The 288,358-nt window shown below is 42.0% G+C and overlaps 4 protein-coding genes and 1 pseudogene across 8 annotated transcripts; 3 read left to right on the top strand and 2 right to left on the bottom strand.

Moving 5' to 3' along the window:
- Positions 1 to 973: 973 nt before the first annotated feature.
- On the top strand, positions 974 to 47,037 carry LOC118629523 (COBW domain-containing protein 3). 5 transcript variants are annotated; one of them, XM_036260852.1, is made up of 15 exons: positions 974 to 1,205; positions 7,662 to 7,748; positions 9,549 to 9,645; positions 10,906 to 10,997; positions 18,094 to 18,153; positions 19,183 to 19,220; positions 24,603 to 24,649; positions 26,933 to 27,019; positions 29,485 to 29,529; positions 36,529 to 36,585; positions 39,602 to 39,653; positions 42,643 to 42,711; positions 42,815 to 42,880; positions 45,839 to 45,968; positions 46,374 to 46,544. In XM_036260852.1, exons 1-15 carry the CDS (start codon positions 1,052 to 1,054, stop codon positions 46,478 to 46,480), a joined length of 1,188 nt encoding a protein of 395 aa, XP_036116745.1. In that variant the 5' UTR covers positions 974 to 1,051; the 3' UTR covers positions 46,481 to 46,544. The 5 variants fall into 5 exon arrangements, with proteins under 5 accessions (XP_036116745.1, XP_036116746.1, XP_036116747.1 ...); XM_036260856.1 differs by lacking the exon at positions 974 to 1,205 and adding an exon at positions 1,217 to 1,320 and having other exon boundaries at positions 46,374 to 46,543; XM_036260853.1 differs by lacking the exon at positions 29,485 to 29,529 and having other exon boundaries at positions 1,008 to 1,205; positions 46,374 to 47,037.
- Positions 47,038 to 54,551: 7,514 nt separating this feature from the next.
- On the top strand, positions 54,552 to 55,898 carry LOC118630249 (forkhead box protein D4-like 1). The gene has a single exon (XM_036262061.1). It carries the CDS (start codon positions 54,552 to 54,554, stop codon positions 55,896 to 55,898), a length of 1,347 nt encoding a protein of 448 aa, XP_036117954.1.
- A 47,338-nt stretch (positions 55,899 to 103,236) lies between these two features.
- PGM5 (phosphoglucomutase 5) lies at positions 103,237 to 273,974 on the top strand. The gene is made up of 11 exons (XM_036261088.1): positions 103,237 to 103,713; positions 123,987 to 124,149; positions 129,276 to 129,422; positions 132,911 to 133,036; positions 135,378 to 135,568; positions 136,136 to 136,290; positions 203,821 to 203,936; positions 221,474 to 221,609; positions 225,366 to 225,549; positions 241,005 to 241,139; positions 273,753 to 273,974. Exons 1-11 carry the CDS (start codon positions 103,453 to 103,455, stop codon positions 273,840 to 273,842), a joined length of 1,704 nt encoding a protein of 567 aa, XP_036116981.1. The 5' UTR covers positions 103,237 to 103,452; the 3' UTR covers positions 273,843 to 273,974.
- Positions 125,070 to 129,225, bottom strand: LOC118629942 (annotated as a pseudogene).
- Positions 273,975 to 280,683: 6,709 nt separating the features above from the next.
- Positions 280,684 to 284,321, bottom strand: TMEM252 (transmembrane protein 252). The gene is made up of 2 exons (XM_036260293.1): positions 284,044 to 284,321; positions 280,684 to 280,921 (listed from the first exon to the last, which is right to left on the bottom strand). Exons 1-2 carry the CDS (start codon positions 284,319 to 284,321, stop codon positions 280,684 to 280,686), a joined length of 516 nt encoding a protein of 171 aa, XP_036116186.1.
- Between the last annotated feature and the right edge of the window lie 4,037 nt (positions 284,322 to 288,358).

Here is a 288,358-nt window from a genome sequence, read left to right as displayed (position 1 = left end):
TACAACACGTGGTGCTGTGTGAATGCCTTCTTTCACTCAGCATAGTGCTTTTGAGTTTCATTAATCTTGTAGCAGATATCAGCACTTTACTCATGTTTATTGTAAGCTAATCTCCCATTGTATGGATATACCACATTTTGTTTATCCATTTATCATGTGATGGACAATTGGGGTGTCTTTAATTTTTGACCACTGGGTAAAACTTTTTGCTCTGACTGAGGCTATATACTGTTACAGCAGTGCTTGCTGATCACCTTGACTGAACACAGGGGCTGAAATAGCAGAGGGGTGTACAGGTACCTGTAATTTATGGTAACGTTCTTGGGTTAGGGGTGAGGGCAAAGGAGTTCATTATAAATATGCAAATACAAAGGAGGGTTATCCATGGATTAATGATGAGAGAGTGTCACGAACCAAAGAGCATAGTAAATGAACTCAGGTTACCTAAGGTTCAAACAAATAGGGACAGTAATAATGAAAGTAATGGGTGTACATGGTAAAAATGTAGATAACCATATAACATATATAACTATAAAAAAGAAAAAAGGTTTCACTGGTTATTTCTACAGGTAGAAAATTTATAATTAACATTTTATTGTTATAGCCTCCTATTCCCCTTCTCCCCCATGAATAAAGAAATTGTATTTGATGACACTAAAAAGTGTCAAGTTGATAAAGTCTATGCCCTGTGGGAACTGTTCAGGTCAGGCTGCCCGCTCCAGGTTCCAGCCGGCCGGGCCCCAGCCCTGCCATCAGCCATTAGCTATGAAGGCTGCGGCGCACACAGCGGCAGGGTCGGAGCAGGACGAACCTACAGGCCCAGCAAGACCGCCCCGCCGCTTTCAGGTTCCGAGAACACGCTCAGGGCGTGTCTAAGCGGCGAGGTGGTCCCCAAAGGGAGCCCAGGTAACAGGGGCGGGTCTCGGAGGAGCCACGCGTCGCGGCGTGATGACGTGACGCCGCGCCTGCGTGCTGGGCGTGCGCAGCTGCTGTTGGGCGGGCTCGTCCCAGCTCCCGAACTGAGGGAGAGGCGTGCGTGCTGTCGGCCGCGATGTCACAGGCCTTCGGCGCTGTCAACGAGCAAGAGGAGCCGGCAGAGGAGGATTGTCCTGAATTGGTCCCCATTGCGACGAAGCAAAGAGAGGAGGAGGAAAAGTCTGGCCTCGGCGCTAAGATCCCAGTCACAATTATCACCGGGTATTTAGGTAACTAACCATCCCGGTCAGAGAAGGTTGGAAACGCTGCTATCCTGGGATTTGGGGGCTGACGGTGCCTCTTCTCCGTAGGCCTGGCGTCTGGCCTACAGCAAATGTCTGTGAGGTACGGGCTGGGCCACTTGCTCCCCATTGGGTGGTTCATGATGACCAGACCCCTCAGCGTTAGAGTCACATTTATCAAGGGACATTGAACTCGAACCTCGCATTTTGATACTAGTTCTGATTTTGCGGTCGGAAGCCCGGACCCGCACCCAAACTAGGCTAGTGCCCAAATTACCTTACCTTTCTGAAGCTTATCTGCCTCCTTGAAAATGCAGACAGTACCGGTCACCTGAGTTTCTCATCTGCAAAACGAGACCGGAAATGTCGACCTTATAAGCCTATTGCCGTTAAAGGGTGTCCTGTCCGTAAAATGCGGGCACAAGAAGAGGCATGCCTCAGTGAATTCCCTGCCCCACAGGCCACCTCCTCCAGCCATACCTGGAAATAGCGCATATCTCAGACTTTTGTATTTTTATTTTTCAGGTCTGTGTATAAAGCACTGTAGGAGAAAGAGTAAGAATAAAGTCTCTGCTCTCCAAGACATTTTTTTTGCTTTTTAATCTTTTTTATTTTTTAATCCTCACACAGGACATTTGTCCATTTTTGTTCAGAAAGAGTGGGAGGGAGAGAGGCAGAGAGAGTGAGAGAGAGACACATCCACTGGTTGCCTCCCACACGACCAGACCAGGGCGGGGTTCAAACGCAGTGGAGGTAGTGCCCTTGACCGGAATGGTGCCTGTGACCTGTCAGTCCCAGGGCTGACGCTGTGACCGCTGAGCCAAACCGGCCAGGGCTCTTTTTCATTTTTCGGTTACAGTTGTCACACAGGATTGTATTAGTTTCAGGTGTATACCCCAATGATCAGACATTATGTAACTTAACTAAGTGATCATCTTGATAAATCTCGTACCCATCTGACACCATACACAGTTATTAGAATATTATTGATTATATCCCCTATGCTGTACTTTACATCCCATGACTATTCTGTAACAACTAATTTGTACTTCTTAAACCCTTCACCTTTTTGTTGTTGTTGTTAATCCTCACCCAAGGATATTTTTCCAATGACTTTTAGAATGGAAGGGATGGAGAGAGAGAGAGACAGAGAGACAGAGAGACATCGATTTGTTGCTTTCCACATGACCACAATTAGGGGCCAGGGATCGAACCTGAAACCCAGGTATGTTGCTTTGACTGGGAACCAAACCTGCGACTCTTCCATCCGAAGGCTGACAATCTAACTGCTGAGCCAAACTGGCCAGGGCCCCTTCACCTTTTTTCAACAACCCCCCACCCCCCATATCTATAAGGCTGTTTTTGTTCTGTTTGTTTTAAATTTTTTTAGACTCAATTGTTGACAGATAAGCATTTATTGCCATCTTGTGGTTTATATTTTTTGTTTTCTTCTTAAAGAAGACCCTTTAACATTTCAATTAATACTGGATGACTTCTTTAGCTTTTTCTTGTCTGGGAAGCTCTTTATATGTCCTTTGACTCTAAATGATAGCTTTCATAGCCTTGCTGGGTAGAGTAATCTTGGTTGTAGGGCCTTGCTTTTCATCACTTTAAATATTTCTCACCAACCCCTTCTGGCCTGCAAAGTTTCTGTTGGGAAATCAGCAGACATTGTTATGGGAACTCCTTTGTAGGCAACTAACTGCTTTTTTCTTGCTACTTTTAAGCTTCTCTCTTTGTCTTTAACCTTTTACATTTTAATTATGGTGTGTCTTGGTGTGGGCCGCTTGTTTGGGATTCTCTGTGCTTCCTGGACTTGTATATCTATTTCCTTCATGTTAGGGTGGTTTTCTGTCATTATTATATTATATTATATTATATTTATTTATTTAATCCTCACCCGAGGTCATTTTTCCATTTTTTGTTCAGTTAGAGTGGGAGGGGGAGAGAGAGAGAAACATCGATGTGAAAGAGACACATCGAGTGGCTGCCTCCCGCACAACCCAACCAGGGCCGGGGACAAACTGCATCCGAGGTATGTGCCCTTAGCGGGAACCGAACGCGGTTTCTCTCTGGACTGCAGGCTGAGGCTCTAACTGCTGAGCCAAACCGGCCACTATTATTGTTTTTTTTACATAGGATTTCAGTTTCTTGCTCTCTTCTCCTTCTAGCACCCGCATGATACAAATGTTGGTATGTTTGAAGTTGTCCCAGAGACTCCTTACACTATTCTCATTTTTTGGATTCCTTTTTCTTTTTGCTGTTCTGATTGGGTGTTATTTGCTTCCTTATATTCCAAATTGCTGATTTGAATCTTGGCTTTATCTACTCTACTGATTCCCTATACATTATTCTTCATTTCAGTTAGTGTATCCTTCACTTCTGACTAATCCTTTTTTTTATGCTTTTGAAGTTCTCACTAAGTTCATTGAGCATCCTTATAACCAGTGTTTTGAACTCTGCATCTAATAGATTGCTTGCTTCCATTTTGTTTAGGTCTTTTTGGAGTTTTGTCTGTTCTCTCATTTGGGACATGTTTCTTTGTGTCCTCATTTTGGCAGCCTCCCTGTGTTTGTTTCTGTGTATTTGGTAGAGCTGCTGCATCACTTGGGCTTGGGAGAATGGCCTAATGTAGTAGGTGTCCTATAGAGTCCAGTGGCACAGCCTCCCTGATCACCAAAGTTGCATATTCCAGGTATGCTGCCCCTTGTGGCTGTGTACACTCTCCTATTGTATTTGAGCCTTGATTACTATTGGCATGCCAGTTGGCTACAAGGACTGGCTGCAACCACCATGGAGGATCAGCTCTGCAGGGGCCCACACCATGGAGCAGGACTTACTTCAGCAGGACTTTGGTGCCTGCGGAGCCTGCCTCCTGAGTATTTCATTTATGGAGGTGGTAGGGTGGTGCTCCAGCATGGTCTGAAGTGGTCCACCAGGTGCAGTAGCTCTGGAGCCTCCAGGAGGTGCAGGCCAAGGTCAGCCACCATCTTTGTCCTGTTTGGGGTACCCAACATGAGCTGAGCTACACAGCAATCTCAGATGGTTGCTACTTGTGCTGGGCTTTGGAGGTACCTAGGAGAGGCCCTGCTGCAAACCAAGGTTGGCTGCTGCAAGTGCTGGGCCTGGGTCCACTTAGTGAGAGGTATAGAACACCCTGAGACCAGATGCTGCTTGTTTGAGAGAGAAGCAGCACGAGCCAAGATAGGCCATTTGTGGAAAAACCACTGGAAACAGCTTGCGTGGGCTTGCAAGTTGGGTGGGGTGGGGTCTCAGGGAATCACCATGGCTAGGTGAATAGTTGTAAGGCAGATTGGTGGAGACTAAGATATGGCACCTGCCTGCTGGTACTGTTGGGGGAGGGCCCAGAAAAGGAACAGTGGCCTCTGCCAACACTTTTGTCTGGGAGAAAGCTTCCCCTCCAGCACTCACCGTGATGCTGGACAATTCTGTTCCTCCCTGTATGTCTCTGGTGGCTTTCAAGCTGCTGCCCCAGCATTGGAGCTCAGAGCGAGTAAGTCCAAATAAGTCCTTGCATAGGCCCTTTAAGAGGAACTGCCTAGAACTCAGGAAGCCCTGTCTCACTCAGTTACAATCTCTGCTGGTTTTTACAGCCAGAAGTTATGGGAACTTCTTTTCCTGATACTAAAACCTTGGGCTGGGGAGCCTGGTATGAGGCTGGAACCCCTTGCTCCTCAGGGGGGACTTCTGTTGCCCAGTTATCCCTGCCAATTTTTATCCACCACATACAGATGCAGGACCACATTTACCTCCTCTATCATCTTGACTTGAAGCAAGGCTGTATTTCTTTTTCTTTTTTTTTATTTTTTTATCCTCACCTGAGGACATTTTTTCATTTTTTGTTCATATAGAGCGGGAGGCAGAGAGAGGAAGAGAGAGAGAGAAACATCGATGTGAAGGGACACATCGAGTGGCCGCCACCCTCACGACCAACCAGGGCCGGGGACAAACTGCAACCGAGGTACATGCCCTTAGCGGGAACCGAACCCAGGTCTCTCTGTACCGCAGGCCGACGCTCCAACCGCTGAGCCAAACCGGCCAGGGCAAGACTGTATTTCTTAAACTGAGGTTGTTCAGGAGTGCACAGGGACACTTGAATTCATAGGTTTATGAACATGCTACAGTTTCATGAAGGACAGTTTATGTGCTTACACTAGAGGTACTTTATTGGAAAAGTCTGAGAAGTATTATTTTAAAGCCTTACAGTTAAATAGAAGGGCTAGAATAAATGTATGACCATATTAAAAGTATGGGGAAAGTTAAGTGTAAAAACAGTGAAGCAGTTTGGGGAGATAATACTATTCCTAGGTACTACTGTAGATAAATACAAACTTGGTGCACCTGAGGTCCTTTTACATAAAAAATAAGAATGAAATCACTGGTGTTTTCCCTTTTTGCTTTGTAGACTGTAAGTTTATTACTGTTTTTACTCAGGACTAATTTTATAACGGAATTTATGTTTGGTATTTTTACACTGTTGTTCAGAAACAGCTCTTCTGAGAAATTGAACAAATTCCTTGTCCAAAACAGTATAGTCCAGACTTTCCCCTCTGGTTTTCCCCATTTTGCTCACTTGTAGGTCAGTAGAACATAGGAAATAATGGTCTGAAACTTGTGAGTGAGGCTCATGCCAGCAACCTTGTTGTTGAATCTAGGGCATAGTTTCACTGCTTGTTCCTGGTTATAATTTTTTCTTTCTTGAAACATTGTTCCTTTGGCTTCCATCACATTTTTCTTCCAATATTTCCACCTACTTTTCTGGTTTCTCCTATAAAAAAATTTCCCCCTCTGTCCATTCTTTGGACTTCATACCCAGATTGTTTCTATTTTGATGTCCCACAGATGTCTCATATTCAACATGTCCAAAACTTCATGTTATCATCCTCTTAAATCTTCCTGCTCCTGTGATCCCAATCACCTGGAATACTCTCAAAACTTCCTAACTAGTCTTGAGTCTTGATGCCTTTTAATGTATTCTGTGTATTTTAGCTTTAATGATCTCCCCTTCCTTTCCATGTTTACTGCTACTGCCTAATGCAGCGCTCATGTTCAGGGCCTCTGTCTTACACTTGGACGGGCTTTAAGACGTTCTTCATGGCACTGCCTCCTTAAGGTCTGTCCTTTTCATTCTATACTTCACACTTAAGTGATGTTGAGCTTCCTACACTGAGCACTCTAAATACAAGCCTTCTACTCTTCAACAGCTTTTAAAGGAATATAACCTAGAAATGTTGAAGATATTAATACCCTAATAGTAAAAATCCCTCATACTTATACCCTAGCAATCTTGTAAATCCACTTCAGAAGATGTGTACAAGTGTTTGTAATAGCAAAACACTGGAAACAACCCAAATTGTCCACCAACAGAAAAATAGATACACAAATGATATATTTGTACAATCAAACTACACTACTGTGCAGTTGGGATTTTTTTTTCTATGAACTTTGGTTTCTATGGCTCACAAGACAAATGTTTTTCTTCTACTTAAGCTGAACATATTAGGTTTGATATGCCACCTACTGGATAAAGCTAGTGTAGTTTTATGAGTTTATCTTTTTTTTTTTATCCTCACCCGAGGACATTTTTCAATATTTTCTTCAGATACTGTTGGAGGGAGAGCAAGAGAGAGAGAGAAACATCGACGTGAAAGGGACACATTGAGTGGTTGCCACCCACACGACCCAACGAGGGGCAGGGACAAACTGCAACCGAGGTACGTGCCCTTAGCGGGAACCGAACCCAGGTCTCTCCAGGCTGCAGGCCAGTGCTCTAACTGATGAGCCAAACCAGCCAGGGCGAGTTTATGTTTTTTAAGACTGAACATTCCACATCTATTTTTATTTTGTGTGTATGTGTAACTGATATGTGTGTGTGTATAAGTTTTATAGGTTGCTTTAAGCATACTAAAAGTAGACATATAGTCAGTTTGAATTTGTGTCTGGTTAATGATGGATGTTGAAGTAAAAGGTCTTTATATGTAACTTTTAGGGAATTAAATAGCATATTCCTGGCTAAGAAACATTGTTATCATGCAAATAATTTAAATATTTTATAAACTACATGAGTTCTTTATTCTTCGGAAGGCATTACTTTAATATTTTTTTTTATTTAATAGAAATTTTAGATGCCCTTGTAGTTATTGTAGTATAAGTTATATAGAAGGCATACTATTTTTGTCATAATGAGGTTAAAGAAAGCTGTATGATCCAACTTGTAGGACTGTTGTACTTATAAAATATTGTATCAGCAAAGCATTTTTTATACTTTTCAAAAGGTACTTTAATCTTCCTCTAGAATAATCTTAGTTAAATAATATTTCAAAAATAGCATGTCCATTTTTAAAACCATTGGGACTCTATATCTTTTTTTGTGTCTTTAAAATTAGTCTTTTAAATTTTATTATTTAAAAATATATTTTATAGGTGCTGGGAAGACAACACTTCTGAACTATATTTTGACAGAGCAACACAGTAAAAGAGTAGCAGTTATTTTAAATGAATTTGGGGAAGGTAAGCAAAGTTAAATAAATGCTATGTTGCAAGAACTTGTCGCACAGTTTATTTCACTCGTGACTTGATAGTCCATATTTGAAAATGAAAACACAAGGCATTATAATGTGAATATATTGATATGGATAGTTTGGGAAGAATTAGATTAATTTCTGTGAAGTTTTATTTTTGACAGATTTGGAATACTGAAATAAGATATTTTCTATAAAATTTTATTTTGTGTAACTTTTGAATTCATACCAATGGAATTAAATTAAAATTTTACATGAAATAAATAACTCTAACAGTAAAAATATGTGATATGTGATATGAAAGAAAGTGCTTTCAGGAACTAGAAAGGTACTTTGGTACTGACTATATTGTCTAATATCAACTTTTGAAAAATTTGAAAATGCTTCAATTATTGTAAGTTTTTCTTGTTGAATATTTATCTGCAAAGCAATTAAAACTGAAGATTTAAAAAATAAGTTGGACATATGATCTCCATCCTCAAGAAATTTCAATGATGATTAAATGAAAATACATCCATTAAACATTCCAATTTTTTTGTCTTTAATACTGAACTGTAGTTTTGAAAAATCTATACAGCAGTATAAGACACAGTTCTTTGATTGCTGTTACAAGTTTTTCTTCTTAAGTGTGAAATTTAATAAAGGCTCTCTTTTAGCCACAAACTATAACTTCTGTGGGATATTTACTAAGGTATACTATTTTTTCTATTGTAAATTAGTAAAGGAGCTAGTTTTTATGAACAGGATGAGAAGCACGTTAATTAAATGTGGTTTCTGGTTTCATAAACTAAAGAGAAAAGTCCTGTTAAACAAAATTAAAATCCTAAGATTTTTAAATCACAGTCTTTTTGTCTAGCCTCTTATTAACTGATCTTTGGGAAATTGATTGCATTTATTATTTCTTACTACTTCTCTTCATTCTTCCTGGGTCATTTTCACAATTTGTTCTTTTCAGCCTTCATAATACTTTCCTTCACATTTTATAGATGTTCTTCTCTTCACCCTGAATTCTGTAGTAACCCTTTTCAAAGCTCTTTGTCATCACCTATCCGAAATAAACAAAAAAATAAATGAAAAAAAATTTTATTTGGCTGTTTGCTTTACTGGACATTTAGAAGTCTCCTGGCTTTGGTATATTTCTTTACTGGAGGAAAAATAAGACATTTAAAATCATTCTTATATGATAAAACGCATATAAGAATCTCAAGTATATTTTTTCTTAAGTAAGCATTGTTAGGAAACTTACGTATATTTGACTAAAACTTAATATTTAAGTGAGCACATTGATGCCCTGGCTAAACAAACTTCTTCAAATGAACTAAGGATTTTACTCATACTGAGAATACTGCATAGGCTGTCTAATAGAAACAAAAACAACTTAGAGGAAGAATGAAAAGAAAAATATAGATAAGGACCTTAAGGGGTTGAAAGGCATATGAAAACTAATATATAAAACACACTATCTATAAAGTTGACCACAAATAAGAAAGAGTGCCTGTGAAATAGCTACCTTATTAGGAAATTGGAATGGGCAGGGAAGAATCCTAAAGAGGAAGTATGGTATGATTCATTAATTGTGGATTTGTCTTCTTAGGGGCTTAAATCCTCCATAAGAAATGTAAGTTAAAATAAGCTAGTGTTAGTATAGTTTAAGATAGACTGCATGAATAGAATGGAAGAACAGAAGTTATAAAATGCATTTTCTGCTTTGAATTTTGCTCTGTTATTAAGTGTTTTATTTTTGGTTTGCTAGTACACATGATCTAAAGAGTGCTTCTTATTGTTTCAGGAAGTGCAGTGGAGAAATCCTTAGCAGTGAGCCAAGGTGGAGAGCTCTACGAAGAATGGCTGGAACTTAGAAACGGTTGCCTCTGCTGTTCAGTAAAGTGAGGAAAATGTTTACTGTGTGCTTGTTGATTTACTATAAATGGGTACTGATTATATTTCCAGCTTTGAGTTTCTTGTGTAATTTTACTGAATTCACCGTCTGCTTTATTGTGTTTTCAGATAGAAAACAGACTTATCAGGATGCATTTTCTTAAAGTATTTCTTGCTGTCTTCTTTCTTTTTCTGTATGCTCTAATACTTTGGTCTTTTTATTTATTTATTTTTTAATTTTTGATATCAGGGTTTATTTAATCTTTGTGGCATGAAAGTCTTATTTTATCTGTAAAACATGGTTCTAAGTTTAATAAGTCATTGATCTTAGTTCCAAAACTTCAACCTCTAAAAACAAAATTAAATGTCTATTAAGAAAAGGAAAAATAGCCCTGGCCAGTTTGGGTCAGCAGTTGGAGCATTAGCCTGCGGATCAGAGAGTTCTGGGTTCAGTTCCTGCTAGGGGCACGTACCAAAAAAAAAAAAAAGAGAGAGAGAGAGAAAATCTTCACATTATTATGTTCCACCAGTTATAGTTCTTTCCAAGGACTGTCTGTTCTATTCACTAATATACCACAGATCTTAGAAAAGGACCTGACACATAGCAGTCACTCAAATATTTGTTGAGTGAATTAGGAAAATTAACATCTGTCCAGTAGGTTTTGTATATTCTAGTGAATTAAATTTTTTCGATATTATTTACTATGTTAGGTGTTTGAGTCAAATGTATTAACAAGGCTAAAGTCATAACATATTTTCTTAAACAACAAAAATGCAATTTATTAGTTATTTTCTTGCACTTTTGCTATTATAAGAAAAAGGGAAATTAAAACCTGGTACTCTAATTTCAAACACAGTTAAAAGTAGTAGTATCCCTTTAGCTATTTTATTAAACTACTGTAATTCATAAATTTTATAATTTTTTTATGTTGATTTTTTTTTCAAAAGATATAAAAATAATAGATTCTGGCTTACTTTATAGTCAGGTATATTAAATTTTTCCTCTGCTTTTAATTTTACTAAAATTAAAGTATTAACTTATCATGTATCTGATTTATTTTTATCTATCAGTATATATGCATCTATTTTTTCCCCTGATTGGTAAATATTGAATAGACATTTTGTTAGAAGTTTGAGAGTGAGTTAAATTTTTACATGCTTAAAGATATTTTTGTCTCAGGTTGCTGAATATATATTTTTAAATGTTTGTAATGATTGCTTTAAAATATTTAGGCTAATATTAAATATTATGCTTTGGTATTCTCCAGGGATAATGGCCTTAGAGCTATTGAGAATTTGATGCAGAAGAAGGGGAAATTTGATTACATACTGTTAGAGACCACAGGGTTAGCAGATCCTGGTAAGAAACAACATTATTAATAACCAGAATATAGCTCTTAAACATTTTTAAATAAATGTACTAGATAAATATCTAAAATGAGTATTAAAGCTTTACTTTAGATTCAAAATGCTTTTTGGTTAAAAGAGGAAGTATACTGGGTTGTCATGTTCTTCAGAAGATGAATCATGATCTTTTGAGTGCTTTTAACTTGATAATAGAATTCGAAGTGTTATTGATTAATTTAGGGGTTTTGGTAGAAACAAAAATTGTTAAAAATATGGAAATTTAGGAAAAATTGAGCGTTTTCTTTTAAGTTTATATTTGATTTGTTATACTCTACCAAGATCTATTTCTGATTACCTTCTAATCCAGTTTTCTTAGAGGGTCATTTATTGTTATTTAAGGGCTTTTGGGCTCTAATTCCTGCAATACTTATTCCTTTAAATTATTGTTAGCATTTTATTTTTCTACTACTAACCTTAAATAATATGGGGGTGGGAGGTAAGTACTGCTATAAGGTTTAGAGTTAAAGCAAGCCTACTGGGCTTTTTTCCTGGTATAGAGTGAATAATGACTATTCATGAAATTTTTACCTTTGAATGGAATTACATGTAAACTTCCCTGTTGAAAGCTACACAAAGGCGATCTGTTTCTGACAGTGGGTTTTTGTTTCCTTCTTACACAAATAAATTTTTAAAAAATGTTTTTGATTTTGATTTTAAAGGTAGGGGGAAGGGAGAGAGAGAGAAAAACATTGATATGAAAGAGAAACATTGGTTACCTCCCATACTCCCCTGACCCAAGATTGAACCAGCAACTTAGGTATGTGCCCTGGCCAGGAATCAAACTGGCAACCTTTAGGTGTACCAGATGACATTCCAACCAACTGAACCACACTGGCCAGGGCTCCCAAATAACTTTTAGGTAACATTTTTATTCCTAGTTTACAGAACATTTAGTAAGTCTGGCGCATACCATTATTTCTTTTTGATCTAGATCTATGGCATTGGGCCGTAAGACTATATTAAAGTAATGTTTGGTAATAATTTATTAAAAGGATCATAATTGGCCTGGCTGGTGTGGCTCAGTGGATTGAGCACTGTCCCAGGGACTGACAGGTCTGGGTTCCATTCCTGGTCAGGGCACATGCCTCCTTTGCGGGCTTGATCCCCAGTAGGGGGCATGCAGGAGGCAGTTGATTGATGTTTCTCTCTCACATTGATGTTTCCATCTCTCCCTTCTTCTCACTGTAAAAAATCAATAAAAACATATTTAAAAAAAGAAATTAAAAGAATCATAATTGTTTAGAAGAAATATTGTATGTAATATACTGAAGGTTCAATGGTTATTAGAAGTATTACATAATAACATTGTCCTCATATTTTCAAACTAGTATTGAATTGTGCTGTGTGTACAGGATGATGTAGATTTTCCATACCTTTCATATATTTCCAACAGGTTTGACTGATGATACATAAATATTAAATTAACTTATATCTAGAAAGATGGGAAAATATATGCCTCTTTTTGAAATAGCATATATCAGTTTCTTTCATTATAACACTAGAAAAATTGCAACTTTTCTTTGAGATTAGGTGAGTTTAAAAAAGATGATTTTATTAAAGAAAGCAAAATTAAAGATCTCAGATAAAGCCCTGGCTGGTTTGGCACAGTGGTTGGAGCGTCGGCCTGCGGTACAGAGAGACCTGGGTTCGGTTGTCGCTAAGGGCGTGTACCTCGGTTGCAGTTTGTCCCCGGCCTTGGTTGGTTGTGTGGGTGGCAGCCACTAGATGTGTCCTTTCACATCGATGTTTCTCTCTCTCTCTCTCTCTTCCTCCCGCTCTATCTGAACAAAAAATGGAAAAATGTCCTCGAGTGAGGATTAAAAAAAAAAAAAAAGATCTCAGATAAAGCTTTTGTACAAATTATAGATATAAATGGGTTAATGTTTCTTCTAATTTTAAGAATAATTATCTTTATCGTTTGGATAAAATTTAAACATTTGTTATTTAAAAAAAATAAATAATACCTAAGAAAATATGAAGAACTTTAAAACAAAATCTCCCTATATCTCACTCAGTACCATGAAATACAAGTGGGTATATTTCATTCCTAGGATTTCTCTGTGCCAAGCTACTCATTATGGTGTGTTGAATGATAGTACTGGCCTCAGTTGGGAGCTTGTGAAAAGTGCAGATTCTTTTTTTTTTTTTCCTTTATTAATTTTTAGAGAGAGGAAAGGAGAAGGAAAGAGAGATAGAAACATCGATGAGAGAGAACATCAATTGGCCGCCTCCTGCATGCCCCTCACTGGGGATTGGGCCCACAACTTGAGCATGTGCCCTGACCGGGAATTGAACTGGCAAGCTCTTGGTGCATGGGTCGATGCTTAACCAGTGAGCCACACTGGCTGGGCAAAAGTGCAAATTACTGAGCCCCATCACAGATCTACTGAATCAGAATCTCTAAGGGTAGGGTCCAGCAAACTGTTTTAATAAGCTCTCCAAGTGATTCTTATAAATGCATAAGTCTGGGAAGCCCTGCACAGTGTGTACTTCAGAAAACTGTATAAATATCCCAAAATATTTTATAAAGTGGTATCTCATTCTGCCCTGGCCAGTTTCACTCACTGGTTAGAGTGTCGGGAGGAGGACCAAAGAGTTGCAGGTTTGATTCCTGGTCAAGGGCATGTGTACCTTGGTTGCAGGTTCCATCCTCTGCCCTGGTTGGGGTTGTGCAGGAGGCAGCCAATCAATATGTCTTTCTCACATCAATGTTTCTCTTTCTCTCTCCCTCCTTCCCTCCCACTATCTGAAAATCAATGTAAAAATACATCCTTTGGTAAGGATAAAAAAGAAAAAAAATAGGAATCTCATTCTTTGTGTGCTATTATGAATAATTCTTTTTTTCCCTCACCCGAGGACATTTTTTGCATTTATCTTCAGACAGAGTAGGAGGGAGAGAGGGGGTGAGAGAGAGAGAATAATCGATGTGAGAGAGACACATCAACCAGTTGCTACCCCCACCACCCCAACCAGGGCCGGGGACGGGACAAACTGCAACCAAGGTACGTGCCCCTAGCAGGAACCTAATTCGGGCCCCTCTGATCTGTGGGCCGATGCTCTAACCACTGAGCCAATTGGCCAGGGCTTACGAATAATTCTTAATTTAGTTTTACTTGAATTTAAAAAAGAGAACTTGAAAGAAGTGAAGGAATTGTTGAATATCAGATAAATGCTTCTTCTTGCAAGAGATAAGAGTTAAGAAAAAGAAGAAAAGAGTATAAAGAACCTAAACAAATTGGACAAGTTGTTTTTTAAACTACATGTTTCAATTTTGAGAGCATTATTTTTTGACTGCCTGGCATAAAAGATGAGCAAATTAACACTCTTTCACTTTCTCCCACCTCCTGGTTTTGGTTCATTCTGTGTTGTGTTGTCAAGGTTTCTAATATTTATATTCTGTCCTACTTTGTTTAGTTTTATATTTAATTTGTTTTAGTCCTCATTACCAGTATTGTGGCTTCTCTGTTCCTTAGTTGATCATTCTCTTGACTGATGGAATTTCATGGTCAGGTAATCTTTTCAAGCTGTAAGTGCTATATTACCTGATTACCTGAGTTCTTGCATACTTGATTTCTTGAGAATACTTGTTTTGTTTTTATACTTGAAGGATTACTTGGCTGGGCCCAAAATTTCCAGATCACAATTTCTTTCCCTCAGACCTTAGCCAATGTAGTTCTGTGATTCTCAGTATTTTTTGATTGGCTGAATTTTCTTGTTCAGTATTTTCTCTTTTTATTTCATGAGGAAGGATTTGTGAATGCTATATATATTTTTTGAATTTCAGTGTGTGTTGTTTCCTTTAATGTTTGAGAATGTCTGCCCGTTGTTTTATTCTTGAAAGACTACTTGGCTGGAGGTAATATTTTAGGGAACATTTTCATTAGAACTTTGTAGTCATTATTTTATTATATAGGGGCAATGAATGTTGCTATAGAAAAGTCAGTGTTTTTTTTTCTTTTTCTGACTCCTTGAAAGTGACTTGCTTTTGTTTCATCCAAAATGCCTGAAATTTTCATTTTTGTTTTTGAAGTTTGGTAATAAAACCAAGATATGTCTTGGTGTCATTTATATCATTTTTTTCCTGGATTGCAATGTACCCTTTAATTTGTAGATTTAGTTCTACATTTAGAGGTATTTTTCTATTTATTACCATGAAGAGTTTTTTCTGTAAAATTATTTCATCCTGTACTTTATGACACCAATTTTTCTTATATCAAATTTTCTTTCTCCATACCTATTCTAATTGTTTTGCTTTGTCTTTTGCCTTTGTATTTACTGTAATTCCAACCTTCCTTTTGGTCAGCAATTCTGTTTCCACCAACATCTGTTCTGTTCCTTGATGTTTTAAATGAATTAATTGGTTAAGTAATGGTATGTAGTTTGTAAGTTTACTTTTTTAGCACTACAAATTATATTTTCATATTAGAATGCTTCATCTTTTTGTTGTTGCTTGTAAGCTATAATACATGTGTCTAGTTTTTTCAGCATGTTTGTGCTTGATTCAGGAGACTCAGAGAACTTTCCCTTTAGATGTGGTATTGCTGAATTCTTCTTAATACTTGACACCTGTTTTTCTCCTGAGCTCCAGTTTAAAAGCTGAGTATTGCTGGGAGCTGGGATGGGGAAGCAAAGGGAAAAGAGGTGACTGAGAGCACCTGATGAGCAATGTGACTTTGAGGCTCAGCTCTCTTAAAATGCCAGGTGCTTTTTAAAAAAATTCCTTGCATTGCTGAATTCCTGCATATGAATGAATAATATACCACAATTTTTTTGTCTACTCACTTTTTTAAAAATTGAATTTATTGGGGGTGACACTGGTAACAAAACTATACAGGTTTCAGGTGCACAATTCCACAACACATCATCTGTACACTGTATTCCCAGTCAAGACTCTGTCCATCACCATTTATCCAAGTGCTCCCCGTCCTGGGTTTGCTCTGACTACTCATGAATATACATTCCATACCTTGTGCAGGGACATCCTTGAGCTTCAGACCTCTCCACTTTGCTCTGAGCCCTAGAAAGTGACAGTGTCCCTCACAAATGTGGAGATGGTAGGAAAATTTTACCCTTGACATTTTTTTTACCTTTTTCCATATTGCTTACTCCTCCTGTAGTTCTTCTTGTGATTTTGAAAGCTATTTCTGCTAAGTGTTAGGACTTTGTGAATTATTGCCCTATAACCTCTTACTGGGTATGGGAGTAGAATTAAGACCTATCATAAGTCACATAGAATTTTCTGTTTCTTATTTTAACTACCACTATTCAAAATTTATGACAAGAGGTTGTGTATTTGGTTGCTGCTGATAAAATTTGACTTTTTAAATTTTATTTTATTTTATGAAGTTTTGAAAAGGAAGATTCTGTAATCCAACTCAAAATTTCTTAACCTTTTCACAAATGTCATTTTGGGCTGGATAATTCTTTGTTGTAGGAGGCTGTCCTCTGCATTGTAGGATGTTGGGCAGCATTCCTGGTCTCTACCCACTAGATGCCAGTAGCAACCCCTAGTTGAGACAACTGACAGTATCTCCAGATATTGCCAAATATTCCCTGGTGAAGAAAAATCACCCTGGGTTGAGAACCACTGATTAACTTCATTGTCTCATCTCTGCTTCTCCTAAACACCTGAATCTAAATTTGAAATAGTTCTTTCTTATATAGCCTGGGAAGTATTATACCAAAGATACCCATCAGAGTTATATTAAAAGCTCTAATACACTCTTACAATTCAGCTTAATACAAGGCAGATGTTAAATGTAGAGGACTTACAAGCTATCTGAATAGAAATCAGTGAATGTTTTAAAAACTAAAATGATTTATGTACAATGTTAGGAATTATACTGAGTGAAAAAAATGAATAATTTTTTTATGATTTATTGTGTGGAGTAGTAATACACACAGTAGATATACTTTTTTCTCCCTCATTAATTAAAATCATATTGTTAGCCAAGTAGGTGAAGAAAATTCTTATTGGCAATTCAGTTGTTTCCCGTTTAGGGGACTGGCACTCTCCTGTTCTAAGCTAAATAATTGTCGTGGTAAAGTAATTTCCGTGAAAGGGACGGACATTGATTCAACCCCTGTTACTCACAAATCCTATTTCAGTCAAATTGGAAAACTATTAAGTTTTGGGGAAAAAATCAATAGGTATCAGGAAACCATTAGATCTTGTGGCCCTTGCTATATCTTGCATGAGTAATCACTGTAAACAGCTGACAGGTATTTCATTGTTGACACACAGTGATGCTTGGACCACGTCTCATCAGGGTAGGTGGACAGTTTTAGACATTGGAATGAGTTCAGTTATCCTTGTTTTCCCCCAATACTCATTCTTTTAGACAGTCCTGTCACTAACTGGACCTGGGATGCTTTGAAAAATCAAATATGTTCTTTGCTGTCAGTTTTCTTTTTCTTGTGGTGTGGCAAACTAATCAGGGTGTATGCTTGGTACTGAACCAGATTCTGTCAAAGTCAAATTTTAATTTCTTATTTAGAAATTAATTTTCCTCAGACCCAAGTTTTATATCAGTATTAAATAAATAGTATAAGAATGTTTTTTTTTTTTCTTCTATAAAATTTACAAATACATATTTTTATTTTTTGGACAAGTTATTTTGGAATAATCAATGTTTTGTTTTGCTTTCCTTTAGAGAGATCATTTATTATTTTTGAACTGTATGATTATTATATTCAGGAGAAAGAAAATAAAAATAAATTCTATATGTTACCCAGCCATATTGCCCAAATTATTTGATAATATCTGTTGGTAAATTATTATGGCATTTGTAGAAGTTTGGTTTTGGGTTTGTTATTTGATTAAAGTTGATCTATTGTTTTTTAAGATAAACGAAGAGGGGAAGAAGTGAGTATAAATAGTAAAAGGTTCTATCACTACAATTCCTATAAGAAGATTGGAAACTTATATTTTATTTGTTTATGTATTTGCCTACCAGTTTTGTTGGGGCAAATTAAAACATTTTGAATAGAATTGTGTTTCTCAGTTTGAAGAAATATTTTTATTTGATGATTGTTATATATATTTTCAGGTGCTGTAGCTTCTATGTTTTGGATTGATGATGAATTAGGGGTTGATATTTATCTTGATGGTAAGTTAAAAAAGGAATATTTTTGGTTTCAAGTAAAATGATATTGTATGGTTAAGATGATTTTTGTTCATTCATGTTATAATTTTAATTCTTTATATTGCTACTCTTTTTAAACTTGTTTAGTTTGATGATAAAGTAAGTCTTTGTTCATACAGATTCTAAACCTCCAGACAATGATAGAATTAGATGTCAACTCTTAATCTTAATTCCCAATTTAGTGCTTCCACAATGGTTTTCCTTTTAAAATACTAGGTTGGTTTCCTGTGTCCTCTGTTGTTTGATTTATGTCCTATTATGTGTCATCTGCCCCTCCTCTGTTGTCCCTTATCCCTTTCCCTACAGCTTTCCACCTTTTCTAAAACCAGGTCTTTCAGAGATTAACGGGTGAAAATTAAGAATCATTGAATCTGGGCCCTATTATTTGACTCTAATATATGTGGCATGCAGCTGTTTGGATTCTTCAGGCATCATCAAACTCATTCTACTGTTATCCTTTGAAAAAAAATGTTAGCATATAAAGTCAGAGATTGTCAAACTGATTGATCATTTGGAGATTTAGGTACATATGTATAATACTTGTGTGAGTTAGATTTGGTGAGAGATTATAGGAATAAGATATCCTAAGACATATCAGGTTTGTTAAACAATAATTTAAATGTTAAGAAGAGTCTTGATTTTGATTATGTGAAAATAAACTAGAAATAACCTGTCTTATGTAATTTATCACATTTTACTTTATATTATGAAATTTAAATTTGTCTCATAATGTTTTGGATTATAAGCTAAAAGGCTTGTTTATTTAATTAAAATTTTTATTTATTTTATATTCTCTCTAGTACCTTAACATAGTGCTGGAGACTCAGTACATATTTGAAAATACGTCCACTTATTAATGGAATTGAATTAAATTATAGCCTTGGCAAGAGAAAATAAAACTATTTTATTGAGTAACATTTGTGAGCTGAAATAAATTAGTTTTAATTTTTATTCTCAAGTATAAAGGTGATCAAAAGATTTATTTCTTTGTAGGTATCATAACTGTTGTGGACTCAAAATATGGATTAAAGGTAAGTTGAAAGATGGCAATGAGTTGCTACTTATTTCTTAAGAGCTGGGTATATGGGGATTGATTATATTATTTTCTCTACATTTGTGTCTCTTTGAAATTTTCCGTAGCAAAATCTTTTTTTAAACAATAGATAAAATTTGTGTGTTTTTAAATTTGTGTGTTTTATTATTTTGTGCTTTTGAATTAAATATTTTCTGTTACTCTGGCTTGATATGATAAAAGTTGGAAGTATAATATTTTGTAATAAGGATATTACAGGATGAAGTTTGGGTGTTCATAACTCCTCAGTAGGATTCAACCCCAATGTTGATAAGTTTTTTCTGATTGATAGAAGAAACTGAGCTTCATAAAGAATATGAGAGCTTATTTTTCTTGTTAAACTTTTGTCAGACACAAGCTAGAGATAATTGAGATTTAAAAAAATACTGCTTTACTTTATTTTGAAGAAATCAGGATTTATACATAGGTTTAGTGAGAAGCAACTTTTCATTAAAAGGCATCCTGCTCTGAATGTTTTTGGAACTACCAAGGTCCTCAGATGCATTTAAATGGGCTTCAAAGTATAAAACACACTTAGTAAGATTTTTAAAAGTGTGTTGTTACATAAAGTAAAATCGTGTTTCTCAACTTTCCAAGTGAAATATTACTAAAGGCGGAAGAGAATGAAATTATCCTCCATCTCACAATTCCAATCTGGGGATATGGATAGTGCCCAAAATAATCATTTTTTAGAAGTTTAAATTTAACATTGAAAAATTTATGTCCATTTTATATTCTACAATATATCTAAACTTGTTAACTTGAAAAAAATTGTTTTTCTTCCACACCTTTACTAAAATGAAGCTCTAGAAATTTATAGCAGGCTTGTCAAATGACTACCAATACCCTTTTTCTGGCCCTTCAGTTCCCTCAGGGATAAAGTACCCTAATTTGAGAAGTTTGAGAGACAATTCCTTTTTTAGCTTTTAAAGTTCAAATTTATTAATAATAGTCTTAAGAATCAAAGATCCCAAATATTATAATTTTACTCAGAAAAATTATGACTTGTTCTTAAATTGTAATATTTCTAGCAAAATGTTGAAGGAAACAAAAAGGTCAAATTCTTCATTCTGAATGATTATTACCATCAAGTTTGAATTCATCCCTTATATAAATTTATTACCAAATTTGGGATACCTACAGGATAGCAGTTAGGATTTATTTGTTTTCGTGTTTTTTTGATAGACTTCATGTGCATACCTAAAGTCAAACTCTATGTATTTATGATGATAGGAATAATTTTATGTGTATGTTTGGGTATGGAGAGGGGTTAAGTAGAATCTATTATCAGTGTGATAGAGGCCAAAAAAAATCAAAGCAGCATTCTGAATAATGCAAACACAGTAAATGTTTAACCCCCTGCCACCTTGATAAAACCTCTTAAATTATTAAATCAATATACCTACATAAAACTGACATACTGTCAGGATAATGGAAACTTTAGATTTTCTAAGTCAGATGCCAGATAAATAACTTTTCCTTTATATAAAGAATTTGCCAACTTGTCCAATTCCTCGGGTTGCAAAGCTTGACCTCAGTAGCTGCTTGTGATTCAGAGAATTCTGAAGGAGTACAAGTAATGACACTTGGATAATGGGCAGCAATTTAAGGGTGTCATGCTTCACAGAGCCAGCCCATCACAAGTAAAGCTGAGAAATGGTACCCTGTGGCCAGCCAGCCAAATTGAAACTGAAGTGGTAATTGATATCATGGGCTATCACTCTAATGGGATTGTCACCCATTGATCTGAAATATTCATTTTTTAATCATGGGCAAAGAATTGGACAACTTCAAATGACAGCTCTCTATTCTCATGACTTGACACCCAGGCTACTGACATTGTTCTTTTCAGTTCTACAAATGTGACAGCATTTAATGCAATAAAATCAATGAATGAAGTTACAGAGAAAAGGTCAAGGGAGAGGTTTCTTTTGGTTCTTTTGTCATACTGCACAAGCTGTTGAAACAATTCAGTCAGAAAACAGTTTGGCTTGGAAAAGATTCGAAAAATAAATAGACTGACATTTTGCAATAATCTTTTTTTTTTTAAACTAATATAGTGTTAGATTTATAACCGATCCATTGGAAAGAAATACCTACTGCAACTTTTTTTTTTTTAATGTCATCAGACATCTTTGACACTAGATTTATTTCCACTTTGGTCAACAACAATGTATTTTCTTTCCTTTTTTTTATTTTGATGCAGCTTGTTTCTATTCCTGCAGAAATGGACACCCTATAGCCCTTACTGAAGTTGTGTCTATAGTGGTGTTATTTAAAAGGGTTTCTTTCTCGTAGTATATTAAGTTAGAGGGTTGAAGCTTAATCTTTTTAATATGTTGCATTAATTAGTACCATAATTATTTTTGTCTTTTTTTGCAAAAGCAAAAGCCAGTCTTTAAGCAGAGATGAGGCCTCCTTTGGGGTCTTTTATTTATAAATATATATAAATATTTTGAAACAATTTTTTCTTCCTTCCCTGTACAGGTAGTATAGAATGTCAGAATTTCCATTTTTTGACCTTATAAATGGAACTCATCAGACTTAATGGTGTATAATGTGTTATTGGAGAATGTCATTGGTTTTAGTCTTTTTATAGAGTTTGTCTTGGAGGTGGGAGGTTGCATAAGGGAAATGTGCTGATAACCAGAGAAAATAAATGTTAGTATGCATTTATTATTTCTTTATGTTTGTATAGCCTTCATATGTTCATAGAACAGGGCATTTATCTCTTTGACTATAATTATATATGATTATTACATGCCATATTCTTAATAGAGTTATATGTGTGAGCAGATTTTTGTTTGGGAGAGTTTTAATGCATTTTTGTATGTTATGCTTCCCAACTGCCTGGAGGTAGTAAAATATTTTCCATTCTATTTAGCTTTGAGTAAAGATTTCTAATCTTTTGGAGAAGTAAATGCATTACAAACATGAGTTACTTTGTGAAACTGCTATTTTATTAGTTCCATTTAGGTATGGAAATTCAAAATTAGTTTCTAATATTCTTGCCATATCTTTTTTTATACTGCACTAGCTCACAGCCAGTAGCTCCAAATTTATACGTAAATAAAGCTTCCAAAATGTCAACAATACCATGTTTTGAAAAATATTTTAAAATAACAAGTATTGCAGGGTCATTCAGGAACAGATACCCTGCTAAAAATACATCTTTGCTAAATAAGTTTACCGCTTAATAGAAGGGCATTTGTTGCTTCATGTGATATAGAATTTTTCAAATGACATTCATGTATCTATATCAACAAATAGGGGGTGTTATTTAGCATTCATTTAACAAATATTTGCTGAGCCTGGGTGTGAGGTACTCTTTCCAGGATGGTAACATCTTTATTCTCTAGAGGACACAATAATAGGATTTGTTAGAGTCTTTGGCCAAGAATAATTAGCAAAAATAGTAAAGTTGGTCTTTTGGCAAGGAACTACTTTTTTTTTAATCCTCACCCGAGGACATTTTTCCATTTTTTGTTCAGGTAGAGTGGGAGGGAGAAGAGAGGAAGAGAGAGAGAGAAATATCGATGTGAAACGGACACATCGAGTGGCTGCCACCTACACGACCAACCAGGGCCAGGACAAACTGCAACCAAGGTATGCGCCCTTAGCGGGAACCGAACCCGGGTCTCTCTGGACCACAGGCCAACACTCCAACCGCTGAGCCAAACCAGCCAGGGCAAGGAACAACTTTTGCTACAATATTCTCCAATTTCTATGACTTCCATAATTAGAGTGAATCTGCAGTTAAATTTATGGGATTGTGCCTAAAGTGGAAACCAGTATATCGTTACTGTAGTTTTAGTCTTGTTATTCCAAAATAGAATTTGGCAGACTTTTAGGAGAAAAAAAGGTTTTTCTCTATAGATTTAACCAAAACTATTAAATAAAATTATTACCAATTTGCTCTTAAGTTTCAAACTATTCAAATACCTTAATGATCTACCTCCCAATGAATTGTGAAACTGGCTTGGTGAAATAATTTTTTCAATATATGTGCTGCCAAAGGGAGCACAGTGAAATAATTTAGAATATAATTTTTAGGTAATCTTTATGTATATACTCTTATGTGATTATTAACATTTGTGTGACACTGTATACAAAACTGATTTTTATAAGGCGAAAAGCTTTCACAAAGATTTTAAAATTATTTTTATTTTATTTCTGCTGAGCACATTTTCAATTTTTGAAAAATAGCCCTATAATATAGGTTGTCCTGTGATGGTTATGGTTGGATTTGTTTTTTTCTTTTATAAAATGAGGAGACTAGCCTTTCCCCATAATTGTTATGAAGGGTAAATGAGATAATATATGTAAAAGGATTTAATAATTGTGAAGTTCAATTCAAATATAAAGAATATTAATCTAATTGCCTATAGCCTCGGTAGGAAGCTTTTGAGAGTTAAGGTAATGAAGGTGAAACATTTTCCAGAGGAACCTTATGGCTATATGTTAAGGCTATAAATAGGATTATGGGAAAATAATAACTGCCTCCAGAGAGAGGAGAACTACCTCGTGGACCTCCAAGTCAGTGTCAAAATATTTTTTTGGAGCTAGCATGACTCTGAAGAGGTCAGCAAAATAAACAGTTCTATGGAGAAGCCAGATCACTCAAGTGTTACTGAATGATAAACTGCTTTTATGCTAGAATTAGGGCTGTGCCCTTCTCTCAGCATATTTGTTTCTAGGGTATAGGAAGGGCCCAGTACTGACTTAATATAATACACCATTCTGGGTTGGGAGTGGGGCTATTTTGTTATTAGCGTTCTGTCAATTGGATTCTTTAGTTTGAATTTATGTATATCTGTTTTATAGAGAACATATATATTCATAGTTATGAGGAAGATATTTGCTAAAGATCCTGATATATCTTCTTAAGTGTAGTTTTTTTAAGGGAATATATTAGGCTATAACAAATCCCATTATTATGTCCTCTCTAGAGTGGGATAGGAATGGAGGGAAGTATATTAGATTTTAATAAAGTACAATTTCAGTGATTATCTTTTTAAATAAGTAATAATGAATATTTAGGACAAGAACAATTTTATAAAAAGGAAAATGCCTAAAATCTTAACTATACCATTTTATGCTTCTATGACTTTAAGTATAGAGGGTTTTCCTTTATAATATAAGCACCCCACCCCCAAGCCCCTATAGGTTCATTATAGGAAAACAATTACAGATGGAGACAAACTAATTTGTGTATTCAGTGATAGAGCTTGTTGAAGTCTTTATCAGAGGTAAGAAAAGATTCTGTAAAATAAAATCCTTTTATTAACATTAGATTTTTGTTACACCACAGTAACTTTTATTAAAATTTGTTTTTGTTTAGCATTTAACAGAAGAAAAACCTGATGGCCTTATCAATGAAGCTTCTAGGTATTCTATATTTAAAGTATATATGGATTACTGGCTAATTGGAAAGAGAAAATTATTAATATGAAAACCAAAAACTGAGAAGTATAAAACCATAAGTCAAGGAATTTATTTTTTTCCTGTAGTTGAATTATTGCTAACTATTTATAGTGTTCTGATAACTAAACTTGTATTTGAAACTATTTTTTATTATAGCATAAAGTGAGTGCTGGCACAGTTCTTTGTGAGAAGCTTGGGAAATGTTAACATTTAAAAATATTATCTTTTAAAAATATTTTCTTGTTATCATATAATTTCTTTGATTATAAAAAAGTTGGTTTAATTACTGCCTTCTTAACACTAATTCATTTGATTCAAATGTTCACTGTTACTCAGAATAATAGAGGAACCAGTATGGATATTGTTTTAATTTGGCATTTAGAACATTTTTTGTTTACATACCTTCATGTTCCTGATTAGTTTATCTTTAGACTTATAAATATTTAAATTAGTTTGCCTGCCCTAAGCATATTCTTGCTAATGGGAAAAAGGTTTTTGGATAAGTGACAGTCACTAAATATGCTGCTGAGTTTAAGAGGGAGCTCCCTTGAGATTTGCTGTGGATGATCCAGACATAAATAATAAAGACGGTAAGGAAGCGATTGATTCCCTATCATTTGAGCATGGTACTCTGTTTTTTTGTAATCCTGCCTAAACACTGCATTTGGTATATAGTTCTGATTCATATTAGATGGAACCTAAATGTTTTTATTAACTTTTTCTCTTACTAAAATATTTTTATTATAGAAAATTTAAATAAGCCAAATAGAAAATAGCTAAATATTATAAAAGCCAAGGTAAAATTAAACATAAAAGACCTCCAATTTAAAGGTTGCAACTGTTCATATTTTGAGATGTGCACATTCAGTCTTTATTCATGTAAAATTTACTTTTAAAAAATGGGATTGTGATATGCATACTATTAAAACCTCTTTTAATGAAATAAATTTTATTTTTGAGAATTTTATTGTTTTATTTATCAGCTATACCTTCAGGTAGCATAAAACTAAGATTAGGAACAAATAGTCTAGTGATTAAAATTTCCTGAAGAATTGAGGAAAATTTAAAGACTCCTCAGCTTTACTATTTCTGTTCATAGAATATATAATTTCTATTTAAAGTAAGTTATTTTCTTAGTCTCTGTGAACTTGCTTCTTTGATTTGGGCTTATGTGTATCTGTTTTACAGAGAAAATATACATTCATAGTAATGAAGTAAATATTTGTTAGAGATCCTGATATAAATCTTCTGAAGTATAGTTTTTTAAAATATTGTTTAATGTAGTTTTAATGTTAAACTTATTCATGGTATTTCTTTGAAAATTATGGTAACTATTACATGGAAAATCTTAGTAAGTAGATTCTCCTTGTTTTTACCATGTTGGATATCTGAATTTTATGAATTTTTTTTTTTTTTACTCTCACCCGAGGACATTTTTGCATTCATCTTCAGATAGAGTGGGAGGGAGAGAGAGAAACATTGATGTGAGAGAAACACATTGACTGGTTGCCACCCACACGACCCCAACCGGGGCCAGGGACAAACTGCAACTGAGGTACATGCCTTTAGCAGGAACTGAACCCGGGACTCTCTGGTCCGTGGGCTAATGCTCTAACTGCTGAGCCATACCTGCCTGGGCTGAATTTTATGAATTTTTTTTTTTTTTTTTATCCTCACCCGAGGATATTTTTCCATTTTTTGTACAGATAGAGTGGGAGGGAGAGAGAGGAAGGGAGAGAGAGAGAGAAACATCGACGTGAAGGGACACATCGAGTGGCTGCCACCCACACGACCAACCAGGGCCGGGGACAAACTGCAACCGAAGTACGTGCCCTTAGCGGGAACCGAACCCGTGTCTCTCCAGACCACAGGCCACGCTCTAACCGCTGAGCCAAACTGGCCAGGGCTTATGAATTTTTTTATAAAGAAAATCATGAGTTGATAATCATCTGAATTGTAAATCATCCTTGATTGTACATTTTTTGAGACTTGTCTTTGTAGTTCTAGAGTAGCAAGTGAAAGCTTTTAGTAAATATTTTTAATCAATAATGTGAAATTTGAATTTGTATAGTGATGAATATAATTTATTCTTACTATCTGAAGAATAAATATGTTAGGAGTAAATTGAATTACTATATAGAGTACTATCTAGTTTTTAACTGATAATTGATCTGAAGGAGATGTTTCTATTTATTTTTAATTTATTAACATTTCTCTTTTGGCATCTGTTCTTGTTTGCTAATTTAGGCAAGTTGCTTTGGCAGATATCATCATCATCAATAAAACAGACTTGGTTTCAGAAGAGGATTTAAACAAATTAAGAACAACTATTAGGTACTAAGTTATACGTGTTAAGTACTTACAAATTCAAAGTGTACTATACAAAATATTTTTACCCTGTACCGTTAAAGAATCACATATATTGTTGTTGCCTAATTGACTGTTACGTAAATAGTAATATGTGAAGTTATTCCCCACTGGTAACAGAATATAGTTCAAAGTTCATAGAGTGATATTCAGGGTCTTCTGGCTTCATTCTCCTTTTCCTGTCTTCTCTTTGACTTTTTCCTTACATGCAGTTCTCTGTACCCAGGATGATATTTACTTACTTTCTCATGGATGTGTCTTGTGAAATCCTTTTATTACTCATATTGTGTTCTCACTGTCACTCTGCCAGTCCTTGAATTCCTTTATCTTTGCTGTTTTTCTTCTTTCTTTTTCAGCAATTTTATCTATTCTCTAGGGCTCATCTCCTCTCCACCTCTTTTTGCCTATCTCTGTGAAGCCTCTGACTCATGTGGTCTCACTTTTCCCCAATCCTCATTGACTGTTTTCCTTAGTTGTCAACTAACCATACTTGTTTCCTAGCTTGTTTTAATGTCTGTAGGCCAAGGCTAATCAATATAGGATAATATGAATGATACTCAAATATGTGTAAAGTGATCCAAAAGTGATTTGGACTTTCAAGTAAGATTAGAGTTTAGGAACTTCGGATTATTTTATAAGACCTAAACTAATAAATGCCACCTATGAAGAGACATTGAATAGCTTTTATTATTAGTCATCTTTAGTGGGCACAGTCTGCTTACATCAGATTTTGAATTTCAGTCCCAGTTCATATAGTATATGTTACAAATTGAAACAATGAAGGTAAGACTCATTAGGAGATTTCCTGTAATGATAATGATTACAGAAGAAAAAAATTTATGTTTTTCTCCAAAATTGGTCTTATTTTAATAGTAATGTCCTCTCAGACTTTACTATGAAAAACTGTAGTAATGTCTCCATGTAGAGGGCAGATAGTATTGCATAGTATTTAAGGTCATGGGCTTTGGAATCTGCTTGAGTTCAATCTTGGTATGTTTCTCACTGTATTCTTTTTCAGTCTCATCTGTAAAACAGAAGTAATACCTACTTTGTAAGTTTGATTTGAGTATTACATGAGATAATGTTGGCAAACTTTGTATAGTGCCCAGCATATAGTAATTGAGGTGTTAGCTCTATCTTTATTACATTATAGGTTTTTTTTCTCAGTTTATTTAGTAATTTCAAGTTACAGTGAATAAAAAAATGAAAGAAATAGAAAGGTGATCGACAATTTTGAAAAGTCTAAAAAGATGAACCAGTGAATGAAGATTACTTCTTTTATCCCTTTTGACAGTAGTTTCCTAAATTTTGTCTCTCTTTTCAAAATCCTGTCCACTATTGTGATTTCTAGAAAAAAGAACACAGTCCATGTAGCAAACATTTTTGGTCATTACTACTGGGCTTTTCTATTTCCATGTGACTAAGCTGGATCTCCAGTATCAGCAAGATTGACTATTGGTCAACTTGTTGCCAGCATGTACTGTACAGTTGTACCAGAAAAGAATTTGGACAAAGTACATTGCCAAATTAAAGACCCTTTTGGCTTTTTACCCTCCATTGTATATCAGACTTGTAATTGACTCGGAATTAGATTTAGGGAGTTGGAAGGCAAACATTTTTGAGAGGAAATAGCCATCATGTTATAGAGTACATTCAAAAGAGAAGATTAAGAATTTTGTGAAATAGTGGAGAGACTTCCCTCAGGATCATTGTATGCAGGAAGCCTTACCCATAAGAACAAGCATGAATAAATAGCAAATATCAACAAGAAACACTAAAAGCAATGGAATTGATGATATAAAGATAACTAGGTCAGGTGTACAGTATATTGAAAAGGATTTAACAAGTATTTTTGGTGCCATACAATGGGAGCCATATTTTATTATCTTAGTATCAGAAAGGGGAGGGCTGGTAGAGTGGGTAGAGATTCCCAGAGGATATTTTATAAAAGAACCTGGATGTGTGACTTAATGTGAATATTGAGGACAGGCTTGGGTCAAAGCCACTCAGAACTAGGTTTTAATTTGTAGCATGTGTATAGTCATTTCCACAAAGAGTGTTTGGGAAATATTGGATATCAATAAAATGTGTTACTTATATACTCATTATAAGAACATTAGAATTACTGGCTACTTATAAATCATATTTTCTAAAGTGAAGGGTCTTTTTATAATTCACAAAGTAGCCCCTAGTCTGTAAGTTGTGCAGTAAATTTTTGCATATCATGTTTTAATACCTGACTTATGATTAGAAGGGGGGAAAAAAAAACAAACTATAAAATATGTAAGTTTTGTTTTTCTATTTTTTTGTTTTTTCTACTTCCAGATATGTTTGTATGTGCTTACTTTATATTTTAGAAATAATGTGCCTCGTGTGCTTTTTAAAAAACTTAACATGTGCTTATCTTTTCTTCTTCTTAAAATGTATTTCAGATCAATAAATGGACTGGGGAAAATCTTAGAAACACAAAGATCAAGGTACTTTTAAAAAACTGTTAGTGATATTAACAATAAATAATTTAGTTAATACATATTAAGTAATTGATAAATATGCTTGATCGTGATACAAGAAAAATACATGTGCATTTTTTTCTTTATTGATTTTTAGAGAGAGAGGAAGGGAGAGAGAAACATTGATCAGTTGCCTTCTGCACACACCCTGACTGGGGATCAAACCTGCAACCTGGGTATGTGCCCTGAACAGAAATGGAACCCAAGATCTTTTGGTGCATGGGACAGCACTAAACAAACTGAGCCACACTGGCCAGGACATATGTGCATTTTTTAAATTTAAATCCTCACCCGAGGATATCTTTCCATTGCTTTTCAGATAGATTGGAAGGGAGAGAAGGGGAGAGAGAGAGAAACATAAATGTGAGAGAGACATTGATTGGATGCTTCTTGCACAACCCTCACTGGGGCCAGGGATCAAATCTGCAACCCTGACCGGAAATTGAACCCTTGACCCTTTGGTCCACAGGCTGATGCTTCAACTGCTGAGTCAAACCGGCTAGGGCCTCAGGTGCATTTTTAATGGTTTTTTTAATTGATTTTTTTAGAGAGAGAGAGAGAAACATCTATGTGAGAGAGAAACATCGATTGGCTGCCTCCTGCAGGCCCCCTACTGGGGATCAAGCTCACAATCCCAGCGTGTGCCCTGACCAGGAATCCAACTGGGACCTCTCAGTCCATGGAACGAGGCTCAATCCAACAATGATCCACACTGGTCAGGCCACATGTGCATTATTAAAAAGAGGGCCCAGAAATGTGTTTAAAATGTTCTTTATAAGTTAGTTTGGCATATTTATTTAATATAATATGATAACACTGTGCAACTGTGCTTTTGCTTAATGAAGAGGAAACCATAGGACTTTCAGTCACTTTCAAAGTAAATAGTATAGAAATCTGAAAAAAGTATATTATTAGGAATATTATTTTAATTTGAGATATCTAAATAGCTTTTAAATATTTTTAAACCTTAGTGTTTCATGGTTGCAAAAGTAATCTGTCATGTAAAAATATATCTAAGTTCCTTTTTAAAAAAATTTTTGTTTTCCATTTCCTGTATGTTTTTCTCTCTTTCCATTGTGTTTATACAGATGTGCATTACTTTATAAAATTATGTGTTCTTAAAACATCTGTAAAATAGATTTCTGTAGACTGACCCCTGTTTTCCATTGAATGCTATTATGATTTCAGTAAATTTCTGTACAGGGGTATTTCATTAAGCTCATTTTTTTAGTGAGAATGGCTCAGCAGTTGATAGACCCAGCAACATGAGCCACAGCTCTGAGACTCACAGCTGGCAATCTAGTGCCACCCAGTTTTTAACTCAGAGATTCTTTCCTTGAAGGTGCAGCAGAGGCCCGAGTTGAATGGCTCCTCTGCTATGGCAGAGATTAGAGGTGCTGACAGACGACAGTAAGTGTTAGGCAGTAACAGCAGCAGCTGCTTATCTGCATGTCAGCAGCCAGGGAATTAATTTGGTTTGCATTCTCAGGAGCCACTCATCTGCTGGCAGAGGTAGCAGAAGAATGCCTTGAGTGTAAGTTCTCTGCAAGCATACACTAAATGTGTTTCTTTTCTTTATAAAATGACAGACCACCATGTAACGCTTAAATAAGGTTTTAAAAATCATGTCCATAAATAGCTGAGGTTCTGTTGTAATAGCATTTATTTGGTTCATATTTACAAATATCTTAAATCAGTTTTCTAAAGGCCTAATTTATTTCATGCTTAATTTATTTCATTGGGTTTTATTTTGGACCTTTCTGTCCTGCATAAAGGTTTCGTCCTGAATAGTTTATTATGTAAGGATTTTGATGTTTATATGACATTTTTAACATTTGTTCTGTTACAGATCAGCACACATGCAGTGATTAAATTTTGTTACTTCAAATAGATGAATGAACAGGGGAATACAATCTCCTTTTCCCTTCTGTTTCTTCAGTGTCTGGTGTTTGCCAGTGCATTTGAGAATCTAGGGACTTTCTGAAATAGTACTTCTTGTGTTGAGGACTGACATTGGATTAGGATCCTTTTCAATGAAGATCAGAACTCCTTGGTAGAATTCTTACTATTAGGTCATGAATCTTATATTAAATACTTTCCAAAATTTCCTGAGGCATAGCAACTTGAGCTTCCCAGTTTAGAAACTAGAGATTTGGTTTTTAACAAAATAGCTGAAATCACTCTGATGGAAGTTTTGTTTTACTGTATGTGTATTTTTTAAAATCCCTTAAGCATCTTGTGACTTGACAAATGCTGACAATAGTAGAACTGACAGTAGTAAAGCTGCTATAAGCATGTGTAAGAAAAACTTACCTTAAGAGTATATAAGTTAAGGAATGAGAATGTTGTGTAGCATTGTTTTATAGGTAAGTCTTAAATTGATTTTGAGGCAAATGGAAGTTCTAATGGACCACCTAGACTTCGGAAGCATCAGGGGAAGATTAGGAGTGCCATTCTTACCTTTTTTGGGCTTTTTAAAAATCTTGGAGATATAAGGGGATTGAACAGAGAAAAAACAAAATCCAATTATTTAATAGTTAATCTATTCAACAAACTGTTTATTGCTCATTCTACTAGTTGCTTGGCATTTTGTGGCATGTTAAGGATTTAAGCAATGGATAAGGCAAACACTTTGCCTTGAAGGAGACCAGAATTTGAGGGAGACAGAAGCAAACAAGCAAAACCAATATATCAAATATTATTAATGTCACAGGAATATTAAATGCACAGGGTCCTGTAAGAACAGAAAGATAGAGGAACAATTGCTCAACTCTTCTTGATGAAGAGTCAGAAAATTTTGACTGAGAAGGTGATCACTGACCTGAGTCTTGAAAAATGAATAGTTTTCCAGATGGACAAGAGTAGCAATGGATTTCTAGGCCTAAGGAAGAGTTTGTATTCCAAGAACCTGTGAATATTTTAGAATGTCTAGAACACGTGGTATTGTGTTGCAGAGAGAAAAGAGATATGACTGAAGAGATGGAAAATTTACCACAAAGCATCTGTTTTAAAAAATTTTTTTCTTCCTTCCTTCCTTCCTTCCTTCCTTCCTTCCTTCCTTCCTTCCTTCCTTCCTTCCTTCCTTCCTTCCTTCCTTCCTTCCTTTAACTCATCTTTATCATTGAATGTATTACAGATGTTCCCGTCCCTTTTTTTCCCATTAACCCCCTTCTCCCCAATCCTGCCCCTGTCCTGCCTTCCCCACACTATTGTTGGTGTCCATTGATTATGCATATATGTATAGAAGTTCTTTGGTTCATCTCATTCCACCTTCCCCCCCTTCCCTTTGAGGTTCATCAGTCTAACAACCAACTTGTACTTCTTAATTCCTTCATCTTTTTCACCAATCCTCCCAGTCCCCACCCATCTGGCAAGCAACAAAAAGTTCTCTATCTATGAGTCTGTTTCTATTCTGCTTGCTCATTTTGTTTGTAGATTCAATTGTTGATAGATATATATTAATTGCCATTTTATTATTCATATTTTTGTTCTTTTCCTTCAAGAAGACCCTTCAACATTTCATATAACATTGGTATGATGGTAATGAACTCCTTTAGCTTTTTCTTGTCTGGGAAACTCTTGATATGTCCATCGATTCTAAATGTTAGCTTTGCAGGATAGAGTAATCTTGGTTGTAGGTCATTGCTTTTCATCACCTTGAATATCTCTTGCTACTCCTTTCTGGCCTGCAGAGTTTCTTTTGAGAATCAGTTGCTAGTGTTATGGGAGCTCCTTTCTTTATTGATTTTAAAGGGAGAGGGAGAGGGAGAGAGAGAGAGAGAGAGAAACATCGATGAGGGAAAACATCGATTGGCCGCTTCCTACATACCCCCCACTGGGGATCTGGCCCACAACCCGGGCATATGTCCTGATCGGGAATCAAACCAGTGACCTCTTGGTGCATGGGTCGATGCTCACCCACTGAGCCACATCAGCCAGGCACCACAAAACATCTTAAATGCCTTGATACATAGTTTGGATCTTCTCCTGTAGGCAGCAAGAGTTAGTGAAGGATTTCACAAGCAGTATGACTCTTGGGAAATGGATTGAATATGGTGCAGTTCTTCCAAGTTAGAAAATACAGGAAGGGCCCAGCCCGTGTGGCTCAGTGGTTGAGCATCGACCCAGGCACCAAGAGGTCACTGGTTCGATTCCTGGTCAGGGCACATGCCCAGGTTGTGGGCCAAATCCCCAGTGGTAGAGGGCATGCAGGAGGCAGCCAATCGATGTTCTCTCTCATCAATGTTTCTATCTCTCTCCCTCTCCCTTCCTCTCTCTCTAAAATCAATAAAGAAAAAAATTAAAGAAAATACAGGAAGGGAGGAGCAATTTTTGGGTAGGGTGGTGGTAGCAGTGGGTTTCGTAAAGGTGATTAGTTCAGTTCTATAGACATTTATGGTGCCACTGAGGGGAAAGCATTTGGAAATTTAATTCTAGAGTTTGGGACTTAGCTATTGGATGGTATCGACAAGTCATAGATCTGGAATTGGCTGGTAGACTCTGTTTGTGGGACTCACTAAACTTAGAAAAGATGACTACAGATAATATCCCTGAAGTAGCTCCTGAACCGCCTTTTCCACCTTGGACAGTCAGAGCCCTCTTCCTTGTCATCCTTCTGTCCGTAGTCTTAGGCTGCCTGAAGCACTCCTTAGACATAGGGAAAACTGGGAGCTCTTCACTGATTACTCTTGGCATAAATAGTTCAAGACATTAGGAGAAAAGATGAGCTTTGGAAGTTCTTTACTTCCCCCTTTATCTTTGCTTTATTCTCTCATTTAGTATTTACTTGATGGTAATAGTTTTTATTTTTATCTTTATGTTAATGTCTTGAAAAATGTCTGATGTTTTTATCTTCAAAGGAGGAAATTAAATGCATTTGATACCATGGAAATTCGGTTTCTAGTGAGTGAAAGAATTTATTTTTCATGATGGTAACAGATTTGAAGAAAATCCATGGTAACTTTCATTTGGAAGCTTGGACTTTTTCCTCTTTTACTTTCCATTGAGAACCTAGTGAGAATATAGTGAGAGACTTTGATATGTTATTATTCCCTATAGGATTTAACCTGTACGGATCAATTGTTGATCCTGTCTGTTTTGGCAATATCAGAAGAATCTGGGTATAAAGCAGAATTATGTCTAAATCTATGACATGTATTCTCAAGGATACTGTCACAGTGAAATAGTTTATTTAGAAGCTTGTGTTATAAAACTGACTTTTGGTGTTCACATAATTGGCCTGAATTTTTATATTCTCACATTTGGCGTGTGTAAACTTTCTTAAGCTTTAAGCTATTTCCTAAGGTTAAGATAATAAACTTGGGGAAAACTTCATTCATTTGTCACCTGTCAATATAAATATTTGCTCAGTTGTGATAGTGAAAAAGGGAATATGTTTAGTGTGGAAACTTTGGTTTCTTATGTAAATTTATATTCAAACATTCTTCATGGAACATTTATTTCTTTGCTTGATAATCTTCCTAATTCTGCTCATCTAGAATGTCCAGATTTTGAAATACTGTTATAATCTATTAACATAGAACTTTGGAGTATTCTTCTTTTAATAAGATGGAAATTGGTCTGCCTTATGTCAGGATAAGCACTCATAATCTAACAGAGTATCGTTGGCACACATGTGAATATATGGCAGACTGTTGAGAATGAGCAAAGCAGACACAGCTGGTCAGTCAGTCCTAAGTTAAAAGAGATGGTTTAGCTTACATGTTTACTGATTTTTTTGAAATCTTGAATTTGACCAAGTTTTGATTTCCTTGTGAGAAACTTTAATAAATGTTTGGCAAGTTCCTGGAATCAACTTTGAAATTCAATTACACTGTTGTCATTTTCTTTAAACATTCTTTCATTGTAGCTTTGACATAGAGCAATCACTGTCTTCTACTGTTTAATGGGCTTGTGAAAAAATTTAAACTCATTTACTGCTCTTTATAAATGTATGTGTTTAAAACAAACGTAATGATAGTTTTGTTTGTTTTTTTAATCCTCACTTGAGGATTTTGTTTTTTTTTTCATTTATCTTCAAATAGGGTGGGAGAGAGAGAGAAACATTGATGTGAGAGAGACACATCAACTGGCTGCCTCCCACCCGACCCCTACCAGGGCTGGGGACGAACCACCACCGAGGTACACAATCAAACCCTCAACTCTTCGGTCCATGGGCCGATGCTCTAACCGCTGAGCAAAACCGTCCAGGGCCTAATGCTAGTTTTGATATGATGTTCTCTTTGGATTTGAATACTTGCTTTCATGATAAGACAATTACTACTAAACAATTCTAACAGAAATAATGTTTATTTAGATAGAGCACTAACTAGGAAGTTCTAGTTTATATGCAATACCATTCTAAAGGAAATGAAATCAAACCACATTCTTTGGATATAAATATAGGCCCTAGAGTGAATATTTCTAATATAATGGTTGTTTGACTCCTCACATTCTTACAATATTACTGTTATATATCATGGAAGGAGAGAGGTAGAGTAAGCAAATAACAAAAATTCCAAAGGTAATGCACCTATGCTTTATGTTATTTCCATTTGTTCCACTACCCTCATTTCATATTTGAGTAATAAACTGCTGCTTTGAAAAGTTTCACTTCTTTCACTGATACAATATTGCTATAAAAATGTATTTGAAAAGTTTGTAAATTTTCAGGATTGAAAAAACAGTTGAAAGTAAAAAAACAAACAACAAACTAAAAAACTACAGCTTATTGGAGCAATAACCAAGTAGCTTTGATCTTAGACCATTCACCCAGTTTTTTAATTTTATGTATAAAATCTATAAAAATTTTCTTACAAGTTTTTTTGTTTCCCCCAAATACTATGATCTACTGATAAACCTTTATGTCTACATTTTTGGCAAAAGAATCTTTAAGATATTTTTTCTTGATTAACTGAATATATTTCATAGAATTTCACACTGTTATATTGGTTTTGTTTCTTGTAGAGTTGATCTCTCTAACGTGCTAGATCTTCATGCCTTTGACAGTCTCTCTGGAATAAGGTATGTTTCCTGTATTTTGGTCATTTTTATTGTAATGTACCTATCATTCTAAAGTTGTAGGAGTTACAGGAATGATTTACAGGGTTGCACACTTGATTTAAGTTTACTGTCATTCCTTTGACATAAAAGACCATTCCTAATGATTATGTTTTTGAAAGTTTTATAATTAGATGTTTGGAAATCACAGTACATTTTCCTATAGAAATTGTAGTGTAAATGGTAGTTAACTTTAGAGACTAATTAACATTTCTACACCAAATATATATAATACTTTTTTGACAAAATGAATGAAATACATAGAAAATTTTAGTTTGGGGTATTACCACAGATACTTCTTTCCCCTTAGTGATGGATCAGTTTCTTGCCTCTTTCCCCAAAGGGAATCTTTTTGATAAGAGAAGAATGTAAATTTCTTCCCTGGACATCAGTATCTTTTTTTTTTTTTAAGTTATCGCAACCATTTTTAGGTGTACAGTTCAGTAAAGTGTATTCACATTGTTGTGGACTGGATCTACAGAACTTTTTTATCTTGCAAAACTAAAACTCTATACCTATTAAATGACAACTCTCCTTTTCCCCCTCCCTAATACCTCTGGCAACTATCATTCTATTATCTGTTTTTATAAATTTGACTACTTTGATACTCATGTAAGTAGAATCAAACAGTATTTGTCTTATTGTGACTGGCTTAATTCACTTAGTCCTCTAGGTTCATTTATATTTAGTAAAGAAGGATTTCCTCCTTTTTAAAGGCTAAATAATATTCCCCTATATGTATATAATGTTGCTATGAACATGGGTGTGCTAATATCTATTGAAGATATTGCTTTCAATTCTTTTGGATATGTACCCAAAAGTGAGATTGCTATAAAGTGTTTCTACTTTCAGTTTTTTGAGGAACTATCATACTGTTTTTCATAGCAGCTGAACCATTTTACATTCCCACCAACAGTGCACAAGGGTTTTAATTTCTCTACATCTTGCCAATTTTCTGTTGGTTATGGTAGTAGCTGTCCTACTCAGAATGAGATGATAGCTCTTTGTGGTTTTAATTAACATTTCTCTGATGATTAGAGGTGTTGAGCACCATTTCAACGTGCTTGTTGGCCATTTGCTTATCATCTTTGGAGAGGTGTCTATTTAAGTACTTTGTCCATTTTTAAATCAGGTTATTTGATTTTGTTGTGGCTGAATTGTAGGAGTTTTTGTATATTCTAGTTATTAACTCCTATCAGACATGATTTGAAAATGTTTTCTTCTATTTCCTCTGAAGTAGATGAATTAATAAAACCCTCATGTAAGAGGTTTCCTACCTATACCTGGAGGAAAGGAGCATCCTTATCTCAGAAGACAAATGGACACACAGAGAAATCTGAAGGATCAGGCCTACTGAGTTTCCCTCAATTTACTGCACTTGGCTCATACTCTGCCCTGTCCTATCTTCCCATGACTTTTCACTCTTCATCAAACTTAGCATAAAACCACTCAGCCCCAACCATTTATTTGGGTCTTCATTTCCATAAGAAGGCTCCTGTGTCATGTAAAACTTAAGTAATCGTGCTTTTCTCCTGCTGCTCTGTCTTTGTTAGTCTAATTTTTAGACCCAACCAGGGGCCTGAAGAGGGTAGAAGAAAACATTTTCCTTTTCTATGGAAGTTTTAGGCAGTCATTATCCAACAACATTAAACATTGAATGTAGGGAAAGGGCATATGACTTGCTTAAGAACAGTTATTATGCATTAGTGACCCTTAAAGAAGTAGCTGTTGAATGTGGTGCTCCTGCTATGGGTAAGGCCTTTGCATACTTTTCATTGTGCTTAGTTGTTAAACAGGAGAATCCATTCCTGAGCAAACAGCTGGGAAGGTTTAATTTGACACTTTCCCTACTAAGACACTACCCCCCCGCCCTCCCCGAGACTCATTCCCTCCAACAGTGTTTTGTGTTTTTTTTTCTTTTTGTTTTTTTGTGGAACCGAACCTGGTACTCTGGTCTGCAGGCTGACCGACACTCAACCACTGAGCCAAACTGGGCAGGGCACCTCCAACAGTTCTTACAAGCCTTTCTCTGTCCTAAACTTGCTGTTACTAATTTACTCCTCACTGATCTTCAAGACAAAACATCTGCTTACCCCCATCTAAATATATGCTACAGTTGTTGTAGATATAATTTGTTATGCCAATATTGATCTTCTCATTCTTTTCATATCAGAACAGTGCTTTTTTGTTTATTGCCAGTAACCGACTATATAGAAGGCTTATATTTATGGGTACTGTTTATTTTTTTTTTACTAAGTAGGTATGCTCAAGGGAAAACATTTATAAAAGAGAATTTATTCTTCTAACTTTCTTTAGGTACCAAAATTTTCATATTAGGAAGCATGGGGTGGGGGAGCTGATGAAATTTTGAGCAATGGTAAAGCTGCTTATGTATATTTTTTTAGACCTGTATTAGATCTTTTGGGATTAAAAAGAAATCTACTGACATATTTAACCACACAAAATAGTGTTACTAAAGATTAGTTTTTTTTTATATTGTATTTATGTATGTGAATTTGTATACATTTTTAAGAAAAGTTTTCAAATAATCAGCCAGCTTTTTTTTATTAGAATATGTGAGCAACATGTAAATTATGTAATAGATTCAACTATGGATATTCTTTTTTTTTTATCCTCACCCGAGGACATTTTTGCATTTATCTTCATATACAGCAGGAGGGAGAGAAGGAGGAAGAGAGAGAGAGAGAAACATTGACTTGAGAGAGACAGTGAGAGAGACACATCGACTTGGTTGCCACCCACACGACCCCAACAGGGCCGGGGACAGACTGCAACCAAGGTATGTGCCCTTAGCAGGAACTGAACCTGGGACTCTCTGGTCCATGGGCTGATGCTCTAACCACTGAGCTAAACCAGCCAGGGCCAGCTGTGGATATTATTTTCCTTATGTATTACTAAGAAATATACAAGGTTAAATAAAAATGTATTTATCTCTGAATTTATAATCAATTGTTCTTAGTTTGCAGAAAAAACTTCAACAATTGCCAACAATACAACCTCACCTTGATCAGGTAAAAGAAAAAAAATCTTAAAAATATTTTTAAAGTATCTCTTTAACTAAATTGGTTCTATTTAGGACTGTTTAATTAGAGCTCCTTCTAAAATATTTTTGAACTGTGTTGATAGTTTTCAGAATTTGAATGGTTTTGAGGTCATCTTATTTCACCTTTTTTTTTTTTTTTTTTGGTATGTGCCCCTAGTGGGAACTGAACCCAGAATTCTCTGGTCCACAGGCCAGCACTCCAACCATTGAGCCAAACCGACCAGGGCTAATTCCGCTTCTTAAAGCATAATAGGAATTCATTAAATTGGAGTTCTTTAGAATATTAGTTTAGAAAATCATGCTTTCTAACTTTTCCATTCTATAGGTCACTCAGTTTTTCTAAAAGGAATCAATGCTCAAAAGCAGCGTGGGGGTTCTATATGCAGCCTATTTTTTAACTATATTGAACTGATAAAGGAAATTGTATGGAACTGGTATAAGCATCCATGGCTTATTTTTATAGGAATTGACTTTGCGTTTCAGATAGCACAGTACATTTAAACTACTTAAGGTGTTTTTCATGCTCTAAAACTCTAATTCCTGGGGTAAACATTGAAGATGCTAGGAACAAACAAAATAAATTTTCACTATACACATCTTTCTTTTAAGCAAGTTTAGATAGTAGAACTTTAGGGTAACTTCTTTGTTCCATTTAAACACATTGAAAGGAAGGGGGTGTGTGGGTGAGCATTATACCTCGTTTTCTCTCCTGTGTCTTGAAACTGTCACTCATTTTTTGAATCCTTATTAATTGTAATAGGGCCAAGGTTACAGCAGCCACTTGTCCATTTGTCTCCATTTTGGCTCATATTTCTGGAGAACTATACTACCATGTTTATGGCACTTTTCTCTGAGAAACTTAATAGAATATTTATTTTCACTTATCTTTAAACTAGTGAATGAGAGACATATAAGTCCCTGGTGGTAGAATTTTGGGGGAAAACTACTGTTTACAATATTATTATTAGTTATAAAGTGAACTTGAATTACATTCTTCATGACTTTCTGGGTGAAGGACATCATAGTGGGAGTTATAAGAATTAAAAGATGTAGTCTTCATTTTCAAGAATTTTTATAATGCAAGTATCTGCATTCATAGTATCTTGAATATACCTTTATCATGGCATTCATAATGCCTTATAGTTTGGATTGAAATGCTTTTTCCCTTGCAATAGTTTCTAAATTCCTCAAATGTAAATTCCTTATTGCTAGGTGTATGCTGGGTGCTTAGTGAATATTTGTTAAAAGAATGCAAAGCTGTGATTCTCGAATGGGGGGTGTGCATCAGAATCAGTTGTGGAGCTTTTAAAAATGACTTGAATGCTCAGTTGTTGCCACCTCTCATATCTCCAGAAATGGGCCTTGAGTATTTGAAAAATTTCAAAGATAGGCAAAAGTGGAAAGAATAGTAAAATGAACCCTTCATGTACGTGACCCAGCTGCAATAGCCGTCAACATCTTGCTGATTTTATTTCATCTATCTTCCCAACATTTCTTTTGCTGAAGGATTATTTAAACTTTTTTTTTTTTTAAATAGAAAAGTTCAAGCATACATAAAACTAAACTAGTATAATGAACCTGCACGTACCCCTCACCCTTGCTAGAGTGTATTAAAGCAAATCCCAGATATTGTGTCATTTCATCAGTAACTAGGGCGTGTCTATTTATTTTTAAAGCTCTTCAGGAGATTCTGATGCATTTTTCTGCTTTAGATACTTGAACATAAAATAGAATCTAATCTTGCAGACATAGGGCTATGGGACTGAGAAGCTCCAATAGTATCATTTGGTTTAGTAGATCGTAAAAGACTTTTTTATATATAAAGTATACAAGTATCTCCACATATATTTGTATACAAGTATCTCCACATATATTTGTGCCTATATATATGTCTATATGTGTATGTGAACACATATCCCTACAGTTTCCACTCAGATCAAGATATAGAGGATGTCCAAAACCGTTAAGAGCGTTCCCCTGTGCCTCTTCCCAGTCAGCAACCCTCCTCCTCCCAAAGAACTAACTGCTGTTCTGATTTTATACCAAAGTAACCCTTAAATGGTAGATTTACATTTGACTGGAAGAGTAAGGGAAAGAGCAATCTAGATGTTTAAAAGTGGGAAATGTTCTAGAAAAACAGAATTCCAGTGCAGAAGGCTTAGTGAATGCTTGGTGTTGGGATTCTGGTATTGGCTTTGGTTTGCTAGGCAAAGAGAACTCATGCTGTGCTGTCGGACAGTGTCAGGTAAGCTGGATTGGAGTGTGGAGTCAGGAGACCAAGCAGGACCTTTATCAAGTCAGGAGGAAAAATAAATCTCAAAGTTAACATGCTATAAATGATGATGTCATCTTCTAAAACCAACGGTGACATAATATTCATTCTCATCTCTAGGAATTCTCCCCTTGATGCATGCTTGGTCAGAGATAAACCAAACCTTTCCTTTATTTTTTTCCAGAGAACAAAATTAAACACGTGCTTTTGAGTTTTACACCTGGCTCCAGATAGTTTGTTTTTTCTGAGCCTCATTTCCCCCCGTTTATAAAATGGAAATAATTCTCTTTATTCCATAGGATTGTTGTCACACATAAATGACAGATAAAGTGAAGTGACCCAGGCAAAAGTACCTGGCTCAATACTTAAAATTGATGAACTATATATACCTCTTACCTTTTCTTTTAGCACTGAGAATCCTGGAAAGAATGAATTAAATGATGAGTATACCCTTTTATGACTGTTTCTCTGTATAAATGCTAAACCATTGATCAGCTGCCAGAATATAGAAAATGGAGTTGCTGATACCAGAAGTCAGCAAATAATAATGAAAAAGTTATATGCAATATGTATGGTTAGGCAACAAAATTTCTATGATTGTGTTTCTTTTCATCTTAAAACTGGTGATTTAAATCACTTTTTACTATTAAAAAAATCATTATTGATTTTCTCTCTTGCTTTACAGAGTATTATTACAGTCACATTTGAAGTACCGGGAAATGCAAAGGAAGAAAGTCTAAATGTATTTATTCAGGTGAATGCAATAGTTAACTGATTAATGGTTTATCAACTGTATTGTTACATCGTTGTTACTGTTAACAGTGGTTGGTCTTATTAATATATGTGACTTGGTACAGAATCTTCTGTGGGAAAAGAATGTGAGGAACAAGGACGACGACTTCATGGAAGTCATACGACTGAAGGTGCGGTATCATTTGTCCTTTTCTTGGCTGTTATATAAAACCATATTTGGTTTTAAACAGAAGCACTGGTTTTAGTACAAATAACCTTTGTCTATTTTAATTTTTCCTTGTTTCCATAGTTGAAAAGCTTTGGCAGTCACTGCATAAAGTATCTTTATTTGCACAGCTTCGTTTAGTGTTGCAGCTAAAACAACCTGTGTGCTTTGAAATGTTACCCTATGCTCTCTACTCCCAGGAGTTCTGAGCAGTTATCTGGCTGATGAGCTTTACCTGTTGAAACTCCCCTCCGCTTGGTACACAGCTTAGACAGTTAGAGAAAACAGAACATTTTCCTATGTTTATTTTTTCCAAGAGAGCTTCATTAACAGAGAAATAATAGTAGAAATCTTGCTGCAGCGGAACCTTATGCTTCTTGATGCTTCTAGCAGACACTAAATATTTGTCATACTATAAGCAGAATTATAAGACACTAGGAGAATCTTGCCCTGTGTTTGGAAACCTATTCTTATTACTTGACATTTGTGTATTTATGTCACGAAAGGTGTTTTTTTTAGGGGTCATTGGTTCTAGGTTGTGTGCTTAACCCATCAGCAGTTGAGTGTCTCTTCCATGTTGCAAGAAGTGGGTAAACTTTTTATTATTATTGTTTATTATTATTATTACTGTAAATAACTAGATTCTCCAATTAGGGACTGACTTCCTGGGGCCACTAGAATGACAAAGGTGGAAACTATGGAGAAACTATTTAGGTTGAGATTTCTTCACTCCTTGTGCTGGCCCTTCCTGGGATTGGTGCTACAGAGCAACAGAGGTGAATCCCATATTCTTCCGACCCAATTAAGCTGCTGTTTTGTGATTGTAGCACCATCTACATTCAATGATCCTAGTGGCAGATCATCTTTCATTCAGTAACTGCTTTGTCACCTAGTACTGCATAGGGTGTGGTACCTAGGAAAGTGGCCATTATGGTGGTGCACTAATGCTGCCACCAGGACCTCCACACAGAGTTTGGTGGCTCACTCTGCCTCGTCTCAGGTTGGAGTCTGTCCTTACACGTATGACAGTTTTTCTACATTTGTCCTCTTTGGTTCTGCTGTTGGCCTTCCTCTCATCACAGTAGTACTAAGGGACTTGGAGCAACACAGAGTTTATCTTCATTGATTTCCTTCTCTTTCTTGTTATAAATAGTAGTCCACTATAATCAGCTTGTTGAAAATGTTAACTCTAGTAACAGCTAATGTTTCAAAGTCGTGTTACAAATTGATGCTTAGGTAATTCTTTCTAAGGCGTTTGTTATTACATATTCAAATTCAAAAAGCAGAAAACAATGAAATCATATTATGTTTTACACCTTAAATTACTGCAATGCTATATGTCAATTATATCTCAGTAAAACTGGGGAAACGAACCAGAAAACAACTGGGCACAGGCAAAGAAAAACTGGAATAATATACACACTAAAAAAATATAAATACACCAAAAATACACAAAAATTGTGTGGTGGGAATGACTTATCTATGATTTGTCTTTTACTATTCTCAATATATATATGTAAATTTTATAACAAATATTTCCGAGAAATTATTTCCTCTCCATAGGAGCCAGTTTATTAGATATTTTGTTCCTCATTTCTGCAAATCAATATAAAATAAACTTTTATTCAGATAAATATAATAGTTTTTCTATATTTTATTATCTTTTACCTTCTCAAAATTTACCACTTAAACTATGAAACAAGAATAAAATTTTTGTCTGGACGGTGTGGCTCAGTGGTTGAACATCCACCCATGCACTAGGAGGTCACAGGTTCGATTCCTGATCAGGACACATGCCCAGGTTGTAGGCCTAATCCCCAGTTGGGGGCATGCAGGAGCTGGCCAGTCGATGTTCTCTTTCATTGATGTTTCTACCTCCCTCTCCCTCTTAATTCCTCTCTCTCTGAAATCAATAGAGGAAAAAAACATTTTTTTAATTAAAGAATAAAATTCTTAAAAATAGAATCAGTAGAATCTGATACATTATGGTTTATCATTTTGTTTCAGCTTTTTCTTGTGCTAACACTGAAGGAACATCCTAATACATATGTTAATTTTGTCATTAGAAAAAATTTAGTGTGCACAGAAACTTTTTAAATTTTTTTTTTCATCCTCAGCCGAGTACATTTTTCCATATTTTGTTCAGATAGAGTGGGAGGGAGAGAGAGAGAGAGAGAGAGAAACATCGATGTGAAAGGGACACATCGAGTGGTTGCCACCCGCATGCCCTAACCAGGGCTGGAGACAAACTGCAACCGAGGTATGTGCCCTTAGCGGGAACCGAACCTGGGTCTCTCTGGACCGCCGGCCGACACTCTAACTGCTGAGCCAAACTGGCCAGGGCCACAGAAACTTTTTTAAAACTTGGAGGCTTTAAGAAACGATTTCTTTTTTTTTTTTTTTTTTTTTGGTACATGCCCCTGGTGGGAACCGAACCCGGGACTCTCTGGTCCACAGGCCAATGCTCCAACCACTAGCCAAATCGGCCAGGGCAAGAAATGATTTCTTTAATGTGCAAATAACTGGAAGTAATTTTGACAGCATCTTTTTAAAAAATTTTCACCTGAGGATATTTTTTTTCCCCATTTATCTTCAGATAGAGTGGGAGGGAAGGAGCAGGGGTGTGGGGGGGAGAAACATTGACGTGAGAGAGACATCAATTGATTACCTCCCACATGACCCTGACCAGGGCTGGGGACAAACTGCAACTGAGGTACATGCTCTTGGTTGGAATTGAACCCGAGACTCTTTGGTCCTTGGGCTGACACTCTAATCGCTGAGCCAAACTGGTTAGGGCTTAACAGCATCTTTTTATGAGTTTGTAGTTTGAAAAGGAATAGGAAAAATTAATCTATTAACATCAATACTTGATTTCTGCTTTTCAATTCACATTGAGGCTGACTGATCATTCTCTTCTGAGCAGGGGCTGGTGTCAATCAAAGACAAACCACAACAAGTGATTGTCCAAGGTGTTTATGAGCTATATGATCTGGAGGAGACTCCAGTGAGCTGGAGAGATGACGCTGAGAGAACAAACCGATTGGTTCTTATTGGTGAGTTACAATTTTGGTGAGTTACAAGCAATTAAATTTCTAAAGCAAAGTGGAAAATATATTTGAAAGGAGTGTATGATGTGCTACTTAAGCAGTATGAACCAATCAGGAGCCCTTTTGTAAACCTAAGTAAACTTGTGGTTAATATATTTGTCTTACTTATGTTATAACATTCATAAGAACTTGCTAGACCTTTTACTCTTCAAACAACTTTAGAAAAGTGATTAATCCAAGTGTCGGTTGGGTTCTGAGCGATTTTACTAGAAAGTTAAGGAAGGAGTCACCCAATTACTATTGTTTTTAAATTTCTGAAGATCGTCAAGCAGTTGATGATCAGGAATTGATAGTTAAACTGTCATTTTAATAAACATAATATAATAACACCATATTTGGTTCTCTTTGCAGGTAGAAATTTAGATAAGGATATCCTTAAACAGCTATTTATAGCTACTGTGACAGAAACAGAAAGGCGATGGACAGCATATTTTAAAGAAGATCAAGTTTGTCTGTAATAGCAGAAGAATTTCTCATTGAAAGGATTGAATGATAATATCAGGAATAAGTTTCCTACTGGGTGTATTTCAAGCATCTGTTCCTTGAATTACTTCCGTTATGAATTCCAGTGTATGTTATAAGATATAGTAAAGCAGTAATGTAAAACATTTGACATTTTTACAATAAAGTATAGAATCCTCTGAAGTGTGTTTTTAATAGATGTTTCACAAAAATTTCTTTCAGAATTGGCTTTGGAGTTGACATATGCTGAGCTTCTCATCCATGGAAGTTGTTTATAATAATGATGACAAAACTTACTTCAACAGTGTCATTTTCCTTTAGAACTTCAGCTTATTGCATAAAGTTTTATTAACAAAAAAATTTAAAGCAAATAAAGTTACCATTTTTATTAAATGAAATAAAAGGTTTGTTGTGGCTAGTGACTTACAGGTGGAAGAAATCTGAATGAAATTAATTGGAACCATCTCTTATTTTTAGTCAATTCTAAGCTTTACTGAAGGTGGAATAAAACTTCAGCCATGCACTTTGTAATATATTTAGAAGATTCTTATTGTAGAGCTTTTAATTTTAAGTAAATTTTACTCCTGGTATTACATTTGTCTTGTGTGTATTTTTTTTTCTTTAAGTCCTGGCCAGTTTGGCTCAGCGGTTAGAGTGTCGGCCTGCGGTCCAGAGAGACCCGGGTTCAGTTCCCCCTAAGGGCACGTACCTCTGTTGCAGTTTGTCCCCGGCCCTGGTTGGTCGTGTGGGTGGCAGCCACTCGATGTGTCCCTTTCACATTGATGTTTCTCTCTCTCTCTCTCTTCCTCTCTCTCCCTCCCACTCTATCTGAACAAAAAAATGGAAAAATGTCCTCGTGTGAGGATTAAAAAAAAAAAAAAATTTTTTTTAATTTTATGCTAAAAAGCAACAAGGTACAAACCTTCAGATATAACTGCAGATAACGTGGTAATTCAACACTCTACTTTTCTCTTGTTCCTATTAAATGCCAGGTCAGTGTTAACAGTATTCAAATTGTAAGGGAATAGCAGTAGATGGAATTTCAGGAAGAGCTTTCCCAAAGTAATAGTTGTTAAATTTCAGAGGCTATCAAAATGACGTTTTGAATTGTTCTAGAATTTTAAATAAAAGAATTACATCTGTGGCCCTGTGGCCTTTGCTCAGCAGTTAGAGCGTGGGCCCATGGACCAAAGGGTCACAGGTTCGATTCCCAGTCAAGGGCGTGTACCTTGGTTGCAGGTTTGATCTCCTGCCCCGGTGGGGGTCATGCGGGAGGCAACCAATAGATGTGTCTCTCCTCCCTTCCTCCCTTCCTTCCTCCTTTCCAATTGATTAGATTATCTATGTCCCTTCCCATGTATTCTGTGTCTTATATGTAACTCCTCTGTGTTCATCCATTTGCCCCCGAATCCATTCTATGAATTCGTGGTTGAGAAAACTACCCATATTTTGTGGCAGCACGTTGCCCAGTAGAAAGTCAGATGATATTTGAGTCAGACCTGGGCTCTATTTCCAGCTCTGCTGTTTCTTGGCTGTGTAATCTTGGGCAAAGTATTTTCTCTGAGATTAGTTTCCATATTTATACAGTGGACAGTGATAATATCAACCATTCAAGGTGGTTGTGCAGATTAAATAGGTTTGAAATGCACTCACCTCAGCTCCTGACACTCAGCAGAACCTAGGTAAGTGTATCTTCTTCCTAACAGTTTAAATGTGTTTTATAATTTATGTATCATAATCATACTTCATTGTGTTCTTTGACAAATAATTCATCTGGATTCATATTTTCTAGACCACAAAGGGCTTATTTATAATTAATTGTCCTACTGTGGAAGAAATGCTTGAAGTAATAATAGTCTATACTCTTAAAAATCTATATAAAACTCATAATTATTTTCTTTAAAATTGATTAATCTTTAAATGTTTTTCAGTATGATGGGGAAAAGGAGAAACATCTGTAACAAAAATAAATAAACATTTTAAAAAATGTTTTTCATTATGTAAATATTGCATGAATTCTTTTGTGTTGTAAAAATGCAGACATTACAGAGGAAGTCAGTCTCTCCTGATCTTTCTCCTTCATCACCATCACTTAGGGTAAACAGTATTGTCAGTTTAATGTCTATTCTTTTATTTATTTATTTAATTTTTTTATCCTCACCCGAGGACATTTTTCCATTTTTTGTTCAGATAGAGCAGGAGGGAGAGAGAGGAAGAGAGAGAGAGAGAGAAACATCGATGTGAAGGGACACATCGAGTGGCTGCCACCCGCATGACCAACCAGGGCCGGGGACAAACTGCAACCGAGGTACGCGCCCTTAGCGGGAACCGAACCCGGGTCTCTCTGTACCGCAGGCCGACGCTCCAACCGCTGAGCCAAACCGACCAGGGCTAATGTCTATTCTTTTAGATGTCTCTTCACTTATACACACATTATGGTTTATGTTGTTTCCCAAAGTGAGTTATTTTCCAGTGATTAAAGTTTTAATTTAAACTACTTCTTCACACTTACAAACTTGTCATAAATATCCTCAAAGAAAGGTTTTATTTTTATAATGTGAATGTATAAATAAAACAACTATTGTAATGCAACTCAACTATTAGTCTTAGATCTTTCCATGACAGTGTATATAAATGTCTTATTCTTTCACTGCTGCATAGATACTCATAGAATACATTCATTTAAAAAAATTTTTATTTGAGAGCTTCCAGTTTGCCCAGATATTAGTGCTGAAACAGCTTCTGACAGATAAAGGCCAGGTTCTCCGTGCTGATGTTCTGGTGGAGGCACACAGAAGAAAATATGAGGTAGCCTTAAGATGGTAGATAAAAAGAGAGATTGACTTTAGATTGAGTGGTCATGGAAAGGCTCTCTGAGGAGACATGGCTTTTAAGTTGAGAATGTAATTTAAAGGAGTTGTTCGTACAAAGTCAGGGAGAAGGTTCCACTCTGAGGGAGCGAGTTTGCAGAGACTCAGATGGGAAGGAGTATAGCATGTTGAAGACCAGGAAGAAGAAGACAAAAGAGTGGGGGAAGGTTAAAAAGCCAGGCTCTGAGGTAGAATTGGAGTCCTGAGCTGGGGCCGACTTGTTGCTCCTAATAGGTTGTTCTAGGAATTAAATTGAAAGCACTATGGATAGAGTCTCACTAAAAGTGAATCCCCTTTTCCAGCAAGACCCAATTTAAAAAAAAAAAAAAAATTAAAGCTTTTGTACACCTTAAAACAAAGGGTTATTCCATAGGCTCTTCCCAGCTTTTAGTGAAAGTGGCAAGAACATTGGTTGACTGAGTTTAAGATCGCTGTAGGGAGGGTCAGCAGAGGGTGTGAGGGACGATCAGGTGATTGAAAGGGTCTATAATTCCTAGATCCTGACGTTGGAGGGGATTTATAAAAAAATAAACCTAACAGGCTTTTAAACATTTATGGGCTTGCTTGCTTGCTACAAATTGAGTAATTATTTCCTTTGGATTACTAGTGTAGGTGGGAAAAACTATTTTTTTTATTGCTTTAAAATGACTTTCCTAGTTCTAGAAATGCCGTACATTGTGGAAGCAGAGTATTGAAAGAAATGAATTCTACCTTTGACTGTCTAGCAAGTTGACTTACTTGGATGACAGAGATACATTAGATTTTTTTTCTCATAGTCTTAATATTGCAGTCAACTTTACCTTTTAAATGACCAAATTGCCTTTAATTTTCAGAGAGAAATCAGACATCATCATCTTTCCTATAGATTATTTTAGAAAGGATTTTCAAACTAGGACAGTGTTTTGTGAGCTCGATAGGTTTATTCAGAATAAAACCTATTCAGCACTGTAAAAGAAATAATCACCAAATACTACTGAGTGCCCATTATGCACTAAGGTTCCATGTTAAATGTTGTAGGAACAGCAATGTAAAGTTTTTGATTCTTAAGGCAACACTGAAAAATTGATGGGACTGGACAGGAAGAGTTTCTTTTTTTTATTTTTATTTTTATTTATTTTCTTAATCCTCAACCGAGGACATTTTTCCATTTTTTGTTCAGATAGAGCGAGAGGGAGAGAGAGGAAGAGAGAGGAAGAGAGAGAGAGAAGCATCGATGTGAAGGGACAAACTGCAACAGAGGTACGTGCCCTTAGTGGGAACCGAACCCGGGTCTCTCTGTACCGCAGGCCGACGCTCCAGCCGCTGAGCCAAACCGGCCAGGGCTCTTTCTTTTTTTTAAAGAGTAATATGCCTTGCGCTGGCTGGTTTGGCTCAGCGGTTAGAGTGTGGGCTGACAGATCAAAGAGTCGTGGGTTTGATTCCAGTCAAAGGCATGTACCTGGGTTGCAGTTCATCCAGGCCCTGGTTGGGGTCCTGCGGGAGGCAACCAGTAGTTGTGTGTGTGTCTCTCTCTCCCTCCCTTCCTCCCTCCCACTCTATCTGAGATTAAATGGAAAAAAAGTATTCCCGGGTGAGGATTAAAAAAAAAAGTATAAGGGTGACATGCCATAACGGAGTCTTTCCAAAACATTCAATTTAGTTTTCACTGATACAACTCTTTGTTATGTTGCTATATTTTGTATAACAAATTTAGATATAATTTATACATTGTAATTAAATTACCTCACTCCTAAAAGAAACCCTGTATCCATTAACAGTCATTCCCTGTCTTCCCCTGCTCTTAGCCCCCAGCAAGTACTACTCTACTTTGTCTCTACAGATGTTCCTTTCTGGACTCTTTTCATGTACTGTAATGTTTCCATGATTCATTATGTTGTAGCATGTATCAGCACTTTGTTCCTTTTAATTGCTAAATAATATTTTATTTATATACAACGTTTTGTTTATCTAGTCCTCAGTTGATGGACATTTAAATTTTTACATTTTGGCTATTATGTCCTTTTTCTCTATGTTTAATTTTTTTTTAATTAATTGAATGTATTTTTCATAATAATTTTAGATTTACAGAAAAATTGAGCAGATAATAAAAGAGAGTTCCCATATATCACCCCCACCCCAACACACACACACACACACACACACACACACACACAGTAATGGTGTGGTACATTTGTAACATTCATGAACCAATATTATTGATACAATATTACTAACTGAAGTCCACAGTTTATTCAAATATCATTATATTTCACCTAATGTTTTTCTTTTCCAGGATCCTATCCAGAATTTCATGCTACATTTAGTAACCAACCATGTCTTCTTAGACTCTTCTTGACTGTGACAGTTTCTTAGATACTGTCATGGAAAGATCTAAGACTAATAGTTGAGTTGCAAAATAAGACTTGACTTATTTTGGTGACATTGATAGTTTTGAGAAGTACTGGTCAGGAACACAGGAAGCTCCGCTTTTGGAATTTGTGTTTTTCTCGTGATTAGGTTGGGGTCTGGGGGAGGAAGATCACAGAGTGCCATTTTCATCACATATCAAGGGGATATACTATCAACATGATTTATGTGTGTTTTTGTTGACACTGATCACACAAACATCTGGCTGAAGTAGTGTTTGTCAGGTTTTCCCGCTGTACAGGTAAGTTACTCTTCCCACCCCTGAACATACTGTATGTCCGGGGGGGGGGGGGTGTCACTGTGTGCTGTGTGAATAAAGGAATGGGGAGTTATACTTCCCCAAGGACTGAGTATCTACCTAATTTATTTGGAATTTTTCTGCAAGGGAGATTTGCCTCCCCTCATGTTATTAACTCAATCCTTTATTTTTATCAGTGTGGACACATGGATATCTTTTTCATACTTTCGGTTATAATCCAATACGACTTCATTTTGTTGCTCAAATTGTCCCAGCTTTGGCCATTGGGAGCTTTTTCAGTTGTCGCCTGTGTGCCCTTTGACATACCCCCCTCCAGCAATGCGTGTGTGTGTGTGTGTGGGGGGGGGTGTTTGTTTTTCTGAGTGTATTCCTCCTTTTCTCCTTTCATTTTTAAATAACCCTAATCCCAATAGAAGGTGACTCTAAGAAAATGAACAGTACTCCCTTTCCCAGGTAATCCTGATTTCCATGCAGATGGAAGAACTATGCCTTGCCTGCATGGGGTGGTGAGGTGGGCCTCTGGGAATCTAAGGTTGAATAAGCCACCTGTTCTGCCCTCCAGAGTTTAATTTAGTGGATCACACAAGTAGTAATTGGTTAATTTGGGATTCAAACAAATCTATTAGGCTTAAAATCTGTTATTTGTTCTACTTCAAACAACATATAACTGGGAAGCCTTACAGGATAAATATCTCAGGAATAGGAAATCTGTGTTCCAAATTTTATCCTAAAGGCACTAGCTACTTTTAAATTACATTTTGACCTTTCAGCTGGCTTCTGACTTCTCTCTGAAACAAACACTAATGGAAGATTTACTATGTGACAATCAATGGCCTAACACAATATTCTTTTATGCTGCAATTTCATTAGATGCCACCTCAAATTCTTTTTATAAGTAGGTGAGTTTTAAGTTATAAATATATACTGTGGCTTAGAACTTTACCATAAGATCCCTATTTATATAACACATTGAGTTCTATCTACTGGACTTCTATTTACTCTCTGAGTTGATTTGAATGTAGCCGTCTAAAAATCTTGTTACCTCCAAGGATGTGGAGTTAAATGGAGCTTCCCTCTCATATTGCTCCTCTCCCATGTGGATAATGAATGACAATCCAGTGACTGAAACTGCGGCCTCTCCCTGCCTCACTTGTTTCGTTATCTATTAGAATAAAAGTAATTTATGTGGTTTTTTGTTTTTCTGAAAGAAGGAAGGAGGGTGAGGGAAAGAGGAGCCCCTTACATCCTGGATGCCTCTCTTGAAGTTGTGGGGCCATGTTGTGAAAATTAGGTCTGTACTGGTTAGTATGTGGCAAAATCAATTTGCTTGGTTGTTTTATGAAACCTATTTTAGTTACAGAAGTCTGTATAGGCACGGTTGTGCTGTAAGATGCATTTCATACTGTGGTTAAATGTTCAAAGAAGTTGGAGAATCACTGCTGAAGGGGACTTCTTTCTAGCCCTCCTGCTTCCCCCCACCCTGAACCTCCACAATTTAATGCTGAGACATTTCAGCCTTTTCTGGAAAGTTGAGTCTGGGAGAACATTTTGGGGAGCTGGTGTGGGGGTGCAACAGCCCTTCACAACCTACTGAGCTCTGGGGATATAGTCAGAATATTTAAAATATTTCAGCTCATCATTTTGAATAAGGACAGAATCCACCAATGAAAATGGGTGATGAGCCAGCTATGCAACACGCAAACATAATTTTACTGTTACACATTCTTTGACAAACACCCTCTACGTTTCAGTGCCCCTCCCTGTGCTATCCTCCAGTGAGAGGTCCTAGATTGTTGCACAGTTTTATTTAATTAACGTATTTATATTTTTAATCTTCATTCAATATGTTTTTATTGATTTTTGAGAGAGACAGAAACATCGGTATAAGAAAGAAACATTGATCAGTTGCCTCCTGCTCACACCCAGGCGCAACCTAGGTATGTGCCCTGACCCGGAATCGGAATCGAACCTGCAACCTTTTGGTATAGGGATGGGACAGCGCTCCAATCAACCGAGCCACTAGGCAAGGGCTATTTTCGCAGTTTTAAAAGCGCATTAACAGGGGGATGGAGTAGGTCGAGGTGTGTGTGTTGGGCGGGGGGGGGGGGGGGCGCATTAACGGAGCTTATGCAACTCTGGACGAAAGTGGCTGGCTAACCTGAGGAGTAAAGCATCCTCCTTGGTGGCAGGTGGGTGTAAAGAGGAGGAGGAGGCTGGAGGCTCTTCCCGGTCGGCTAATGCGCGGAGGACCCTCACCATTGGACTGAGTGGCGAGGACGTGGGAACGCTCTGAGGTAGGACAAGAAGTGCTATAAAGGGGCGGGAGACTCCACAACATAGGGACTCCAAGAAGCTTTAATAAAAGGCAAAGTGCATCTTTGCTGGACTTGGGGGTTGTAAAGGAGAAACCTAAAAGGGTCACCAAGAGCGTTCTCGCCTCCTGGAACACCGGTAACCCTGGCATCCAGCCCAGTCCACTGCGAGACAGGTGAGCGGCCGCCACTCCCCTGGGGCTGCAGGACCTGCTCCTCCATGAACTTGCCGAGCGCCGAGCACCTTCTCTCCACGCCGCCTCGCAGCCTCCGCGGCTCCGAAGGGGAAGACGGGGAGATCGATATTCTGGGAGAGGAGGAAGATGAAGACGAGGAGGAGGAAGAGGACGACGTGGAGATCGAAGGGAGCCAGCGGTTTCTAGAGCCGCTGCACCTGCCGGAGCCGCAGGGGGCGCGGCAAGGCGCGGCCGCGCTGTCCCGAGAGCGCACTGAGAGCAGCGGCTGCCCGAGTGACTCCCCACAGTTTGGCACCAAGTTCAGGTCCTCCGCCGGGTCTGCGGCGGCCTCTGGGGACGCCCTGCAGCCCGCGAAGCCCCCTTACTCCTACATTGCTCTCATCACCATGGCCATCCTGCAGAGCCCGCACAAGCGCCTCACGCTCAGCGGCATCTGCGCCTTCATCAGCGGCCGCTTCCCCTACTACCGCCGCAAGTTCCCGGCCTGGCAGAACAGCATCCGCCACAACCTCTCGCTCAATGACTGCTTCGTCAAGATCCCCCGAGAGCCCGGCCACCCGGGCAAGGGCAATTACTGGAGCCTGGACCCCGCCTCCCAGGACATGTTCGACAACGGCAGCTTCCTTCGGCGCAGGAAGCGTTTCAAACGCCACCGCCCGCCCCCGGGAGCCCACCTGCACCATCCCTTCCCTCTCCCCGCAGCGCCTGCCACCCTGCATGGCCCCTACCCGGGCCTGCTGCTTGGGTCCCCGGCCCCACCGCAGCCTGTCCCCGGGACCTCCCCCTCTGCCGCCCCCGGCAGCCGCCCGTGCGCTCTGCTGCACCCTCACCCCCTTCGCTACCTGCTGCTGTCCGCCCCTGTTTACTCCGAGGCGCCGAGGAAAGCGCAAGGCGCGGACCTGGTGACCCCCAGCGCCGCCTTTCCGGTGCTGCAGCCCTCACTGGGCTCCCAGCCTTGGGAGGAGGGCAAGGGGCCGGCATCGCGGCCAGCAGGCGGATGCACCTCCTTCAGCATCGAGAGTATCATGCAAGGGGTCCGAGGAGGGGGTACAGGGACCGCACAGAGTCTGTCCTCGACCCCGTGGGGCTACTGTCACCTGATGCAGCGCCCGTCATGCCTGTTGCACACCCAGGCCGCTGCCCCCTTGCTCCACGTGTCCGCTTCCGCATCTGCTGCCCGGACCATGTTGCAGCAGCAGCAGCAGCAGCAGCAGCAGCAGCAGCAGCAGCAGCAGCACCAGGGCTGTGCAATCAAAGGCGCGCTGCTGGGCCTGCACCTGTCCGCCGCCGCGGCGATGCTGGGGTGTCAGCCCGGAGCAGAGGGCTCCAGGCCGAAGTCGGGCGGAGAGGGCGCCTTGCCAGCATTTTGAGAAGCACCCACCCCCTGCCCTGGCTCCAACTCCTCCGGATATTCCTGGTGCTAAACTGGAGGACAGTGAGATTCGGGTCCCGCTCTCTCCGCCGCCTGTTCTTTCGCCCTCCACCTTGCATAGCTGGGACTAGCTGTATGCATTAGCATCCCACCGCAAAGCAACCACTAATTTCCGCTCGCTGCGAAATATTTACAAAGGAAAAGTTGGGTACTGTCCTCTTAGACAACTTAAACGTAAATTTCCAATGTCGTCAGGTCTCGCCTTTTCTTTTCTAGCCTTCACTTGTGGCTTCCAGGGCTTTTCTGATTTGCACATTTCCAGAAGAACTATGAACGTGAGTGGGGCATTTTGTTCTGGTATGAAAAGAAAAACAAAGATACAATGTTCAACGCACAACGTGTTTCCCCTTCTTCACGCCCTAGGAACTGCAAGTATTATTCCCAAGTCCAGTACAAAGTGCTCATGCCCTTTATGTCTTCCTGAAATTGATGTGTAATAGAAATAGAATCTTAATTTCAGAGCATTTATTTCTGATCTGGGTGTTTGGTGTGCCAACTTCCATGGAGAGGTGTTAAAATTAAACCTAGCTATATATACTAAATAAAGTGCTGAGTCTCTTCACGACATCGTTTATTTTATATTACGTATTATTCACTTTCTAAGTGAAATTTCTTTTAAAACTAGATCTTTCCTTCCAATAAACAATTTAGTTTTACAATTCTTATTCATTATAGACATCAGAAACAACCGATTTTCAACATGGCTTTTAAAACTTACGAATATTTGAGGTGGAAAAGTCCTGTCTTTTGAAATACAGGATTTAATGTATATAAAACCTATAGAATAAAAGAACTGGAGAAAATCTAAACATAGTTTCCATTTATGTTTTTATCATCCTAACGATGTTAATTTTCCTCCTGAATAATTTGGAGGACTATTTGAGATCAATTTGGAAGATAGTGGCCAACGGTGGGGGTGGGGGTACATTTGAAAAACAAGCATCAAAACTTTCAAAACGAGGGCCCAAAGAAAGGTATATATCAAATAAGCATTCATGTCCTGGGCATTTACAATTTTAAAAATTCTCTCTCTAGGCAAGTGCCTTCTAGGGGCTCCTATTCTCTTTCTTTACAACAGAAAGAAACTTCTTTTTATTTCGAAAAGAGTTAATTTCTGAAAGGACTCTGCAAGCAGAAAGATTTCACTGCACAGGGTGGGCTTCAGGCGGCTGGGTGAGAGGAAGACCTAGATGCCTGTCATGAAATACTCCCGCCAGAGAGAGCAAATTTCTAATTTGTAGAGACCCTGCCGCTCTCCAATCCCTGAGCAGATTCATTTTTGTTTTTTATTTATTTATTTATTCTAAAGAATTGCTTTCCTTGCGGCTTTGGAAAAAGTCACTCTGGGAGTGCGAAGAAGGTCGTTCCGTGGCCCCAGAAGTGAATTTCTCATTACAAGAGAGAGGGTGTCCAAAGAGACACTCAAAAAAAAAAAATCCTCAACAAGGTTATTTTCCCATTTATTTTCAGATAAAGTGTGAGGGAGGGAGAAAGAGAGACAGAGAGAAACGTCAAGAGGTTGACTCCGACCAGGTAGGTTATAGGTACCCTTAACTGGAATCGAACCCGCAATGTTTCGGTCTGCGGGCTGACGCCCTAACCACTAAGCCAAACCGGCCAGGTGAAAACACGTCTTTTTACAGCCATTTAACCGGTCGATTTTTACTCCTGCTTCTCATTTCCACCCCATCACTTAGAACTTCTTTGGTGTGTTCTGCAATCCCTACCTCCTCAGGGCTTGATAGTTCGGTTTCTAGGACATCTCGAAAGTTCCCAAGCAAAAGTTCCCTTAGTAGCCGCTGAGACGCAGAACTCTGGCTTCTCCCCTCGGGGCTGCACCTGCAACCTTCGCCTGAATGGAAAGCACCACCAGTCCCCTATTGTAGGCCGCTATCCTCAGGCTTCAGGCGGCCGGTTCCCAAACCCCTCCTCCTTCACCCACACCCCCTCCTTAGGCTCGGACCATTCGTGAACACAGTCCGTCTGACCCTAAGCACCTCAACTTTGAGTTCGTTTTAGCAAATTCTGCAGGTCGTGGCCAGCCGAAGAGTTTGGAAACAAGCCAAGAGTAAAGGGTGCCTATTTTCCTGTAAAGAACAGTCAGGTTCACATTCTAACTCTTCCTTGTTCTTTGGGCAGAAACATCTCCGGGCCTACTGTCATTCATTTATTTGAAAAGGTCAACAACATCGTCCAAGCGCCAGGTAGAGCCCCTGTACGACCCCTCGCGGTTCTGCCAGCGCGCCCGGCGCCCCGCGCCTCGCACCCCGCACCCCGCGCGCCGCAGGGGAGCCGAGTTTTCTTCTCTGCCTTTGCCCCAGGCCAGACCAACACGGGTGACTGCGGGTCGGAACCCGGCTCAAGCCCCTAAATTTTACCTAATGAAACTATATCGAACAATGAATTTTAAGGAAAAAGATCGATTCCCTGGAAGTGTAAGTTAAACGTTGTTCTCCAACCAAACGTGGCATTTCGTGTCCACCTGGCTGGAGGCACGGCGACCACGTGAAGAGGTCCGGCCTTGAGCTGGGCGCGCGCGAACCGCTGATAACTACGGGAGCGCGCCGAGCCCTCACCGCTGGCGGGCTGGCTCGTCCCGGTAGTTGGTGGCGCCGCAGCCCCCTAGGCAGATGGTCCGCGGCGGAATGTGGACGGGGCGCGTCGGGACCCGCGCGGTGAGCAGGCCAGGCGGGCGTTTGGGCCGCGCAGAACGCGAGGCCGATGCTCTGGATCCCGGTGGTTCTGCGCAGGGGCGTCGGGGCACCTTCTGAGTCCCCAGCTTCCGTCCACCCTGGTGCGGGACTCTGGCCGCGATCTTGGGCAAGAGCGCGGGTCCATTTAAAATCCTGGCGGGCAGGGTAAGTGGCTGCGGAATTGTGCGAGGGGATCTAGGGTTGGGAGTCGTTCTCCACTCTCAGGCTCGTCTGTTTTTTAAAAATATATTTTCCTTTATTGATTTTAGAGAGAGAGGAAGGGAGAGGGAGAGAGAGAGAGAAACATTGACGAGAGAAAACACTGATCGGCTGCCTCCTGCGTGCAGTCCTCAACCTGGGCATGTGCCCTGACAGGGAATACGAACCAGCAACTTCTTGGTACCTGGGTCGATGCTCAGCCAGAGTCACCATGGCCAGGCCGGGCTTATCTTCTTGAGGCGGGAAAGCTGGATGTGTCCGTAGCTGCTGGGGGAGGGGTGGGGAGGGGGCCGCGGCTGCCGAGCGGAGAAGAGAGGCTGGGGCGAGAGCAGAGGGGAACCTTAGAGAGATTTTCTCTCTGGTTCTGTCCGCTATTACGGTAATAGCGGCTTACCTTTATCTCCTGCTCTCAGCGAGACACTGGATTCCACCTTTAACCCTCCCAGCACCCAATGACACTACAGGATCCCCATTCTACAGTTAGAAATATGTGACTTAGAGAAATTAAGAAATTCTCCCGAGGACCCTTCTGAGGCAGAGGTACCGAGCCCTGTCTGGTTTTTTAATCACAACCCCGCGGGCGCCCGCGACTTTCTCCTGCCTGGGCCTCCCTGGGCTCGCAGAGACCGAGGCCTGAAGCGGACCGGAGCCCCTGGCCCCGCGAGCGCCGCCGGTTCCCCAGCCTTTCGCCCTGGGCTCTGCTCCCGTTTCCCTAGGAAGGTCGCTGGCCGGCAGGATCTGGCCACCGCCGGCCGACGTCGAACTGGAGGGCTCCACCTAATGCAAGATCGCCAGGGACAGTCAGAGTCCTGAGAGTGCGTTCTCCCCGCCCCCCAGCAGGATTTTCGTTCTTTCCCCCCCGTGGTCCCTAAGAACTCAGGCACCCCCTCGACGCACGAACCCGGGTCCTCCTCCCTGCCGCCCGCCCTAGGTGGTGGCTGTAGCCACCGCCCCGCACTGCCCCGCACTTCCTCTCCGGAATCTTGACCCTGAGCTCCACCTGTATCCCGCGTGGGGCACTGGATCCTGACGACGTGACAGAGTCGCAATGTGCCCTAGTTGCTGGATGGCAGCGGCCTGGGAGAGGCGAGGGAGGAGTGAGGACGCTGGGCCGCGGGAGCACCAGCCCGCAGGTCACCCTCAGGTCAGAAGGCGCGGTGGGCGTGGAGGGGGGGCCCACGCGAATGGGAGTTGGGGGGGACCCCTATTGAGAAGGAGAGAGGGCATATGGGGGTCGGGGGGACTGGAGCCCAGGTGCCTGTCGGTGCCAGTGTGCCCCGCGCAGGTGCGTTCTGGCAGGGTGGTGTCGTTCCAAGCGCCCCGATCCTGTGTACACCGAGTATGCAAAACCTCTGGTACTTGCTTATTCATGGGGGTGTAACTGACGATCGGCCTGAACCCGACGCCCCGATCCTTTCCTGTGGGCTGGAATGCAGTAGAAAATCCAGAGAAACAGCAGAAATTATGAGAAAAAGACCTGACTAAAACCTGCGATAAGAACTAACAAGGCTGGGAGTGACATAAAGCAAATTTCATCTTCGAAGATTTTGCACCAGAACGTCACCACGTTTTATTAACGTGTAAGAGACTCATAGCTCTCATTCCCCCCAGTATTTAGAAAAAATGTTCCAAAATGCCTTCCACATTAACAGATGATTCCAATCTAAATTGTAATCTTATGTTAATTGCTGTCAACTTCCTGTAATCTCTAAAAAAAATAGTTTAGCCCTAATGGCTGCTTTTTCATATCAGCACTGAAATTATTTAAATGTTTTTATTGATTCCACATACACCGCTGGGTTCAAAAAACTTAAATAGGAAACAGATAATACTATTAAAATTTGCCATTTCCCTCCCAAACCCCAGAAGATTAGACGTAGGAAAAAAAGATTGAGAATCCAGTCTGAAATTCAGTTCAACACTAGTTCCCTGTTGCTCAACTATCTTAATATAATCAAGATACATATGTTAGAATGAATGAATATAAAATAAATACTTGGCTATAAACTTCATTTTCTTATTCTTAGATTGCAGGAATATGTTTATTGAAGTCAATGATTAAGAATATTTGGGGATAGTTATGACTTATTCAGCTAGTGAAGCAGTTTTTATTCCCAAATTCAAGCAGAGAACAATGAGATTAAATTAATTATGAGAAATTTCCCTTTCTTGCCCTGGCCAGTTTGGCTCAGCGGTTGAGCGTAGGCCTGCGGACCAGAGTCTCCGGTTCAGTTCCAACTAGTGGCACATACCACAAAAAAAAAAAAAAAAAAAAAAAAAAAAGGAAATTTCCCTTTCTTCAGATACTGTAATTTGCTATTTATAGCTATGTCTATATTTAAAGTCATAGTTATGACCAACAGTTCTTCAGATTAAGGTGTGTTAATCCAAGGTAACTGTTGTATGAAAGTTATTGTGCTTTATTTCAAGAAGGATCTATTTTTTCCCTTAATTTTAAGTCTTTTAAAAAACATAATGAGCCCTGGCCGGTTTGGCTCAGCTGTTAGAACGTTGGCCTGTGGTCCAGAGAGACCCGGGTTTGGTTCCCGCTAAGGACACATACCTTGGTTGCAGTTTGTCCCCGGCCCTGGTTGGGTCGTGAGGGTGGCAATCACTCGATGTGTCCCTTTCGCGTCGATGTTTCTCTCTCTCTCTCTCTCCCTCCCACTCAATCTGAACAAAAAATGGAAAAATGTCCTCGGGTGAGGATAAAACAAAACAAAAACGAAACCATAAAACAAAACAAAAACAAAACATAATGGAAACTTCTAAGCATATACAAAAGTAGAGAGATTAGTAAAATTAACCTCTATGTACCTGTCAGCTAGGCCAACCTTATTTCACCTTTACTCTCCAACAGTCCTCTTACTACTGGATTATTTTTTATTTTTATTTTTTTGTAGTACGTGCCCCTAGCGGAACCAAACCCGGGACTCTCTGGTCCACAGGCCGACTCAACTGCTGAGCCAAACTGGCCAGGGCCACTGGATTATTTTTAATTAAATCCCATAAATTCTATCATTTGATGTACACATATTTTTGAACATTTCTCTAAGAGATAAGAATTACATCAATGTAACCACAAGACTGTTATCACACCTAACTAATTCATTAATAGCATCAATTTATCCAGGCAATGTTTAAATATTCTCAGTTGTCTCAAACTGTTTTTGTTTAGTTGATTGATTTCAATTAGCATGCAAATAAGGTCCACATATTACATTTGGTTGATATGTTCTCTTATGTCTCTCAGGTTTTCTAATCCTCTTTTTTTTAAAAAAAAAACAACAAAAAACAAAATTACATTTTTGTTGTTGAAGAAACGGGACTGTTTATCTTGAAGAAGTTGGCATTTTGGATTTTGTGGTTACAGACAGTATTTTTATGGTCAGATATTCCCAGGGATAAGGTAATTTTAGACCTTTGAATATTAGAAAATGATGTTGTTTGTACAGGGGCAGGGAGTAGTCAAGATTCTTTGAAGAGTCAACTGTTGAGAAACTAAATTTTTATTAAGGTAAGCATGGGTCTGGGAAAGCTTATGTGATATTCTCCTAAATGTAAATATAATGTTTTCTTACAACTTTTAAGACTAGATTGCTCTTTCCATGTTGTTCTAGAAATATAGAATTACCAATTAAATATTTCATCTAAAGATTTAAATCTAGTCTTATTTTGGCAAAAATGAAGCTCTTTAGTCCTGGCCTGTTGGCTTAGCAAGCATCGGCTTGTGGGTTCGATTCCCTGTCGTTCAGGAGGCAACCAATCTACATGTCTCACACATCGATGTTTCTCTCTCTCTCCCTCCCTCCCTCCCTCCCTTTCACTTTGTCTAAAAATCAATGGAAAAATATCCTTGGGTACGATAAAAAAAAAAAAAAAAAAGGAAAGAGCTCTTTGTACTTTTAAATTTTTAGTTGAAGTTCCAAAGACATTTTATGTTTCAAAATTTTAGGTATTATATTGTTTTGTGTTTTAAAATGCCATAACTAAAATGTGATAACATTCAGTTAGGGTCAGAGGTAGGGTAACAACAAATTTTGTGCTCATGAGAAGAAAAATCATTTTAGGATAACTCCAAATTAAAGGGACTCAGGATATGAAAGAAATTAAACTGGATAGAAAAAAAATCACTTGAATATAAGAAATATGTTTAACACATGGAAGTAGGGCACAGACTGACATCCCTCAGAAGAGGGGGTGGGGAGGGTGGGAAGAGATAAACCACAGAACTTATATGCATGTATGCATGACCAATGGACATGGACAACTAAGCCGGGCACGGGCGGAGGTGGGGTGGGGAGGGGGGTGCCAATGGGGTAAAAAAGGAGAAGCATCTGCATCAAATAAATAAATAAATTTTATTTTTTTTATTTATTTATCCTCACCCGAGGACATTTTTTGATATTTTGTTCAGATAGAGAGAAACATCGGCGTGAAAGTGACACATCGAGTGGTTGCCACCCACACGACCCAACCAGGGCCGGGGACAAACTGCAAGCAAGGTACGTGCCCTTAGCGGGAACCGAACCCGGGTCTCTCCGGACCGCAGGCCGACGCTCTAACCGCTGAGCCAAACCGGCCAGGGCAAAAAATCTTTTTTTTTTTTTTTTTTTTATCCTAACCCGAGGATATTTTTCCATTTTTTGTACAGATAGAGTGGGAGGGAGAGAGAGAAAGGGAGAGAGAGAGAGAAACATCGACGTGAAGAGACACATCGAGTGGCTGCCACCCGCACGACCAACCAGGGCCGGGGACAAACTGCAACTGAGGTACATGCCCTTAGCGGGAACCGAACCCGGGTCTCTCCGGACCGCAGGCCCACGCTCTAACTGCTGAGCCAAACTGGCCAGGGCATAAATATATTTTAAAAAAAGAAAAAAGAAATATATTTAACAAAAAAAGTAGCCAACTTTTGGGGGCTCCTTATTATTTCAGTGAGTATGCACACCAAACAAAATGTCCATTTCCATTGGGCTTTTATTATTTTTTCTTTTGTTTCTTTTTATTTTTATAATCCTTACCCTAGGATATTTTTCCATTTATAATCAGATAGGGAGAGGGGAAGGGGGAGGGGGAGGGACATCGATGTGAGAGAGACACATGGACTGGTCACCTCCCTCTCGAATGACGCCGACCAGTGCCGGGAGGAACCAGACCGAGATACGTGCCCTTGACCGAAATGGAACCCGCAACTCATTGATCCAAGGGTCAGTGCTCTAACCGCTGAGTCAAACCGGCCAAAGCTATTTCATTTGTTTCATTCTGCAGCTGTTTTCTGAGGTTTCTGTGTCCGCCACTCTCTGGAGTTCCTGTGAAGGTAGTCTTATTCATCTTTATATCTCAAATAGTTTCCAGAACATTGTAAAAAATACTCATGAAATTAATTTGAATCTATTGTATGTATAATATCGATGTGTGTAAAAGTGTGGTATATCTTTTGAGCTCTGATTTAAGTGTAGATGGCTCTCAGCTTACTCAAATGACCAAAATTGTATAGAAAATATTGACCTGGAATAAATAGAGATTTTAGGTAAGGCTGGATTTGTATGTTCTAATTCCTTAATTAATAGGTCACATTTCTTAATAATTTAATACCTGTTGGTAAGCAGCTGATGTCTTATATAATGCTGTTGGCTTTTTGTTTTGTTTGCATTTCCTGATTTATTGCATTTAGCACTTAATATGATATCATGTATTATATTTGTATATGATAAATACAAATATGTCTACTATATTTGACATGCAATAACTTTGAAACTTTAATCCTGGAATAGATTTCCAGTGCTTACTAAAACTATTTCAATACCTGTTATAAGGATACACCTTTTGTTTGTTAAAGTAAAACCTAGACTCCTGTTTTCTCCAGGACTCGCCCAGTTTCCAAGGATAGATCGTGGTGAGGAGTTGGGGTTCTGGATGAAATGTGTGTTGGTTTGCATTCTAGTTCTGACCTTACTCGCCCTGCAGTCTTGGGCAAGCAACCTAACCTCTCAGAGCCCCAATCTCCTCATCTATGCAATGGTGATAACGATAGGTTTCGTTGTGGGGATTACCTGAGTAATGCATGTGGAGTGCTTAGCACAGGGCATGGCAGGGGCTAAATACTCTATGAGCACCTGCTATTGTTTAGTGATGATAATAACTGTGAAGTGTCTCTAAGTGGAATCTTGGTGGGATCTTGCCTGACATCCTCTTTCCTGTGTCCTGGGCAGTCTTCGCATGGTGGGTGTTCCTTTATTTCCTGCTACACGTGGATGTTGTACCGGGCATGCTGTTTCTCTTCTGCCAAATGGTTCCCATTGTAGGTCTCCTGCTACTTCAGTGCAGCCTTCCGGTGTGAGGGGCAGGTGTGCACCATCACTTCCCAAGGACCAGCCTAGTGAAGTACACAGCCTTTGGGTGAGCTCTCCCCGTTTACACAGAGAATTGCTCCTGTCTCCACTGACGCCCGGTGGATAACATGAAGTAACCACACCGCCTCTAGCATTAGAATTCACGCACGTAGAATAATAATGGGAGCCTCCTTTCCTTGAAAGAGTCACCTGCTTCATTTCTGCCCGCCTTAAATCATATTTGATGCATAGATGTATTTTTCACTCATGTGTCCAGAAAACAGTGATTGAGCAGGTACTCTATGTTAAATATTGTGCTGGGAGCAAGGGGTCCAATGACGAACAAGACAGATGCAACCCCATTCCCAGGGCTCGGACTCCAGCTCAAGACATAAACAAGGAAGCAGACAACTACAGGACTGTGTGATGGGTGCAGTGCTGGGGGAGCCCCGGTATGTGGGAGCCCACAGTGTGTGGGAGCTTGAGGAGGGATGGGGGCACGTGTGCAGCTCTGTGGCAGGGGGTGCCAGCTTCTCCAGGCTCCTTCCATTCATGAGATTGGAGGTGGTGAGAGACAGACACAGGCTTTGGCTTGTCTTCCTGGGTTCCAGTTTGTCCTGCCTTCCCCCACTTCACGTGGAGCTTTGCTTTCTGCCTGATCGTCATCCTGTCAGTCTGCAGGGACTTCCAGCCACCACCAGACAGCGAGGTATCACCTGCTGCAGACTTCACCAGCTCTCACAACCGCATCATCTGATCCCTGTGATAAATCCCGACGGCATATGCCTCACAGTGGCTCTGCTTCTCTGACTGAATCCTAACAGACACATTTCCCATTAGGGTATAAATTCCTTGTGGGAATGGACCGCATGCTGTCCCTTTTCCTCTGGGGTCTACACCAGGGGTCAGAAAATCTTATTCTAGGCACATGGGCCACACATAATCTGTCACTTCCTCTTTCCTTCTCTTTCTCCTCGTTTCGTTCTTCTTTTTAAACATTTTTATTTTTTTTTCCATTTTTTTTGTTCAGGTAGAGTGCGAGGGAAAGAGAGGAAGAGAGAGAGAGAGAGAGAAACATCGATGTGAAAGGGACACATCGAGTGGCTGCCACCCGCACGACCAACCAGGGCCGGGGACAAACTACAACCGAGGTACGCGCCCTTAGCGGGAACCGAACCCGGGTCTCTCGGGACCACAGGCTGATGCTCTAACCACTGAGCCAAACCGGCCAGGGCTCGTTTCGTTCTTCTTGATCTTCATGCTCTTGTTCTTCTTCGCCTCCTCCTCTTTCTTTTCCCCTCTCTCTCCTCTCCCTCATCGTCCTCTTTACAACCTTTAAAAAATGTGAACCCATTCTTAGCTCACAGGCCATACAAATGCAGCCCATGTTTGCTGACCCCTGGTCTAGTCTAAAGCCGTGGTTCTCAGAGAAGTGGCATCGCTCTCTAGGGAGGGACTTCTGTGTTTTGGGAGTAATGATGGAAAGGCATTGCTGACACTGAGTGAGGTTTAGTACAAACGTCCTGAAAAATATCAGCAGTCCCACCCGAGGAAGAAAATCACTTATGATATTTGTGTTTGAATCACCAGTATAACACCTCCTGCAATGGTCTGCGTTTGTAATAGACTCTCGTGGGGATTTACATGTTTAGTACACATATGACTAGTTCACTGTCTGCTTGCTTAGTCCTACTTGAGCATTTGGAATAATTTCAACCTTATTTCCGTAAGTATTTTTTCTGTCCCTTTCCCTGCCCATGGACTTCAAATACACATATATCAGGCGGTTTAAAGTTGCTCCACAGCTCACTGATGCTGTTATTTAATTTTTGGTATTTTTCTGTTTGTGTTTCATTTAGCATTATTTTTAAATATACTGATTTTGGTCCTGCGATGTCTAGTCTACTATTCATCCCCTCCAGTATATTTTTCATCTCTAGTTAAAATGCTCGATCTCTTCTAAAGCTTCTAAAACATATGAAAAATAGTTATATAACTCTTCAAATATGCTTGTATACTAATTCTATCATTTGTATCATTTCCGGATTGGTTTTGATTGATTTGATTTTTATTCTAATTATTTGTCACTTTTTTTTTTCTGGTCCTTTTGTGATTGGATGACAGACTGAATGACTGAATTTTACCTTGATAGTTGATACGTGATAATTTTGTATTCCTACAAATATTCTTGAGTTTTGCTAGGTCACACTGTAAGCTACTTGGAAAGGATCCGATCCCTCTCGACCTTGCTTTACTGGGTGGTGAGAATAACAATTGGTCTAGAGCGGTTTTGCTGCACTACTGAGTCATAGTCCATCGAGTCCTCTACCCGAAGCCTCATGCCCCGAGGTCTTCCATTCAGGCTGATGGCAACAGGCATATTCCTGGCTCCATGTGAGCAGCTGGTGCTGTCTCGTTTACTCCTTGTGGATGGTTTTTCCTCTGGTCTCAGGTAGTTTTTTCACACGCATGCTCTAATCAGTACTCTGCTGATACTCAAGGGGGATGGGTAGTCGCTGTAGTTCTGTGCGGTGCCCTCCTCCCCAGTACTCTGCTCCATCTCTTCCAGCCATCTTGGCCTTCTCCCAGCTCTGTCTTCTCAGAGAGCCCTGGACTGTCTGTAACCCTCCCTGCACCGTGCCTGGAGACCCTCACAGGCAGTGAGCTGGCACAGTAGGAGGGCTCACCTTATCTGTTTCCCATCTCTGGGGATGCCTGTCCTTCGTTGCTTAGTTCCAGTATCTTGGAGACCGTTGTTCCATATATTTTGTCCAGTCTGTTAGTTGTTGCTCCATCTTGGTCAGAAGTATGAGTCATTTATTTAAGCATTTACACATCAGAATGGGTGTAACTTTATTTTAAGCTACTTTACTTTTAAATCTTCTTTACCTTTGATCTAGGGCATTACATCGATTGTTTGGAAATTCTATTCTATTCTGACTCTATTACCTATCAATTTTATTTAAGGATGGTACATAGGGCATTCCAAAACAGTTGGTAAGCAAAGGGAGCATGTGACAGGGCGGGAATCCTAGCTCTAATACCTAGAATGACTTCATCATTTATTCTGCACATGGAGATATTTTTCAGAGCGAAAGGGGTATTATTAATGATTATACCAGGACTGTGGCCTAAACCAGACTGTTCCAGGCAGCTGGGACATATTTGTATCTCACCTCGACGCTGTGTCCTTATACAACTCATTACTTAATTCTACCGCCTTTATCGAGCCTGCTCTGTGCCCGGTGCTGGCATTGACACGATCGATGAGGCAGGGTCCTCGCCTGAAGGAGTTGACGGAGAGACAGGAGGCAGCTGGTCACGATGCAGTGTGATCTGTGCTCTGACGGAGGAGAGCACGAGGTGCTGTGAAGGCCCAGCGCAGAGCATGCGTAACTCCAGTGCAGGGTGCTCGGGGCAGCTGCGCAGAGCAGCTGAGTCTTGAAGTATGTTCCCTGGGTACTCAGGCCGGGAGGTGGGAAGGAAAGGTAGTCCAGGGAGTATGTGTCAAGGCCAACAGCCTGGGCTACACAGGGTGTGATTAGAGAGTGATTCTGGTTGGCTGCACAGTGTTCATGCACAGCTGGGAGGAAAGGATGGAGGGAGGTTGTACTTACAGCAACAGCAGTTAATATGGAGTGCTCAGGTGCTGCATACTAGATGCAGTAACTAAAAAATATATTAGCTCATTTATTTTTAAAAAACTATTTTTTATTGATTTTAGAGAGAGAGAGATGAGCGAGAACATCGCTTGGCCACCTCCTGCATGCCCCCCACTGGGGATCGGGTCTACAACCTGGGCATGTGCCCTGACTGGGAATCAAACCGGTGACCTCTTGGTGCATGGGTTGATGCTCCATCACCCATGTGAGCCACACCGGTTGGGGCTATATTAGCTCATTTAATCTTTGCAACAACCCAGTGAGGTAGGTACTATTATTACCCCCATTTTACAGATGAAGAATCTAACATGACGCACAGAGAGGTTAAGTACCTGTCCAAGGCCACACAGCAAATATGTGATGGATCCTGGAATTGAATCCAAACACCCTTTACTCTAAATTCCTAAGAGCCAGATGCTAAGAAGCTTTATTGTTCCAAGCCCAGGTGTGCTAAAGACATTGCCTTGCAGGCAACCAGGAGACTCGGAAGCATCTGAAGCAGGAAAGTGACTTATCTTAGGTGGTATACAAAGCTCTCCCTGAGAGCAGCATTCAAGTAGGATTTAGGAAGGATTTCTATTAGTCACAAGAGGTGGCGGGAGTCTGAACTAAAGCTGCAGCAGCAACAGGGATGGAAAGGAGGGGGTGGATTCCCCAAACCCTCATGGATAGAGTCCTTTGGCCTTGGTGACCACAGTGAAGGGGACAGGAGGAGTCCAGGAAGATGCCAAGTGGCCAGCTTGTGCCCTTGCGTGGACATGTGGGTTGTAGAAGGAGAAGCAGGCATGTTGAGAAGGGGGTGTTCTAGATGATGACTTCCATCTTTGCCATGTGGTATTTGAGGTGCTCAGACCAGCACTAGGTGGACATGTGTAAGAGGCAGTAGGAACTTCAAAACTAGAACTCAGGAGAGAATTTGGGCTGGGGTTTGGGGAGTCACCATCATGTCGGTGTAGGAGAGCTGGTGTTTGGAGGAGATGGCAGCAGGGTGTGAACAGAGAGAGAGAAGAGAGGTGGGGATTATCCCGGGACCTGTGGGTGGCTGCATGACGAGGAGGCAGTGAAGGGGGCTGAGAAGGGGGCTGGAGGAGAACCAGAGGCCAGTGATGTCCTACATGCCGAAGGAGAAGAGCATCAACAGGAAGGAGTGAGTAGCAAGGTCAAATAAAATAAACAATGGATATGGAAGAAGTTCAGAGCCAAAAGGAAAACTGTGGTGACTTAAGGGGTGTTTAGTTTCCTGGGGCTGCCATAACTAACTATCTCAGCTTAGAGACTTAAAACAACAGAAATTTATCCTCTTCCTGTCTGGAGGCTGGAAGTCCAAAGTCGGGGTGTCGGAAGGGCCGTGTTCTCTCTGAAGGCTCTGGGACAGATCTGGGCCATGCCTCCCTCTTACCGCCGGTGCTGCCTGCGCTCGGCGTTCCTGCCTCTGTCGGCATGGCATGTTCCCTGCGTGCTGTCTGGGTTTCCTCTCTTCTTCTAAGGACACTGGTCATGCTGGACATTTCTTTTAACTAATTACATTTTCAACACCGTGTTTCCAAAGACCACATTCTTTTTTTTTCCCCTCTGACAATGGGTTTATTTTGGACACAGACAGCAGTGGGGGTGGTGGTGGTGGGGAGCTGGGAGGAGGGAGTCAATGTGGGGGAATAAAGAAGGATATTTGTAATAGTTTAAAAAATAAAGATAAATTAAATTAAATTAAACATTTTAAAAAGAGGAGGGAAACAGAAGGCTGCACCGGATGTCGGCGGTGGGGCTGATGCGCGCGTTCTCCCCTCTGGTTAAAGCGGGGAAGGTGTGTGGGCAGGAACCGGCCTTCCTTCCATCCTCTGCCACGGGGCCAGCCCCTGTCCTCAGGGCCCACCTGCCATGCCAAACCCCTGGGGACACCCGGGAACACTGAGAAATCATTTGTCTGAGGAGGGGGTTGGGGAATAGGATGGGCAAAGGAGGGAAGATGTGTCCATTTCAGTCCAGGTGGCTCAGTTTGTCACCATTGCTCCCTGAGCTACCAAAATGCATTAAAATATCACATTGTGAGATTCCTGGGAAGGACTTGCATTTTGGGGTGGGGCACTGGTCAACCTCATACAGGGGTAAATACGCAGCCAGGAAGATTGCAAACTTCACTTTAAGAAGCCGGAGAGGGAGACAGCGACGAGGGAGGAAGTTTTTTCCCCAAGATGGGAGAGGCTTAAACAAGTTTCTCTGTTGTATAAATGGAGCCCCAGGGATGGAGAGGTTAAAGATTCTGGACTATAAGCATGTAATTGATGGTGTAAAATCCCGAGGGGCTGGGGGCTGGGGCACGGGTGGATGGATCAACAGCGGGCAGAACCAGGGGTGGGCGGGGAACAGGTGTGTGCGGATGAGTTGAGGGTGGAAGGGGTGATGAGCTGAGTGGGATGAAGCGTGACAAAGCAGCTCCGTGTCGGAGGTGTTCAGGAAGCAAACAGAGCAGATGTTGGCGTGAGCAGCTGAGACAACAGCTTGTGAAACTAGCCCTTCTTTGTGGGTAGAGGATTAGTTAAGGATCCTGGCCATGGGAACCAAGAAGAGGAGGGTAATCTGTTCATGCCTATTACAGAGCTTGGGGGTGGGGGGAGCAGTTTTAGTGTCAATCTGGAGAAGGTCAATGAGGCGGAGGAGAAGCCCTGCCGTCAAGGGCACCAGCCCCTGACTTGGAGACGAAGTCTTCACCCAGCACCATCGTTGCCCTCGGGATGATGTCCTAACCTGGGGCAATCTGGAGGTGCCATTATGGAAAAGGACTGGGGGTAAGAATGTGGCCCGATGCTGAGATATAAACAGGATTCCTCCAGGTAACTCACGCAGGTGGCGGTGGCTGTGAGGAGCCCTCTGCTGCTTCAGCATCAGCATGGAATTCAGTTCGTGGAGAGTGGAGCCATTGCCATCTGGACCCCCGTGTGAGCCTGAAGTATTCCTCAGGCGTGAGGAATACTTCTCAAGGTGAACTCAAGAAGGGAAAACCACGGTCCTTTATCAAATGACAGACTCAAACCTTCAAGTCTCCCCGTTCTGCCTCATCCACTTGGCTTTGCCCCTGAACCCGAGGGTCTGTGTGAGGAACCAGGAGATTTTAGGAATAATTATTCCAAGTGAAATTCGTAGTGTGTTCTGTTGATCAAACGGAGGGAAAAGGTTTATACAGTGTAAGAGTTTGCACAGGGCTTATTCCTATCAAATCAGTTTGGGGTCCATAGTGAGGAATATTTTCTGGATTAAACTGTCTGATTGTTGTGGAGAATCTGGCCTGAAATCAGAGTAGATAAAACAATTTTAGAAGAGTTAACATTCTAACCCTTAATAGTATAAAGCAGGGTTGGGCCCTAGCCCTGCATTTTTATACATACATTTCAATGAGTTGCTGCTGTAGTTTAAACAGTGATTCTCACTGCCATCAACAAGTCATCCAACAACGAGTGCTGGCGAGGGTGTGGAGAAAAGGGGACTCTAGTACACTGCTGGTGGGAATGCAGACTGGTGCAGCCACTATGGAAAACAATATGGTGTTTCCTCAAAAAATTAAAAATGGAACTGCCATTTGACCGTGATCCCACTTCTGGGAATATACCCTAAGAAGCCTGAAACACCAATCAGAAAGAATATATGTACCCCCATGTTCATAGCAGCACTAGTTACAATTCCTAAGATCTGGAAACAGCCCAAGTGTCCTTTTATAGATGAGTGGATAAAAAAGCAGTGGTACATACACACAATGGAGTACTATGCAGCTGTAAGAAAGAAAGATCTCTTATCCTTTGAGATGACATGAAGGGACCTGGAAAGTATTATGCTAAGCGAAACAAGCCAAGCAGAGAAAGACAAATATCACATGATCTCATTTATTTATGGAATATAATGAACCAAACAAGCTGATGAATAAAATAGACCCAGAGACATAGAAGCAGGGTACAGACTGACAAACCTCAGAAGAGGTGGTTGGGGGTGTGGGGGGGAAATAAACCACAGAACTTATATGCATGTATGGGTAACCATAGACGTAAACAACAATGCTGGGGATGGGAGGTAGGGTGTGGAATCTGGAGACGGGTGTCAATGGGAGGAAAGGAGAAACATCTCTAATGAAAATAAATTAATAAATTAAAAAAAAGAATATATATGCATAGCTCATGGACACAGACAATAGTGTGGTGAGGGCCAAAGGAGATGGGAGGTAGATGCTGAGTGGAGGTGGAAAAAATAAAAATAAACAGTGATTCTCAACCAGGGGCTATTTTGCCCTCCAGGGGACATTTGGAGACACTTTTCCCTCCATTTAAAAAAAATTGTGGATGCCCTGGCCGGTTTGGCTCAGTGGTTAGAGTGTCGGCCTGTGGACCAGAGAGTTCCAGGTTCAATTCCCACCAAGGGCACGTGCCTCAGTTGCAGTTGGTCCCCGGCCCCTGTTGGGGTCGTGTGGGTGGCAACCAGTCGATGTGTCTCTTTCACATTTATGTTTCTCTTTCTCTCCCTCCCCTTCTATCTGAAGATAAATGCAAAAATGTCCTTGGGTGAGGATAAAAAAAAATTGTGGCAAACACATGCAATGTGAAATTTACCATTTTGAGCATTTTTAAGTGCACAGCTCTGGCATCAAGTACATCCACCCTGTTGTGCTTCCGCCACCACTGTCCATCCACAGAACTCTTTTCATCTTGTAAAACTGAAACTGTCCCCATTGAAAAGAACTTCCCATTCCTTCCTCCCCCAGACCCTGGTGAACTCTGTTCCACTTTCTGTCTCTATGCATTTGATTACTCTGGGCACCTCCCTTATGGGAATCATGCTGTTGGGAGGCCTTTCCGATTGTCACAGCTGGGGAGGGTGTGCTGCTGGTGTCCTGTGGGCAGAGGCCAGGGATGCAGCTCAACACCCCGCAGTGCACAGAATAACCCCACAGCACAGCGTAAATTCAAGCCCAAATAGCAATTGTATCGAGGCTGAGAAACCCTGAGCTAGAAGAGTTTCATTCATAATCTGAAACTATAGCATATTAATCAATAGACTAATAGTTATGCTGTAATAATAAACAGCCTCCAAATCTCTGTGGTTTAACACAAAAATATTTTTTTCAGATTTTTTTTCTTCTTCTTTTTAAAAAATCTTTGTTGAATGTAAAATGTATTACAGATGTTCCACATTTTTCCCCCATTGACCCCCTCCTCCCCACTCCCACCCCCTCCCGCCTTTTCCCACATTATTGTCTGTGTCCATTGGTTATGCATATAAGTTCTTTGGTTTATTTCTTCCCCACCCCCCCCACCCCTTTCCCTTTGAGGTTTGTCAGTCTAGCAATGAATTTGTGCTTCTTAATCTCTTCACCTTTTTCACCCATTCCCCCAACTCCCCTCCCAACTGGCAACCAACAAAATGTTCTCTGTATCTATGAGAATGTTTCTGTTCTACCTGTTCATTTTGTTTGTAGATTCCATTGTTGACAGATATGTATTCATTGCCATTTTGTTTGTTCATATATTTTATCTTTTTCTTAAAAAGACCCTTCATCATTTCATATAATAACGGTTTGGTGGTGATGAACTCCTTTAACTTTTTCTTGTCTGGGAAAGTCTTTATACAGCCATCAATTCTAAATGACAGCTTTGCAGGATAGAGTAAACTTGGTTGTAGGTTCTTGCTTTTCATCACTCTGTATATTTCTTGCCACTCCCTTCTGGCCTGCAAAGTTTCTTTTGAGAAATCAGCTGACAGCCTTATGGGAACTCCCTTGTAGGTAACTAGCTGCCTTTCTCTTGCTGCTTTTAAGATTCTCTCTTTGTCTTGAACCTTTTGCATTTTGATGATGATGTGTCTTGGTGTGGGCCTCTTGGGGTTCATCTTGTTTGGGACTCTGTGCTTCCTGGACTTGTATGTCTGTTTCCTTCACCAAGTTAGGACAGTTTTCTGCCATTATTGTTTCAAACAGGTTTTCGATTTCTTGTTCTTTCTCTTCTCCTTCCGGCACCCCCAAGATGCGAATGTTGGCACGCTTGAAGTTGTCCCAGAGGCTCCTTACACTGTCCTCATTTTTTTGGATTCTTGTTTCTTTTTGCTGTTTCGATTGGGCATTTTTTGCTTCCTTATATTCCAAATTGATGGTTTGCTCCTTGGATTTACGTTCTCTATTATTGAAGCTGTGTAAATTATTCTTTATTTTAGTTAATGCCTCCTTCAATTCTAACTGTGCATCCATGATTTCTGACTGGTCCTTTTTTATGCTCTTGAGGCCCTCCCTAAGTTCACTGAGGTTCTCACTAAGTTCATTGAGCATCCTTATAAGCAGTATTTTGAACTCAGTATCTGTTAGGTTGCTTATCTCCATTTCGCTTAGTTCTTTTATTGGGGTTTTGTTCTGTTCTTTCATTTGGGACCCGTTTCTTTGTCTCCTCATTTTGGCTGCCTCCCTGTGTTTGTTTCTGTGTATTCCTTAACGAGAGGTATGGGGCTAGCTGAGACCAGATGTTGCTCGTTTGAAAGAATTTAGGAAAAACCTGAAGCAGGATCCAACACAGGCCAGTCCTATGGTTAAGCAAGTGGCAACAGCTTGGGTGGGCCTGAAAGTTGGGTGGGGCGGGGCCTCAGGGAGTCACTAGGGCGGGGCTACCAGTGTGAGCCAGGTTGCTGGAGTCCCAGATATGGCGACTGTCTGCCGCCCCCGAGAAGGGCTCACCAAAGGAACAAAGGGCTCTGACTGCACGTTTGTCCCGGAGAAAGCCCCCTCTCCAGCCCTCGCTCTAGTGCCAAACAGCTCAGTTCTTCCCTGTATGTCTCTGGCGCCCCTCAAGCTGCCTCCCCTCCGAGCTTAGAGGGAGAGAGTCCGATAAGTCCGTGCGCGGGCCCTTTAAGGAGCTGCCTGGGGCTCCAGCCGCTTCAGCTTCCCTGAGCCTCAGTTCCCGCTGGTTTTTCCAGCCAGAAGTTATGGGGATTCTCTTCCTGGCACTGGAACCCTGAGCGGGGCACCTGGTGTGGGACGGGGACCCCTCAGTCCTCAGGGAGGACCTTCCCAGCCGAGGTGTCCTCCTGATTTTTATCCGCCACACTTGGGTGTGAGACCAGCCACTCTCGCCACCGGCCCTCGCGCTGCCGCCCCTCCTACCAGTCCCGATGTGGCTGCTGCTTTAATTCCGTAGTTGTAGGACTTCCATTCAGCTTGATTTCAGGCGGTTTTGAATGATGGTTGTTCTGTAGTTTAGTTGTAACTTTGATGTGGTTGTGGGAGGACGCGATACCGCGTTTACCTACCCGCCATCTTGACGGAAGTCTTAACACAAAAATATTTTAAATTGCCCTGGCCTGTTTGGCTCAGCGGTTAGAGCGTCGGCCTGCGGTCCACAGAGACCCTGGTTCGGTTCCTGCTAAGGGCATGTACCTCAGTTGCGGTTTGTCCCCGGCCCTGGTTGGGTCATGTGGGTGGCGGCCACTCTATGTGTCCCTTTCACATCGATGTTTCTCTCTCTCTTCCTCTCTCTCCTTCCCGCTCTATCTGAATAAAAAATGGAAAAATGTCATCGGGTGAGGATAAAAAAATATATATATATTTTAAATTTGCTCTACCATGAAGCATCCTAAGCCAGCAACTAGCCATGGTGAGGTGTGCAGTAGCTTGGAAAGCTCCCATTGGAAGTGTGCATGTCCCTTGATCGCATTGTATTGGCCGGATCCAATCACATGCCCATATCTCATTTCAGAGAGTAAGAAAGTGCACTTTCACTCTGTGCCTGTTAGAAAGACAGCCACCACACAGAGCAATGAAAAATAAACCTCATGGGCCCTGGCCGGTTTGGCTCAGCAGTTGAGCATTGGCCCATGGATCAAAGAGTCACGGGTTCGATTCTGGTAAAGGGCATGTACCTTGGTTTATGGTTCGTCACTGGCTCTGGTCGGGGTTGTGCAGGAGGCAACCAGTTGATGTGTCCCTCTCATGCCGATGTCTCTCTCTCATTCCCTATCTCCCACTCTATCTGAAGATAAATAGAAAAATATCCTTGGGTGAGGATTAAAATAAATAATAAGCCTCCTAGGTATCATCTGCGGGGTGTGGCGGTATCCAGGGCAAGCCTTCCGGGAGCGCTCAGGATGCGTGTCAAGGGAAGCTGAGGCTGCTTATGTTGTCCCTGGAGTCATTCAATATCTACCTTACTCTGCAACGTCGTGTCCTGCTGCCACAGTGACCTCTGCTGCTTCCAGATTTTCTGTTTGCGTCTATTTCATTTCCCTTTTGGAGCCTTAGCTCACCTGCTTCTTTAAGTGCAGCCCACCTCTTCTGCTGGGCTTGGAGTTGTCTCCTTCCTTTGGCCTCAGCGTATTCAGCACTGTGCTCGGTGCGTCCTGGTGCTTCTTGGAATCTCTGTCTTCATGACTTTGGCCTAAAGGCTTTCATATTAGACTTCTGATTCCTGTTTTTATTTTATTTATTTTTTCTAAGTAGACTTTTATGGTCACAGCAAAATTGAATAGAAAGTACAGAGATTTCCCATAGACCTTCTACCACCACTCATGCATAACTTCCCCCATTCTCAACCACCCACTGGAGTGGCACATTTGACAACTGATGAACCTACACTGTGGTATCATTTTCACCCAAAGTCCATAGTTTACATTATGGCCCACTGTTGGTGTTGGACATTCTATGGCTTTTATAAATGTATAACGACATGTATAGTATTATTACAGTATCATACAGAGTAGTTTCACTGCCCTAAAAATCCTCTCTGTTCTGCCTGTTTTTTGCTTTCTCCCCAAAGCCTCTGGCAACAACTAATTTTTTTTCTGTCTCCATAGTTTTGCCTTTTCCAGAATGCCGTATAGTTAGTTATACACCACATAGCCTTTTTACATTGGCTTCTTTCACTTACTAATATGCTTTTGAGGTTCTTCCATGTCTTTTCATAGCTTCATAGTTCATTTTATTTTAATGCTGAGTAATGTCCTGTTATCTGGGTGCACCACAGTTTATTTATCCATTTAACTACCGAAGGACATCTTGGTTGCTTTCAGATTATTAGCTTCATTTCAGAAAGTGATTTAGCAGCAACTCTGCTGAGCCCCAGTGGTTTGGAAGAAATTTCAAATATTTAAATGAGTACATTTTTATATTCCATCCAATAGGTCATTTTTTAAAAAGCTTGGTAGTTTTCATCCTGACTGCACACTGGAGTCACTGGAGAGCTCTTAAAAATACCCCGATGCCGGGTCCCCTTTCAAGCATTTCCAAATCAATTGTTTCAATTTTTCATGTGCAGCCAGGATTGAAAATCACTGGCTTATCTCTTCCATTGGAGCACATTTTGCATGGAACTCATCTTGCTCCCATTAAGATATTCATCGCTTTAGAAACCAGAGACTCTGTTCTGATTAGTTGATTAGTAACTCCTGCTCTTACAACTTTTTTTTTTTTGGTGCCATTTCTCTATGGTAGGACCTAGAACTATGGGGATCTCAATGGAATCAAAACTTATTCAAGTGTACGAGAAGATTTGAAACTATTTTCTGAGGAAAGTCGTGACCTACCGTAAGTGCTCTCGAGACTCACTTCCCTGTGAAAGTGAAGTGGGCCTTTACCCGGGTGAGGCAAAAACAATGCCCATCACTTACTGAGGGGCTACTGTGTAACGAGCATCATACCGAACATCTAAACTTGTGTCATTTAAAGTTCCTGACACAAGCAGGCAGGGCTGGCATTATTCCCGCCTCTGTTTTGCAGCGGAGGAAGCTGAAACCCAGAAGCGCTAAGAAAGATCACGCAGGTTGTAATTTGTAGACTTGGGCTTCAAAGCCCTCTCCAAAAATTCAAAACTCTTGCTCTGTGGATGGCACCATGCAGCACTGATGGTGACATTAGGACATTTTGGTAGAACAAGTGAAAAGGAGGTTCTTTTGAACATAGGTATCTGAACAAGTTCCTATTATGTTTGAGAACTGAGAGTTGAAGATATTTTCCATATTGTCCATAAGTCCCCTGTCGTGGGACCCGTGTAACAAAGCCCTACCTTCGCTCACGGTCTCTGGCTGAACAGGACAGACACTGCCCAGGCGTTTTCAGCTTCTAGAATCCTATTGACTTCTCTCCTCCGCTGATCCTTCTCCATGTTTCTTTGTCCTTATGAGTTAAACAACAACAAAAACTCCCTTTAGTGGTTTTGGAGGAAGTTGAGACAAAGAGAGGTGTCTTGGTTTCTTCACAGGACTTTGCGGTCTTTCGTGGTCCTGTTCTGTGTGTAGATATTTGTGTATTTCTCTCTCTCAGCAGAAATGCCAACGTCATGGCCTGTATGGGGTGGTGTTTCTGACTTTAGGATGGATTGTTCTGAGCTTATTACCTGGAGGAGGTGAAAGAACATGTTCTGAGAGGCATGTTGTAGAAAAGAAGAGTGTTCAAGTCAGATCACGGGTAAGGACACAGGGAAAGCGGTCAGGGACAGGTCAGGAATGGATGCTTGAGGAAAGACTAGGCCAAAGGGTTCAGGCTCCCGAAGACCATAACCAAATCAGGGACCTCAGCCACTCTCATTAGCCTGAAGATACAGAGTGACTTAAAGGCTCAAGCCAGACCAGGCTTGTTCCAAGCCTTCGGGCTGGCATATTTATAAATGGAGTCCAAGCCTCCATGGGCTGGGATTTGAGGGGAACCTCCACATTCAGCTTATTCAAGAGCATCAAGCGCCTTTGGAGGAGCTTGGAACAGCTAGCACTGAATTAGTTCCTTTGGTGAAAAGCATCTGCTAGAAGGAAAGCAAGTGTTACTGGCTGGCAGCCTCTGCGCAGGAGCACCGGCGGGGGGCCAGCACCCTCTGAGCAGCATGATCTCCTGGTGAACGTGACTGGTTGAGTTTGTGGTAACAGGTGCCTCCATGTGGACAAAGGGACTAAAATAGATGGGAATCATAGGATGCTGAAGCTGAAAGGAATCTGAAAAATCTTCTAGTTGAGTGATGGCAAATTGGGTTCATTTTGAGGGTTGTCTCTGACCAATAGGTAGTGGATGATGAGAGTACTGGCTAGGGAAAGGTCTTGTCTAGAGAGAAAGAGGTTCGCAGTCCGTCAGAGAGTCTATAGGCGTGGGAGGGGGCTCAGTGGTCATACCTGCGGCAGGGTTTTTCCATCCACGATTCCAATCCAACACTTTTGTGTGGGGAAACTGAGGCGCAGAGACAGTGATTTGTAGAGGTCATTGCCTTACTGCCTTTGTGTCATCTCTGGAACTTAGGTCTCCTGCCTCCAAGAGGTCAGCTGCCTCATGACCAGGTCACTTGGCTAGGCTTTCCAGTTCATCTACGTAATGAATGGGCCTACTTGGTTTCCGGCACGAAAACAGTGAATAAACAGAGTAAGTCCCTGTCCTCACTGGCCTTACATGTTGGAGAGGAGATGAATTAATGATTATTAGGAGAGAGCAGGAAGTTTCTGCTTTCTGGGGTACCAGAAAGATAAATCATGATGAAAGGAAATTCATCTAAATGAAACCTCATCTAAAACTCTTTTATGTACTCTGAGCCATCCTTGCTATCCCTCATTCATGCCAAGCTCACTTCTTCCTCAGGGCCTTTGCACTTGCTGATCCCTGTGCCAGGAATGCTCTTCCCCTAGATATCCAAATGATAGTCCTTTACTTTCTTCAAATCTCTGTCAAATATCCCCTTATGAGAGAGGCCCTCCCTGGCCGCTATGGAGTAACACGTCTTCCTCTCAGACACTTACCTGCTTCACCCTTCTTCACAGCATTCATCACCACCTGCTGTGTCACAGATTGATTTGTCTGTGGCGCATCTTCCTTTCTAGATTGTAAGATCCACAAAAGCAAGAATCTGCTCTTTGATGTGCTTGAGAGTCTAAAAAAAGTCTGGCCCATAGTAGGTGCTTAATCAACAATTCTTTTTTTTTAATCCTCATCCGAGGACATTTTCCCATTTTTTGTACAGACAGAGTGGGAGGGAGAGAGAGGGAGAGAGAGAGAGAGGGAAACATCGATGTGAAAGGGACACATCGAGTGGCCGCCACCCGCACGACCAACCAGGGGCGGGGACAAACTGCAACCGAGGTACATGCCCTTAGCGGGAACCGAACCTGGGTCTCTCCAGACTGCAGGTGGATGCTCTAACCGCTGAGCCAAACCGGCCAGGGCTAATCAACAACTCTTAATGAAGAGTGGAGAATGAACCCTAGCTGGTTTGGCTCAGCGGTTAGAGCATCGGCCCGCAGACCGAAGGGTCATGGGTTTGATTCCTGGTCAAGAGCATGTACCTGGGTTGCAGGTTCGATCCCCAGCCTCATGTTACATACAGATATATATATTTTTTATCTCTCTCTCCCTTCTACTCTAAAAATCAATGGAAAAATATCCTCAGGTGAGAATTTAAAACAAGGAGTGAAGAATGAATAATGGGATGGGAGAATTACAAATGACTCCAGCCCTGGCTGGTTTGGCTCAGCGGTTAGAGCGTCGGCCTGCGGTCCAGAGCAACCCGGGTTCGGTTCCCGCTAAGGGCACGTACCTTGGTTGCAGTTTGTCCCCGGCCCTGGTTGGTCGTGCGGGTGGCAACCACTCTATGTGTCCCTTTTACGTTTCTTTCTCTTTCTCTCTTCCTCTCTCTCCCTCCCACTCTGTCTGAACAAAAAATGGGAAAATGTCCTTCCTTCCTTCCTTCCTTCCTTCCTTCCTTCCTTCCTTCCTTCCTTCCTTCCTTCCTTCCTTCCTTCCTTCCTTCCTTCCTCTAGAGAGAGAGAGGAAGAAAGAAGGAGCGAGAGAGAAATATTGATGAGAAAGAACATCAATCGGCCACCTCCTGCATGCCCCCCACAGGGCGTTTGGCCCACAACCTGGGCATGGGCCCTGACTGGGAATCAAACCAGCAACCTCTCGGTGCATGGGTCGATTCTCAACCACTGAGCCACACCGGCCAGGCAAGACGTGGGGTTTTAAGGGTGTACATATTGGTTATTGTATGGTCAAGTCCATGTGGCCACTGGAGGAAACAAGAATGAGGCTTGGAGAGAAAAAGTGTCACAGATCCCAGAGAGGAGGTCATTGCATACCCCCAGGGCCACAGGGGACAATACCAGAGTGGTCTGGAGGCAGAAGACAGGAGCAAGGGGATTGCTTAGGCCACGGCTCCCATTATTGGAGTTTCTGTGAAAGACCAGGCAGGGCACAGGAAGCAGTTTAAGACTGGCTAGTTTGAATGATTTTGGTGGAATTTGGGCTATAGGGTCATCTCTAGTTGTCTGATTCCTGGCTGGGGGTGATACTGTTCCTTGGAGTGTAAGGGCAGATGGAGGAAGGAGGCGTTGGATTGGTTAGTTTGCATGTCAAAGGCATGCTCTGGCTGCTGGCTGAGACCTCCCAGACTGGCCGACCCTGGGAGGGGCAGTCTCTTCAGCTAGAAGGCTTTTGGAGATGTCAGAACATGATAATACACAAAAACAAAAAGTACAGTATATCCCCTCTTATCCACAATTTCACTTTTCTGAGGTTTCCGTTACCCATGGTCAATTACGGTCTGAAAATATTACATGGGAAATTCCAGAAACAAACAATTCACACACTTTAAACTGTGCACCATTTTGAGTAGCCTGATGAAATCAGGAGGTCCCGCCCCGCCCCGCCCGGGTGTGAGCCGGCTCTTGTCCAGAGTATTCAGGCTGCACGCGCTCCTCGCTCCCACTCGGTGCTGCCACGGTGGTGCTCAGGTACACGGTGGTGCTCGGGTACACGGTGGTGCTCGGGTACACGGTGGCAGCATTGCCCGGCCGTGTTCACAAAGAGAAGCCAGGAGGTGCTTGTTACACGTAGTCAGAAGGTTAATAGCAGCCTCAGGCTGCATCACAGCGCCTCGGTCCTTCACGTCGTCTCATCACGTGGGCGCTGGCACCTCCCATCGTCCCGGGAGGGCGAGCTCAGCGCAGTACGGGTGGGCGAGCACAGCTCTCAGGGCAGCGTATTGTTAAAGTGGTTCTATTTTATTGTTGTTGTTGTTACTATCTTACCGTGCCTAATTTATAAAGTAAACGTTATCATAGGTATGTATTATGGAAAAAAACAGTACATACAGGGTTTGGTGCTCTCGGCGGTTTTAGCCGTCCACTGGGTGTTGCAGTGTGTCCCCCGATAAGCGGGGATGACTGTCTACAATGCAGACCTACGCTGTCTGGCTCCGAGTCTGCAGACTAACCTGCCTTCACTGTTTCCCTGGTACATGACCCAGCATGCACACACTCACGGGGCTCTGCCGCCACGCAGACCATCACAAGTGCTATGATGGGGAAGTGCAATGGGAGGGAAATGGTTTTTTGTTTTTAGTATATTTTTATTGAGTTTTTTTATATCGAGAGGACGGGAGAGGGGGAGAGAGATAGAAACATCGATGAGAGAGTAACATTGGTTGGCTGCTTCCTGCAGGCCCCCCCCCCCCATTGGGGATTGAGCCCACAACCTAGGCATGCGCCCTGACTAGTATTCGAACCAGCAACCTCTCAGTGCATGGAATGACACTCAGTCCCCTGAACCACACCGCTGGGAGAGGGGAATGGTGTTAATGGAGGGACTGCTTGGCAGATTGAGTATTTTTAAATCAGACTCAGGACTTGGGGAGGCAGATCTTGGAGATGCAGGAGGGGCATCCCTGGCAGAGAAGCACTTCCAGGTCTGTTTCCGGGAAAAGCGAGGCACTGCAGAGTATTTCATGGGGTGAGGAGGCAGAGAGGGAAGCCTGGGTGCATTGAGCAGAGGTCTTGGAAGGCCAGGTTGAAGAGTTTTGAGTTCTGTTTGTGGAGAGGAACTACGCAAGATGCTAGAGATAATTAGAGTCCATGCTCCTTGTTTTATACAGGAGGAAACTGAGGCCCAGGTTCACACAGTAATACATGGGCAACACTGGGAGCTCATGTAGCAGGCGGAGTTTGCAGAATAGGCAGGCACTTGTGATAATCACTGGTGGCAGGAGCTAGGGATCCGTGGCTGGACGGGCCTCACAGATACCAGCTGGAACTGAGGAAAGAGTCTGAGCGGGATCTGTGCTGCGCCTGAGTGTCAGGGCAGCCAAGGAAGAGGGTTGGCAAGCATACACGAAAAGAGAGACCAGAGATGGAAAGCATCGAGTACCAGAGGAATGAAGGCAGGAGCAGATTTAAAGGAGGAGGAGTGGCAGCCAAAGGTTCAAGGCTATTCAAAGTTTGAGTTGGTTATGGATCAAGGAAATGGCCATTTTCATCACTGCTGTGAGAGGCACCCAAGGTGTAAGGAGTTGAGGGGAGGAGGGAGGAGAAAACATGGGGAAGGTCAGCGCAGACAGAGAATTCCGGATGTTGACTGAAGTCAGGAGGATGGGCACTTGAGGGAGAAACAGGTTTTATGTCTTTAGGAGAAGGGAGATAGGAGAGTATTGTTTGGCTTGGGGGAATGAGCTAACCTTACATAATTGGATTAAATTTCCCTTTTATTTCGTCTCTGAGTCTTAGGTGTTTCATCTTTAAAACAGGGATAAAAAAATGTTATAGGCTTATGAGGATTAAATGGAAAAACACACAAATAGTGCTTAGTATAGTACCTGGCACATTATAAACAGGTTATAGACTTTATTACTACACATTTGTGAGAGGCTTGTCCTAGAATGTTGAGGCCGAAGAAAGTATTACTTAAATTTTAAATCTTGATATCTTGTATTTATCACTTCATGGGGTAAAGTTGATTAAGATACATGGCTTCACATATTTTGAAAGATTGGGCTGGAAACAGGCCCAAAGAAGCATTCTTTTTATTGCTCATGTACATGTGGAAATTATACATTTTAATTGTGTTATTATATGAGCCAATTTCCTCCTTATGGGTGTTGGTGGGAGTTCACCTCTCAGGAGAGGGAATTTGGTTTGGGATTTATTACTTACATCTGCAAAAGGAGTAAGAAAGAGTAAAACAGGACACTCTGATAGGCAATTTGACTTTTTTTTTTCATTTTGATGTAAAACCTGTAATCCAAGATTGAGGTAAATTTTCTTATTTTTTAAGAAATACTTTTCCATAGGTGGGGATGGTCTAGTTTAATCAAGGCTAAGTCGTGGATGCTAGTAAGACTTTTCTGTTGGAGGACTCCATCCCCATGCTTTTTGGTGTGTGTTGTGGGGCTAGTGCCAGGAAACCAAAGGACGAACTCTTTTTCTTTCTTTTTAAAATTTTTATTTATTTTCCTTTATTGATTTTTAGAGAGAGAGGATGGGAGAGGGACAGAGAAATAGAAACATCGGTGAGAGAATATTGATTGGCCGCCTCCTGCATGCCCCCCACTGGAGATCGAGCCCACAACCTGGGCATGTGCCCTGACTGGGAATCAAACTAGTGACCTCTTGGTGCATGGGTTGATGTTCAACCACTGAGCCACACCGGCCAGGCTCTTTTTCTTTTTAAAGAAGACACCTGTGATGCCAGCTAACAAGCACAGCCACATGGGACGGGAAGGAATTAGTTCCAGTCCTAAAAGAGGGATAAATGCATCTGGTGTTAGATTAACCCCAGCAAACAGTTTTGCTTAGTTTGAAATACTCTGACAAAAAAGCATGCTGATTTCAGCACGAGAAACAGATGTGTAAAGACGACATCCCCATAAGCAGAATGTGGTGGGTGTATCTTAGGTGGACAAAAAGCAACATGGACAGGTCTTAAAAACACCATGTTGAGTGCAGTGATGAGGAAAAAAAGGACTTATATGATTCCTTTATATAATCTAAAGCCACATATACACATGAAACAGCCCAGCCTATTTCTATAGAGATATGTGCAATATTTAAGGACATACATATATCTAACTTTCTAGAGAGGTTGCCTAAGAGGTAGGGGGAATGAGTGTGGGGATCAGAGATAAGAAAGAGAAAAAAAATAAAAGAAGAGAGGGGCTATGCACAGACTGATAATGATAATGTGCTATGAGTAGAATATGATTTTTAAAAAGAGAGACATCTTTTAGTTGTTGATCTTTTCTTTGATATAATCAATCTGACGCAAAGGCAAAGGACTTTCAGGCAAACATGCTGTCCTACTGGTAACAGGGGTTTCAGGGAATTCTCAGAGCAGTCTTGGGTGGTAGCTTTTTGAGGGGAAAACAAAGGAGCTGTGGTTTCTGCCAACTGTCAGAATCAAGGCACCACCTGCTCCATAACTCTAGGGGGCGCCCTTCACACGGTGATGACTGCCACCTGCCCACCTGGGCTGGAACCCTGACCCTGACTCCCTCAGGGCTTTTCCAGGGCTGTATCCCAGGATAGTTTTACAACTTATGTTTGGACCTTGTTCTAGTGGAAAAGTTATTTTATGAGGATGAAAACAAGCAATCTGGGAACTATCAGATGCCATTTTTACAGGGAGAGAAATATCACTGTAAGAGAGCACAGATGAAATACTTTTTTTTTTTTTTTGATTGAGTTCAAGATGGTGGGGTAGGAAGAACCTTAACTTACCTCCTCATTGGGACTTAACAAATCAACAACTATAAATGGGGTAATTCCCTCTGAAAGGGACTGAACATCAGGTGATCAGAGCCTCCACCACAGAAGATAAAAGGACGGCATGGAAGACAGGAAGGAGAGGCAGAGACATCATCTTGCCAGGGGGAAAACTCACACCCCAGCAGCCACGATCCGACTCACAAACCGGAGGGGTTTCAAAAGTACGGAGGCTTTTCTTGAGGAGAGAGGGATTCGAGTTCCACCTCAGGCACCACTTAGATCCTACACCGGAGAGAGCCCCCCAAACACCTGGCTTTGTATATCCGAACATTTTATACTTAAACTTTTTTTATCCCTATGATGCTTGTTTCAACTACAGCTTGTATACGGGGCTAGAAAAGTTCTTGGAAAGAGTTTGAGCATGGACCTTGTATGGTCCATCCAGCTGGCGGGGATTCTCAAAACGCGGTCCCTGGACCAGCGGCACCAGCATGGGACTTACTAGAAATGCAAAATCTCAGGCTCCACAGGGACCCCTGAACCAGAAACTCTGGTGGTGGGGACAGACCGTTTGTGATTTAACAAGCCTCCAGGTGGTTCCGTGCCGAAGTTCTAGGACTGCTGACCTAGATCCCTGTGTCTTGGACTTGGCTGTACAGACTTCCCTCCTTGTCACCTGTCATGTTTATTAGGCCTGAATTACCGAGGCCTAACCCAAACCCCGGACACTTTCCTTGGAATCTCACGGACCAGAGCCCAGGCGTCAGGATGTCTCCCCAGATGGTTCTCATGTACTGGGAACAAATGACTTATGCTCCCCTGAGTTTCAGTGCCCTCACCCACCAAATGACAGGACTGGGTAGTCACTAGGCTCCCTTTAGAGAACCACAGATCTAGACCAGGGCTTCTCACACTTTCATTTGCACCGGAATCAACTTGGATCTTGTTGAAATGCAGAATCTGAGTGAGTAGGCCTGGGTGGGGCCTGAACTTCTTCATTTTTTGCAAGCCTCTGGGGCATACTAATACTTCTGGATTGCCAACCACATCTGTAAAAACAAGGACCTCGGAGCAGCGAAAGAGCGTTAGCAGACGGGTCATGGTTGCCTTTATCTGGCTGCCATCTCGCCTGGGCCTCCACCTCAATTCTTCGGGCCCAGGGTTTGTCCTGCCTGACCTACCTCATAGGGATGTTGAAAAATCTGAATGAGTAATGCAGAGTTGTTTCCAGAAGTGTGTGCACATAACCCATAAGTTGAGAGAGTATGTGGATAAGCATTTTAGAATTTTAATAGCTGTGAATTTATTGTTAGGCACACTTCGAGCAAGTGTTGCTGGCCTCCGGCACACGGCCGCGATACAGCTTGCTTTTAAAGTGAGCCCATTTAAATTAATAAGAGAAGTAGTTGACAGAGCAAATTTATGAAGATAGGATGACTTAAGTTTTAGAAATGCTGAGAAGGCAGATGCAAAAAGGTCTATGAGGGCTGGGAAAAAAAAGAAAGCAACCCTTGATTTTGATTGGCTGAGTGAGACCGTATGTTAGATCATTTATGGGGGTAGGCATTCTGCAACACTAATGTACTGGGTTGCAGGAATCATTACTCAAAAAATATTTATTGAGTGCCTGCTTTGCATTAGATACTCTTTTGGTCACTGGGGAGAGAGACAGAAACAAATTATGTCCACAAGAAAATTACAGGAGGATAAGAGGTCATGAAATAAATGTCTGCACTTTTAATTTAATATTTCACTATAAAATATGAAAAAAGAAAGTCTTGCTCACCAACAGCCAAGAAAGCTACCTTAACACAGTAATTCATTCATGCACAAATCAAAATCAGGGTGGATCTGACAACTTCTCACGGATAGACCATGTTTACCGGCCATGGGGAAAGGGGCCGGGCTACCCTGCCTGGGCTAATTTCTTGAACCAGCTGAATGGTCTTTGTGTAGTGTGCTACCAGGACATCTTGTGGCAGCCCATGGACAGAGCTGAACGAGCCTGAAAAATAAGTCATTTTGAATAAGACTGATTCAAAATCAGAGGTTTCTGAGATTCCTAAATAAGGCAGCAGGAGCACAGCGCAATTCAATGATGCCTTGTGATCTGAACCTCTGTCCTTGAACAGGAGGGGCGATTGTCAACTGGTCATTTGCCCTCTTATTTACTTAAGATATTGTGAACAAATGACTTCCTCTCTTCTGGGCTTAAATGTCCTCACCCAACAAATCACAGGATTGGGCAGTTGCTAGGCATAGCATTTTGATATCTGACTTTAAAGTTGAGAAAGGGTGTCTAATGGAGAGTACATGGGGAACACTGGGGGTTTATTAAAAATATAGTTAGACACTGAAGTGTAAGAGTTGTATTTTCTAATAATATCTTTGCTGAACCAGAGTTTGCAGAGGAATAGGTGCATTAAAAATAAAATAAAGCAAGGCTTTACTTAAACTTAATAATACTACTGATTCTTCTCTTTGATTTGAGGAGGTCAAGGCTTTTGAAAATGTGTCCTGAATTAGGTCTACCCAGGCAGAGTGAAGATGTGGTCAATGTTTGATAAATTTAAACAACATAGCCAGCGAAAAGGATAAGTTAACTCTCTTTCACCAACACACATAAAGGAATAGACAAACAAAAATTTTTCCATTCTTAATTATGAGGTTTGTGGAATTGGAATGCGGGCGTAATTGCTTGTGGCTGTCCACTCTGGCTTGTTTGAATGCACAGGCATGGAGAGGACCTTTCGAGGCAAGTCTTCCAGCCAAACCTCCCTCGCATACAACCTGCCATCTGGAGACAGAGGCAAGTAAGATTTATCTTACTTTAACCAAGAAGGAGCCCAAGGAGGTCTATGGCTTTGTTGCTCCATGCGGGAAAGAAACAGACTGAATGCATTTGTGTATAATCCCTAAGGAGAAAGTGTCTTTGTGCTGTATTTCTTTTTGACCTGGAAACCCTAAAAGCAAGTTAGTTAGAAGTTGGAAGAGGCAGTTCCAGAGTCTAGATTTATTTGAGTTTTGGGGCGAGCCTTGATTACAAAGGAAGAAACGCTTTATTTATATACACCAGATGTAATGCAGGATTTCCTGGTCTGTCTTTCTAGGCACCGGGAGCCCCTGATGAAAATCAGTTATCTCAGTCAGGGGATGTCCTTATCGCTTAGCAGAGCCTCATATTAACATTTCCTGCCCAGGATTTGCTGGAATCTGTGTGTTCCCTTCAAGTGATGACAAAATGATTGCACTTGTTTCCTGTCACCAGCATAATCTTTCTGCAGAGACTGGGGAGGCCAGTCTTTCTGATGAGCCAGGTCCCTAGCTTGCTTTTCTTCGCTGACACGAACTGGATGCGTTGCACTTAACAGCTCTTACTGTAAGTGGTGCTGTTGGACCATTTTCCTCGTATGCACCTCCAGTTGGTACCTAAGTGCATTCAGAGGATGGTTTGATAACAAGAGGATGGTTCTTTTTGACTAATAGAATAAACTTTCTTCCTATGATACTCTCTTCCTACTGAGATATGTGGAGGTAGCTCTGTCTCTGTCTAGTTTGCAATCCCGAGATTTCTCTGTGTGATAAGCAATTAATAAAGCAGTGTGGATGATGTGGCAGTGCTCACTGGACATGTCTATATTCAGATCTAAGAGGGAAGCTGAGGGTTTTGAGGATGCCCAGCAGCTGTGGTAGCCAATAATGTAAATAAATAGTGGAGGGGACTTTGGGGGAGGGGACAACAAATGACAGAAAGTGAGTTGATCATTTATATATAAAAGAAGTAATAAAAGGAAGCCCAGAAAGGTGCTGGAGAAAAGAGTTGCCTTGATGATTAGCCAGGAGAGGCCACTATGAGCTAATTACATGTGAGAAATCCATACTTAAAACATTTTTGTATATATGCACATTTGTGTGTATAGCTATATGTATGTATGTATTATTAATGTTTTTGTTGTTGTTAATCCTCACCTGAATATATTTTTCCATTGATTTTTTGGATGGAATAGAAGAGAGGGAGGGAGGGAGAGAGAGAGAGAGGGAGGGAGAGCAAAACATCGATGTGAGAGAGACACATCATTTGGTCATTTAGTTGCCTCCTACATGACCCTGACGGGCTGGGGATTGAACCTGCAGCCCAGGTATGTGCCCTTGATCGGGAATCGAACCCCTGACTCTTCAGTCTGTGGGCCAATGCTCTCACTGCTGATCCAAACCAGCCAGGGCTGTGTGTATTATTTTTATAATCAACAAACGGGCTTACTTCCTTTTCTCCCATGGACCCCTTCCCTCAGTCACTGCCTCCTGGCAGGCCTGGTTGCCCTTTCCCTAGTCCTGAACACTGAAGGACAGCTGAGCCCATAATCCTGCCTCTAAGGGGGTTATGCTATGTAAACCTTGCATCTCTAAGATGCTCATTGGTTAGGAAAGGGTGTCACATTTTAGACTGTGTATTTTGCAGTTTTTATTTCTAAGAATAAGAGACATTAGCCTTGTCATTATTGTCTTATTGAAGGAGTGAGCTGAGTGGCTGACATAATTGATAACCTTGTTTTTCCTCCACTGCCGTCAGCCAAGTGCTTGTGGCACTAATAAAAGGATGACGCTGGACAGGTACCCTCTGCCTAGCATACTGGGGCCAGTTTTTACAGATTGCAAATGCAAGAGCTTTGGACTGGGGAAGATGGGCAAGAGAGGGTGGTATACTTGGTTTCCTTCTGTCACACTTTTTGTGACAGGAATTAGACTTTTAAATCAGGAAACCCAGCGAGATGAGTTAGATCTTTGCACAAAAGCGGTGGAGGATTTCCAGCTGGTTGGAGATATGGTATGGAAGTGTCTTGCTAACTCGGGGTCTGGTGGAATGTTGCTCCCCTGGCGGGCTCCCCTGGCAATCTGTGCGTTGCATGTAGAGCGGAGTGAGCAGGAAGCATCAGCATCGCCTGTGGGAAGAGCTGGTGGTTCACATGTTTTTCATTAGGAACTGGGTGTGGGCTTTTTTCAAGTTAAACTAAAGCAGCAGTTCTAGTAGAAAGAGCCTCCCCTATCTGTTTCTGGATACTCTTCCTTGGAGAGCTAGATTTCAGCAGAAAGGGTTGTTAACGGTGGACTTTGTGCAATTGAAGCCCTATGGGAGGAATGGGGAAACTGGAGAAACAGGCAGTTATGTCATGGACTTCAACACTTTATTTAGAGGCCGTTGATTTTAGGATAATCAGCCAAGACAAGCAAAGGCACTCACTTTGGATGGAAATGTTGACCTCCCTTGCAAATATAGAGAGCTGAGTCCTAAGACTCATACAAGAACACATTTTCTTGATGGCTTATTTTTCTGGTTGTAAAAGCAATATCCAAATTATCAGGGAAATATTTGGCTCAGGAACAAATACCTTTTACCACACTGAACCAATCGCCAGTGCTTTCCCAGGTAAGGTCAACTTCTCCTTTCCCTTTGTCTCCGAATTATAATCTGTGCTCACTGAGAAGAAGCTTCCTGTGGGTTCTGTGGATTGGCTCCATGTCCCATTCCATTGTTACCTGAACAAATCCTAAACATCCTTTTCAGACAGAAACACAATTTGGCTAATTGTTCCTGAGTTCGCATATGGTGTGTGTGTGTTTGGCCCCCGGACACCTGAGATTTTCCAGCGGGTGAGCTGGCTTTGCTGTATCAGGAGCTCGAGGCTGGGGTTGGGGAGTGCGGCTCAGGACCAGGGATGCAAACTGGTGGGTATTTAGGTGGGTGATCTTGGTTAACTCAGACTCTTCAGATTCTCGTGGGGGAGAGTTAACCACCCACACTCTGCCTGGCAATGTGTGTCCTTGGTTGAAATAAAACCCAGATTGGAATGTTGAATGAAGAGACAAATATTCATCGTTTTAAATATGTTTTATTGATTTTTTTTTTTTAAGAGAGAGAGAAAGGGAGAGAGAGAAACACAGATGTGAGTAACATCAGTTGGCTGCCTCCTGCACGCCCCCTACTGGTGATCAAGCCCAAAACTCGGGCCTGTGCTCTGGGAATTGAACTGGGACCTCTCAGTTCATAGGACATCGCTCAATCCACTGAACCACACTGGCCGGGCTATTCATCATCATTTTAAAAACAACTTAGATTGGTTGAAAAAAGTACATTATATCTGATGACAAATCAGTGGCTGAACCTAACGGAACAAAGTTAGGACAGGTTCAAGGGAAAAGCATGAGGTAGGTTTTTTTCCCCTCACATCCTGTCTTGCTCTCAGTTTCTTATTCCCGTTCCTCCAGGGTGCCCCCCGCCCACCCCATCTGACCTCTCCTTCAGTGCCTTGCCTGAGCACGGGGAGCCCACAGTTCCCAGTGTTACACTATATTCAACCTGCCAAGATTTTTATTTCTATTTTAATTAGGGAGCTCTAGGATAAAATCAGATCACTCTAAGCTCTGAAGTAAAAATCTGAAGTGGTGGAATTTCTTATGAAAAGGAGAGAGATTTTGGGGCAAGCAAGCTTTTCAAATGAGCCTGGCATGTGGGTCCCTGCTTCTTTGATGCTTAAAATATGTCTTCAGTTTAGTAAGTTAATTCTTCTTTCTCTTTAATTCAGACAATACATGCCATAATTAAGAGATTTGAATCCAAAATTTGCTATTTACTAGCGAAAAACTTAATCTCACGAGGCCTCAATTTCATCACGTAAAGTGGAAGAAATAATAAGCGTTCAAAGAGTCTTTGTAAGCTTCAAATGGGATTGTATATGTTTATATATATCTCACACATAAAATCTCCTCGTTCTTATAAGCATAGGATATCCTTTAAAGATATTTAAAAAATCTGGAAACATTTAGTTTTCTTCAAGGAGATAAACAGGGGCAGGGGTGGGACACTTTTCATTTTGTGTTTTTTGAATTTTGAACCATACAAATGTTATCACCTATGTAAAAAATTAAAATTACTTACCAGGAATTTGTTAATATTAGGAAATGTCACCTTAATGGTGGCTCTCCTGTTCAGTGCAGGTCACTGATGAGCGAGCACTTCGTGGAACTGATCTCACGTCATCCTCACAAGTGTGGTGTGAAGAAGGCGCCCTGGAGGGCTGGTGTTTGGACTACCAAAGGAAGGGGCTTTGGCAGCTCTATTCTGTGTATATAATAACTCTAAATATTTTATAATAAAAATACAGAAAAATATTTTCCTATAATCATTTAGAATGTTCCTAAAGGGTAGCCATAGCACTTGGGAGAGAGGGGCGCTGCTGTGGATCATTATGCTGTGACATCAGATGTAAACTGGGCGGTGTGGTCACCTGGAAATCCAGCATGACCATGTTGAAGCCCCCCGCTTGTGTCTCTTCCTGGCCCATGTCCCGCAGCCCCCCACCACCACAGTCAGCCATGGTCTTGATATCCACGTGCACACTATTCAGTTTACGCCCATACTACGTAGATGTATCATAAACTGTACAGTGTGCCTTTGTGTGTTTCTAAATGTTACATAAATGGTGTCCTATGTTCTCACTGTTTTAAACCAAGAAGGCATTTTTCCTTCTTTTCTTGGACAATTAAAGGAACTGGGTCCCGAGAATAATGCTGTATTAGCTAAAGTTCTTGAGATGGAAAGCAACAGAAACGAATTCTGGCTAGCTTCAACCAGGAGGGGTTTAATGAAGAATATTGGGGCATCCTAAGCATCCATGACTGGGAAAGAGGAGTTTCAGAGAAGCTCCTGGGACATGAGCAGCAGGTAGCTATGGGTTGAATCCCTCCTGCGCCCATCATCAAGCTGGACGAACAGGGACCCTAGTCTCTGTGTGTCTGGGTTCCAGTAGTCAAATTCCAGAGGCGGTGAGAGAATCCAGCTGGGCCAGGCATATTCTTTGCCGTGTATCGTCAGGAATGGAAGATTATATAATAAGGACATAACCACTGAGAGCTCATCTCACAGGACTGGGACCCACAGAGAAGGGGAAATCGTGAGCTGGGCATGTAAAGAAGGGACAATCCTAAGTGAGCAGAGAAAATGTGGAGACGAGGAGAGCTCTATGTTTATGGTTCTTCCGAAAAGGCACAAAGGGAAAGTGTTTCCAGTTGGGAATCGCCTCCTGGCATTTTTTGGGGAGAATTATATAGACTCCCAAATTCTGGATTCTGAGAAAAATCAGTTGAAGTCAGGAAAATTGGATGAAGTATTGTCATTCTTCCGTGAGAATTAAAACTTAAGGAATCTGTGGAGATCTTACTGGTATGAAGAAATCCACTGACTTCAGGTTGAAAGCAGGAGCAGGGGTGGTTGATGCATGGAACTCAAGGTCAAGGTCGACGTTTCTGGGAACAGGGACAGGAGCAGCAGAAGAGAAGAATCAGTCAGTCTTTCTCGTACCTATTGCTCTAAGTGTGTTTTCATGGCCCTGTCCTCTGCTAATAGTGAGTCATTTTTTTAGAGTAAATATGCATAAGTTTATAGGCATAGTATACTTTTTAACAAATTCTGTGAGTACTGTTCTAAGAAATATCAGGTTTTGGAAGCAAAATATGTCATTAAATTGGCTATTCTGACATTTGCTTCTCTGTGGTCCTCTTACACTTGCCGGGAGAACCAAATACTACATTATTTGAATTCTATTGGCGAGAGCAATTGATGTTTTGTGGGGTTAAAAATTTCATTGAAAGAATGATAATCTTGCCCTGGCTGGTTTGGTTCAACGGTTAGAGCGTCGGCCTGTGGTCCAGAGAGACCTGGGTTTGGTTCCCACTAAGGGCATGTACCTCGGTTGCAGTTTGTCCCCGGCCCTGGTTGGGTCGTGCTTGTGGCAGCCACTCAATGTGTCCCTTTCACGTCGATGTTTCTTTTTCTCTCTCTTCCTCTCCCTCCCACTCTATCTGAACAAAAAATGAAAAAATGTCCTGGGTGAGGATTAAAAAATAAAAAAAAGAAAGAATGATAATTTTAAAATATTTGTGATATTCCAATTTTTAAATGATCTTTGTTTAGCATTTATTTTGTTAATGCTCATTTCTTTTAAAAAATGTTTTGTATTATCCCGTATCTTTATCAGAGATAGACCATTTTTATTTATTTATTTATTTATTTATTTATTTATTTATTTATTTATCCTCACCTGAGGACACTTTTCTATTTTTTGTTTAGATAGAGTGGGAGGGAGAGAGACAGAGCGAGAGCGAGAGCGAGAGAGAGAGAGAGAGAGAGAAACATCGATGTGAAAGGAAAACATCGAGTGGTTGCCACCCGCAGGAACCAACCAGGGCCGGGGACAAACTGCAACCGAGGTATGTGCCCTTAGCGGGAACCGAACCCGGGTCTCTCTGTACCGCAGGCTGACGCTCCAACCGCTGAGCCAAACCGGCCAGGGCAATCATTTTTACATGTTATTGGATTTTACAATCTTTTCACAATATGTTGATTCATAATAATAGCAAACCACCCACTTGTTGTTATATCTTTTCTTAACAGAAGACCATGAAACTTTTCACATAATCCTATTACAGAAAAACGATTCTGTGCTTATTCTTTTTATTTTAAACCTCACCTGAAGATATTTTCATTGGTGAGAGAGGGAGAGATTCTACATCAATTTGTTGCCTCCCTTATGTGCCCTGACCGGGGATTGAACCCACAACCCAGGTATATATACCCTGACCGAGAACTGAACCCACAACCTTTTGGTGCGTGGAACGACGCTCAACCAGCTGAGCCACCGATCGGGCTGTACTTATTCCTATGCTCTCCTATTATTTTTCAAAAACATGTCAGCAAAGTGCTCTGAAAATTACAGAATGACATAAATTTGGGAGGAATTTGCAGGTATTCCATTTGCTTATTCTTGAATCCCAACGATTAATATCCGTGAGAAGTTTAGACGCAGTGAAAGGGAATAGTGTCCTCTGCTGGATACCTGGCGGAGTTGATGACACAATGTCACTGTGGAGCTACTCTCACTAGGGATGCCCCTGAGCAAGTCACACTTGGGGCATCTCAGACACAAAGAGGACTGCTAGCGGATAAAAGCCACCTGGTTGGTTTCGGCTCCTACTGAAAGTTGGAAAAATCAATTCCATGAGAAATGAAAAGTGACCATGATTTTGCTTCCGAGGAAGCATTAGAAATGGGGAGAAAAGTGTCCAAACAATGACGGTGCCCTTGGCTTTGCTTTGAAGTTGATAACCATAGTTTAGCCCAGGAAAGCCCAGCCGCTGGCACCACTGCCAGGGTGACCTAGTGTGTCCAGAGAGCTCTAGGTTAAGATGCAGTGGTGCGCATTGCTTCTCTATTTGCTTGAGTTCGTGTTCAAATTAGCGTGCTCTCTGTAGATGTGCTCTGAGGGAACGGACAGGAGACCGGGAGAATGTCATGGAGAAAATGAACTAGGCTGGGCACATGTAACTGCAGGGGGCAGTGGTTCCTGATACATGGGCGGGTAGGCCCGAGCCTGGCCTTGGCTGGGTAGGACTTGAATGGCATGTGCTCACAACTCCAAAACTGACCGGTCCTGATAACATAGAATTTCCCTGTCAGTCATGCACATTCACCCAGACTTCACAGCTGGAAAAAATCCATTTGTGAGGGAGGAACAGTGGCTTATACAGCATGCTTGTTATTTAGCTCCGTGACATAGATGGATATTAAATAGGTTTTAAGAAATGACTTTATGGCCCTGGTCAGTGTGGCTCAGTTGGTTGGAGTCTTGTCCTGTAAACCAAAAGGTGGCAGGTTTGATTCCTGGTCAAGGTGCATGCAGAAGGCAACCAATTATGTTTTTTTTTTTTTTTTTTATGAATTTTTATTTATTTTTTTGTTACAGATATTTTACCTTTTTACCCCATTGGCACCCCCCACCCTACCCCCCCTCCACCCTGTCCCCGGCTTAGTTGTCCATGTCCATTGGTCATGCATACATGCATATAAGTTCTGTGGTTTATCTCTTCCCACCCCCCCCCACCCCCTCTTCTGAGGGATGTCAGTCTGTGCCCTACTTCCATGTGTCTGGGTCTACTGTATTCCTCAGACTGTTATGTTCATTATATTCCATATATAAGTGAGATCATGTGGTATTTGTCTTTTTCTGCTTCAACCAATTATGTTTTGATGTTTCTTTTTCCCTTCCTCTCTCCAAAATTAAAATTAAAAAAAAAAAAAGGTTAAAATGACTTTACATAGAAATGCTGAAATATTTATTCAGATATTAGCCATATTTTGGGGATCCCCTCCTAAAATCCAAACATAAAAACCACCAAAGAAAAATTCTATGTAAGTTATGATTGAAAATGACTAATGAAATAAAATTTAAGTAAAATGTGGAAAATACATTTACTTTTTTTGGTCCGAAGGTTGTGGGTTATTGTTAAGCTGATTAACATTTCCTTTTTTTTTTTTTTTTTTTAAAATATGTTTTTATTGATTTTTAGAGAAAGAGGAAAGGAGAGGGAGAGAAACATCAATTGGCTGCCTCCTGCGCCTCCCCTACTGGGGACCAAGCCAGCAACCTGAGCATGTGCCCTGACTGGGAACTGACCCAATGACCTTTTGGTGCATGGGTCGATGCTCAACCACTGAGCCACACCGGCCAGGACTCATTTCCTTTTTTTAAATTTACTTTTTATGTTTTTTATTGATTTTTTTAGAGAGACAGGAAGGAAGAGAGAGATAAAAACATCAATGTGAGAGAGAAACATTTATCGGCTGCCTCCTGCATGCCCCCGACTGGGGATTGAGCCCACAACCCGGCATGCGCCCTGACCGGGAATTGAACCGGGATCTCTCAGTCCATGGGATGATGCTCAATCCACACTGGCCAGGCTCATTTCCTTTTTAATGAATATCTACATTGTGTTCTTTTAACAAAATTCACCTATTAAACAAGCATAGAGATTCCTTTTAAAAAAATAAACATTTTTTGCCTTTTATAACAGGAAGAACTTTGAGAAGACTTTCTAAAATTTTTAATAATCTGTTACTATATATCATTGATGGTTCTAGATACTTTGGGGGACAGCTAGAAATTGAATCTTCATCTTTGGCAGATGAGAGTCTAATTATTTGTAGGAAAAACTGGATTAAAATGAAACTATTTGCTTTCCAAAAACAATATTTACAGGTTAGTCAGTTAACATGAAATGCTTTTCAAGGTTGGGGCCAGTGCCCGCAGAAGTCCGGAAACCACACCTGCGTCGGCGCTGCCTGTCAGCTTCTTGTGCTGGCCTTGGGGTGGATAGGCAGCCCTTCCCGACTCCTAAGCGTCCTGTGGCACCTCCAAGAACAAACTGCAGAGGAATTGGAGTTTCCATGTGTTAGGCTGATTGATGACTCCTTTTGCACTGCTACTTACAAAGTATTTAAAGGTCAGTAAAAATAATTTTTTCATCCTTGACACTTGTTCCCTATTTTGCCTATGCTGTCACGCTAGATATTGTGCTGAAAAGGTTAATCATAGTTCATTCTTGCTCTCAAAGACAATACTACCTGACTCAAAGATTAAGAATCATTACTATTATAGTAATAATAATAATTGCATTGATAATTATAATAATTATATTAATAATTATTACAGTAATAATGATTTTAATAAATATAATAGCAATCCTAATTATTGTTAGTAATAATAATGAAAATGTTAATGATAATTGCAGCAAGCACTAAGTCCTTCTTATGTTCCAGGCACTGTGCTGAGCAATTCCCATGTATTAGCTCTTTGAATATGATCATCAGCCCTAGGAGGTAGGTACTATTATGTGCATTTTTCAGGTGCAGAAACCTTGCTTTAGGGAGGGAAAGCAACTTGTCCAAGGTCACACATGTAGTCATTGATAAAAGTGGGAAACAAATATTTGAAACCCAAGATGCAGGAACACAGGGACAAGTGCACCAACATTTATAAGACATACACGTGACAAGTGCCTTTACATCGCGTGAGCATTCACTCGGTGGCCTTACAGAGAAGGAAGAAGAGAAGCAGTAAGTTCTCTTGGGATTGCTATGTGCTATTGCATTTGTTGGGGAGCAGAGGCTTAGTAGAAGGTGGTATTTTGGGAGAAATATAATTGACTTTCCCCGCTGCCCGAAGGTGTTTGGGCAGATTAAAAAGGGAACTGGTGCTTCCTTAGAGGACTGACTGCCTCATGACATTGTCCACCTGCTTTTCTGGCTCTTGTCCTGTGCTTTTGGCATTTCTTCTGCCGTTAGAGTCAATGAGTCAACAGCTTGTTTTTAGCGCTCCCAGGGTGCACTAAAGTAGACTCCAATTCAATAGCGGTGCATAACTGCCATGAGCCAAATATGTGTGCCAGCCTTCCCTGCCAGCCAGGGCATCGGGGGGGAGGGGGGAGGAAGAACAGAACCTATAAAATAAAATTATATATACATATATACATACATCATTTTAAGTCTCGAAATCACTCAAGGGTATATTTTCTAATTGGGTGATTTTACCTGCTCCCTTTTGCAAGTTCTGGTAACTTTGTTAAGGGAAATCTGACAGAAATTAATCTTTTAATGCTTCATAAGTGAAGAAGGGAATCCTAGAATGATTTAGCTGGAAGGGACCCCAAAGATCTAAAATGTTTCATAGAATACTAATGTCCTTAATCTGTTAACAGGTGTTTTGGAGAAGGGTCGCATGGGCAAATAAAATTTGGAAATTCTGGGTTAAAGTTAAGTAGGTTTCTTTCCTGTGGAACTTGAGTCTTTAATATGTTAATATTAAATCTAGAAGGGGGGGGGGTAAAGCATGGAGTGTTTCAACACTTCTTTTACCCTAAATTCTCTTTTTGAGACATGCTGATCTTGCTGAGCCAGCTAGTACTTTCTCTACATGAAGGTGCTGGCTGACACCTTTTTTTGAGAGCAAGGAAGTCCCAAGGGGAAGGAAGGATATATCAGTTGCTCCTGTTTCATGCCAAGAATTCTCAGAGAGATGCCTTTCTCTAGACTCGAGCCTCAGAGAAGGCTGAAAGGCATCTCTAGGCAAACAGAGCTGCCCTTCATTGTGACCCACACTGCAGAGGGCTCTGAGCTCAGCACAAAGGGGTGACAAGCCCTTAGAATCAGGAAAATGTGTTTAGCCCTGACCTAGCCCACTGAAGACATGCAAAGGGGGAGGAGGATGTCACCACTGTAGTCACAAAGGTAGGCTGAGTCTCTCTCCTTAAGCAAAGTGGTCCTGTGGTTTAGGTTGGGAAGCACCATTAAAAAAAAAAAGTTAAACTGATGTCTTTTCTTCAGGACCTCTCAGAACTTTTAATGTGAAAATGTGCATTGTGAAGCTCCATGAATGGGGTAGGGTGTGCAGGATTTTAAAAAGTTACTTAGCTCGCCCTGGCCGGTTTGGCTCAGCGGTTAGAGCATCGGCCTGCGGTCCGGAGAGACCTGGGTTCGGTTCCCGCTAAGGGCATGTACTTCGGTTGCAGTTTGTCCCCGGCCCTGGTTGGATCGTGTGGGAGGCAGCCACTCGATGTGTCCCTTCACGTCGATGTTTCTCTCTCTCTCTGTCTCTTCCTCTCTCTCCCTCCCACTCTATCTGTACAAAAAATGGAAAAATGTCCTCGGGTGAGGATTAAAAAAAAAAAAAGTTACTTAGCTCTATTTATTCTTTTTAAGTTTTTTTTTTTTTTTATTGTTGATGGTATTATGGATGTCCCCTGTTTTCCCCAACTCTGGCTTTGTGCAGCATTTGGGAGGCACTCGTGTTCTGAGGAAAACCCTTTGAGAAACACTGATCCAATCTGACCTCATTTTATCATCAAGCAACTATGAGCAAGGCATTTCTTACCTGTGGGACCCCCCAGGTTCCTTCCTCCATCACTGTGACAAATTTATTAAAATTAACGATCAATTTGGAGGCAGCTTTGGAGAGATTTATTTCGTTTATAAACCTTTCTTTTTTATGTTTCAAGGACAAATTATATATCTTGAGTCCCCATTGTCAAAAACCACAGATTAATTCAACCAACCTTTATAGAATATCACCTATGCCCAAAGACCATTTATGTGCACTGGTGGTCTACAAATATGTAAACTGTAGTTCTTACTATACAGTAATAACAGTGATAAGTGCAACACTGATGGCAATAATATAAACATCTAACATTGGTCAGGCACTGTGCTAAGTACTTTAATCCTCCCAACAATTTATGAGGGAGGGATTATACTAATGCCCATTTCACAGTGAGGACACTGAGGCGAGGAGAGGTCCAGGGGTTGTTCCAAGCTCACATACAGCTAGAGGAGAGAAGGTATACACAGAGAGATGTAGCAACATGTGATATACTCCTTATGAGTGATACAAATGCCATGTGGGTTCAGAGAAAAAATTAATTTTCGAAAGACTTGATCAGTAAAAGTGTGAAGTATGACGTGAACAGTTGTGATTTGGTCATCCGGTTCTCCTCCCTCCGGAGAACAGCACCTCCTTACTTTGGGGGACCTCTTTTCCCTTTCACTGTGGGGCTCTGGAATTATAGTTGGGCACATTGCCTTGAGCTGGGCCAATCAGAGTCTTTGGGAATTTGGGGATTAGAACCAAGAAAAGTGGCTTTCCTCTTGGCTGGTAAAACTATAAAATCTTGTATGAGAGGTGCCTGACCTGTCTTCAGCCCTGGGCTTCGTAGGACAGAATGATGTGATAGCAACAGGGAGGCGCTGAAAGTAAGCGATGAAGGTCTTTTGTGCATCTCTAGGCTGGGGCTGTGTCCTCACTGGGGTAAAGGACTTACCGCCCTCTCTTCTTCTGGGAATGATACTATCCTTCCTTGCGAATGAAATGTTATTAGATTTTGAAATCTCAAGCAATACACAGGAAATAAATTGTGTACATTCAAATTTTCAGCCCATTATTGAAATGTTAAAAAAGAAAGAAAGAAATGTTATTAGAAAGTGATTTTTAAAAAAACCCTCCACACCATAGAGATATTCACAGATTCTTAGAAGGGTTGAGGTTCTGTCTATTTGGTGCTAAGCTAAGGCTCCCTGAACCACAAATTCAGGGAAGTGGGCTTTTGGGTTTTATCTTTGCAGCCCATTCTCTCTTCACTCCTATTTTCTATGGGGTACTTCTTGGTTTTGGATGTCAGGTGAGCTTCAAGGCGACAAGGCAGACCATCTCCAGCCCCTGCGGAATGAGAGGATGCCTGGAAAGGACCTGACACAGGTCCTGGTACCCTGCCCTTTACTGAGTTTGTTCATTCATTTCTGGTAGGATATTAACAAGAGCTCAGCGGTAAGGGCAAACAGCAGTGTGGGACAAGCCTGTTTCTAAGCAGAGCTGGGCTAAGAAGGGTGGGCAGGGCGAGAATAAGAATGTGGGTCTGTGTTGCTGCTGTTGCAACCACCACAAGAAGAAAAGTTGCCTTGGAAATGTGGGCTGCCTTGAGAGAGCCTGGGGGGAGTCATGGCTGGGCAGTCCTGCTGGGCTGAAGGGCCTGACAGTATGTGATTCCCTGCAACAAATGGCAGTGGTGGAGGGCGTGTGCACACAGACACACACAGCACCCAGCCTCCAATTTCAGCGCTGGCAGAAGATAACAATTCTCAGCTTGCCTTTCCAGGGTTATTTTTGGCTGGGGCTGTTGCTGATGGCAAAAGTTTCAGTCCCCCACCCCCACCCGAACTCCCTCCCTTGTCCTTGTTCAAGAGAGAAACTTGTGCGTGTAAACTGCTCACTCCCGGGAAGACGGGGAGACAGGGTTGTCGGTGAAAGGGGAGAGGGGGTGCAAGAGAGGATCCCAAATTCTTCTCCAGGTCTCATTCCCTGGGGAAGGCTTGGGCCAGGCGCAAGAGGAGCCGCCAGGGGTCGGGGTAGCTGGCACCGGGGACGGGTTTTGGGGACGACACCCCCAAAGTGAGTCCAGCTGGGGGAAGAACCTGCGGGGCCCTAGGGCGATCCGGCTGGAGAGGAAGTTGGGGAGGAGAAAACTTTGTTGGAAGGTAGAGCCCGAACTTCGCTGGGGCAGTGAGGGGCGGCTCGGAGAGGAGCCACCGGTCGGTGCCGCGGGAGGGCGCAGGCCGCGGCCGGCTCGGGAGGGGGCCGGGGCGCAAGGCGGAGTTCGGGCGCGCAGCCAGGCTGGTGGGGGGCCCCGACGGGCTGCAGATTCCCTCTGGCTCCCGGGAGCCGCGGCAGGACCGGCCAGGAAGCGCCATGGAGGGAAGCCCCATCCCGGTGCTGACAGTGCCTACCGCACCCTACGAGGACCAGCGGCCGACCGGGGGCGGGGGGCTGCGGCGGCCCACCGGTCTTTTCGAGGGCCAGCGCAACTACCTGCCCAACTTCATCCAGAGCGTGCTGTCGTCCATCGACCTGCGCGATCGCCAGGGCTGCACCATGGTGGTGGGCAGCGACGGCAGGTACTTCAGCAGGACTGCCACGGAGATCGTGGTGCAGATGGCTGCGGCCAACGGGGTGAGTGCGTTACCCGGTCATCCCCGCTCCCCGCCGCGCGCCGCCACCCCGACTTTCGCCCTTGCGCACGCCTGCTGCCGGCCACCGGCCGCCGTTGGCTCGGCCCCCACCCGGCTCTGCCGCTCTCCCAGGTCCTCTCCGCCAGGGTCCCGCCACCACCACTCTCCGCAGCCTCCGGGTGCACCCTGGACATCGTCCTGTTTGCAGTCATCTTCCACCCCAAAGTTTGGGTCTGCCAAATTTAACAGTGGTGTTGTCTCAGAACACACGCCAGTGTTGATCCCTGACATATTTGGCGACTGTAAACGGTGAAGGGTTTTAAATATCGTTGGTTCATGAGCCAGTGGAATTATTTTATGATTGATTTGACTCGGGTGGGAATGGGGTAGGGATCAGTTTGATGCTATGCAGCCTGAGCTTTCAGTTCCCTGGACACATATCTTCAAATGGTCTGAAATGAGATTTGCAGTGCCTTTCTTAAAGCACTTCCCAACTTCTCTCCGAGATATCCTTTAGCATTTAACAGTATTTCCGTGCCTCTTCCCCCTCTGGTGTCATCCTCATTTCCTGCCCTTTCTCCCACGACCTCTGCAGCCGTTTTTGCAATCTGAATCCTCAGATTTTCCTCCTCGTGGGCTATCCTACAACGAGAGGAAGCACCTTTTGGTATACCTTTATACCCCTATTTCCTCCTCCCCAATCCGGCAGCCTCTCAAGAACTTTGACAAGAGGGATACCTAATTTCAGGGATCTCTGAATTCTGTGTGGTCATCATTGTCCTAAAGAGTCATTTCTTTGTTCATCCAGACTCCCCCACACAGAACTTTTATTTAAGTGAAATCTCTGCAGATGTATAAATGAGTGTGAACATTTAAAAAAGTGAAACTAAACAATTATCCGGCATTTGGATTCTCTCCTTCCTCTTCTCAACACTTTCCTTTTTTTTTCTCATTGTGTGTGTGTGTGTGTGTGTGTGTGTGTGTGTGTGAGAGAGAGAGAGAGAGAGAGAGAGAGAGAGAGAGAGAGAGAAAGTTAGAGTTTTAAAGCTTTGGGAATGTTCATGCTTCATGTTTGTCTACTATAATTCCCCCTTCTCAATGTTTCAGAGATGGGGAAAGATTTTTTTTTTAAATAACCAAAATCAATTGAGAGAAACAAGGCCAAGGGGTGAGTTAGGTGGTGGAATTGTGCTTTCCAGCCCTAGCAGATGAGGATGCTAGAGAATACAAGACTTGTATTTCTCTGTGGCTCTCACTTGGGATTGGTGAATTGGCTCGAATCAGGGATTTGGAGAGAGTTTGATAAATGGTCTTTTCCTCTCGGCTGACAAAGCTGTCCCCATGAACGATGGAGAATGATGAGCCTTGGGAGGGCGACGGCAGCTTTCACACTCCTTCCCGGTCCAGTTTTCCAGGGGCTGAGCGAAACATAGCCTGTATAATATTTATTGTGGGTCAGGATATTTTTGAAGCTACAGTTGTTGATTTGCATGGGTAAATTATTATTATGCTTCATTTCTTGGCACACTTTACTGTAAGGCCTCTTCGGTCTCTTATTGCAGTGGGTTTTCTCTGATAAACACATTTTATTAACTTTGAGTGAAGTTTATTTTAGGAGATAGTTAGCATATGTTAATATATGCTTAAAATAGAGACAAATTTAACCTTGAAGTGGTTATGAAGAGCAGAATGACCAATTAAAATCCACATAGAAGTACCGTCTCTTAAATAATCTGAAAGGACTATGTCTACGGCAGGTGGGCGTGGGTGAAGAGAATGGTGGGCATTTATCAGCATTTCAAACAGCCAATTTTCAGCACCTTTCTTCATTTTGTTCAGTTCTTGGGGACTTTTGCTAAAGCAAAGTGAATAATCAGAAGGCTGTCTTCCAGGGAAAGGCGATTTGTGTAACTAGAAGCAAAATTGATCTTGAGTAACTGTAAATTGATAGGAACACACTTGTCTCCTGATTTGGACTGTTGAGTTATATTCAGGAATGATGAACTTTGATTTCAAATGCTTTGGCTTTTTAAAAATGTCTTATTAAATATTCAATAAACAGGCTAAAAAATAGTAGAGAAATAGTTTTTTTCTTTTTGACCTGACTGGAATCTACTTGGGTAGGCTGGATTCTCTCTATCTAAAAATCTTGGTTTTGATTTAAAATGTTAATTTTAGAAAACACTTTTCTATTAACAAAAAACTATAGTTGTTCTTTCATTATATAATTACTGGAGGAGAACAGAATTTTGGAATTTACAAAGTGATAAAACTACATCATCAATATTTTAATATCTCAAACTTTGAAATAGATTCTCAGACATATACCTGTACAATTTGGGATTTAAACATTTTATTATAAAATTATGAAATTTTTAAACTTTCTGAAAAGTGGAGAGAATCAGTTAATGACAATCATATATCCATACCCTAAATTGTTAACATTTTTTTCTATACTTATTTCATCTCTTTTGAGGGTTAAAATATTTTAAAGTATATTAAATAAAATGAGATTTTTACCTCTAAATTCTTCATTTCTTTCTTTTTTTAAAATTCTCACCTGAGGATATGTTTCCATTTATTTTCAGACAGAGTGGGAGGGAGAGAGAAAGAAACATCCATGTGAGACACATTGATTGATTGCCTTCCGCACAACACCACCCAGGGCCGGGAACAAGCCACAACTGAGGTACATGCCCTTGACCAGAATCGAACCTGCGACTCTTTGGTTGTTGGCCAACACTCTCACCACTGAGCAACGGGCCAGAGCTACCTCTAACTTCTTCAATATGGAACGCTAAACAATAAGAACATTTTCTTGGACAATTACACTATTATTATAATCTAAAACAAAATAAAAATGATTTCTTTGTATCATTTATTATTACCCAACCCACATTCAGAATTTCTCAATTATTTGAAATGTTTTTATAGGTGATTTGTTCAAACTGGTTTCTTCTAATCAAGGAACACACATTGAATTTGGTTATTTGTCTTAAGTCTCCCTTAACCTAGAAAATACCTCTCTATTTTTATTTTGTTAATGAAATTTACTTGTGCCCTGGCTGGTTTGGCTCAGCGGTTAGAATGTCGGCCTGCTGTCCAGAGAGACCTGGGTTTGGTTCCCACTAAGGGCACGTACCTCGGTTGCAGTTTGACCCCGGCCCTGGTTGGGTTATATGGGAGGCAGCCACTCAATGTGTCCCTTTTGCGTTGATGTTTCTCTCTCTCTCTGTCTCTCTCTCTCTCTCTCTGTCTCTGTCTCTCTCTCTCTCTCTCTCTCTCTCTTCCTCTCTCTTCTTCCCACTCTATCTGAACAAAAAATGGAAAAATGTCCTCGGGTGAGGGTAAAAAAAAAAAGAAAAGAAAAGAAATTTACTTGTTGGAGAGACTAGGCCAGTCAGTTGTCTTATAGAATGTCCCCTCCCAGGCCAGGCCCTCTCCCGTTTCTGAAGTTTTCTGATTATTTATTGATGGTGTCATTTAACTTTTCATTATATTCATGTTTTGTTTGTTTGTTTGTTTGTTTATGTTTGGTGAACTAAAAATTAGTTATAAGGGCTTAATTAGATTCAGGGTCAACTTTTTTTTTTTTTACAAGAATATTTTATAGGCGATGTTATATGTTCATGTTGCATCATATTAGGAAACATAATCTCTGGTTGTTATAATTTGTGATACTGCGATGATTACAGGGTTATTATGGTGTTTGCCTGTAGTTTCCATTATTTTCCCCCTTGGGACCACCAAGTAGCCAGTGGGGTGAACTTTGTACCATGTGAATATATGTTTCCTTATCAACCTTTACCCATTTGTTTTAGCATCCATTAGTGGTCCTGGCTTGAGTAAATTGTTTCATTAGGGGTTTCAAAATGATGATTTGCTAATTCTCTAATTCCTTCTATATGTTTTAGCTGATGTTTTTCTATGAATTGGGCCGTTTCCTCATAAACTGGGCTATTTGGTTATCCTGTAATAGAGTTCCCTCTGGAAAGGAGAATATACATTTATTTCTCTCTCTCTTTTAATTACCAGTTTTCATAGTAAGGATTTGGTGAAACAGCCATTTACATTGGTGATACATGCATTTTGTTTGTTTTGCTTTCACTTTTCTGAATAGTGCTATGGACACTTAGGTTTTGTTTTGTTTTTAATGCTCACCTGAGGATATTGTTTTCTACTGATTTTTAGAGAGAGTGGAAGGGAGGGAGGCAGGGGGGAGAGAGAGAGAGAAACATCAATGTGAGAGAGACACACACATCAGTTGGTTGCCTCCCAAACATGCTCTGACCAGGGTCAGGGATTGAACCTGTAACCCAGGTATTTGCCCTTGACAGGGAATCAAACTTTCAACCCTTAGGTGCGAGGGCTGACACTCTAACCACTGAACCACACCAGCCAGGGCGACACCTGGGTTTTAATATAATTAATTTGAATGGATTCATAAATAATAAAATGATCCTTTTTACCTTTTGTTGTAGTCTTTATGTGACTATGTAAATTTACCTAAAAAAATCCCCAGAAATATATATATATATTTTTTTCCTCACCCGAGGATATTTTTCCATTTTTTGTACAGATAGAGTGGGAGGGAGAGAGAGGAAGGGGGAGAGAGAGAGAGAAACATCGACGTGAAGGGACACATCGAGTGGCTGCCACCCGCACGACCAACCAGGGCCGGGGACAAACTGCAACCGAAGTACGTGCCCTTAGCGGGAACCGAACCAGGGTCTCTCCGGACCGCAGGCCGACGCTCTAACCGCTAAGCCAAACTGGCCAGGGCCCCAGAAATATTTTAATTCCCCTTTAAAAATACAATGTCATACTAAAAAAGAAAAATAATTACTAAGTACAAAGAGTAAATTGTATCATTTATATGAATTGTGATTAAACTTAGTTTGTAACTAAATTGATTTTTTATTCTATTTCTATTTCCATCTGCTTCAGATTCTCTTCAAGAGTTTATATCCTCTATATATCAATATATTCTAATCTCTTATAGAGTTCAAGACCTAAATAAAACATAGTGGCTACATGAATGCCTTTGCCCTTCTCTGGGTAGATCCATCTGGCTAAGAGCATTCTCTCTCTTTCTCCTCTTTGTTATAATCTTCTTCTTCTTCTTCTTCTTTTTTTAAAGTCCCAAACTACCATTATTATTGGACAATGATAGCACTGTGTTTGCCTCAAGATCTGGCTTTTTCTAAAGTCTCCTCTCTCTGGAGATGACATTGTGTATCAGCACTGCCCAATAGAACTTTCTGTGATGCTGGAAATATTCTGTAATCTGCACTGTTTTGGCCACTCGCCACATGTGACTTTTGAACACTTGAAATGTAGCTAATGCTACTGAAGAACTGAATTTTACATTTAATTCAATTAATTAAAATTTAACTTTAAATAGTTATAAGTGGTTAGTAGCTACCATACCGGACAGTACAGCTCTATAACTTAGCATTTAAAGTGTGTGTGTGTGTGTGTGTGTGTGTGTGTAATGGAGCCAGACTGTTACAGTCAAAGCACTACAGATTAAATATAGGTAAGTCACCAGATACTACAAATGCGTATTTGGCAAGCCCAGACCAGACGGTAGCCGAGACAATGCAGTGTGATAGAAAAGCACTGTGTTAGCATCCAGAAATCTCTCCCTGTGTTTCCAGCTCTGCCTTAGAAGTTGCAGGGCGGATGATTTAGCCTTCGAAATACCTAGAAACCACTTGTTTCTTCTTCTATAAACTGGGTATGACAGCATCACTGAATTATCTTGGGAATCAGATGCAGCACTGCATAGGAAAGCATTTTGAAACATCCATAGAAGTATAATGGAGTATTATTAAGGAAAACCGAGAACATCTCAGATAATAATAATCTGAAGGCACGTGTTGAATAAACCATGCAGTGAGCCCCTTTGCAAACACCTTATATCTCTGTTGCACGATTTAGTTAAGAGAAAATCTATTTGTTGACGAGCCATGTACAGTACTGGGTGTATAATGATTACCAATAGCAACAACAATAGGGTTTTCTTAATTCCTTTTGAAACCTTTTTGAGGTGGAAGCTGAGGTGCAATGGTGTGAAGAAGCTGGGTCAGCAAGGGACTTGGGTGTGCCCTCCAGTTCAGATGCTCGACTCTAACGGGCCATGAAAAGGTGGTTGTTCCAAAGAATGAGAATCTGCTTGCCTTGGCATTTATTGGACAATCTGGGAGGCACATTCTGGTGTAGACCCAAAGACAAGGAACATAGGCTTGGAAGGGACGCAGAGTGGGATATGGTGTTGGGTGGGAAGTAGAGAGGGAAGGAAAAGGAAGCAAGAGGAAAACCTGTGCTTCAATATGTAAGGCTTCTTTCCTGAAATGGACATGGAAATTCGGGGTCTGCTGGCTCCAGGTCTTATCTCTTGAAGGGAAAAAGAACTGGGTGGTGATTGCTTCGTATATTCTACAGATTTTCACTATAGAATAGGGGGCTATAATGCGCTACTATGGCCCAGACACCAGGAAGGTTTGTAATCCATTAGAAAACCCCAAAGAGCCTTCCATCACTCTACCTTGCTTCCCTCCCAAATCCCCATCCCCGACTCCTGGGATTGGGAAATCTATTATATGAGCAGTGGCAAGTTTTAGGGAGCCCATGATCCTATCCATCTATCTGTTTGGGCCAGTTCATTCTTGAATCTTTTAGCCTCAAGTCTTCATTCACTTTTTTTGTGGGGAAGTAAAGGGAGCAGGAGAGGTTTTGAGAACAGCTGGGCCCTCCCAGTTGCTGGGGTGGGTTATTTTAAGCTTTGTTTAATGTGTCCAGAGATCCAGATGGCATTTTTTAACTAAGCTGCTTTATTAAATCTTCTAATAAAGCATAATGATGTTTATTGAAAAGGCAGACACACATCAGCGACATTATGTGTGAAACTTGCCCTAAGAATTTTCTATGGAACATCTGTTCTGGTTGAGCCCTTGGTGAACTCTGAAGTTTGCTAGTTTCTATCCAGACTTGAGGGATAGAAGTTGGAACCCATTTTTGAGGCTTCTCAGCATAGGTATTGGCTTCACCAATCTTAACCCTCATCTTTTGATCCTTGGCCACACTTGTTTTAGACAACAGTAACACCAACAAATACCGTAATAGAATTTGAACAGGATTATTGGGGAATGATAGGCAGGGGGAAGAAGGTCTACATTTCCCGGGGATTTTTATATAGAAGGTAGAAAGCCAGGGCTACAGTGTTCTTTGTTAGCCTACAGCCTTGACAGTTAATTGCAAACACTCAAGATTTGGCCAATATGCCTTAACAGTTTATGCTTACGTAGCCAAAGGGAAAGTTTTCTGTTCTTTCATCTGACTTGGCTTTCATTAGTTATGAATAAAAGGGTATTTAGAATGTACACAAGACTTGTTAAAAAGCCACATTTTCTGAGTTCTTAAATATCTTTCATCTCTCACATTTTTAGTGACATCAAATTTTGGACTAAAGTCTATATTTGTATGAAAAGTTTCAAGAACATTCAATCCCCAAAGAAATTCTTTTTCTTGGCGTAAAGTTCCAGAAGTTTTTCTTTCCTTTCCAAGTCTCTACTAATAGGTGCTTTGTACAAATGTAATATTAAAATATTGCCAGTGTATTGTTTTTCTCTGATAAGAGTCCCGGTTTGTAGCTGTGGGGTATCTAGTTTTGCATTTAGGAATTTCTAATGGAAAGAGAAAAGAATTTGAAATCGTAAAGACCAGAGCTTATTCCATTTGACAAAAGACCCCACAAAATACTGGGAGGGGAGTTTTACTACAAATGGTTAATATCTATAATATATGAAAATCTTTTCCAATAAGAACATTCAAACAATTCAAAAGAAATATTGTCAACAACAACAAACACATGAAAAGGGGATCGACCTCATTAATAACCAAAGAAAAATAACTAAAAGCAACCCATCAGTTTGAAAAAACCAAACAAACTTGGAGTTGATTATGGGTGTGAGGAATTGACATGTTTGTACACTGTTGGTAGAATTGATACAACTTTTTGGTTAGGCAATTTGGAAGTATATATCCCAATGAATAGAGTTCTTGTCCAATAATCCAGGAATCCCTTAATCTATGACTCTATCCTGTTGGTTTTCCCAATACTAATGTGCAAATATCTGTGTACACAGCTACTCGCTGCAGCATTTTGCTAAAGAAAAACTTGGAAACAATCTATATGTTCAGTAGTAGAGAACAGGTACACAATTTATGATACAACCTCACCATAGATGCATTAACATTCATAAACACAGGAGGCCGATCTATATGTGATGTGAGAAAGATGTGAATGATAGTTTGTTAAGTGTACCAAGATAATTAGTAGAGCATCATGTGTAGCATGATCCCACTTTAGTGTATATAATTTAGGCATAGAGTATAGGATTGGGCCCTGGCCGGTTTGGCTCAGTGGTTAGAGCATCGGCCTGCGGTCCGGAGAGACCCGGGTTCGGTTCCCGCTAAGGGCACGTACCTCGGTTGCAGTTTGTCCCCGGCCCTGGTTGGTTGTGCGGGTGGCGGCCACTCAATGTGTCCCTTTCACGTCGATGTTTCTCTCTCTCTCTTCCTCTCTCTCCCTCCCGCTCTACCTGAACAAAAAATGGAAAAATGTCCTCGGGTGAGGATGATAAAAAGAAAAGAAAAAAAAAAAAGAAAAAGAAGAATATAGGATTGGGCCCAGCCAGTGTGGCTCAGTGGATTGAGCATCACCCCATGGACTGAGAGGTCCTGGTTCGATTCCAGGTCAGGGCACATGCCCGGGTTACAGGTTCGATCCCCAATAGGGAGCATGCAGGAGGCAGCCAATCAATGTTTCTCTCTCACATCAATGTTTCTATTTCTCTCTCCTTTCCTCTCTCTAAAAAATCAGTAGAAACATGTTTGAAAAAAGAGAAAATAGGGTTGGAAGAACACACTCCCAACAGTTAACAGTAATGTATCGGGGGTCTGTGGGTGTGTATGGAGGGGGAAGGAGAATCCTTTTCCTTTCTACTTCATATACTTCTCTTTGTTACCTGATCATATCTGTATATGCATTGCTTTCATAATTAAACACATCAATAATGAAATAAGAAGCTTTGGATCTGAGTCATGGTACTACATTTGAACTTATATGACTGTGAAGTCATGTCGCCTTCTTGGGTGTGTTTCCTCATGTATAAAAATAGGGAAAGTAGTAATACTTGCTCCCCCCCCATCTTCCAGGGTTCTAGGAAGGATTGAATGTGATAATGAATTATTATCAATTATTTTATTTATTCATATAACAACTATCATCAAATGACTTTCCTTTGATTAAAATAAAAGGAGCTTTACTGATCAGAAGGTGCCTGTTGTGGTGATCACAGCTGCTTTAGGAAGGCTTCCTCTTGACTTCTGGTATTCGTCCTGCTGCTGGCGAAGGCTTGGGTAACGACTCCTCCTGCATCCAGGGTGGGTGTGCACACACGCACACGCTCACTCACTCATGCACAGACCAACACTCACACACCCACTCACTGGCGGTACTTCAGGGGCAGCAGTGGCATAGACTTTTGACTCAACATAAAGGGCATTTTTTTTAGCGTGGTCTGTGCATCACTTTCTGTTACAAATCACTGTCGATGCCATGCTTTTCCACCTTAGACCTTTCTGAGATTCAGGGTGTGTTAGGAGCAGCCCCCCGCCCCCAGCTGTCCCACTGTCCATTCCTGAGGCCGGATCCTAATCTGCTGATTTCAGGAGGATTTTCAAGCCTAATGGACTGGGCCATGTGGGAGGTTACTGAGAGGAACAGACCAGGCAGAGCTAGGAGACTCCATGCTAATCTGCTGAGTAGTCTGGAAATGCGCAGCTGCAGGAGCGGGGGATGCTCTCAGATATTTCGCCCGGCTCTTTGTCGGGGTGCCTGCTTCTGCTGCCCTGCCGGATGTCTGCTTAGGAGGCCTAATCTTTTTTTGGACAGGAGCTCCCAAATGTAAAGTGACAGATGCTAATGTGGAATATAATACAGAAGGCCCGGCCCTGCTGTCGTAAATAACAGTAAATTGTTTAATCTTGCTGAGTTGTAAATCTATGATGGCCAGAGGTCTTTAGTGCACTGGAACGTACTGTAGGGGGTGGGGCACTTAGCAAACGGGCAGTAATTGTTTCCCAGCCAGACAGAAAGTGGTCTGATGGTATTTACTTAAAGACTCATATAAATGTATTTTAATTGACGTGACAATTACTCATGGAAAACACATAGCTATAAAGGGAGACTGACTTTTTTGGTGCCAAATATACTGAATTTTTGTTTTGGGAATATAGTTATGATATGGTAAGTCCTCACTTAACATCGTCAATAGACTCTGCGACTTTAAGCAAAATAACATATATAATTTTTTTTTTTTTTTTTTTTTTACCATGGGCTAATTACTATAAATAGCAGTTAAGTTCCTACGGCGTCTCATCAATGTTATAATGAAATGATATCATTCCAGGACCTGCTGTATTATAAAGTTTCTGTCTACCTATGAAGGTGCCAGAGGTCAAACGTTCTAAAGAGTTAAGGTTTTGTCAAGTAACATATGTGTGTGCACATGTGCATTGGACACCCCCACCCTGCAAAGAGATATATCTTCTTCCCTGGATATATTCAAGAAGACAGAACAGAGTCCCAGATGTCAGAAGTGTTTGAAGACTGCATAGAATTGAAAGGGGTGACTAAATGTTCCCACATGAACTATGTTTCTATGATAATAAATAGAACTTGTGCTTGAGTTGGATGGACCAATAAGAAGAAATACAAGCAATATACGTCCTGCTGTTTTCGGCAGGAATCTGTGTTGCAAGGACAGCTCTCTGCAGTGTGCTCAACAACATGGGTAAGTCGCAGGCCAGGGAGTATATACCAGTGGACAGTGCAAGTCAGAGGCATGGATGGGACAACGACAGAAGATCCAGGTCAAACAAGGATACAGACATGGTCCTGACACTCCTTACCATGGACTTCAGTAGTTTCTTAGTGATAAGTTTTGGTGGTTAAAGAAGAAAGAAGACAGCCCTGACTGGGTGGCTCAGTTGGTTGGAGCATCCTCCCGTACACCAAAAAGGTTGCTGTTTCCAGTCAGGGCACATACCTAGGTTGTGGGTTCCTCCCTGGTTGGGGTGTGTACCAGAGGCAACTGATTGATGTTTCTCTCACATCGATGTTTCTCTCTCTTTGTCCCCCTTTCTCTCTCTCTAAAATCAATAAAAGCATATCCTCAGGCGAGGATTAAAGAAAGAAGAAGACATTATAGTCATGTAGGCATGTTAGAACTAATTTTTAAATTTAATTATTGGGGCACTATATTCAGTTTAATCTATTCCACAGTATGAGTTTATTCCTCTAACATGTTCTTAAGTTCCACATGTAAAAACTTTAAGTGAAAGAACACATTTTTATTGGTCAATAAATAATATTACATTTAAATAATAGAAGACTGTGCAGCCACTGAAATCATGTTGTAGAAGAATATTCAGTGACAGAAAGATAGACTTTAGGGAAGGGCTAGTTACATTCAGTAAAACATGTAGGCCACACAAAGTTTGTTTTTTGCAAAAACATATAAATATGTCAATGAAAGGGAGGGAGGAAGGAAGGGAGGAAAGAGAGAGAGAGAAAAAGAGAGAGAGAGAGTGTGAAACAGACAAAAGACAAAGGAAACATACAGAAATGTTAACAGTGGTCATTTTTAGATTTACAGATGATATTTATTTTCCTCTTGCTTATATGTAATTTCTAAATATTAAAAAAAAAGAACATGCAAGTATGTGTGTGTGTGTGTGTATACACACACACACACACAATTACAGGTTAGTAAAATGACAACAAACTCGTTCAATGACTATGAATTAAGAGATTCATAATTAAGAATCAATAAATAACACCAACAAAGAATTCAAGTAAAGTGTATTGAGGGTTTATTGGGGGGCAGACACTGAACTGGAGCTTGGCTATATTGGCTTTCATCCTCCATCATATAATCATGTAGATATTTTAGATAACAAAACCGAGAGACAGAGGGGTTCCGGGGTTCTCCAGAGCCATATAGCTAGTAGGTGGCAGAGTCAGTGTTTACAGCCTTTCCCACTGGACACCAAAATCTCATCTCAGTGCACTCAACTCTGCCTCCTTGACCAGGTAGATCCAATGGTTCTCCCTGGTACCCAGGTGGGTTGGCCACCTCATGAAATGGCAGCAAACAGGCTCTTTCAGCATTTTTCAAGCACTGACCTACCTTATCACCAGGAGGAACCTGAGTTCTAATTCCACCACCCTCATTTTGCACCCGAGGAAAGCTCGATAGCCTGACCCTTTCATCTTGAGAATTGGTGAGCTGATGGAGGCACAGAACTTGGGCTTCTAGATGCCTATACATTTTCTGAACTTATTCAGAGGTTAGGAATCAGGTATGAAATCCATCTTGGTTTGGTTCTAATGGACGCTCATCTCTTGAGTCCAGCACTGAGTGTGTGTGTAAAGACTTTCAGGGGGACAGAAAGCTGAGGACGAGCTCGGCTCCCATCTGGTCTCCACGTAACAAAGCATATAACTGCACAACTATCCATGAGCAGCTGGAGAAGTCCCTTGGTGTTTGGATAACCACATCCATGTCTTGAGTTTGTTATTTCTTGAAATTCCACTTAGCCATCACCTGCTTACTCATGTGCAGTACTGCTTACGGGCTGGCCCTCCCCTCTGACAGCTGGGGCTGAAAGACTGAGCCCTGACATCCATGGCAGTTTGGCTTTGCACTGCCTTTGTGGTTTTGGGGTTTTTGGGGGGGTTTTTTTGGTTTGTTTAATGGAGAAGACAGTAAGCAGGCATCTTCGTGTGTATGGTTTTCCATGCACTTTGTAGATGGACGTGGTTGTGGCTGGGTAGTCCTGTACCACACTCTCTCTGTGTACCATCAAGGACATTCCTGTTTATTGCTGTCTTCACTCTCTCTGATTCACTCTGGGAATTCATGAGGATATGACAGTGGATGGAAGACATTGAGGAATGTCATGCTTACTTTTTCTTCTCTCTCTTTGGGACTCTTTTTAAAAAATGAAAGGAAATTTAAAGCTGAAAGGAAATCACCAGGGGGAATCTTATTTAAGGGGCTTCACACATGAACACAGTCCTGCTTTCACTCGGGTTACGTTACTGGGGAAAACTTATTTGGAGTCAGAGTTCTGGATCCACTCGTAAAACTCCAACCTGTGGGTTTAAATTGAACATTGCTCCCTAGGATTTTAATTTGAGCTAATTAGAAACTGAACTCATACTAAATCTAATTTAGAAGAGTCGTTGATAGCATTCTGAAAAGAAGGAGCCATCAGTAATAAAATCAGCAGCAGAAGTAGTGGTATATGCACCTGGTGTAAAGAAATGGAAGAGCTGGGAGAAAGTTTTGTGTAATAAAATGTTCTCTTTCTCAGGACACTGGTCTGTGGCGTGTGGAGGGGCCTATCTTTTATCTCGGCACCTGCTGTGCTCACTCACGGGTGGAACAAATAACGGTACAATCTAGGTGCGGTTTAAGGGTTGATGGAAGGCACTGGCATCGAGTTGGAAGGATAGACCCAGAGAGAGATGGTAACTGCACCAATGGAATGATGGTGATTGCACACTGCTCCCTGCTGTGTCCTCCCTGCCCCAAGCATTTAGGAGTCATGACTGGGTAGGAACAAGTTCATGCTGTGTCCATGTATCTATGTGTCAGGGAAAGCGCGTGCCTTACACATGTGTCTGCAGGCACCTGTGGGACAGTGTTCACATGGCTACCTGTGGGTCTTGGGATCTGTATCTCTGTGCCCACCTTGCCCCCTCTTTCCCAGTGGGATCTGAAGGATATGTCCCTCAGCAGCAGTAAAGCCCACCTAGGGGACTTTGGTGGAACCTTCTGCAGGGCTGGGTTGGGTTCCCCTTCCTCCAGCCAAAGGCAGACCGTGGTGTGGGAGTGGCGGTTCCTCCAGTGCCCCCTTTGGGAGGGCGGCGAGGTTGCAGCAGAATGCCATGGGTTGGACCGGCCCAGGCTCTGGTCTGGGTTTCACTCAGGAATAAAAGTCAGACGTTGCCTGTTCCAATGCTGTAAACAACCAAAGCCAATTATGTTAAGTAGATCATCTTTCCCAGTCTGCTAGATTGGTGGAGGGTAGTATTTCTTGGACTTTTTCAGAAAACAAAGTGGCAATTTAAGGTTTCATCTGCTGTCTAAAAAGGAATTTTAAATGCCAGGAGGGGAGGGTATTCGGAGAAGGCAATAGCAAAATATGTGTCATATTTAATTTCATAAAGTTTCCCTTTTATACAATCTCATCTTCAGTGAGTTTTCCCAACACTGTGCCTTTTGAAGGTGAAGACGACCGGCCTCAGAGAAGTGAGGCGATTTGCTTTCGGTCCGGGGTGGAGCCGAGGCACCATTGAGATCTTCTAACTCCAAGTTGAGTACTTTTCTTTTTTTTAATACAGCAAGGCTTCCAAAGATTATGTTTCTTTGATCAATTACTAGATCTCAAAAGCCATACCTTTTCTGATGACATTTGTCTTGGCTAATTGGGAGAGCAAGAGTTAACAGAGGAAAAGAACCAGACACACAGAGGAGGTGATGCGGCCACAGCAGGCACGAGCGATGCGGCCACAGCAGACACTAGTGATGCGGCCACAGCAGACACTAGTGATGCGGCCACAGCAGGCACGAGCGATGCGGCCACAGCAGACACTAGCGACGCGGCCACACGCGCAGGAACACCGGGCAGCCCCCGGAGACCAACGAAGGCAGGGAGCGGATTCTCCCCTGAGCCCCGGGGCAAGTGCAGCCCTGCGCAGCCTCCACCTTCTGGCCTCCAGACCACCAGAGGATACATTCCTGCTGTTTTAAGCCTCCAAGTTCATGGCAGTTTGCTATGGCAGCCACAGGAAACCAATATAGGGTTTGCGTTACTTTACGTATTTAGTGTCCTAGGGTTGCTGTGACAAATTACCACGAACTCGGTGGCTTAAAATAACAGAACTTGATTCTCTCACAGTTCCGGAGGCCAGCAGTTGAAATCAAGCAGTCGGCAGAACCTCAGTCCCTGCGGAGGCTCCAGGGCAGAGCCGGTCCACGGCGCTTCCAGTTCTGAGGGTTGATTGCTCCCTGGTCCTGGCTGCAGCGCTACACTCTCGGGCCTGTTCTCACTCCGTCTCCGCCCCTGTGTGCTGCTCTTCTGTGTCTGTTTCAGTAAGAACAGCGCGCTGTGGCTGCCATGATGGAAAAGGTCCAAATATAATCAACCTGCTGATTACCTTGGGAATGGTGCCAAATTAGGGACTGCGTGTTGGTCCCTGCTGCTGGCAGATCGGGCACTCAGTGCTGTAGTCAGGTTGGCCTTGGTGCTTCAGAATGGCCATGCTGCTAAGCCCATGTGTTACCTTCCTCTCTGCCACCATGGCCACTGTGTTCCTGAGCTCATTAGGCAAGGACAGGAGAGGCTGGGGAGAGAGGCTGGCTGATATTCATAGAACAGATTATTTTTATTCACTTGATTCTTAAAAACCTCCTCTGCTGAGGTTACCTTTTGGGAAGCATTCACATGGGACACAAATATCTTCACGACTCTCCATGCCTTTCCTGAGACCCTCCATCACTCCTTCTCCCATATCTCCTCCCGCACTGTTGTGCCTCATGCCCCTCAACTAGATTTCTATGCCGTGACCAGTACTACCTCTTTTTTTCTGCTGTCGACAGGTTAATGAACAGGTCTCATAGGTGAATTTCCAGATAACTAGAATTTAATCTGTTAAACCTCCAATTATAACTAAACTGCTTCAGGTTGAAATTTTATTCAAGTGTATTTTTTCACATTAACCTTTCAAAAAAGAAATAATTAAAATTTAATAAGATAAACAATTACCTATAGTCTCTCTTACTTAACAAATAAATCATACATACTCACTTCCATATTTTTCTAAGTTCTAGCCTCAAAGTGAACATAATTTTATCTTGCTCTAATAGCATAAAAGTAATTTTGCATTCTGCATTTTTGATTTAGTATTAAAACATTGACTATGTTTCTTTTCTAACTCTTAAGAAAATGTAAGTTATTATAGCAAATAAACCTGAATTGTACCCAATTTTTATTGCCTTAAAAACAATAGAAAGTTATTTCTTATTCACATCATAGTCCACTGTGGATGTTCCTGGTGGGCAAAGACTCTTGTCAATCCAGTGGGACAGGGACCCTGGTTCTTTCCACCTGGTGGCTCTGGCATCTCCTAGAGTCATGTGGTCACCTATATTGAGTCTATGGAAGGAGAAATAAGTAGTGTAGAGCAAACGTGTCTTTTTCTTCACATCCTTGGTTGAGGAACACATATTATGTCTGTTCTCATTCTCACACTAGTTTATCACTCAGTGTGAGAGCTAGTCATGTAGACACATCTCGATGCAAGGGTACATCTACATAATAGAGACCTTGGCTGGGCAGCTGCTCCTCAGCAACTCTGTACTATGGAAGGGATCATAACTTTTGGTTTACTACAAAGTCAGCCACAGCTGCACAATTTTCATAATTATCCTTTTAAATGGCTGAAGAATATTCCATAAGTCAATACACTATACTTTATTTATAGGTTTTTCATTATTAGGCATTTATAAAGATTGTTTTTAATTTTCACTTCTAATGAATACCACTATAGGAAATAACTTCACATACATGCCTCCTCTCATTTAAAGATTATATCTTTAAGAATAATTCTTTAGCCCTGGCCAGTTTGGCTCAGCGGTTAGAGCGTCGGCCTGCGGTCCAGAGAGACCTGGGTTTGGTTCCCGCTAAGGGCACATAACTTGGTTGCAGTTTGTCCCCGGCCCTGGTTGGTCGTGCGGGTGGCAGCCACTCGATGTGTCCCTTCACGTCGATGTTTCTCTCTCTCTCTCCCTCCCACTCTATCTGTACAAAAAATGGAAAAATATCCTTGGGTGAGGATAAAAAAAAAAAAAGAATAATTCTTTAGCCCTGGCTAGTTTGGCTTAGCGGTTAGAGCGTCGGCCCACGGACCAGAAAGTCCCGGGTTTGGTTTCCGCTAAGGGCATGTACCTCGATTGCAGTTTGTCCCCGGCCCTGGTAGGGGTCATGTGGATGGCAACCAGTTGATGTGTCTCTTTCACATTGATGTTTCGCTCTCTCTCTCTCTCCCTCCCACTCTATCTGAAGATAAATGCAAAAAAAAAAAAAAAAAAAATTCTTAGGTGAGGATAAAAAAATAAAATAAAAAGGAATAATTTTTTAATCCATTTTGAGTATTTTTGTGTATGGTGTAAAGAAGGTGGTCTAGTTTCATTTTTTTTGCATGTATCAGTCCAATTTTTCTAACACCACTTATTGAATAGACTATTCTTACCCTATATTATGTTTTTACCTACTTTGTCAAATATTGATTATAAAGGCATTGGTTTATTTCTGGGCTCGTTATTCTGTTCCATTGATCTATATGTTTGTTTTTATGCCAGTACCATGCTGTGTTGATTACTGTGACCTTGTAGTATAGTTTGATATCAGGCAGCATGATTCCTCCAACTTTGTTCTTTTTTCTCAAGATTGCATTGGCTATTTGGGTTCTTTTGTGGTTCCAAATAAATTTTTGGATTATTTGTTCTAATTCTGTGAAATACGCCAGTGGTATCTTGACAGGAATTGCATTGAATCTATAGATTACTTTGGGTAGGGTGGACATTTTAATGATGTTAATTCTTCCTATCCATGAACATGGTATATGCTTCCACTTATTTGTATCTTCTTCAATTTCTTTCTTCAATGTCTTATAATTTTCCAGGTACAGGTCTTTTACATCCTTGATTAAATGTATTCCTAGGTATTTTATTTATTTTGATACAATTGTAAATGGTATTGTTTTCTTAGTTTCCCTTTCTGATAGTTAATTATTGGTGTATATAAATGCAACTGATTTTTGGATATTTATTTTGTATCCTGCTACTTTACTGAATTCAGTGATAGTTCTAGTAGTTTTTCAGTGGAATCTTTAAGGTACTTTATATACAGTATCATGTCCTTTTCACAAATGCATGTCTGCCTATTGAAATCACATGTATGGGGTGTAACAGCTGAGATACTGGATACAGACAATTTGTCTACATGTCTCATGTGAAAGAACCCCTGAGGTCTTTATCTGTTGGCACACAGAGACCCCTACACCCACGTTAGCAGCTACTCAGCTTTCTTCATCCATGTGGACCAGGTTGGTGGATCCCATCCTCTCTCCACAGACATTCATGTTTTTAGCAATTCCCAGCTATTTCATCAGGGATGTGATGGGTAGTCTCAAAAATACACCTTTGAATAATTGTGCAAGAATTCCTGTGGGGTAACCTCCATGGGTGAGCACTGCCAGGAGCAGGTGGGCACCTGTGGAACGTGGATGGATCCTGCCACGGCTCTCCCAGATGAGGGGCCTTTCCTCCTCTCTCCAGGGGACCTGCTGGGTCCTCTGCTGCCTCACTTTGTCCCCAGGTCTGGTCACTACCAGACCAGAAGCTGCCAGTCTGATGGTGACAGTGCTCTCTCCTCAGTGTTTACAGTGTGTGTCGCCATCGGGGAGGTCGGGCATCTCTGACAGGTACAGGAGTGTGCACTGCCTCTCACTGCAAATGTTTTGCTGACGAGATATGACTTGCTTTTTAATAAAAGCATCTGAAATACTCAGTCTGTGATCTTTTAAAATGTAAATGCTATCAGATCACTTCCACCGCTTAATACCCTTTGATGGATTCCCATTGTACTTTAGAATAAAATCCAAGCTCCTTAGCTACTATTATTATTGTTGTTATTATTAAAATTGACACCCCATTATTCTCTGTCATAGAACCCTGCTGACTTCTTCCTAATATGTTTCCAAATAGTTGTTGTTATTATTATTATGTTTATGTGTTTATAATCTGCCTCATCCACTTAAAAATCTACTTGGGGGATGTTGTGGTACATGGGTCTTTCCATACTAGGTCATCCCAAGAGTGCTTTGTTTTTGGAGCTCTTGTGTTTGCTCTCTATAGTGTATATTTTTCTTTATCTACCCTTATTGTCATATTTGGTCAATGACCTTCCTCTAGCAATGATATTTTTTGTGCCAGGGTAACTGCTGTTGAACTGGATGCTAGAGCTTGCCTTGGTTTGTGGGCTACATCAATATTTTTCAAACTCTAATAAACAAATGAATTATCTGGAAGGAGAAAAGGGGATCTTGTTAAGATACTGATATTTATTCAGTAGGTCTTGGCTAGTTGACATCAGAAAAGATGCCTTAAAATTCTGCATTTCCACTGAGCTCATAGGTGATGTTCATGCTGCTGGTCCTCTGAGTGATGAGGCGGTTTGATCACCAAGCTTGGTTGAGCATTAGAGTCACCTGTGGAGCCTTAAAAACTACAGATACCTGGATCCCACCCCTCAGAGATTCCACTATAGTTAGTCTGAGATGCAGCGAGTATGGTGAATTTTCTAGGCTTCATTAGTTATTCTAAGTTGCAGCAACATTTAAGAACCACTGGATTGGGTGACATTGGATTCTGTTTTAAAACAAAGCATAAAACCAAGTAGTGCTCTGCAGGGCTGTATTATTTTTAAAGTCAGTTTTATAGCTATAGAAAAAGTCTGGCCACACCAATGATGACTTAAAGATCTCTACCTAGCATGGTTGGGTCATTTCTCCAATGACCCCAGCACATGCTGTCACTTGGTGGCAGGCATAGAATTTCTGCCTTCAGGAGAATGGTCATTCCAAGTACAATTAAAATATGTCCACCGACAACAAGGCTGTGTAAGTCAGGTCCCCTCCTGGGTGAGCTTGTGCTGAGGCAGAGGAAAGGTGAAGCATAGAATTGTCCCATTTTTTTTTTCTTCTTATCATTTCTAGCATATTCATGTACAGTTTTGGAGCCAGTAACTAAGACCTTCTTGTGTGGTTCAAGCTAACCCTTTGGTCATCAAAAGCAGATGTTTCAAACTACTGAAGATCAATGAGACGGTTCCAATTTATAGATTAATAATTAACTGCGAGATGTAGGTGCCCCAAATGGTCTTGGAGACATTGGGCGGAAGAGACAATGCTCGTGCTCTCTGCCCTCTCCATTCTCCCCTCGCCCCTGCTGACTCAGTTCCTTTTGCCAAGTGGTTTACTGCATGTTAACAGAGCCTGGGGCATTTTCCTGTTGAAATGTATTTCAACCCCATGTAACAGAATTGATTTTTTTTCTTTCCTGGCTGGTCTAGATTGGACGACTGATTATTGGACAGAATGGCATCTTGTCAACACCTGCTGTTTCCTGCATTATCAGAAAGATTAAGGCAGCTGGTGGAATCATCCTAACAGCCAGCCACTGCCCTGGAGGACCAGGGGGAGAGTTTGGAGTGAAGTTTAATGTTGCCAATGGAGGTATGTGGTTCAGAATGTGCCTTAATCATCATGATTTCTTTCCTCTTATGTTATCACAGTCTTACAATGACTCCCTGGTGGTAGACAAACAGGGCGGAGAGGAAGTAGCTCAGAAAAATCTAGTGAGGTGCCTGTATTAGTCAGGGTTCTCCAGAGAAACAGAAACAATAGGATATAAAGAGATTTATTTTAAGGAATTGGCTCATGTGATTATGGAGGCTGGGAAGCCCCAAGATCTGCAGTGGGCAAGCTGAAGACTCGAGAGCGGATGGAATCGTCCTGGTCCGAATCGGAAGGCCTGAAAAGCAGCAGAGCCGATGGTGTAAATTCCAGTCTGAGTCTGGGTCTGAAGGCAGAAGAAGACGGAAGTGTCAGCTTGAAGTCAGTCAGATAGAGAAAGCTGATTCTCCCTTACTTAGTAGGTTTGTTCTGTCCAGGCCTTCTGTGGATTGGACGATGCCCACCCACATTGGGGAGGGCAATCTGCTTTACTTGTCTACTCATTCAAATGTTAATCTCATCAGAAACACCCTCAGGCAGACCCAGCATAATGTTTAAGCACAATGTCTGGGCTCCCTGTGGCCCAGTCAGATGGACACATAACATTAACTGTCACAGGGCCCAACATGACAGGACAAGGAAATGGCATAATTGGTATATTGGTCCCCCGAGCTCCTCAGCACAGTGAAACAGTTGAATAGTTGATGCTTATCTGATGTGGAAGGATTCTGGAATTTATTTATTTATTTATTTATTTTTGGGTACCAAATTACTTTATTTGAAGGAATGGTACAAATGAAAAGATGTAAGTGGATGATTTGGTACAAGTTATAGAAAAGGTAAAGGTAATTCTAACATGCACGTACTGCTTTGGTGACCAGGGAAGTCACCCCCGTGGCTATGGGAAGCCAGCCTAAGGCTTAGCTCTGGTCACTGTCTCCCAGGGTGTACTTGTCAAAGAGATACTCTGCCATGCCAGTTTCAGGGGCCCCCAATCTGTGCAAGTTGGTTACGTGGTCACCCAGTTCTTTGATGGATTTCACCTGCTCATTCAGGTAGTGAGTTTCAAGGAAGTCACACAAGTGAGGGTCATTTTTGTCAGTGGCCAGTTTGTGCAAGTCCAGTAGTGACCGATTCACCCTGTTTTCCAAGTGTAATGCACACTCCATCGCATTCAGCCCATTCTCCCAGTCCTCACGGTCTGGCTTCTTGACATCCTGGAGGAAGATTCGGCCACCTCGTTGGTTCTGCAGCTTCATCAGTTTCTCAGCATGTTCCCTCTCTTCATGAGATTGGTGAAGAAAATATTTGGCAAAGTTCTTCAAAGCCACATCATCGCGGTCAAAGTAGTAAGACATGGACAGGTAGAGTAGGAAGCGTAGAGCTCCAGGTTGACCTGGTGGTGGATGGAGGCCTCTGAGTCCAATCATCCCTGACCTCGGCCAAACAGCACATCCTAAAGGGATTGTACATTATCTCTCCCTCCTTGCAGCCATTTGGACATTATCTGCACAAGAAACTTTATTGATGTCAAGCACTAAAAAAACAAAACAGCACCTTATAAAGTGCCTTATCTTTGGAGGCATGTTTAGAGGAACTATGCTTCACTAAAAAGCACACCTAGGACCTATAAGGAAGTCTCGCAGCAGTAACTGAATATTTAAGGGAAAACTATGCAATGTGAGATATTTTCTGCACTGATAACACAGGACATTGAATGGGCTCAGAAAATGGCAATTTGTAGAGAAATGTATAAGTTGCCAAACTAAACAATGGATTTCAAGTGAGCGTTTGGAATTAATATCTGCCTTCACATCTTACAAGAGCATCCAGTCATCTCTGTGATGTCCTGTGAGGCATAAAGGGAGAAGATATTTCTTAAATACCCATTTTGTAGATGGAATTACAGGAGGTTATGAGACCTATTTAGTCAAACCTTGAATAGGGCAGAGGGTTGAACTTACCATTTAGCCTTTAGGATGAAAGTCCTTCCTCTTACATTGAATTCTTCATGTTTGCATGTCTTGGCATCATTAATTAAACTAACTTTCCTGATGGCATAGAGAGATTCAGCTGGTTTCTTCCTACTCAAAGTACCATGACATCCTTCATCTGAAGTTGCAGGCATTCATCTCTTCTATTATGTGTCATACAGATACATCGTATGGAATAAGTTAAATATATAGAATTAGTAGGCATACCCAGGGAAATGAGACACATCTGGAGCTTTGTTGTTTTAAAAATATATTTAGAGAACAGGACCATTCTGAGCATATTTTTAAGTAGAGAGAAAGATGCTAGAGGACAAATGGAATCAATAATGAAAAAACGGATTTTTTTAAATACTTACAATCTGCCAGGCTCTATACTCAGAACTTTACATACATTATCTCATTTAGTCCTCATAACAACCTGTTGAAGTCACTGAGGACTAAAACGGTTGAAAGAAAAACTTGACCATCTCCCAGAACAAGCTGTGGAGTTTGTTCAGAACCCAGATTCCAAGAACGGAGCTGACCCTCTGAGTAAGACAGCAAAGATGGGAAAAGAAACAGCGTTGAGGGGTTCAGAATGGAAGTTTTGGGAATAGTTGCCTATACCTATCCTTTTAAAAAAGTAAGAAGAAAGGTTGCCTGCTAAGATCATGATGCAAGAATAGAGAAGGGACTTGGGATAAATGGAGATGTTTTGTGAAAGGTACTCTGGAAAATTTGTTGATGATTCCTGAGAAGTGAGGACCAGGGTGAAATTCAACCCTCATTTTTAGGAGAAGGCAGTCTGTATAATTTCATGAGTGCCTTCAGCAGTGGATGGGAGTGTCAGCAATGGGAACAGGTTAAGTGTTTGGGGAATGGCAGGTGGGCACTGCAGAGCATCAAGAGGGATGGTCGTTGTTAATAGCGTCTGAGCTGACATCAGACTACTAGCATTCAAATGCACCTCTGTCAATGACCTTGGTTAAGGTCACCTCTTCCTATTGCAGTTTCCCCATTTGGAAACTGGGGATAATAATAATGCTTACTTCATCTGCTTTTTGTGAGTGCCAAATTCCATATAAAGTATGAGATGTGGTATATTTAAATTTCAATAAATGTTGGCTTGTGTTCCTATGCTCACAAAGGCATAGCTCAAATGGTGGACCATCAGGTCTTGCCTGGAATAAGAGACCAGTAAAAGCAGGATAGACTGGTGGCCTGCGCTTAGTCAAGTGATGAGGAGCAGGTTCAGCAGAGGTACAGAGTAGGGGAGATGGAAGATAAAGAATTTGTGGGCTAAGGACCCTCAGGTTTGATATTTTTGAAAGAAAGATTTCAAGAGACAGTATTACTTACGGTGTGACTATACCAGGCATTGACAACAATGAAGAAGAAAGTCACTGGAGTAGAAGAGGACAAGGGACTTGGAAGTGGACAAGAAAAACTAAAGGAAGTGGTTGATGAGCTCTGAGGTTATCGATGTGGGTGGTTGATAAAAAATTATCTAGTGTTCTAGAATTTGTTTTGCTTTTGTAAATCAGTGTGCTTTGGCATTGAAACTCAGGTAGCAACTTTTAAAAACTATGGAGACAGCACTAGAACATGGTGTGGTGTCCAGACAACAGGGATATTTATGAATTCTTTAATCTGGCAAGCATTAGTTTTGCATAAAAACTGCAAAAACTAACTAAGACTATTTGCTTTTTATGTTTTGTAAAATAGTGAAGTTGAAAAGGGTGATGTTTATTTCTTTGTTGTCTTTACTTTCCCTGTACGACCGAAAACATGTCAGTACAATCTACTAGACTCTTTTCTTTCCCACCTACTGGAATGGTGCTATTGCTACGCCTACCCCTAGCTTCACTGAGATGTAACTGATACACAGAAGACTTGCACATATTTAATATATGCAACTTTATGAGTTTGAGCACTATTCCTTTTGCTGTATTCAGGGAGCATTTATTGGGAGGCCATCACAGAGTTATGCCCTAAACAATACTGTCAAATAGAAATGGGTTGTGAGTTACATATATAATTTAACCTTTTCTAATAGCCACATATAAAATAAAATAAACAGGTGAAATGATTAATATATTTTATTTAACTTAATATATCCAAAATATTATTTCAACACTTTACCATAAAATTATTAATATGATGTATTATATATTTTTTCTACTAATTCTGCAAAATTTGGTGTGTATTTGACAATTACAGCACATCTCGATTTGACTGGGCACATTTCAAGTGCTCAGTAGCCACATGTGGCTGGTACAGGTCTGGGGTTGGGCTGTAAAAGAAATCAGAAAATAATTTGTGTTCGGTAGAAAGTGAAAATATAGTTGTTGAGTGAAATTAATACACAATGCTATCTAACATCCATCTATCTATCTATTGATCTATCCTCTATCATTTATATTTTAGACCTTTCAATCTACTTATTCATTCGATTCCCAAACTTGTTGCAAAAAATGTAAAGTGGCTTGCGTGAAGATATAAAAGTTAAAAAAAAAAAAGACAAGAAAAACTAAAGGAGGACAACTATTGTTTTTTGTTCAATTAATTTAAAGTGTGTTACATACAACTTATTTGTCAACGTGACTTTTCGAGGAAATGTATGATATATATTAAATGAAGCATCGTTTAAAAACTTAGTAGTCACTAGAGAGTGTTAGTTGGGAAAATAATTTACCCTGGTAAATTCGTGCATTGACGAGGCTGCAGACCTGGGAGTAGAAATCATATTTTTTTCCTTCTAGGGCACTTGGGAAGCTGCAGTTTAAATCTGGAACCCCTCACTTCTGTCAAATGCATATCCTGTGTGTGTCTCATATCCTGAATAAAGCTGATTACATAACCGGGCCTCCCTGGCAGGTGTGAAACTATTTTTAGGGAAGACGTATCATCTTAGAAGTGGATTCAAACAAACAAACATGTAGGTTATGAGCCTCCCTAGAACAGGTGAAGTTGACTACATTTCCTCCAGAGTGAATGTACACAGCATAAGAAATAATTGAACCGTGAACTGTTGTCTGTTGTTTAAAAAAACAAATGAATCTTTCTCCTGGTTGGTAGAGGAGGTAGTAACATTTCTCTGATGGAAATTTTAAATAAATTTATGTTTGATGATGCATTATTTTCACATTTTAGGTCCTGCGCCAGACGTTGTCTCAGACAAAATCTATCAGATCAGCAAAACAATTGAGGAATATGCTATCTGTCCTGATCTTCGAATCGACCTGTCTCGACTAGGAAGACAAGAATTTGACCTGGAGAACAAATTCAAACCATTTAGAGGTAATAAAGAGATTGCATTTTGAAGAAGTGAGAATAACTCTGTGAATGGGGTGACTAGTTTCTGCTGGGCAGTGCACACACAAAAGCGATTGAATTCTCCATCTCGGGAGTGACACGTGACAAACAGATACAATCTGAATGTGGTGCAGAGGGAAATGAGAACAGCCAAGATATTCAAAACTGTCAACTTTCTTTTTTTCTCCTCACCCGAGGACATTTTTGCATTTATCTTCAGATAGAGTGGGAGGGAGGAAGAGAGAGAGAGAAACATCGATGTGAGAGAGACACATCGACTAGCTGCCACCCACATGACCTCAACCAGGGCCGGGGACAAACTGCAACAGAGGTACGTGCCCTTAGTGGGAACTGAACCCAGGTCTCTCTGGTCCATGGGCCGACGCTCTAACTGGTAAGCCAAACCGGCCAGGGCCAAAACTGTCAACTTTCTAAAATCATTTTCCAAACGCTATCATTTCCACAAAGGGAAAGTTTCACAGTGAACTCTTTGACAGTGTGCCAAGAACAGGCTGTGAATTGCCGAAATGTGTCTTTGCTTTCCTGAGCAATTAAGGCGAAGATGCTCAACTACTCTAGGTAATTAGGAGGAGACCCAGCATGGTGGTGGGGTTGAAACTCCCCATGGAAGGCAGTTCTTCTTGATTCAGTGCTCGATTGACTGCTCTCCACCAAGCATTGTCTTGGGAAATTTAACAAATGAGTTCAGTAAGTACACTCAGTGGATTTAGGCAAGTGGTGCAAACATTGAAGAACCAGAATGAAATTGTCAAAAATATTATCTTATATTGTAGAGTGAATAAAACTTCTAAAATACTCAATTTATAACTTTTTCTGTTATAGGTTAATATTGTGCCATTCATGTGCTTATCATTTCCCTCCTCTACTTTATTCTGTGGCTTCCTTCTAGAAGGCATACAAGTAGCAACACAGCTAACATTAAAAAGAGTTTCTTTAGTGCCTCAATATGTTTGTGTTAAGGTGGTAGCCATATTTTACATATTGACTTAGCTAAAAAGATGAAATACCTGGCTTAGGACAACATGGTATTGTAGGGACAGAGAAGAGCTCAAAATGAACCATTCAGGAGTTGCGGTGTTGGGCTAACTCTATTATCTTTTTCTTAAAAGATTTTGAGTCTCTGCTGACGTCAGCAGAAATTAATTCACAGCCATGTGCTGCTTCATGGAAGCAATGGAAGCCTGCTCTGATTAATCTTGTTCGGAGCGTGTGCACATGATTTGATAGCGAAAACAAGGGATAGGTTATATACTAAACAAAATAATTTAAATATGCTTGAAAGGGCTGGACAATAAGATGACTGGGAAAAATCAGGGACTACCATAAAAGAGACATTTGTTTGTTTGTTTATTTATTTTTGGTATCTTCGCAATGTTGTGTAGTTGTTTAAGAGACCCAGATCTTTGGTGAGCTCAGACTTAGGCCCATTGCAGCAGCCACATTGCTAATTTGATGACTTTTTAAAAAAAATGCTGTGGATACCAGGAAGTGGGTAGAGAGATTTCCTGCCTACCCCAAAGAATTTGCAGATAATTGTTTGGGATAATTTATGGGCAATGTTATTGCTGTTTTATTTATTTTTTATTTTTTTCTTTATTGATTTTAGAGAAAGATGAAGAGAGAGGGAGAGAGAGATAGAAACATCGATGAGAGAGAACATCGATTGGCTGCCTCCTGCATGTCCCCCACTGGGGATTTGGCCCACAACTTGGGCATGTGCCCTGACCAGGAATCGAACTGGCGACCTCTCGGTACTTGGGTTGATACTCAATCACTGAGCCATATTGGCCAGGCTGTTATTGCTGTTTTAAATGTTGAGCAGAACTTGAGTTAATTGGAAACATTACATTTCTGTTTGGTACTGTGTTATCTACTATAAATATCAAATGTATTTAGGCAAGTGGTTCAAGAATTAAAGTAACAGAATGAAATTGCCAAAAACATTATCCTATATTGTAGAACGACCAAAACTTTTAATATATTCATGACATGACCTTTTATTTCATAGAGTAGTGCTTTGTTGTGGTAAAATACACATAACATAAAGTTTATCATTTTAACCATTTTTAGGTATGGAGTTCATATGGATTAATTTTTAATTAATTTATCTTAAGTATTAATATCCTCTTCGTGTCGAAAGATGATGAAACACCATCTGTGTTCCTTAAAAAGTAATTACATTACATTTGAGTGGATACACATATTACATTGATTTAAGTGCAAGAAAAATTTCTTTGTATTTAAATAGTTTTTTGTTTTTGTTTTTGATTTTAGAGAAAGGAAGGGGATGTGGGGAGAGAGAGAGATCGATTTGTTGTTCTACTTATCCATGCATTTATTGGTTGCTTCTTGCATATGTCCTGACCAGGGATCGAACCTGTAACCTTGGCATATTGGGATGACACTCTAACCAACTGAGCTACCCAGCCAGGGCCAAGGAAAAATACTTTTAGGTGTATATTTTACCAAATGAAGAGATATTTTTATATTACATAATAAAATTTCATCCATTAAATATTGCACCTAGATGTACTGAAAATTATTAAATGTAGATTGATAATATTTTTAGTGCATGTTTAAATATTTCAGAATTCCTAAGTATGTATTTGAAAACTTTGACAAACAATACATATAAGTTTTAAAATTTAACTATGAATCTAAAAAGCTGGGCTCATGGACAAATTTCAGTATCTAAAAGTCAACTAGGAATTTTTCTTGGAAAGTCCTTTCTGAGCATTATTATATAATGGTTGCCAAGTTTGAAAAATGTAATGGATTCTGCATTTTTTTATTTGTCAAATGAATGGAAAAGACTTGTTTTGGATTCCTGGTCATTGGGTGGGGCTGGACACTGGAGAACATTTGTGTTTAATGAGGATTTCTAAATATCTGGCTTTCGCCCTGAAATTGGTACTAGATTGGGCATACAAACTCAGGAATAAATCCTTCAGCACTGATTCTGAACCTGGGTCTGGTTAGCACAATGGCATTTGGAAAATAGGAGTCACTGCTGAGGTTACTCCTTGATTTGTTGCACGCCAGCTGAGTCATTCTTTGGCCAACCCCATAGGAGAGCCCGCTGAGTATGCCAAGGTGCCTCTCAGCATTGAGGGGGGTGCAGTGTTTTGGAGGGAGATGGTAGAAGGTGGGAGCAGGGATAACAGGGCACAGTTTTAACTACTCTATTCTTGTGGTTGAGTTTTTACTTGCAAAGGAGAATTTATAACTTGATATTATTTACACCCATATAACCTGAAAAGTTTGTAGCATTTTAATGTGTCTTAATTTGTGATTTTGTCTGTAAATGGACACTTTGCTTCCCACATAATGTGTGGGGCTATGATGGGATTGTGATCAGAAATTCATATATTAGGGTATTGATTCTTTTTTACACTTCCCAGTGTTCTTCATGGTCACAATTATTGATGTTTCCTTTGCTTTGCAATCCTTAGTGGAGATAGTGGACCCCGTGGATATCTATCTCAATCTCCTTCGGACCATCTTTGACTTTAACGCCATCAGAAGTTTGCTGACTGGGCCTGGCCAACTGAAGATCCGAGTTGATGCGATGCACGGAGGTAAGCTTGTTGGCTTTTGCCATTTGATGGACAAGAAATGTTACGGAGATCTTGATCCATGTTGGATTTCTGGGATTGTGAGAAGGTTGGGTTTGTAGGTATTCACACAACTTATGTATTTTCAGTTATTAGCACGTTCTGGAAAACTTCAGGGCCCTAATTCCTCTCTTTTGATGCAAATGAAAACTTACTTTGAGCAAGTAAGTCTGCTGTCACTCTGTGTTTGCTCCTATATAGACCTGCCCTGTCTCCTGATCCTGGCAAGGTGGCCTTATGTAGTAGGTGACCTGTGGGGCCCAGTGGCACACATAGTCTCTGTGATCACCTGAGCTGGGTGCTCCATAAGTGTCCCTTGTATGGGCTGTGTGTGCCTTCTTGTTGTAGTTGAGCTTTGATTGCTGTTGGCACATCAGCATACATTAAGCCTATAATCAGTATTCTAATCCTAGATATTTACCCAGGCGAAATGAAGAGGTATCCACAAAAAGACATGTATAAAAATGCTCATAGCAGCATGATTCACAATAGCTAGTAACTGGAAACAACCCAAATGTCCATCAACAGGAGATTGCTGGGACATATGATAAATCTGTATCTCTATCTCTACGTCTACCTCTATCTCTATATCCATATCTGTATCTATAAGAAACTACTCAGCTGTTTTCCAAAATGGGTGTTCCATTTGCACGATGAGGGATGCATGAGGGCTCCAGTTTCTGTGTCCTCATCAACACTGGGTATTGTTAGTATTTTCAGTTTTAGCCATTCTACCATATCTTGTTGACCTCTATTAGGATATTACAGACACATACTTTAAAAGTTTTCTTCTCTCTGTATAGTTTCTGTTTCCTTCAGGTTGCTCCTTATTCTGTTTTAGTCTCATGTGAAATAGGTTCCTCAAAAGCTTGGTGATCCTTGGCTCTCTGACATGTTTAAGAGTGAGGTACTAAAAATTTGTTGGGATCGTTGAGCCCATGTATGGAGCTTATCCTCCGTGGACGTGAAGGTCTTCTGGCTGGGCTGTTTTGTTCTTCCCCATTAGGCTGGTCATATTCCCCAGAAAAGGATCATTTAGGTTCTTTCCTTAGCATTGGCCAGAGGAAAAGAAGCTTCTCTTTCCAAATAGTTTGAGTAATATTTTTGGGTTTGAGCCTCACTGCCTAGCTTGGATTACATGTCCAAATCTGAATCAATCACTCTGACAGAGAAATGAAGGACACTGGTGGGCAGAAATAGGTCACCTCCCAGCTTCGGGAGAAGTGGGATTTAGCCATACCCAGGTGACATGAACTGAGATGGGAACAGGATTGGCTCTCCAAAGGGAACCCGAAATGCTGCTACTAGAGGAAGGGGGAATGAATGCTGTGCAGGCGTAGTCAAGAGCGGCCCTGCTATTTGGGGTTTGTGTTATATTAATGGAAAATAAATGGAAAACAATTCTTTACATATATTTCAGCTAATAGAATTGCATGCTGGTCCCCAAACGTGCTGTATGTTCTCTCTGAGTCTCTGTTCCCTTGTCCATAATGTTCTTTTCATTTGTATGGCATCTCCTCTCCCCACTGCTGACAAATTTACATTCTTCCTTCAAGTCCCCGCAGAAATGCTGCCTCCTTCTGCGAGCCTTACCTATAGTCAGTTTTTCTTAAAGCCATTTGATCTGACAATTTTATAAATACACATTGAAGAGCACTTGACTTACCATTGCAGTCACTCACCCATAGATTTGACACATCCTACTACTAGATTAAGAGCCCAGCAATGTGCTTTGAATCCCTTGAATATGACCCCTTCCATTTCTAACGTAGGAATTTCATGTTAGGCAATCCATAAATGTGTGTTGAACTGGAAAACACTATCCCTCAGCATTTATTTTATAAAATGTGCTTAGTTTTACATGCTTCAGTGGTCTACGTTGTTTAATTATACACTTGGCAGAGTTACAACAATTGCAGAGATGAAGAACATTGCTAAAGTCTTTTAGTGCTTTCACATGTATTTCACTAAAGCTTTTACTACATAAAAAGCAACAGACAGTGAATCATTATTAAGTAGTTGGTTCCTTTCTGACAGCATTTTAGAAGGGTTTGGAGAAAAAGTTTATGTAACTGGATTACTGAATACACCTCTACACCTGACATGCTAACCGGCACATAGTAGGTGCTCAATGAATAGTAATTGAAGTAACTATTATTCTGTGTAGTGTCTTGAGAAAGCTTGTAGAATGTATATATATATATCTTTGGTGCTATTAAATGGCCATCCTTGTTCTAACCAGAACAAAACGCTGTTGGGGGAGGGATTCTGCAAAGATTTCACATTGCTCTATATCCCTTTATAGTTATGGGACCCTATGTGAGAAAAGTCCTGTGTGATGAGCTCGGGGCCCCAGCCAATTCTGCAATAAACTGTGTTCCCCTGGAAGATTTTGGTGGGCAACACCCTGACCCAAACCTGACATATGCAACGACCCTTCTGGAAGCTATGAAAGGAGGGGAGTATGGATTTGGAGCTGCATTTGATGCTGATGGGGTAAGTATATAATAAACCAAACTTTGGAAAGCAGAGAATTAATGAACACATATGGGGCCGACATGTATGGGACATAGGAACCCTAACTGGCACTGTGTCTGCTCTTCTGTTTAATAAGTATTGCAACTTAATAGCCATTACTATTCTTAGTTCCTGGTAAACATTATGTTATGAAGAGGTTATTTTTTTTAAAAAAATATTCGTGCAGTAAATCTTTATTTATGGCTGGTTTTGTTGAAAGCACCATGTTAAGGAACCAGCTGTTTTAGCAATCACCCCTGTTTTCCATTATGTTTGGGGGACAGTGTGAATTAGGATATGGGGGCTACTGAAGCCTGAGGCAGTGATCTACATTTCAACAGGTGGGATACATTCTCAGTTGCATCAGGATCCTGGGGCCTGCCATATTCAGGGATTTAAAAGGTTTCCCATGCCCTCATTGGCCTCATTCAAGTTGTTTTACGTTGTTTAAATATACGCTCGCTCGCAGTAAAGTGGTGATTATGGGCATGGGCTGCTAGCAGCAGATGCCTCTGTCTGATCATTTTCACACATTCTTTCCCACAGGATCGTTATATGATCCTAGGTCAAAACGGCTTCTTCGTGAGCCCTTCCGACTCCCTGGCCATCATTGCTGCCAACCTCTCTTGCATTCCATATTTCCGTCAGATGGGGGTCCGAGGGTTCGGGAGGAGTATGCCCACCAGCACGGCCCTGGACAGGTAAGCAAGAATGTTCTTGTGGAAGACTCCATGGTAGCCCCGAGGTCAATGTTTGTTTGCTGCCAGCGAGGACTCGTTCTTCCCTCCTCTGCTGGGAACGCGTGGAGCTTAGAGCCATGGATGGTGTCCTGGGTAGGAACAGGAAGAATCAGGTGGTTCTGCCACTTCTTAGTATTGGGAACTTGAAGACTTATTTGATCTCTGTGCTCAGTTTTTTTTTTTAATCTTTAAAATGAGGATCATGATAGTATCATCCTTGCATGGATTGTTATGAGGTAGGTGTGAGGGGATGCATGTAAAACAGAGCGCCTGGTACATACTAACGCTTTCATCAATGTTTAGTAATACAACTTAATATGTAAGTGAGGCAGAAAGAACATGGGTTTTCAAGTCAGATACTATTATGTTAAACTGCTGTGTTTTCATTAGGTGAGCAAAAATAGGAATGATCCATGATAGGTTTGTCGTGAGAAGAAATAAGATGTGCTCAACATGACATTCACTCAGTAGATCAAAGTGTCAGGTTTTTTCTCCTTGCCCTACTCATCCCTACCATCTTTTACCTTGCCTTATAAAACAAGGAATTTCAAAGTCTAATATTTTCAAGCAACATATATTATTATGGAAGCAGTAGTATGCATGGTGGAAAGGTAGAAAACACAACAAATATGTAAAGGTAGACATCACATCCTTGTCTCTGAGTTACCTATGTTAATAGAAAATGTGTATTTGATATAGGATCTCCTTCTATACATACGTAATATACATAAATAATTATGTCATATATAATATACATAATATATGTAATACATCATATAATTGCCTTTTTGTAATACCAAAAAGAGATCTGAAAGTATATACTGCTTTGTAAGTTGGTTTTTCTCTTCCATCAACAATCTTCAGCTTTGTATTAACACATTTTTATGTCATCTAAAACCAAAATTATATTCGAATTTCCCCAGGTGTCCCCAGAATGTCTTTAATGGATTGTTTGCCCAAAGCAGCATCCCGCCCAAGGCCAGGCATTCCATCTGTTTGCCGTGTCCCTTAAGTCTTCCACAATTTAGCATAATCCTTTTCTTTTGTACTTAATAACAGTGATTTTTGAGGAGACCTGCCCAGTTGTCCTGCAGAATCCCACCTTCTGGATGGGTGTGGTTATTTTCTTGTGGTGTTATTAATTCATTCATGAGGTAAAATTTATATACAGTGCAATGAGTAATCTAAAGGGTACTATTCAATGAGTTTTGAAAAATGTATACATCTGTGTAACAACCACCCAGATTAAGATATAGAACATTTCCATCACCCCAGGAAGTTCCCCTGTGTTTCCTTTTGACCCCTCCATGGACAACCATTGTCATAATCTCTATTGCCATACTTAGGTTTTGCCTGTTCGAATCATATACTATGTACTTGTTTGTTACTTTTTTTTCCCATTTCATATATGTGTTTTATTCATCCACAGTCATTGCATATGTTAGTAGTTCATTCCTTTTTGTTTCTGTGCAGTATTCCAAGGCAGCAATATATCACAGTGTATTTTCTAATCTCCTGTTGATGAACATTTGGGTTGTTTCCAGTCACTAGCTATTGTGAATCATGCTACTATGAGCATTTTTATACACATCTTTTTGTGGACACCTCTTCATTTCTTCTGGGTAAATATCTAGGATTAGAATACTGATTATAGGGTTGATGGATCTTGAATTTTTCAAGAAACTGCCAAACTATTTTCCAATTTAATGCTCTTATTTGCAATCTATGAGAGTGCTAGGTACTTCATATCATTCTAATTTGGTGTCCTCAGTCTTTTATTTTAGTCACCCTAGTGAGTATAAATGTCATCTCATTTTGGTTTAGATTTGTATCGTCCTAATCACTGGTGATGTTGAGCTCATTTTCCTATGCTTATTGTCTATTTGTGTAACTTTTTAATGTATTTGCTCAATTAAAAAATTGGGTTGTCTTTTTGTTATTGATTTACAGGAGTTCTTTATATATTATGGATAAAAAGGCTTTTGTGAGATATATGTATTACAAACATTTTCTCCCTGCCTGGTTCTTGTCTTTTCATATTCTTTTTCTTTTTTCTTTTGGTATGTGCCCCTAGCGGAAACCGAACCTGGGACTCTCTGGTCCCAGGCCGACGCTCCAGCCGCTGAGCCAAACCAGCCAGGGCTCTTTTCATAGTCTTAATGGTGTCTTTTGATGTGCATAACTTTTAAATTTTAATAAGGTTCAATTCACTACTTTTTTCTTGTGTGTACTTTTTTGTCCTCTACAAGAAATCTTTGCTTACCACGAGGTCAGAAAGATAATTTCCCTATGTTTTTTTCTAGAATCATTGTAGTAGTTTTACATTTAAATCTTGATGATTTTGAATTAATTTTTGTGTGTGGTGAAAGCAGGGGTCAAGGTTCACTTTTTCCCCATATCCATTTGTTCTAACCCTATTTATTGAAAGAAATTTCCTTTCCTCTTGGTGCCTTTGTTAAAATCAGGTGACCATGTAGATGTGGATCTGTTTGAGGATTCTCTGTTCTATTTTTCTATCCTCATGCCAATACGACATTGTCTGGGTTACTAAAGCTTTGAAGTAACTATTGAAGTCAGGTGATTTCTTCTTCTTTGGCCAATTAAAAAAATGTGTCCTGTGTCTTTTTCATTTCTCTATACATTTTAGCATCAACTTGCTTTTTTAGCATTTGAGATTTGATTGGAATTGTGTTCAATCCATAGAACAATCCATAGAACAATTTGGGAAGAATTGCATTTTAATACTATTGAGCTATCCAGTCCAGGAATGTAGTATACCTTTCAATTTATTTGGTCTTCATTAATTTCTTCTTTTTTAATCTTCATCTGAGGATACCTTTCCATTTATCTTCAGAAGGAGTGGAAGGCAGGGGGAGAGAAACATTGACGTGAGAGAGCCACATCGATTGGTTGCCTCCCGCACTACCTCAACCAGGGCTGGGGATCGAACTGCAACCAAGGTATATGCCTTTGACCAAAGTGAACCTGCAACTCTCTGGTCCATGAGCTGACGCTCTAACCACTGAGCTAAACTGGTCAGGGCTTCTTTAATTTTTTGTACATACATTGTAGTTTAATTTCTCATACATATATTTTGTAGTTTAGTGTAGAGGTCTCAGCCAATTTTTTTTTTTTTTTTTTATCCTCACCCGAGGATATTTTTCCATTTTTTTGTACAGATAGAGTGGGAGGGAGAGAGAGGAAGGGAGAGAGAGAGAGAAACATCGACGTGAAGGGACACATCAAGTGGCTGCCACCCGCATGACTAACCAGAGCCGGGGACAAACTGCAACCGAGGTAAGTGCCCTTAGCGGGAACCGAACCCGGGTCTCTCTGGACCGCAGGCCGATGCTCTAACCGCTGAGCCAAACTGGCCAGGGCTCACCCAATTTTTGATAAACTTATTCTTGAGTGTTTTTATGCATTTTGATGATATTGAAAATGAAATCGTTTTATGGATTTAATTTTTCAGTTGTTTGCTGCTAGTAATTAGATATACAACTAATTTTTATAAATTGGTCTTGTATTCTTCCACAAGATGGGAAAAGAATCACACACTTTTTGGATGTCCCCCACTTTACTTCAGTCCCTCAGGTGATATTGATCTCGAGTCCATGATGATGAACCACCTCAGTTTAAAACTCTTGCCTAGTAGCACCAAAGAGGAGGGTGTATGATGCCATGTTTATATATTTTTATATATTTTTTTCCATTTTTCTTTGCTTATGTCCTTCCTTTCAAAGAAAGTAAAAAAAGGATTCAGTAAAACTGTAGGGAACAGGCAAAATTGGGACTATCTTTAGAAATTAAGAACCCGGAATTATATAGATCCTGAGTGTTATGTAAGTTATTTAATATTGTGACAGTGTAGTTAGTAATTACCTTCCATTTATACAGAATCTTATAATTTAGAACAAATTTGATACATTTGATCTCACTTGACCTTTGCAGTGATAGTGTGGCAATTAGGTAGGCATTACTCTCAACATATTAAAGATGTCGAACCAAATATCAGAGAGGTTAAGTGACTTGTATAAAGTTGCACAGCTAATAAAAAAGGACACAGGATTTGAAACTAGGTCTTCTGATTTAACTTGCTGTTGCATCTGCCCAGGAACTACAACTTGATCAGGATGGTCCCTGAGAAACCAGTTGAGACTATTTATTACCCAACTTTCCTGTGGGGTACCAGTAACTTTTCAAACCCTGGCCAGGAGAGGCTGGTTTCATTCTAACAACAAAAACCATTTGTCCTCTTTTCTTGTGGAAATTTCCCAGTAGTTCTTGATTTCACTTTATCCCCCCTTCCCAATAAATCTGTTTCAGTCAGAAACCAGAGGCCTTGCTTAGAGATTTCACAATGGACCTGTTCTGATATGTAAGTGACCATTTAAAAGGATTATTCATGCTTGCTGGTCGGGATTCAGAATTCTGTGGGGCTCTGACGTGGTGATTTGTTTTGGGTATTTGATCTGCTGTGTAGCTCCCAGGTGGATTCCCATGATGGACACTTTATAAGCTTCTTTCTTCTTATGTAAAATAAATGCAGCTTCACAATTTTATCTTAACAGTGGTTTCCCATGGAGGTTATTTTTTAAACATTAATAAAAATCATAGGAATGTGCCCAGAATTGCCAGGCCCTGGAGGAATGACAGCTGAGTAGCTGGGACACATGAAATGGTGCACTTGCCTAAACTCCTGGGATTCCGGAATATGGGGGTCCTGCACCCTTGAAACTGATGAATTATTCAGTCAAACTTTTATTGTTAAGAGATAATCATTGCTCCCTGAGGGAAGACTTTCAGTGTCTTTCATTGCTACCCTTACCATGTCACTAAAACAAGGATTCCATTTACGCCGGAATAATAGTTTCAGCCTTGAAATGGCATTCTTTTGGGGCTTTGTCATTCTGAATGTGTCTGACTTGTGGTTGCAGATGAGTCTATATTGCCGAAATCATTTCGAATCAAATGATCTGCGAAGTAAAGCACATTCAAAATACATTTGTGGCCCAAGGTCTGTCTCCACCCCATGAGGAGGTATTAAATAATCCCCTGTGTTATCTTTCCATAATATTTATAAAGCGCCCATCTGTGCTTGGGGCTGTGCCGAATACTGTGTAAAACAAGGCAAACACATGCAAACTGAAGTCCTCCTCATTGATCACAGCCTCAAATAAGCTAGCATCCTCAGATATACTGCAAGGGAGCCAGACTGAAGATGTCTGTTTTGACTATGAGGGAGGCACTATAAATATGGTGGTGAAGGGAACTAATGCTCTCTACCCTGCCTTTGCTGTTTGTGCCACCCTGTTGTTCACCATTTACTCACACACGCATTATTTATGAAGGGCTTTTTGTATCCTAGACATGATCCCTTGCTCTGGTGGAACTTGCAGTCATGGAGAAGAGAGACAATAATGCGAAAAAAAATGTATATATAAATACAAGTTGTAACACATGCTTGTGGGAAATGAACTTGCTGCAGCAAGAATTGGTGGATATGGAACATCCTGCTTAGAAAGGGTAGCAAGGAAAAGAGTCTCTGAGGAGGTTATGGGTAGGAGTCAAGTATAGGAATAATGCAGCTGGGCCTGGCTATGATGCTGGGATCTGAAATGGCCCAAAACACATATGAAAATACTTATTTTTCAGAATGTAGTCTACAGCTATTTGTTGTAAATCCTCAGTCTGAGATATGTGCTGTAGCTTTATCTTGAACATATTTAGCTGGTCTTTGGAATCCAGACAGTGTTAATCCTGCAAGCATGCAAGTATCTCCTGGTCTGTAATGACCTTGGTCCTTTAGATCTGTGCTGTTTTGTCTCTAAGATCAGTCATGCTGGACTAAGGTAGTGGGAGAGAGAGAGTGATAGAAGCTAATATGTAATTACTTAGTCTCTCCATATGTTGCATCTGCAACAGAACTATTGGAATTATTTTGCCATAGCAGATAAATATGTTCAAGTCTATCTTTTATTAAAATAAAAGGAAAAAAGCACCCTTTATCATAGAAGTTACTGCCCTGAAATTTTCTATAGCCAACTCAGTCAGGGTCAAGACAGAAAAGAGATGGCATCCTCAGAAGGGATTTACTAAAATAATTTAATAATAGTAACTCAATAACCTGGTCCATGGAAGTATAGGCAAAATTAAAAAAAAATTATGATGTACCCCAGGACTCACAATAACAAAACACTGTTAATTCTCCTAGGACAGAAGGGTCAGGGGGAGGGATCTGGGTAACCATAGCCTGGTGAGGTCTGAAGGTGTGGAAGATGGGCTGTCAGAGAGGAATTGAATTTATCAAGGAGGTACAAATACCCCAGCTTCTGTCGTTTCCCACCCGCCAACCTCCTGCTGATGCCTCCTATTTGCCAAACCCACCTAGAAGTTAGGCGGAGCTCAGCCTTCTGGGGAAGAGAGGAGAGCAGAGATGGGCATTGAATGAAATGAGACTTCCACTGGACAGATTGTAAAAAGATCATCCAATGATAAATATAATTAACTCTAGTCTGTATGCCCAAGGTCCAAAAGGGAGGGGAGAGGATGAGACTGGGAGATAAGCAAGTAGAGATTCCCAAAAAGATGGACCACGGTGCTGGTTATTCTTTGTTTGCCCCTCCCACCCTCGAGTCCAATTCCCCATTGCTGTTTCAATTTTCCATTTCTCTGATTACTCATGAGCTTATATGCTTGAGAGATTTTTGGAGTTTCCTTTTCTGTTAAGTGCCCATGCCTGACCTTTGCTCATTTGTCTATGTAGGTTTTTTTGTTTGCTTGTTGCAGGAGTTCATTGTATATTTTAGATATTAAGCCCTTATCATTTAGGCACTTCTACTTTTCATCATTTTTCTCCAACTTAAATTTTACCCCTAGGTTTTATATCTAAATTGCTGTTTTAGACAACTCAGATTTAATTTGTGTAAATGGCAGCTCTTCTGATTTTTTTTCCTCTAAAAATGATTATTCTTGCCCTGGCCGGTTTGGCTCAGCGGTTAGAGCGTCGGCCTGCGGTCCTGAGAGACCCGGGTTTGGTTCCCGCTAAGGGCACGTACCTCGGTTGCAGTTTGTCCCCGGCCCTGGTCGGTCGTGCGGGTGGCAGCCACTCGATGTGTTCCTTTCACATCGATGTTTCTCTCTCTCTCTCTGTTCCTCTCTCTCCCTCCCACTCTACCTGAACAAAAAAAATGGGAAAATGTCCTCGGGTGAGGATTTAAAAAAAAAAAATGATTATTCTTTTTTGTGTTTATCACCTACACCTAAATTATAAACCTTGGAAAAATCCTAGAGTTCTACTTCTCCCTCATTCCCAATGTGCCACAGTCACTGGGTCCCGTTAGGAAAGTTGCTTATCTGTTTCCTGAATCATCCTTTCTTCTCCAACCCTACTTTTACTTCTCAGTCCAGGTTCCCATAATCGTTTACTTGAACTATTGCAGTGGTCAACGAGCTGGTTTCCTCCTTGCCCTTAGACCTCCTCTTCAGATTATATTCTGGACCACCCCAAGGTCAATTGTTCTAAAGTAGAAGGTCACACATTCTCCTTCCTTGCTAGGAATCTGTTGGTGGCCTCAACTTTCTGCAGAATGAGAACCCATCTCTGGATTCTAAAACATGCATGACCTCCTGATTATAAGCCTCTGACTCCTGCCTACATTTCTACCCTGCCCTCTAGATGTGTTGTGCTGCTTACAATTCCCCAAATTCGATGGCCTCTCGCACTGCTGTCTTTGTACATCCTGTTTTCTTTCCTTGAAACGTATCCCCTTTGCCCCACCTTACCCCACTTTGTTCTTCCTTATCTTTCAAGGCTTGAGTCAACTGTGATATCACCTTCTTCTAAGTCCTCCTTTGACATTGTCTTCTCTCCACCCAAAAGCAGCATGTGGAATGTCCTCTTCAGAGGTCACTTTATCACAGTTGGCACAGGCATTGCCAATATGTATTTATCTGTTTCCTAAGTCCCATGAGCCCCCTGAAGGCAAAGCTTTTATCCAGGAACCTGACCCAGAGTAGCTTCTCGGTAAACACTTATTAAATGAATGAACGAGATTTCTTTTCTTTATGGATACCTTTTATTTGGGAGAAAAAGTAACCAGAAATTCACAGATCTAATCCCATAAATCTAAGAGTTAACTGCTATGAGCTACCAACACACTTCTTTTGATTTTCATACAGAATGAATGTGTTGATGCTCTCACCTGGTTGCACAGGAAAGCACACCTGAATGATAAGAAGAAAATGAGTGATGCATAATCACACAGTCATCTTTGGGTGTAATAAAACCATGTCTGATTTATGGTTTTATTTATATTTAGGTACGTTTTGTAGTGAGTCAGATTTTTAGTAATGAGATGTGGGTATTGATTACAACTTCATTAAGGTGACATAAAAGGAAGCAACCACAAAGAAGTTATTTTGTACTCAATAATTAAAGCCTGAACTTCAGCTCCGGATTATTTATTTCTTGATTTGGTGGGTAGGATGAGGAGGAATAGATTTCTCACTAGGGCATTTAGAGGATACCTTGCATCGCCTTCCTCTGTGGTTTTTGTGTTCACCTACTGGAAATGATGCTGACAATAAGCCTAACATTTGGTGTTTCTAAGAGTCGATGTCTGATGAGCAAGTGATTTCATGCCTGCATTTAGTAGATGGCATTTATGAATTAATTGGCTAACGTGAGAGGAATGAATTGTTAATATTAAGGTGAGAAGCTGCGAGATGTTGGATAAATGTTTGTTCTGAGCCTTTTTGGGTTTCTGCTCTCTGAGTGGGTCAGAAAACCACTTTTGGATAAGCATTACGTGAACTGAGTTCCAAAACATGCAGTCATCGTCACCCTGCCGTGTGAACAGAGACAAACCATTTTTAGCAGTCAGTTCTCTCTTGCTGCTACTTTGCAGGGACTCTGTCACTGGCTCTGTCTCCGGAAAGGCATGGTCATTGCTAAGGGTACTCAGCATCCTGCCCACTGCTGGGCCGAGGATGGCCTTTGTCAAGTCACTTTGACCAGGGGTGGAGTCAGCTAGCACTGAACGAAGCCCCTCGACACCGCCCTGGGGGATTAGGGCTTGAAGACCACTTTGAGCAGGGATTTCAGTGGCCCAGAACTAAGTGACATGAAGTTGCTCTCCAATGGGAACTTTGGCGTCACCTTTATTTATAATCTCAATTTCGGTTTTTGGAGGATCCATTTGGTTAAATAGACTTCTTCCTCTTTTTTTCCTTGTGACTTAAAATGTTCATACAATTTAAAAAATCCATCCCATTTATTGATGCAAAGAGCCATGAGGTAACTCTTTGTTTGGGCTGATACACATGTTCTATATCTTGATTATGGCAGTAGCTACACAACATAGTTACACAACTATATATAGTCATATATATATATATATATATATATATATATATATATATAGTCTTGACATATAAATTGATTAATTTTTTGTAAATTATACCTTGATAAAAGTTATAAAAATAATCAAAACCTATTTATTTAAGAACAAAACAAAGCACCTCTCTTGGGCCTTCCTTTATGATTGGGGTCAGGAATCACCACCCTCCCTGAATAACTAGTTTCCAGCACAGAGGCTTGCATTTAATAGACTGTTAGTACATATGGTCCAAGTTCAGGTGAGTTGAGTGGTCTTTGGAATTGATGTTCACTGCCTCCCTCTCTGTGGTGAGCTAGAACAGCAACATACTACCTGCAATCTTTGAACAAAGCTTACATAGAGAACCAGAAGTTCTAAGATTTCAAGGTCATTAGTCAAATTTATTGGTGGCATAAAAGATACAAGGAAGATAAGATGCCCCAGCATAACTCTGGAACATGCTTTGTCAGCCTGCCAGACAAGCTTGGCATTGACAATGCTTTTAAATGAAGGAGGTTAATGATAAACCATCCCAGGCCTGAAGATCTTTCTGGAGTAAAGAGCATGTACTTTTAGTATGTGCTTCATATTGTAAAATAGACTCTGTAACTCTAACAACAAAAGAAAAGTTTTAAAATGAGTTTTAAGCTCCAACTGCATCGGGTGGTGTTTGGCTAGGCCTGACGGAACACTGCTGAAATAATTGCTAAATGGCATTGGTTTCACTTTACCCATCAGGCTAAAGGAAGAACAGCATCTAAAAAAGATGCACAGGGTGAATCAAGAAGCTGCCCCAAAGTTTTGCCTGCTCAGCAAAGAGTAAGAGGATAAATGCATTTTTGAGTACAGTGAACTCTGTTCCAGTATCTTGTTCGATTTTCACACAAACTCTCAGAAGTATGTGAGTCAGGCACTATTATTGACATTTTATTTATAGGGAAAATATGATGGTGAGAAGTTAAGTAACTTGCCCAAGTTCCCACAGTAACAAAGCAGCAGTCAAAATTGGTACCCGATTATCTGATTCTAAGTCTCATAATTTCTTTCCTATTCCTTACTGTTGAGAACAGGAAAATGTTCTGATTGTACTTTGAGTGAAAGTCATTAGTGTGAGTTGGTACGAGGGTTGGGGGGTCGAGGGGAGAACCTATATTGTCCAAAGGGCGGTATATCACATCAGACAAGCATAACTCATTTTAACTGCAAGGTGTCATGTAATTTTGACCTCAAACATCACAACTGTTTAGTAAAGTTCTGGAAGAAGTAAGTGGTTTCCTGGCTTTAACTTAAAACTTCCAGGAAAATGTTGACTGGAGTTCAAGGTAAGATTTGAATTTTATAGCCTCGGGATCTGCTTGAAGTAATCAAGATCACCAGCAGCGGCTGCACAAAGAACACTGATCAGGTTTCAGCACTTTTTCTCTGTTACCTTCTATGTAAACTGCGACGGGCAGATATGCTTCCTTCACTCTAAGAGCTTTCAGACTCAGACAGACCACACTGATGACCAGAAACACGAAAGGTACCCTTTCATAAATGATGTGTTAGCAGTTGGGTATAAGATGCCCATGCTAAGGGATGAAAACATGGGAATAAATCTTGTGAGCCCTTGTCTAAGGTGAGGATGGAATCAGACCCAGGGATCCATTCGTCTCATCTCTGGTCAGGTTTCTGCCAGAGGTTTAAATTTGTCATCTGAAATTCCAAGTTCTTTTAGAGTCTCCGATTGCATCAGCGGTTTATATTCTAGCATGGAGGAAGGCTCTTTGGTGAGTGAGTGCCTGTATTTAAGAATGCAAGATCTCTATCCAGGACTCAGAGATATTGGATCAATCAGAATCTTTGTGCTGCAAAAGAGAGAAAAACCAGCTGAAAAGGGCCTCAATAGTAAAAGGAATGTGTTGGCCCACATAACTGAAGAGATTGGCCACAGGTGAACCTTGCTTCAGCAGCTGACATGATCCTACCATTTGACCTGGATGCTCCGGCCCTGCTCTGCCTTAGAAGATGTCATGCTAATCCTCGGCCTCCCTGCCTCTGGCTCTGCAGCCTCTCCCTTTGGGGGAGCAAATATCTGCAGGATTTCTAGACCTCACGCTCTTACTACATTGCCTGTGAGGATGAGAGACAAAGATTTTGTTTTAGAAAGAAGCAACTGAGAACATCTCGTTGAGTCTTGACTTTGGTTGGGGATGACACCATCTCTGACCCATTCATTCATTTGAGGCCATAAGGCGGGTAGTCTGAAAGCTGTGAGCCCCTTTCCCTATTAGTAGGAGGGCCATTGCTTTCTGAACCAGAGAACTGAGTGGATGCAGTTGATCTCCAAAGCAAGATCTTTCTTTTCTCCTTCCAGGGGGAGTAAACTGAAGCAATGTGGGACACAGTACGTGGTAAAGGATGAGCTAGGCGAGGGCGTTGGGGTGCAGTTCTGGAGGGAGAATTCAGGACCTACTGAAGAACTCTAGGTGACCTTCTTGTTACCTCCTCATGCCCCTGCAAATCTTCTGCTACTTACCAATAACTGACAGCAGTATTAGAATTTGAATCATGGTGCTTGCATGTAATCCGTGTGTATGCTCATGGATTCATCTGTCCTTTCTTCCCATCCTCTCCTCTCTACTCCTTCCTTTCTCCCTCCCACCATCTTTCTTGCTTGCTCCCTCTTTTCTTCCTTGCTTCCTTCTTCTCTCCTTCCTTATTTTCTTTCCTCCATCCCCTCCCTCTCTTTTTACCTACATCCCTCTTTGTCATTTTCCAAAAACACTTTTTAGCACCTACTGTGTATTAGGCACACTGCTAGACTCTGTACAGCACTGCTGAAGTTTATCTTCTCTTCCATATCCTTTCTTCCTCTATCAGACTTTATTGTCAACAAAGTTTAGTCCTTTTCTATGTGTAAGGTATTCTGCTAAACTCAAGAGGTGCATGTCTTCAACCTGAATGTCAAGGATGGACCTGGAGAGTGCTTTCAAATCCTGATGGCATTGGATTCTACAGATTGCCTTATATAGATTCTACTACTGATATTTAGGCGTGGGAGGGGGAGAGAGCATGTGTGCTAGAAAGAGAGCACAGATTAAGGAGTGTAAACAGTTCTGCCTGTCAGTGTACTCAAGTGAGCTCATGCACGCAATGGGGCATGGTACTCTAGGGCTTTCACTGGCCTCTGCATTCAGACTACCTAGGTTTGAATTCTGACTCCTTTCTTCTCTGGCTCTGTTACCTAAGTGGGGGCTCTACTGCTAACGGAAGACAATAGCACTCCTCTCACTGAGGATTGAGTGGATAACATATAGACAGTCCTTAGAACAGGGCCAGTCCACAGTAAGAACTCAATGAGGTTAGCTATTATCACAAGATGGAGTTTTATAGGTAACGAACCAAAGGCTAGACAGTGGATTCTAATGACTGATCTTTTTTCACACTAAGGAACTGGGATTAACCTTAACCAGTGGCTACACTTCGATCTTTTATCCCCTACGAAGATAATAGCGACTGGGTGGTGCTTTTTGCTGTGGGTTCCTCACATGTCACAGTACAACAAAATGTTTACAAGACTACTCTGTGAACTCGAATATCTGTATTTGGTACTTTTTCAGATTCCCTTGTAAGTAATGATTGTTAATTTTCTTTAGCTCTTTTGTATGTGTATAACAAACCTTTCAATTAGGGACCCGGGATTAGACCCATTGCCATTTGGTGTTTTGCTTTTTTTTTTTTTTTTTTGGTACGTGCCCCTAGTGGGAACCAAACCCGGGTCTCTCTGGTCCTCAGGCTGACGCTCCAACTGCTGAGCTAAACTGACCAGGGCTTGCCTTTTTTTCTTTTTTAAATATTTTTTTCTTTATTGATTTTTAAAGAGAGAGGAAGGGAAATGGAGAGAGATAGAAACATCGATAAGAGAGACCATCGACTGGCCGCCTCCTGCATGACCCCCACTGGGGATCAGGCCCACAACCTGGGCATGTGTTCTGATTGGGAATCAAACCGGTGACCTCTTGGTGCATGGGTCGATGCTCAACCACTGAGCCACACCGGCCGGGCAGTGTTTTGCCTTTTTATTAGTATTCTTTAACATTGTTACAAATTAGAAGATTTTTTTTATTAACTTTATCAAGTGCTTTCCTAGAAAACATATTGATGCCATTGTAATTAACTAGTTATTAATAATAGAAAAGAAGCAAAAGGAAGGCCAAACATTATAGGCATGTCATTTGGGCAGCTTCCATAGGAAGGCACAACTTTACAATCTCTAGGAGTCCAATAAAGGGAAGATAGGCTCATGCCCAGTAAAGTTGGGATGACACAGGGAAGGTACTTGTCTGTCGGTCACACCTGGGAACAGAGGTCATTGGCCAGAATGGGTGTGGCCACTGCAAGCCCACAAAGATTTGGGATACATAATTCTCTAAACAAAGTTCACTGTCTCGGTTCCTATTGGTAGCTTGCTTCCTGCATTCTCCCATGCGGCCCATGGCCATGTGGTCCCCCACACGCAATGGACCAAGGGACTGCAACTAGCCTGATGCTGAACTGGACCCTGTTCCAACATGGAACGGAAACTCTGGACACTGGCTCTGAATTTAGCTTTACTGAAACCCCAGCTGTACTTCTATGACCGGACTAAGGGAAATGGGACTTTGGAAACCCAGGGGTGCAATTCCACAGAAATCAAGCTTTTTACCATATCACATCCTCCCGTGGGGGCCTCTGGAAATGCTTATTCCAGCAGTGCCCCCAGGAAGCCCACTTCACTAGCAACGAGGGGAGACAAGGCATGCTTCCCTCTGGTGTCAATCTTGCACCCTCGAAGCCCCATCTCTTTAGAAAAATTGACTTTCTGGGAAAACAAAGAGTTTCTTTTTTCTTTTAAAACACACCTGTGTCTGTCTGTATGCTGGCCAAAACCATTAAAACCCTATACAGACCTCAGGTTTTTTTCCTACCACAATTTCTGATGATAGAATTTTGACTTTGCATTGCATACACATCCCATTAAAATATGTGATGTGATTTGTATGCATAATCTAAGTACTTGCCCATTTCAAAATCTGTTTAGTAGTTCAGCCAACAACTAGAAGAGTAAAATAAGAGAAACACCCTCTGTGCTATTCCAGTGTGTGGGAGTGAAAAGACAGAGGAGAGATTCCTGAAAAGTGGCTTTCTTTGTTACTAATGTAACACTAGCTACTTCCTTTCCTAACATTAGCATCTCAATCCCAACTTATTGCTGCATTGGTTGTTTCCTGCTTTGATAATGACTTTAAAAGAGTTTGTAAGCTCCGCTGGAGTCCCTTTACCTGCAGAGTCATTAGCCAGTTCCTCTGGTGCACCAGGGAGAGACTTGGGAGGTGAAAGGGTGGGTATTCCTTACCAAAAGGGGTTTATTTACAGGAACCATATTCAAACAGGTGGGTGCCAGGAGCGTGAGGAATTTGAGAATGAGAGCTGATTTGCACAAGGCCATTTGGATTTGTAGAAGAAACTTCCATCTGAGGGCCAACTTCTAGAATAGGTTATAGACCAGAGGTTGGCTTGTAGCTTTGGGTGGGCATGACACTGAGCCAGGGTGAGGCTGACCAGACGGAGATCTCACATGTGATGTGAGTGTGTTGGTGTATTTAACCTTACCATTGACCGTCATTCCTTTTCAAAGCCTGGCTCTCCCCATCTAGAAGGGAAGTAGTCAGGACTGGTACAGTCGCTCTTTTCTACAGAGCTCCCGGGGAACCACACTCCTTCTTCCACATTGCTCGGCCTCCCTTGGGTGTAGCCCTTGCTTTTATTTTTCAAAATAGTGAGAACTCCAACCATCGTGTCTATATTTTAGGCAGCTGCTACAAGGGATAAAAAAGAAGAGTGAAGGGAATAGGTATATTATCTACCTTTCAAAGAGGTTCACTGGAAAGTTAATACATTTGCTTATATACATTGGGCAGAACTTACTGATAATGGCCGTAGCTAGCTGCAGGGGAAGCTGGGAAATGGAGTCATCATTCCGAATGGCTGTGCGTACCGCTCAAAGTCAAGGGTTTTCCTATCAAGAAAGAGGGGAGAATGGTTATAGAGGGACAGCTAGCTGTCCTGCCATAGGTTTAGATGACATCCTACATTCGTGTAGAATATTTTAGTCTATGCAGATATAAAATATAATTTCTTTTTAATATTTGACATGCTGAAATCTTTTTGTTTGTTTGTTTGTTTTATTAATTTATTTTTGTTACAGATGTTTCTCCTTTTTTCCCCATTGACACCCTCCTCTCCATACCCCCCACCCCATCCCCAGCTTTGTTGTCCGTGTCCATTGGGTATATGTACATGCAAATAAGTACTCTGGTTTATTTCTTCCCTTCCACCCCACCCCTCTTCTGAGGATTGTCAGTCTGTACCCTACTTCCACGTCTCTGGATCTACCCTGTTCCTCAGACTGTTATGTTCATTATATTCCACAAATAAGTGAGATCATGTAATATTTGTCTTTCTCTGCTTGGCTTGTTTGGCTTAGGATAATACTCTCCAGGTCCCTCCATGTCATCTTAAAGGTTAACAGATCTTTCTTTCTTATAGGTGCATAGTACTCCATTGTGTATATGTACCTGTTTGTTTCTTTAGAGTAAAGAACTTAGGATGATGACATAAACTATGATGATGATAATATTAATGATAATGAGGAACAGAAGGGTTATTGATATCCAGAAAATATAAGATGGAGCTACTCACAACCTAATGAGAAAGGCATTATTTTCTCCATTTTATAAGTAAGTAAACTGACGCTTAGAGTAAGAGAAACACACAGAGGTAACACCAGTCCTTGCCTCTGGAATTATAGCAACGAAGATTGGGAAGCAATGTTTTTGGGAAGGAAGCAAGGTAATTTTTAGTTGCAAGTAACAGAAAACTGAACGCCAAAGGACACAAACAGGAAGAGAAAGGTGTCTCTCACATAGTAAAACATTTAGAAGGAGCTGGCTCCAGTGCAGCTGGGGTGGGGAGCTATTTCATTGCCTCAGCATGGACATCAAGGAGCCGGAATCCGTCATCCTCAGGGTGTGCTCTTTGTCCTTGGTGAGCTTTCCTCATGGAAGGGTTTCAGCAATTCCAGCTATTTGCCCCGCGTGTGACACGGTCATATGGAAGAAATAGACTGCCTTTTATTTGTGTCTTTTTAAAGTTCAGGAAACATTTCCCAAAGCCATCGAGTGCGTTATTTGTCCTGATCTATAATATATTCCCCTTTGCTGAGGCTAAATGATAAAGCCACAGTTCCATTCAAGAGGAAATCAGCATGAATGGCTTTGGGTGGGCAACTGTCAGCACCTACTAATTTATTTTAACTATTTGCCCACTATTAAAGGACATTCTAGAACGATGGGTGTTTCCCTGAAAATGCTTTTGACGTCACTTGCTTATTACAGTTTGCTCACTGACTCATCAAGAAACATTTATCGAATGCCTTCTTTGGGTTAGTGTTATAAGTGAACACAACTCATACTTGCCCTTAAAAAAGTTTATGATTTAGCGAGAGAGACAGAGGTCCTCAGCAACACTTACAGTACAACGTGAGGAATGCCATAATAGGGTCCATGAGAGTATAGGGGAGAAACCACTTACATTGACTTGGGTCACGACCAGGACTTGGGGCTGTAATGAAACTTTCTTCTCTTAGGTTATGGACTAACGCCTTGAGAACAGGGGCCACACTTTATTTTTAATATAAATATAATACTTAATTTTTTTTCTTTCTTTATTGATTTTAGAAAGAGAGGAAGGGAGAGGGAGAGAGAGATGGAAACATCGATGAGAGAGAACATCGATTAGCCTCCGCCTGCATGCCCCTCGCTGGGGATTGGGCCCATAGCCTGGGCATGTGCCCTGACGGGGAATCAAACCAGCAACCTCCTGGTGCCTAGGTCAATGCTCAACCAGTGAGCCACACCGGCCAGGCCTAAATATAGTTGTTGCTCAGTGTGGTAAGCAGGGATGAGAAGAAGAGAAAACATCCTGGAGCAAACCATCTATTGTGAGTAAAAAAGTGCTACAGTATGGTGACAAAGAGTATGTGCTTAGAATTCACAAACACCTGAGTTTGAGTGTGGACGCTAGCATTGCATACCTCGCTATCTATCTATCTATTTATTTATTTATATCCTCACCCCAGGACATTTTTTTCATTTTTGTTCAGATAGAGCAGGAGGGATAGAGAGAGAGAAAAATCGTCGTTAAAGGAACACATCGAATGGCTGTCCCCCGCATGACCCAACCTGAACCGGGGACCAACTGCAACCAAGGTACGTGCCCTTAGTGGGTGTCGAACCTGGGTCTCTCTGGACCGCAGGCCAACGCTCTAACGGCTGAGCCAAACTGGCCAGGGCATATTTAAATGTAGGGAAGTCACCTAGCCGCTCTGTGCCTGTTTTTCATCTGTCAAATGAAAATGTGAGTACTTAACCTCATCAGGTTATCATGCAATTTGAATGGAATAACTCGTGTAAAGTGACTACCACAGAAGAAACACTCAATGAATGTTCGCTGTTATTATTACTTAATAACATAATGGACCTTATTTTTTTCTCCTGCATCAAAATCTTCAATTTTACTAAATTGTTTGTTGAATAAAACACTTTCTCTAAATCAGAACATTTCTGGCAACTGGAAGTGAACCTTACACGTGTTATGCTTCCTGATTTTTTAATTGAGAGCCATAGAATTAACAGGCATTTATAGTCTGACTCTGATAAACATGCTAATATTTCATCCAGTCCGTTTACTCCGTGCTCTCTGCCCCCTAAAATAGGAAAGGGTGCATTGTAGACACGTTGCCAGTTATTTTCCACAAGCTGCTGGATTTTCCTTAATTGACGAAATAACCTTTTGTTGATGAGACACATTTCCACAGAAATTTCTAGATCTTCTCAGGGTTCATGCTCTGTGTGCCCCCACTAAAGATGTTAGGTGTTTTTAAGACAAGAGTGTCAACTGGTCATGACAACCACACATCAGAGACTCTATTTGGCTTCAGAGGCATTTTCTTTTTTTTATCCTCACCTGAGGACATTTTTTCATTTTTTGTTCAGATAGAGTGGGAGGGAGAGAGAGAGAAAGAGAGAGAAACATCGGCGTGAAAGGGACACATCGCGTGGTTGCCACCCGCACAACCCAAGCAGGGCCGGAGACAAACTGCAACCGAGGCACATGCCCTTAGCGGGAACCGAACCCGGGTCTCTCTGGACCACAGGCCGACGCTCCAACCGCTGAGCCAAACTGGCCAGGGTCAGAGGCATTTTCTTAATAGTTTCTCCCCTTTATAAAACATTCCATTTATGAAAAGAAGACAGTATTTCAGAGCATGTTACGTAATTTAAGGATAACTGATCTAACAACTGGAGCGGGGAGGTTAGGAGAATCCAGTTGCATGAAACTCCTGGTCTTATGCGTGGCGTGAAGAGACTGAGGACTCTGATGTGTTCTTTGGGGAGAGAGTCACAGTTTGACAGGAAACATCTGTTTTAATCCACTCCAGTATCAACACAATGGATGTGGTAGGAAACCTGTTGTTACTGCGTGGGTTTCATTTCTCAAGCCAGGGCTTGGCCTGAGATCGGCGCTGTTTGGACTGGCAGTGTGGTCCCGTTTGTCAGAATAAGGACGTAACAAGTAGCATTATTATAGAGTGTTCTGGGCTATTTTTCTATTGAAAGGAAGTCGTTTTCCTTTGAAACCTGTGTGGCTCTCTCTTCATTTTTCTCAGCACACTTCCACCTGCGTTTTAATTATGACCGAGCACTTCTCAACCTTAATTCTGCATCCCCTCTCATGAGTAGGGATGGCTCCCTGTGTAGTAGGATTCTCCCCCAAGGGTATCAAAATACCCGAGAGACAACTGGGCAAACACTCAGACTCACATATATTCACACTCACAACATTTTAGAGATTGTCACCTATACCTTAAAGTATATCTGCCTCTTCCCCCATCTTCAGATTTACTGCCTAGAATTAATTAATGATGATGTTTCTTTAGCTTTATGGAACTGGTTTGCAGGGAAACCTGCCTCATTTTTTATTATTCAGAAGAGTATAGTTGGTATCTGACACTTAAAATTTACCTCTGGAGAAGTCAAGGAATTCAAAGAGATCTTATTATATCAGTGCATCTGTGATACTAATCGCTTAAAACTTATGACACTGTTAATAAAATGTGCAGTGTAGACTCATAGACTGAGCTCACATTACCTCCACAATTATTTTCTAAATTCTAGTGTCCAGAATGTTCTATGTATTGTGAAGAGCTAATACCGGGACACAGGACCTGATGTTCTTGACAAAAAACGCAGTGACATTCAGATAAAATCAAGGCCCCTTTTTCTGGAATAGGGTACATCGATTAATCAAAAGAAATTGGGAAGGCCATGTACTGTGTCTTGGGAGTTCACTCACACCACCAGTAGAAATGAATGAATCAAGGAGCTTCCAAGTCCTTTTTACTGACCTTGGCAATAGGAACAAATGAAAGACAATGGAAAGATTTCCAACTCATTACTTTCTTTTCTCTTCCTCCTGCTTCCTACCTAATGACTTGAATGCATATGTGTTCCAGATGTTGGCCTCATCCCATGTGGACAAATTCATTTCCTTTCTCTTAACCGACATCCTCTGCCCTGGTCAGGCTGGTGTCTGTGCTGCTCTGGGCCAGCTGTTATGCGTTGTATGGAGGGCAGGTCCACTAGGAAATAATATGACACATTCTCTGCCTTAGATAATCTCAAAGTCCAGGAGGAGGTACAGACAAACAAACCAGTAATCACCGAAATAAAGGTTATAAGGTGGTTGACACAAGAAAGTGAGAAATTAACTTTGCCCAAGATTGGAGGATGCTGGGTAGAGAAGACTTTGGAGAGGAGGGGCTATATGGAGAGTGGGTTGAAGGTCAGAGAGAAGGTGTGGAGAATAGGAGTTTGTCTGCTGGACAGGAAGGCGAATTGAAAGGACATGCCAGGCAGTAGAGAGCAATCAATAGAAGAGTATGAGGCATAGTTTATCAAGGCACCTGACGAGACTGCTGAGCATGAATTTTCTGGAGCATTTGTTGCAGGACTCATGGAGGCACATATAATAAAAAAAAATGGGAAGGAATGATGCTGGGAGAGTAGCCAAGGGAAGGCCGTAATGGTATGTGCTGGGTCCTGATCCCACCTGTAATGGGAAGCCAGTTCTTCTCTGGAACTTCCCACGTTTCCTGGAAAGTCTGTCTGGCTTCCTGTCCACTTATTTGCCAGTCAGTCAAGGCCTAAACTGTCTAATGTCTAGTGGCTTCTCACATGCAGATAGAAAACCTGGGCCAGATTGAAGTCCGAAGACTTAGGGACCTGGTTGACCTCTGGGACACACGGGATGCACCGACAGCCCTGAGGGAGAGGATCCAGGTGCATGTTCTGAGAGGCAGTGTTCAGGGAGACCCTGAAGCTGAAGGCTGGCTGGTGGGCACCCTATAGGGCAAGAACCTGCAAGGGAATTCAGGGAAGAGCTTTTGACCACAGTCGGGGGCATTCAGAGCACAGTCTGCAACCTGGAGGAATCCCCTGAGCACCAGGAATGTGGGCGGCTGAAGCCCTGGCCTTGACCTTGGGGAGAGAGGCTGCTGTTAGAGACGGGAACCAACTTGGCTTACACCCAACTCAGACTCATTTCTCCAAAACGTTTCCTTCATTTTCACCTGCTTAGAGTTTATTGATCCCTCCTGGTGATGAAGAGCACTCTGTTTATGCTTTTAGTACTTATATTATGCCTTGTTTCATGGTATTTTTTTACATTTCTGTCTCAACTCTTGATCATACATTGGTTAAGGCAGGGAATGTGGTTTTATGAAATATCTATCTATCCTTCTCTAAATAGTATTTTATTTATTTATTTATTTATTTATTTATTGTTTTATTCCTCATCCAAGGATATTTTTCTATTTATCATCAGATAGAGTGGGAGGGGGAGAGGGAGAGAGAGAGACAGAGAGAAACATCAATGCGATAGAGCCACATCGACTGGTTGCCTTCCACACGACCCGACCAGGGCTGGGAACGAACCACCACTGAGGTACGTGCCCTTGACCAAAATCGAACCTGCAACTCATTGGTCCACGGGCTGATGCTGTAACCGCTGAGCCAAACCAGCCAGGGCTCTAAATAGTATTTTAGACAGAACGTATATAAATATATAGATGCAATTTTGTTAAGTTAAACTTAACTAAATAAATTTCATCCTCTTTTAAGAATAGAAATTGTGCTTTCCAGTACCTAACTACTATTCCAGAATAAATCAGTATTGTTGAGACTTAAAAATGACTGTCTGGCTTAGTCTGTTCTGGCTGCTAGAACATAATACCACAGACTGGGTAGCTTATAAACAACGGAAATTTATTTCTCACAGCTTTGGAGGCTGGAAGTCCAGATCAGGGTCTCAGCATGGTCAGCTGACAGCCCTCCTTAGGTCTCGGACTTATTGTATCTCACATGGTGGGAGGGGCTAAGGAGCTCCCTGGGTCCCTTTTATCAGAAGAACACTAATCCTATTTATGGGGGCCCCACCCAAAGACCCCATTTCCTAATACCTTCACATTGGGATTGGAATTCCAACGTACGAATTTGGGGAGACAGAAACAATCAGACCATGTTATACATGCTTAGGGGGAGATGTGGGATCTGAGTAATTCCTTTCACAAATGTTCTGTTATCAGTTAGCCAATGCCTTCCTGCCGTCCACACATACAACAACAACAACACAGCCCTGAGGTAGTGAGAGAAAATTCAGTGTTAGGTGCAGTGCTTTCAGTCAAGGGAGCCCACACAGAGCGACTGAGTGCCCCAGTGCCAGATGAGAGTCGGTGGGTCAAAACCCTCACTCCCTTCCCTGAGGCGGGATGCTGAGGCATGTGCTTACCCAGCATCCGGGCGTCTGTGCAGGAGCAGCTTCGGTCATCTGCTGTGGTAACTGGCTTGAGCACCCAACCTCATTCACTTTCTTCTCTTCCCTGGCTTACTTCCCTCCTCCCTACCTGTGCTCTCCGCACCCCCTTCCCACACACCAGCTGTGTGCACGTGAATCCTCATTTCACAATTCAAGTCTGCTCCTGGGAACCCAAACTAAGACAGCAGGTGGATTTATTCTCTTTCTTCTCCTTTGGTGTTGATATATTTTAAAGCCCCAACAATTTTTCCTAAACATTCGGATCTAATGATTTGTGCCTCACTTAGGAAAAGCAGGTAATGAGAAAATTAAGGCACGCAGAGAAACTGCGCAATTACGATGAGATAAGTCAGAAATGTGCCCAGCTCCAGGGTGTTATCTCTGGCCCCTCTCAGCAGGAAATCTCAAAGGGAGTGTGTTTAGCTTTTGTGATTACGTGTGATTTTGTTATTTTATGAAATCTCTTGCTATGCAACTCTGTTGAGGAAAGACACTTGATAAAGCTAAGTATACATCTGCCACAAAGGGAATTTTATCTAAAAAATGCGATTTCCTTCTCAGCTCTGAATGTTGACAGTTTCTTTCCTCGTAGTGTTCAGCAGGTTGGCTGGAAAGCCAGGATCGAATACCAGCGGAGGTGTGAAGGCTGGGCAAGCTCGGGTTTAACGAGTACGCCATCCTTCTGCTAAGTTCTCCATCCTGATAAGATAACCCCCCTCTTGAGGGATATAGGCCTGCTGGGTATCTTTTTACTGTCTGCAGCAAAGCTGGCTGAAGTAGGTACAGTTTTTACATAGGTTCCATGAACAGGGTTTCCTTGGCAAGTAAAAAAAAAAAAGGTGAGACATAGTGACAGAACTGTATTTGGAGGTCCTTTTGTTGACAGTGGGTTATGGTTTTAGCTTTCAGGCTCATCCTGCTGAGAAGCCCATGTGGCAAGTCCCCAAGAAGCTCTTCCTGCACCCCTAAATCCCTGCCAAAGCTGGGGACCTTTGGGAAGATTCTGTGAGAGTCAGAGAACCAGGGAGTGTGTTCTCCTGGGCCCTGGGGGAGAGTAAAGGTCTGTGCTGTGTCTCCACCTGTGGAAAATTTTGATCAAGTACCCTGAGTGACACGTGTCCTGGCACTGAGGAGCACCTCTTCTCCCAGCCCCATTCGTGGGGATATTCAGATAGAGGACAGCATTTTGTACACAGAGTTGTATCAGAAGTGACACTGCCCTGGCTGGGTGGTTCAGTTGGTTGGAGTGTTGTCCCACACTAAGAAGGATGTGGGTTCAGTTCCTGGTCAGGGCACACACTAGGTGTGGGTTTGATCCCTGGTCGGGGTATGTACAGGAGGCAATTGATTGATGTTTCTCTTTCTCACTCTTCTTCTTTCTCTAAAGTAAGTAAATATATCCTTGGGTGAGGATTAAAAAAAAAAAAGTGACGTTAATGCTAGCAAGGGTACATTAGACACCTAATCACGCAGGAAGGGGCTATTGAGCATATACATGTGGCCGAACTGTGGGCCAGCACCTGTCTTCAAAACTGATCAACTTCACCCTGCTTTCCTCCTCTTCCTGGCGGTCAGGAAAGGTTTCTCTTCTGCGTTGTCTCTAGGATTTGATGGCATAGCTCGACCTTGGAGAACTCCAGGAAAAGCCTCTTAGCTCTGCTTCGGTTGGACCAGGTCTTTCCCCTGCCGCTGGTTACTTGAATTTCACCTTCAGTGTTACAGAAGCCTCTGCAGTATCTGTCCCCTGCCTGGCTTACACTTCTCTTGAGACACACGGCTGCCAAAGCCTCTCTGGTACCTCGAGGGAGCAGGGGATTTAATTCTTCTGCCTTCCATCTCTCCTTTTTGCTCTGTTTTTGTCCTGACAGAGCCAGAGCCATTCTGGGTTCACTCAGGGCCTTCCTCTCCACTGGGTCCTTCTCCGTCACATCCCTGGGTTACAGTCTTCCACCCACCTGCCTGCAGGAGCCCATGGTGTTTGCTGAGCTTGACCAAAGGCACCTGGAGCTTATTTGAACTGCAGAGGTCACACCCCATTTCACCCGGCAACTCGACTGCAGGCTTTCTTACTTATCTCTGAGAAGGCAGAGGCAGGAGTCCCCAGAGGATGTGCCCCATGGGGCTCGGTCACCTCCCACTCCGCTTTGGCTCAGACAAAGGCTCCCAGGCTCTGACTCCACTCCGCTCCTGTGCTCGCTTTCACAGACAAGTGCTAGTATTTTTAGCTCGCAGACCTTTTCCTTAACATCCTGTAGCGTTGAGGGTGTGAGAGAAAAGCGCTTTGGAAATCAGACCCTGTCACTGATAGCTTGTCCCAAACTGAAAGGGGCGATAGGAGAAAGGATGCTTTGTGTTGGAGAAGGAAGAAAACTCGGCCCGGCCGTGGCCACTGCAGGCGGCTTCTGTTCTCCTCACCTCGTGGCCTCTGCTCTTTGTCAGCAGGACTCGCTGCTCTCAGCCGCCGGCCCGGGGAGCCCCCCCAAGTTGGCACCTCGCTTAATCCCGTCTGAGCCCGGGGTCGGCTTATCTGCGGCCGGCACCTCGTCAGGGTCTCTCCCCTTCCTCAGGACCCCTGCCAGGCTCTGCCTGAACCCCTCCTGCCGCCGCCTGCTGGTCTGGCTGTCAGAGCCCGGAGGAGGCGTTGGGAGATGAAGTTCAGAGGAAAGATGATACCGTGAGGGGAACCAGGCTCGGGTGAGCTTTAGCCCGATTTTGGCCTCGATTGAAAGGAGAGTGTGGTAGGATCAGGTGGCCTGTTTTACAGTGATTATAACTTACTACTTTACCAGGTGCCCCGCCCCCGCCATGTATATATAGAAATAAACTCTGCTTTGGGATTTTGACAGCAAATGCGATTAAAGAAAATCTCATGAAATAAATTTGATTTAATAAAGCACAATTGCTCCCAATTCCATAGCTCATTATTATTTTTTAATTAGGCGGGAGATACAGGCCCGGTGACGGATCAGAGAGAGAGAAGATGAACAGAAGATAATATGTCTTTAGGTGTTTTGTTTTTAAAGTTTTAAAGCTCTGTAACTGCAGGTAACTTTCACCAAATAGATGAAGTATCCACTTGGGCGTTGTATAGGTAAAAGAACAAAACACAAATAGACTTAATGATTAGCTCCCAGACCTCAGCTTGGCTCCTCCTCCATTTCTACCAGCAGCCAGACACTGGGAAGGAGAAGGCGTCCTTGCTGGGAGGAGCTGGTTGTGGGTGGACATACCCTGGTGGTGGGGGGATTTGACCTCACCCACAGTGGGTATTACTTCCAAGGCAGCTGGGCATTTTGAAGCTGAGGTGGAAGAAGGCATGTTGAGGGGTGCTGGGGGAGGGAGCAGGACTGGCGGGGGCGGTCTCCCACAGCTCTTCTGCAATCACCCCTCTCTCCCACACTTAGCTTTGTTCAGAAGCCTTTCCTAGGAATCTGTCTCTCTTTGGACTGAGCTTTTAAATGCTCCCAGGCTGGAAACGTCGGTCGCTCAATGAAAGCGTGCCCTCTGCGTGTTCTCGGAGCTGAGGCAGAACATTTTCATGGTAGAAATGGGAGAATTGTCAGTGTCACAACTCGGGCAGACCTGTCTGTTTTGAGATGGCACGTTCCCCTCCCATGAGAATCCCGTCAGGGTCTAAGGTTGTTGAGAAATCCTCTCTGTTCTGTGGAGAGCGGCTGCTGGAGGCCCGGGCCCGTCAGATTCCACACTGAAGGTGTGGCCGCCTTGGATCCGTAGTCCCACCTGAGCACAGTTGCCAAAGGCACGGGAGGTACCTTGCCCCCAGTGTTTGAGCTGTCGCTGTACGCAGACCAAATCAAGTTACCGTGGAACACTTGATGCAAGTGTACACCCAGGGGAGTCCCGGCTATTGCATGGGTCAGCCATTCCTGCTGCCCTGGTGGCCAGCAAGCCCCGCCCTCCCTGGGGACTCTTAGGACCCTGGACTTGTGTTACTTCCAGCGGCAAACCTCTGAAGGGTGCTGTGTTGCAAAAACAAAGTCAAAGCTGCTTTGTTGTCTGTGATTTTTGTGGGTCAGGAAAACAGTCAGAAATAGGTCACATCTGAAGAAAGTCCTTTAATTGTGATCTTGCGTACAAATGAAAGAAACAGATCCCTTTGAATTCATGCAGCCGACCATAAAATTTATGTTATCTATGAGGAGTTAAAAAATGGCCCCACTGACCTTGAGCTTTTTCACTCACAGTGCATGAAAGTGGGTAAGAGGTAGTTATCATGATGAATTTCAGGAATCCTGCTAGATCAAACGGGGAAATAGGGAGGCCCTTTGAAAGCTGTCATGCACTATACAAATGGTTGCTGTGATGAGTTTTTCTTAAAATGAGTAACTAGAAGCATAAAGTTGATTAAGAGAGGTTGACTATTGCCTGCCATTAATTTAGCTTAACCTTGTTTATTAGTCTATGGCCAGATGAGGTGACTTAGAGCCTAGAGATCTTACTCTGCACACCATGACCTTCAGGCATTTATGTAGGCACAACATTAAAGAGTCTGGCCTTGGTGCCTGAAGAATCTAGGACTTTGGACCTGATTCTGTGATGCAGTAGTGGGATACTTTAATCTCTCAGAATTTTTTTGATTGACAAATAAGGATGTTAATTCATGAATTGCCCTGTGGTGGTGGTGAAAACTAAAATAAAAGTTCATGTCACTTATACCTCAATTAAAAAATGCATGGGTGGCCTGGGCCGGTTTGGCTCAGCAGTTAGAGTGTCGGCCTGCAGTCCAGAGAGACCTGGGTTTGGTTCCCGCTAAGGGCATGTACCTCGGTTGCAGTTTGTCCCCAGCCATGGTTGGGTGGTGCGGGTGGCAGCCACTCAATGTGTCCCTTTCACATTGATGTTTCTCTCTCTCTCTTCCTCTCTCTCCCTCCCACTTTATCTCAACAACAAATGGAAAAATGTCCTTGGGTGAGGATAAAAAAAAATGCATGGGTGATTTTGAATGTGCTTTAGAACAGTGCAGTGTGATAAAAGTGTAAGGTATTATGATGATCGCAGTGGCTTTGAAAGAATTAATATTAACTTGAGAGTCATACTTTGCCTAGGGATGGTGTCTTCTCTGGAGGGAAAAGCTGAGCAAAGGTAGATGAATGAGTAATGTGGTATGTGTGTGTTTGTGTGTGCATGCACATGTGCACATGTGGGTGCCTGTGTTCATGCCGGGGTACATAGTGTGAGGTTAGATGTATTCTAGCCATTTTCACTTTTGCTTTCAGATTCATCCCCTGCCCTTTCCTTGCTCTGCCCTGTACCTCAGGGAGCTCTGTTCCCTGGCGCCTCCTACTGCCAGCTCCCTCCTTCACCCCAGAGTTGAAGAGCTAATTCCTATTGGATGGCTTCAGCATCTGGGCTCCTCTTGTGCCTGCAGCCCTGGGGGCTGTGGCCAGTTCCTGATGTTGCTGATCTCTGGGTGGTCTCACTGTCTTCTGTGCGGCTGCGTGCTTATTCCTCCGTCTCCTGGGTAACCGATTCTCCACATTAAATTCTTTCTGTTTGAAATGTTTAGAGTTGATTCTGCTTTCCAGACTGGACCCCCACCAATACAAGATGTTTACTTCATAGACGGATGTTAGATTAAGACATGGGTACCAGCAATTTGTAGAGAAGAAGAATTTTAATGAATGTTTAGTGAACTTTAAGTCTGGTTACCCTATGTTAAAACAGGGTGATCATGTTTTGAATGTACCCTAAATCTACTTGAAGACTTAATTAAAATAAGCAGTTTAGCAAAGTTTGGGGTCTAATATTCTGGAACAGATTTTTTTTTTAAGTTTAGTTAACAAAAGTTTTTCTCCTTGAAGCTCTTTTTCCCAACTTAGAGTTACCAACCAGATGTTTTATAGTGCCCGAGTGTGCCAGGCCCCAGCTTGGATCTATAAAATGGGGTAAGACCATTATCGTCATGCAATAAACATGAATGAAATAGAAACTCAAGCTTGCTTTTACAGAAACAGTACTCAGAGAGACTAATCTCAGTCTAGGTCTTTTAATATTGCATTTACATGGGATTAATTCTGAGTTATACTTCTGTGTCATTTTATTTGAGTCATTGTTTGTCTTTATAAAATTAAGAATAGCATGGAATTTCCCAACTTCTTAATCATGAAGGTCTCAGGGATGATTTTAAATGACTGTGTAGTACTAACTAATTAATGGGCTTTCTGATTCCAAAAGGCAGTTGAAATAGCATGTTGGGAATTCTTTGGATCTTAGAAAGTGAGACAGTTCCACATTTGCTTTTTTGTCCCTTAGATCTTAACATTTCAGTTACATCTGTGGAAAGCCTTGAAAACATCTGTGTTGAGGTTCAGAACAAGTAGAAGAATCAAGCGATGAGTTATAACTTCGTTTACATTATCTATATTAAGAATGGAGCCCTGGCCAGTTCAGTTCAGCGGTTAGAGCATGGGCCTGCGGTCCAGAGACACCCAGGTTCGGTTCCCACTAAGGGTGCGTACCTCGGTTGCAGTTTGTCTCCGACCCTTGTTGGTTGTGCGGGTGGCAGCCACTTGATGTGTCCCTTTCACGTTGATATCTCTCTCTCTCTCTCTCTCTCTCTCTCTCTCTCTCTCTCTCCCTCTCTCTCCCTCCCACTCTATCTGAACAAAAAATGGAAAAAAATGTCCTTGGGTGAGGATAAAAAAAAAAAAAAGAACGGAAATAAGCAATAAAAGACTGTTGATGAAATGATTAAAATGCCAAACTTTTAAAGCATCAATGTGTAAGTAAAATTACTCTTAACCTTATTTTAAAAAATTGCACTCTGATTTTAAATTTTTTGAAGTGTTAAGCAGATTGTCCAGTACCTGCATATTGTGAGTACTCAACAGATATGTATTGAATAAATAAACCACAAATAGAATTAAGACTGGGATATATTCCCACCAAATCACTAAAGAAAATAAAAGCAATAAAACTGAGGCCCTATAGCAGTAACAGAATTAGCATGGGAGTATATAAAGTGCAGAAAGTACACAGCAAGCTGACAGAAGGAAGTCCCTGGTGTGTGTCCATGTTTAGATTATAAATGTAAATGAATTAAAATATTTTGGAAAAGACAAAGATTCTCAGAATAGAGCTTAATCATTAAAATTAAGTTAGTAAAGATATATAAAAGTTATGAGCAAACACACACACAAAATCAAGGACAGAAGATATTAAAGCAATGAGGATACTTTTTATTGATTTTTTTAAACTCTCATGAATATGTATCAAGTAACAGCATGAACATATACGAAGAAATGATTGTTAAATGTGAAATACATTTTGGTTTAGAAACTGTAGTAGTGAAAGAACTTACTGCAAGTCTCCTAACTTTTGACAGAGCAAGTATGAGGGAAAATCCCCAACAACAAAATAATGATTTGATGACTTGACAAGATAGTTAATAACATTAATTGGCTCAAAAATATCTGTATAGGGGGGTTATAGACATCATAATCTTTCCAGAAGGGGTCTAGAGGAATTATCTTAAAACTTCATTTGGATTGCAAGGACTCAGTTTTTGTTCATGTTTAAATTATTGGGGGTGATTGAAAGAGGTTATGGGTGGGGCTAAAGCCCCTACCTCCTCCCTTTTGTTAGCACAACTACCCCAAGATTCTCACCATGCTCTGATGCTCCCTATTGGCCCTTTAGGTGAGTAAAAATGGTATACGTAGCTGAGATAATTAAAGAAAAGAAAATTAGCACTCTAGTAGGAAAATAAATACTAGGACAAAAGCATTCTGCAAAGGCACAAATACGAAAGAACACAAAGTAACTTGAATTTAAAAGGATAAAATGTCCTCAGAGGGCAAAGTTCCTTTGAATTCTTAGAGAATTCTCTACAGAGCTTTGCACAGTTATGATTTGGGGAGTGATAACAATTTCAGCCAGGCTGTTTCCCTTCCCTTCCTGCCCTTCCCTCCCTCCCCCCCTCCCTCTACTTTTCCCTTCCCTTCCTTCTCGTTCTCTCTCTCCCTTCTTTGAAGGCTGAGGTCCTTGAGGACCTTTTAGCACTGCATGAATAGTAAGACACAGCCCCCAAATACTATACCATATTTTGAGTGGAAAAAGCGTGTTGTTGTGTGTGCATATGCATGACTATCTCCTTTTTCTCTTTCGTCTCTCCTTGCTGTGGGAGGAGCAGGGAGTGGATTGGGAAACAGAACAGCATTAGGGAAACAGACTGAACTTAGATGGGGAAGAGTGGGCTGACTTTAAGGAGGTTGAATTTTATCTTCAAACCTGTCTAGATGTCACAGCCACCATGTCCCTTGACAACATAAGTAGATTCACTCTGTGGCCATTTCTCTTCTAACTTCACTTCAGAACTTGTCACTCTTCCCTTCCCACATCTCCTCCTCAGGCACCAGGACCTCAGGATGAATGAGGAGGGTGAAGTATCTGGTAATTGTTTTTATGAGAAGCTGTTGACAAAACCTCATATGTTTGGCATAGAAAAGATTCAGCTTTGCATTTCCCACAAAGTGTTTCTCAGAACAAACATTTCTCATGAGAAGTGTTCATGGATATTCCAAAATAAGGCAACAGGGTTCCATAGACTAAATAAGTTCGAAGATGGATAAAATAAAGGTAGATTTTAAAAAAAGTTTATACATCCTTTAGCAGGTTGCTGTGATTCTCCAATAGAAGGCTACGGAATGCAATGTTTCCCAGGCTTATTTGAGCAAGGAACCCCCAACCCAGGCGCACTTGGGAGAAATCTTAACCTAAGCCATCAAGTGGAAAAGCACTGGGTTTATTCTGTATTCAATCAGAGGGCAGGCGCTGGTAGAAGTTTTAAGGGGAGACAACATGTGATTCAGTGTAAGAGGAACTGTAACTATCAGTGCTGTTCTGCAAAGGGATTGACTGGAAAAGCATGCTCTGAAACCTGGAGGAGCTAGCTGGCTCCATTGTCATAGATTTTACGGGGGGGACTTTCTTTTAGGAGGAGGTTGAAGTATTTGATTTTAAAGATCCCTTCCAAACTGCGACTCAATGATTTCAAGTTGCCCTCCTTACTCAGACCTGTATTTCTGATGTCCAAAATCAACCATCTTCCTTCTTTATCTGAAATCAATGCATTTATGTGATTAAACACATTGCTCACAATTGAAATTCGAGGTAAGTCTCAAGCTATTCATTTACTGTTCATTAAAAACATGAAATTTCTTATTTTACATGAAAAAAATAATTCAAGAATTATAATGGGGTGATCTTTTTTTTAAGGATTTTCCTGTATGCTCTTTCTGAGTCTAGGTCATCTCACCCTTATTTTCTGCCTGTTGGCAGGCAAAGGGGCAACAAGTTTAAGAACAAGCCAGGGTAATAAAAACTTCCATAGCGGTGAGGAAAAAGAGAGCAAGAGGAAGACAGGAGAGGCCACTCCCTTGATGACATGGTAGAAATATCCACGTAGCTGAATTGTTTTAAAAACAATGGCAGGCAAGGCTTCGTGTGAACGTGTCCCATTCGGCTGATGAGGTTGTAACAGTCTCCATATGAAAGAAGAGAAAGAGAGGCGGGTTAGAGTAATGAAGATTCTAAGGTACTAGTGCTGGTAACAGGAACTTGTGAAGGCTTCAATTGTTTATGTGTGTTGCAGGTAGTGGACTTGAAATTTTGCAAAGGTATATTGGTATTGTATTCCTTATGATAAATAGCAGAGAGGAAGAACTCCAAAGAGTACTCTTAGTAGATGTTGAAGTTGGATCAAATCCTCTCCTACGCACTGCCATGTTTTGGAGTTAAGATACCTAAATTCCAGAAATATCTTTAATTCAGAATAGCTCAGTGCTAGACATTTGGATTAAATGATTTTCTGCTTGGCATGTAGGAGGGGAACCATCTTGAAGCAATTGTTTTCATTGGTCACACAGTATGATAACACCTTATCAATTTTTATTGATTGGTCAATCAAAACAAAGTTTTAACTGTCATTATCAGTAAACCCTGGACATAAAGAGTGACAAGGGATGCCCATAGTGGCTTTCTACAACTGGGATCAAAAAGAATTTATACTGAAAGCGGACTAGCATTCACATTACCCGTATTTTCAGTTTTAGATGAAAAAGAAACATTTTCTGGTTCTCAGAAAACTTTTTTTATTTTTTTATTTGGTATGTGAAACCCCTCTGTGCTACGCTAGCTATATTTAAAAAATTAAATTTACTATTGAAAGCATTTTAAGTCATGTAAAGAAATATATTGATGATTAAAAACTAGCAAAAGGGCCCTGGCCAGTTTGACTCAGCAGTTGGAGCGTCAATGCCCTCGGACCAGAGTCTTGGGTTTGATTCCAGTCAAGGGCACATACCTTGGCTGCTGTTTGGGGCCGTGCAGGGGGCAGCCAACCGATGTTCCCCCCCACACACACTCTATCTGAAGATAAATGGAAAAAATATCCTCAGGTGAGGGTTAAAAAATAAGTAAGTAAGTAAGTAAATAAATAAATAAATAAACAAATAAAACCTAGCAAAAGTTCCACCTACACTAGCCTAGCAACTGTTTTGATTCTCCAGAAGCAGAGTAGTATAATGGAAAGAAAGACTTTGCGATCAGATGTCTTTCTTGTGTTTAAGTTTTCTGCTCTGACCTTGGACAAGTCACTTATTGTCCTGAATGTCCATTGCTTATGTGAGAAAGAAAGAAAGAAAGAAAGAAAGAAAGAAAGAAAGAAAGAAAGAAAGAAGGAAGGAAGGAAGGAAGGAAGGAAGGAAGGAAGGAAGGAAGGAAGGAAGGAAGGAAGGGAGGAAAAGCAATTCATTATCATACTACTTATTTCCCAGGGTTGGTCTAAGTATTCAGTCAGAGAATATGTTAAAAAAACAACCTTTCAACCTTTAGGGTCCTTACATATACATACAATTATTTTTACCTCTGTTCAGATCTTTGTTCATATATGGTTCTAATCACAGTGCCTTATACAAATTTCTGTTCTACTTTTTACCCTCAACATCATGGTTGTGCTCTGATTTACTAGCTTTCCCCCGATTGATGGACATTTAAATGGTTTACAGTTGTTCCCTATTATAATATTAGAGTGAAAAACATCTTTGTACATTTAGGCTTTGTTTTTTGGACCAGTTTCTCTGGGACCAGTTCCAGAGGAGAGATTATGGAGTCAAAGTGAATGAACATTTTTTTTATCAAGGCTGTCTTGAGTTTTTCCCTTCATGCAAACCTCCTCCCTTTGGTAACTTTCCTACAATGTCACAGAATGCTTCAATGTCCTATTGAAAGCAGCCACAAGAATCCAAATGTACATTTGGTGGCCACATTTCCAGCTTTAGGCTCTATCAAACCCACGTGACCATGAGGCATCTCCAGAGGCTTCAGGGTCCTTTGGGGCAGGACTGCACCTGATTCTTCTTTGTAACCTAGTGTGGCCTGTCACAGACCTCAGTGGGTGACTGTTCAATGGAAATAAACTGAGCAGATGGCTAATACTGGATAGGCTCCTCACGGTCACCTGACTTGCCAAAACGTTCATTTATCAAACAGTTATTAAAAATGCCAGCGCAAGAAACCGGAGCTAGAGAGGCAGACACAGCACAGGTGGCCTCCTCTCCCCAAAAGCAGAGTCCCCAGCGGGAGTGGGAGACGTTGGCCTTCAGTCTGTGAATTCCTTGAAATGGGGTTAAAAGGTGGAGGTGGCCTGACCCATGTAATGTGATTTCAGGGAAGGCCCTTGCTCTGGTCAAATATTTTAATCATCTACTCTCTAATATCTGTCATTCTGTAACCAAGATCTTGTTACAGAGGTTCAGATGAGAGAGGGGCCTCTGTCTGTTGTTTATAACCATATCCTGTGTCAAAGAACTCCAGACTGGGTTGTAAGAGCCAGGATGTGAAAACAGAGTTCCTTGACACGGCAGGCGTGGGGAGGGTTTCCAAATCCCCTCTGGAGCAGAAAATCCCTGTTTGATCTTATCCGAGCATCATAAGGCCACCTGCTGTGGGCATGGATACCGGGAGGCGGGATTCCTCTGGCCAATTCAGGAAAGATCAGAGTTCTGAGCTATTGACTTGTGTGTGAATAAATCCATGTCTAATCCCACTTGCCAATTGCTGAAAAACATTGATAAGGGGAGCAGAAACTGAGCAAAAAGCTTTGAATAGTTTCTTGTGGCCTCAGACTCTGTGTTGTTTTGCATCCTATTCCTCAGGAATCTATGTAATTTTTTGAAGGCTGGCTGAAAGCCAGGATTGGATCTTACCCTGAAGCCTGTTGTGTGTTGGCTTAGCTTGAACTCTGAGGGCACAGAGAGACAAAGAGGGCAACTCTGCTCCAGCGTTCCAGTGACTGTTGTTTTCTGTGGAAACACTCAGAGAACTCGGACGAGTTTTTCAGACCTTGGATTGTCTTGTGTTGGACATTGCACTGTTGAGCAATGACTTGGAATTCTCTATATGTGTTAGAACATTATAGCTTATCTTTTACAATGCTCTCTTATTTGTATGCATTGTGGTAGAATCATCTACCACAAATTGTGCTACAATTTGTAAAAGTAAATGCACTTGAACTTACAAATAGATGAAACTGAATTTAGTAATATTTATTCATCGTTCTCATTTAACCAGAAAGATATTATCTGCCCAAGATGGTCACTTAACCAATGATCATCTCTGGGACTAACTAGTGGAAGGGATCAATGGGGGGAAAAAGGGGGGACATCTGCAATACATTCAACAATAAAGATAAGTTAAAATAAATTTTTAAAAAAAGAAGTTTTCTGTGTTTCAGAGTATTAACCATCTGCAAGTTTGGAATGCCAGATAGGAGATGGATCCAGCACAGTTGTATTGCATGGGATATTGGTTGCAATTTCATATGTGCACATATAAAGGTTTGATAGGTGTTTGATTTATTTTCGGCTATCCATAGATGGTTTTATTACCCCAAATTTATATTGATATGCAAATTCTTTTGAACTTTTAAATTTCAGCTCTTTCTTTCCTTCTTTCTTTCTTTCTTTCTTTCTTTCTTTCTTTCTTTCTTTCTTTCTTTCTTTCTTTCTTTCTTTCTTTCTTTCTTTCTTTCTTTCTTGGGAGAGAGAGATAGAATAGAAACATCGATGTGAGAGAGAAACATAGATCGGCTGCCTCCTGCACACCGCCCACTGTGGACTGAGCCCGCAACCCAGGCATGTGCCCTGACGGGGAATCAAACCGGGACCTCTCAGTCCATGGGACGTCTTTCAATCCACTGAGCCATACTGGCCAGGCTCAGCTCCTATTTCAAAAGTGTATTTTTTTTGTTCTCTCTTGACTGGCTTGCAGGCAGGCATGCTAATTCCTGTTTCCCCTGAGCCAAGATCATGTCTTGTGTTTCAGCTGCAAGCTAATAACCTGTCAGGAGTATGGAAATATATATCTGGAGTTTGCAATTCTGCTAGGAATCAGGATTTCCAGGAGTGCCTGTTAGAGAAAACTCTGCTCCGTGCTTCTCATTTCTTCACGTGGGCTCTCAGTGTTGATTCAAAGCAGCTGCAGGAGACCCTGGAAGTTGCTTTCTCTGTCTTTCACATTCTGCAATCTCATAAGTGCAGACATCCACTGAAACTTAGGAAATTTCTATGAGTATTTTTGTTTGTTTGTTTTAAGAATGCTCCCCATAACTCAGATTTCTTGTAAAATCCTTGTCACGTAACTGGGGAGGTGTTATCGATGGTGCTGGGTTCAAATGCCAACTCTGTTGCTTACTAGTTGGGTGATCTTGGACAGACCTTCTAACATTTCTGTCTTTGGTTTTCCTCATCTGCAAAATGAAGACGAAAATTGTCTTGGTTTAGATTCTTCCAGTGGTCCAAGGTATATGGATAGAATACTTTAGTGTCTGCTGTAGTAATTGTACTATTATAAGGATTATGCCAGTCTTGTTATAAGTATTATATGAAGTAATACTCTAAAACATTTAAAACAGTTCCTAGAACATAGTAAGCTTTTACTATGCATTAGTTACAATGATTACCTTAGGGATCTCAAAAAATATTTATTCTCTGCTTCTGATAGGGGATGCTGCTCTAAATAAACAAAACGAATGCCTACTGTGTGAAGTTTACTTTTGTCTTCATTTCTAGAGCTAAATGCAATCAAATGTTAAAAACAATCAATCATTCAACCAACAAACCAACCAAAACCAATCAACCAACAAAAAAATTAATCCAGATACTAAAGCAGTAGAGTGACACGTAACTCTGCTTACGTGACACTAACACAAAGCTCATAAAACACAAACACATCAAAGAGTTAACCAACCTTCCAATTAATACTATTTCTTCAAGAAGTGTTTGTTGCTTTTATATCCCACAAAAGACAAAACTCACAGATTGACAATGGTTTTTGTCAGTGTTTTTGCAAGTTAAATGAAATAGTATACTATGCAGTGGAAAATTTTCCCATGTACACATTTTTATTGGTCTTATGAGCTACACTGTCTTGGATGAAAGAGCATTCATTTGATTTGTCCCAACATCCGAAGAAGAATACCCTTACTTTTTCCCAGGCCTTTATCCCAGAGTTTAACAGCTGTCACTGTTCAGAAATCTTTTTTAGAGATAACCTATTTTGTGGCAATTTGAGACCGTTTTTTTTCTTTTTTAATCCTATCTTCTACATTCATCCTTTGAGCAACAACCAGATATGAACTTGAACCTCACAGTCCTGTTACATAGAACTGAATGGCCGTCATCTAGAATACGACTCAGTGTTTGTGTTGCTCGGAGGAAGAACAATAGCTGGGGATCTGAGGTTGGTTATTATTTGCTTTATTGCCTTGACACCTTTGGGCTTTCTTTGAAAGACAAGCTCAGATGAAAAACTTCTGTTGTTATCTTGAATATATTATTTGAAATACAGAAGCACTCTGAAAAATAAGCATGCATTATTGAAATAGCTCTAAAAAATTAATGCTGTTGGAAATACAGTATCCCTGTGTCTTTTCTACAGTTTTGAAATTGAACCATGAGATGTTTCTCATCACTCTGGCTTATGTGACCAAGTCTCAGGGCAGCATGACATTTGAAGAAACAACCGAAAGCAAATGAAAAGTGGTCCTAAATCTTGCTTGCAGTTCTCAGAACACATGTAAGGGAATCCAGGGGCAGGTCATAGGCATCTTGGTCAAGATCGTCATTATCCTACTCGCCTGTTTGCTCACCGCTGGGCCCACCTGGAGCTCTTCATCTCCTCTTTCCTTTCCCCAGCACTCCCCAGTGCCCTCCACTCCCTTCACCTCTGGGTTCTTTCTGTTCCAACCTCTTTCTCCCCATTCTTCCCATTCTGTATCACAGAAACCTAGCAATTAAATTGGAGGATAAAAAATTTCTTTAGAGGGTGAGCAAAGAGGAGACACTAAGCAGGCATAGACAGAATTATCTTTATTGGGGTGCAGATGCCAGGTTTCAGCATGTGGCTAGGAATACTCAAATAATAAATTGTCTCTGTCTCAGAAGCATTTTATAAAAAGAACACAAGGATTTAATGTAGCTATTAAAGCTCTTGCTTTACTTAGCTTAGGTCAAGCTTTCCAAAAGAGGCAACCTGTCCACAGTTCTCAGGCCCATGGCGATGGAACGTGTGCTTGGAGAAACCTCAGATAATAACATTTACAAGATTCTTTTAGATTTATCACAAGAGATAGAGGCAAAATGCACTATTAAGGGCTTGAGTCTATTCCATTTATTCCGTAAGGAGGGTGGATTTTCCAGGACTCCCTGCTGTGGTTTTTCAGAATTTCCCTCCAGGAATAGCTGAAGGAAGCAGCTGGGTGGACCAGCCGTGCTGGAGAGAATGGAACTTGGGTTCGAATAGTACTTTATGTAAGATGGAGAGAACATTATTTTCCACATCAAAGGATGGAGGAGTGGTGGCTGCTGGAGAGCAACTGCAGGGCCACAGCCTCCCGTGGACTCCACGCTGGGTGCTCCCAGTGTGCCCTGAGGGCTGCCTGCAGCCCAGGAGCCTTCCTTGCGGGCGGTACGCCCAGGGTATGGGCACACCGCATGGGCTATTGCATTATTCTCGTGGAGATCTTTTCGTCGTACGGTTATTTTATTATTCTTGTGGAGATCTTTTTGACATATGGTTATTTTATTTTTTTAAGACAATACGGGAACTTTTATTTTTATTTTATTTTTTTTATCCTCACCCAAGGACCTTTCTCCATTTTTTGTTCAGATAGAGTAGGAGGGAGAGAGAGGAAGAGAGAGAGAGAGAGAGAGAGAGAGAGAGAGAGAGAGAGAGAGAGAGAAACATTGATGTGAAAGGGACACATAAAGTGGCTGCCACCCATACAACCAACCAGGGCCGGAGACAAACTACAACCGAGGCACGTGCCCTTAGCGGGAACCGAACCCAGGTCTCTCTGGACTGCAGGCTGACGCTGTAACCGCTGAGCCAAACCAGCCAGGGCATCGTATGGTTATTTTATTATTCTTGTGGAGCTCTTTTTGTCATATGGTTATTTTATTATTCTTATGAAGATCTTTTTGTCATTTCTTTTTGTTTTTAAAAATCCCACTCCCTCACATTACACACACACACACCCCCACACACAGAGTTTTAATTTGTTTTTATAACAAACAAAAAAATGAGGTCATGCTTGTTTTAGACCTGAAAATTGCTTTTTTTCACTTTATATGTGTCATGAATATCCATGTCGGAACATTTAAATATACGGTATTCTTTTTGACAGCTCTTTTATTCCATTGCCCAATGATGAGCTCTTGGACTCAGTATTCCCCTATTGTTGGACATGTAGGTTACTTACAGTTTTTCACTCTGCAAACAACGGTATAGTGAATATCCTAGCATATATTATTTTTGCACATTTATACTAGTATTTCTATACTATGGATTCCTACACGTATAATTCGTAGGGCAAAAAGAGTGTGCTTTCAAAGTTGTAATTGCTGCTGCAGAATTAACACTTCTCTCCAAAGAAAAAAATTTTGCCCCTAAAGGTATGGGTTCTAATGTGAATTCTGTGGCTTCCTGGTTGTGTACTTCGGGCAACGTGCTTCTTCCCTTCTCTGTGTCGGCTTCCTCTCTGTGAAATGAGAGAACTGGTGCAGACAGTGACCTCCGAGTTCCAATGGCTCATGAATCTTTACATAACAAGTTGATGTTGTACGAATTCAGAGAATTATTTAGGGCTGTTCCAAACCCATATGAATATCTGCTCTTTAAAAGACTGGAGAGAGCAGAGATTATTTAAGTTCCTTCTGATTTAGCTTTGATTAATAAACAAATCCATTAACCCCCTGGAAGATTCTTTTGAGACATTCAAGCTGTGAGTTTTTCTTCCAGGGCTTTGTGAAAGTAGAGATATCACTGCTGAACAAACTCCCCTGTAGACCAGATTTGTTTATTTTGTCCAGTTCAAATCAATATGGTGGCGGTGCGTTTATGTTGCTCTTAAATGTTCTTTAGTACTTGGACAGGTCACATTTGACCTGTTGGTCATTGAACAGATTTGGTTTTAATCACGTTCCATGTCGGATACAGTACTCATGTGATAAGGATCTTTCATTTAAAAGCCACCTTTTGATCACTGAGCCTTGTAAAAATCAAATACGTACATAAAATGAAGAGGTTAGGAAAGATGTTGGTTTGGTTTCCCTCAACCTTCCGCTTATTGAGGGCTCAGAGCCAAAAGAAGAGGAAAGGTAGAGTGATGAGGATTTTACGCTTTACTTGCTTACCTGAGCAAGTCTGCAGATGTCTGGAGCCGTTCTCTGTAGAATTTTCCCCAATTCCTATGAGTCCCTCAGGAAACAATCCCGATTTATTAGAGCAGATATCAAAGGGCCGATTTGAAATCTGTTCAAACCAATATGGGTATGGTTTAGAATTTGTAACGGTAGGATAGTTTTAGGCCTACTATGCAAAAGATTATTTACAAATAACTTGTGTGCTAGTTAGACAAAGGCATGAAACCTGGTGTCAGAATTTTGATCCCTCTGTGATGTTGCACCCTAGCCAGGGTGAGTGCGCATCCCAAGTAAATTACAACTACTCAGATGCCAAAGGGTGATATGAATTTGATTTTTAAAATAAATTTGAGCCATGAGAGATTAGGCCAAGAACTGACTACCTGCTCCAATGTGGCCTAGTCACGGCAGTGTCCTTTGAAATAGAGCAGAAGGCTCTTCACAAACAGGGAGTTATTAACACGACCAGATTCTTTTTAAATAAATCGTGAACTTAGTCATCTGAATGTGTAAGAACCCAGTAAGAATCCTCAAGCAGGAACAGAAGCTTGTAGACAGAAGGAATCTGGCAGGGTCATGATGGTCATGAGTGAGTGGAAATTAGAGATAGGTAAGCCAGAGTAATGAGAAAATAGAACCTGGAAGATAACATTAAAGAACAGAGAGAGTGGAGGTGAGGAAGCCAGGGAGAAGAAATAGCTGGGTCGGGCCAGTGACAAGCCATATACCCTCCCTGGACTGAACAACACATGTTCCTAAAGCTTGGTGTTCAGTGTCTCCTGGATTTCTTTTTTTTTTTTTAATCCTCACCCGAGTACATTTTCCCATTTTTTTGTTCAGGTAGAGTGGGAGGGAGAGAGAGGAACAGAGAGAGAGAGAGAAACATCGATGTGAAAGGAACACATCGAGTGGCTGCCACCCGCACGACCGACCAGGGCCGGGGACAAACTGCAACCGAGGTACGTGCCCTTAGCGGGAACCGAACCCGGGTCTCTCAGGACCGCAGGTCGACGCTCCTGGATTTCTTTTAAGGCTTGGTTTAATGGTCAAAATGTCTGTGCTCCCATCCTCAAGTGTATTCTTACATACAACTTCATCCCACAAAATCCTACCCTATTATTTGAGGTAACTTGAGTTGAGACTTTGTTCCTTGCAAACCAGAAAAGCTGAGTTAAAAACTCCGATTAGTAACTGCATTTTACAGATGAAGAAATCAAGGCTCAAGGTCAAATTCTAGTTCATTAAGGGGCTGGAATTCAGATCCAAGTTCTCTGTGCTGTGCACTCAGTCTATTTCCTGACACTTCAGATATTTTACATTTTTTTGTTTTGACAGCAATATGCTTTTGCTAGTTAAGTGAACCATCGTGGAACTAAGTGTAAATTTATCTGTAGGCATGAATTTATTCACTAAAATTAAAATACAGTGTCATATTTATGCATAACTAACTTCTGACTTTCTATTGTTAACAGTAAATGAAAACTGGCTTGTATATGAAATGTTTATAGCATACATTTCACTTGGTTATCCCCATCAGGTCTCGTCACTTTGAAATTAAAATCAAATGACACTTGCCACGTACCCTTTAGCAACTTGCAAATTAAAAATTCTTGACAATATAAATTAATTATAATTTTTGAGATTTTCCTCTCTTTCTCTAATTTCTTCCTCTTGTTTAATTTCCTCTGAGTTTCTGTTGAAAGAAGACATTTTGATAAAGGATGTCATTAGTGGGGAAAAAGAACTTTGCAAGTTTTATGAAATGCTATACCATAAGGAGAAAGGATTTCTTTGTAGTACCTCAGGGAGTCCAGTTCATGGGCAACAGTCTATAAGTTCGTGAAGATCTCTTACCAAAAGATATTATATTTTACACATGTTGCTGCATCACAAATTTCCAAACAGTGAATAGTTTTGCTGCATCTCCAGGTATCTCAAAGGCAGAGATTGATTTTTCAAAGGGACACACACACCCATACATACAAGAGTCATATAATATACTTATACAACCAAACTACTTTATAGAAATGCAACCCGTTTTTCTCTAGACCAAAAATAGCAAACTGATGCCCTGAAGTTTTATTTTTGAATTATTTTACTAACCTTTAAACATTGGGAGATTTTACATAAAAATCCAAACTGTTGTTCTTTCATTGAAACATCGCATTTGGACACTACTGGGCCTGCCTTTCCCTGTAGCAATAGTTTGGAGCTTTGTGGAGTCTGCCCCCAACAGACACGACCTCTCTAGTTCACCATTGTCTTCATCATTCCCTAGGTCCACCCGGCTGCTTAACCTCTACTTCACTTATATGGCCTGTGGAGGAATTTGAGTTTGTAGTTTCTGGCTAAGGATCCAGATTTCTTAACCTTTAGCCCCTCGCAGCGTGATCTGGAGTAGAATCTGAGCAGCTGCAGGCAGCCCGGGGCTGTCTGGCCACATTCTAGGAAGTGGCTCTCAGCTGCACATGCGCACCAGCATCTGCGACGCTTTCCAAAAACCTGCCTTCTGTCCCCCACTGTCCGACTCCTTTTAAGACCCAGTAGGTTTGGTGTGGAGCCAGGGAATCTGAATGTTTAAAAAGCTTTCTCTTGGTTTCCATTTTGGAGTCAGCACACTTTATCCACCCTGTTTTCCACTGATTGCAGCTATAAAATCTGGACAAGATGTCTGGAATGGCTATTTGAGGACTCTGAAAAAGTAAATAGTAGCAGACACCAGGAGAAGAAGACCAGAACCTAAAGTACCACCAAAGTGGTGATGTTTAGTATCCTCCAGCTTGAACTCAGTACTGCCTGAAGCCTGGACGTAGACCTCAGCACAGATACAACTCCAGAAATCCTCTATTTGCCTAAAATCAGAGAATGTGTGATGAGATTTCCCATATATCTTTTTTCCCTTTTTTTTTCCTCTCCATTCTCGTAGTCCTGGGTACCCAAGCAATCCTGGGGTAGCAGCGGCAGTAGTAGTGAGGTGGCCAGCAGGGAGGTTTGTAGTGAGGTTTGCAGGGAGAGAAACATTTCTCCCACTTGGGGAAGTAGTTCCAAGAGAGTAGGGAAAACACTTGCTTTTTTTCCCTTCCCTGTCTTCCCACTGCTTGACTCCCCCCCCCCCCCCCCCCACCAGGCACATGGACAGACATGGGAAATACGTGGCAGAACAGAGTAAATAAAGCCCTAAGCTTCTGGTCAGAGTACTAAAAAGAGTCCCAGGGGAGTCAAAAAGTGTCAGGGATTTTGAAGAGAGGGCGAAGTCAGAGAAAATGACCCTCAAAGTTATGTATGAACTACTGGGCTTATCCCTGAGCCGAGCATGCGTGGATCTGACCCTAAACAGTACATAGACGTTGAGAACTCAACTGTACTGCAGAGTCCTTGAAAGCTGAAAATACGTTGGGTCAGTTTACTAAAATGACATAACAATTATAAATGTATATGCTCCTAAAAACAGAGTTTCAAAGTACATGAAACAAAAATGGACTGAACAGGAAGAGGAAATAAGCAAAGCCAGAATGATCAGGAGACAACAACAATACACTGTCAGAAACTGGTAGACAGACAGAAACAAATAGAATTGGACAGAAAATCAGGAAGGGTATGGAACAGTACTACTATCCCTCAACAGGATCTAATTGACATTTATAGAACATTCTAACCATCAGCAGAATATGTTTTCTTTGGAAATGCATGAAAATTCACCAAGGTAGGCCATATCCTGGGTCATTAAAGTAAACAAAAATAACAAAATGTGAAAGAATTGAAGCCATGCAAAGTATGTCCTCTGACCATAAAGGAATTAGACTAAAAATTGATAACAGAAAGATAACAGAAAAATCTTTAAACACTTGGAAAGTGAACAGTATGCTTCTAAATCATCTGTGGAGCAGAGAAATTTCAAGGAGAATTAGAAAATATTTTAAACTAAATGAAAATGAAAATGTAACACATAAAAATTTGTGGGATACAGCCCTGGCCAGGTGGCTCTGTTGGTTAGACTGTCACCCCATATACCAAAAGGTTGCAGGTTTGATTTCAGGTCAGGGTGTGTATGGAAGGCAGCCAATCAATGTTTCTCTCTCTCTCTCTCTCTCTCTCTCTCTCTCTCTCTCTCTCTCTCTCTCTCTCTCCCCCCTCTCTCTAAAAATCAATAAAAGCATCCTCTGGTGAGGATTTAAAATAAAATAAAAATTTATGGGATACAGATGATAAGACAGTAATGAGGGAGGAAATTATAGCATCAAATGCTTATATTAAAAAAAATAAGACAGTTTTCAAACCAATAATCTATGCTTTCACCTAAGAATATGAGGCTGGTTTAATATCCAAACACCAATTGATGAATCCCCTTTATTAACAGTGTAAGGAAGAAAAACCACGTGATCATATCAACTGAGACAGAAAATCATTTGACAGAAAGTCAACATCTAAAAAGCTAGTACTGAAGAGAACTTCAGTCTAATAAAGGCCATCTACAAAAAAACCTAATGGTGAAAAAACTGAATGCTTTTCCCCTAAGATCAGAAAGAAGGCAAGGTTATTCCCTCTTACCACTGCTATTTAACACAGTCCTGGCAGTTCTGGCTAATGTGAGAAGGCGTGACAAGGAATGAAAAGGCATGGAAAGTGGAAGGGAAGCAATAAATCAGTACCTCTTCACAGATGGCATGGTTGTATAGAAAATCCCAAGAAATCTACAAAGTCCTACAACTAATAAAGGAAGATCAGAGGATACAAAGGCAACACTCAGAAGTTGATTATATTTTTATATGTTATCAGTGTTCAGCTAGAAACTGAAATGACAAAAAGTAATAGTGTTTACAATTGCTCAATAAAATGAAATACAGTATTTGGCTATACATTTAATAAAAACGTATAGGATCTGTATACTGAAAACTACAAAACATTGATTAAAAAACAAACAAACAGCTAAATGAATAGACATACCATGTCCATCAATTGGAAGACTTAATATAGCACAGGTGTCATTATCTTCAAATTGATCTATAGATTTAATGCAATTTCAATAAAAGTTCCCATAGGACTTTGGTAGATACAGAAAGATTGAGTCTAAAATCCATATTGAAAGGTAAAGGAACCAGAATAGGCAAAACAGTTTAGAAAAAGAAGAATAAAGCTGAAGGAATCACATTTCCTGGTTGGCAGAAAGCAATGTAGTATTGGCAAAGGAATAGACATAGAGATCAATGAAACAGAATAGAGAGTCCGGAAATAGCCCTAAATAAATATGGCCAGTTGATTTTTTACCAAAGTGCTAAAGAAATTCTTAGGAGAAAGTATAATTTTTGCAACATATTGAAAGAGTTGGAACCGTCAATCCAATTAAAAATGCACAAATGATTTGATTCAAAAAGGATGTATGGATGCCAAATAAGCACATGAAAAGATATTAAACATAATTAGCCTTTAGGAAATGTAAATTAAAACTAGGATGAGATACCACTACATAACAATTAGAATGGCTAAATTAAAAAATATGGATAATACCAAGTGCTGACGATGATGTACACCACCTGGAGCTCTTTTTTTTTTTATCCTCACCCGAGGACATTCTTCGATATTTTGTTCAGATAGAGTGGGAGGAAGAAAGAGAGAGAGAAACATCGACGTGAAAGGAACACATCGAGTGGCTGCCACCCACATGACCCAACCAGGGCCGGGGACAAACTGCAACCGAGGTACGTGCCCTTAATGGGAACCGAACCTGGGTTTCTCCAGACTGCAGGCCGACGCTCTAACCGCTGAGCCAAATCAGCCAGGGCTCACCTGGAGCTCTTATATACCATTAGTGGGAGTGCAAAATGGGACATATAGCCACTCTGGAAAATAGTTTGTCAATTGCTTATAATAAGCGGATGATTACCATATGATTTGGTAATCCCACTCCTATTTACTAGAGACTCAAAACCTTATGTTCACACAAAAACCTAGATACAAATATTGATAGCATTTCAGTTCATAATATTCCCCCAAACTGGAAACAACCCAAACTCCTTCAACAGGTAAGTGGATAAACACACTGTGATCTAGTCATACAATGGAATATAATTTGGCAATAAAATGGAACTACTGATATACACAGATCGTTATGCTGAGCGAAAGGAGCCTGATTTAAAATGTCATTCCATTTATGTGTTGCTCAAAAAGACAAAACTATAGAGATTCAACCAGAGCAGTGCTTACCACGGCTAGGAGTAGGGGACAGGTGTGACTGGATGGGGGTATTTCTTGAGGGTGATGGAAATGTTTTGTCTCTTGATTGTGGAGCTAGTTACATGAATCTATACATATGTCAAAATTCATAGAACAGAAAACAGCAAAAAGTCCATTTTACTGTAAGTTAATTTGAAAAATTAAAATACATTTAAAAATATTTTTATTGACTTTAGAGAGAGAGGAAGGGAGAGGGAGAGAGAGGGGAAGAGGGAGAAACATTGATGTGAGAGAGAAACATCCATCAGTTGCCTCCTGGCTGGTTGAACTCACAACCTGGGTATATGCCCTGATCTGGTACCAACCTGGTGACCTTTCGGTGCATGGGACAATGCTCAACTCACTGAGCCACACCGGCCAGGGCTAAAATACATTTTTAAAGTTTTTCTCTTACTGCTAAGGTGCTCTCTGGGTTGTACACCACTTCTCTGAGGGACTACCCAATGATGGGCCCCTTACACAGAGTTTTGAAACCCCCTTCTAAAAAATTAGAACTTATTTCGAAGAATCAGTAAATAGGAAATAACCTACAGCAGGAGACAGGCAGTCATTTCAAAGCAAGAGCAGTAGAGAGTCTGAGAGTTTGCCTCGCTGCCAAGTCAAACAGAAAACACAAATATTTGTATAGCTTTGTAACAAAAGAGCCATATGGGTTTTGGCAGAAAGACCTCTTAATGGCAATTGTAGCTTTAAAATAACTGAGCTTTGCTCCTATTATGCGGAAATTGCTCCCAGACGTACCGTGTGTCAGGGACCCTGGTGCTGCCCCGGGGAGAGGACATTAAAGATAAAACCCAGACTGACAAGGAGGAGAGTCTACTTGCGCAGATGTGGTAAGCCCAAAAACTTCTTGGCACTGGATCTTGAGATTGCATACACTACTTAGAAGAGTCATATGGATCACTCTGCAGTTGTGGGTTCGTGGCTATTTCTATTTTCAGCTGCACAGATAGAATCTTAAGCCTTTTTGTTTGGGAATGGGTGTTTGGGGATCAAAGGCAAAGACTGAGCTTTTGGGATTGAGTGGAATGGTGGGTATTGATGCAGACCGGGGGCTTCCAGTTCTGCACCCCTACCCATCCAACTGCAAAATCTCACAATCGCTTTCTTTCCAAAAAGGAGATACTTAACCCCAACTTCTGTTCCCATAGAATTAAATCAAATGCTTGCACATTTATGGCTTTGGGTTAAGGAAGTAGGGGTAAAGTAGGATTCTTGGCATACTAATAACAAGGCCAATTGTAGGGCACTTAGGAGGAATGCAGTGGAAGGATAAGGAGTAACTCAGCATCAAGGGAGAAGCTGATCTCAAAAATAACAGGAACCTGGATGGCAGGATTTATGTGTGGGCAATCTCTTCAGAGAATTGCCTTCCAGGTCAAGGAAGAAACTTCATAAATTTCCCCCCATTTTAAGCTAAGATTTTGTGTTGCTCAGTGTAGGTCGAGTAGCATGCTTGCTCTTTGGCTGGGGAAGAGGGGGTCACCTTGAGTGACGTGCCGTGGGGAAGGGAGTAGTTCTACAAAAGAAAATCGAAGTTCTGATTCCTTGAGAAGGGGTTGGCTATTGGACATGAAGAAACAACAGTTTCCAGACCACCATGCTGGATTATTCTACATTTTAAACAACACAGCCCGGGAGAGTGCGTGGGGGGTGTGGGTGCAGTGCTGGGAGGGGTAGGGAAAGCATTGTGTGTTATGGAAGAACGAGCAATAGTCTAGGAACCGGACTTGGCCCCGAACTCCAAAAGGGCTCTGCCACAGCTGGCAAGTTAGTTACTCTACTTAAAGTTTTGCTTTCCTTATTTAAAAGATGAGGTGGTTGGCTCTGGCCGGTTTGGCTCAGTGGTTAGGGCATCAGCCCATGGACCAAAGAGCCATGGGTTTGATTCTGGTCAAGGGCAACCTCAGTTGTGGTTCATCCCCAGCCCTGGTTGGGGTCACGCAGGAGGCAACCAGTCGATGTGGCTCTATCACATCGATGTTTCTCTCTGTCTCTCTCTCTCTCCCTCCCTCTATCTGATGATAAATTTTTTTAAAAAGAAATACTTAAAAGATAAAGTGGTTGGATTAGCTTTTCCTTCAGATCACTTTTGCTAGTATCTTAAGAGAAGTGTACTTTGGAGCACAGGTGTAAGGCTGTGTTAAATTCAACAGGATTTTTTGGAGTGCTTATAGTAATGGCTCTTCAGCGTTGACGTGCATCAGAATCTCATGGGGGCTGGGTGGGTGGAGATGCCTTTGTCAAAATGCTGATTCCAAGGCTCCATCTCCAGAGATTTGGATTCAGTCATGCTGAGTACAGCCCAAGAATCTGCATTTTAAACAAAGTAGCTAGGTAGTTCCGATGCACGTGGTCCAGGCCACAGACTTGCATATCTGCTGTTCGCTGGTCAGTCTCTAGAAGGAAACCTCCTCAGTTGAAGCTGCAGGTATTTAAACATGTTTCAAGTGGAGTAACTAGGATGCCCCTAAAAGCTCCCTGCTAGGCCCCGAGATAGTGCACAGGTGTTGGGAAGACAGGGGACACCAGGGCAGCCAGGGACACACAACAACCCAGGCTCCTGCATTCTCTCCTCACACCTGCTCCCTCTTTCTGCTTCGGATGTAGCCAGGCAGTCCAGCTGTAGGATAGAGAGAATTTGCATGAGTACCTTTGGAGAGCTTTCCTTATTGTGGGAATTGTATGAGGATCTTCAATAACACCTTTTTACCTGAAGACATCTATTTGGGATCACCAGGGTCTGATTTCTAAATTTCTGGTTTTGAGAAGTTGAGCCTCCAGGCTGCACCTTCACATTGAACATGTCTCATTCTGGGAGGTATGCCGAAGGAAGCGTGGTCCACCGTCCTCTTGAGTGTTGCTGTTTGTACCGCACCCTGTATTTGGGGATCTCGGAGTTCTTTGTAAAGTATCAGTTTCACATCAAGATGCTCCTTGCATACATGTCATTTGAAATGGTAAAGGAGTACGTTTTATGTGCATAAAGTGCCTGAACCTTTGTTTACTAGTCCCTACAATGTATTAAAACCTAGAGTGGCTGCCTGAGGGTCTGTTGGCTTTTTGAGGCAGGATAGAAGAATTTGCTCATTCGAACCAAGGTGTACTCCAAACAGGTTCAGAATTCTGACCCAGTGAAAGTGACTCATAGCAAGGCTGAAAATAGTTTAAATAACGACAAGAAACCTACTTGTCTGTTAAATAAAAATGAGTATTAGTTTAAAAATAATAATTCTAGGAGAACATTACCACAGAGTTTGAGTTACCTTTGACTGTCGTATGATTTATGATGGACAAGGCAGTGTCCCATACACTCTCATTTAATACACCCACTTGTCTCTGTTGATTCCAATAACAGGACAGAGATTGGATGAGAAACTTGGTCTATAACTTCCCACAACATGGCTAAGGGCCCTTGTAGATAAGAACTATTTGAAACTTGTCCCCTATCCTATTTCTGTGTTGTGTTCCAAGTGAAATTGCCCTTTCTTTTCAGATGCTTGACTGGTTGTGTATATGCTGTGTGTGTGTGTGTGTGTGTGTGTGTGTGTGTGTATTTAATGGAGAAAAAGGCTTAGATGAAAGGGGGTAAATGTATGAAAGATGTAAAATCAAGATTTTATTCTTGATGTGTTTTTCTCTTTCTCATGTACTTGGTGGGGAGCTCTACATAGTCTTTGGCTTTAAGAAATGTTACTCTTCAAGGAACAAAAGTGTTTATTCTCCAGAATTAAAAAACAAAAACCTCAGCTAGTACACATTCTGTTCCCCTTGGTCTTGTAAGTCCTTTGTCAGGGAGACGAGCTTTGTATCTTTGCTCTGGTGAGACATCCCCACGTCTCCTGATCAGCATTCCTGCACTCGTGTGCTTCATAAATTAGGGGGAGGGTGCCCCTGGAACACTTGACCATATAAGGGGAAGAGAGGCCTGCTGTTATTTGGTTCTGCCCGCATGTCAGAACTGTATATAAACTCGAGGCCTTTTAAGGGAACGTGGTGCGTGCGGAAAACATCCCCGGGCAGCCCATCCGTTTCTTTGCCCCTGCAGCCTTGGTGCCTGCAAGCTGTGTCGTTTGGAAACATAAATCACAAGGGGGTTGCTGGTGCCAAGTCCAGGGAGGAAAAGCTCAGAGGTTCCACGCTCGCTGCCCAGCACTGCCAGCATCTTAGTTTTCATGAAAAGCCTATTTCAGAACCTAACTTTCTGACTTCTAGGGAGAACCTCACCACTTACACATCTTGACATTCACTTGGACGCCCCCCTCCTTGCTGTGAGTAATGGCTGCAGCAGGGGACCACAGCCTCCTGAAGATTTCAGATTAGCCTGTCTGGACTGTAGCATTGGTCTCTGGACAGCTCTGGAGCTTCGAGAGAGCTGGCTTTGAACCGTGGAGCTTTCTCTTCTTAGCTCTAAGACCTTGGACACGTTAGCATAACCTCGCTGAGGCCCCAAATCGTCATCTAAAAACGGGGAAGATCAGTGTGATAAAATGTGTTTAAAATGTTTAGCACAGTACTTAGCACCTAGCAAATGCGTAATAAACATTAGCCATTTTATGACTGTTGCTGCCAGGAGACAGCTATAGTCCTGCTTTTTGCAGCAAATATTTCCTACAATTCCCACTACTCGATCCAGCACACTTTTTACAGATTTTCTTTATAGGCAGGACACATTCAGAAATACTCGTGGAGGCCCTGAAGAATGTCTTGGCACAATTCAGCACACAGAGCCTGGGTTCCGAACCAGGCAGGTCAGGGCCCGAATCTCTGCCCAGCCACTTACCAGTCTATGGCCTTGGACACACGACTTAATCTCTTCATAGCTCAGTTTTGTAGTCTACAGTCTGGTGATAATGATTGTTAAATCCAGGCATTTTGGTTGACAGAGGCAGAAACAAATCAAGTTAGAGCAAGGACAAGAAAGAATTTGTTGCAAACCTACAGAGATTTCACAGAAATATACTGTCTTTCGGAGGTCTCCTCATTGCCACTAGAAAGTGAGGTGGTGACCCTCATGCCTTCTTGGGACCCCTGTGGCTCAGTCCATCTGGCAGACACCCCTCCAGCCTTAGTTCCATCAGCACAGACTGCTCCTGCAACAGGACCTCTGAGCAGGGCACTGTCTTTGCACGGGAAACAAGCAATAGAACACAAGGGGGCTTTGGTGCATGTATGTGTGGGAGCACCCAGCACAGTGCCTGCAAACAGGTAAATGCTCACTAAATGTTAGCCCCGCCCACAGCATCCCTACCCCATCTCAAGAGTAGACACTCCGCTCCTCAAACTAGCACACCTAAGAGCAGGAGAAGAAAGAGAGCCCAGATGTTAGTTCTGGGTTACAATTCAAAGTTGGAGAAGAGGAAAAAGAAAGAGAGGTAGGTCTCAAGGAAAGAGAGGAGGAGTTTCTACTTGTAGGTACATAGATCATCTCCTCCCATTGCAGCTAATCCTACACCTGTTTTCTTCTTTGGATTCCACCCTCTTGAGCCACATTTGCCTTGCGGGATAGGTCCAATTGACAGAAATGTGGCAGTGTGTGTCCTTGCAGTGCCTGCCCCTTTCTTCTAGGGCAGGTCCAGTGGCAACTACGCTGCCCTCAAGTCATCCAGGCCAAGGGAGTGTTGGGGGAGACACTTAGGGAAGCCTGCAGGTGACCTCCCTTCAGGCCCCTGCCCCCTTATTGCAGAGCTCTGGTCCCACCTCAGCACCCTGTGCAAAATAAAAAATTCAGTTATTAGCATTTGAATACACACACGCACACGCACACACACCATATATGTGTGTATTCAAAATGCTAACTATCGCACTGTTGCATACGTTAACTGATCACTTGCATATAGGTTGTCATTTGTATATAGGTTGTCTTAACTTAGTGTTTTTTTTTATCCTCACCCGAGGACATTTTTTTTTTTTTTTTTGCATTTACCTCAGGTACAGCGGGAGGGAGAGAGGGAGGAAGAGAGAGAGACACATTGATTGGCCACCACCCACACGACCCCAATCGGGCCAGGGACAAACCGCAACTGAGGTACATGCCCTTAGCAGGAACTGAACGCAGGACTCTCTGGTCCATGGGCCGACGCTCCAACCACTGAACCAAACTGGCCAGGGCTAACTCAGTGTTTTTTATAAATTCTCCTAGAAATAAAAAACACTCGTTGCTACAAGTACAGATACTTGAGCTCTAACCATGACTTACTAATTGAAAATATGCTATCAGGGGGCCTAGGAATTTACATGTTTAATAAGCACCCCAGGCCCTGGCCAGTTTGGCTCAGTGGTTGGAGCCTCAACCTGAGGACCAGAGAGTCCCGGGTTTGGTTCTCGCTAGGGGCACATACCAAAAAAAAAAGTACCCCAGATAATGGATGATATGAAGAAAGTATGGAAAACACTAACATCTTCTGAGAAGCTAGACAAAAGAAGAAGGAAACCTCGTCCAAGCTAGTGTGCTAGGTTAGACTTGAAAGGCTCTATCTGGGGACCCCATAGATATTATCCTACTGTGAGTGTATAAAAGTCACATATGAAGTCATGTTACTACTTTATCTGGATTGAATAGGCACATTTGGTCTCATGAAGAAAGAATAACCCAGTTGTGATATGCATCCAGCTAGAAAATCTGTTACAAGTGAATGATCGTTTCTCTTTTGCAAACCTTGGAACACTGATTTGAGATTTTTGGAGAAATGTAGTCAACAGCCAAGTGCCAGGTTAGTGTGCTAGGACTGCATGTTCTGTGTCTGGTATACCAGATGGGCATAGTGAACCACCCTGGCTATTGGCAGAGAAAATGTGAGCTAGCTGAGAGAATTCTGGAATGGAATGTTCAGAAATAAAAACTGTAGGACCTTCTGAAAGGAAGTATAATAATACAGAATGTTGTGGGGATAGTGTGGAGGAGAGGATGAAGCATCCTCCCTGAAACCTTGTTGTGCAAGGAGCTACCTAAGGTTGGCATGAGGCACACCATCCACCCTAGTCCCCCCGCCCCATGTCCACATGCACCAGGGTCATTTTATCACTCAGCCGCTCTCTTAGGGCCTGTGATATTCAAGGACTTAAAATTAGAGACCTGAAAACAATTATTAGCTCCAAAACAAAGAAAAATGCAAAATCAACATGATTAATTGCCTAGTTTAATGTGATAAAATCCAACACATTGTTACTTTATTAAATTTAGCATCCAAGAAGCCATCATAACACTTGAAAATAATGTGTAAAAGACATTTATTTTTTCATTTTGAAAGGATTCCTGAGCGTGCATGATTGGTGAGAAATCATTGCCAATAGTTAAGCAGCCTCATTTCAAAAACAAAATTTAAAAAATCATTTCAAGATTCTTTTGGAGCAAAACTTAGATCTGTATGTGAGATTTGGATGTGTTTCACTGTTCTGTATGATATGGGGTGGGCTCTCATACACATGCACTCACAGTTTCCACCGAATGCTATTGGGCAGGGCGTGTGGTTGGAGAAAAATAAAATGTACTGTTCAAAGCTGTGTCTTTAACAGTTCAAAGACTGTGAAAAGCTTGGGGGTCCACCCTCCGTCTTGCGACCATGGGGATGGCTGCGGCTATCCTCTGCTGCACCAGGAATGTGCGGAAGGGACTTAGAGTGGCAGCGTCTGCTCTGCCGGATGCAGGGGAGGCAAGACTCATAGAGCCACTGCATCCAGGGCACGGGGCGCACCGTGTAGGGGCTCCACGTCTCACGGGGGCAGTGTTCACACTGAAGACACCTACCTTTGAATATTTACTAAGCCAATGTTCCGGCGGATGGCATCAAAGTGTTCTTTTCTAGGAAGAGTAGTGTGCTTCAACACTTTCAGTAGCTGGACTGAGTCCTGAAGAGGGCGGACCTCTAGCACAAAGGCACCGCCTGGGCGGCAGCCTTGGGCTGACGAAGGGGGTGGTGCCCCTGCCACTCCGTCTGTACCACCCATTCACTGTAGAATGGGAACTTGACCTAAAGAGAGCTGTTCCTCTCATGAGACAGTGCCTCTGGGGTGGTTCTCAGAGCCTAGAAGCCATCATGTCCGCTCTGTCACGGAGTGTCTCCTAAGCTCCCCCTTCGGCCCAGCAGCAGCCTCTGCATGCACTGGGTCCACACAGATGATGCGCCCTTGCTTGTCAGCCTCCGAGAGGGGGGACAGGGCAGTTGGCTGGACTTATTTCCCTGGAGAGTCTCTGCCTCTCCAATTAATTTCAGAAACTATGTGTTCTCACCAACTTATTTTGGTTCCCGTCCCCCAGAGACGACTAGGCCCTCGGAGGGAGTCTGTCTCAGCTGGGCTGGCGCTGCACGGGTCACCCTGAACGCAAACAGCTGCGTTCCCACTTCCTTCTCCTTCCCTTACGTACACAAATGTGTTTCTCAGTTCATCTCAGCCAGCGCTTCCTGTGGCGAGATGACACGTCGGCCCTGGGAGGTGCTCCTCAATGCGAGCAGTGTTTCTCTACCCTCGCTTTTAAGTTTTACAGCAAAATGAGCATTTAATTCTGAGAAGTCCCGCAAAGGTAAAGAGAGGTCCGTTTTGACACGATCTGTGACTTTTTCACAATAAATGTATAGTCCTGCACATGGTAAACTCACATACCCGTAATTAGAAGGACGTCTATCAATCTTTTCAGCCAATCCTTTGTATAATTCCATTTGGAAATTCATCCACCATAACTTAATTTTATCCTGAACTGTCAATGACCTCATGTACTTGCTCCCACGTGTACTTGAGGACCTAGTTCTGGAATCTGTTATGTTTTATATCCATGTAGGAGGAGTCTGTTCTGATAGAGCCTGCGATGCTTGCATAGAATTAACAAATATCTCTAAGCACTTGCTCTGTGCCAGGTAGAGCCTTTGCCCTCCAAAGGCACACAAATTAGAGGGAGTCAGGTGTCCCAGCATAAGGTGATGTCCTGCACTCGGTGTGTGACTAGTGGGGTTCGTAGTGGCGGTGCAGAGAAGGGACTGGGCAGGTTAACCTGGCAAGTCAGGCAGCAGCCTGAGTCTGGTGGATGACAAGTGTGCTGGGCATCTTCCGTTTGCTCCCAAACCCTCTTTCCCTCCTCTTCCTGCTCTCTGGCCTGCAGGCTGACCTCCATGGGCCGTATCTGCTGGCTCATCTTCCTTCAGATTTCAGTGGGGTTTGGACAGCCGGGAGCATGGCAGATATCAGACAGAGGAGGGGAATGTGTTCAGGAATTTATTTCTCACCCGATAAGGTTTCCATGCCTCTTTTGAAGGTCATGGCCCCTGCCAGGCAGCTCTCTCCACCCAGCTCTGTTTCTGGATTTCAGGAATGAATCTGGGGTTGGGTGATGCTAGATGTCACTTTCTCTGCTGTGCTGGACCATCGTGGCCCCCTCTCCACTGCCTACACCTGTGTACGTAGTTCCTGTAAGAAACTCTCCTCAAATGACTCAGTTTGAGTGTTTCATCTATTCCTGTGGGGACTCTAACTGATACAAAGATTATCCCCATCTAAGTGAACTGTGTGTACAAGGGTCTGAAGCTTCTTGGTGCTTTAAGGTGACTGTGTCAGAAGAGTAGTTTGCTATGGCAGGAGGCGGGGGGGGTGGGCAGGAAGCAGCTGGAGAGGTAACAGTGGTCATAGCTGTTGCTAATGTCTGTGCCCTGTTCTGGGTGTCTGGGGCTCCCCAGGCATCACCCCATTTAGTCCTCCCTGAGTAAGGAGATTCATCGTTATTCTATTTTGCAGGTGGAAGAGCTCGGCTGTCCCTTCTGCTGTGAAACTCTTTTCCCACAGAAGGACATCCACTCTTTCACTATTCTTTTCTCATAACTATGTCTCGTTAAGCTGAAAAGATAAATTAATGTTAGAGCATTAGAAGATAAATTAATGTTAGAGCAGAATTAATGTGGCATGACCTTCGCTTATGCCTATCAGTAAAAATAAACCCCATCTTGAGTAATGGACGGAAATTCTGAAAGAGTAAGTGAAGTCTTGAATGTGGTACCTTTCAGGTGGGGTGGCTGCCTCTGTGTCCCTTGTTTTCTCGAGTCCATTTGGAGAGCCCACTCAGCTGCTTAATGTCTTGATCTGGCTTGCCAGGAAACAGCAACCTGGGGCATCCGTTAGGGTCGCGGCTGAGTTCCCTGGTGAGATGAATGACTCCAAGGGTATTCCAAAACCCCCACGGGCAGCTCCCCCTTGCATTCCCAGAGGGAGGGATCCCCAGGCAACCTGAAGGTCTGTTTGGTCTCTGCTTAGGCATCTCCACCTGGAATCTCAGTGCTTTAGCTTAAAGATTCTTTGTCTTCCTATTGTGGAAGAAGCGGGTAGTCCCCAGGGGAGACGAAAATAAGCCCCAGTGAAGAACCATATGCAGAACAGGTGAATTCTTCTCTGTGATGTTGGCGGACAGGTTCGCAGGAGTGGAAGGGGGATGCCTGGGATGCACAGAATACAACCACCATCTCTTAATTAAAGAAAGGGAAAGGTTTTGAGTTCTATCCATGCAAGTAGGAAGCGCTGACTAAGAATCTTGGGCTTTGCCCAGGCTAATTAATCACAGCTGGCTACAGCTCGTGTGCAAGGACCTGCCTTCCGCCCTCAGCGCACAGCTGTGGGACAAGGTAGGGCTTCCAAGGTGCACTGTGGCTCTGGTGGCATCGCAGGTTCTGGCTGTTTCTCTGAACCAAATGTTGTTGCAGTTCATCATTTAGTCATTTAGGCCTATTAGTTCTTCAGAGTTGAAAACATCTGAAACCTGTTATGACAGAGCAGGAATCACATCCCACTGGGTTTTCAAGTTGAACTAGTGAGGGAGAAACAGTAATTGGAATAGCAGGGACCTAAAATAATCTTGCAAGACAGAAGTGCACATTTAATTTCTTCTTTGTGGCTATTTTGGAGCCCTTGAACTATATTTGTTTACTTGCCACTGTATAAATAAACCACAACTTGTCTATTCCCCGACTTAAAAAACAGGTTGCTTCTGGTTTTACTTTTTTACTGTGTAAATAGTGCTGTAATAGACATCCTTGTACCTCACCTCCTTGTTCACATACTAGTTTCTCTAAGCCAGATCCTGAGAGGGACCTTGTTGGGTCACAGGGCATGATCAGCTCTACTAGGAATTCTCAAATTACCCTGTAAAGTGAGTGTACTCATTTACAAACTGCCATCAATCTTTGGGTTTCTGATTTCCCACCACCATGTGAAATTATTAGATTTTTTTCTTTTTTTGTGTGATGAGTGTGACATTATTTATTACCTGATTACTATATATTTTTGTAGTGGCCAATTAATCTTCTTCTTCATTTGAGTGTTTCCTCTTGGTTTATAGGACTTCTTTATTTAGGCTGGCTACTAATCCTTCAGATTTTTGCATTGAAAATATCTCAATTGTTGGCTTACCTCTATTTTTTGGTGTTTTTGACAATAGACATTAAAAAAAATTAATGTGATTAAGTTTATCAATCTTTTTCTTATATTTAGACCTAACATGTGGAATATTCTGCTCATCCTTCTTCCTTTTTACCCTCACAGTCTTAGTTTAGTTTACTCATGGGGATAGATTACCAATATTCTACTGTTAAATTTTAGACTGAAAAGGTTTAAATTAATCACTTTAGGGTCATAATTAGGCTAATAGAACACTGGGGACAAACACTGAGGTTCTTTTGGCCCTATTGAAACTGAATCCAACATGAAACACCAGAACAAGAAACTGATGTTTGCTTTTAGAAAACTGGTAATGCCATGATAATTTAATGTGTTTTCTTTTGTATCCTCACCTGAGGACATTTTTTGCATCTATCTTCAGATAGAACGGGACGGAGAGAGGAAGGAAGAGAGAGAGAGAAAAACATCGATATGAGAGAGACACATCAACCGGTTGCCACACACACAACCCCAGCTGGGGCCAGGGACAAACTGCAACCGAGGTACATGCCCTTAGAGGGAACCGAACCCGGGTCTCTCTAACCGCTGAGCCAAACCGGTCAGGGCAATATTTTAATGTTTAGAATGGTGGTGCAGCATGATGCAAATACTAGTGTTCTCTGGGCTTTGTTCTTTCTTTAGAATAAGTATCCATTTACAGTTACTGTATATTTATTTAATGTCCAATGCCCAGATGTCTCTTCTCTCCTGTTTTATGACATAGGATCAATGAGATTTCTATAATTCCAACCAGGAAAAAATGCTAATTGAACCCAGGAGAGAGAACTAAGGAATGCTTTTAAGACAGAGAAGTTTTGTTTAGTGAGAGGTGTTATCTGCTGGGTTAGAGCTCTCACATCAGTTCTTACCACTTTTTGTCTACAGGAATAGATGAATTGATTCTAAATCTTCCATGAGTTTCATATAGGCGTTTTATTTAAGCTTCAGTACGGTGTCTACAAAACCAAACACTTAAAGCAAAACAAAGGATGATGATTATTCTGGGAGCAATCTCCTGGGGATCTGAAGGACAGCTGACAGCTTTATCTCAAAGCTTGGCCAGAACACGTGGGGCTTACATTTCGCAGCCCTAGCTCCTCAACAAATGTATCCTTTGAAAATCGTCAGGACTGGGAATAGTTTACATCAAAGTGCTCAAGCATCAAGATCATAAACACAAACACAGACATGGGGTTCTAGATTATTTACTGGCTTAAGAGAGTGAATCTGTGATTGTTTTATGTATTTTTCTCTTGGCTCTTTGATCAACTTCCCAAAGCCAAATTTTTCTTTTATCTGAAGTCAAGATCCCCAGAAATATGCCTGCTTTATGTTCCCTAAGATAATTTAAACTCTAACTACTGAGTAGGATTCGATTTTCCCCTGTAACACCCACCTAAAATAAAAGTGCAGACGCTTCTAGATAAAGCGGCAAAGGCCCCTGGGTTTGGGGGTCCCCGTTTGTTTGTTTTACTTTGGCCAAAATCTAGAAGTTTAGAGGGAACACGAGACACGCAGCTACCTCTCGTGTTTTCTTGTAAACAGTCTTCAAATGCTATGTGCTCGTTCCTTGGTGTTAAATGGAAGTCCCAGTATGAAGAACAGTGATAATGGCCTTGGCTCAGCGATTAGAGCGTCGGCCCGCGGTCCAGAGAGCCCCGGGTTGGTTCCCGCTAAGGGCACGTACCTCGGTTGCAGTTTGTCCCCGGCCCTGATTGGTTGTGCGGGTGGCAGCCACTCGATGTGTCTCTTTCACGTCGATGTCTCTCTCTCTCTCTTTCTTTCTGCTCCTCTCTCTCCCTCCCACTCTACCTGAACAAAAAAAAGGAAAAATGTCCTCAGGTGAGGATAAAAAAAAAGAACAGTGAGAATGGTGTGAACTCTGTAGGAGTTTTGCAGTTCTTACAGCACTTTCTCCTTATTACACATCATCTCATTTGATCCTTAGGACCTCTGATAAGGCAGGCAGTGAAGGTGTCATTTAATACGTGAGTTTTGAAGTTCAGAGGCTGAGATGCTGCAGGTCCTAGGAACACGCTGCTCTGCACTCGAGTTTACATAGACAGTGGAAAAACTTTTGAGGTCATCTTACTCTGACCGCCTCATGGTTTACATTTATTTTACCTGAAAGTGTGAGTGGCTCCACCCAGAAGATGAGTTTAAGAGTAGACCTCGAGATGGCCGTAAGAAAACCAGGCCTGCCCGCACTCTGCCTAATGCTTGCTTGGGAGCTGAGTCGGCTGCCGTAGAAATGCACTCACAGACGCCTTTGACTTCAGAGCAGCCCCAGCCTGCAGGGCAGACCTCAAAGCAGGAGTCTGGGAGTGAACTCATCGATAGGAAAATACTGCAGGATGGATCTGAGGGTAGTTTTGTTGAATGTCTGCTAGACATTAGCCAGCATATCCAGAATGCTATTAACTCCATTTCCAGTAGTCTATTTCTTGAAATTATATAAACATGGCTAATTCAGACATGTACTTAGTCTTAAATACCACACAGGGCTTTTTCTTTTATATAAATGTTTAATTGAAGTATGCTACGTATAAAGAAAAGGCGCAACTAATACGTTGCTCGAAGACTTTCCACCAAGTGATCACATGCGTGTAACTACCATCTAGTTTGGGAAACAGAACAGCCCTCCTGAAGCTCCTTGTTTCCTCCCTCCTTCCCAGGGACAGCCACTATCCTGACCTCTGTCACCAACGAGTAGCTGCTTTTCCCCATCTTTATTGACGTTATAATAGACAAATAAAATTACAATATATTTAAAGCATAGTCCGGCCGGTGTGGTTCAGTGGTTGAGCGTTGACCCATGCACCAGGAGGTCACTGGTGCGATTCCCGGTCAGGACACATGCCCAGGTTGTGGGCCAGATCCCCAGTGGGGGGCATGCAGGAGATGGCCAATAGATGTTCTCTCTCATCGATGTTTCTAACTCTCTTCCTCTCACTTCCTCTCTCTCTAAAATCAATAAAGGAAAAAAAAATTTTTTTAAATGTGTACAATGTGATGATTTGATATTCATATATATGGTGAAATGATTACTACAAATCAAGTTAATTAACACATTCAGCACCTCACATAATTACTCTTTTAGGGGGGCGGGATGAGAATGCTACTTTCAGCAAATTTCAAGTGTATAATACATGTATTAACTGTAGTCACCATGCTGTATATTAGATCCTCAGAATTTATTCATCTTATAACTGGAAGTTTGTACCCTTTGACAAACATCTCTCGATTTTCCCCATTCCCCAGCCCCTGGCAACCACTCTTCTACACTCTGTTTTTATGAGTTTGACTTTATTATTATTTTTAGACTCTACATGTAAGTGATACCATATGGTATTTGTCTTTCTCTGTCTAATTTCACTTAGCAGAATGCCTTCCAGTTTCATCCATGTTGTCACAAATGACATGATTTCTTTTTTTATGGCTGAATAATATTCCATTGTATATACATAGTACCACATCTTCTTTATCCATCTATCTGTTGATAGTAACATAGGTTGTTTCCATATCTTGACTCTTATGAACAATAATACAGTGACCCTGGGAGTGCAGATATTTTTTGAGATCCTGTTTTCCTTTCCTTTGGATATCTACCCAGCAGTGGTGTTGCTGGATCATATAGTTCCTTTTTAATTTTTTGAGGAAACTCCATCTTGTTTTCCATGTCTGGACCAATTTATGTTCCCACCAGCAATGCACAAGGGTTCCTTTTTCTCCACATCCTCACTAGCTCTTACCTTTTGTCTTTTTGATGATGGCCATTCTAACAAGTACAGGGTGAAATCTCATTGCGATTTTGATTTGCATTTCCCTGCTGATTGGTATTGGTGAGCAACTTTTCCTATATTTGTTGTTTATTTTTATGTCTTCTTTGGAAAAATGTCTATTCAGATCCTTGACTTATTTTTGGATTGCTCTCTTGTTATTGAGTTGTAAGTGCTCATTGTGTGTTTTAAATATGTTTTTATTGATTGTTTTAGAGAGAAAGGAAGGGAGAGAGAGATAGAAACATCAATGTGAGAGAGAGATATCAGCTGCCTCCTGCATGCCCCCTACTGGAGCCTGAAACCCAGGCCTGTGCCCTGACTGGGAATCAAACCAGGACCTCTTCGTCCATGGGATGATGCTCAATCCACTGAGCTACACCAACCAGGCCATTATATATTTTAAATACTGGCCCCTTACTGGATATGCATTTGCAAATATATCCTCTCATTCTGTAGGGTGTCTTTTCATTCTGTTGGTGTGTCTTTAGCTGTGCAGTAACTTTTTAGTATATATAGTCCCACTTGTTTAATTTTGCTTTTGTTGCTTGTGCTTTTGGTGTCAGATCCAAAAATACGTAGACCAATATCTATGGTTACTTTTGTCTATTTTTGAACTATATATAAATGGAAATATATAGTATATTGCTCTATGCCTGACTTCTTTCACTCATTGTTATGTGTGAGATTCATTCCTATTTTTCTATATTGTGGCAGTTTGTTCATTCTCTCTGTTCCATGCTATTTCTCTGTGTAAATATATCACACAATGCCATAATTAGTACTAATTGGCATTCCTTTAGCAATACATGAGAGTTCCAGTCTTCATCAGAACTTGGTAATACCTCTCTTTTCAGCTAGTCTTGTGGGTGATATATTTTTGGTCTGCAGGCCGATGCGCCAACCACTGAGCCAAACTGACCAGGGCTCTTGTGGATGCTATCTCATTGTGGTTTTCCATTCTCTAATGACAACGAGCATCTTTTCATATGCTAATGGGTCACTTGAATATTCTCTTTTGTAAAGTGCCTGTTCAAGACTTTTGCCCCCTTTAAAGGTTATCTGCCCTTTTATTGATGTACAGGAATATGTTTAATGTAAGTTGCATGTGAAGTCTTGTGTTGAATATACGTGATATAAGTATCTTCTCCTAGTCTATGTAGTTGGCTTTTCAAAAAGGGGCTGGGAGCACAGTGTGTAGACAACAGAACCACGAGCCCTGCTTGGGTCTTAAAAAAGTGGATATTTGAAGATAAATACAATTAAGAGGGACCTGGAACTTGTCCTCTTTAAATCTGTTGCAATTCCCTTGAAGTAGGATTGCAAAAACAGCTGGGTATGCCTTGTGCACTTGACGTGATCAGTCACTGTCTATTTGGCTATTCTTGTGCAAGCTAAAAACAAAAAACAAAAACAAAAAAAACCACCTTTATTCCTCAAACCTTTGATCTCATTTGGCTACTGCCCTAATTCTTTAAGCTCCTATTTCCAAGAAATGCCTTTGCTCATCTTGATAGCCTCACTACCTGGAGTAATTCTCTTTGCTTAAAATGACTAATTTAAGTAAAACATGCAGAAATGACTTAATTATATATTTAGGAAACTACAAGGAAAAAGACCATAAACTCGAGATATTTTCTCTTCTGCTATCCAACAACACACTTAAATAATAGATATTAGTCAAATGAAATCACACAGAATTTATCAAGAGCAAGTCTGACTGGTGCTATATTATCTTAGACATTGAATAGCTATAAAGGTATAAAAGACGTAGTCCCTACTTCAAAGAATTTCTAGCACATTGGTGGTGTGCTAGTGTCTGTGTTGAAGCAAAGTGTAAAGGAAGCAGCAGCATATACGATGACAATGTGAATGGAAAGACCCTTCCCAAGCTAGAGGAAGCACAGTGGCAGGAAGGGTTTGTTTGTGTGTCTTTTTAAATTATTTATTTATTTATTTATTTATTTATTTATTTATTTATTATTATTATTGATTTTTAGAGAGGGAAGGACATCAATTTGTTATTCCTCTTATTTATGCATTCTCCTTGGCTGATTCTTGTATGTGCCCTGACCAAGGATCGAACCTGCAACATTGGTGTATAGGGACGATGCACTAACCAATGTTTTGTGTGTTTTTTGTTGTTGTTGCTAATTTATGCTTTTTAATATAAGCTGTCCCCTGGTGGTCCCCGACTCTGAGGGAAAGAACATGGCCAAGTCTAAGAAGAACTTCTGGGAAAAACTCTGCCCCCTGGGGACACAGCTATGTGGCAGGCACCATGCTAAGGGCTGTGCAGATGTCCTCTCAGAGACAGGCCTGCTGTCTAGCCAAATGCCACAGGCTGCCCTCGGCTGACCAGGAAAGGTTACTTTGGACTGGTTGTGGTGATAAGACAAGGGTTGTATGGTTAAGATAATGGAGCTTCTGCTAACAAAACTAATCCAAAAATATGTAAGGGATCAAACACAGCAAAAGTGAAAAACTCAGCCATCAAAAGTTAAAAACAAGTGTATTTGATTGGTAATTCATTCTGCTCAAAATATTAATTTAGAGATTCAGGTTCTTCCATCTTGTGGGTCCACCACCCTCAACATGTAGCTTTTGGGATTGGCAGAAAGAGAAAGCGTGGCGTCTAGAACGTTTTACTAGCCAGATCTGAAAAGGGTGTGTGTCATTTCCACTTGGGTTCCACTGGCTAGAACTCCACCGTGTGGCCACAGCTAACAGGGCGGGAGGTCGGGAAGTCCAGTCCAGCTGTGTGTCCAGGAAAAGGGGATTTGTTGACTGCCCGGCCGCCTTTGCCACAGGCTTCCTGATGGCAGGGCATTTCAGGTAGGTCCTGATGCCATGTGGCATCTTTTGACAGAGACTGGAAAGGAGGATTAATCCCAGTAAAATGAAAAGCATGAAGAAGGACTCAGACCTAAATAGAAAAAATGCAAGAGCATGTTTTAAAAATAAGAGATGGTGCAGTTTTTGAGGAGCATGTAGGGAGGATCGTGGGAGAAACTGTTAGAAAGATAGGTTAAGGCTATTTCCAACCTGAAGCCACATTGTTTCAAGTTTTACATTTTATACTGAGGAGCATATTATATCCACTTTTTTTTTTTTTTTTTTTTGGCTACTGAGGCTCACTCCCACTTGCAGGAGAATTGTGGCCCAAGTTCATTTTCTTTCTTTTCCTTCATACTCTGCTCTTTCCCAGAAAGTGAGTTCTTATGTTTGCCTCCAAAACGCGGTGGCAGAAGTCACGGGGAGCGGTGCAGACCCTCAGCACGAGCAGCCTTACTTTGAGCTTTGGTACCAGAGGGTTTCAGAGACTCCCTAGGGGCCTCCTGCCAAAAACTAGTCCAGAGAATGGTATCTGCTGAATGCTGTTTGGGATGGATCCCAAGTTCAGTAGAAGGAGGAGGGAGAGGAATTTCTTTCTGACTCGAGGACATATTCAACTTGTGCTCAAGATCCTAAAATCTAACTACCCACATTGTTATCTTAGCTTGCATAGCTCCAACTGTGGCTCATACTTGTAAAAGTATCTGGTCCTTTAAAATCCAACCTCATCCTTCAGCCTGATGACCTCCCGACAGTGATTAATTGGGAAGGGTGGGAGCTGGGGAAATCCTTTTCCCTCCTTTCAGATCTGCCAACTTGGCTTGGAATCTGCATGAATGTTTTCGCCAGAGAATATACATCCCCACACCCTCTGCACTCACATCTGCCCTGTTTTCGATTTGGTAATCATATGCATTCATATTTGCGAAATTAATGCAGCAAATACGAACCAGGCTTTACTAGGTGCTGCCCCTGGAAATCTGTGTGAATTGTTCCCCCTTCCTTGAACTCCTGACCATGAAATTAATGACTCTGATAATTTACTTCTGCTCTACAATTTGGGGAGGATTTGTTTCATTGTTCCTACCAAGATATAAGCATAATTGTCTGTCTTTCTTAGAGCACTGAAACAAAGAAAACAGGCCCTTTGGTGTAACACCTGAACATCTAAAAGGTGCTTCTTTTCAAAGCAAACTTGAAAGAGACTTAGTCCATATTTTTTTCAAGATCCTGAGCACATTAATTATATTTGGATTTTATGGAAAGGGAGGTGTTTACGTACTTGTATCAAGAGTTTGTAGCCCTGGCCGGTTTGGCTCAGCGGTTGGAGCGTCGGCCTGCGGTACAGAGAGACCCGGGTTCGGTTCCCACTAAGGGCACGTACTTCGGTTGCAGTTTGTCCCCGGCCCTGGTTGGTCGTGCGAGTGGCAGCCACTCGATGTGTCCCTTCACATCGATGTTTCTCTCTCTCTCCCTTCCTCTCTCTCCCTCCCGCTCTATCTGAACAAAAAATGGAAAAATGTCCTCGGGTGAGGATAAAAAAAAAAAAAAAAAAAAAAAGAGTTTGTAGATATTTATTTTCTTCTAAGTGGCTACAGACCACACTTGAAGAAATCACTGTTACATTGTGCCCATTGTACTACATGCACCTTTCTTCCCCTTTCTCACCAAGACACCGTCACGGTTCCTCTCCATCTTCTCCATGTACGGCCTTCACAGAACTAATCCTTGCTGGTGGCAGGCATTTGGTGTCCTGTTCTTTCGGGTGCTTGCAGGTGGGAAAGGTAAAGCTCTCAGGCCAGGGTCTGTGGTATTAGCTCATTCCCCAGCATGCTTTGAGATCTATGTACCTCTCGAAGCACTGACGCGTTTGGGGGGACCATGCCGTAGAGAAGGAGAACCCGAGCAGAGACTAGGATGGGTCCAGATTCTAGCTTTGCCCTTTACCTCCGTGAGACCTGAATACAACACTTGACCCCTTTCATCTCCTGAGGCTGAATTTTGATAGCACCGATTAATTTTAGCTGTTTTTGAATTTTGTCGAAATGAAACAATGCAGTATATAATCGTTTGCTATTGGTTGCTTTCACTTACTGTTATGTTTGTGAGATTCATTTAAGTGGTTGCATGTAGGCGTAGTTTGTCCAGTGGAATTGATGACATTGTATTATATATTGCACATTATTTGTCCATTCCACTTTCATGGACATTTGGGTTGTTTCGATTATTATGAATTATGATTCTGTGATCATTTTTGTAAAATCTTGTGTACACATTCTGTTGAGTTATGTCGCACAGTGTGTTCCCGCAGAAGCAGCTCTGAGGGAGATTTGCTTACAGGAAGTTCAGTTTTTCCTGCCATCAATACCAAAGTTGCCTTCAAGATCAGCACCTGTGGGGGCATGAGAAAGGAGGATTGGACAGAGAGAGAAGTTGGCCTCAGCCAACCGTAGAGAGCTCTGGAGCTGAAATGGCCCTACAGAGTTGTGCCATTTAGAGGCACGGAGGCTGGACCTTTAACCTCTAAGTCACCAGTCACTGGGTGTGGATTGAGCTGGGGAAGTGAGCATGATTTTGAGTGAGACATTGCTCTTTCGCAGAGAGTGGGGCCACATTTGTGAGCTATCATCCATCAATATTCCTAGCAGCTGGTAGAATGAGTGTCCTAAAAATCCTAAAATGTGTGTGTGTGTGCTCACGTGTATATGTGTTTAGGGTGAAGCTGAGCAGTGCATCACAGTGTTCATTACATGTCATTAGTAATTTCTAGGAGTTAAATAGCTGGTTCCTAGGATATGTATATATTCATCTTTAGTCAATACTGTCAAACAATATTTCAAAGTGTCTGTACTCAACTACCATCTTAATTTAGATTCTGAGATCCCCAAATGGGATCTTAGATAAAGGAACAGTTATAGAAGGGAAACATAAATGTGAGACTATTCTCTATATTGACAATCTATTCTATTTCATGGGGAAAGCAAACTTGAGAACCATTGGAGTAGGCTATTTATCAGTCTCTACCTTATGTCTTGACATCTTAAAAACTGTCAATATTGTTCAGGATGTTTTGGAATCTAATTATGGGAGTAATAGATCCTAAAGACTCCTGTGCTGAGAAAACAAAGGAGGGGGATATATGAATTGACTGTTGCCTCGGATTTCATTTTTCAGAGTGGCCAAATCAATGAAGGTCCCTGTATATGAGACCCCAGCTGGATGGAGATTCTTCTCAAATCTGATGGACTCGGGACGGTGCTCTCTGTGTGGAGAAGAGAGCTTTGGCACTGGTAGGCTTTGTTGGGTTGATGTTACCGGAAGGGGTGGCTGCAGCACTCTTTGACCCCAGTTTGGAGACTGGTGAGCCCACTGTAAACCAAAGGCTGGAGGAAGAGTTAGAGGCAACTAACTAACTAACTAACTAACTAACTAAGAAAGAAAGACACCTAAGTGGGATGTGTACTATGATTCACTCATCTCATCGGCCCTCATCTCTCCCTCCCTCCCTCCCTCCCTCCCTCCCTCCCTCCCTCCCTCCCTCCCTCCCTCCCTCCCTCCTTCCTTCCTTCCTTCCTTCCTTCCTTCCTTCCTTCCTTCCTTCCTTTCATTTACTTATATTTCTCACCTGAGGATATTTTTCTACTTATTATCAGATAGAGTGGGAGGGAAGGAGAGAGAGAGACAGAGAGAAACATCGATGTGATAGAACCACATCAACTGGTTGCCTCCCACACAACCCCACCAGGGCCAGGGATGAACTGCAACCGAGGTACATGCCCTTGATGGGAATCAACCTGCAATTCACTGGTCTGCTGGCTGACGCTCTAACCACTGAACCAAACTGGCTAGGGACATTTCTTCTTTTTTTTCTAAAAAAAATTTCAATTTCTTTAAAAAAGAATGTGCTGCCCATCCGGTGTGACTCAGTGGTTAAGCATTGACTCATGCACCAAGAGGTCGCTGGTTCAATTCCTGGTTAGGGCACATGCCCAAGTTGTGGGCCCAATACCCAGTGAGGGGCATGTAGGAGGTGGCCAATCGATGTTCTCTCTCATCGATGTTTCTATCTCTCTCTCGCTCTCTCCCTTCCTCTCTCTCTAAAACCAATAAAGAAAAATTTTTTTTAAATTAAAATAAAAAAAATGAGCTGCTATGGAAATTTTTTAAAAACCATGAGTAGAGAAAATATCATATGAATTTCCATGTGCTCATCACTTAGTTTCAACCATCATCAACTCATGGTCAGCCTTGCTTTATCTCTACACTCATCCACCTAGAGAGCCCTTCTCCCTGATCACTGTGAAGCAATAAGGATAACATGTCTTGAGAAAAAGCGGTATGTAACCACCATACCATTATCATGCCTAAAATGTTAAAAAAAATTTCTAAAGAAAAATATTAAAAATAAATAAATAAATACTTTTATTTTTCAGTATTTTAAAGATGTTACCTCATTGTCTTCTGGCTTGCTTAGTTTCTAAGAAGTGGGGCTCTAGTTCTTATTTCTATTTCTCTCTATTGAAATTCTCCCAACCCCTGCTTATGGCTACCTTCAATATTTTATTTTTACGGTTTGTTTTCAACAGTTTAATTATAATATGTCTAGGTATGTGTATTTTTCTACCCTGCTTGGGGATCTCTGGGAATCTTGTTTGTTGTCTTACATAAATTTTAGGAAATTCTCAGCCATTATCTTTCCAGATTTTTTCTTTCCCGTTCTCTTTCTCATCTCCTACTGGGGCTCCAGCCACACACATGTTAGCTGAATTGTGACCATATGTTGCTTCAGAGCTCTTAGATCCACTGCTTGGTTTTGTTTACTTTATTTCCTTTTGTGTTTGAATTTGGATAATCTCTATTGGCATATTATTAAGTCATTATTCTTTCCTCAGCTGTGGCCAATCTACAGATGAACCTAGGAATTCTTCATCCTGATATTGTGTTTTTATTAATAGCATGTCTCTTTGACTTTTAAAAAATATCTTTTCATCTCTCTGAAGAAATTTTTATATGTGTTGTTTATATATGTTTTATGTGATATTTATCTTTTTCATTAGACCATTTAACATATGACACATAGTTATTTTAAACTCCCGGAGAGTCCTAATATCTGGTTCATCTTAGTTTCTGGTTCTCTTGATCACTTTATCTCTCGATAAATCAGTAGTTTACTCTTTCTTGCTTTTTGTTCACTTTTTCACTGAGCGCTGGACAGCATGTGTATAAGAACAGCAGAGGCTCAGGCAGATAGTATTTATACACAGAAATGGGCACACCACTTCTGTTAGGCCGTTGGTGTGCAAAGTTAAGTTAATCTAGTCAGGAGTTGAGCTGGATTTGGATTGTATTGCTTCCAGCACAATGTTTAGTGTACCAAGGGCTTCAAAGTCTTCCAGAAGAGAGAGAGTTTTTACTATATGCTCAAAGCAAAGATGGAGGGCTGGAGGAGATTTTTCTCAGTGTTTCTGTTTTATTCATAGTGCCAGCAGTTACTGCCTATCTGTGATACAACATAGACTTCTGTCACCAGGTACTTGACTTTTGTCCAGTGGCAGCAGACCTCTGCTGAGTGTTGGTTTGGAAGTTGGCGCCCAAGAAGGTTTCCGACCCTCTCTCCAGGAGCAGAGGTTTCACGTCAGTCCTGTTCCAATAGCAATAGAGCTCCGCCTGGGCCCTTGGGGCGAGACGGTTCACAGCCCACACGTTCAGGAGCTTGCGGCTTTTGTGTCCTATGGAAGGGAGGTTTGGGGAACTGGGAGAGCTTCCTGCTTGTCCTCAGCGGCAGCCCATCCTCTCCTGCACACCGGCACCAGCAGGTCTCCCTCTTTGTTTGCTGTCTGTCCTGTGAGCAGCCAGGGACTTGTATTCCTCACTTATATGGAAGCACCCTCTTTGTCCTGGGCTCTGCCAGAGAGAGACTGCTCTGTGTTGTCTCTCCTCGGGGGCTCGTCACTCTGCACTTCACTTTGCTCCTTGTGATTGGGGATCGCTAATGAGTTCAAGGAAAGCTATGATTGTGTAGGTGTCCTGGCCTTTTAGTGTTACTGGGACTAACAGTCTCCTGCAGATTTTCGTGTCCTAGACAGAAGTGCAGAAGTGGAACTTCAAAAGTAATTTCTTAATCATTACTTCTAGTCTCCCCACAACTTAATAGGTTTTTTTTTTTTTTTTTTGGTTAGAATCCTAAAGATTTTACATTATAAGTAGTTGGTATTTTTTAAGTGTCTTTTAATCTGCATTTTTTTCTTCTTCACATTTTTTTCTTTCTCATTTATTAATTGAAGAAACTGGGGGGGGGGGGTCATATGTCCTATAGAGCTTTTAACCACTTTGATTTTAATGTTGATGTCCTCATTTTCCTTTATAATTTGTTTAGTGCTTATAGAAAGAGAAGCTATTGATTAATATACCTTTTCTCTAGTTTTCAACCACCTTAGCATATTCCATTATTAATTACAGCATTTTATTTTCTAGAAACTCTACATTCTCTTAGGATTTTTGCTTTTTAGGAATACAATTATATCGTCTATTACTAAAATATTTTTTGTTTTATTTTCTAATATTTATACCCTTTATTTTTATATTTTTCATTGTATTTTATTAGCTATAATCTTCAAAATAATATTAAATAATAATTGTAACAGTTCATGATTTTAATGAAAATGGATTCAATATTTTACTATCCAGTTTGATGATTGCTTTTTAATATTGGTAAAATCTTTATCATGTATACATAGATTTTTTACCTCATCTCATTTGACCTAGAATCTTATTAAAAATGGCTGTTGGATTTATTAGGTGCCCTTTCAGGATATAGTGATATATTAATATGCTTTTTCTCCTTCATTCTGTAAATGTAATAGCATACTATGATTGCTTTGCTATTATCAAACGATCCTTGAATTCCTATTTGGAATAAGTACTCTTTGCTCCTGTTTAAACAGACTGCAGTAAAACCACTCCAGCTGGTCATAATGACAACATTCCAGGCTGTGTTGGGGTTTCTAAAGAAACTTCCTCCTGAGGAATTTTATTCTGTTACCAAAATTAGTTAGACCTTAGCAGCATTACCGTTAATGGTTAGGAGGGATGGCGTGCATCATTTTTCTCCGGAACAAGAGCGTCCGTATTAAGCTCAGTCAAGCACTACTGTTTGAACCAAGAATATATGGGCTGCTGCTCTGCTTAGAACAGTCAAGACTGGTGTACCTTTTCTCTTCTAAGGCCTAACACGTTGAATAGTTTCCTTCCCCTTTGGTGTTCTTTGTGTCTACACCAGTGACTGACTCAAAAAAAATCACAGGTTACATATTGTATATAATAATTCTGCCTCCTGGTTATTAAAATAACACAAATAGAACAACTGGAATGGAAACCGGTTAGTCCAAGTTATCCTTTCCTCTCTCTCTGTGTCTTCATAAGCATTTATTGAGTGCTTAAAGCCTACCATATCATTATAGTCCTGAAAATTAAAAGATAAAATATTACATGTGTAAACCATATAATACTGTAGTAATAAACATCTGCGTGCTTCAATTTAATAAACATTTACTAAGTGCATAAAGCACTGTATTATATTGTGTGTAGAATACAAAATGCTGCCCTGGCCGGTTTGGCTCAGTGGTTAGAGCGTCGGCCTGTGGTCCAGAGAGACCCAGGTTCGGTTCCACTAAGGGCATGTACCTCGGTTGCAGTTTGTCCCCGGCCCTGGTTGGGTTGTGCGGGTGGCAGCCGCTCGATGTGTCCCTTTCACGTCGATGTTTCTCTCTCTCTCCCACTCTATCTAAACAAAAAAATGTTCTCGGGTAAGGATAAAAAAAAGAATACAAAATGCTTAAGATCATACCCTTGAGAAACTCAAGATCTCTAAGGTACATAATAAGAAAGATTGTCTGGGCAGTGTGGCTCAGTGGTTGAGCATCAACCCATGCACCAAGAGGTTGTCAGTTTGATTCCTGGTCAGGGCACATGCCCAGGTTGTGAGCCCAATCCCCAGTGGGGGACATGCAGGAGGCGGCCAATCGATGTTCTCTCTCATCGATGTTTCTATCTCTCCCTCCCTCTCCCTTCCTCTCTCAAAAATCAATAAAGAAAAACAAAATTTTTTAAAAGAAGGATGCACAGATGACTGTTATACAATGCAGAAACTTTAAAGCTCTTCAGTAGAGTAATAAACAAAATACTATGGGAGATAAGAAAAGGAAAAATGCCTTGAGACTGGAAGTTCAAAGCGAACTTCATATAAGAGGTGGAGGTTGATCTAGTTGTTAAAGAATGGGGTGAAAGGATGGGGGCTTGTCAGACGGAGGGAACAATGTCAAGACAGGGACAATGGTGGGCGAGCAGGGGACAGTTGTTCACTTTGTCTGGAGCAGTGCTTTCCAGATAGAAATCAAGACTCATTTGGGGTCATGAGATTAGTATCATATCATGAATAGCTTGAAAATTTTATAAAATAAACTAGAAACTAGCAGAATGCATTGCATTCAGTAAAGGTAAATGTTATTTTGAGAAATATGTACATAGAAATATGCGCACAGGTATCTGTGTATAGTAGGTCTCATTGTAAACTGTATGTATTTTGGATCATGTCTGAAATGTCTGAAAAAGACTGATCTATAGCAGGTGCCTGTGAACTTTCTGTTCAGGAGGAGACACTGAATATTTTAGGCTTTGCAGACTAAGAGGCCATGCATGGTCTTGTTCCCAGTCACTCGCCTCTGCCACCGTAACACAAAAGCAGCCACAGACAATACGAAAACAAATGCGTATGCTGTGTTCCAATGAAAATGTACATACACAAATAGGCCAAACTCCAAATTTGGCCCATGGGCTGAAGTTCGCTAACTTCTGACCTATAAGGGTGAGTAAAGAAGGGAGTATCAAGAAACAGGACTGGAAATACGAGTGAGGAGAAGACAGTTTTTGAAGCTCTCTGCCTGCCCAGCTGAGATGTTGGGACTTGACGCAACTGGAAATAGGAAACCATGGTCCACCCAGGAGGGAGATCTGCTTGCACTTTTCAGCGAGCTTTGCTTTCAGACAGCTATGCCGATTGCAACATGTAGGCTGGACTGAAAGGGAATTTGTCAAGTGTCTAATTGTTATGTTTGTCTATCATTTTCCCTTCACGGAGCATGAGAGATTTTCAATGTATAGAAGAGCCCTCAAGGTGTTGCTTCCTCCACGATTGTTCAGGTTCAGGTGATACTAGCGTGATTGGACAGATGACGCTCCTGAGCCCACGAAGTAGTTAAGTCATTCACCCAGGGCCCCAGTCTCGGAAAGACTTCCACTTGAATTAAATTGCAGTTGAACTAAAAGACAGGTCTCCTGTTGCGCAGTGTGTGCGGCTTTCCACTGTGCTGATCAGTCTTTCCAATGAAAGCAATGGCTAATTCCATCTCTCAAGCACTCAACAGTAAGTGACTGTTAGAAGGCCCGAGGAGCTGGTTCTGTTTTGGAAGGAGAAAGTGGCTTTATTCTGCTCTCATGCTGGGCTTTATTAACACCAGTTCTTGGACAGGCACTGAGCTGGTTGTGTCAGAATTACCTGGAAAGCTTGCTAAAAGTACGGATTTTCTATCCTATCCTTGAAATTCCTGGAGGGGGGCTGCTGAGAACCTGGTTTAAATAAGCATCCTTGCATAATTCTGATGTGCATTCAGGAGTAGAAAACCTTGCTCTAGTGAAAGTCAGTGCTTTTGTTTTTCATTAGGCACAGTAGACAGGGTGTGCATCAGGTGTGGTCCAGGAAGTCCAGCGGCCCAGGAATGTGAGGCTGATAATTCTATTCAAGACTCATGTCACCTCTCTGACCCTCATTTCCAACCTGTAAAATCAGCTGATCACAGGAGCTTCCTTTCTACCTTGGCATATGGTTTTCAGAATCAAGTAATTTACCTAATTAAGGGAGAGAAAGTGGAAAGATTGGAAAGGTTTTAGATCTGATATGGGGGAGATGCTTCTGAAATTTAATCCGACTTTCTTGAGGGGAGGCCTTTTTTCAGTGTCCCTGAGGCGTGGAGCTGTGTACCAACTAGGAATGCATAGTTCAGTGCCAGGAAAGCTTGAAATTATGGATCTGTCTCATGCTCAAGAATGCCAAGCTTTTGTCTGAGATTGAGGAGGGTACATCCTGGATGAAAGTTTCCCTTGCTGGCTTGTTGAGCATCCACAACTTTCCAAGGTAACGAGCTGGTGATGGGATCAGAGTTCAGGTTTCTCTTATGGAAAGGTCCAGGTCCTGGGCAGTAGGAAGCTAGTGTTTATTGCTCTGTCAGAGAACCGAGGTCATGTTAAAGCCACGTCATCTTCTGTGCTAGGACCAGCTATTCACGCACTTGCTAGGAAGGGCTCTGGAAAACTACTTTACAAGGAGAAAGGAGCACGTTTTATAAAATTTCAGATTTCGATGGAAGAAACTGATTCAACTCAATGGCATTCTGGCTACTTTTCTAAAGTTCTAAATGTGGAGTAGTCTGGACTTGTTTCATATACAAAAGGGGATGTACTAAAATACTAGAACTAAGATCTAAAGCAAAAACTTTGAAGTTTTTTGGCATTTGTTGATGATGTTCTACTGGTTTTCATCGTCATCAGTTTTCTAAGAAGTCATACAATTTGGGGAGTGTATGACTTGTCACAGCCCACAGCTTGTCCCTTTATAGGTAACACTGAAGAATTGCTCTGTTTGTGAACACCTGGAAAAGCTCCAAGCTTGACCACTACTCTTACTTTTATTATGTATTTTTAGAAAGCTAATGTCAATAGCCATACGAGTTTGCTAAGTAAAATCAGGCAAGGCAACGATTTTTATTGTTTGCAAGAGACTGCTCTCTGTTGAGATTTTCACAATAATAATAGTCTTTTAAAATGAGCACTATGTGCTGGGGTGTTGCTAAGCCTTAGTATATTTCCATCTCTTTCTGGAAATTTGGAATTGAATCCAGGTCTCCTGGCACCAACATGACTTGTCCATCATTGGCACACCAACTTTTCCACCGTGAACTCTGGAGTGCAGCCTGGTGCTCTTGAAGTTGGCTGTTTTTATATCTGCCCAGTGTCTAGCACAAAAGGAAGAGGCCCAGAATATGTGTATTCCATGTCAGAGGAAATCTCAAGCATCTTTCTAGTCTTTTGAGATTTGCTGGATCCCTCTGCTTGCATGCAGAAATTGTAAATGCCCCAAGGACAGGGGACATGTCAATCTGGTTCAGCTCTGTTTCCTTGATATAGGGAAGGCTTTGAATGTTTTCAGGGTGGATGGGAGGGTGGAAAGAAGGAAGGAAAGGAAGAATGTAAAGGAGGATGGAAGGTGGATGAATGAAAGGAAAGAAGGAAGGAAAATTTTCATTTTGGTATTTCTTCTTTGCATTATTAGTAGTCATATTTTTATCATTCTTGAGTGGATATATTTCTGGAGATCCAGGAATTAGGGTATCCAAAAATTTGGGAGAATTCATAAAAACACCACCACACAAATATGTACCATTTGGAAGGGGTTAAGGAGAGATGGCCTAACTTACAGTAAAATCAGAATTATATAAAAATTTAGAACAAAGTTTTGATATTTTCAATCATCATATAATTATCACCACAAATTAATAGCTAACAAACCTTCTAGGAAGAATCCTTCAACAAACCTGCATTAATGAACAGATTTTAAATTTCAAATACTGTTAAGTATTTGCAGTTTGTTGTATTCACTTGATCAGTTCCTGTGGTGGTCGCTGACAATTACCTGTAAGGAGCCATGTTCAGCAGTGGGCTGTGTTCCAGGTGTAGTGATCTTTTGTATGTACTGCAGTCTGTGGCCTTTAGCATAGACATTCTCAGCTCTGTTGTCTTATGGTTTGTGTTATCGACTTATTCTCGGGTTGTTTTGTGAATGGATCTTTATTTCCCCTAATAGTTATACAGTTTATAACACTTTCAGCACTATGCCTCTTTCTTTATAGTTCACATTTTGAACTACGTAGCACCTAACACAAGATTAGTTTCAAAGTGCTGTTGAACAAATATTGAATAGATTTAGCTGTCTCTTATTTATACCATTGTTTTGTTAAATATTGTATATTTTCAAAAAGATAAAATAAAGGAAAACTTTAGTCCATTCCCTATCTCAGCGACCATGTACTCTACATTCGGGTGTTTCAATATCTGTCCAAGTCTCTAGTGTAGCGGTTCTCAACCTTCCTAGTGCCGCGACCCTTTAATACAGTTCCTCATGCTGTATGTGGGCGTATCTGCATGTGGGCCGACCCGCCTGGGGACGGACAGAGGAGGCATCTCAGTTCCTAAGACCATCGGAAATATGTGTTTTCCAATTAGCCTTAGGCGACCCCTGTGAAAGGGTCATTCGACCCCCAAAGGAGACGCGACCCACAGGTTGAGAACTGCTGCTCTAGAGAAAGATGCCCACATACCCGTGGACTTCAGATCATGGAGGGACTGCCACGTTGCTGTTACTTGTGGCCAGTTTGTGTAAATCTGCCTGGGTAGCAGGTGTGACGCGAGGCGGCAGCAGCAGTGCTGAGAGCCGAGTCCCTGCTGGGCTGGCTCACACAGGCTGCTGTGCACTGTGCAACTCAGTCTGGGCGGGGCCAGAGCACAGAGGTGCTGTGATTGACATCCCCCAGGGCCCCCTTGCGAAGTCCGGAGACTGGACTCCCTCCTGGACCCTCTACACACTGTCAGCCCTGGGAAACAGACCTCCCTCCTGAAGTGGGAAGAATGTCTTCATCACACGAGATCCTGTCCTGAGGTCCCTATGCTTCCAGTTCCATTGACCCTCCAATTCATTCTCCAAGCCGATGACAAGTGGTAAGAGGGGGTGTTGTTTGACACCTAAGTGTGGAGCAGAAACAAAGGAACAGAGCCTCTGAGGCTGCCTCCACACTTAGCAGTGCATTCTGGGACTGGGAATCCTGGGAAACCATGGCCCTTGGCCACAGACTGAAGAATTCCAAACAGACTGTTTCCTTTCACCGTGTCTGCAAAAGGACTTTTAACAATGGGGCCTATCCTTTGGTATTTAAGATGTAATTCCTGCTATCGGACTTTGAGGCCCCTCTTCCTGCTCGCTGAAAGTTTCTAGGTGGCCCCACTGTATAATGACTATCGAGTGACAGGTCCTCAACCTGTGGTGCAGACCTTAAACCCACGGGAGGGATTTCTTGCAGTGGTGACAAGGAAACGAAATGGGGTGTATGAGTTAGGAGGTCCCACCGGCCCTCACCTTCCTGTGCTGCTGTGCTCAGGGGAGAGGAGTGTCAGCTGGCCGGCCAGCTCCACTGCCTCAGGCAGGTGGTAATGGAACAGTGCTGATGCATGTTACTTACTGAGTACCTCCCAAGTGGCAGATGCAATGCTTAGGGCCTCCTACACATTATTCCACTGAGACTTCTCAACAATGGACCATACTGACCCTCATTTTACAGATGAGGTCACTGAAGCCTAGGGAGGAAGGTGAAGCCATTGGCAAGGTCACATTGGCAGAGCCAGGATTCAAACTGAGTATCACTGGCTCTACAGGACTCTGCTGTCCCTGTTGAAGAGAATGCCCAGGGGTCATTTTCTCTCATCTGGTTATTCTAGGAGATGGGGATGGAGTAAATCCAAGGGGAGTTGGGAGACGGGTGTTGTTTGAACAGCACAGCACCAGGAATGGACAGACCTGGCCCCAATTGTGACTCCCCCTCTTCGTGGTTGAACTACCTTACAAAGATTGCTTAACTCCTCTGGGCCTCAATTTCCCCATTTATAAGATGAATCCATTCAGTGGGATGATCTGTAAAGTTTTTTGTGTGTGTTTTTGTTTTTTTTTTTATCCTCACCCGAGGACATTTTTCCATTTTTTGTTCAGGTAGAGTGGGAGGGAGAGAGAGGAACAGAGAGAGAGAGAAACATCGATGTGAAGGGACACATCGAGTGGCTGCCACCCGCCCGGCCGACCAGGGCCGGGGACAAACTGCAACCGAGGTACACGCCCTTAGCGGGAACCGAACCCGGGTCTCTCAGGACCGCAGGCCAACGCTCTAACCGCTGAGCCAAACTGGCCAGGGCTTGTTTTATGTTTTTAATGTAACATTCCACATTGCTTCCAGCTAGCTACTTTTAGTGAGGAGTGAATCTGATGAATTATATCAATCTTCATACTAGAGTTTCACTCACTCGTTCATCTACTCTTTCAATGAGCACTTACTGCGTACCTCCTATGAGCCAGGGCCGGGATAGAGTGATGAGTAAATCCAGACATAGGCCCTTCCCTCACGGAGCTTACAGTGTTGCTATGGTCAGGATGTTAGCCAGAAGTCCTGCGGCATATTTGTGTCAAACATTGTTATTATGATTAATGATTACCATCATCGTCCCCATGAATAGGGTCAGATTGATGGTTACACGGCCTTATTGTGGGGAGCTGTGCTGCCCACAGCTCAGGACGAGCCCCATCTGTCAGTCACTGCCCTTCCGAGCTGACAGCTGGCTCCGACCTGCTCACATGCAGCATAGCTTCGTTCTCCACTGGGTAAAAATACTAGCGCTTTCGTTGTTTTTAAAGCATTTATTTTTATGCATGGAAAAGTGACAACTTTTTCATGAGTCTTGCTTTTTGGCCAGACTTTAAAAGCTGAACCAAAGCGGTTTGAGACATGGGGGAAAAAAACCTGTCACGGTTCTGTGGCATGTTCTCCAATCTCAGATTCACTTGCAATGTGTGTCTCCCAGTGTTTCCCTCATGACTCCACTATTTTAAAACAAAACAAACCAAATCCTTGTCTTGAGTGGATAAAAAGATGATAGGAAGAATTTCACTGTAGATTAATGAAAACTTGGTTTGCAGATGAAAAGGGTAAATTGATATGAGAGAAGTAAAGGGAAATTTGGCGACTTTCCTGCTTGTCTAGTGTGTGAAGGAAGATGTGCAAATTTATTACCTGGTTCTTCAGAAGGGCTGTCTTAGCTCTAACCACACGGGGCGTTTCATCTGCTTTATTGCAACTCCTGAGGCTCACGCTCGTTGCCGGGCTCTTCTAGCAGGAAGTCCACAGGGGCCCGAGCGAAACTGCCCAGGTTTGAATTTTCTTTTCACCACTTAGTCTCTGTGTGACCTCACACCAATGACCTAACCTCAATCTCTTATCTGTAAAAAGGAGCTATCAAATTGTCAAAATTAGATAATTGATGTTTAAAGTACTAAGTTCAGTGCCTGGAGCTTTGCTATTACTCTTCTAAGAATGGAATTTATCTCGCGTTGTAATTCTGCTTCAAGAGCAAATTTTGTATATGCACTTCCTGTCATTTCTGGCTCCAGGAAGTGTGTGTGTAGGTTTGTGCTGAGTGGGCACATATCCTAAAAACCATCAGGAACCTCTTGGAGGGAGGGAGGGAGAGAGGGAGGGAGGGAGGGACCAAACATCCTAGTTTGCCTGGGACTCAGAGGTTTCCTGGGATGTGAGACATTTTGTGCTAAAACTGGCAAAGTCCCAGGCAGACCAGGATGAGTTGGTTACCCCCAAATTGACAAAACTCTCACAAGTTTTCCAGACAAAAAGGGCAGGTGTGATACTGAACGCTGACTCCAGCGAGAGTCACCTACCTGGGCAAGGCTAGTGGCATCTCTTGAACTAGAGACCAGTGGCTTTTTTTTTTTATCCTCACCCGAGGATATTTTTCCATTTTTTGTACAGATAGAGTGGGAGGGAGAGAGAGGAAGGGAGAGAGAGAGAGAAACATCGACGTGAAGGGACACATCGAGTGGCTGCCACCCGCATGACCAACCAGGGCCGGGGACAAACTGCAACCGAAGTACGTGCCCTTAGCGGGAACCGAACCCAGGTCTCTCCGGACCGCAGGCCGACGCTCTAACCGCTGAGCCAAACTGGCCAGGGCTCTTTTTTTTTTTAAAAAAAAAAAAAACATCAAATTTAAACCCAAAGAGGAAGAGGTCTGATTCACTACCCCTAAGCAATCTGCTTCCAGTGGGGGCCAACGTTGAGCTGTCTTCACGTAGAGGCGTGGCTCTCCCCCTGGCTGCCTGGGAGACTCGCTCCAGGAACTTCAAACAAATACTGCCGCCTAGGTCTCCCTGCCCAAATTCTGAGCACTGGTATCTTCTGATAAGCTCTGTAGGTGATTCTAATGTGTGGCCTAAGCTGAGACCCACTAACCAGTGTTCCAGCTTGGAACTGAGAGCAAGTGCAACATGCTTTCTGTCTCTCTGACCAACCAGACGGTCCCAGTCTGAGCGTCTGCTGAGAGGACTCGGTCGGTTAGAAACATGTGCGATGCTTGATGGGGTACATTGGCCTGTGCTGGGATTTCCCTTTGAGGAAAAGTAAAACGGGTCATTGAGTACTCTTGGATTTTCCCCCTTTTCTTTTGTGAGGTCACTGTGCTTACTGGTGTACAGCCTAGCTCAAAGAATATCTTTTCAAAGCTCCAGAAAATTCGAAGTCTAATTTGGGTGAAGGGGGGCAAGGATATTTCCAATGAAAAAAAATAGACCCTCTTTTTTGTTCCAGTGTTTGCTGTAGTCATGTCAGGGGAGAGCTGAGCACCCCCTCCTGTTACATGGGTGGGGGAGCTGCTTCTCCAGCTGTGTCTGAGCGAGCTTCAGGCTGGCTGCCCTGGACGGAGGGAGGCGAGGTGAGGGTGTGTACAGGCTGTGGGAGGGTAAGTGACAGCTCCTTGCAGTGTCCTCAACCGGGTGGCAAGCTCTAGCTCACCACCAGCCAGGAACCCAGAGGAAGCAAGCTTCAAACGTTTCACTGATGTTACTCGGCACTAAAAAGAAGTGAGCTATGAAGGCATGAAATTCGTGGACGAACTTTAAATGCGTATGGCTGAGTGAACGCCGTGAAACTGAAAAGGCTCCGTACTGTGTGAGTCCAACTATGTGATATTCTGGAAAAGGCAAAACGATGAAGAATGGTGGGAAGGTTAGCGTTTTCCAGGGCCTAGGAGGGAGGGAAGGATAAGCAGACCAGACACAGAAGATTTTTAGGGCAGTAAAACTATCCTATATACCCTAATGATGGATCCATGTCATTATACATTTGTCAAAACCCATAGAATGTCTAAGAGCAAGAGTGAACTGTAATGCAGACTGTGGACTTTGGGTGACAATGGGGTGTCATTGTGGGTTCATCAGCTATAACAGATGTCTCTCTCTGGTGGGGGTAGGAGTATTTGTATGGGGACAGGAAGTGTACGCTAACTTCCTGTACTTTTTGTGGAGCTAAAACTGCCCTAAAAATAGTCTATTAAAAAATTGTACTGGCAATAATGTGTACAAATCTACAGTAGAAGAATATTTTTTTCTGGAATCTCATGTTTTAAAAACAGAGCAGATGTGAACATGTGAAGTGAGGAAGAAGTATCTTATTTGCTCTTTTTCCCAAAACAGTTCTTTTTTATTTATGGATTGCTTTTAGAGAGAGGACGAGAGAAATATTGATTTGTTGTTTCACTTATTTACACATTCATTGGTTGCTTTGTGTATGTGCACTGACTGGAAATCGAACCCACAACCTTGGAGTATCAGGATGAAGCTCTAATCAACTGAGCTTCCCGGTCAGGGCCCCAAACAACTCTTTATTCACAGAATGTTGGGATTTTGCCTGGGAAATAAGGGGGGAAATACAGGCTGGGTGAACCCCTTCTCCACATGTGGCAGCAACAGTAGAAACAACTGGGCTTTTTGTGGAACCTGAAACCTGTCCCTCTGCCGGGGTCTCTCTGTGAGGCAGGCAGGCCCCATTCCCCAAGCCCAGCTTCTCCCAGGGCCAACACGGACCACTCAGCTGTGGACCTCCTTCTTCCCTGATCCCAATCTTAGAACCTGTGAGCCCCACAAGGAAGGGAAGGAGTCATGTTCAATCTCTACACTCTACAAAGCTTTATTGTTCAATCTAAGAAATGGGGGTCAGTAGGCTCAAAGTTTATCACGTGTTCATATGTGGCGTTGATCCCTTTAATACCCCAACTAGCTCTTGGTGAGTGGAATTTAATGTTTTAATGTGAATTTCTATACACTACTGATGACAAAATTTTATCTCTCATTATGAAAATAATACATGTTTATTGTGGAAATACAACAAAAGAAGGAGAAGAAAAACACCTGCGATTCTCCCACTTCAGAGATAAGCCTTGCTAATGGTTTGGTGTGTATCCCCTCCAGAGCACACTGAAAGAATCCAGTGCAAACATCTGTGTCATTGCACCCTCACCAGTGTCTATATCCCCACCTCAAAGAGCTGTAAAGATCACAGTTAATTTTACTTGATCATTGGCCCCTTGGGAATCTTGGCACGTGTGTAACTTGTAGGCAAGTATATCCAAGCCAGTGCACAATCTACTATTCAGTTGGCTACAAATGGTTGAGGTATTTTTTAAAAATCCTGCTAAAAGAACTTTGTCTCTTCACCACTAAATTATGACAACTTATCTCACAGTTAATAGCATCTAATGTCTGTATCTCCAGGTAATGCAATCCAGCTGGACGCGCAAGGTATGCAAAGCCCATGTTTTAGAACAAAAGGGTATTTTTCTTGCGCCAGTAAATAAAAGTGATTTTTCAGCTATAAAAGGACAAAAAGGTTTTTAAATTATTCCACTGGGCAGGGTTTCCTAGATTTTTTTTTTCTTTTTCTGGTGTTTGGCCACGGAGCTAATCCAGCATCTTCCAAACTTCTTCCATTTTTGTAGCAGTGTACGGAGTCCGCAGAATGGCACTAGAGTCACTCCACGGTGTGACGATTAGAACCCGGGTCCACTTATCCAGACACAGAAGTGTCACAAGCAGACCACTGATCAGTGTGTCGGAAGAACTAAAGACATTCTTTTTCCCTTCAGTATCTTCACAGCCCTCCCAAGTTCGTATGTTTGTCTTTTTGAGGAAAAACATTGAACATTTAACAATGTAAATGTTACAAGAAGGTAAAGCTTCATTGAGAAGCTATCAAAGGTGTTTAACTCAACCAAGGTATTGTTTCAGCATTTTCCAGACTTAAACAGCTCTGTGATATCAGGTCTGCCTTTTCGATTTTCTCTCTATGTATCATAGTCCTAAAAGCTAAGAGTGCTCTTGTCTACTCTTACTCTATTGCAAGGAGAAATGGTCAACCCCTGGCTCTAGTCTCCTCCCTAAGACATCGCTATTGCCAGAGACAGATGATAAAACTATTGAATCATTCAGGACAATTTGCCTCTAAGTGTGTATTGAGGAATGAGCACCATGTTGGTGCTTTATGTGAATTACCACTTGTGACATCCGAGTCACTGTTCTCAATACCTAGACATATTTAGTCGCGTCATCCTGATAGTAACCCATGGGGTAGAGGCCAGTCTCACAAAGGTAATTAGCTGAGCCAGAAGTTGAAACAAACAATTTGACTGCAGAGCCTGCCCTCAGGTTGTGATTACATTGATATGACCACCCTGCAAGGTTGGTGATGGTGTCCCCATTTTACAGATGAGAACTTGGGGCTCAGAAAGATTAACATCTTTGCAATAACTTCTCACACCTGGGAAGTAGCAGAGTTTGGTCTAAAACCCTAATTCCAAAGCCTTCCTCCTGCCTCCCCGTTATATGTGTTCCTTTGTATTTAGGACTTTATTCACACCGGACAGAGCTTACGATTGGCCAGTACACAGATGCTTAAATGGGCCTACCACACATTCTTCTGGGTTCTTCTCATACAAGAAGCTACCTGTTTAGACTGCACTCTTCATTCATGTGAATGCCACAGTATGAACTGTATCTCTTTCTATATAAATAGCGGTAGGATCAAGCTTCCCAGTTTATTCCTGCCTCAAGGACTTTGTGGTTGTTCTGCCTCCGTCTGGAGGGCTTTGTCCAGAGAGCTTGACAGGCGACTCCTTCTTCTCAGGTGGCAGCTCAGATATCCCGCCAGGGCGCTGAGCCTGACTACTGTGTAAGTCTCCCAAGGCTTCCTTAACAATGACCACAAACCATGTGGCTTGAAACAACAGAAATGTTCTCTCATAGTTCTGGCGGCCAGAGGTCCAAAATCGAGGTGTTGGCAGGGCCTCCTCTGAAGGCTCTAGGGGCGAATGCTTTCCTGCCCCTTTCCATTTCTGGTGGCTTCGTGCAGTCCTTAGCTTGCGGCAGCCCGACTCCCATCTCTGCCTCTCTGCGAGCCTTCTTCTAAGAACACTTGTCATTGGATTTGGGGCCCACCCAGATGATTCAGGATGATCTCAGCTCAAGGTCCTTAATTTTATTTATAAGCCTGTTTCTCCAAATAAGGTTACATTCACAGGTTCTGGGTGGACACTTCTCTGGGGGTGAAGGGGCGCCATTAAACCCTACTGTAGGCAGACTACAGCCGTCGCACTGTGTGACATCATCACCCAGTTAATGTTTTCCTGAGCCCTCGGCCTTATTCGATGCACCTTGGTCTTTCATTTGTCTACCCTTCTGTTGTCTGTCTCGACCTACTTGAATTCAAGCTCTATGAGTATCACTGCTGTGTCCTTGATACCTAGGCCAATGCTCAGTACAGTGTAAAAATCACCAAATAGTTAAGGAATGATGCCATTCGGCAAATATGCTGTCAACTTGGCTCCCTTCAACAATTCACAGGATTTTATTTCATTTTTTATATTATTTTATGTTACTTGAATTTCAGTTACATGTTTTTGGAAATGTAAGTATATTATGGGACATCTGTTCAACACAATGAATAAATATATCTAGCCATTTCAATGTAACAATTGCTAACTGGTCTTTGTGGTTCATTTAGGTTTTACTCTCCCCCCCAGGAGCAAATTCTCAGCAGACTCTTTCTTTCTCCGGCAGGCTCCGATCACCTGCGGGAGAAGGACGGCCTGTGGGCTGTCTTGGTCTGGCTCTCCATTATCGCCGCCCGGAAGCAGAGTGTGGAGGAAATTGTTCGCGATCACTGGGCCAAATTTGGCCGCCACTACTATTGCAGGTGAGAAGGAAGGGCAGACGTTTCTGTGGGGACCCCGGGGAACTGCTCTTAGAGAAGGTTTCCAAAACGGATGGACGAGACCCGTAAGGAGGAGTCATCTTTCAGGAAGGTCTAAGGATCGCAGGGGATGAAGCTAGATCACCCCGGTAGGGGTTGAGGTGGCGTCCAGGACCAAGCTGGAGGGCACACGCTTCCCCTCTCCACTGCCACCTCTCTGCGATCTTCCATCAGTACCTGCAAGGTGGGCAGCCGTCTCAAGAGGGAATCTGGATCGCAGAGCCTTGAAAAGTGCTCTGGTGCTCACAGGCTTGTGTAGTCAAACCAGGGGCCTTCCTTGTTGGCTCTCCACCCACAGTTATCAAGAAAGGGGGGAAGAGACAGCAGCTGTGACAGGTCAGGGAGCTTTTGTAATCCTCTCCCTACCTTTGTCTGATCTTCACACTAATGGTCCAACCACGTCCAAGATGCCTGAGCTGGCGCCCTCTGGAGGGGCCACATGACTCATGAGCCCCAGATTTCACTGAAGTTTTATCCCCATAAAAGGAGGTACAGGAAAGGAAAATGTTACCCTGGGAAGGAGGAAGGGAAAAGGTCAGTGGCTAAGAGGTGGGGGTCTCTACCACTTTTCTGTTGTTGAAGTGAGGGGGCAGACTTCTGGCTGCATGGTTGCCTGGTAGGTGTGTGTCCCTAGGACTCCGCCATGGTTCAGGGGGAACAGTGGTAGGAAAGGATGTTAGGAAAGAATGTGGGAATGGGGCACGGGAACCCTTGGGTAGTCTCAGGGGCTCTCTGTATTTAAAACAGACTGTGGCTCATTTGCTTTGTTTTTGAGCAGTTAACTCCTTTGGATGTTTGGTTGTTTCAAGAGCTTGAGGGACAGAGGGAAAGCTTTAGACTTCCCTTATAAGGTGATCGTTTCTTCTCTTAAGAGGTCATTCACTTAGATAAATATCAGAGAATCAGGAAGCCTGGGATAGCACTCATTAAAATGAAAGAGACATTTGCTCTGGCAAATGTAGACAGCGCCATAATGTTCTTGGTCCCTGTGTAGTCAAGAAGGCTGAGGATGTGCAAGCCTGCAACACACCTCAAATTGTGTCATAAAATAAGGCCTCGCAAGGCAGGTGGGAACTTGTTTTACCCCCTAGTATTTCTAACAAGTGCTGAAAAATCCTGCTTTTATGGGCTTCTCTTTTTTTTTTTGGCACACCAAGGGGCTAATTGGCACAGCAAATCCTTCGATTGAATAAAGCTGTTTTTAAAAGTGCAACCTGGTAAAATATATTATGATTGCTAACCCCTGGCTTAGTGAGATCGCTTTGAGTCAGGGATGTGTTTCTCATAATTTGTGGAATGATTATCTAGCTTTCTGCCAGTGTTTTGAAGACATGGTGTTATGGTACGTGTATTTATAATATAGTTCACTTTCTGTGGCCAAGAACTTACATGATAATTACCTTGTTCATAACAAATACCATATTAGAGAATATAATGCAAGGCAGATTTGAATTCTTGTTGGACATTGTTTTATGTTTCGGATTTCTGTCCAAAAGATCACAGAGATACAGAAAAGGGGAGGAGGGGAAGGTACAATGAAAGGTAAACCCTTCAGCTCCCAGCAAATGCTGCTTGAAAGGAACTGGTGAAATAAAATGGTTTCTAGCTTGTCTTCTTTGCGGAAAGGAGATAATCCAGCGATTTTGGTTTAACTAATACTGAGCCTGAAGTTGTAGCTGAGAACCCAGATGGTTTTCCTTATAGGAGTGGACCCCTGAAGCCCTCCAGTTAAAGGTTTCTTCCCTGGAACATGTGTTGGTGGTGGTCGTGGAGGGAGTTGTAGGAGGGAAGGCAGCACCAGCACCTGCGTGTGGATGAAGACGAGCTCTTGGGCAGGCTGGTCGGATGACTTCAGCCAGACTCTGGTCTGCTACCTTAGTGGATTTTCGCAGGCTCTGGATCACTTTCAGTACCTCTTTGTCTCCTACTAGACCTCTTAGCCCGATATCCCATCCCTTTCTGCTTGGTGGGTCTCTATCTTCCTCAAAAGATTGAATCTAGGCTCAGAACGATACACTGATGAGAAGGAACGTTCTGAGTTCCCTCCTCTTTGTTTCTGAGGCTGGAGAGGACGCACCTTGTGTAGGGAGAGAGTAAAAGCAGCGGATGTGGTTGCAGGGACCCATGGCTAGACCTGGCATCATCTCATGGTCTCCATTTTAGCTACTACCCTCATGTTTACTTAAAAGATGTTGGGTGGAAAAAAGCAGAAGCAACCACTCAGACCTTCCCTCTTTCATTTCACACCGAGAACCCCCGTTCTTTCCCCGTGGCACAGGGAGCCCGAATGTGTGGTCCCAACACTGCCACGTGAGCACAGCCGTCCCTCTAAGCCTGAGCAGCGGTTCTCAACCTGTGGGTGGCGACCCCTTTGGGGGCCGAAAGACCCTTTCACAGGGGTCACCTGAGACATAACAGTAGCAAAATTACAGTTATGAAGTAGCAACAAAAATAATTTTATGGTTGGGGGTCACCACAACATGAGGAAGTGTTTTAAAGGGTCGCGGCACTAGGAAGGTTGAGAACCCTTAGTGTCTAAGGGCATGCTCTTCAACAGAACACACTGGCTGTGCCATTAGATTTGGGTCAAACTATCCGACATCGAGAAAGACCCTACATGGTTGTGACTAAGAATAAGAGTAATTAACAGTTTTAGACACTGGTGTCTGGCACTGTGCCAACTACTTGGTATCCACTATCCTATTTAACCTTCATAACCAGAAATGAGATAGGTGTTATTTTTAGACTTTTTCCCCTAATCATCTCTCAGCCCCATTGTTACATTTGATGATCTTGGCAAGGAGGACTTTTTTTTTTTAATGGAAAAATGGTAATATTTCTTCCAAGTTTCCAAGAGACTTTTATGGTATGTTGAACTCCCTCTTTCTCTCTTTGCCTTGATTCATCTCTCTCGTTCCTTCTTCTCTTCCTCCCATTTTTCATTCCACTGCTTAAAAAACACTTGCTACTTACCAGAAGCAGCCGAGAACAAAACAGGCAGGACTCTGCCCTCCGGAGCCTGCAGTTTTTGTGGGTGAAGACAGACAAGAAATAATAAGCAGATATACAAACAAGCTAAATACAAATTGGGGTACCTATCAAAGAAAATATAAAGGGTGATATGCGAGGGGGTAGAGGAAAGCTATCTTAGATGGACCTTCTGAGAAGGTCACTTTCTGGAGGTGACACTAAGTTTGAAAACTGAAGGAAGAGAATGCACCAGCTATTTAAGTAGCCAGGGGAAGAATCTGCTAGGTGAAGAAACGCAAGCGCAAAGGCCCAGAGGCGGGAAAGGGTGAAGTGTCTGAGAGCTGGAGAGAAGGCCAGTGTGACTGGAGCATAGTGAACAAGGAAGAAAGTGGGACAAAGTCAAGGTCAGCAGGTGGGCAGGGTCAGATTCCACAGTGCCTTGTAGTCTGTGGTCAGGGTTTTGAGTCCTGTTCTCAATGTGATGGGCGCTTTTGGAGGAATTTACAGAAATGGAGTGACATGACTTGATTTTACAAGATCGCTCTGGCTGCTATCTGAGGAATGGATTGTAAGAGCCAGGTGGAAGGGGGGAGATTAGTTGGGAATACTTTTCTGTGTGGTTCTTCCATGAAAACAAAACCAGTGATTAAATGACTTTAACCGGCCCACGTAATTGCTCGTTCTCTAATTAGGTTTGTGTTCATCCTGTGTCCTGCCCTCCCTCACCAGGTTTGACTATGAAGGGCTTGAGCCCAAGGCAACATATTACATCATGAGGGACCTGGAGGTCCTGGTCACAGACAAGTCCTTCATCGGCCAGCAGTTTGCAGTGGGGAGCCATGTCTACAGTGTGGCTAAGACAGACAGCTTTGAGTACGTGGATCCCGTGGATGGCACCGTGACCAAGAAACAGGTACTTGCTAAGAAATCACCAAAACATGTGATGAGGCAGAGCCAGGTGCTAACAAAATGTCCTCCAGCTAGAGAGCCTTCAGGATGGTCTACTCTGAGCCCTTCCTTTTATAGATGAGAACCCTGTAGCCGGGAGAGGGGAAAGCCCTTGGTGAAGGTTACCTACCTAGTGAGTGGCAGAGGGTAGACTAGAACATGAAGCTCTGAATTTCTGTCCAGTATTCTTACCCCTTGGTAACTAATGGGCCAATATCCCAAAGAGATAATAGACCCAACCCTTCCTTCTGAAATGTTTGCACCTGCAGACTGTGCAGTGGCCATTACTGGTGATGGAATCAGTTAAGTTTCAGGAGCAAAAGATCCTTTTCCTTAGGAACCCCAGGTGCAGAAATGTTTCACCCTTTATCACCTTTTGTCATTAAGGAATGACAGGAGCTTAACCACATGGGTTTGTCACCCCTGGTAGGGGAAGAAACGGTTGGAAAATTTGCCCTACAACACCCCAAAGGAACATTTATGGTTGAGAGTTATTGATGGTTGAGGAATTATTATTATTATTATAGGTAAGTGGTATAATTAACCACAACTTCTGTTATGGTCTCATCTTTGTGAATTATGTAAGAAAAGTTGAAAGCTATTACAATTATTTTTCTTCTCAGTTTTGTTTATTTATTGTCTGTGGCAAATGTTGACCACTCTCAGAGTAAATTTTAACATTTACAGTCTAAATAAGATACTCTGAGCAACATTAAAAGAAGTTACATGCTAAAATCCCCCAATTCTTACCTTTTTATAAATTCTTCATCAAGTATGGACAACAAAATAAAACAGAACTTTTTTGAGACTAAATATAATAGTATTTCATTAATGTAGTAAGGCTACTTTTATTTTGACCAGTATTTCATTCATACTTTGTCTCCTAGGTACCCTGACTTGCAAATGTTCCAAAACTCAGTGTCATCCTGTTACTGTCTTGGTGTTCTCTCTCTAGTCTGCTTAGTTTTATGGTGATTTTTCATCTCTATTCAAATGTCAGTCTTTTATTCTAGAAGGCCTCCTATGGCCAGACATATTAATTTTAGTCTTGCTTTGGAAAGGTCTAAGGTAGTGGAGAAAATAGTAGTTAAGAAGTTTAAGGACCCAGAATTTAACTCTACCCCTGCCACTTACTAGTGTCTGACTTTGGAAAAGTTACTTGATTTCTTTGAGCCACAATTTCTTCCTCATCTGTAAAATCCCGTCTCAGAGTTGTTCTAGAAATGGAATGAAATGAAATATGCAAAAGCTCCTAGCTCTCCTTACACAGGGAGCACAGAGCACATTTTTTGTAGTTACGTTTTATTTCACTCCAGGATGCTTTCTTGACTGGATTGAATTCTCTCCAAAACAATACCAGTGCCTCCCTGTAGATGTGCCGTCAGGAGCTCAGCACATGGCATCCTTGAGCCTCTATGCTTTGGATACGTCTTTTCCAGTTTTGTACCATATTCCCACTTAGAGTTTCATAGGGACCTCAGGGCTTTTCCCCGCAAAGCCGGGGCTCATATAATTATTGTTACTGTAAAATTTAAGAGTCATAAAATACGTGCTTTCTAAAGTATCCCTGGATATTTCTGCTCCCCCATGAGGAAGACTTGGAAACCATTCCTTGAAGGGATTGTTTAGTCAATGCTAGGTTCTGGACTTTATCTGCTCGCATAAAGCTTGTTTGTTGAGCTCATTTGTTTTGCTCTTAAATCCACTAATACTCTACCATTTTCTTCTTCAGTGCACTAAGCATTTGGATACTTTTCCCCTGGCTTTTCTTTAATTGTTCACATCAGGCTAATTGCTCAGCTAGGTCTCCAGTTTAGACATTTATTTATTCCATGTCCACTCCCCTCCAACCCTGAATGCAGGCTTCCACTTTTACTCTGGAATTTATTAATATTTTTTTCTTTCCACACTCTTTCATCTGAGCTCAAACGTGGCCATAAATACATAAGTGCTACCAGGAACCACTCTCGGGAATTGCTGTAATCCAGAAGGAAGGTTGTTCATCTTCCCAGATCGCAGGACCCAAGATATCTTCATTAGCTAGTGGCCCCGAGTCACCCTGGAGCTTCTCCTTAGGTCTGGGTTTGGCTCAGTGAGGATTATGAGAGGCTAGTTAACACTCAGTGGCATCTCCATTGCCAGTAAGACACAGTTGGTTCTTTCCCCCCAAATGGCCCCATTGGTGCAGAAGGGGGATTTCTGCCTTTTGGTGCTGTTGCTAAACTTCTGCCACTGAGGCCCACATCTCAGCATTCTCGGGATAGCAGTAATTGTCAGCATTCAACTCCAGGGACAGTTAAGTCTAGGGCACACTTCATGCAGCATTGTTGCAAAATAAACTATCTACTACACACACACACACACACACACACACACACACACACACAGAGTCTTTATTGTTGAGAGTATTACAGATGTTCCCCACCCCTTTTTTTTCTTATTGCCTGCTCCCCCTGGTTCCCTCCCTGCCCCAGGCCTTTACCACCTTATGATCTGTGCCCATGGGCAACGCATATATGCACGTAAATTCATTGGTTAATCTCTCCTCGCACCGCCCTCCACCCCCCCTCTGAGATTCATCAGTCCGTTCCATGTTTCCGTGCCTCTGGTTTTATTTTATTCATCAGTTTATTTTGTTCATTAGATTCCACATATAAGTGAGATCATGTGATACTTGTCTTTCTCTGACTGGCTTATTTTGCTTAGCGTAATAGTCTCCAAGTCCCTCCGTGCTGTCTCAAAGGGTAAAAGATCCTTAAAAGATGTATTTGAATTTAAACAAATTAGTATTATTTTTAAAATAGTCCTAAAGTACTTTGGTACATTTATTCAATAGGTATTTCTTGAGAGCCTACCAAATGCATAATAATAGTATTTTTCCATGAAACAGTATTTAACATAAATATATAACAGCTTTATTGAGATATAATTTATATACCATACAATTCATCCATTTAAAGTGTACAGTTCAGTGCTTTATAGTATATTTATAGAGTATATTCACTGCAGTCAATTTTAAAATATATTCACCCCCAAAATAAACTGTGTCCTCTATAGCTATCCTCTCCCAGCCCCTGACAACCATCTGCTTCCTGTCACTACGGATTTTCTTATTCTACACATTTCCCATAAATGAAATCATACAATATGTGGTCCTTTGTGACTGGCTTTTTTTTTTTGCTAAGCATAATGTTTTCAGGATCTGTATCTATATATCTATATCTATATCTATATTCACATTGTACTAAGAATCAGTACGTCATTCTGTTTATTGCCAAATGATGTTTCATTGTGGAGATCTACCACATTCTGTTTATCTACTCATCACATGATAGATGTTTGGGTTGTTTCCTCTTTGGGGCTGTTATGAATAATGCTGTGTAAATATTCATGTAAAGTTTTTGTGCAGATGTAGTTTTTCAGTTCTGTTGGACAGATATCTACAAGTAGAATTACTGGATGAAATGGTAACTCTTTGTTTAACCTTCAAAGCAACTGCAGCATTTTACATGATCACCAGCAGTCTATGAGGTTCCAATTTCTGCACACTTTGGCCAACACTTGTTATATTATATCTCTTTTTTTAAAAAAAAATATTTTAAAAATGTTTTTATTGTCTTTTAGAGAGAAAGAAAGGGAAAGGGCGAGATAGATAGAAACATCAATGAGAGAGAAACATTGATTGGCTACCTCCTGCACACCCCCTACTGGGGATTGAGCCCACAACATGGGCATGTGCCCTGACCAGGAATCAAACCAGCGGCCTCTTGCTGCATGGGTCTATGCTCAGCCACTGAGCCATACCAGCCAGGCATTTATTATGGCTCTTTTTTATGGTAAAACACTATAATTTAAAAATAACCTAGTATATTATAGATTATTTTAAAATTAAGATAGAAGAAGATTCAGTCTTCATAAAGAGAAACAGAAGTATGCCTCATCTAGCAAAACCCAAAGGAAACATAATGAAACCTCTCCATTTGCTGGGGGAGGCAGACGGCTGTGGTCTCTCCAGTGTTCTATCGTGTTGGAGTCAGACAGACACAGGTTTTAAGGCTGGCTTTGTCATTTCCTAGATTTGTGACTTCGGACATGTTAGTTAACTTCTCTGAACCTCAACTTGGAGGTGGGGGCAGGAGACACGAGAAATAATTACCACAGAGGGTTATGGAGAACGTTTGAGGACAGCGTCCCCAGGCACAGTGACCAGTACCCACCTGATGCTCGAGAAAAATCAGTTCCTTTCTGCTTCGCAGAATCCTCCACTTGCCTGAATATCCGTTTTCAGAAAAACTGTGAGTGGTGTTTAAATGTACAGCCTTGAAGTAAGCAATCTGGGGTTTGGATCTTAGCTCTTCCTCCTCCTTGCTGGATGATCTTAGGCAAGTTATCCCAGCTCCCTGTGCCTTTCCCTCCTTGTCTGTGAGAACAGGAGGAGTGACTGTGGTCACCTCATACAGCCACTGGGAGAATTGGGAGATAACACATAGAAAGTCCCGGCACACAATAAACACTCGTCAGCTCAAAGAAGTTATGTTAACAGAGGATCCTTGGGAAAGAAGTGTTTGAGCATTTAACGAAACACATGATTAGAAAAGCAGGAAAAATATCCAGCCTTGCAGGGGTCACGTGAAAACACGGGACACCTCTTCAGTGTCTGAGTTATCTGTGAATTGACTCAGTCACATTTCTCTGCCTTCCTTAAGTCCCCCGCCCACCTCCACCTACCCCCCTACTTTGCTTCAGAAAGGAAAAGGATTTTTTTTAAAGGCAGCTCAGTCTCCTTTTTGTCCTTGATTGGAGGTTAGAGTCAGGAAACAGACCATGGAAACGACACTGTTTTACACATATCTCTAGAGATAGAGAAGAAAAGCTTCTCCGTCCAAAATGAAATTAAAATCCCATTCCAGTGATAAGCCACACCCCCTCCAACACCCCCCTCCCCCGGTCCACCCACTGCTGTGGAAATGTTCAGCAAAATCTATCTTGCCTGTGAGACCCTGGTGGGGGTCACTCAAGGAGCAAGAAGGAAACCCCTGAAGTACTCAACCCCTGATGTGAATTCCCAGGGAACTCATTGGCCTCGCTGTGACCTGTCAAGTCTCATGGAATGCACTGTGGCTGCCTCCAAACGTCTGAATTTTTGTGACCTCGGGTGCCAAGGGAAAAGTTGATGTGAGCCTTCCATTAAGCAGGACCCAAGAGGGACTCTGGTTTAATGCCAGTTTAATGATGGTTCAACAACTGTGGTTCATCCTTCTACCCTTCCAGTGAGGATATGTCACTGCTTATTTTCAGGTAAAATCTAGGCACATGAATGAACAACGATGGTTTCCTCAAACATGAGTAATAAAAATAAGCCAATAGCTGCTATGAGAGTAGGGGATCAGTTTGACAAAATTGTTGACTCATTTAAGAGGTTTCCAATTTTTGCCATGTAAAGAGATGGGAAAGACGAGGGTGACTCTCTAAGGCCTGAAGGGTGGCTCACTCGTTCCTCTAGGATGATTTGTTTGTGCAAACACCCAGACTTTCCATGGTGCTAGGCAGTGTCTTTTCCCCCCACCATCAACAGCCCAAGGAACATGATCAATGCACAGATTGTCTTTTACCATCCTCCTCCTGTCTCCTCCTGGTAACCTGAATCTCCTGGAATCACCACTCAGTGTTCCACAATTATGCGATTCTTCCAGTTCTGATAGACGGTATACTCTGATCCTGGTGTTATGAAGGACATGTGATGATGGTGCTGCCACTGATGGATGGCATATAGCCACTATGGTGGGCATCAGCCCAGCACTGTGACTTATATCTTGAAAATTAGCTTTCAAATGAGAAAACTTGACATTTCAGGAGCAAAACTGAAGCAACCAAGTCTCTCTTTATGACTAATCCAACTCCTGAATTTCTATTTAACAAGGTAAAAAATCATGAAATTCTACCAGTGTTAAAGTCATTTGCAAGTAACAGTTCAGCTGATATTTAAAAACCTGATGTAAATAAATATGCGCCAGTCAGATGATGTGGAAAGCCACATCTAATTTGATTATGTTAGGCTAACTCTGAGCTTATTAATACCTCTTCAAGATCTGTAGGCTGTGTGGAAAGATTTTGATGTTGTCCTCAACCTGGAAAAAAGAACCATTTGAAACTAGTTCAGAAAAAAAGCACACTTTGAAGACTGATTCTGAAGTCAATTTGCTTGCAGAGTTGTTATTTTAATATGCAGGAAAGTGTCTGAACTTTTTAATTTCAGTATTCAGGAATAATAAAGTGCACTGGCAATCTTGAAATCACATTTTAGCCTGGTATGTGGCACTTGAATGTATACTGTGGTGTAGCCAACCTCCTGGTCAACAGAGATAGAGACATTTACTGACACCTCATCTTTGGAGGTGTCAGATGAAGGCAACTGAATGGTGTCAGCTGGAGAATTTGGGGCTCCAGAAGGATTGCTCTATTTGGAGCTAACTGGTCAACCTTCAACTTCAACCTTCAACTTTTTTTTTTTTAATTCTTACCAGAGGATATTTTCTCAAATATCTTCAGATAGAGTGTGTGTGTGTGTGTGTGTGTGTGTGTGGAGAGAGAGAGAGAGAGAGAGAGAGAGAGAGAGAGAGAGAGAGAGAGAAACATCGATGTGAGAGGGACACATCGACTGGTTGCCTCCTGTGCAACCCTGACCAGGGCCAGGGACCAAGCGCAACCGAGGTGAGTGCCTTTGGCCAGAATCGAACCCGCGACTCTTTGGTCTGCAGGCTGACACTCTACCACTGAGCCAAATTGGTCAGGGCTCAACCTTCAACTTTCATCTCATTCTAATCAATGAACCAACTGAGAGACCATCATTAACAGTATATCATTGTCCTGACATATGCCACTTGCTGGAGTGTGGTTTGAGCTACTAGAAGAAGAATTTAAGAAATCATTTTAGTCATAGTGATTATCCCTTCTATAAAATTTAGTTAAATCTGAAAGTTAGTACCTACAAATAGTTCTCCTGTGTTGAGTAACAGAAATGTTTAGGGAGTGAGACATTATCATTACATGTATATTGTGATTACATGAGTTAAAAACCGCTTTCTGTTGCAAGTTCTGAAGTTGAAAAAACTCTCTATAGTAAATATACATTTCTTTTCTACCTTAATACAATATCGTGAAGGTAGTTGAAATCTGATTCATTCATGTCTTCATTTATTCAATGAATATTTACCAAACACTGCTATTGCGAGTCAGCTTGCTGGGCATGAAGGATACAAGAGCACACAGTCTAGCAGGGAAGACAAACTGACATTAAACTTGTCATTGCCATATAGTTTATTGAACGATATCATAGAGAAAGAATTTACTTTGGGAATGCATATCAAAGGCAACTAACCTGGACAAGGGCTCTGGAAAGATCTCTATGGGGAGGTGTTTTTTAAGCTGTGCCCTGAAGAATGAATGGGAGCTGGCTCAGGTGCAACCATCTTATCAGATTCATGCTTTTCTTCAATCAAATGTAGTTATACCATTGTTCAGCTTTCCAGATAGAGAGCTGGGATTTCTTATAGGCAGTAACATACTCAGTGGGATGTTATAATACCTATAATTATGATTCTCAACTTCAGTGCTCATTCTACTACACTGTAGTCATGGTAAATAAAGATAATTGGGCTTCTTATTGGTAGGATATCTTGAAAACCATAGATTCAATTTTTTTTTCCTAATAGCTATTTTTCCTGTGATATTGTCTATTTGTCTTCCAAGGGCCAAATGCATACTTGGTGCTTTAATAATGACCTGCTGGCAGATTTGAAAATAGAGAGAGGGAGATACTGTTTTTAATTAGTTGGGAAGTTCTTACTCTCCTGCTTCTGATTTATTGGAGTTATAATGAATTACCTCTCTTGACATAAGTTGATCGCTTTAAAATGTTGGTAGTAGAATCCTGCTAAAATGCATGAATTTAAACAGTCTGGAATGGTATCACATCTACTTCATACTGAAATAAGAATGTCTTTGTATAGTCAGGTGGGTGACCGGTACCAGGAAACATAAATATAAGAGGAAAAAGCTGCAAAGGATCGCAAGAACTAAGGGAGGAAGCCACCCCTGCTGTCTGGGTGAAGTGTCTGAATCCAGAACAGCCCAGGACTGGGCCTGGTGTTGAGTGAAGAGGGATGAGCAGTCATTGTTGGCCCAAGATGTGGGGAAGTGGAACGTGTAGGACCTAGTTCCCTTGTTCCAAATTTGATGGTTGGAATCTGAATGAGAGATAACTATTAAGTCTTCACTCTCCAAGTAGCCCTCTCATCACCTAATATGGTTTTTGCTAGTTGGGTGTTTTAAAAGTGCACAGAGGAAGCCATTTGACCTTGATTTCCCTCAGATAATTATTTGCAATTGTTGGCTTCCAAGAGGGCTGGTTGGTTACAAAAAAGACTAGATAAGAATTACTCCCGAGAGTAGGGCAGCAGGGTATGGCTGTGTAGCCCGTGAACTGCACAAAGACACTGGCCTAATGGGGGTGGGGGTGGAGAGAAGCTGAGGTTAAGCCGGCCGAGAGGAAGGATACTTTTCTGTAATTTGTCCAACTGTTTGTAATTTATACAAAGGCCTGGTATGGACGAGCTGCTGCCCTTCTCAACCACTTTTGAACTCATGCTCGCAGCTAACTATGACTTAAACAAAGAAAAATGGGTAATTCTAAGTAATTTTTTTTTATGGAGAGATATGGCCATCCAGTCCAAATCTCCTGCCATATAAACTGTGTGTTCATCTACAAAATACGGTGCAGATGTTACACAGCAATATTTTCACCTTGAAGCTTTCCAGATAAATTGTTGGGATTTCCTGTGGGAGATACCATCTGAGTCAGGCTCACAGAGTCTTTCTCTTGCAAGCCTGTCCTGTCTCCAGGTTTGTATGCCTGATGTGGCCAGTGGACTGTGTACGCGACATTGTACCGGATTTCAGGGCCATGTGCTGTTTCCCTCTGGAAGTCATCCTAAGTTGGTATTTGATGAGGTACGAGGCTGCCAAGTAACTGTTGGTAATGTGCAGTTCCTCCTTCCCTGCCTGGCTGCAACATGTCCCGTAGTCTCCAGAACAACATCTGGCAGATCTGTGTGTATTTAGCGACTTGCAGATTTCCCTGCATTGATTTACACAAGGGCTTTTAGAAAGACTCAACATTTATGTATCAAACATTTATCACATACCTACTCTACCTAAGGCTCTGTGCCAGTTGTGGGGACCATACAGATCCTATGAGACATTGTTCAAATATTTCACATGAGAAGCAATGTATGACCATCAGCAGTTTCATATTGTTCAGCCTAAAATTCTAAGCCTGCCGTCGGAGGACCGAGACTGAAGGCCTGGCTCCTCCATACAGCTGTGCTTCCTCGAGCACGTTCTTTAACGTGCCCTTTCTTTTCACAAAAACGAGGAAGCGGCCTGGATGTCTCTCAGGTCCTTCCTCCAGGACCGTAAGCATCTAACTTGTCCAGCCTGGAAGAAGAATTGTATTACCAGAGAAGTCAGTTCAGTGCGAGGATGGAGAAGACAAATGGTAACAGACCCATTTAGAAGTTTAGAAGTGATTTCGGAGGGCATGGCAAAGTTCTTAAAATAAAACGCATCCTATTTCTGCCCAATTTAAAAGTTTGTACCTGGCATCGCAAGCCATCATCATTGAGGCTTTATTTAGCAATCTTTTGCAAAATCTGGAAGGTTGGACAACATAGAGCCTAGCACCATTTTCATAAAAGCTTTAACATAATAACAATAATATTTATACAGTGGCTTACAATTTCCAAAGCATACATTTTCCAGGTTCTGATTTGATGCACACAATCCAATAAGCTAGGCTATTTAATTCTCTCTCTCTCTCTCTCTCTTTTAGATAATTAAGGCTTAGAGACCTTAAGTGACCTACTCAAGGCCACTGGCTAATAAGGTGACAAGTCAAAATTCAAGCCTGGGTTTTATCATTGTTATTTCTGTATCATTTCCAAATGGACTCCATGAATAGCAAAACAAAGAGGGGGAAATCTGGGGAGAAAAATACTGCAGAGATAACCAGAAGCAGATTAGATGTTGGTGTGGAGATACCTACGGGAACACGTAGCCCCTCAACAATCCTTCCTCGTTGGGACATCACTGAGGCACACAACTACTAGGCACTCGAGGGAAGGAACATGCTGGGCTGGAGCTGAAGTGCCCCTGGGAACCCCCGCCCCAGAATTAGCATTGTCTCCTAGTGAATAAGAGCATCCTTTTCTTCCTTCAAGCTGTGGCTGTTGTGTCATCCAGACGTTCCAACTCCTGTGGCTGCTGTGGCAATGGAGGCATCGAGGATTCCTTCACTGTGCTTCAAGAATTCCTTAGAGATTGTGCTAAAAACAATTAGTGTCAGATGGCTCAAGAGCAGATACCTCTAATGGTTCTGCAAACAAGCCACTAGAAGGAGGCTTTCAGAACTCAGCGCCATGATGTCTTATCATCCCCGTGTCATGGTCCTCCTACGATCCCAGTCCAACGGTCGTACATGCATGAAACCTTAGCTCTTAAAGGAATCCTCTTTAAGACTGTCCTGTAGTATAGCCTAGGAGGCCACTGCAGTGGTGTGCACATTTGGCTACACATTAGAATCACTGGAGATCTTTTATAATCCTGATGCCCAAAGTCACACTCCATACAAATAAATCGCAATGTCTAAGGTAAAAGCCAGGTATCGATATTTTTTAAAGACTGCCCCCCACCCAGCTGATCCCAGTGTCCAACAAAGGTTGCAATTAATGGGCTTATGATTTGTGTAAGGTCACACAACTGGGGACGGGAAACCCCACCATGGTTCAACTCACTTGTTTTTAGTCAAAACAGACTCTTGCCTTAGAAATGTAGGATTAGATATGGAACAGCTGCCGTAATGATGACATGCCAGATCATCTATATTCGTCATTTATCTCTCCCAACTGCCCTTCAAGGTGAATACATTAGCCCCAGTTCACTAATGGAGAATATGAGTGTGTTTTCATTTGGCCTGTGAGTTCTTCTTAAATGTGGAAGGAGGCCTTCCGTGGCGTTCCCTCCTGTTGTCGAACGGCCTTTATTCAGGTTTTTAAGGAGAACCTACTGTGTGCCAGGTGTTGTCCTAGGCTGTGTGGGAAAATGGTCAGCAAGGAACATAACGCTTTGAGCTTCCAGAGCTTATCAGCTAGTGAAGAACCCAGAGACATAATTTAGCAGTTCTAACACTTTAGGGTTAAGGCTGTGATAGAAACTGATTTTATTCATTTTCACTGGGTCTTGTGTTTTTGAGAAGATTTGTGGCAGCAAAAACACATGATGAAGTTGTTAGGATATAAATAAGAAACAGAAATCAAGACTAAGGAAAATATAAATAAGTGTAGAGAGTTAAGAACAGAAGAGGAAAAATGTATAGTTATGCAAGTCATAAGGATCTACTTGGGCTGAACCTCAATTTTGGCATTAGATGTCCTGGCAACCATATTGAAGGGAACTGGGGCGAGTTATAAAGTTCTTATTATCAGAAAGACACGCGCGCGCGCGCACACACACACACGCACACACACACACACACTGCCAGTATCTCAGGGAAGGAAAGGCTTCCCTGACACTTGGCTCTTGAGAAAATGTCTCATGTGGAGTTTCATATGGTCACCAACAATATCTCTATAGTGACTGCAAAACTGGATTTTATGACACCGTGCCTTGAAGACCCTGCAATAAACCTACTAATATAAAAAGGGGAATTTCTGTCATGAGTAAGTGGTCAGAAGTAAGTTGATTTGTACCAAATATTTATCCAGATGAGTCTATGCCTAGAAGCTGGAACATCAGGGTAATGGATGGATTAGACACATAAAAACAGTCTTCATACTTTCTCTCTACTTGGATTTTGATAAGGTACAAGGTGTTTTTTTTTTCCCCTGCAGTAGGGTCGAAGGGTAAGTGTACTACATTGTAGATAATATAGTAGTTTATACCAGGGGTCAGCAAACATTTTCTCAAAGGGCCAGATAGTAAATATTTTAGCTCTCCTGGGCCAGACTCTCTGTCCTAACTATTCAGCTCTGCAGTTAGAACGCAAAAGGAGCCATCGACAACACATAAGTGAGTGGGAATGGCTGTGTTCCAGTGAACCTTGACCTATAAAAACAGGTGCCAGGTCCATTTCGGCTGACAAACTGGATTGCCAATCCCTGGCTTAACATTAAAAAATCAAAAGCAAAGTATATTATTGCAATTCTTTTGTTGGGATTACAGAATGTTTAGAAACTTGGCAAGTCTTGGTCAGTGGTGTCTTTGACCTCATAATTTAGTTGATAGTAGGTAATGATACATGCTGGAGAGAGCATGGCTCATGTTCAAGTTGAAAATTCATTACATTCGTTGGAGGACCATGTGGACCCCAAAGCAATCCAGTATAACTATTCACACACCACAGTGACACTCAACAGACACAAAACTAGGTTTGTTGCAGCACAGAACTGGGCTGACTCTAAACATATTTTATTTTGTGTGGAGAAGGAGAATTGTGTTTCTCACCTGGAGGTCTCACAAAGCAACATGTATTCTCTATTAAGATCTCCTGGTGGGTCCCTTAGGAAAGAGAGAAGATGTTGGAGTATGTCCAGGAGGTGTGTGCTATTTACTCCTTCATCATCTTTTCAAGTGCAAAATCTATTCCAGGCTACCAGATGTAGATTCTGACAAACTTTCTGTGAGTACAGACAAAAATACAGCTGCCCTTAGGGAAAAATGATATGATTTCTCTGTGAAAAGCCTTAGTTATGAGCAGATAATACATGTGGATGGTTTGCTGTGATCTGGATTTTTTAATACCTCCCACTGGCCATAAACGGTTAATTGTGTAATGGGAACTACCTTACAGGGTTAAGTGTGGGAGGTCCTCAGAAGAGGTGGCCTCAAGTGATTTGGAATCTGCAGTGATGGGTGGTTCAGGGCTCCAGCCCTCGATACTGCTTTAACCAATTTATGGAGAACCCATGGTCCTGAGCAATGAATTACGAACTCAGGTGTGCCATGGGCGGTGACAATGGGAAAGTGGGCTTAGACGGAAATAACAGCTTCGGAAGAGTTTGTAAAAACACGGAATACAATTGTGGAACCTTTGGAGTTTCATTGTCAGTTTGAGCATTATTTGATACATCATTCTTTCTGGATAGTAAGGAATTGTTCTTTTGCTCCATTTGGAATTTCGTAACCATTCACTTGTCTATCAGCATACAGTGGTTCAAAAAATGGTTTCTCTTTATTGTAATCAACTACTTCAGGCTTATGGGGAACAAGTACTGTGTCTTTATCTTTATCTACTCGGGCTTTGTCCACCACCTGATCCCTAAGGGCCACTCGAAAATGGTTGCCCAATGAATGAATCCTGGATAATATCATCCTATTGGCAAAACTAGTATTATAGAGTGTTGGGTTACCAGGAAGGGAGATGGCTCCTTTCTGTTGCACAAACTGTAGCAAACCTTGAACTCCTCCAACAGAGACTAAGGCTTTTGTTTAGGGACTGGAACAAAATATGCCTATAAGACTTAAAACACAGAAAAACACTCATATGGAGTCATAGTGCCCCCCATTAGCTATCACCAGATGAGGGTGGGATAAGGGATTTATATGGCAGGTATGAGATACTTTTAATAATGGCTTATTCTTTTTTTTTTTTTCCTCACCCGAGGACATTTTTCCATTTTTTGTACAGATAGAGTGGGAGGGAGAGAGAGGAAGAGACAGAGAGAGAGAAACATCGACGTGAAGGGACACATCGAGTGGCTGCCACCGCACAACCAACCAGGGCTGGGGACAAACTGCAACCGTAGTACATGCCCTTAGCGGGAACCGAACCCGGGTCTCTCCGGACCGCAGGCCGATGCTCTAACCGCTGAGCCAAACCGGCCAGGGCGATAATGGCTTATTCTTAACAGGCAAGATTTGACACCAGAGGTTTTAAGGGTAAATTTCTTAGGGAAAATGTCTGATATCAAAGTCCCCTGAGAATTCCACTTTTTCAGAAGTAACTAGTGGCCAGACGTACTATTCTGTTCCCTCCTCTGTCCTCTGGCTCTTGCCAACATGCTTATTTATAACAATGACTTTATCAGTTGTCTTAAGAAAACAAATTTCCAGCCCTGGCCGGTTCGGCTCAGTGGTTGGAGTGTCAGCCTGTGGTCCAGAGAGACCCGGGTTCGGTTCCCGCTAAGGGCACGTACCTCGGTTGCAGTTTGTCCCCGGCCCTGGTTGGTCGTGCGGGTGGCAGCTACTCGATGTGTCCCTTTCACATCGATGTTTCCCTCTCTCTCTCTCTTCCTCTCTCTCCCTCCCACTCTGTCTGTACAAAAAATGGAAAAATGTCCTCAGATGAGGATAAAAAAACAAAAACAAAAACAAAAAAACAAATTTCCATCAACGGAAGTCACAATATGATTTTACAGTCATTTTTTAAAAGTATCCCTGTCACTAATAAGAAACGTGTAGAGAAGGGGGACATTCTGAGCCCAAAACAAATTAATACTGGGCAGCACTGAGGTAAAGCCACATCTCTGTCCCCACCACACCCTGGTGGCCAGGTCTTTCGAGTGAGAAGGAAGGAGGGAGGCAAGAGGAGGGGGATTTCCACGCGAGCTTTCAACCCCAGCGGAGGCTCTAGCCCCGGGCATTTCATTGTAGGGCTCCCTCACTACCAGAGGAATGTGGGAACAAGGAAGGAAACAAAGGTGAACTTAAAGCAAAGCCTAACATCACATGAGGGTAACTTTAACATGGGTAACTTGTCTTATTGTAATGAATAAGTTGCCCAATTCTGCATCTAGGTTTATAAGGGATGGACTTTGGCCCCATGGACATTAAATATCTTTAAAAAATATATATCTTATTGAATTTTTAGAGAGAGGAAGGGAGAGAGGGAGAGAGAAATATTGATGTGAGAGAGAAATATCATTCGGCTGCCTCCTGCACGCCCCCCACTGAGGATCGAGCCTGCAAACCCTGGCATGTGCCCTGATAGGCAGTTGAACTGGGACCTCTCAGTCCATGGGACGACACTCAGTCCACTGAGCCACACCAGCCAGGCAACATTAGATATCTTTTTATCCTTCTTACCTCCACCCACATCACAAGACCAAGGAAACTTGAGCATCTGTTCACAGTTTTGCATTAACCACAAGGCAACAGAAATAGAATAAAGAGATTAATGGATAACCTTAAATAACCTCCAGGTTCACTTCATGGTCCTTGGGTGAGCGTTGAGAGCCAATTATAAGTTGTCATGAACCTGAGTATCTTTAGATCATAGAAATACGCTGATCTCCAAAGTAGATATTAATTATTTTTACCTGTGTATTCACCTGTTCACTGATTCATTCTGAATGTTTTTGGTCCCAGGGCCTGAGGATCATTTTCTCAGACGCTTCACGGCTCATCTTCCGGCTCAGTTCCTCCAGCGGCGTGCGGGCCACCATCAGACTGTACGCAGAGAGCTACGAGAGGGACCCCAGCGGTCATGACCAGGAGCCACAGGTACCGAAACAGAGCTGTGCTCCAAGCACTGTGTGTTTCATTGCTTCTGGCACGTTCCAGGAGCTCCTCCTGTATGCCTTTAGTGGGAGTGATTTTATTTCCCGGAAAGTAAATTCCATATTGATACCTCCAGCTGAAGGATAGATTTAGAGTGACTCCAAGCAAATTTAATTCATTCATTGCAGTGTTTGAAACAGAAAAATTGTTCTCCAGCATCTATGATGAGTTTAGCATTTCCCAAATGACTTGCCTCTCTCGACTGCTCTGCATTTTGTTAATGGGGGTGACACCAAGAAGAGGCACCTTGTATAGATGAGGTAAGGAAATTCTGAGTTATAGTTCAACTGGCCAAACTACTCAGAGTCTTGACTATGCTCCTGTAAATTATCAGTCTTCAGGTGTTCGGAAAACTCTGGGTTGCACCATGACTTTGAGGCGCCAGTACAGATGCCACTCTGGGCTTTCTCTCAGATGGTTGCAGAGCCCAGTATGAGAGGAGGGACTATGGCTGGCCTGCATTTAAAGTCAAGGGAAGACACGAACAAGACTCAGCCAGCCAGTATTTGGCAAGCCCCCCTCATGTTGTCAACAATAGAACTAATTAAGAACTCACTTAGAAAAATAAATAGCACAACATACGCCTCCTCACTCCCTTATTCATTAAAGCTCTAGGCAACATTAATTAATACCAGAAAGGACCCAGTACAATGTTGGGTACTTCCAGCTACGCTGCTGGCTGTCCCCACTCTCTTGGTCTTGACTTCAACCTGGGATTTGAAGCAGTGTCTTTGAGGATTTCTCGAGATGAAAACCTTGGCTCCGTCTGCAATGCTGCTTTTGTGAAGTAAAGAAGAAAAAGTCACTGCTTCTCATTTTACAGTTGCTCAGAATTTCCAGTTATAATTTGCCATAGTTGTTCCCTGGATGGAAAAAAATGCCAGGGAATGTTTTCTTTCTCTGTCAGTACTTTAGTGGGTCCCCCCACCCCCATGGTACTTTTCTTTGGAGAGGCTCAAAGAACTTGGGAAAAATAGTACCATAGACCCTGCAACTTGCTGTCTTTAAGTGAAATGATCCCAGGTGGGGAAGTAGGGCCTGGGAGGCTGAGCGTGTGGTCAGGGTCACCTAGAGCATGAAGGGGCAGAGACGAGGCCAGCGTCAAGGCCGTGGCCCTCCCTCTCAGGATCACAGGCTTCCCGTGCAGAGATTGACTTGTTCGTGAGTGCATTTCACCCGAGACAGCACAAAACCATGCAAAAAGCGGAGGCTTGCCCTATCTTTCTGTATAAACCTCTCCTCTGTATATCAAGTTTGGGAAGCAAGATTAAAGCAAAGACCTGAATGTCCAGAGCTACGTACAGGTTGAGGAATGATATTCCTGGCCTCACCAACTCTGACTCACTCTGACTCGGGGCTATTTTTTCTCCACACTCTTTTCCCTATTTTCGAGCAGTAGGTGGTTATATTTGCTTATTTTTATTTACCTTCCACACTGACTGCAGGAGAATCTATATAATGTCTAGGCCATTAGACATGTGTGAAAATAATCCTATATACGTACTGTCCTCGACCCCTCTAGGTTTTTCAGGCTGGTCTAACAATCAAGTTGACATGAGACAGATTAGCAGGAGAAAAACAAGTGAAAGTTTAATAATGTGTATACCTCCTATATACGCGGGAGAGACCCAGAAAACCGGGTAACTCTTCGAAATGGCAGAAGCCATCACCTTACATAATGTTGCCAGCTTCTAAGACAAAGGAGGATCTGGAGGGTGGAGAGTGAGTTGTAGGAGGTTAGCAGAAAGGCCCAGGAAACACAGGTAAGGTTACTATGCAGATCTAAGTCTTTGCCTTTCTACTAATAAGAGCTTCTAGAATTAAGGCCACCCCCCCTCTTCCTGGTAAAGTGAGGGAGACACCCTAACCAGTGGAGATTTCTCTTATACATGTCTCTTGCCAAAGGGTAACTCGACTCAGGTTTTAGAGCATTTTCTATGTCTGTAGTTTCTTAACAATAATCAGCCTAAAATAGTCCTTATATCAAAGAGACACTTTGGGGTGGCAAATTTGCTGTGCTACAAATCTCTCTCTCAGATGGTGCACAAGAGCTAAGTGGTACCCCCGCCAGCCCCTCTTAAGGCTTCCTTTGAAGCTGAAACCTCCATGGGCCTGTTGCCTGCGTTGTGTATTAAGTATGGTCAGGGCCTGGGGCAGGCTGGCCCCAATGTCCCACAATGGCATATTGATTACTTTGAGTTAAAGTTACTGGAGGGCACACTGACTCTCTCTTGTGTCCTAGAATGCAGGAAATAAATCTCCCCTGTGACAGGTGTGCTCCTTGCTCCAAGTAGTGGAGAGAGACACCCTTATCGCTAGAGTAAGGACTCTAGAGCCTAGAAGCCTACGTAAACAAACCTTATTTTTTAGTAATTTACTACCCAGGCCTTTTTCTGTTTAGATTCCTTACAAATGAGCATCCAAAACTAAGTGTCTTTGTCCTATCAAATCTTCACAAATTTATTGTTTCTTTGTCTAAAAAATAAATAAAAAGGTTTATAAAAGGCTTATCATTCATCTGAGTATTATTTATGATCCCCCTATGTGCATTTATTACGCTGGTTTTTCTTCTGTCTGTCTGATCTTTTTAAATTTTATTATTAGTCCAGCCATAAGAACTCAAGAAGGGCAGAATGGAGAATTTCCTCTCCTCTATAGTATATACACTTCAATCTGTGGGTCAAGTCACCACTACTATGTATTTTGAATGGTTGGGGGATCCTTTCGTTGATGTTGTTCTTCTGATTGCTGATATTCTCTCCCTTTCTCATCATAAGCAAGGGTTTTCTCAGACTTGGCTAGGTGGGCCTCACAGTATTTAGCATATGACCTAGCTAAACATATTAATTAAAATAGAACTCCTTATTAAAATACTATATATCATTGACTCACCAACTTATGTCCTTTTGCATTTCAATCAAGACATAAATTCAGAGTAAGATTTTTAAACCTTACATCTAGACCCCTAAGAGAAGGGAAAAGATGCTCCCAGCCGGCCCAGCTGTCTCAGCTACTGCTGACCTGTGCCCGAGCCACTCATTTAGGCCAGCCTTGCTCGCCAGGACCACCTGCTCTGCCTTGGAAGCGCTCTGGAAGGAAAGCCTTTGGTTAACTGTTAACAGAGATCAAAGATAAGGCCTTCTCCCCAGGCTGCAAGTGTGATTACTGGTTCAGGGCCTGGCAGGCAGACACCAGCTTGTGCCGCTTTCTCAGCCACAGAGGAGACCTGTTTGGCCTTTTTGACTTGTTCTGATTGGCAGCCCAGAAAGCGGAGAACAAATAGCCACCCTCTGCCGCCCCCGCCTACACACACACCGGCACTTGCACTCACACACCCGCTAAAGTACCTCTGTAACCTGCAAAGATTTCGTTGATAATCCCATTCCAACTCAACAGGTATTTTCCAGTGCTTTACCCCTTCTAACACAATGCTCATTACATTGAAGTTCTTCAGCACGCGGCCTGGAAGTTCCCTTCAACTGGCTTTATTAGCATCTGGTTGTTTTACTTTGAGCAGAGACAGTTTCTTTTCCAGGCATTTTGAGCCCCTGTGAGCAAAACTTGTTTTGAACTTGCCTGCTGTGGTTGCCTCGTGGAAATATTCTTCACCACCCTACGGACGCAACAGGAACACTTGTGATGCAATCTCCACGCACATGCGTTTCTTTTCCCACTTACGGTTTTTCTATTTGCGTCCATTGGTATAACCGTGATTAGACTATTTGTTTTAAGTTTATGTAAAACAACTTGTTACCTACATTCACAAATATTTTGGGGACAATTCTCTCCATCGCACGGAGGACTCGGCGGTGAGGGAGGAAGGAGACTGGGAGGGCCCGGCTAAGATGAGAAGGTGCTTGTTTCGCCCTCCCTGTGTCTTCCGTGGTAAATCAGGAAGAAAAGCTTCCCAGGCCTATTTCTGAAAGATTATGTGGTTTTAAAAACACAAAATTACTTTAATTTTACTGGCAATCAGGCCTTCAACAGCCCTCAAACCAGCTGGTAATAATTTGGAAAGAGGGATGAGCCAAAAGGATTTCAGTTCACAGGTAACCAGAAACAGCCCTGTTGCTCCCCTTGCTTCCCCACCAGGTGTGTTAGCAGGGCTGCTAAATCAGCTTTCTCTCGCCTCCTTTCCTGTCCCTTTCAGCCTGTGGGTGGAGTAGCTGTTGGACCATGACAGAGCCTGAAGGAAAAGGAAGGAGAAGTTTTGGTCAGGGCCGGGACAATCACAGACTGATAACCAGCTCCTGGCTAATCAACAGTTGGTGTAGGCACTTGAATTGCAAAATATAACTGCACCCCACCCCACCCCAACCCCTGGAAGGAGCCTGATTTTCCCCAACCTTCCTTCCCGTCGAGGGAATTCACATATGTCTTTCTGATAAGCTGTACCTCGAAGTCTTTAAGGACTATCATCTAAGCACCAAGAGTCCCTTTATATGGGATTCATCTGTCAAAGCAAAGGCCATCTGTCATTTTGCCCTACTTGTTCTTACTATGACTTTATATTCCAGAAATATAAACTACAGAGCCATGTTGTGTTATGTTGGGGGAACATATCATTTATCATCCAAATCAGGATACATCTGAAACTGAAAGGGGCCCTAATCATTACCCTGAGACCATCCCCAACAAACCAGGCCATACGGTTCCTCTAGCTACATGCCGGCGTGCATGGACCTGCACCTCCCTTTCAAGAGGGGCTTCCAGGGGCACTAGCCGTCCTAACCTAGTCGTCCAGGGGCCACGTAGGAGTGAGGGGTTAGCTCAGCAGCTCTGACCCCGACTGCACGTCAGAGTGTCTTGGGTGGCTTGGGAAAAATACCCAGGCCTGGGCCCCACTCCCAGACTTCGTACTTGTATTGTTCTGGAGTGGGGTCTGCAGGTGTAAAGCACTTCCCAGGTGATTCTAATTAGAGAAGTGCCTGTGGACTTTAATGTGTGTATTAATCACCCGGGGATCTTGTGAAAAGGAAGATTCTGACTCCAGTCTGAGGAAGGCCGGAGAACCTGCGTTTCCAACAAGCGCGCGGTGATGCTGTGTTGCTGGTGTAGGAGTCATACTCTGAGTAGCAAAGAGTTATAGGGACTGTGAAGCCCTCCTAACAGGACCTTGAATTCTTTAAAATTGCAGAAAGGGCAGCAGCTGTTTTTAGTGCCCTGCCCTGCATGGGCTGCTGCCCTCCAGACTCATCTCCAGTTGCCCATTGGACTGCACTTGGATGTCTTCTAGGCATCATTAACGTGACGTGTGTATACCTGAACTCCTGCCAGCCTCCCAGGATCCTCCCTTCTTCCCCTCCCCGCAAACCACCCTGCTTCCTTCAATTCTTCATTCAGTAAATGGCAGCTCCATGCTTTTCACTGGTTTGGCCAAAAACCGAGGATTTATCCATGACTCCATTTTTTCCCTTTCTCATAGCCCATACTGGCCTTCAGAACACAACCAGGATCAGACCTCCTCTCAACACCTCCACCATTTCTATCCAGGGCCACCCACTGTTTTCTCCTGGACATTATTGCAGTGGTCTCCTAACTGGTCTTGTTCCTTCTACTCTTGCCAACTCCCTGCCCACACCTGGTCTCAGCACAGCAACCAGAGTGATGTTTTTAGGACATATTAGATCAGCCCTGGTCAGTTTTGCTCAGTGGTTAGAGCGTCGGCCTCCGGACCAGAGAGTCCCGGGTTCAGTTCCCACTAAGGGCACGTACCTCGGTTGCAGTTTGTCCCCGGCCCTGGTTGGGGTTGTGTATGTGTCTCTCTCACATCGATGTTTCTCTCTCTCTTCCCCCTTCTCTCCCTCTCGCTCTACCTGAAGATAAATGCAAAAATGTCCTCAGGTGAGGATAAAAAAAAAAGACATATTAGATCACCTCATTGCTCTGCTCACATCATCCAGTGCCTCCTCATCTCACCCAGAGAAGAGCCCAAACCTTTACCATGGCCTCAAATGCCTGCTGGAAACTACCTCCGACTTCATCGCCTACCTCGCATTCATTTCCCTCTTCATTCCAGCGTTGTTCTGTGAACATGCCAAGAACATGCTACCTCACGACATCTACAGTGGCTGTTCCCTCTGCCTAGAGCGCGTTACTCTCCATTGTCCGCATGGCTCTGCCCTCATTTCTCAGTATCAAACAGCCCTCACACGCAGGTGCTGCTGCCCTCCTTGCCCTGCCTTTCTTTTCTCCGTAGCATGTGGCCCCGTCTCGTGCACATATCAGCTTGTCGGTGCACTGGCTTTGCTGAGTGTCTGCCCAGTAGAACGGAAGCACCAGGAGGCCAGGACTGAGTCTGTTTCTTCACTGTATCTCCAGGGCACAGATACCGCCTGGCACGTGAGAGGGGCAAGAGCAGGCTTACAGCTTTGAGTAGGCAAAACAGTTCATTCTTGTATTATTATTTATTATTGCACAATTTTCCATGCGAACAACTGTAAACCTACTTTTTCCCACCCCTGTAGGTAAATGCCCAATACAGGACATTTGCCAAATGAGTGAAATATTCAGTGTTAATTACTTTGGAATATCTGACTGATTATATCACCCAGGAAACGGAAGTGTTCTGTATTCAGTATGAGCCTTGGTGCCACCCATCAGATTTCTCTTAGGACCGAGTGTTTAAATAAAACCAGTTACCATTTGTAAGGTATCTACAATGTACCAGGTACCCCTCCAGATACTTTAGATGCATCCGTTATCTTATTAGCCGTTCCAGTGGCCCAGAGCAGAATTATCAGCGTGCTTTTGCAGGCGAGGAAACTGAATCAGGGAGCCACTCTGACCCCTGGAGCAGGTAATTTCTGGACTGAAATTTAAACTCGGTCTTATAACAAAACCCATGTCCATGCTAATGCTTGAGGTCCAGAGGAAAGAGGATTTCTTCTTACCTGTGCTTCAATTCAAGGCTGCAGCTAGAGCCTCACTTCAATGTTCTTATTGAGAGTTTTTTGCCACTCACACCAACCAATTCTGATTCTTGGACACCAACTGGGTGGCCAGCAATTCAGTCTAGTTCTGATACTGGCTACCCTCAGTTAGCCCAGACCCTCACAGATTAAGAGGGCTCAGTCCCACGGACTGTCCCCCTTCAGACACCAGCCACAATAGTGTGCCATGGCTACCTACATTTCTGCTCAGCCAACTAAAAATTCAGGGATTTTCATGATCCCCACCCCTCAGGCTTGATCATTGGCTAGAACAACTCACCGAAGCCAGGAAAGCTCTCTGCTTATTAGTGGTTTGTTATTAAAGATACAACTCAGGAACAGCCAAATGGAAGAGATGCACAGGGCAAGGGATGGGGCAAGGGTGGTTAGGGGTTCCATGCCCTCTCCTGGCACCACTGACCCGGCACCTGACGTGTTCACCAACCCAGAAGCTCTCTGAACCCTGTTGTTTAGGAGTTTTTGTGGGGGTTTCATTATGTAGGAATGATTAGTGAAATCATTGGCCACTGGTGATTAAACTCTACCTGCAGCCCTTCTCCCTTCCTGGGAGGTTGTGGGGCAGCAGTTCCAGCCCCTTACACCTGGTTGGCTCCTCGGGCTGTCGCCCTCATCTTAAAGCTATCAGTGTAGGGATCCACCAAGAGTGACCTCATGAGTGTAAGCGAAGGAGTGGTTGATAGGGTCTTATGAATAACAAAAGACACTCCTATCACTTAGGAAATTTAAAGAATTTGGGGAGCTCTGTGCCAGGAACCAGAGACAAAGATCAAATATATTTTTTGTGATACCACACTTAATAACGTGGATAACTGTGTTTTGAAAACAGCCAGATATTTTCCCCGTAATTCGAATTAGCAATGAATAGGTTTTAAAAACGATTAAAAGAATAATGTTCTAGCCCTGGCCAGTTTTGTGCTCAGTGGTTAGTGCATCGACCGATGGATGTGTCCCTTTCACGTCGATGTTTCTCTCTCTCTCTCTCTTTCCTTCCCTCCCTCCCTCCCACTCTATCTGAACAAAATATGGAAAAATGTCCTCGAGTGAGGATAAAAAAAGAAAAAAGAATAATGTTTTAAATACATATTGGTTATGTTTTATAGTTAATAAGAGATCTGAAGTGACATGGATAATAAAATTAGAAATTGAAATAATATATGTGATGTGGAAGAGTTGGAAACAATGGAATTCAGAAGTGACATATAAATGGACATTCACTTAGACATTAAATTTTTATGACAAAATGAAAAATTATATATATGTATATGTATGTGTTCATGTGCACATGTATATATGTATATATGTGTATACACACACATATATACATGATTTTTGAAATCATACTTGACAAATATATAAAAAAAACATTATGTTGTTATATATATTTTTAAAAACCTGCACAGGGATGTCTTAATAGCCATATGTGCAAGGACAAGCATGAAGAAATACTTCATTTTATTTTACTTCTCAGAGTTGGATCTGTATGCTGTAACTTGGAAATATCAGGGAGGGTGGAGTGGTGTAGAGAGAGTTTAGACAAGAAACAGGTGGTTAAGAGCTGGGCTGTAAATGCTACGGCCAAGCTCATAGCTGGCTCGTTTTACATGGAAGAGAGGCGTTGGCTGGAGGGCTCCAGGAATTACAGAATAATACGAGGCAGAGAAAGATGACCAGCTGTCCTCCACAACTAATGAATATTTAATTTCAGTAAATAAACTCAAGTTGAACTGGAAGGGATTCAGACTGACTGTTAGAACAATTTCAACTGTGAGGGAGCCCACCCAACGAAGCTGGCTGGTTTGCGCTCTTCTAGAAGTCTCTATGACCACATAGAGTCAGATGATATTTAAACATGAGCAGGGGTGCAAGGGACGGAGCAAGATAACATCTCAAGGTATTCTTCAGCCTTACATTTTTGGTTCTGTGTATTTTTTTTTTTTTTTTAAAGAAACAAGTCGTGGTCAGGTGGGTTAGATTTCCCTCTAGTGTCGTAGAAAGGAATTAGTGCAGCTGTGTTTTCACAATGAGTCGCTTGAAGCTGAATTAAAGTTGAGAAAAAAGCACAATGTGTAGGGTTTCTATGCTCCTTCTCATTTAAGTAAAGTACCCCCTGGGAAAACAAAACAGGGCACACAGCCCTTCTTTTCCTCACTGAGATATTGAAATGTGGACTCAGGGCCTCTGTGACTGGGGAGGGACTGACTGCTTTCCTGAAACCGAGAGTCATCCCTGGGATGCTCATCTGGGGGAGTGTGGAACATGCCCTGGGAACTGGGCAGGTGTTTCCAGGGTTGCTCTGGGTGTTGATGACAGTGGGACTTGCCTTTGGCCTCTGCTGGGTCAGAACTCTCTTCAAGACGCTGAGTGTGTGCTGGTGCAGGGCTGGGATTCACCCCGTCCACCGCACTGGGCATTCTAGGACGTGTGCCTTGATGACAGTAACTGGCACTATAATCTACTCATGCCAGTCCCACAGAAAGAGCCTATCTCAAACCTCCCTTTTTGGAAGTATATACAAAAGAGACCCTTATGCCAAATCTTGGAAGGCTGTCTTGGCAGTGCCGACTTCTCCCAAAAGCCTAGTGGTCTTAAGAGACAGACGAGCTAAAAGTTGTGCCTTAATCCTAGTGTTGGCTCAATTTCGGGTTAAGGTGTAGAGACCCGAAGCTCTGAAAAAATTCTCTCTTTTTTAAATTTCTTTTATTTTTAAAATTTTTGTTACAGATGTTCCTCCTTTTTCCCCCATTGACACCCTCCTCCCAATCCCCCCCAAGCATCGTTGTCTATGTTCATAGTTATGCATACCTGCCTAGAAGTTCTGTGGTTTATCTTTCTGAAAAAATTACATTTCCCCTTCTCACTCCCCCACATGTAATTCAGAATAAAAACAAAACCAGTTTTAAAAATAAATGTAAGAAAATCTTACAAAATGTCATTTTCTCTGATACGATGTTATTTATTTTGATGCCTCTGCTTTGCTGTGCCCAGAGCACATGCTCAACCAGGTACTGGTTAACCTGGCACTGTTGGAGTCCACAAATCAGAGTCTTGGGGATCTTGTTGACTCAGCCTGAAAGGGGAGCATGAATGAATTTGCCTTGGTCACACAGGTACCGAGGGTCACTGGCCATAACTTCTCTTGCCAGATGAATGGGTTTGACGAGCTGTAGCCAGCATAATCTGGCTTTCCCAGCATCCTCTTTGTTCCAGCCCAGATGCACAACACTACCAAGTTTCCATGCCTTTCTGCGGAAAGTTACACCAGCTCATGAGCTGGTGGAGAGTTAGGTTTCTCTGAAGTAGGGCCCCTCTTTGAGTGGATGGTAAATCATTTGCTCGCCTCATAACTTACAGTGTATCTTGGCAAAAGAATACTGATGGTGAATCTGGAGAGGGCCTGTGATCTTCAGAAGAATGCTCTGGACTGTGCCATGCACTCAAGCCGCACCAGGAGGAGAAGGAATGGCCCGGGCTCCCCACCATGGTCATGCTGTTTTCCACGGGGAACATAGGATCTGGGCAGTTGAGGGGAGCAGTGTGACTGTTTCAGCTCCACTATTTGCTCTTGGCTGATTTTTTTTTTTTTTAATTGATAATTTTGTTTTGCGAGAGAGAAAGAGGAAAGGGGGGAGGGGGAGAGAAGCATCGATTTTTGTTGTTCCACTCATTTATTTATGCATTTATTGGTTTATTTTTGTTTGTGCCCTGACCGGGAATTGAACACACAACATTGGCATATCGGGATGATGCTCTAACCTACTGAGCTACCCGGCCTGGTCTGCTCTTGGCTGATTTTAATGTTGGTGCCCTGATCCTGGAATAAGAAACCCTGTTCAAGATGCCAGGGAGGATGTCCCCCGTCCTTTGTTTTGCCTGCCAGGGGAGCTGGGAGGCGTGATGAACTGCAGAATTGCCACCTTTCAATACCAGAATGCCTTAGGGCAGGAGGGAAAGCAGTAAAAGTTTATGAAGTTCTTGTTTTATGAGGTTTTTTTGTTGTTGTTCCCTTTACGAGCATTTTTGTTGGTAGAAATCATCATGTGAGGTATCGTTTGGTAAGTTGTAGCCTCTGTCCTCCACTGTAATGATATGGGGCTGGGAGGTACATAGGCTCTGAGGGTGTTTCAAAATGTAGGTTATGTTGTTGTTGAAGTTTGTGAGGCCAACGAATTAGGAGATGATTGCCGTTGAAAAGTAGCTTGTTAGTCACTGTTCCCAAGAGGCGGGACACGCCAGGCCATACCCTGCAGGGCCACACAGGGAAGCACCAGGGTGAATGACCAGGCAGGAGTAGAGGGAATGTGGGAAGGAGCTTTTATTGTGGTCTCTCTGGGAAGAAATGGGCGAGGCAGGGTAAGAAGGTTCAGGATTGGCTCGTTTGAATCATTTCAGCAGGCCCTGGGACCTAGGGACAGCCCCTAGTTATCCAGTACCTGGCCCTGGGGTGCTTAGAGCTGGTGGACAGTGGCCTGAGAGTCAGAGCCCAATGAAACGTGCTTGGTGTTTGGGCTTCAGATCGGTTGGTCTGCATATAAAAGGTGTCCTCCTAGGGGCGCTGTTGGTTATCTCTAGAAATCAGCTAACCTCGGAAGGGGCAGTCCCTTCCTGTGTCAGGAAGGTCCCTAAGTGTCAGGTCATCATAGTAAACGACATGCTTAATACAGAGAGGAAAAGGCAAAACCACAGTCACCTTTTCAAGTGGATAAAATGGTTTGAGGGCACCAAGAATTTTTGTCATATACCATTGAGACCAAATGGCCCACTGTTCAAAGCTTGGGCTTCAGAATCATACATCTTTGGTCTTGAACCCCGTCCTGCCATTTTTCAACTCTGCAACCTTGGGCAACTTAATTTCTGTAAGCTTCCATACGTTATCAGTGAAATGGGGATAAAAAAAAACACTTTTTTTATTTCATAGGATTATAGTGATGATTAAATTGTTTTGGGCAGTGCCTGGCCCATAAAAAGTGCTCAATAAGGGTTAGTTGTCATGAATATTATTATTATTGCCATTATTTTATTAATAGCAATGTAGATTAGTTTTCTGATTACATGAGGATCGAAGAGCCTCAGATAATTAGCAATTTGTTTTATAATGGAACTAACCTGTCTTGTCTTATCTTCTCCCATTAAATTCTCTGAGGGTCAACTGCATCTATGGGAGATGTCCCAAAGGAACTGACAGCTGTTCCTTTGGGTGCCAGGGCCCTTATGACGCAGTGTTTTATATATACCATACTGTGTTTGAAAGGTTCAAAAATAAAGTTTCCCTCCTCTTCGCTCACCTCTCCCATCTGTAGAGTCCTTACATCCATGGAGCTGGTGGAAGGAATTTTCTCTCCTCCTGGCTTGAAGCCAGAGGGACTGAGATGGGGTTGCTCAGTGCTTTTATTTGACTGAGGGTAATGTGCAGTTGGCTGGCTGTTTCCAGCAAAGGGATGTAAAGGTTACCGTGGCTGGGAGACGAAGGGGAGGCTTAATGAAGATTTCTGGAGTCTCTTGCTGGTTAGGAGGCATGGGCATGCCGGCTGCAAAGTGTTAAATGCAGAAAATTCGTCCCGTGGAGTAGGTGTTAGCAAGCTTTTTAATGGAAAGGGCCGGATAGTAAATACTTTAAGTTTTGCTCGCTGCATTAGTTTGCTAGGGCTCATGTAACTAAGTACCGTGGACTGGGTGTCACCCCATGGACTGAGAGGTCCCAGTTCCATTCCTGGTCAGGGCACATGCCTGGGTTGTGGGTGGATCCCCAGTGGGTGGGGTGTGCAGGAGGCAGCCAATCAGTGTGTCTCTCTGTCAATGTAAAGAGAAATGTATTGTTTCACAGTTTCTGGAGGCTGAAAGTCCAAGATCAAGGCGTTGGCAGGTGGGTTCCTTGTAAGGACTGTGAGGGAAGGATCTGTTCCAGGCCTCTCTTCTTGGTTTGCAGATGGCCGCCTTCTCCCTGTCTCTCTTTACATCATCTTCCCTCTCCGTGTGCCTGTGTCCGAATTTTCTCTTCTTATAAGGACACCAGTCATATTGGCTTGGGGCCCACCCTAATGACCTCATTTTAACTTGATTGCCTCTGTAAAGACCTTATCTCCGAAGGTCACATTCTGAGGTACTGGGAACTAGAACTTAAACATATGAATTTGGCAGGGACACAGTTTAACCCATAACACTAGTCATATGGTCTGTGTTATAACTTCTCAAATGCCATTGTAGGTTCCCGCTCAGAAGGCTTTTTAGAAATACAAAATCTTAATCCTAACCCCAAACCTGCTGAATCAGATCCTGCACTTTAAAAAAAAAAAATATATATATATATATATATATATATATATATATATATATATTTATTTATTGATTTTTAGAGACAGAGAAAGGGAGAGGGGGAGAGAGAGAGAAACATTGACAGAGAGACACACTGATTGGCTGCCTCCTGCACACCCCACCCACTGGGGATCCACCCACAACCCAGGCATGTGCCCTGACCAGGAATGGAACTGGGACCTCTCAGTCCATGGGGTGACACTCAATCCACTGAGCCACACCAGCTGGGCAGATCCTGCATTTTAACTAGATCTCCAGGTGATCTGTGTGCACATTCAGGTTTCAGAGTTCCTACTATGACAGCCTTGGGATCCTCATTTCTACCTCTGCTTAGCAGGATTGACTTTCCCCCAGACCCAATAAATTCCTCTAATGCCAAACTGCCTGGAAGCATTTATAGGAGTGACTGGCCTCTGTTCTTCCTCCTCCTTCTGAAAAATTACAGGAAGTGCAGAAAATAACCCAGAAAAAATGTCCCAAGACCTTTGAAGATCTCTTTCTGCTTCTCAGAACAATTAATGAAAAGAGAAACAAGAAAACGAGATTCACTTTGTATCTCCATAGAAATCCTACCTCAGTATCAACTCTGTATTGTTAGACTGTTCTCTTCACACAATTATGCTAATTAAGCTGAGAGATTCAAAATAACCCAGGGATGAAGTAAAGTCATTTTTGTTTTTTATTTAATTGTTGACAGTATTACAGATATCTCCCATTTTCTCCCTTTGTGCCCCCTCCACTCGACCCCCACCCCACCCCAGGCCTTCCCCATGCTATTGCCTGTGTCCATGGGTTATGCATACATGTTCTTTAGTTTATCTCTTCCTGTTGCCTCCCACCCCTACCCTCACTGAGATCTGTCATTCTGTTTCATGCATTTATGCCTCTGGACCTATTTTGTTCCTCAGTTAATTTTATTTATACTGTACTATACTATTCTATACTACACTATACTATACTGTATTATACTATACTATACTACACTATACTACACTATTCTATACTATACTATATTTGAAAAAACCATGATAGAGTGAAGCCGTGAAAGTCGAAGCGTGAAGTGGTGAGGGACGACTGCATATAAATAAAAAATCCTACCTCGCGGAAATTCATTTATTGTGGTAGAGTCTGGAACTGATTAACCGTGATAAACGAGGGCTGACTGTATTGTAAATAACACTGCAATGAACATAGAGGTGCATGTATTCTTTCAAATCAGTGTTTTGGGTTTTTTCAGATATATTTTCAGAAGTGGAATCGTTGGGTCATAAGGAAGTTCAATTTTTAATTTTTTAAGGTAACTCCATGCTGCTTTCCACAGAGGCGGCCCCAGTCTGCATTCCCCACAGTACACGAGGGTTCCCCCTTCTCCACATCCTCGCCAGCACTTGTTGTTTGTTGATTTATTGATGATAGCTGTTCTGACAGGTGTGAGGTGATATCTCATGGTGGTTTTAATTTGAGTTTCTCTGATAATTAGTGACATTGAGCATCTTTTCATATGTCTATTGGCTGTCTGTATGTCCTCTTTGGAGAAGTGTCTATTCAGGTCCTTCGCACATTTTTAAATTGGTTTGTTTGTTTTTTAGGTGTTGAGTTTTATAAGTTCATTATAAATTTTGGATATTAACACTTTATCAGATGTATCATTAGTGAATATGTTCTCCCATTCAGTGGGTTGTCTTTTCATTTTGTTGATGGTTTTCTTTGTTGTGCAAAAACTTTTTAGTTCAATGTAGTCCTATTTGTATATTTATTTATTTTTTGTTTCCTTTACCTGAGGCAATGTAGCAAAAAAAACAAAATATTGCTACAAGAAATGTCTGAGCCCTGGCCAGTTTGGCTCAGCAGTTGGAGCCTCAGCCTACAGACCAGAGAGTCCTGGGTTCAGTTCCCGTTAGGGGCACCTCCCCCCCCCCCAAAAAAAGAAAGAAAGAAATGTCTGAAATTTTACTGCCTATGTTTTCTTCTACAAGTTTTATGGTTTTGATCTAACATATAAGTCTTTAATCCATTTTGAATTTATTCTTGTGTATGGTGTAAGAAGGTAGTCTAGTTTCTTTTCTTTCTTTTTCTTTTTTTGCACATATCTGTCCAATTTTACCAACACCATTGATTGAACAGACTATCTTTACTCCATTGTATGTTCTTGCCTCCTTTCAAAATAATAATTAACCATAAAGATGTGGGTTTATTTCTGGGCTCTCTAGTCTATTCCACTGATCTATACATCTGTTTTCATGCCAGTACCATGCTGTTTTGATTACTATGGTCTTGTAGTTTGATATCAGGTAGCGTGATTTCTCCAACTTTGTTATTCTTTCTCAAAATTGCTGTGGCTCTTTGGGTTTTTTTCTGGTTTCATATACATTTTGGAATATTTGTTATAGTTCTATGAAATACATTGTCAGTATCTTGATAGGAATTGCTTTGACTCTATAGATTACTTTGATGTTAATTTTAATGATGTTAATTTTTCTTATCCATGAACATGGTATGTGCTTCCACTTATTTGTATATTCTTTAATTTCTTTCTTCAGTGTCTTATAATTTTCTGAGTACAAGTCTTTTACATCCTTGGTAAAATTTATTCCTAGGTACTTTTTTATGCAATTATAGATGACATTGTTTTCTTAGTTTCCAGTTCTGATAGTTCATTATTAATGTATAAAAATGCAACTGGCCCTGGCCGGTTTGGCTCAGTGGTTAAAGCGTCGGCCTGTGGTCCAGAGAGACCCGGGTTCGGTTCCCGCTAAGGGCATGTACCTCGGTTGCAGTTTGTCCCCGGCCCTGGTTGGTCGTGCGGGTGGCAGCCACTGGATGTGTCCTTTTCACATCGATGTTTCTCTCTCTCTCTCTCCCTCCTGCTCTATCTGAACAAAGAATGAAAAAGTGTCCTTGGCTGAGGATAAAAAAAAAAAAAAAATGCAACTGATTTCTGGATATTTATTTTATATCCTGCTATTTTGTATTTATCAGTTGTAGTAGTTTTTTGGTGGAATCTTTAGGGTTCTCTATATACAGTATCATGCCACCTGCAAATAATGACAGTTTTACTTCTTCCTTTTCAATTTGGATGCCTTTTATTTCTTCTTCTTGTCTGATTGCTGTGGCTAGGACTTTCAGTACTTTGTTGAATAAGAGTGGAGAAAGTGGACATTCCTGTCTTGTTCCTGATCTTAAGGAAAACATTTTTAGTTTTTGCCCATTGAGTATGATGCTGGTTATGAGTTTATTATATATGGTCTTTATTACATTAAGATATGTCCCCTTTATTCCCACTTTGCTGATAGTTTTGATCATAAATGGATGCTGAATTTTATCAAATGCTTTTTCTGTATCTGTCAATATGATCATGTGATTTTTAACCTTCATTTTGTTTATATAGTGTATCACATTTATTGATTTGTGGATATTGTACCAACTCTGTATCCATGGAATAAATGCCACTTGATCGTGGTGTATAATCTTTTTAATGTATTGCTGGACCTGGTTTGCTAATATATTGTTGAGTATTTTAGCATGTATGTTCATCAGGGATATTGGCTTATAATTACCTTTCTTTGTATTGTCTTTACCTGGTTTTGGAATTAGAATAATGCTGGCCTTGTAAAACGAACATGGGATTCTTCTCTCCTCTTTGATTTTTTGGAATACTTTGAGGGGGGTAGGTGTTAGTTCTTTGAATGTTTTGTAAAAGTCACCTGTGAAGCCATCTGGTCCTGTACTTTTGTTTGTTGGGAGGTTTTTTTTTGTTTTTTTTTGTTTTTTTAATTAATGCTTCAATTTTATTAGTTGTAATCTGTCTATTCACATTTTCTCATTCTTCCTGATTCAGTTTTGTAAGAGTATATGTTTCTAGGAATTTATCCATTTTGTCCAGATTGTCCAACTTGTTAGCATATAGTTGTTTGTATTATTTTCTTAGAATCCTTTGTATTTCTTTGGTGTCAGTTGTCACTTCTCTTTCATTTCTCTTTTTTCATGATGAGTCTGGCTAAAGGTTTGTCAATATTGTTTATTTTTACAAAGAACCAACTCTTGGTCTCATTGATATTTTTGTATTTTTTTAGACTCTATTTTATTTATTTCTGCTCTGATCTTTATTATCTCCTTTCTATTCACTTTGGACTTTGTTTATTGTTCTTTTTCCAGTCCTTTAAGTATAAAGTTAAATTGTTAATTTGAGATTTTTTTTTGTTTCTTGAGATAGGCCTCTAATGCCATAAATTTTGTTTAAGGACTGCTTTCTCTGTGTCCTATTGATTTTAGGTTGTTATGTTCTTATTTTCATTTGTTTCAAGATATCTTTTTATTACTTCCTTGGTCTCATTCTTAACCCATTTGTTGTTTAGTAACATGTTATTTAGCTTCCATGTCTTTATATGTTTTTCTTTTTTTTTTCTTGTGACTAATTTCTAATTTTATACCATTATGGTCTGAGAATATACTTTATACGATTTCAATCTTCTTAAATTTGAGACTTGTTTTGTGTCTTAATATGTGGTCTATCCTAGAAAATGTTCCATGTACACTTATAAAGAATGTATATTCTGCTGCTTTGAGGTGAAATGCTCTGAAGATATCAATTAAATCCATCTGATTTAGTGTTTCATTTAAGGCTACTGTTTCCTTGTTGATTTTCTGTGTGGAAGATCTACCCATTGATGTCAATGGGGTGTTGAAATCCCCTACTATGACTGTATTACTGTCAGTCTCTCACTTTATGTCCATCAAGATTTGCTTTACATATTTCAGTGTTCCTATGTTGGGTGCATAAATATTTACAAGGGTTATATTCTCTTGTTGTATTGTCCCTTTATCATTATGTGTTCTTATTTGTCTCTTACTATAGCCTTTGATTTAATGTCTATTTTGTCAGCTTTTTTTTTTTATTCATTTTCATTTGCATGAAATATCCCTTTCCATCTTTTTATTTTTATATTGTATCTTTTGTTCTGAGGTGGGTCTCTTTTAGACAGCATGTACATGGGTCTTGTTTTCTTACCCATTCAGCCAAGAGACCAGAGAGTGGGGCTAGCAGGAATGGTCCCTGCCCCAAAGCCACATAACTCAGTCACTGATATCCCCTCCATCTGCTCAGACTTCTACACCCTGGTCCAGGCAGCTGACTCCTCAGTAGGGTGTAAGTTTTGCAGGGTGGGGGTGACAGGGAGCTAAGAGGGTGGGGCTGTTGCATTCCCCCAGACTGATGCCATATGGAGGGGAGTGCTCCACCCAAGAAAGATGGCTTCTGTGGTGTGGGGGAGTCACTCAGCTCAGGGATCCTGGCCGCTCTCCCTTCAGCTCTCTCCCCAGAGCCACAATCCCGTCTCTCCTCATGCGACTCTAGTCTGCTCTGTCCTCCCTCCACGGAGCCCAGGGTAAGTGGCTTTGAATGAAATTTTGTGTGTTGGCTTTCTAAGAGGGTACCTGTGTCTCTAGAAGACTCCAGTCTCTCCCTGGCAGACAGAATGACCACTGATTTTCACAGCCAGATGTTATGTGCATGCCTCTTCCTGGCTCTGGTGCTCTGAGTGGGGAGCCCAGCATGGGGTTGAAATCCCACACCCCTCAGGGGGAACCTTTGCAACTGAGATGTCCCTCCGGTCTCAGCTGCTGCCCATGGGAGCAGGCCAGCCCCCTTCCCATCCCACCCATCCTACCAGTTTTGAGTAGCTTCTTCTGTAAATCCCTATTTATAAGACTTCTCTTCAGCTCATCTTTAATTGGCTATCCAGGTTGATTGTTCTGTATTTCAGTTGTGATTTCAGTTCTGTCCTGGGAGAAGACGAGTATAACATCCACCTACTCTGCCACTACTTTGTTAAGTCTGAAGTAAAGTTCTACTTTGATTTTACCAAGATAGGAAGACTTGCTGAAACTGTGGGTAGGCAGTCTAGCACTACTTCAATTACCAGGTAAAAAGGTTAATAATATACTTAAAATACTTAAGTATTATATGGTGGTTTTATCTTAAATGCAAAGTCCACAAAAGAACATATTCTTTTGTCAAAAGTAGAAGAAACTCCTGGTCACTGCACTCAAAAAATGTCTATTAACTGTCTGTAAAGTCCACAAATAGTCTTTATATCACAGGGAAGAATCTCCCTTCGGGTGGAGGGCTCACTTCTCTCTCTTGTGCCTGGTGTTAATGATTCTGCTGCTGTATTGCCTCAGTCAGCCCTCATCTCCGCGGTTTTCCTTCCGCTTTGCTTCTGCTGCTGGTGCTCAGTGTGGCCGTCCTTGCTAACTAACTACTTCAGAAACAGATACACCCTGAAGGGATGTGTTCCAAGTGCAACGATGTCTGTTCCTTCTGTTTTCGGCATTGTCTTGTCCAAGTGCAATCTAACTGTCTTCCCTCTGGCCCGATAGATTGGTCCTGCTGCACATAAACCAAAAGGAAGGCCAGCTACTCTGAGGCTAAGGGTATCTCACGGACATAGAGAGATCTTACTTCTGATTGCAGTGGTTTTGGGTGTTTTCCATTAAAAAACTGAAAACACTTCTGATATTCTTAATCCTTTTTAAAAATCTGATCTTCCATCAGAAAAGGTTTTATGAATTTCATTTTATGGGCAAGGACACAGAAGTCAAAGTGGCTGTTGTCTGTCTACCAAAGGTCAATCTGTTGGGGCTAGAGTGCAGGTCCACTCACTTCCACTACTATTCTGGCAAGCTCGGCTTCTTGCTTCAATAACAACAACAACATTCTGTAGCATGTATCACGTGCCGTCCTGTCTATGGGCTAGGCAGAATGCTATGTATTTTTGTGTGTGTTATATCTATTTCTCATCAACATCTAATGTGATAGATATTCATCCATCCATGTTCTATAAATTAGTTTGGCCCTGAGAATCAGAATAACCTACTATTTCTAAGTAGTATCACTGGTATTTGTATCCCAGAGCCCATAGTCTTAACTAGGGTGCTTTACTTGTGCTATCAAAAATATGGGGATGGCCCTGGCCAGTTTGGCTCAGCGGTTAGAGGCCTGCGGTCCAGAGAGACCCAGGTTCGGTTCCCGCTGAGGGCACGTACCTTGGTTGCAGTTTGTCCCCGGTCCTGGTTAGGTCGTGTGGGAGGCAGCCACTCGATGTGTCCCTTTCATGTCGATGTTTTTCTCTCTCTTTCTCTCTCCTTTCCACTCTGTCTGAACAAAAAAATGGAAAAAAATCCTCGGGTGAGGATTTAAAAAAAATATATATATACACACACACACACACACACACACACACACAGACACCCCCCCAATGAAAAAATAAATAGGGTGCCCATTCCAGTCTGACATACCCACCCATTCTCTAAGACTGTTCTCAGATGCAGTTCTTGAGCACCACAATGCCAGAGGAGTGGGAAGTCTGGTCCGTCTTTCAGCCTTCCTGTCCCCATTTATATCCTCAAATCTCTTCCAAAGAACCAGTCCTGTCTTAGAGGGTCAGGACTGGAGAACATCACAGTGCTGCCTGTCACCAGTCAGACCAAGTGGGCTGTGGTGGCAGTTGTGGGAAGAGCAGAGAGACTGTTGACCTTTCCCCTGGAGGAGCAGTACTACCGCCCTGGGATGGGTCTGCACCCTCCGGCCACGGGGACCCTTGCCTGGGCCCTGGCGGTTCTGCAAGGTGAGGGAGAAAGAGCTTGTTCTCTCAGGGCTTCACCCAGCCAGGGGTCCTGCCGCCAGTGGCTGGGCCTTAGCATCCTGCTCTTCGACTTCCTTCATTTGCGCAGGTGTTTGCCAGACTCCACTGTGCCCCGCAGGGCTGGGTTGAGAGGAGACAGTTCCTGGGTGATAGTGTGTGTCTTCATCATGGTCAGCTCAGTCCATGCTGAGAATTTGGATCTCAGTCCCTTCGCTCCCTCAGTCTTCAATCTCCACATAGGGATAATCTCTATTTCGGGAAAAGAGAAAGCTAAATTAGAATGTACTAGATTCCTGGGTGTAGAACTACTCAGGCAAAATGTATACTTATTACTATTGAGAGCATTTCACTGCTACATTACTGCCAGTTTAACCTCAGCAAATTCAGATGCCCACCAAAACAGGCAGCAGATCCTGGGCTGGGCCTAGTTAAGTGGGAACTCAGGTGATGCAGCCCCCTCCAGTAGGGCCTTATTACTGTATGAGCTCAGGGTTGCCAGATTTTGTTATAAAATTTGATTTTTTAAAATTGGCAGGAAAATTATTACCAAAAAGAGAAAAACCAACACTGCATAAAGGACTTCTAGCTTCTGGGAATGGTGGACTAGGTGATTCAAACCAACCCTCCCTCTGAAAAGAAAATAGCTGAAGGAAATAAACAAAAGCATCATTGACCAATAGCAATGTGAACAGGAAGTCGGTTGGAGCTCAGGGAAATGAACCAGAGCTCTTTCCATCTGGGGGCATTTTCCTACCCAGGAGAGGTGCTAAGAATGGCAGCTTTTGGTGAATTACTCCAGTTGTAGGTGACAAGCGTCAGGTTTAGGTAGAGAACCTGGCCCATTACCCCGGTCTGTACCATCCAAAGGACTCTCCAACGGAGGCAACTAAGAGGCAGACATGTGTGGCAGCTTCATGTGGGTAAAGGAAAGACAGGGTTAGGAACTCACCAAAGGAAGAACAACCCCTGTTCTAGGTTGTAAACTTGCAGGAAACCATTCCAAGGGGAGCGCACAGACTGTCATCCAGAGGGTTATAAATCCATGGCTCTGAACTACCTGCTCGCTCAGGAGTCTCGTGCAAGTAGATGAAGGGAGCTAACAGTGCTGTAGTCTCAAGTTATTTCTGTGAGTAACTTTTAAACTAAATGGCCAGCAAACAATAAACGATGACAAGTCTCTTGAAGAGACAAAGCAATGTGCACCAGAATTGATAGAAAATACAGTATAGTGGGTAAGAGATGTGAAGGATACAGGGAGGTCTTACTTAATTGAATTGAAATCTCTAAAGGAGGAGAAGGCCACTGGGGTATAGGTAAAACATAAAAGTAAGGGTTGGTTTCTATGAACTTTGGCTGTATAAAACATTAATACTAATGTCTTGTGGTACTGAGAGTACTCATCATATTGATATTATGGAGAACTAAAATGTACAACCGCAATAGCTGTAAGCCCTGTGAGAGTAACATATACAAGGATCTTAGCTACGAGGGAAGTAGAAGTATAGATCATTATTAGACTTTGATAGGTCAAGGATTTGTGTTGTAATTTCTAGGTAACCATCATAAAAACATAGAAGAAAAAAGTACATAACTTCCCATCTAAGGCGGGAAAACAGAGAGTAAGTTATTACTTCGAATGCAGATGAACTAAATGCTCCAGGGCAAAGACAAAGTCTGGATTTTTTAAAATGACGATGTCTCATTGTAAGAGACACATCTTAAACAAATAGAAAATTTGCAAGCTCAAAAAAAGGTATATACAATTAATAACCAAAAGTCTAGCTCTCTTAGTTTCAGATAAAGGTCAAATGAATTGCTAAAGATAAAGAGTATCTCTTCAAAAGGATCAAAGGTTAAATTCCCCCAGGAAGACTTAACAATTTTTAATTTATAAAGTAAATATTGGTGAAACCATGAGAAGAAATAGAGGACTCTACAATCTCCTTGGAATGTTTTAACGTTCCTCTCAGTAATTATTAGAACAAATAGATTTTTTAAAATTAGAAAGGTTATAGAATATTTAAACAACATAGTTAACATGCCTGACATACGGACATGTATAGCTACTACACCAGACAACATCAACATGTAAGTTCTTTTCATGCCATAGGGAACACATATACAAATTAACTATGTACTTGGGAGTGAAACAATACAGAATATTATCACAAGGGCAATTAAGTTAGGAAGTAAAAAAATGGAATCAGAAAAGTATTTGATAAAATGCTTTTTAAAATTATCTATTCATGATCAAAATTCTACAGATACAGATGAAAAAAAAAAAAGGAAGTCTTTACCCTCTGAAAGAGTATTTCTGAAGAAAACTCTTGGACATCGGCTGTATTTGCAGACTGTCTCTTGCTAACCAAGGAGAACAATTTGATGAGTTCATTTAGAGCTCAAATAGGCTAGGTCTCCAGAAGCAGCGCCAGCTTTATATGTAATTTGAGTTTGTGTCTTTTGTGCTCTTTCCTGGGAATGCTGTCTTTCACAATGTTTACAAAGGTAGTATTCAAATAGTGTACCTGGAACAGAGAAGCCTTTTCACAGGAAAGCGTGAAGACACATCTTTTCTAAACTTCCAGAAAAGGAAAACGTTTTCCTCAGTAGAAGGGAATGTAGGGTAGTGAGACAGCGCAGCTTTGCAGTTAAAATCACAGCACCGACGGTCAGAGCTCAGCTCTGCCACTTACTAGCTGTGTGACTTCGAGCAAGTTACGTGGCTCCTCTGAGCCTGTTTCCTCATCTGTAAAATGGAGGCAAGACCACCTGCCTCGCAGACTATTTATAAAGATGAACTCAATACATGAATTTGGAATAGTGCTTGGCACATAGCGGGTACTCCGTGTAAGCCACTAAAAATTGCTAAAGAAGAATCAAAACTTCAGAACTCTAGGCACCAACTGTAGATGACGGAGGAGGATGCATTTCCTGTTCCCAAGACTTTTACAGGCTGATAAATCAATTCTCTGGCTCTGCCGTGAGAGCAGTTATATTGCTGTGACCAAAACCTGGCCAGGAAACATGACTTTTCTGGCTTCCAAGACTGCTGAGGCAAGAGCAGGGTGGAATCTGATGTTCACACGTACAAGCTGCAATTCTACCAGGGGGAGGCCTCCTGGCCGTCTTCAGGGACGGAGCCACAAGTGCAGCGCTGGGGATGCTGCCGAGGGCCTTGCTGGATTGCATGTCGTGCTTACAACAACCCTGCGGAGCAGGGACTGCTATTAGCATCCCAGTTTTAAAGATGAGGTGCAGAGAGATTAAGAACCTTGTCTAGTAAGTGCTGGCAGATGGAATTAAACCCAAGCCTTAACTGATTCATGCATTCAACCAGCATCCTGTATGGGCTCTCATTTCACTTCAGCATCAACTTCTTTCCCAACCAAATTAATGGCCCAAGCTATGTCAGCCAGCTTACCATTGCCCTGGCCAGCCAGTGCTGCTTAACAAATCACCTCAAAACTGAGTGGCACCCTACGATAGAGGTGTCAGCGTGCCCATGGACCCTGTAGGTCGGGAATTTGGACGTGGCACAGTGGGGTGGCTTGCCCCTGCTCCGTGATGTGTGGGTTCTCTAGCGGGAAGCTAGAAGGACTGGGGGTGACTCAGTGGCTGGGAGCTGGACTCTTCTGGAGGTCTCTTCACCTTCTCGTCTCGGGAGAGTCAGACTTCTCACCCGGGGGCTGGCTCAGGGCAGTATGGGGAGGCCACAGGTCCTTCTGCGACCAGGCTCAGGAGTCACATAACAGAACTTGCTCCAAACTCTGTCGGTTGACCAAGCCTGCCAAGCTTCAAGGGAAGAAGGACTAGGCCCCACCTATTAACGGGAGGAATTCCAACGAATCTGTAGCCATGTTTTAAATCTGCTACATCAGTCTTATCTTTTCGACTGGCTTCAGAACATCGACATAATAAGGATAGCCCCACGCCTCAAGGCAAAACATGGTGCAGCAGCATAGAGGTTCCAGGGCATATTCTGACTCGGACAGTGTTTTTGAAATGGCCGTTCCTACTTTACGTTAGTGAATGGTGTTTTTCAGCACTCAGAATGGGCTAGGTCATGCCATGGTAATCCACAGCCCCAAATCTCAGCAACTCAAACCACCAGTGAAAACAGGCGTGTTTCTAATTCACATTACATGTTCACTACGTCTTGGCTGGGGGCCCTCTTCCATGTTGTTGGTCCTCCAGGGTCCAGGTGTATGGAACAGGCTTCTGGACCGTTGCTGGTCACTGTCAGGGAAAGACCTTTGGCTGAATGCGACCACATCTGCTCCACTCTTAACCCACTGGCTGGAAATGGTCAAAGTGCCCGCCTGGCCAAAGGAGGGCGGGAAGCTCGGCCGCCAGGCCAGGGAGGGGGACTGGTAGAGACGATCGGTGGATGGCGCGAATGACTACCACAGTGATGGAGAAATGCCGTGAACGAAAGGGAGCTTACATTTATTATTTTAGTCTTTCTGAGCCTAGACCTAAGAGCACTCTGGAACCAAGTATTTATAACTAACCTTTTAGGAGCATCTAAAGGTGAGCTAGTTTGGGTGAATGTGTTCAGGTTCTGTAGCACAAATCAAGTTCCAATGTAAAGTGGATCGCGCCCATCAGGGAGCGGTGAGGAGCTGGCTGGGGTTCCGAGGTTGGTTTCATGATCTAACACGTGCCTTGAGGAGAAGCCCAGGACCTCCTGTGTCTTAGGATCAGCGGTCCTCAGGGTTACCCCAGAGTCCTGGGATATGCCCCATATTGGTCACTGGGTCATGTAGCCTCAAAATCAGATGCCCTTCCAGGGTGGTGAGGATGTAGGATCTGGTTAAGGACACCTTGAAGCTTGGTCAGGACTTTTCTGGTATGATATCCATAGGTCCCTTCTTCCCTGTGTGAGCCACATTCAGGAGCAGCCCGGTGGGTGTGCATCACCCTCAAACCAACACACCTGCTGCCCACCACACCCCATTTCAGAGGCCAGCTTCCTGTGACGAGGCAAGGTGACTACAGGGCACGTACCCCACAGCACACCCAGGGCTCAGACATTCAATGACAGGCAGATAACTCACCAATGTGGAGAGGGCAGCAGAGCATAAAACAATAGGAAGCCGTCGGTTAGTACCGGTGTGCCATCTAAAGGCATTTAATTCATATTTGAAAAGATCTATGTCAGTTTTGAGCCAGCAAGTCTGAGATCACAGAGTGCATCTGGTGACCATGGCTCTCCAGTTCACATGCCCCCTCTAGCCTTGTCGGTCGCATGGACGGTGCTCCAGTGTTGGTTCAGCTCGATCACTGGTTCTAATGATGACGGCAGTGCTTATAATCCCCACCCCTGTGTGTCAGGTACTGTTCTGAGTGTTTCCTCCTCATCAGCTCATTTAATCATCACAACTGTTCTGTAAAGCTTCCTATTTCAAGTGAGGAGAATCGAGGCTCAGGGAGGTTAAGTGGCTTACCCAAGCTCGCACAGCTCCTAGGGGGCAGCGCCAGGTAGTTCGGCTTCAGGGTCCTGCTTGTAACCACTATTGCACACTGCCCCTTCTAGAGTATGTAGACGACACCCTATAACATTGGAATTGCTTTGGAAGCTCGTCAGGGATACACCTTCCTTGCCAGTCCCTACCTTCACTGGAGCAGCCCTCAGGAAGCCCACAGAAGTACCCCCAGGGGCTCTTACCTCGCCCCTAGGCAGCAATCTGCTGACCAATCATTGCTGGTGCTTTTAATTCATCTCCAAGGACAAGCCTGTCTTATATCCATATGCAGGAGACCAAGCTAAAGTTCCAAGCACAGGAACCCAGTTTTTAAAAACTGACAACGAGAACCGATAAACCAGATCTTCGGAACAGAGGAAAAAGAGAAGGCATGTGGTTGTGAATGAATAAAAACTATACCTATTTTTTTTGTCAGATGGGCAAAAGGTATTTTGTTTTGGAGTGCCGCAGTATTTCAGTAATTCATTTATATGTGCCATGAAATGAAAGGGGTTGAACGTCGTTCCCAGACGGTTCCAATGCGCGCTCAAGTGTGAGAACCGCTGCCTTAGACCAAGCAAGCAACACGTGGACTAGGAACGAATGTGGGAACGAAATCATGAGAGCAAGTCAGGCCGTTCAGCTTCCACCAAAGTGGGCGTGTGGAGGCAGGTTGCCCCTAAGGATCAGGAGGAAGTGGTGTTTATTATAAATCCCGATTTTATGGGTGTTAGAATATCAGTTTTTTCTGGTTGAATAATCTGCATTCTCTGGACTGTGGTATCTGCCCCAAATCACGAGCTAGGATGAGCCTGACATCCCCACCCCTCCGAGCCCCAGGACAACTCCCTGACCCCCCAGCGCACACCCCTCCCTGAGGCCAGCCCCGTGCTGGCTCCCTCCACAGAGTCTGGCAAATCCTTCTTAATAAGTGATTGTGGCTCTGGTTAGGGTTTTGTTTTTCTCCCCCAAATCAGTTAACTATTTACTTCGAGTCTTGTGACATTTGGGTTATTTACACCTCTCCTGTCTATTGCTGGTCAGGGGGAGAAGTTCAGCTTGTTAGGGGTTTGTTTTTTGTGGCTGATTTACATGAACATGCCTCAAAACAACCACCACATAGAGCAAGAGAGAAATCGGAAGGAAAGTGAAAACAGGTTAAAACCTCGTTTATCGCAGTGAATCCGTTCCAGACTGTAGCGGTTGCACCTGGCGTTGAAGGATTCCCGGGGTGCTCGAACACATAGGCCTACAGTCCACACGTACAGTAATTTTAATTTTAATTGTAATACAGGGCGTATAATTGACTCAGACAGCCGAGCGCGCACTGTATCATTTTCACTGTCTCGATCAACTTTTTAATGAATATACTTGAAGAGACCACGATAGAGTGAAGCCGCGCAAGTCGAAGCGCGAGGTGGCGAGGGACGACTGTACAGGGCTGGGGTTCGGGTGAGGCGAGCAGGGTCCAAATCTAAGGGGATGCCAAAAACAGTAATAAAATAAATATGGTGATGCAATATTTTTAAAAATCAAAATCAATGCAAAAATTCCACAATGAAGTATCAACATTTTAAATAGAGACGGGCCCCAGTTCCCCCTTCAGCCTGGCAGTTCATAAACTCGAGGTGACAGCAACACCCACTCAGCCCCGACCCTGGAGCCGCAGCGTGAAGACAGTCGAATGGACCTGTTGCCAACTCGGTTTGTTCGGGGGTGCGCATTCGCTGCTCCTACAGCTGAGTGTAGGAAAGCCATGTCAGGCGCTCTATGCACTGGAATTAGAAAAAAGATGCTCTATTCCTGATTGATTAAAGTCTCTATTAGTTTATTTTTTTTATTTCCAAAGAATCATCATGAAACTTCTAACACCGTCACGTAACCGGGAATGCTCCTCTTCCCACTGTCCACCTGTTCTTGGCTGGTCAGACCCCTCACCTAGTGCGGCCTTGTCCAGCACCGTGGGATGACGGCCCTACGGTTCTCCCTCCTCCCCCTTAGACTCATCTGTCCACTGTTGTCCTGTCCCTCGCAGGCCTCAGAGTCGGAACTGTTAATGGAAACACTAGAGGAGGCATCCCTGTGCTCCTACCCCGGCTCAGCCACCAAACAGCTGTGCCCCGGGGCCACTCGTGTCTCCTCTCTAGGCTGGGTCTCCTCGCCTGTGACTGGAAGGAATCAAACCAGACCCTCCCGCGTTCCTCTCTGCCTCTCAAGCCCCGTGCTGTGGGTTCTGCCTGAGAAATTTCACACCCGCAGGCTTCTCATGGTTAACTCCTCACTCACTCCCCGTTCTGAGGGCCTCCCCACTGCCTTAGGGAAATCATTCCCCCTCTCTTTCCCATCATACATGGCTGATGATATGAAAGTGGTGTCTGGGATCTACATGTGTTAAAGCTGTCATTTCTAAAGAAAAACATAACAGTAAAAATCCGGTACTACTGACCCTTCCATGCACCCAGAGTGCCCTTCATGAATGGCCACAGAAGAATCTATCTGCCTCATCATTTTCTTTTCATCAAACTGATAATAGCATTCATTTATTCCACCAATATTTATTAAATACCTTCTAAGTAGCAAGCACCTTCTAAGCCCTAAATTAGACAAAGTTCCTGCCCTCCTGGTGTGACCGTTCATATATGTACAGGGGAGGGCAAAAGTAGGCTTTCGGTTGTTTGTATGAAAAAGACATGCAGGTTACTATTATTACAATAGCTTTATTAACTCCAAAGAATGTCACAATGTAACTGTAAACCTAGATTTATTCTACACACTCAGACAAGGAAAAAAATTACCTTACTTTATGATCCTTAAATTAATTATGACTTGCAGCTCCCGTTCCACACAGCTGGCAAAAATTCAATCTTGGGCATTTTTAGGGACCCCTCCCAGAACTCCTCGGGACATACAAACATCTAAAGACTCTCTGGGTTCCTAGAAAATGGCTCAGTGCACCTCACTAGTGTTAAGTCCATGGTGAACATCACTGACGTCCTTCTTCCCAAGCCCTCGCGGTCCCTTGAGGGCACAGGGCTCCACAGCTTCTATGCCAGGTTGGCCGGGGGCCTTTGCTCAGGGTGTTAGTTCCGGTGCTCAGGATACAGCTGCCTTCCTTTGGGCTCGCACCACAACCGTCAAAGCCTGCTCCTCTGACACGATCAGGACAAGGGGCAAGGGCTTGGCTCATTAATCCAGAAGGGAGTTGAAAGACGTCATTGAAGGCATGAATATCTTACCCATTGTGTTTTTAGCACAAAATATTAAACGTATGCTCATTTGTCCATCTTTTAATTTTGGCCCAAGACCTTTTCTTTGAACATGAGTGTATTGTTTGGTTGTGATTATTTTTCTTTAAAAGATTTTCATTCATAATTCATCATCTGTAATGTTCACCTTTCATTTCTTTATAGTCGCTGGGAACTTAACAACACTTGTGAAGCTGTATGAATAAAGAATTTTTATATTCCTTTTATTTCGCCCAAATATTCTATTGTATCTAGTTTGACAGGATTAGCCAATTGCCATTACTCTATTCTTTCCAAAACATTCAATTTCTCTAGAAAGAACCTCACTGGTTTACATATAATTTAATAATTGCATAGTGTAAATAGCAAGTGCAACAGGCACTAATATATTTAGGAACAAACTTAACTGACTCCTGGTTAGCTCATAACTCAACTGCTGGCAGTTGGTGAGCATGTTAGAGAGCGACCTATTGGTCACACACACCCAGTGTGCTGTGGTCATCAGTCGATGTTCTGCAGAAGAGATGGAAAGCGAAGGTTCATCTACAGAGTTCGGTGGAGATCAGTAAAAGGAACGTCTGCAGTATTTACAGCGTCGGTCACCACGGTGCTCGTGCCGACAGGCTCCAGCACTTAAACTCACGGAGTGGAAGGTCCTCCATCTCGACTGACAAGGATGTAAAACGCACATGTTTTCATTTTTCAGTTCTTGAAGTTTCAAAGTCAATGCCACTGCATTTTCTTACATTGATAGGATATTTAAAATTTATCTTTACTTGCTCTCCAGGACCTCAGTTAATGTGATCGATTTTTAACTTGGCTCCCTTTCTCCGTCCTTGTTTAACCTCTTTTATAGGTGTTTAGGAGGAGTTATATAGCAAAAAAAAAAAAAGGCAGCAGGGAGAAGGAAAGAGGGAGAAAACAGGAGGGGAAGAGGATGAACGTGAAGAGTCTGAATAGTCTGGATTCTGTACAAAATGGGCACTTGGCTCCTGAAGGATCCAGATGGCATCACGTGGACTATGTGCTGGAAAATGTGCCAGGAGGAGATTTTCTGGGGACCAGTGGGCTTGTTAAAGGGAAAAGAAATACCCTGTCTTTGTATATCAAGTTTATGGATACGGAACCAGAGGGAATCCCTCCGGCTTGTCCAGTTGTGAAATGACTCCAGATTTTCATCTCCTTCTAGTGTCCAGGGTTGTAGCTGAGCTTTTCCCTCTATACATCTTCATAGAGTAAGATCACTGAATCCATTTAGTCATAAATGTGTTTGACCACTGCATTTAGTGCTAGAGACATCTTTCCAAAGCATAGCTCTGGTAGAGTCACCTTTCAGCTCAAGAACCTTCATCATCGTCCCTTGCCTAATAAATTAAATCCTTCACCTCCACTCTGGCATTTAGGTTTCTCACACAAGCTTTGCTCAGTTATCACTCAGGCCTGTGTCTACACTACTCAGGACGCACTGGGCTACCTATACCCTGGGCGTTTGCTGGTGTTCCTGTCTGCTGAGCATGTATGCATTTCCTCATCCCCCTATCTGTGCAGTATAGGTGAGGGTTGCAAGTGACAGAATCTCCCTCCCTCTCCGAAATTACAGATTTTATTTTCCTCAATATGGTATCTTTTTCTTCCTTTATGCCAGCATTTCCCAAGCTCCCTTCTCCTCAGTATTGCTATTTGTCTTTAAATGGACTCACTTTGTTTTCACTTAAATCTACTTACTACAGGAAGTTTATAGCAGTGCTCTATAAGGAAAAAATACATTATCCCTTGATAAATAAAAAGACACCATAAAAATGAATTTAATAAAAACATACAATGGTATCACCTCCTGCCGAGGTAATTCTTGCCTGTGGCGTGCTCTGTCTTGGTGAAAATATTAAAGGTTGGCAGCAAAGTTTCTCTTTGATGAAATTAGGAGGAAAATAGAGTAGCTTTCTCATTGTTTTCTAAGTCACACTATGTCCATGAAGCACCTAAAATAGTCTCTTGTACCAACTAAAATCATCTTGGTTCGTGCTCCATACTTTGGAAAACGATGCCTTATTCCTATGAAGTGATAAGCAGCTCATGGGCAAGAAATGATTCTGATTTCTCATCGTGTCCTTCATCACTTCAAGAATCTATTCCTCAGGCCTCTAAACTACCCCACCTCCTTCTAGGGGCACTGAGCGGCCTCATGGGCCACTGTGTTATTTGGTGGGAGAAATGAGCAGTTATTTCTGCAGCATGGGCCAATGGATTGGCCTGTCTTTTTTTGACATCTCAAGATAATAGGTTCTTCAGGCCCATGATCTTAGGATGGAGAACGAGTGTTTTTCCCAAGGTTCATGTGTGTGTGTGTGTGTGTGTTGGGGGGGGGGGTGTCCATGTTGGGGAGGGAGGACAGCAGAGGAAGTCTGGGGTTTTCTGAACTTCCTATTTCACAAAGCTCTGTTCGTGACATGCTCCAATGTGCTGGTAGTTGGGTTGTACAATTTCCTATCTTAGACAAATGTTTCTGGGAGTTGGATATGATTTGGAGATCATCTTCTTCCCCTACTCCCCTCACCCTGCCCACTCCAACCTCCTTGTATGAAAGAAGAAACCAAGCCCTGGCCAGTTAGAGCATTGGCCCTCGGACCAAAGGGTCTTGGGTTCAATCCCCAGCCCCGGTCAGGGTTGTGCAGGAGGCAACCAACTGATGTGTCTTTCTCTCTCCCTCCCTTCCACTGTGTGTGTGTGTGTGTGTGTGTGTGTGTGTATAAAATCAATAGAAAAATATCCTGAGGTGAGGATTAACAAAAAAAAAGAGGAAACTGAGGCCCAGAGAAGAGGTGTCCTACCCATGATGGTGCAGCCCAGAGTCACAAATGGGAATCAAATCTAGATGTTTTAGATCATAGTGGCCTCCTGAGACTGACTTGAGTTTTCAGAGACTCTCTTCCTCCTTTTCCAGGCAGTGCTGAGCCCTCTCATCGCCATCGCGCTGAAAATATCCCAGATTCACGAGAGAACCGGCCGGAGGGGTCCCACTGTCATAACCTGAAGGAAGAAACGGTCACTCGCTGGGCCCAAAGAGAGCGCTCCGCAGGAGACACATCACCCACGCCTTCTTGCTACCTGTTTGTGCCTCTTATGACTTTGAAAAAAAAAGCAAAAGATAATTTTCTGGTGGGGGTGGGGGGTGGTGGCGGGCTTCTGGGGGACAAAAATATCTGTTTTGTTTGGGTTTTGGTCAGTTCCTCCCAATGCAACAGGGTCTTCAGTTGTCTGTTAAAGCTGCACTATCATTTGTTCTCGATATTTTATCACACAAAGGAACTTCCCCTTTTGAGAAGGAATAAGTAAGTGGCTTAGGAAATTGTTAGTCATGACCTCTGGGCATCAGTGGTGCCCGGTGAGAAAAATCCGACGTGTAATGGAGAGGAGCCCAGTGCCGACCCTGAGCCGCAGGAGCCCCTGGGCAGACCAGAAGGCTCTCAGCGTGGAGGAGGATTCCGCTTTGCACCCAAGGCCAGCTTTTCCATTAGGGAATCTGTAGCTCTCCCAATAGCCCCCTCATGCCCACCAACCACCTGATGGGCACTTTTCCACCGTCCCATCTCCAAAGTCCCTGGCCACCTTCTCTCGCATCTCCTAAAGCTTTCTACACATCACAATGGCACGCTGTCAACAAAACATATCAAAGGGTGTTCTCTCTCATTTTGTAAATATTATTTTAGATATTGAGCTGGCTGCATTCCTTCTAGTCCAGCCATTCATTAGACAGGTGGGAGGTGGTTTCTTGGCAGGACCCTGCCAATGAACGCTTAACATTTTCCGGGCCCTCCCTTGATTTCCATCACCTAGGGTGATACCTGAGTTCATACTCATTCCTCCTGGGAAGACAAGATATCACCGTGTCTGCTATCTCTGACTTTCTCTCTGCTCTCTTATCTCCCAATTTTAACGCACTTGTTTGGACACAGTTCAGCTCTTGCTTTTAATGGCTGTAAAAGGAGACCATGAAATGCTGTAAAAGTAGGAAATGAAGTGGACGCCGGAAGAAAAATCTTACCGCTGGTACAGTTATGGGCCTGATGAGATGGAGGGCAGAGGGGGGAGACCCTGCTGGGAGGCAGAGGGTCACAACCGGCTTTCTCTGCCCAGGAAAAGGATATTGCAGCTCTAGCAGCCTCTGTCTGACTCAGCCAGGACACTGGGTGCACGGGACCTGTTTGCATATGTTTTGCTTCCTTGGGAACGACACTCTCACTTACCGTGTCATTTGCGTAGATGACGTGGTGTGCTTTGACTGGTAAGCAGTTTGTTCTTGCTGTAGTCAAGATTAGTGCAAGCAAGGAAACATTCCCAATAAGGTGTTTGTTTCTATTTTCTATCTATGCCTCTGTCAGAAACTTGCTAGGACATTTAGTATCCAATAAAAAAGAAACTCCTTATTTCAACCTTATGCAAAGACTGTGGAATTCTGCTTATTTGTCTGTTTTGCCATTTGAGGAACTCCAGCAGCGGTCACTGTGCTGATAAGTCTGCCTTTCAGAACACTAGCAAGGGCTGGTTTTCATTGTGACCTTGGGAATTTATTAAATACATGGGACAGAAAAGACGAGTTACTCAAAACTGCCTTTGGGAGTCAGCAGAAACTGAAACAACATTTAGTCTTTCATTGTATATATCTTCACTTCAAAATAATGGGAGGGGGGCTTTGACTCAGCATCTAAAGCCCTAGTTATGACAGTTCCTCAGCAGTGGGAGCCAGCTCACCTTACAGCTTTGGTTCTCGTGGTCCTGGAAGTGGAGGTCCCTACCCTCACCACTCGCCCTGTGGTGGGCAGCACAACTACATGCATTCTTAGGTGTGGCTGTAGCTAAGAAAATATTTATTTTTTCTCAAGTTGCTGAACTTTTATTCATCTCTAACTTTCAGTGTTCAAATGTCAATTAATCCTTATTTAAAAATTCTACTTCTGCCCTGGCCGGTTTGGCTCAGCCATTAGAGCATTGGCCTACGGGTTTGATTCCGGTCAAGGGCGCGTGCCCTGGTTGGGATTGTGTGGGAGGCAACCAATCGATGTGTCTGTCTGTCTGTCTGTCTGTCTTTCTCTCTCTCTCACACCCCCTCTCACTCTATTTGAAGATAAATGAAAAAATATCCTCGGGTGAGGATTAAAAAACAAAAAATTTGCCCTGGCCGGTTTTGCTCAGCTGTTAGAGCATCGGCCCGTGGACCAATGAGTTGTGGGTTTGATTCCAGTCAAGGGCACGCACCTCGGTTGCAATTTGTCCCCGGCCCTGGTTGGGGTTGTGCGGAATGCAGTCACTCGATGTGTCCCTTTCACGCTGATGTTTCTCGCTCTGTGTCTTCCTTTCTCTCCCTCCCACTTGGTCTGAACAAAAATGGAAAAGTATCCTCGGGTGAGGATAAAAAACAAAAAAACCCAAACAACAAAAAACTCTACTTCTTTATTTCTGTCCAGAGTCATGTGTGTCCAGCAGCCCAAATAGATATTCAGTGACTCAGCAAACACTGGTTGAACAACCCTATGCAGAATCCCCTCTTTGATGCAGCAAGGAGATGTGTAAAACATTATCCCTGCTCCTATGGGTTTGTAATTGGGAACAGGAGGCTGTGACAAAAATACACAAAAGAATCAGGTAGACATGAATGTTACAGTAGAGGCACCAGCAACGTACTGTGGAAATACATAGATTGACTCAGAGACAGCAGGACACTGGGTACTTGAGGGGTTTCCCCAAAGAGTAGAGTTTCCTGGGACCGGTAACCATCTGTGTAATTTCACCAGGGGTAACTGTAGCAAGAACAAAGACTAGGAATTGAGAGGTAGGAGGGCTGGAGAGCGGGCTTGCTTTGGGTCTAGTGAGAGGTTGGCCTGGAGGAGTGGGGTGAAGCAGACACAGCGTTATAAATATATCAGGCAGAGCAGATGCTTGGGCCCGCTATGGAAAGGAGCAGGTGCACAGCCACCTATTTTTACAGAGCTTCGTCTCCGCCAGGTGCCACAGGCAAGGCTGCAGTGGCTCCGGACACCTGTTCACATGCACATTGCCAAGGCATTATGTCTGCTTTACAGAGCACCCAGGCTCTCTGCTGAGCTATACATACGTGTGCTCTTGCCTGTCCTCGGAGAGGAGAAAGACAGGAAGTCGCTCTTCTGCTGTAATGTCCATTATGCTCTTAAAAATGGAGCTCCAGCCCTCAGTTTTTCTTAAGAATAAATGACTGAAGGAGTCCAAGAAGTTTGTGGGGACCACCGGAGACAATCATAGACATGGATAGAGGGTGGCAGTGTCAGGGCCACTCTTTTAATCAGCTAATATTGAGGGGTTCCCTCACAACACTGTGCCTCCAGAGCAGTGACAGCAACAATACACACAACCACCTAACAGTCAGACAACAACGCACAACACATACAACAACATATGCAACACATAAAACAACATACACAACAACATATACAGTCAGACAATGATATAACACAACATATACAACAACATATATGATACACAAAACAACAGATACAATACATAAAACAATACATACAGTATATACAGCAACCTACGCAACACATGCAACAACACGTACAATACATACAATGCTGTGGTTCCCACTCAGGCCAGGGTCACTACCCACACAGAGGGTGTTGGGGAATGTGTGTACATGCATCAGGGAGGTATTTAATGGGAGGGGACCAAGGATGCTAAATGTCCTGCCAGGTGTCAGTCCCCTAGAACAAAAAGTTGTTTTTCCCCATCCATGATTCTTGAGTTTATTGACTGACCTTGAAAGTGGGTAGGCAGCCATTATTAAAATGAGATCATTTATGAAATCTTACTGATCCGAGTGCAGCCTCCGTCCACAGTATCCATGGGAGAAACAGTGTGGCACGGTATTGCAGGCTGAAGGGATGGACATGACGTGGGGGCTTTCTGCACAGAAAGCCTCAGACTGATGACCATGGTGGCACCTCAGGCTGACAGCTGGCTGCACCGAGCCAGTGTTCTCTGCAGAGAATATAGGCAGTGACAGGCAGAATGGTGTGGGACTTCCCCTGGCCAGTCGCGCGTCAGTGTAAGGCATGGATTCTCTTTGGTGGCAATATCCATGAGCCACGGCAGGTCTGGGGAATTTGACAAGTACCTGGGGGAACTGGTAGTAACATAACAGATGGCTCCACTTTATTGCTTGGTCATACGCTTGGTATTCTCAGAACACACGGACACTGATACCCCAGCCACCTGCCTTGAGGACATTTCCATTCCTGAGTGGAGAAGGGCCTGAGAAATCGCGCACCTTTGGAAATGATGTAACTGCCAGTAAATCAGTCTTTGGCCCTTCAGCAGTTACAAACAGCAAGAGGTTATCGGAGGCGTCAGAGCTTAGCAGGATGCCTGCTCCGCTCCAACCCGCCAGAGTCCTCATCGGCGTTCGCGACGCCTGCAGTTGACAGCACACTTGGTATGTGAATCAGCCCAAGTTGTCATGGAACATTATAGAATCCAATGGAGATAGGCATTATAAATCCATGTCTTTATCACATTTCCATGCCTTTTAGCACCTAGTCTGTGCCCTGCAAAATAGGTGAGCTGGGGAGATAGCTCGCCAGACACCGTGTTTAAATAGAATCCTGAAGGATTGTCAGTTAAAGGACTTGAGAGATTTTGAGTGGAGGGTTTAAAAATACCCACACTACATCTCAGATATGCAAAAGATGCAAACTATTCTCTAACTGACCTGATCTTTCTCACCTTCGGGGGTCAGGGGGTACTTAAACTTGCTATTCAGAGAGATGTTATAAGATTAAGAGACTGGAGAGCCTTCACCCTGAACGTAGCCCTCCCGCTTTGACATGTGAGCCCACCATTCACAACCGAGAAGAGGGAAGAGGCAAAGACACTCCGCTCGGAGGTTTGCCTCTTGTCCACCTTCTCAGTCTAAATGCCCTCCCTGTCATTCACGGATCAGGGTACTCAGCTCATCACCATTAGTTTCATCATAAATGTATGGTGGAAGAGGGGATACAGTGTCTACTTCCTCCAAGTGAAGCCTCCAGGGGTGGCCACTGAGTTCTTGTTAACCACACAGGACACTTTTTTCTGACTCACCCAGTGGATTTTCATTGCTGGGCCTTTCGGAGGTAGGCTTTGTTTGGGGTAATATCCATGTTCTTGATACTTGCTTCAGAGTACATATGTTTTTATTTTTTAAGGCAATAGGTGTTTAGTAGCATTTCTTTTCAAAAAGCATCTGGCTGATTTTCTGAATCAACAGTTTTTCTTCAGTAATATTTGGTTTTGCAAAGACATTAACTCATTTGGATGCTGGGTCAGTTCTACACAGTGAATGAAATTTTGACTTATGTTCCTCTATTGATGCATTTTCTGATACAAAACAGTGGCAAAAAAAAGGGAAAATTTAAGTACAAAATTTATTACAGTAAGAAGATTAAAACAATTTTCTTATGTAAACCAAAATTAACATTTGTTTCACATGTCCACCAGTGGTTGGAAAAAACATCCATTACAAATGCAAACTCTGGATGAAAGCCCAGTGATAGAGCTTGTTCAGTCAGTGACTGTGCTCAGAGCCCAGGGACAATTTCAGGATCACCGTCTCGGTAGAGGGATAGAAAGAGAAGAGAAGAGAGGCATAATAAATTACATTGCTAATAAATGATCACCTTCCTGTTTGACAACCTGCATATCCAGTTATGCCCTTGATGTCAAGAACTCAAATCACAGCCCTGGCCGGTTTGGCTCAGCGGTTGGAACGTCGGCCTGCAGACCAGAGATTCCCAGGTTCGGTTCCTGCTGGGAGCATGTACCAAAATAAAGAAAGAATTCAAATCACAGATGCCCAAATTCATGTTTCATGTAAAGGAACCAGGATCTCCTTTTATGTAGCTTCCTGTGTATTTTTCAGGACATGCTTAATCTGTGCACTCAGCAATAACAGGAAGAGAGGGCCAAGGGCCCATCCCATCTCAGTGACCTCTTCCTCCTTGAAAGATCTTCATCCTTCTCATCACTGTCCAAAGCCCCTCCCTGGCCCACTCACTAATGGCTGCCTGTGACCACTAGGAATTATCTTTCGTCATCAGTATAATGATCAGGTGAAAGAAAACGGTATCAAGAGGTAAGGGCCAACTTCCTGGGTAGAAAACCTGGAGGCCTTATTTACATTTTAAAAGAGAATCCAGCAGATGAACCCTAAAGCAACCTCTGCTGCTTTCCCAAGGACTTTAACATACTGGCTTCACTTCCTGAAGTGGGGAAGAAACTCTAACATCCCTGTGAGGACGAAAGTAAGACGGGGCTAACCTAGCACAAAAGTTGGAAAAAATACATCTCCCATACCCCTCTGTGGACCCTCCTTCATCCTCCTGGAAATAACTGTATGTCACTGGAAAGGTTTCTTAACATCTCAGCCTCAGTTTATGCATCTGTAAAATGGGAATAACCATCGTACCCATCTCTGAAGGTAATAATGAAGGCTAAATAAAAAGCACAGAAAGTTCAAAGCACAGAGCCTGCCATATAGAAAATATTTCATAATTGTTAGATATTAATCCCAGCATAAATTCTTCATTTAATAGAGGAGGAAACTGAGGCCCAGAGAGATGAAGGTTCTTGTCCAAGCTCTAAGCATCAGGCTGCGTGTCTTTCCACCACTCCATATCCAACTTGTCCTCTTGTAGTAAAACAAAGTACAATGAAGCTGACAACGTTTCTTAGAGACTCTAGATCCCCTCGGGGAGCTCTTGCTCGGGGTTGCTGATGTGGCCTTTCCCCCCACAGCCCCTTGTCTGCTTTTATTTTTAGCAGCCGTGTCCGTGAGGAGTTCTGTGTGCCGGAGGGCTTGCCCTGCTTCAGCACTCTCGGCTTTGCCCCTGGGCATCCTGCGATGGTGTTGCTGCTGCTGCCCTGGCCACGACAGACTCGTCATAGGATGGCGGTGCCTCTGGGTGGGCATCATTTTCACCCTCTAATTCAAGGTCCATCTCTGTGTACAGAGGTGGAGGAATGTCCAAGGCCTCTCCCTCTGCAGGACAGGTTTGCTTTTCAGCATCAAGACTTTCTTCATAAGCAGGAGGGTAAAAATCTGGCCTGGGGGACAAAAATGCCACAAACATGCATATGTTATTTAAGCGGTTCGCGCCAAAGAGGCATATGTCTGCCTCTCTCAGATCACACTGTGTGAAGTTAAACTGTTAAGAAACATTGATTTTGAAACAGATGTATTTCTTCCCTGGCATCACCAGTTCTTGCAAATGTGTCCCTCTTCCAGCAGAGCCTCTTCATCAGCCGTAAGATGTGGGTCTCTATAGTCATACTTTCCCAGCGGGTTATTTCAAGCTATCCTCCCTCTCTTACTCATTGCAACCAGGGCCTTTCAGTGTGAGAGCCTTAAGGGTGGGGGACATGGGCCTCGACTGTGGAACTTCTCTACCCAAGTATTCAGTCCATTCACATCCTTGTCTTCATTCAGACACATCATCTTCTACTCAGTTACACTCACTGTCTCCGGTTCTCACAGCCAACAAACTAATGAATGAAAACCAGCTCCATGCAGTTCCCTGAATTATATCGGATACTCATCTCTTTCCCATCACTCAAGTCTCGGCAGCTAGCTACACACACACGCGCGCGTGCACAACTCATTTCCCAAGCTATTTCAACTGAGAACTTAATTTCAGTTACAGCTTTTTCCATACCATTAGGCCAATGACTAACAGAGCCATTCATGCCGGAGCTGGTAACCTTGCCCAGTGTCGCTAATTGCTAAATCCTCCTGGCTTCTCCATCATGAATGGGATAGGGGGTGGCATGTAGGTGAGGAAGAGGGAGGGTGAGCTTAGTTGTGTATTTATAGAGTGAATTCTTCCAGTGCCTACAGGGAGTGTTTGTGATGTGTAACCACAACAGAACAGGACTTCCAGTTGTAGTCACAGCTCCCTTCTAAATGTGACCAGGCCCGAAGCCAAATGGCTGACGCTGCCATCTACAGTACAGCCCGAATCTCAGCCTTCATCAGATTAGCCAAGGCTGTGTCGTGGGGCATGTGTGTAAGACATGGAAGACGGAAAGCTGAGCTGTCCCCTAAAGTAGCTGAGAGGCTCCAGGATGACCGCTGCCTGCCCCCCAAGTCCCATTCACCTGTCCCAGTCCTCCCCCCAGAGCAGTTCTCCTTCCCAGTGTCCTGAATGCTGCCATTGCAGACCCACTTAACCTGGGTACCCATTTTGAATGCAAATGCTTCTGAGAAATGTAACTTTCCATTGACCAACTTGCTAGCCATTTTGAGTGAACTGGGCATCAATTAGATGCAGCAGGAAGAGGCAGTAAATGGGGGCGTCGTGATGTCCACAATTTACCTAAAAGCATTTCTGCACAAACAGTGCGATGTTATACATATGTTAGTAGATTTAGGCTACACCCAAAAGGTAATCAGTTACTCTTGTCAGGAATTCATACTCTGGAGACAATTATCTAACATTTATACAAAGTAAAATCAGCACTCTAGAAGCATCTTCTGCAATCACTTCAGTTATCTTAGTTTTTTTTTAATCAAATCCAGAGTCCTTGTTAGGAAGTATAATAAACATTGGAAATGGGTTTTGATTATTATAATTAGTATAATTAATTAGCATAATAATGTCAAAAATCAAGTCATAGGTAAATGACTTTTATTCAAAATATACGGAATAGCTGAAGTATTTTAGATGAAGAGGGTAAAAGAATTTATGGAGTCTTGCAGCCTGAACCTTAAGGATGATGCCTGACATTTTACCCCTAAATAGTCCTGTGTTCAGCCAAGAATTAGGAGGTTTTTGGTTGTCTGATACTAATCATAGGTTAACCAAAATATTCTAGTGTGGTAAAATATACATAACATAAAATCTACCACATTAGCAAAGTGCACAGTTCGGTGACACTAAGCACGTTCACATTGTTGTGCAACCATCACCCCTGTTCATCTCCCAAACAGAAACCCTGAGCCCCACCTCCTGCCTCCTGCCCTGAAACCACTGTTCTACTTTCTGTGCATGAATCTGACTGCGCTGGGTGCCTCATATAAGTAGAATCATATACATTTGTCTTTGTGTGTCTGGTTTATTTCACCTAGCATAATGTCTTCAAGGTTCATCCATATTGCAGCCTGCATCAAACTCCCTTACTTCTTAAGGCGGAAAACACTCCACTGTGTGTACACAGCACACGCTGCTGATCCACTTGCTCACTGACGGGCTAGGCTGTTTCTACCTTCCGGCCAGTGTAAACAATGCCGCTAGGAATGTGGTGCACAAATGTCTGTGCAGGTCCCTGCTTTCAGTCTGCATAACCAGAAGTGGAACTGCTGGATCAAACAGTAGTTCTGTGTTTAATATTCTGAGGAACCTCATTTTCCACAGTGGCTGCACCAATTTACATTTCTACCAGCAGTGCACTAGGTTTCCGATCTCTCCACACCCTTGTCAACAGTTGTGTTGTTGTGGTGGTGTTATAACAGCTATCCTAATGTGGCAAGGTTAACCGGATATTATTGATTTGCCTCAAATGAATCTCTCATGCAAGTTATGCTCACAATACCTAAAAGTCCCCCACTAAGCTGGGACTTCACTGAGTTCATAAAGAGGTTGAAGGACTGACTTTATGCCTGCTTGCTCATTTGCTGTGGGGCAGAATTAGGTCTGGACTTGCTTTTCTTATAACTGGTAGCCAGGTTATGGGGAATAACTAACCACCATCCTCTAAGGACAGCTCCTGTGATATAACAAAAGAACCTTAGAGTTGGGCCTCTTAAATTGGCTTAGGTGGCCAGTGGTTGAGTGTTGACCCATGCACCAAGTGTCGCTGGTTCAATTCCTGGTCAGAGCACATTGCTGTTCTCTCTCATCGATGTTTCTTTCTCTCCCTCTCCCTTCCTCTCCCTCTAACATCAATAAAGAAAAAATATATTTTTAATTGGCTTACGTGGGTTTTTGATGTGTGTGTGGTGGGAGGGGGGTCTCTGAGATAAATTCCCTTTACTTCCTGATTTTCCCCAGAGGCAGCACATATTTCTAATAACTAACCCAGAGCAATTCCCTGACGATCAAGCTTCTGTTCTAGACATACAGCCCCGTGAGACATGGAAGTTGTCCCACAATGGATCAGAAGTCATTCAGCTTTTCCAGAACTCAGCCCCATCTTAGCCCCCATCAGTCCTCTGGCTGCGCGGCACATACCTGTCCACTGTGGCCAGGGCCGTGGCCCCATGAACAAGGTGTGATCTGAGCACATGGCTGAACAGCCCTTTGTTTTCGCTTGCCTGGCGGTAGGTGCTCCAGAAAATACCACTCACAAGGATCACAAATCCCAGAGGCAGAAGCAAATAGGCCAAGATCAGGTTCCTCTGACAGCCGAACGTGGAGCCTGAGGAGATGAAGAAGGCCCCCAGGCAGATTATCAGGAAGCCTGTCGGGGGGGCAAGGGCACAGAGAGCGGCTCCGGTTCTGTTCCGCATCCCTGCTCCTTTGGAAGCCGGCTCCCTGACCCTGCCACTCCCCTGCTTCCCTCGCTCAGAGAGAACGCTCTCATTAGCCAGCTCGTAGCTTTATACACTCTGGGACCAATTGGCCTTTGGACAACTAAATGAAGCAGGCACTTAGAAGCTATTCATTAACCATTGAAAGTACCTATAATATTGTTGGAGGATTAACCTGAAAACACAGCGTTGTGAACTATAGAAAGGAGTGGTGTTTCATAGCTGTCTTGTTCTTCTGAGCTGGACAGGACCCTCTGCTGACCCCAGTTATTGGAAGGGAGGTCTCCCATCCTTTGATTGAAAAAGCACTGGTGTCTTAATGCTCACCGGGCGTAATTCCCCACGGATGTTAGCGAAATTAGCATTCCTCGATGAACTATCTTCTTTGTGGTTTGGTGGGAAGTCCTTCCCTGATTTCTTCCTTTTTTTACTCTGTACCAAAAAGATTTTTCTTAAGGCTCTTACCATGTTTGTCTTGCCTCTCTCAATGAATCTTCCTTTACTGCTTTCGCACTATGATATTGAAAAAATTCCAAGAGAAAAGCCCACAGGGTGAACTCCCTGATTCCTTCTCTATTGACAAGAAAGATGAGCATCAGCAGGAGGGGGAAAGAGAGTGATAGAGAGAAGAAGTTTAACAGACAGAGCTTTGGGAGTTTGGGAGGATTTCTGGGGATAGTTGTAAAAGGTGATAATCTGGTGACTTCTGCTCTGATTCTGGTTTTATGTCTTCCCCATTGTTTGTGCCCAAATGCTGTGATCCTAGGGTCATAGAACACAGAGGTGTTCTATAAAAATGTTTTGCTCATTGCTCAACCACTGGCCATCATTCTTGGCTTACTAGAAATGTTTGGACCAGATCCTACCCTTCCTGCTCTAAAAAAAGGCCCCAGGCATTTAGTAAAAGAGTTTTCCCTAAAGTGTGTAGCATGTTACCACCTCCATACAAAACAAATAAATGCATGTGGGAAGCACTGCCTATTCAATCCCCACCCTCCCTCACACTCATTTTAGGGGTTCACAGAACATACTAACATATTAAAGGCTCTGAAAAAGTTCTGCAATCTTCATCCTCTCATAAAATGTATATTAAATAAAATCTGTTTTGGTAGATGCTGCTAAAAAATGTTCTCTGTCTCTCTCCCACACCATTGCACTATGTAGTGTTGTCTCAAACAATCTTTTTAGAAGCAGCCTTCTCTTTTGTCCAGACTTTGTTTCTTCCACCTTGACTGTCTTTAGTTGCAGACACCCTATTTCATATCTGGTTCATGTCCTAATTCTTTCTTTTTTCACTTGATGCTTGTCCCTACCAAAAGTCTGCTGCCCAGAGGATCTCTGGGTCACTTCCGTCCAGAGAGATTATCTTCAGTTCCTCTTTGCTATTCCTCTACCTACTATTTCATTACCATTATTTTTCATTTACTGTCCCAGTGGAAAAGCAGTTTTTTGCACAGTAATCACACGTATAACTTCTAGCCTCATACCCACCATCTCCTCAGCTTCTAGTTATAAGTTAAGAGAGAGAGAGAAAAAGACACAAGATCAAAAATGCTAAATGTCCCCATTTTATCTCCTAACTTCTACCTTTATTAGCTTCGATCCTTACCCTGAACTACTTTCACCTTCTAGTCTTGCTATTATCCTTGAAATCTTAAAACAACTCTTTCTCCTTCCTTCCCCAATTGCTCTTGAGGTCGGCAGATTTCTAAAACGACCCGCAGTGATCCGTGTCCTTCTGAGTGTGGGCTGGATGTAGAGACTTGATTCTAACCAATGGAACATGGCAAAGGTGATGGAATGGATGTCACTTCCATGAGTAGGTTACATAGGGTTGTGACTTCCGTCTTGCTGGCACTGTCTCCTTGCCCTCATCGTTTGCACCCTGTGAGGAAGGAAGCTGCCATATCGGAGAGGCCCATAAGACAAGGAACTGAGGGCAGCTTCTGGCCAATGGTCAGTGAAGACGTGAGGCCCTCAGTCCATGAGCCAGTGAGGAACTGCATCCGGACAATGACCATGTGGTTCTTGAATTAAATCCTTGAGGTAACTGTAACTTAAGCAACACTGTGACTGAGAGACCTTGAAGCCAAGGACTCGGCTAGGTCTTGCCCAGATTCCTAACACACAGAGACTGTGAGAAGGGAAGTGTGTGTTGTTTTAAGCTGCTAAGTTTTGTGGTGATTTGTTAGGCAGCAGAATTAACTAATACAGTTCTTCAGAACTCGGAAACCAGAAGAGACAGTCAATATTAAATGTTAACACAGTACCTGGCACATAGCAAATGCCCTAAGTTAACTGTCATCGCCCTCACCGTTATTGTTATTATTACTGTTGTAATTTTCAAACTCTGGGAAAGACTCAGGATTCCCAGTGGTAAGGTCTGCGCTAGGAGTTGGATCCCCAGAACAGGAATATGTAGGTTGGGCCCTGGGATATTATTAAGTATAGAGGAAGGAGGGACAGCAGTTCCCATGAGAACTGCCCACCCACAGGGTTGGGCTTCTTTGTTTTAGACCAAAACTGGAGGCGAGGGGTGAATCAGACTGAGCGTGTAGATAGGTCAGGCCTAGTTCCTGTGATCACACGGATATTTGAGCAAGGACGTCTCTCTGTACTTCCCCTCCTCCCGTTTCAGTAAAGGATAAATAGCGCCTCGTAGTTTGTCAGAGAGGTTCTTCATCTCCATGTCCTGTAAGGAGGGTCCTGTCACCCAGAGCAGTGTGTTTCTGTTGTGGTTGGTTTTTTGTTTGTTTGTTTGTTTTGGTGAGACATGGGGTAGGAAAGGGCAAGGTCAGCAGATGGCAGGAAGATGACAGGAGTAGTGACTTTACATAAACCCCTGGGCTCAGAATTTTGAAGAATTTGTCTTGAATGAGGTGATAGATCAAGGAGAACTATAGAAGAATCTGTAGTATATGAAGAGGGCAGATGAGAAACGGGAAAAGAATCAATAAAAGGAAGACAAACAATCCAATTAAGAAATGGGCAAAGGACCTGAACAGACACTTTTCCAAAGAGGACGAACGGGTGGCCAGTAGATATATGAAAAAATGCAACATCACTAATCATCAGAGAGATGCAAATTAAAATGACAATGAGGGATCACCTTATACCTGCCGGAGTGGCCGCCATCAAGAAATCAAAAAACAATACGTGCTAGAGAGGGTGTGGAGAAAAAGATACCCCAGCACACTGCTGGTGGGAATGCAGACTGGTGCAGCCACTGTGGAAAACAGTATGGAGTCTCCTCAAAAAATTAAAAATGGAACTGCCATTTGACCCAGTGATCCCACTTCTAGGAATATATCCTAAGAATCCCCAAACACCAATCAGAAAGTGTAAGGAATCGGGGCGCCGCCGAAAAACAGAGAAGAGACTGGAGAGCCAATCAGCCGAATAAACAGGGATCAGGCTTTATTGGGTACACTCCGGGCGGGTTCACAGACTCCGGGGGTCGAGTCCTAGAAGCCGCGCCCGATGCTGGGGTTTGTGGTGTTTATATCTGCCCGTTGCAGCTGGGATTTTTCTGTTAGGGTTTGACCTTGCGGGGCTATGCATGGAGCCTCCGGAATGTGAGTCGATAAGCGCAGGATGGGAGTTAGTCTACAAGCCCGGGTCAGGCTGTTCCCGGAACAGGGTGGGAGTCTAGGCTGAGCAAGCGAGACAATGGTCGAGCAGTTTGCTTGCCAGTCCCCAGACTATCGGACATTAAGAATATATGCACCCCTACATCCATAGCAGCACTATGAACAATAGCTAAGATCTGGAAACAGCTCAAATGCCCATCAGTAGAGGAGTGGATAAAAAAGCTGTGGTACATTTACCCAATGGAATACTATGCAGCTATAAAAAATAATGAACTTTTACCCTTTGGGACAGAATGGAGGGACCTAGAGAATATTATGCTAAGAAAAATAAACCAAACAAGAAAAGACAAATATCACATGATCTCACTTATCTGTGGGATCTGATGAACAAAATAGGTCCAAAGACAGGGAAGCATGGAACAAACT

This window comes from Molossus molossus, unplaced genomic scaffold (assembly GCF_014108415.1).
Source record: "Molossus molossus isolate mMolMol1 unplaced genomic scaffold, mMolMol1.p scaffold_m16_p_14, whole genome shotgun sequence".
Classification (NCBI taxonomy): domain Eukaryota; kingdom Metazoa; phylum Chordata; class Mammalia; order Chiroptera; family Molossidae; genus Molossus; species Molossus molossus.
Note: the sequence above shows the minus strand (reverse complement) of the source record. Positions and strands in the feature narration are given on the sequence as shown.

Excerpts from the sequence above, each read along its gene's own strand:
- LOC118629523 (XM_036260852.1), top strand. The coding sequence starts at position 1,052 with ATGTCACAGGCCTTCGGCGCTGTCAACGAGCAAGAGGAGCCGGCAGAG. Across the intron at positions 24,650-26,932 it reads CTTATCAATGAAGCTTCTAG|GCAAGTTGCTTTGGCAGATA; the intron begins GTATTCTATATT and ends TTGCTAATTTAG. Across the intron at positions 42,881-45,838 it reads TGGAAGTCATACGACTGAAG|GGGCTGGTGTCAATCAAAGA; the intron begins GTGCGGTATCAT and ends TCTTCTGAGCAG.
- LOC118630249 (XM_036262061.1), top strand. The coding sequence starts at position 54,552 with ATGAACTTGCCGAGCGCCGAGCACCTTCTCTCCACGCCGCCTCGCAGC.
- PGM5 (XM_036261088.1), top strand. The coding sequence starts at position 103,453 with ATGGAGGGAAGCCCCATCCCGGTGCTGACAGTGCCTACCGCACCCTAC. Across the intron at positions 124,150-129,275 it reads GTTTAATGTTGCCAATGGAG|GTCCTGCGCCAGACGTTGTC; the intron begins GTATGTGGTTCA and ends TTCACATTTTAG. Across the intron at positions 133,037-135,377 it reads AGTTGATGCGATGCACGGAG|TTATGGGACCCTATGTGAGA; the intron begins GTAAGCTTGTTG and ends ATCCCTTTATAG.
- TMEM252 (XM_036260293.1), bottom strand. The coding sequence starts at position 284,321 with ATGCGGAACAGAACCGGAGCCGCTCTCTGTGCCCTTGCCCCCCCGACA. Across the intron at positions 280,922-284,043 it reads GCCCTGGCCACAGTGGACAG|GCCAGATTTTTACCCTCCTG; the intron begins GTATGTGCCGCG and ends TTTGTCCCCCAG.